General features: G+C 41.8%; 1 protein-coding gene across 1 annotated transcript; it reads right to left on the bottom strand.

Annotated features, from left to right (window-relative positions):
• Positions 1 to 40,369: 40,369 nt before the first annotated feature.
• LOC136867027 (fatty acyl-CoA hydrolase precursor, medium chain) lies at positions 40,370 to 186,821 on the bottom strand. Its single transcript, XM_067144123.2, has 6 exons — positions 186,492 to 186,821; positions 85,589 to 85,796; positions 65,508 to 65,854; positions 60,469 to 60,774; positions 58,512 to 58,855; positions 40,370 to 43,392 (listed from the first exon to the last, which is right to left on the bottom strand). Exons 1-6 carry the CDS (start codon positions 186,801 to 186,803, stop codon positions 43,005 to 43,007), a joined length of 1,905 nt encoding a protein of 634 aa, XP_067000224.2. The 5' UTR covers positions 186,804 to 186,821; the 3' UTR covers positions 40,370 to 43,004.
• Positions 186,822 to 249,895: the final 63,074 nt, after the last annotated feature.

The following is a 249,895-nucleotide window of genomic DNA, read 5'->3' as shown; positions in this document are numbered from 1 at the left end:
ATGGAATTAATGCCCGCCTAGCAATTCCAAATGGAAATTCTAAGTTCCCATGGAGGGAATTAGATTCTTTTCCACCAATAGAGCATATCAAAAATCAGATCAAAAATTAGATGGATGGCTTTTCCGGCGTTAGCTCTATTAACCAGCGTTTCGTCTTAGGTCTGACACTAGACTCTTCAGAGTGGGATGTGTGTGGAGTTTTATCTCCCGTATGCAGTTATCAGACTGTGCTTCATAAATAAGCTCCTGATAAGTTCACCTGCATACACCCCAGCGTCAGTGGGTAGGGTCTGACACATCCCACTCTGAAGAGTCTAGTGTCAGACCTAAGACGAAACGCTGGTTAATAGAGCTAACGCCGGAAAAGCCATCCATCTAATTTTTGATCTGATTTTTGATATGCTCTATTGGTGGAAAAGAATCTAATTCCCTCCATGGGAACTTAGAATTTCCATTTGGAATTGCTAGGCGGGCATTAATTCCATTGTGGAGTTTTATCTCCCGTATGCAGTTATCAGACTGTGCTTCATAAATAAGCTCCTGATAAGTTCACCTGCTGCAGGATCCCTCGTACTACGCATGTCCACGCAATTTTTCGGCTGGGTGGCGCTCTTTCTTGCTGCGGCTCAGTCGGCCCAAGAATAATCACATGGGCAGACGCCTCGTTGGCTGTCGCCCCCCCTCGCCATGCTGTCTAACTCCTGTTTAGTCAAGAACGTGGACCCTAAAAATTCTCCGGCTGACATTTGCAAATGGCTGCGTGCTGATGATGTCCCAGTTTCTGTAGTCCTCCGACTTCAAGATGCCTCCTCGGGCCAACCTTCGCCGGACGTCGTGGTGTTCTTCAGTTCTCCAACCTACACGGCGACCATCCACCGTCTGGGTTTTTTATACCTTTTTCTTACTCACTATCCCGCAATTCCAACCCCGGCCCATATTCTAGAGCAACTTACCTCCGACCCTGAATTCTTTCTACAATATCCTTCTCTGGCACCGCCTCCCACTACCTCCGTTAGTTCTCCTGTGTCCACCACTCCCCCTGTCACCACTGTCGCTATTTCTATCCCAGCCTCTGTTACTCCTTTCCCTTCTTCTGTCTCTTCCTGTGCCGTTACATACAGTCACCCCTCCCCTATCATGTCCACAGCCACAACCTCCTGCACTTCGACCGTAACCACTTCCCATTCGTCGTCTGCTACTCGCCTGGATGTTACTCTCGCAGCTCCGCCCGTCTCCCAAGGCAATGAAGACATCACTACATCGGTCTCTCCACCGTCCTTCTCACCGAGCTGTGTCATCCGTGGGATTGCACCCGACGTCTTGGACCAGGATATCCTCCACGAACTACAACAGGAAGGCGTCCCCGTCCGACGGGTCTTTCGCATTTTCAACAATGATGGCCCGACTTTTATGGTTCGCCTTCGCCTCGCTTCTCTTGCTGACGTAGACCATCTTATTACTACCGGCGTCCGTTTTCGCGGAAGAATCCATCGAGTGGAGCGTTCTCGCTCCCCACCGCGGCTCACCGGATCTACTCGTTTCACGTCTCCTCCTTCTCCTACGCCCTCGTCGCCACCCACCCCACCACCGCCAACCATTCCCCTTCTTAGTTCCCAACCACCGTTTTCCCTTTTACCGTACCCTACTTTTGACCTTCTTCGACTTCTTGCCACCTCCATCACGAATATTACTACCACCCTATATTATCTTCTCCTCCAACATTACCCGAACCCTTCCTCCCCCTTCATACCGAACACACCTTTTGCACATGCGTCAACTATGTAACATACTTAATGTATTCTCCTTTTCTGAAAGCGCGCCCGAGATCCCCTACGTCGCTGTCTCAATAAATCTCTGTCCCTTCTTATCTGGTATTTTTTGGGTTGGCTTGCTACGGATCCAAAGGCACTAACCGTGCTATCACATAACTTTATTGCTGTTACACTTAGGTTCCTTTTTTCTCCAGTCCTCTTATCCACCATGCCTTTTCTTTATCGCTTATCCTATATATAACTCTTCTTGCCGTTCCTTTTTCTACATATCTATATAATGTTGGTTTTTCTCTATTACAAGTCTCTGCTTACAATTATCCTTTGCGATATGCTATATTTTGTTTCCAATATGTATGTACACCACATACTTCTCTATGTTTTGTATTTCAATATATATTTTTCTTTCCTATTGGCCAAAGAGCTGCAATGTTCAGCTGGCGGCCCGCCTCCCCTCTGTGGGGAGGAATGAACCAACCTTGTGGAAAAAAAAAAAATAAAAAAAGTTCACCTGCATACTCCTGTCCACATATTTTTTCGGTTGGGTGGCGCTCTTCTCATCGCCAATTTCTGCTATCTCAACCGCCTTAACCAACAAGAATTGGGCAGACGCCTCGTTGGCTGTCGCCTCTCCACCATGACTTCCTCTTGTCTTGTGAAGAATGTGGACACTGCCTTTTCCCCTGCCGCAATTCGCAAGTGGCTTTGTGACGTCGGGACTGACGTTCGAGTGGTCCTTCGTCTTCAGGATGCCTTCTCTGGACAGCCGTCTCCTGACATCGTGGTCTTCTTCGGTGATCCCAACATGGAATCTTTGGCCCTTCTTCGTGGTGACTTAGTGATTTTTAATGTCGCGCATGCCGTTCTTCCTACCCCTGCCCATATTTTACAGCACCTGGCCTCTGATCCTGCCTTCCCTCTCTCTGTACCGTCTCCCCTCCCTACTTCTACAGCTGCTTCCCCCACTCTTACTATCACTACCACTACCGTCACCACTTCCGTTCATCTTTCCCCATCTTCTTCCACTCTCACTCTTACGTCTAGTCACTCCTCCCCGTTGCCATCTCCCACTGTATCCTCCGTCTCCACGGCTATTCTGAGTCCCCAGCGGCCCCCTGCCGTTTCTGTTGCTCCTGCCAGCGCCACTCCGCCAGCCTCTGTCCGCGAGTCTGGCGCTACTACGACGCATCCTCCGTCTTCATTCAGCTGTGTTCTCCGTGGCGTTGACCCAGCTATTACTGACCACGACCTCCTGCTCGACCTCCATCAGGCAGGATTCCCGGCGCGGCGAGTTTTCCGCATTTTCAACATCCATGGGCCGACGTACATGGTTCGCCTTTAGCTTCCTACCGCTGAAGACGTCCAACGATTGATCACCAGCGGCGTCCATCTTCATCGGCGGACTTATCGTGTGGAACCTTCTCGTTCCCCACCTCGTGCCACGAGCTCCCCTCCCCCTTCCCCCTCCGCCCGTTCACGACCACCACCGTCACCCGACCCCCCGTCGCCCGCTTTTTACCCTCCTGTTCCGCACCCACTTTCCAGCCCGCCGCCTCTTTCCTTTTTCGAACTTCTCCGTTTACTTGCCACCTCCATCACCAATATCACTACTACACTCTATTATCTTCTCCTCCAATCTTACCCCTCTTGTTCTCCTTTCACTACTGTTCCATCGTACCCACCCCCTGCCCCGCCTCACCCTCTGTAATACTCTTTTGTGGCTCTCTGTACTTTGTATAACTCACTGTAACACTTTCACTTTTCTGTAATGCGCGCCTGAGATTTTCTCTGTCAATAAATTTCTTGCCCCTCTTCTCTTTGGTGTTCGCGGGGGTTCGCTCGATCGGGTGCTTTGCGGCTCCTCCCTGGGTCCCGGCTTGTTGTCACGGTCTCCCTGCGCCACTTCACTTACATTCATCCCTTTTCGGTGTGTACGGTACATGCCTTCTACATGTCATTTTTACTATTTATTGCTTTACCCTCTGGCCGAAGAGCTGCTTTGTTCAGCTGATGGCCCGCCTCCCCTTTGGGAGGAATGAAATGACCTCATGGACGACGGACGACGACGTTCACCTGCATACACCCCAGCGTCAGTGGGTAGGGTCTGACACATCCCACTCTGAAGAGTCTAGTGTCAGACCTAAGACGAAACGCTGGTTAATAGAGCTAACGCCGGAAAAGCCATCCATCTAATTTTTGATCTGATTTTTGATATGCTCTATTGGTGGAAAAGAATCTAATTCCCTCCATGGGAACTTAGAATTTCCATTCACATACCACTTAGTCGAGCAGCTCTTCTTCTTTCTCTCAATTCTTCCCAAGCCAAACATTGCAACATTTTTTTAACGCTACTCTTTTGTCGGAAATCACCCAGAGCAAATCGAGCTGCTTTTCTTTGGATTTTTTCCAGTTCTTGAATCAGCTGATGATGACCAGATAGGTCGAAACCAGTACTGCAAGATAAAATTTTCTTGCAATAAACATTATTGATAAGGTGGAAATCATTTCTTATCTGTATATGTGTAATCTGTCAATACAGACATGAAACTCATAAATCACGATTTACCTTAAGGTCACGGTCACTTCTTCCCCACTCCTAGACCTTCCTATCCCATTGTCGGCATATGATCTGTCTGTGTCAGTGCAATATAAAGCAAATTGTAAACAAACAAACAAACAAACAGGCAGAGAGACAATTATTGTAAAGATTTTTCAGTTCTCTACAATCAAACAATTTACCACTCTGACTTTCCATTAAAGGAGGTCATTATGATGCCAATAATAATTATGTTATTGGCTTTATGTCCCACTAATTACTTTCATGGTTTTTGGAGATGTCGAGATGCTGGAATGTTGTCCTATGGGAGTTCTTTTACTTGCCAGCAAATCTACCAACATAAGGCTGACTTATTGAGCACCAAATATCACCGGACTGAGCTAGGATCAAACCTGCCAACTAGGGGCTCAAAAATTCAGTGCCCTTAACCGGCGATGAAAATATTTTGTCTACTTCCTCCTAAAAATCTTGCCAACACTTGTAGGATTAAATTTGCACATTCGCTTCATACAAGAGAGAATGTTTTCGGTCGTTGGACAGAATTATGCCAAAGTCCTGGTCATTTACACAAAAGATAGCAAAATATACACATTCCAATTGAACAGTAAATTGATTTTGTGTTACTTAACTGCAATTGAACACCGTCCTCTTTTATCAGACATTTCTCCTATATTTCTATATTTTGGGCTTTCTTTCTACTGGACAGAAGCATCACAAGTATACTGTAGTCTATGAGAATGTTTACATGTAAGAATTTTAAACCATATCAATATTCACACAGTTTTAAAAGTCCCCTATTTACATTAATGAGTACAGCAAAGCGAGCTTTCTGCCAAACAGCTCAGATGTCAACATGCTCCACCCGCTACAGTGATTCTCTCGCAGACAGTGGCGCTGCTGCTACCTCTAGCGTATTATTTACTGATTGTACTTTTCATGAATTTGGTGGGGGATGAAATTATAAACACATTTTTGGCAGTTGTTTTGCAGTGTTTATGTTTGTGTCAAATAATGACTACCTTACATTATAACAGTTTTGTTGTAACTTGCCTGTAAGTTGAGAATATATTCAGTAATATATATACCAATTTCTAGCCTTGTCCATAATATGCCTGAATTCAAATCTGTTAAGGGGATGTAATACATCATACAGGTACATCACAACCGATGTATTGTGGATGATATCTGTGATATGTGTGTGAATAAATTAATTCCATCCCCTGGTCTAAGGAGTTTGGACAGCCAAAGTAGGGGACTGCCTGTAGGGGTGAAGTACAGTGGGGACTTCGAGGGCCCTGGGACCGCTACGGTAGCTGTAAAGGCCCTTCAGGAACTCTGAAAAGTGGTGGCAAAAGGGGCTCTGGTTAAGACACAGCAGGTCGTTATGCTTCTTAGGATCCAGAACGGGTAAAAAACAAAAACAAAAAAATAGTAAATAAATAAATGCAATGTAAATATTAATGTTATACCAGTTGTATAGTATCATTTGAAGTAATTCCACATACTGTATATTAGTTGACTATATTTGTAAGTAGTACAGGAGATATTATAAGTAGAATTTTGTAAACAATATAAATTTATTAAGGATGAGCTGTGTGTTTAATAGAAAACATTGTTAGCGTAAATTGTATAATATTGTATTATAGGAAAAATTTTCTTCTCTTGTTATTTTAATATTTAGTGCTTGACAATAATGTATTTTAGTGTACCATTTGCCACCGAGGTAGACACCTCATTTGCAAATAAAGAGATTTTGATTTGATTTGATTTGATCTGCTAAGGTTATGTTGAATAGTATCCAGCTAAGGGGGTCCCCTTGTAGTACCCCGTTGCTTTGTAGAATGGCTTTTGAGGATGTTTTGCCATCTTGTATCATGACCCTGTAGTAAGCAAGTATGTTATTTATGGCTATGGTTAGTGCGTTGTCTGCTCCAATCACATTCGCTAGTTTTCTAAGGAGTATTTCTCTGTTTAAGAGGTCAAAAGCCTTCTTAAAGTCCACAAAGATTACATCAAATTTTCCCTTTGACCACTTTATTGAACCACGTACAGTATATTGTCCAATATATTCTTGACTGCATGTATTTGCGATGTACCGTACTTTTCACCTCCATTTTCCCCCTTGAACTGCTCGCACTGGACAAAGATATTGAGCATTCACAGACAAAACACTTCCATTCATTGGCACTAGCCCTGGACCTCAGGAAGAAATAAAAGTCGGCATGATGAAGCGGAATGCCACACCACAGAAGGCTTCGGCCACAGTGCAAGCGGCGAGCGGTGCATTGCGTTGTGTGGCAGCATGCACGTGGCCATAGTGCCGGCGGCGCGTCATTTTGGAGGGGAAGTTGGTTCAAGGACAACGCTAGCCGCTCACTCCTGTTTGAGATTTCAGCTGCGCCACTCGCAATGACTGTTAGTGAATTAACAAGAGAAGAGATTGCTAATTTCTGAAGTTCAAAGCCAAATTATCCTATGGAACAACAGAGAGAAGAACTTTGAAAACCTAATAGTGACAAGGGAAGCCTGGAAAGAGATTGGAACGATTTTAAATATATCAGATAAATTCAGTTTAAAATCAAAAACGGTTATGGACATAAATAATATTGTCGTTAATGCATTAATATTATTATCCTTTGTAATATATTGCTGAGATGAAAACTTGTGTTTGGCATTACATCTGACTTTTATGGGTCTCTGGAAGTTGGTGACTTGCTTCTGTAGTCGCGCCGTAAGTTTTAGTAAGAAGTCAAAAGTTTGAATGGAGATACAAGTATATTTGAAAAATCTTATCAGGAAATCAATTCAGTTCTCCATATAAATGATGAAATTCCCCACGCATATCACGTTATTTATTTACTGGATGATCACAAAATTCTCTCCTAGTCCTACGTCGAATTCTTCAGTTCAGACAAAAAAAATTCAAAAGCAGAGACAAACGAGAAAACTTTGAAACGGTCATTATCGAATCGCCACGTGCAGGGAAGACGCCGCGCCGCTCACTGACTCTCGCTCACTGACGCTCTCTCCTCCCCGCTCTTCAACTTTTCGATAGTGACAACGCTCCGCTCGCCCCTGCACTGTGGTTGAAGCCGAAGAGAGTCATGTCTACAGCGAAATAGTCGCCGTAATTACGCATGTATATTTCTCTAGTAATAACGGTATTTATCAATTAACCGCTAATTTTACTGTTGATTTGCGTGAAAGCAATTATTTAGGACAAAATATCATCATCATCATCATCTGTTTACCCTCCAGGTTCGGTTTTTCCCTCGGACTTAGCGAGGGATCCCACCTCTACCGCCTCAAGGGCAGTGTCCTGGAGCTTCATACTCTTGGTCGGGGGATACAACTGGGGAGTATGACCAGTACCTCGCCCAGGCGGCCTCACCTGCTATGCTGAACAGGGGCCTTGTGCAGGGATGGGAAGATTGGAAGGGATAGGCAAGGAAGAGGGAAGGAAGCGGCCGTGGCCTTAAGTTAGGAACCATCCCGGCATTCGCCTGGAGGAGAAGTGGGAAACCACGGAAAACCACTTCCAGGATGGCTGAGGTGGGAATCGAACCCACCTCTACTCAGTTGACCTCCCGAGGCTGAGTGGACCCCGTTCCAGCCCTCGTACCACTTTTCAAATTTTGTGGCAGAGCCGGGAATCGAACCCGGGCCTCCGGGGGTGGCAGCTAATCGCGCTAACCACTACACCACAGAGGCGGACTTAGGACAAAATATACAATGAAATTTCGTGGATACGATTTGTTCATGCAACCCCGCTGAGTTGTAAATGGTACTGCTCTAAAAATGTTTGAACTTTTATTCGATTAGATATATTTCGTAACTAAAATTGACCTTTTTAATTTGCTGATGGGGGTGGTTAATGCTTTAAGAGGAAGTTCAACTGTGCAACATCCACCTTCGTAATGTAACTGTTAGTGCTACCGTACTAGCTGCCATCATCGAAGGCCCGAGTTATTTCCCGGTACTGCCAGAGATTTAAATTGTAGCTCACCTCCATTGGGGGTGTATCTGAAAAAAGCTCTACCACCACGGGACGAAAATGCAAGTTTTGTCTGGCTCCATGGCTAAATGGTTAACATGCTGGCCTTTGATCCAACAAATCGACGGTTAGATTCCCGGTTGGATCGGGGATTATAACCTTCATTAGCTAATTCTCCTGGTTTGGGGGCTGGGTGTTTGTGCTGTATTTAGCATTAGAATTCATCTTAGGTAGGGACGCATTCTCACAGATGCACAGGTCGCCTATAGGACGTCATCACAAAAGTTCTGCATCGGGCCTCTCCGGAGGACATAAGCCATTATTATTATTATTATTATTATTATTATTATTATTATTATTATTATTATTATTATTATTATTATTGGACAGCCATCCTCTGTTAGCATATCAGAGGGAACGTGGAAGGTGACCGACTTTTGAAGAATGAATTCATCGGCAAAAGAAAGGCAAAAAGGCAAGGTGTACAAAGGGAGTAAAAATTAAAGACTCCCTCGGCCTTGCAAACCTAATAACGTCGGCTGGAAGAGAACAAATGTTGACCAAGAGTGGTCGGATTGAAAGGATGAACTCGAGGAACCTAAGCGGAAGCAATGCCAGACTCAGCTAGCGGACCCATTGTTTCCCACCCACGCTCCCAAATTGAGAGAATACCGTGAGAGTATTCTACCACCAACGCCATCCACAGGATTATTTAGCTTTTGTTTTTGGAGCCCCCCACCTCGAAAACTTTCCTTGGTACGGCCTTGGTCTCGATAACACAGCAGTAGAAATATTGCGCACAATCAGTCAAGAAATTTGGAAAACTAAAATATGGCCGTCTGATTGAACAAATTGAAAATTGAATTCTCACGACCGCATTGTAATCGAAACCGACTTGAAAATTCAATATTCATTGACTTGGCCCACAACGGGCGACTTGAACGCACTCTACGGTGTGATGGCTGTAGTGTATTCTGTAGCTTAGATCCTTTCCAACAGAACAAGGATGACCTAGGCCACCATAGGTCAATTGGTAGAGCAACCGATGCGAAATCGGGAGGTTGTGGGTTCCCCTGGTGTCCGGTTGACCATTTTTGTTTTGTACTTAACATATTTTCTAGGAGCTGCCTGGCCGAGGTGGTAAAGGCGTGCTCGGTTCGCCCGGAAGGACGTGGGTTCGAATCACCGTCAGGAAGTCGTAAAATTTAAGAAACGAGATTTCCACTTCTGGAGGTACACATGGCCCTGAGGTTCACTCAGCCTGGGGGCAAAACCGTCCGGGCGTTACGGATAGTGGAAGCCTTTACCTTACACCCCTCCAAGGGTCTGCATGGCCTGTACGGAGATGGCTTTAACTTTGGCTTAACATCTACTAAATATATTATTATTATTACGGTTTCGATTATAATGCGGCCGTGAAAATTCAATATTCTGGCATTTTTGTTCTGTATTTAACATCTCTTCAACATGTACTAAATGTACGTAACACGGCCTAATAGGTTGAAAGTCGATTTCGATAAGTTCAGTCTATATTCCAATCCACGAAAGAGGACCTCGGGACAATTGCCACAACTACAGAACACTTGCCTTAACGTCTCATGCTAGTGGTGTAATCAACCTTGTGAGAATCAAATTATATCTTCTGCCACAATAACTCCAGCGCAGGCTAGATTCATACCAGGAAGAGGAACTGGTGAATGTGAATATTTCCTTAATATCCGACAAATCATTGAAAAATACAGAGAATTAAATGTTCAGACATTCACCTGCTTATTCGATTTTAAGAAAGCATTGATTGTGCGCAGTGGTAAATGTGGATGGTACTGAATGAAATGGGAACGCCACTCTAATAAGATCTATTTAGACTTACGACAACAGCACTGGTAAAGTCAAAGTTGCTAAAAAAACTGAGCGATCCTTTCAAGACAGGGAAAGGCGTCCGTCAAGTCTGCGTTTTGAGCCCTATTCCATTTAACATGGGTGAGGAAAACTGGCATGGTGGTATCAAATGTTGGTGAAAAGTTATTAACAATTTGAGGTATTGAGGACTCCAGATTAACAGCTTCCTCAGCTCAGTCTCCTTCGCAGAGCTAAAAAGGCAAGCAATGAAACAGGCTTGCATATTGATAGAGAGAAGACTAAGGTGGTGATCGTTGACAGGTCAAACCGATTCGAAAATATGAAATATGCGAACAATTTACAGGTAGTGGACAAATTTGTTTATCTACGCTCACTTATTACAAACACAGGTGGCTGCACTGTCGAGATATAGAGATGAGTGACTATTGCCAAAACTGATATGGCGCAGCTTACAAAAATATGGAAGAGCTATGGTGTTACCATCGCCACCAAGACAATAATTTTATTGGCTTTACGTCCCATCAACTACGTTTGCGGTTTTCGGAGACGCCGAGGTGCTGGAATTTAGTCACACAGTACTTCTTTTACGTGCCAGTAAATCCACCGACACGAGGCTGACGTATTTGAGCACCTTCAAATACCACCAGGCTGACCTAGGATCGAACCTGCCAGGTGGGAGTCAGAAGGCCAGCGCCTCAACCGTCTGAGCCACTCAGCCCGCCTCGCCGCCAACCTGCGCCTGACCACCACACTGGTGTTCTCCGCCTTCCTATACGCATCTAAATGTTGGACGCTAGAAAAGATCGACATTCACTATATCAATGCCTTCGAAATGTTCTATTGAAGGCGGATGCTGAGAATTCCGTTGACTGTCAAGAAAACCAGTCAGTCGGTACTTGATAAGCTGCAGATGAAAATGTGCTTGAAGCAAAGAAGCAAAGAACTGCGAGATATTGCGGACACACTATTAAGTAGGATGGATTTGAAAAACTTATCCTGTAAGGGATGGTTGAAGACTCGAGAGACCGTGGAAGACCTCCTACAAGATATATCGACCAAACTAAGCACATAGCAAATGTTCTGTTACGACAGTGCATTTAGAATGGCGGAGAATAGAACGGTATGGCACAACATTACTAGCAAGATTAAAACATAGTCCAAATTTTACGATACTCGAAACGAATGATCAACAAAGAAGATTTTTCCAGGTGTTGAATTTTCACTTTGCTCGTCCTGTTGTATACTCTAATTTTAAACAAACGCTGCACCGACAGGGGAAGTATGAATTTCTTTCAGTACCGATTGTATCCATAGATACTTCATGTTTCTATTTCAAAACAGGCAGGAATGCTCACAGTTTGTTTACGTTAACAGACATGCGATATTAGATTAATATATGATTTCAAAATGAAATAAAGTATTTGTTTTCTAAATTATTTGAATGTCTGCAGTTGAATGATAAAAAAACCATCTTTACAAATAGAATAGAAATAATGTTACTAGGAGAATCTCACCATTTCAAAAAATCGTTCTTATGTGCATAACATTGCCATAGTTATGATTCCCATTTTTGCAAGCTAGTAGTATTATTTATTGACCGCAGGATTCATGGCATGTCTATAATTATGTGATTAACGTTTCATCACAATATCGTTTTGGTAACATTTTATTCACAACATGTAGTCGAAAAATATTTCAGCATAATTTTGCAGTCCAAGGAACTGATGGACTCTTTGTCGGAGGATAGAAGTAATAAGGTGAAAGTAATAATACGCATTCGACCTCTGACTAAAGAGGAAAGTAGTGCTGGATACAAAGTAATTACAAGTACCGACGTCGACTGCGGGGTGGTGAGGGTCTTCAACCCTGAAAACTTACAACAGGAGCCAAAACTGTTCAAATTTGATATGACATTTGATATGTTCAGCACTCAGATGGATATTTTTAAAAGTACTGCACTTCCTCTTGTACATAATGCTCTCAAAGGGTTTAATGGAACTATAATGGTATACGGTCAAACAGGAACCGGGAAAACTTGGACCATGGAAGGGGATCCTAATAACATGGAGCAAGAAGGACGCGGAATTATCCCTAATGTATTTATACATTTATTTGATACCATATCTGAGGCACAAAAGGATATAACCTACAGGATTAATATCAATTACATCGAGATTTACAATGAAGAATTACACGATCTTTTGACAGAGGATAAGAATAAGAGAAAATTGGTTTTGAAAGATAATTTTGAAGGAGGAACTTGTATCGAGGACCTTGACGGTTACTTTGTCTCTTCTCTTGAAGATATGAACCGCTTATTCGATATCGGGAAAAGAAATCGAGTTACGGGTGCGACCAGGATGAACTGGTGCAGTTCTCGTTCTCATGCTATATTCACAATATACATCACCAGTGAGCAGCTCATTTCTTGTGGGGAAATGCGAAGTGTTAGCAGCAAACTGAATCTTGTTGATTTGGCAGGTTACGAAAGGCAAGCCAAGTCCCAAAACGAGGGAGTTAGGTTTAAGGAGTCCACTAAAATTAACAAATCGCTGACGACGCTGGGTGTAGTGCTGTCGGCGCTCTCTGATGGGAAGAGGAAACATGTTCGCTACAGGGATTCCAAACTTACTCGCTTGTTGCAAGATTCACTGGGTGGAAACTCTGAAACAACTCTGATCGCTACTATCGGCCCTGCTGACTATAATTATAAGGAAACCTTGTACACTTTAAGATATGCCTCGAGAGCAAAGAATGTCACCTATAATCTCACCTTGAATGAACACATCAAAGAACCTCAACTTCAGTCATTCCAAGACGAAATTCGAGATCTTCGACAGCAATTGATACTTGTGTTAGATGGCAGAACCGAAGATAACGACTTGAAAAGATACAAAAGTACTGAGTCTCTAGGTAGTGATGATATTAAATTAAAATCTGATCAGAAGTGGGATAAGTGCAAGAAAGATGAAGATGAATATTCAGATGAGATGGAATCGGAAATAGTGAACAGATATAATGATGCACACAGATGCTTACTGGAGATGTCTCAACAAGCGCTTGCTGCACAGTCCAAGTGCGAACTGCGCATGAGTCACGAACTTGTCAAGCGAGAGATGGAACTGCTCGATTCAAGAAAACGTATACAAGAAATTAAAGAGAAACTCGTGAATGATATGGATGGAGTGATCGCTAATATTGATGCCATCATCGAGAAGAATAAGCGTCAACAGCAACAACAGATGGATAAAATAAACGCCATGGTTGATTCGAGAAAACTTGGCAGTCGTCAGTTAGGAGCCTCGGGAAGGAGAATGGCGATACAGGATGGAGATACTACGAAGACGAGGTCAGTGGCGACGTCAAGGGAACGTTTGTTTGAAGAATGTGCTAGTGAACTGAGACTTCAACTTGGGGACCTCAATACCGGTACGTCTGAAGAAGAAGTAAATAATCACAGTGGAGATGTTAAGCCGGAGAAAATGTTACAAAAGTCATCATCGCCTTTATTAAGCGTAAGTCGTTCTGAAGAGCAGAACAATAGAACTTATAGATGTGACCAAAATGCACCCTCATGTATACAGTCCACAGAAACTTTACAAAAGCCGACACTCATCTTAAGCAGTCGAAGTCAGTCTGAAGAATACAGCTACAGTGGTGGTATTCATGACCCATATACTCCAAGGCGTGTCAAGTCAGAAAGAACACTAGATAATGCAGCACATGGTTTGAACAGCTGTTGCTGGTCTGAAACGCACGATCATTGCAACGGCTGTTATGATCCAGGTTCACTGACGAGCATCAAGTCAGAAGGAACTCTACATAACCATGTACATTCTTTAAACACCCAGAGTTGGTCTGAAGGCCAAAACTATGCTGCTGGCTGTTATGATCCAGATTCGCTGACGTGTATCAAGTCTGAAGGAACACTACACAAACCCATACTTCTTTTAAACAGTCTTAGTCAGTCGGAAGAGCAGAAATTTCACGATAGCAATTATGATTCTCATACACGTGTTTGCATGAAGTCAGAAGAAACGTTACAGAAGTCTCACTTGGAAAATCAGGGCTGTAGTGCTTACAATTGTGATCAAAATGCTTTCTCAGCAACGGGGCAACACACTGTGTGTTTGAATGGATTTGAAGGCGAGGGCTGTAGCAGCCGAGAAAAGATAAAAGGAGAATCAACAAACTCAGGTCTGCACAGGAATGGGGCGGATAGACGCAATTCTAGCCGTGATAGGAAAAAGGAATCCAGGACATTTTTCGAAGAACATCGCCCAACTGAGGATGAATGCTCCATTACTCACGATTTAGCGTGCAGTTCGTTGGAGAAAAGAAGAGCATCAAGACACAGAAGAGAAGACGGCTACAATCACTATTATGTGCGGCCTAGTGCCGGAAAGGGCGGCCAAGGCTACTCGACCGAGTCTTACCACGAACAAGTGAAGGAGCTCTCTAGTGACATCGACGGCTGTCCTGTCGTCAGGTACCGCCACACCAAGGTGGTGACATGCGAATCCGACGGCGAGGTTGGGGACGATGAAGAGGAGGACGATTGGGACGGGGTTGTCACGAGTGATGAATGATCAGAATATGAAATTGACAGTAGTCGTAAATGGATAAACAAGTAAACAAATAAATAGATATTGTTTTCCTTGAAAGCAGTTTGACACCGTATAGATGTTAACACACCGGTGATGGGCCCCGAGAATCATGCTAGTTTTTCGGCCGGCAGTGGTTGACGGGCTGCCGGAATTTTCATTTTCTTTGCATTTCGTAGTTCTTTGACCTCTTTCCTCATCTGTTGGCTAGTTTATGATTTATACCGGTTGAGTCATGGAACAGAACGTTGAAGGCTGTCACTATGCATCCTCCTGTGGGTGGGGGCGGTATCCCCTGCCTGTCGTAAGAGGCGACTAAAATGGGCCCCAGGGGGTCTGTATTTTTGAGCGTGGGTTGGCGATCACGGGGCCCTTAGCTGAGTCCTGACATTACTTCCACTTACTTGTGCCGGGCTCCTCACTTTCATCTATCCTATCCGACCTCCCTTGGTCAACTCTTGTTCTTTTCCGACTCCGACGATATTACGTATGGATGCCTAGGCAGTCTTTCATTTTCATGCCCTTCGTGGCCCTTGTCTTCCTTTGGCCGATACCTTCATTTTTCGAAGTGTCGGACCCCTTCCATTTTTTTCTTCTGATTAGTGTTATATAGAGGATGGTTGCCTAGTTGTACTTCCTCTTCAAACAATAATCACCACCACCGTCTGTCACTATGCATCTAGTTCAGAGAATACCAGCATTGTTGCTGTTGTCAAGATGACGTTGTACCTCCATTTGCTAAAACGTGCCAATATTTTTTAATAATTATTTTCAGACCATTTTTGAGACGTATCCACCGTGCATTAGCGGCTCGTGGCTCAAATGGCAAGTGGAGCTAATGTGGGTATTATTATTATTATTATTATTATTATTATTATTATTATTATTATTATTATTATTATTATTATTATTATTATTATTATTATTATTATTATTATTAGTCTTCTAATGAAATATTCACCGGTTTGGATACACACGATCATCAGATCCAAACAAAGACACCATTCGGATACAGTGGGGTGTCACATGGAAGACCAAGGCGAGTCGGAGCGCCTGCAACCCATTAAACAACATGCAGACCCATCCGATCAAAAGGAAACTTAAATTTAATAAATCAGGACAGTTCTCATATTTCGCTACAGTGAACATAAATTCATTAATGAAAGTGGGCAAATTAAAACATCTCACAGACGTCTTAGATCAACATAAGATACCGATAACTGCTCTTCAAGAATTGCGTAATACGGATCAAGACCCCCTTGAGTCAGGGGGATATCGCCTATACAAGGGTCCCCCAGGTGAAAGAGTACTAAAGAGTGTTCCTCAGTTTGGAGTCGGCTTTTTGGTTCATACTAGTATCTTAGATTCAATTGAAGATTTTTCTTCCACCTCCCCCCGAACGGCATTGATGACAATCAAAGTAGAGAATAAAACGTACACATTGATAAACGTCCATGCTCCAACGAATGAAAAAAACAGGACCAACAGGGAAGACATAGACAAATTTTGGGAAGAACTAGACCAACTATTATCATCCATTTCCGATAACCATATTAAAATCATGCTTGGCGATTTCAATGCTAAAATAGGCCGTGAGAAAAAGTTTCGTAATGTTGTAGGTAAATGGCCAGCTCATCATCTAACTAACAGGAATGGTCAGAGATTGATCGATCTTTGTATTGATCATGGGCTACTTTTGGAAACCACACGATTCAAACGACGACCACATAAACTGATGACTTGGAAGTGCCCTAATGTTAAATTAGGGGAGTTCCAAATTGATCATGTAGCTATGGATAAGAACTATCATAAGGAAATTTACAATGTGAGGGTCCTCCGTGGAGTGGACATAGATTCATATCATTATTTGTCCAAAATTAAAATAAAATTAACTCCAGAAAAGAAACGCATTCTCTCCAAATGTAATAGGAAGAAAACATATGACCCTAGCTATCTCATTAATAATAAATTATATTATGAACAATCTAAAACCTATCTAAGTGATGATTTGGGAACGGTAATTAACAAGCTAAAAACCATTGCTGAGGAAAACGCTCCCGTTAAAAAGAGGCAAAAACATGCTTGGTGGAATGAGGAGTGCGATGCAGCGATTCAACACCGACACAAGGCATGGTTGATTATCAACAACGGAAAACAGAACAGTCACGCGAAGAACTTGTTACTGCTAGACGACATACGGCTAAAATCATCCGAAGGGTTAAGATAAATTATCACACGGAGATGTTACACTCTATTGACGAAGCATTTACTCAACACAAGACAAGAGATTACTATAAAACATTTCGGCAATACCAAACAAATTATACTCCCCCAACACTCCTAATGAGAGATACTAATGGAAAACAGGCACATACTAATCAAGATAATGCGGAAATTTTAGCTAGATACTTTGAGAACTTACTTAACAGTGAGGAACCTTCAGAATATCTGCAATATGACACACATCCAAAAAATAGGGTACCTTTAGAAAAGGTTACACTGCCCGTTTATAATGAAGTACGAGCAGCAATTGATTCCCTTAAAAATTATCAAGCACCGGGAGAGAACCAAATCGTCGCAGAGGTATGGAAGAATGCTAATGACCAAACCGTTCAGAATCTACATAAACATCTTATACATATTTGGAATACTGCTACAATGCCTGAAGAGTGGAATATGGCAATAATTCAACCATTGCATAAAAAGGGCGATAGATCTGATCCAAATAATTATCGGGGAGTATCATTATTGGATATTACATATAAGATTTTATCTAAGATCACCTATAACAGAATACAGGGACATTTTGACTGTGAACTAGGGGAATATCAAGGTGGATTTCGTCCAGGAAGAAGCTGCCCTGACCAAATCATCAGTTTAAAATGGATTATGAAACATCATAGATCTAGAAACAAAAATTTAGTTATTACGTTTGTTGATTTTCAAAAGGCGTATGATAGTATACATAGTGAATCACTGTTGAATGTCCTTCAGGAATTTGGTCTACATTCCAAACTTATTAGCCTGATTAGTATGACTCTTAAGAATACTCAATCTAAAGTTAGATTCAGAAATGAGTTATCTAAATCATTTGCAATTACAACAGGCCTCCGCCAGGGAGATGGACTTTCGCCATTATTGTTCAATTGTGTATTGGAAAAGGTCATGCGAGAGTGGACAAACGTATGTCCTCCAAAAGTCAAAATTGGAAAAAATATCAAACTAAATTGCTTGGCATTCGCGGATGATCTTGCGATACTGGCAAATGGTTTCGAAGAGGCTAAAGTTCAATTGGAAGAACTTGCAAATGTAGCGGAAAAAGTTGGATTGCAAATTTCGTATGATAAAACAAAAATAATGCCTACTTTCAGAACTCTAAATTCAGAGCTATTATTAAATAATAATAAACGAATTGAAATTGTAAGTACATTTAAATATTTGGGTGAAAATCTCACTTGGAATTGCAATGAAAAACCATCAATAGAGAGCAGAATATATAAACTGAAGCAGGCACAACGGATAACTTGGCCTACATACAAAAAGAAATGTCTTTCGATTAATGCTAAATTTAGGCATTATAACTCTGTTATTAAACCAGAAGCAACTTATGCTTGTGAAACATTATTTAAACTCAATACTAGATCAACAACAGAACGCTTACAACGAGTTGATCGAAGGATACTCAAGACGATCATAAACAAGAAACATCAGGTGGATGGACAGTGGAGATTGTTGCCGAATGAGGTTATCTATCGGGAAAGTGAGTCCATCACAGACACGATGAGAAAAAGAAGAATTACCTTTTTTTGTCATATATTTCGACTAAGTGATAACAGAGTGTCCGCCTCTGTGGTGTAGTGGTTAGCGTTATTAGCTGCCACCCCCGAGGCCCGGGTTCGATTCCCGGCTCTGAAACGAAATTAGAAAAGTGGTAGGAGGGCTGGAACGGGGTCCACTCAGCCTCGGGAGGTCAACTGAGTAGAGGTGAGTTCGATTCCCACCTCAGCCATCCTGGAAGTGGTTTTCCGTGGTTTCCCACTTCTAACTTAAGGCCACGGTTGCTTCCTTCCCACTTCCTTGCCTATCCCTTCCAATCTTCCCATCCCTCCACAAGGCCCCTGTTCAGCATAGCAGGTGAGGCCGCCTGGGCGAGGTACTGGTCATACTCCCCAGTTGTATCCCCCGACCAAGAGTCTGAAGCTCCAGGACACTGCCCTTGAGGCGGTAGAGGTGGGATCCCTCGCTACGTCGGAGGGAAAAACCGAACCTGGAGGGTAAACAGATGATGATGATGATGATGATGATGATGATGATGATGATAACAGAGTTTTAAAACAATTATTTAATTACTTTTGGAATAGTAAATCAAAAAGCAATTGGTTTAAAGAAGTTCAAAGTGATTTGGAGGAGTTGAATATTACCATGCAAACCATAGAAATCAGAGACGAGAAAAGTATTTTGAAGAATAAATGCATCGGGCTTCCTCTGACCACTGTACAGAGGAAACAATATGTTATAACGGATGCGGAGAGGGCAGCCAGGTCAACCAGACTCAAGACTTTTTGGGAGAAGAAAAGGAAGACAAATTTGTTGTAGTCTGATTTAAGTGCTCCAATGTGGGCGTAAACTCTGTAAATAAATAAATAATAATTATTATTAATATTTGTGTAGTTTTTGTTGCTTCTGCTGTGGTATATAGACGCATATTAAACATTTTTATTGGCAGTACCAGTACAGTTAAGCATGCTTGATTCTAATTAACCCCCTTCCAAATCCCATGGCACTACAGCCCTTGAAGGGCATTGGCCTATCAAGCGACCGCTGCTCAGCCCGAAGGCCTGCAGGTTGCGAGGTGTCGTGTGGTCAGCACGCGAATCCTCTCGGCCGTTATTGTTGGCTCTCTAGACCGGGGCCGCTATCTCACCGTCAGATAGCTCCTCAATTCTTGTCACGTAGGCTGAGTGGACCTCGAGCCAGCCCTCAGGTCGAGGCAAAAATTCCTGACCTGGCCGGGAATCGAACCCGGGGCCTCCGGGTATGAGGCAGGCACGCTACCCCTACACCACCGGGCCGGTGATTCTAATTCATGCCAATAGTAAAATACTTTGAAAGTTACCTCATTTATAAAGGAACTGCGCTCGTCGATTCTTCTGCGATACAAACGAATCAATCACTTTTCGGTTGAATTCCGGAATCTCTGCAATGACGTCATTAGAATACTAAGCACAGCTAATGCGTTTAAACGTTCTTGTCCCATTGAGTTCCTTAAATAAGTTTTGACTCGTTTTAGAGTTCTGAAGCAACGTTCTGATTGCGCGGTTGAAATTGGGGTTGTAAGTACTATTTCTGCTCGTTTGTGTACTTCTGATGACGCTGTTTCCAGACTTTTTCCTTCATTGGGGTCCAAGGAGAAAGTGCACTCGTTACACTCGTAAATGTATCATCCCTATAAAACAGAGTTAGTTCACGTTTTAACTTATCCTTCATAAGCATGGGATAATATTTCACTGCACTTGTTACAAGTTCCTTAGGAAAAGCAACTTTATGTTCTACGAAATATTAAAGAAAAATATTGTGTGTGCTGCGCTTCTTCGAAACGGCGTTTCATCCGATTCACAGTTATGTCACAGGCTTCTTAGCATCGGCACTTATGTTCACTTCTTTCCGCGAACGTTTTGTTGGGCGTTCAAAATTTCGTTCCAACTCAGGTAAATTCCTTCTGTTACCATGTTTTTGTGGATCACAGAGAGGTGAAAGAAGGTGCTGGCTTGAATGGGTCTTTCTACGACAGTCAAAGATAAATTTAAAACTTAAAAAATAAAGGTTATATTTATTTTCCGATAACTTATTAAACTTTAGCAAAACAATTCGCTTGGCGACAAAACAAGATTTCAGGTACAGAACTAGTTTGGTACAAGGTAGAACGAAAACAGAAAAACCTAGAAATGGCCAGTTACAATTTGAGCTTCAAGCTCCCAATTTACAAAGGTCCTAACATCACTACTGTTGCGTTTAGTTAGAAAGGCAAGGAGACGAATCTCCCAATTTCTTTTACAGGATATTTAAATCACAATTTTCAAGAGAAGTGTCGTATCAGATTCTATTGACATTCTGCGCGAAAGTTTTACCTTTCTCTACTCCCATCATGGGACATAGTGGAATACAGAACTCAACAACTATTCCACGCTGCACTATCATCAGACGACCGCCCCACGTTCGAGTCTCCTTCAACATCATAGGCTAACAACCGCCGTGGGACGACGCCGACTACGTGGGACGACTTCGACGACGTGGGACGACGCCGACGCTTCAGAACTACGCCTTCTCCACATCTTCGATGACATTCAAACCATTCGTTTGTAAAAGGTGATATAATTTCCATGCACTTTCTGAATAAACTGCAAGTTCACTTGAAATACGAACTCATTTCACTACCCTTCTCTCGTACTCTCTAAAGAATGAACCGTACACGCCTTGGCGTTATCCATGCTCTCCACAAAGCTGAAGTACGGGGGTTCCTGTTTCAATATATATAGATCAGTGCTCCTATCGATAAATACAAGCTTCAAAATTAGGTCCACTGTTGTTCATTCTGTTGGTTCTGTTTTGAAGAATTCTAAATCTCAGTTATATGCCGATGACAAAATTTTACAGGCAGATTACTTCAAACAAGGATAACGAAACATTACAAGAAGACCTCACAGCACTGGTTGAATGGGGAAAACACAATTCCTTTCAATTCAATGTTAATAAATGTGAATCAATGATCAATGATGTGAATGTGGTGAAGACCAAAACACAGCCCATTTCATGAACTGTAGTAAATGTCCTTTAAGTTGCACAATAGAGGACTTGATGGCTGCGACACCTAATGCCCGTGATTTGGCAAAATTCTGGGCAGACACTATTTGATATGTATGTCATTAAGTACCATTATGCTATGTAAAATGTATGCTTCTGATACGATTAAATAAATAAATAAATAAATAAATAAATAAATAAATAAATAAATAAATAAATAAATAAATAAATGAATGATCGTTACTAGAAAAAGCCAACCAAACTCCATTCTTATGAAATGAGCAGTATCAGTCTAAAGCGAGTTGAAGAAAAGAAGGATTTAGGAGTAATATTTGTTAGTAAACTTTAGTTCAATATACACATACAAAGTAAATAACGCCGTAAATAAGGCCTATATGAACCTAGGATTTCTAATGAGAAACACAAACAATTTCAAAAATATCAAAGCCATAATACAGGTATACAATTCACTAATTAGAACAATGATAGAATATGCATCTATAGTCTGGAATCCATCATGTATTTAACGTATCAAAGAAATAGAAAATGTTCAAGCTAAATTTCTAAGATATCTGTATTTCTGGATCTCCAAAACTAGTGCAAAATATGTGGCATATAGTGATTTAATAACAAATTTTGGGGTAGACAAGTTGCATACTTGGAGAACAAAACGATCGTAAAATACCTACATAGAATTCTCAAAGGTGAAGCAGATAACTGAGAGTTAATCCACCAAATAAACCTGTATGCACCGTTTGGGAGTAATAACTTAACCTCTTTTTAAATTAAAAGGTCAAGCACAAATCACCATATGAATTCACCATTAAACAGAATATGTCAGTCAATCAATAAAATGCCAAACGTGGACATATTTCACGAGGAGAGTATCTTGTTAAGGTCAGTCAGAGGGGAACTCACACAGAGAGAAGACATAAGAGTAGCATACTTGCGTACCATGAACAATTTAGTCCTTACATTAATTTAGGTTAACAATGTACATTTAAGGAGAAATTAAAATAATAAGTTGAAACACACACTTACCACTGTCCATAATTCATAATGTACCGGAAATACCGCTACGTGAAAACGAGTTCGAAGTATGAGTGTTAAAACTTCGCGCGAGGTGGAGGATAGGCTAGCCAGCCGAATTCGCTGACGTACATAGCCGTGACGTAGCCGCCTCGAGTAGGGTTCTCTAAAGACTAGGTATGCTCGCCCGCCATTTTGGTTCATTCCTGCACTACGTTGGTAAGGCAGTTGACCGCCCCAGCCTTATACATCCCTCTTTTTTTCTGTTCTCCATACTAGAAAATAATGCTAAACTAACATACTGTAAAAATACTCATTCTCAGTATTACTCAAACGGTTTCTCAACATAAATATTAGTATATTTCGTACACCCTTCTGTAATTTTTACTCGAGACGGTGATTGTAAAAGCAAGGTCGTTGATAATTTGCCTTTCAACTAACAAACAAACAAACAAACAAACAAACAAACAAACAAACAAACAAACAAACAAACAAACAAACAAACAAACAAACAAACAAACAAACAAACAAACAAACAAACAAACAAACAAACAAACATACAAGGCATGTACTCTCAGTTGAGAAATATTAGAAAAAATAGCTACTAATAAATCGGATTTTTAATTATTATATTATTGATAAGTAGAATAGGCTGTTCGTAAGCTATGCGCCGCGGTAGCGTCAAATGAAATTAGGGACACCGTGGTATTGATATAAGCTACTGCCATTCTTAAATCGAGGAATTTGACGTGGTAATCGGTCAGTGTCAAAGTTATATAAATTGTGATAGAAGATTTTGATATAATATGATCTCAGTCGGTATTTCATATTTGCGTGAAATTGATTTAGCACTATTTTCAATGTGGTCGAAATAATAAGAAAAATATTCTTCGAACAAAAATAACGCTGAAATGTGATGTACGAAGACGAACACACCCAAGTAACTGGGATTCTTTAAGTTTATTTCTTTCTTCTAAAATGAGTCCCTTTTCTTATTTACCAGTATTTAAAGATACATTTTGTGTGAAAAATAAACTTACTTTTTGGTGAGTGCTATGAATCTCATTAGTTTATGCAGTTGTAATGAACAGATGGATTTAGTTTATTCAACCGAACAATCCTGAAACAAATGTTATTTTATTATAAATTGCATTCGGGAAGAAAATAGGAATAGAGCAACTACTTCTATAGCTGAATCTTCTCTCGCAACCTGAAGTATTGCACTGATAATCAGTTACCCGTGACTTGTAAGGGGAGAGACCCACGAGCTGTGGAGAATATTAAAAAATTTTGATTTTGGCAAAGTCAACAGTACTTTTTTGTTTACAGAGATTCCTGTGTTTTGAGAAGAAGTAGTATGATTTCTCAACACGACTCACCTCATTAAACTTCAAAGGGTTGCAACATTGGTTAACTTGCTCTGGCAGTACATTTCATTTTTAAAAATATGATATTTAAGTAGTATTTTACAAATTTACTGTCTCCTTTTATTACAGTATTTACAAAACAGTAACATTCCATTCCTTGTTTACATTTTTCTCTTATTTTCCGATACAGTCCCATACATTTTACATCGTTTCCGTATATTCTTGTTAAAGTCCACAACAGCATAGGATCGAATTTAGAAAAAGTGTCTAAAAACTTTTTCTTTTATATTATAGCACGTTGGAGAACAGGTACTGGTACATTTATCATTCAAAATTTTCTCCATTACAAGATTTGCACCATTTTTCATTATATAATGCTTATAGTCCCTATAGATGACCTCACAGTTACAAATCAATTTCATAACTTCACAGTTTGGTTTCTTTAGACCACCCAAATTAAAAAAATACGAATGTTTCCGAGCTTGAGTCAGAAAGCTCATAGTTTAAAACCTGCTTGCATATAGGCCTACCACGGGTCTTGGTTTTCAATAATGCATTTTCTGTACTACCACCAATGTTGAACGAATTATGTCTGTCATATGAAGTTAGTTTTGACAAATATTGTAACTGTGGTGTTTGGATGTTGAACTCCTGTTGCTGGACTTTGGGGGCAGAATTGAATACTGAATAGAAGGATCAATGTGACTGAAGTAAGGGGTGTAGTAATGCCAGTGGAAGCTGGATACAGGTTTAAGTCAGCAGTTGAAGTAGAAGGTGTACCAGAGGCAGTGGAGGCAAAATGCAGATCAGCAGGGAATCTAAACAACCTGCATCGCGCAGTAGAGACATTACTACAATTAGGCGCAGAACAACCCAACATTATGTAATAAATACCCACACACATACAGTATAGCACTGTTCTGTCCATGCACGCGGTGATTAAAGTAATACGTTCAATGTGACGAAGCGAGCGCTGGTAGGAGAAACTAGAGTTTGATCACATGGCCCATTGTGCATGTATGAACCAAAATGGTGGCTAAGCATACCCATCTTATAGAGCCTTAGCCTCGAGCTAGCTTCACGCAGCAAGGTGTGACGATATATGGTAATGTTCCGACCCCTCTGTAAAAGTCTATTTGGAGTTGAGATATTGTTATTTTTGCACCGCCAACGTAGATGCAAATTACGGTACCAAATTCTCGAGCAAATCCACCATGTACTTTGGGAGTTATAGAGGTGGATAATATCCACGTTTCGAGATGCTTCGTCGGCTCCATGTATAAAAGTAGGGCGATTCAGGCTACAAAGCCAGTAATACTCCACCATCTCTACGATACGGGTGACGGGTGGAGCTCTGTAAAGTGGACAGACCGAACCTATGTCCGGACTGTTGTATACAAGGAACTTAAAAAAACCAAACCCCATGGCACTACAGCCCTTGAAGGACCTTGGCCTACCAAGCGACCGCTGCTCAGCCCGAAGGCCTGCAGATTACGAGGTGTCGTGTGGTCAGCACGATGATTATACAAGGAACTTGGTATACAGTAACACAACATAAAGTTTATGGCTTCAATAGTTTTATACAGTATATAAAGAAATATAATGAAATTTGTCTTGACGCTTGATTGATTGCACGCAGTTAATGCTGTTATTAAATCATAGACTGAAAGTCTGTGGCACAAATATATATTTACAAAGAGAGAGTCCTATATACACATTCACACCTATCTTGAGGAGATAGTCTATTCCACTGGGAAATGTCTTTGGATAGTCGAAAACTATCTGCTGTGGGATAACAAGTGTAACTTGTAGAAAGAGTCGCGTTAGTAGAATGCTAGTATTGGACTTAGACTTGCAAGGAACTTGCATCAATATCTTAATTCGCAGAATGCTAAGATAGTCGTCGGAGCACTGGTGAGGACTTGAGAGTGTAGCAGAATGCTTGACTCGGGGCTCGACGTGGCTACGGGAATCAGGGAAGATAAGGCAATGTCCGGAGGTGAGACCTCACGACCAGCAATCAGTCCACCTGTTCAAGACACCTTTCTAAGAGGAATGCCTCCGTGTTTGACCTGCGGTGTGGTCTGGTCGTTGGACACTGGGGTAGTCCTCTGTAAGGCGAGGAACGTCGCTACTTATATAGCGCTGGCTGACGTCACAGACGAGCATGCCAGGCGCAGTGCAGTCATCTCGTAGGCTCTGGAAACATCGGTGATGCAGCGGGTTGCGGAGCTTGTAGGCGCGGAGCTGAGCGCGGAGGACACACACAACACGGACGATAATCTCTAGTGTTCGGTTCCGGTGAAAGCGGAACTTAGTATTTTTCTTCAAGTGCCATATTAGGACTTGTGTTTCAGTAAAAAACTGAAGGAACATAGAATTTTTCATGTGAATGTTGTAATTTTCCAAGTGCCACGTTTGAACTTATGTTTCGTAGCAACTCTGGGAACTTAGAATGTTTCGCGACAAACTGTAGGAACTTAGAATATTACCGAGTGTACATTTGAACTTTTGTTTCGTAACAATTGTGGGAATAGAATATTTCCGAGTACCACATTTGAACTTGTGTTTGAACTTGTGTCTTCGTAACAGGCACTGGAAACATAGAGTACTAATGCCATATTTGAATTTGTGTTTATCTCTCGTGAAGTTCCAAGAGAACATAGAATTTTTAGTGCCATATTTGTACTTATAATTTCTACTTCATAATAATTTTCCACGGACAGTGCACAATGTTCAGCGCAATATTCACAGTCCGTGTAAGTTCAGGACATGTTAGCAAGTTCGCGATAAATTAAGCAAATTAAATGGCACTCGGAAATGTCCTATACCGTCCTATTGCTAACATGTCCTGAACTTACACGAACTGTGAATATTGCGCTCAACATTGTGTTCTGATTATAAATTTGCAAAGTCAGTAATTTAGGGACTGTGGTGATAAAGGTTAGCGATCTAATAGAACATTCCAGTCTGTCATGCCAATATTAGTGGACTTGCGTCGTGAACTAGACATTGTAATTTATACATTATCTTCCCAAGCATCAATTCGTCTGACATACAACGTGTGGTCAGATATTCAGTTTAATTATTTTACTTTCAAGTGATAATTTATGAACTTTTGTGATTCAACGAGGTGTTTGAGTCAAGATTGAAGTGTCAGTTTCGTTAATATTTTGACGTATCCCACTTACAATGAATGAATGCAGTATTTAAAGGTCAATGTTCATTTATTCGACAGTGCTACAAGTGCGTTGAATGCCATACGGTGGACTTGTGTGCGCGTCACGCTTCACCTATCAGTATTACCGTGTGAGGTCGAACCCCGCAACGTGTGCACCTAGAAATTCGAGAACTTCCAGATCCTCCAGAAATTCTAGAGATTCTAGAACGCCGAGAACTTCGCATCCAGACGGGCGTGGTTCCTGTCCAGACCACGTCCAGTAACCATCCCGGAGTCCGGAGATTCCAGCCTGCTACAACGCTTCAACTCAACTTGTATAAAAGGTGATATGAGTTTGTTTCCAACGAACAATAAAACCAAATTTTCAAAGGAAGATAAATTCAATGAACTAATACCCCTCTCTGCACCAACTCCAATGCTTACGTACCACCCCTTTAGAAATATTCTATGCTCTTCAAGCTAGTGTCATCGGCCCAATACAATAAGTAAGTATTGTACCCGTCTAAATGGTACCTCAGTTAATTTGGGAAAGCTGGGAATATTTATTACGGAGCATTGCTTACGAGTGCGCGTGTACCAGCTGTGACATAGTTGTGCGAGAGCGAGCCGGCCGAAACTAGGTCAACAGCTGATCGAGGGTGACCAGAGCGCAGTTACGTCATGACACCAGCAGACGACAAAGGGGAGGAGAAATGTTCTCATAAAATCCACTCGTAGCGGTCAAGGACGAGCTATGGCGCAGGTCGATTACCAGCCAATAGAAATTGAGGAAAGTGCTGGAAATATTAGGATTGTTCTGGAAAAGTCGAAGAAAGTTCTTGTGTATGAACGACAGAACAGTTCAGGAGAAATTTCACGAGACGACGGCCAGAACAGTTTTCCAAGAGCACGTCGGACAGTGGTTTTCTTACGAGAAGTCGAACCGTGTATTCTCTACGGGAAAGAAGAATATTTTCAGACGACGTGAATACTAGTGTAATCCTTGTAGGGCACGATCATTACATTACTTGAATGCCAGTGTAATTCATTGTTAGCTCAACGCAGTATCCATCGAGCTTATTACAGTCATGCATTCTCCCGGGTGGAAAATGTTAAACCACAGACAGTCAGCGTGCTCATTAAAGCCGATTCTTGCCATAGAAGCTTTAGGAATGTTCCATTGGACATCATAATATTCAGCCCTATTATTTGTCAGCCTAAGGCGCATCGTAACTTAATGAATGTGTTCAGAAGACGAAGCTTATAGTAATAATGGACCTGAAGTACATCGTTGCGCCAAGTTAAGTGTTGAAAATAACTTAGTGAGTTATAGCTAGTGTGGATCCCTGTGCTAATAGAATATTTTAGTTTCAGCTATCTCCGAGGAAACCAAGTTGTCGACATGCGGCGATCAAGAGGGAAATCGAGAGATTTTCTGGGACTTTGCTGGAATAAAAGGAAGACGCTGAATAGAGCTACAGTCATGTGGAACTAAATTCCAGAGTGCACGCCAACGCGATGACTTTGTACATCCGTAAACCACCATAGATGAGGCAAGAGATGTCGTCGCCTGGAGCAGCATCCCGACGCCAAGGATTCTCACCGGAAATATGAGTACCCTTGTAAAATTTCTTCTCTTTTAGTAGATGACTAGATTGTATTCTTGCGTAGAGTAAAGTAGTTTCCTTAGTAATTTGTATTTAATGGTGATGGGAGAGCGTTCCTTACTTCGTTGATTTGTGATTTCAATATTGTTCTATCTTTGCATTTCCTTGGAATAATGATAGTTTTATTTTGGACGTGATGATGAATAATCCCAGTTGTTCTTGAGTCGACAAGAGTGAGTGATTATGATCTTCGAAAGTGACTTTAAGGGAGTAAGGTCTACTAACAATCATGATAATAATAATAATAATAATAAGAATAAATTAAACTCATAAAAATAGTAAATGAAGATATGATTAGATGTAGGAGTACACTATAATTAAATCGTAGTTTTAAAACCCTGTTAGTCATGTGTAGTGATTGATGGTAGAAGGGAAAGTGAACGACGAATGTGAGAAATATTCTTCGAGAGAACGATCTAGGAGCCATTATAGGATAATAATAATAATAATGCTAATAATAGTAAAGGTCGGATAATGTAAAAGTTGTTGAGATTAAACTTGTATGGTCATTGTGATAATGGAGTTCGCCATTAATGGACGACATGGGACTACTAGGGTGCATGTCGGGCCTAAAAGGTATTATGAGTCACAGTGATTGTAATGAATGATTATGGCGATAATGATTTATGAGGATGTACGAATTTAGTGACTAATAATAGGTCTATTTCTGGCTCAACAACTGAAATGAATAATACATGACTTAATCGTTATTAGATGTTTTCGAGGCTCGTGAGCTCTTATCACTGATGATGGTGATAGTTATTCTTCGAGAGAGAAATTTGGCTTTCTGTATCATCATAACTACAGTCATGAGCGAGTTTTTATTCTGGTCAGATGATTGTAAGGATCTTCAATAAAACTCAAGGGAAAGACGAGATAAATGACTGGATAATAATAATAATAATAAATATTACAGATTCATTGTGTGATAAAAATTTACTTAACCAGTTGGTAGAATTGGGTTGTTTGATGTCATTTACTTATATCATTCCAAGGAAACTTATCTTGTATATTTTTTTTTGGTGACTGTGAAGCATTGTTGTTGTTGTTGTTGTTGATTCCGTGTAGGATCTCATGATGCTCTATCCATCCATGAAATGCTAGGTAATTTAGAAAAGTTAAATAGAGTAAGGAAAGAATACAGTCAAGCGTAGTCTACGAGAGAGAGGGAGTTATGCCAAAGAAATTGTAAAAATATTTCCCAACACTAAAATGAAATTGTAAAGGAATTTTATGATGACAAGATGAGTTAGAGGATTTTCACAGGTAGAGTGAATGAATTTTCAAGAGATTTCCTCGAACAAGTAAATGCTGAGCTAATAGTAATTTTTCTTTAAAATGTATGAAATTATTTTACCTGTAAATGACTAAACATGAGTTATAACGGGAAATGACAGCTTTGCTAATTTTGTGGTTCATTCGATGTTGCAGAGTAAAATACTGGGTGGAGTTTCATTGAAGAAGCAATGGAATCTAACTCCAGAAGCATGCGAGGACGTATAGTCGTGTTCATTTATTCACAAGCCATTAAAGATTGAGATATTTCTTTTGTTGCAAAGTCACATTGTATTTAAAAATTTTTTTTTTTTCTTTCATGCATTTGTCCAGACTGAGTTTCCGTTATGTTTTAATAAACGTTGTTGTTATTTGCCCTGATTTTCATTTATATTGTGTCACCTATCCAGTCACCAAGGGTCCTGAAAATATAAACTCTATGAAATTGTCCCTTAATAGCAAAATCGGCCCTGCGAACGGTCCACCCTTTTGGGACTCTCGTTTTGCCGACTGAGCGACCCCGGAGAAGGGGACAGTATTAGGTTTCATATTTTAATTTTTATTGTAAATTATGTATAAAATTAGAAATAAGAAATGGAAATGTTCTGTAAATGGGTAGAGATTCCTGTTGAACAATAAATAAAATAAATAAATACATAGCATTAAATTTCCGATAATTTATGTCTTATACATTTTTTCCGTACCGGCTGTGATAAAAGAGATATTGATGAATTTGGATTTTTGTTGCTAAGTCCATATCAGCGCCGAGTCACGAGAAAATGGGTAAAAAGATTTTAATGAAACGGTATGGAAAGTCGGGGAATAAGGAACTACAGTCTACGCTATAACTAACTTTATAAGATGCCCTAATATCACTCTCCTTTTGTCATATCCTTAATTACTTCAGAACAGTGGTACTCAGATATAAATTTGGTCTCATTAAATTAATTTCCTAAAGTACAAGTAATATAACATTTCTAAACTCTTATGTCCAAAAATCTGGTGGGGTCTAAGCCCCTTTAGTCCTTAATGACGCACCAACCCTGCCACCGAGTGACGGTGAACCGGATATTAGTGATGAAGTAAACGATCCTGGCCCTCCTTCCGTATCAGATCGTAGACGACAAGATCGTGTAACTCACACAGACCTGATGAAGATGTACATATAGGTTAGGTAGTGTCAATCAATCAATCAATCAATCAATCAATCAATCAATCAATCAATCAATCAATCAATCAATCAATCAATCAATCAATCAATCAATCAATCAATCAATCAATCGATCAATCGATCAATCAATCAGTACTGATCTGCATTTAGAGCAGTCGCCTAGGTGGCAGATTCCCTAGCATCTGTTGTTTTCCTAGCCTTTTCTTAAATTATTTCAAAGAAATAGGAAATTTATTGAACGTCTCCCTTGGTCATTTATTTCAATCCCCAACTCCCCTTCCTATAAATGAATATTTGCCCCAATTTGTCCTCTTGAATTCCAACTTTATCTTCATATTGTGATCTTTCCTACTTTTAAAGAACCACTCAAACTTGCTCGTCTACTGATGTCATTCCACGTTATCTCTCCACTGACAGCTCGGAACATACCACTCCTCGTCTCCTCACTGCCACATCTTCCCAGGCCAAACTTTGCAACATTTTCATAACCCTACTACTCTTTAGTCGAAATCATTCAGAACAAAACGAGCTACTTTTTTAAAGATTTTTTCCACTTCATGAATCAAGTAATCCTGATGAGGTTCCCATACACTGGAAGCTTTTGCTATTTGCTTTACATCGCACTGACACAGATATGTCTTATGGCGACGAAGGCCTAGGAATGGGAATGAAGCGGCCGTGGCCTTAATTAAGGTACATCTCCAGCGTTTGCCTGGTGTAAAAATGGAAAACCACAGAAAACCATCTTCAGGTCTGCCGACAGTGGGGTTCGAACCCACTATCTCCCGATTACTGGATACTGGCCGCACTTAAGCGACTGCAGCTATCGAGCTCAGTACACTGGAACCTTACTCTATTTGGGGGTCTTACCAGAGACTTGTATGCCCTCTCCTTTACATACTTACTACAACCCCTAAACACCCTCATAACCATGTGCAGACATCTGTACCCTTTATTTACAACCCCATTTATGTGATTACCCAATGAAGATCTCTCCTTATATTAACATGTAGGTACTTACAGTGATGCCTATTAGGAACTTTCACCTCATCAACGCAGTAATTAAAACTGAGAGGACTTTTCCTATTTGCGAAACTCACAACCTGACTTTTAACCCCGTTTGTAATCATACCATTTCCTGCTGTCCATCTCACAACATTATCGAGGTCATTTTGCAGTTGCTCAGAATCTTGTAACTTACTTATGGCCTTTATTTAAACTGCAGCGGTACGTATAAGTTAGGAAATTTGTTTAGAAGGGTTATAAATTCAGGGAAATGGGGTGGTCTACAGAGCGGTGACAATGGTACAGGGATCTGGAAGTCAAGTAGGGATGACTTGGATGATGTAAAAATGTTAGTGTTGAACTGTAAGAAGTATTGTAAACAAAAGAATATAATTAATTTCATAGATATATACTTACCAGATTTTGTAATAGGAGTTGAATCATGCTGAGAAATGATAGGGCCTACAATGGATGCAGAAATATTCTCATGGAACTGGAGTATGTGTCGTAGAGATACGATAGCAATAGTAGGAGGGGGAGTATTCATTTTTATAAGGAGATATATTATACTAATTTTTATGTTCTAAAATTTTGGACTTAAAAATCCCTACTACTTGAAAAAATTCTGCAATCAAAAATTCCATACACAGGTTTCTTAATATATCTGTGATACATATACCATACAAATTTTGTTACACATGGAAGAAAAATCATATTTAAATGTAAAATTACAATTGGCAACAAAGCATTATTATAGTGATAAATTGTTTGAATTCAGCGTAATTACTTCGTGACAAGAAAAGAGAAACTCAATCCTTTCAATTTCAATCATTAAAAAATTTCACCAAAATGATCAAAGTATAGATTTTTATCTCCGGAGTGTCGCCTTAAATGTATCTTTTGAGGATTTTTCATTGGGGGGGTACATTGAACATTAGTCATGAATGATGTGTACAATCTTATAGAAGTTAGAAAACCTCTTGTCTAGTCCAATAACCCTCATTTTTGTCAGCAGCCTCTCATGATCCACCCTATGTCCATTTGACCTCCTGATTGTATTGGTTCTAATCGAATGGTTTAGTACATTTCAAACTGCTGCAGCGAGCGATGGCTCATCTGAATGGAGCAATTCGGGCATCAGTTCGTGCGTAAAAAAAAGTCAAATTTTGACAAAGTGGACAGATTTTTCTGTTCTGAAGTCAAATTTTCCTCCTGCTCAGTTATTTTTACATTCCCTCTCTCTCTCCCAGCCTATTACCCGTCGCTGTTATGTTATACCAGTGGTGACCAACTCATTGACCGAGAACCATATTCGACTGACAAGCAATAAAATGTAGCCCGCGGTGGATCTGTACCTTATTGACTTTGTTGCAAACATAACTCATAATATTACTACACTTTCTTCCATATTTTATTAAGCACAACAAAACATTGACTATAAGTAACAGTGGGATGGGGTTAAAGCAATTATTGAGGAATGTGAAAACAGGTTTGTACCTTTAAAGGTGGTAAGGAATAGTAAAGGCCCACCTTATTATAATACAGAAATAAAGAGACTAAGGAGGAGGTGCAGATTGGAAAGAAATAAAGTTAGAAATGGCTGTGGGAGTAAGGAAAAATTGAAGGAACTTACTAGAAAATTGAATCTAGCAAAGAAGGCAGCTAAGGACAACATAATGGCAAGCATAATTGACAGTCATACAAATTTTAGTGAAAAATGGAATTTTAATTTTTAATTTTCATGTGAATGTTGTAATTTTCCAAGTGCCATGTTTGAACTTGTGTTTCGTAGCAACTCAACTGTTACAACTTTTACAAACAGGAGCTTTAAAACTGAATTTGAATATACTTTGGATGAGGTAGTTATCCCAAAAGATGGCAAGTGCAAATACTTAGGTGTGAGATTTGAAAGTAATTTGCACTGGAGGGGTCATGTTGATGACATTGTTGGGAAAGCATATAGATTGTTACATGTCATAATGAGGCTACTTAAAGGATGCAATAAAGAATTAAAAGTTACTGGAATATGCAAACAGTGTTTGGGATCCTCACCAAGAATACCTAATAAAAGAAATAGATAGTGTGCAGAGGAAAGCAGCAAGATTTGTAACAGGGGATTTCAGGAGAAAGAGTAGTGTATTAGAAATGTTAAAGGAACTTGGCTGGGAAACTTTAAGTAAGAGAAGGGAGAAAACTAGACTTATAGGATTATATACAGCCTATAAAAGAGAAGAAGCATGGGGAGATATCCGTGAGAGGCTTCAGTTGGAAAATAATTATATCGGCAGGACAGACCACAAATATAAAATTAGAAGGAATTTTAGCAGAAGCGATTGGGGTAAATTTTCATTCATTGGGAAGGGTGTGAAGGAGTGGAACAGTTTACCAGGGGTAGTGTTTGATCCTTTTCCAAAATCTGTACAGATATTCAAGAAGAGAATAAACAGCAACATAGAAAATAAATGAAGTGTTAGAGGGCATTCGACCAGTGCAGGTTATTGTAAATAAAAAAATGTGTGTGAATAAATTAATTCCATCCCCTGGTCTAAGGAGTTTGGACAGCCAAAGTAGGGGACTGCCTGTAGGGGTAAAGTACAGTGGGGACTTTGAGGACCCTGGGACCGCTGCGGTAGCTGTGAAGGCCCTTCAGGAACTCTGAAAAGTGGTGGCTAAAGGGGCTCTGGTTAAGACGCAGCAGGTCGTTATGCTACTTAGGTTCCAAAATGGGTAAAAAAAATAAAATAATAATAATAATAATAAATAAATAAATAAATGAAATGTAAAGTTTAATCTTATACCAGTTGTATAGTATCATTTGAAGTAATTCCACATACTGTATATCAGTTGACTATATTTGTAAGTAGTACAGGAGATATTATAAGTAGAATTTTGTAAATAATATACATTTATTAAGGATGAGTTGTGTGTTTAATAGAAAAAATTGTTAGCGTAAATTGTATAATATTGTATTATAGGAAAATTTTCTTCTCTTGTTAATTTAATGTTTAGTGCTTGACAATAATGTATTTTAGTGTACCATTTGCCACCGAGGTAGACACCTCATTTGTAAATAAAGAGATTTTGATTTGATTTCAGAAATATTTAAATTTGGTGGCCTTTGTTTTACCCACAGGCTATATACATAACCTAATTTTGCAAGTGTGGGAGACACTCGAGTACCTCGAGGTTGGAAAGATGCCACTATATGCAAATTATACAATGGAAAGGAAATTGTTCTAACTGTGTGTCAGATGGATGGATGGATGGATGGATGGATGGATGGATGGATGGATGGATGGATGGATGGATGGATGGATGGATGGACGGATGGAGGGACGGACGGACGGACGGACGGACGGACGGACGGACGGACGGATGTGAATTTAAAACAATCAGTGGAACAGACCCAAGTGGAACAGACACAAAGTGCCTGACATGCACAGAAGCTGACATAAGACAACAATATTATTGACCAAGGGACTGCTGCTATCGCACGGTACTGAATCGATGATGGTTTTAGTCAAAAGGGGTCCAAAATCCAAGTCATTGGCCCCTCATAATGGTACTTATTGCTAGGAAATTAGAACCATGGTATTTGTCATGCTGCGGCACTAATCAAAAGTGCACATACTCGCGGTATTCCACACATTATGGTACTATGCACAGGTAATGAAATTTGCACACGGAATACAGACCTATAGTGTTTTTCACATTGTGGCACCATTTACAGGCAACCCAAACCTATAGTGTTCATCACATAAGTGTACTAACCACAGGGACTCGTGCTATCCCATGGTGTTCCTCATATAGTGGGTACTAATCATAGGCAAGCCAGAACCATGGTGTCGCTCATCCCATGGTGTCGCTCATATAGTGCTACTAATCACAGGTACGGTAAACGCCAGCAACGTACTCTTTTGCTACTAATCACGAACCTATTTGGTACCTAACATAGTGGTACTACGTGCAAGTAAAAGAGACCCACGGTGTTTCCCACATGGTGGTACTTTTCACAAGGAGTTTCATGGTTCTAATACAATCGTCCCTTGATCGCCCCTTTGAGTCGCCTCTTATGACAGGCAGGGGATACCGTGGGTGTATTCTTCGTCTGCATCCCCTGTCCGCAGGGGGGGTTGTGTTTGGTCCACGAGAGGTATTTCATTTCCCTCAAGTCTGCCGGCAAGCTGGTTAGGACCCCCTATCCGCTACTGGGACGTGCCATGTGGGAGTATCACCCAGACTCCTGCAGCCAGACCCACCACGCAGCACTTCGAACCCACGGGCTCCGGCAGCCCAGCCCGTACAGTGCCTTTCTCTTTCTGACGCGGCAGCGTACTGGCCCACAGCACTGGGCTCATACGGCCCACCGCAGTTCACCGCACTGGGTGGACTCCGTGGAATAACCTTGAGTAGTTCTCCACAATAACATGTGCGCTGTGCACAACGAAATGTTCACGTCACACTACTATTCGGATCATTCACTCTACGAATTCCGTACGCTACTAACATATTGCAAAGTAGGCTAATCGCATTTTGAAATTAAACGGTAGATAATATTTCTCCTGCACTATAATAATAATAATAATAATAATAATAATAATGATGATGATGATGATGATGATGATGATGATGATGATGATGATAATAATAATAATAATAATAATAATAATAATAATAATAATAATAATAATAATAATAATAATAATAATAATTGAAAACAAACAGAAACTTTATTATAAACTAATATTTGTTTGCAATTGACATCAAGTTAACTGAAAATGAATCTAAATAACACGAAGCATATTCATAGGACTTCATTCGCGTTTACCTCAAAATAAAATATAAACAGAAATGACGTGCAATTTGCCAACAACAAAAACAATCCTGAACATAGCTTTAACTTAGTGCGAGTAGTTTATTGGTCATTGTTAATGTGGTGGAATGGAATTACTGTGAATGAAAAGAAGAGCATCAGCATTGTCATGCGTTGATAATGAAGCCCGCTGAACTGCAATTTATCTCTGAAGCTGAACATGATGCTTGCATACATATTACTTTCTTAGTGATCTGGTGAAATTTTGGAAAGTTTTGTCCATTTGTTCTCCAATAGGATGCTATATCTATCTTCTTGCATTCCACAATTTTGCTTTAAATATCTTTTCAGCTTATCTGTTGGAATAGGAGCATCATGAACGTCAGTCCACGAAGAAAATTTCATTACTTTGGCAGGTTGTGGGATAGTCGTGGAGTCTGATGAAATGGCGTATGGCTTTTAGTGCCAGGAGGACATGTTTGGCTCGCCAGATGCAGGTCTTTTGATTTGACTCCTGTAGGCGACCTGTGCGTCGTGATGAGGATGAAATGATGATGAAGACAACACATGCACCTAGCCCCTGTGCCAGCAAAATTAACCAGTTAAGGTTAAAATTCCCGACCCTGCCGGGAATCGAACCCGGGACCCCTGTGACCAAAGGCCAGCACGCTAACCATTTAGCCATGGAGCCGGACACGGAAACATTAGAATGCTCATCATTCAAGCACACCTTGTTCATCGTAAATTGTTTATCTAATCATAAAAAGGACAAAATCAGTCCGACTCCTTTAATCTAGACTAATGTAATAAAGAGAGAGCACGAATTTTGTTAGTTTGTGTATATCTGGAGGGTAATCTCAGAAACTACTGGACCAATTCTAAAAATCCTTTTACTAATGTAAATATACATTATCCATGAGGGACATGGGTTGTATTTTATTTTCAAAACAATTCGAGGTGGGGGCGACAGGGAAGGCATAATATAGGCTAATATAGGCAAAATATCGAATTTGTTGTGCAAGGACAAAACTAAGCTCATTTTAAGCCCCTTGACCCAAAGAACAAATCTCGGTAAGCCCTATGGGCCCGAAAACTATGTTTTACGGCCCTGAAACCGACCGTTATAGAGATATTGGCACCACACTTCCCTGCTCTCGGAATCGGATAAGGAAATGAACTGCCGTAACCATGGCAACGCCAGCTCCAGGGTTCAAGAGCAGCGCGATTATGTGTGTATGTTTGGGCATAGCTGCCAATCAAAATTTGTATACATAATCCCTGAGCATGTCTACAATATATCTCCAAACAGTAACATGTTACAGATGTGAAGTGGTATTTATAATCTCTTTTAAAAATAAAGAGACATGTCTCTCTTTTTTGTTTTTGGAAAATCCACGTAGGAGGGGGTGGAGGAAGGGCTGATAAAGGGGTTGAATTCTTTTTAAGCGGATACTTATATCTCAAAACCTGAAGATGTTACAGATGTGGAAATACGTATTTGTAATCTCCTTTTAAAAATAAAGAAACGTGTTTTTTTTTTACTTGAGAGAAGACGTTCTCACGTGTACAGTTCTATGTCGCATGGTCATCTCAGCCCCAAAAGGCAATACGACAAACTTTGTTTACAAAGAGTTTCTGGGGTAAATGAAACTCAATTTTTCAGTGAGATTTTATACTTGAGGGATTTTCAGATAATGTCTTAGTACAGTACCGAGGAACGATTACTTTTATCAAATTACGAAATCCACGCGAGAAGCCGCGAGTAACTGCTAGTGTGTACATAAAGTTCACCGCAGATCGTACAGCACACAAAATTAACGTCTTTCCAATCACCGTCAACTGCAGACTTGAATACCAACCAAATACGACTTTTAAGTTTAGGATCTGGTTCAGAAGTCTTGTATTGTACGGTTTTTAGTTCGTTTGTTGCTTCTTTTTTTAATTCACGATTTTTTGCCACGTTTTTTTTTCTTTTGGAATTACAGTCCACATTTGTTTCCGATAACATTCCAGAGAAGTTAAACTGAAAACCAAAGCAAATTTGATCGGCTCCACTCGACCGTATTGCAACGCACTCCGCTGACACGCAGTACACTGCACACATTGAAGCAGTCAACCCATAGAACTACCACAGCGCTGTCCTTGGCTCACCGCGTACGAATGACAGAGCGCTGGCCCAGATTGGCCCCTGCGATGACGTCACGGGCTTCGTTTGTTCGAGCCTTTCAAAGCCCATTGCAGTGTACTGCTGAAGCAGCTCATGGGCTGGGCCTCGCAGGACTCTGGTATCACCTCTCCCCCTGCTACGCCAGCATAGTAGGTCTGTAGCACAGTGGCGTGAGGAGAACCTATGAATGGGTGCGTCTTCAAGATCTTAGTGCAAAGCACCATCTCAGAAAGACTAGGCTGAAGTCGACGTATATTTATTCCCATAATGTCAGTGGACATTTGTACTGTGCAGTGTGAAAATTAATATTTAAGACCAAGATTGGATTAGCTAGTCACATGTAACTTAAACATCCCTTGTTTAATAATGTGGTTGTTTACAGTATATTTATATTTAACGTGCATGTTCGCAGACTGATGAGCCTTTAAGTTACATTTAACTAAGTCGACACTGGCTCCTCCTTAACAAATTAGCCGGTCACATTCGTGCATACTCAAGAAAATAATAATAATAATGCCAGGATGTTGCTGCCAATGGATATGTTAAGAAGGACATGATCATCATCATCAACATCATCATTGTAATCATATAAACTAATGGTTGTTTCTTTTTGTCTGGACTCTGAGAATTAAATACCAGGTTCTCCAATAGCAACTCATAGTTCCAGTCATGTACTGGATTTCTGAGGTACCGTGTAAGGTTCAGCAAATCTCTCTTCTTAACAGGCTGTGTCCAGGAGGTTTCTCCAGTATGGTTCTTGGTGAAAGGGCACATGACTTGCCATGTTTTTGTAGAAGCTACGAACTTTCACTGCTATATATTTATATCTTGGGATCTATCTCCTACTTGCAGAAACAAGAATGACCTCTAGGTTGCGCTCCTGCAGGTGCTACAATCTAAATAAAAAGTCAGTGTTTGGACTTGTCTGGTTTTTGGAATCAAACCTTCAATTCTACCTTCAATCAGTATATCGAATTACACAGCAACATCTACAGGCTAATTTTACCTCGGACGTTGAGGAATGTCAAGGACCTCATTGACCATCTGTAGCTCTCTTGGATGACAACTACGGCTGGTTGGCAATGCTCACCAAATCCAGGAATGAAATCCAGTAATGAAAACAGGAGATGTTTTACACTGTAGAATTACTTCTTTATTAACATTTACTTTACAAAATTATGTACAAGAACAATTTGTGGAAGTAGTTTAAGGAACACACACAACGAAGTAGCCTAAATGAGTCAGCAATAATACATTAAGCAATAACAGAATGCTCTAAGCTGCCAGTGGTGGTTACTGTAATTTTCAGCAAGTTGCTGCTAAGATAAATTATTACTCACGGTTCAATAATAGAGCAAATGACTTTCATATCTTTTAAGGAACAATTAATTTTTCTCCTTCCTCTCAGTTTTCTTTTCTCTTTAATTTGAGATATAGGTTGTTAAATCCAGATTATCCTAACATCCTCATAGAAGGATGAACAGCATAATTCCTAGAGTAAAATTCACGTGCCCAAACTGCGTTAAGTCTATTTGTTGCAGAATTGCAAAGCTCTTAAGTCCAGGTTTATCTAAAAGTTTCTAAAATTTTTCAAGTCCCAAACTTCCATCCTATTTTAACAAAATTACTGAAGTCCATGCGTGTAACTATGCAGTATATTTCCTAATATTTCGTACATCGAAGGTGTATACAAACTAAAGGGATTTTCAAAACTTATGTTGGCAATATGTTTTCACAGATTATAGGGTGAGGCAGGAAAACCTGTCAGCAGTATGAATGATCCAAGTGCTGGTAAGGCACAGAATTCTAAGCGGGTTTCAGTCGCAGAACACGTTGTACTGTGATCCAATCAGCTCCCGATCCCCTTGTGTAAGGGACTGTGAGCACAAGTTCTGAAGCAGAACTGTTAGCAGTTTTTCAGCTGAGATGCTCTTTTACGTACTAGTCAGTTCAATCTGCCTCAGCCGATGGTTATGATAATCATAGTGCTTAATTATCTGGGCAGCATGTTGAGAGGCATTACTAATACGATTGAAAAACACATCAACCAAAAATGACCAAGCCTCACAACTTGCTTACGACTGAATTTACATATTTCTATTGATTTTCCCAAGTTTTCAGTCAGAGAAAAAACACAAAAGGACCAATTTGTAGTTCAAAACCAGAATACCTTCCTACAATTTCCATAACTTACTTTTAGATATATTCTTGGAGCAGCCTGCATTAAAAGGAATCCTTCAGAAATTTCAGAGTAAGGCTGAATATTCGCTAAATAGGTCTTTGATTCTGCACCCTCTTGGCTAATTCATCACTCACATTAGTTAATCAATGGAAATGTGTTTAACATATGCAGGCTGAGCACACAATGGAAGAGACAAACTGTCTGAGACAAAACGTCCCCAGACAAAAATGCAGACTAGATATTTTGCTTCATAAAGTCACATGCATTCTCTGAAGTTGCAATTTATTCCAGTTTAATATGATGTCTGATGAAAAAGGAGATATTACTTTTATTATCTACTATGTTTGGATGAAAAGCCAATTAACAAATTTTGGACACATCCTATTAATCCATAATGGAACCTTGCCACATGTTTTGGGTGACCTAGTTTTTCCAAAGATGGCCAATGGCATCCCATTAAACTGATATTACAAGCCTTGCATGAACATAACCACAAGTTTATCAAATCCCATCTTAGTACCCTGTAGGTAGGTGTTCAACAATGAAATTGGAATTAAATAATTCTCCACTAGATTGATGACGAATGAACGCATGCACAAAATAGAATGTTTCCTCGAGATGAAATATAATAATTCCAGTCACCTTCGCTCTTTTCTTCCATACAACCTCTGACAGTCTTGAGATGAGTATCTCGCTGTGTGTGCTCCTCACTCGTAACAGAAGACAGTCTTCATTATGGTCATCTTAAATATCATTTTTTTTTCTTTTCTCACATCATCAATGGTGGTAACGTAAACTCATCCAAAGGAAATCAATAATTAGAATGTAACATAGAAATTTGCCTGCGTTCGCAAACAGTGTCATATAACTTAATGATGATGTAAAATCATCCAGATGCAAAAGCAAACCTGGAACATTTTCCTCCTCATTTTGAGTTTTAGGAAGGAGTGGTAGAAATTTTCTATAGGTATTTGCTCGACATAGGAGAGATCTTGAGTTCCGTTCATAACACTTCCATCGGCCTAACGAATCTGTTCTCCACCACTTTCTGTTTTAATGTTGCCGATAATATATCTGGTCGGGTCAGGTGGTGAGCAAATATGAACACTTATTTTTGTCATCCTGTATTATTGCTTCCAACTGTATATATACTGGCCAGTCATTTGGAATTGGCCCTACTTTTTCATTTCTTTCTCCACTGGAAACTTTGAATGGAAATATTACTTCTACTATCAGTTAGCTCTTTATCATAACCTCTGCTCTGTTTGCTTACACTCAACACTGTTGCTGCTCATATAACCACCAGGAACATTGATTGATGAATGGCATTCACATAAAGGATGCATATACGCGTAAATAAGTTCCTGACCTGTGAAATGTGCCGGTTTTCAGACAAGTTTAAATGTCTCCTCTTCAACAACGTGGTTAATTCTGTACGCAAGGCGAAGCATAGATAGCACCAGCTAGCGAACTCTTCGACAGTGAAAGAAGCATTCTCCAGTCACCGTATATGAAGTCTCTCACATGTATGTGGTGTTCTAGCTTCACTTAAAGTGTCCTCGGGGTTTAAGTTTGCTGCACTCTCACTGCGAAACATGTTCCTGTGCTAGCAAACCCTTGCCACTCACTCGGGTGATTTGCCAGAAGTAGTAGCCAATGAGCAGTAGAGCAAGACCAAGTATCAGCGAAAGAACGACGAGGCCTATTATGGCAGGGCAGCTGGCAGAGCACATCACAGTAGCTCCGGCCGCTGACTTCTGTTTCCCGCAGCCTCCAGAAGTTCTTCCTTGCACCACAGCCCTCTGCGAGTTTCGTAGCAAGCTCGGTACCACTGAGCCCCAGAAGTCGACATCGCGGGTGAGGAAGTCGGTGGTCTTGGAGCCAATCTTCTTGGTGGAGAACACTCGCATCTGTCTGCTGTTCTCCAAGAATTGTGGCCATTCTCCTCCTGGACTGCCACCATTTGGATCCCTTTGGAGAAATATAGAAATACCACATTAGAAGAATGAAGTAAAAAAAGCAAGAAATTAGAAATACCTCCAAAACAGAAAAAAGGGGATAACCCAGTGACTAATTGAGGGGTGCAGGAATACAGGACTAAGTCAGGAAGACATGAACAGAAAGATGACCATTGTCTATTACATACAAAAGAGACAGAAAATTTCCACCTAAGAAACTGTTGTTCAGTCCATCAGCAATGCCGCTGGTGGGAACCTCAACAGCTCTGCCATCAGCTGTCATAGATGGCCTAGGCATCACTGAAGAGGCGTACTAGGGAAATGAGGAGTGAGGTAGTTTCCCGTTGCTTTCCTCACCGAGCCAGAGTTGCTATTACATATCAGTCTGCCAAGCCCAATGAAATGCATACACTATCATATGCTTTTTCAATGTCCACAAATGCAATCACAAGATTTCTTCCATATTCCCAGTACTTTTCTGTCAGCATCTTTACCGCAAAGATAAGAGCCACAGTACTTTGACCTTTCCTGAACCCATGTTGTTCTTCCTCAAGTAAAGGTTCCACTATCTTCTTAAGTCTCATTTGTATAATCTTTTCCAACAGCTTCAGTGAGTGTGACAACAGCATGATGCCTCTGTAATTTCCACATTTCCGTCGGTTGCCCTTTTAGAACAGTGGGATGATGACTCCTTTACTCCAATCTTCTGGAATTCTGTTACTTTCCCAAATCACTGATAATACTCTTTATAGCCAATTCAAGCCTGGTATTCCAGCTGCCTTTATATTGTCTGGGCTGAGATCATCGAAGCCTGGGGACTTCTCATTTCGCATGCTCTTTAGTGCTGTTTCTACCTCAAGCCATGTTAATGGGTATTTGTTGTTTTTGGCTTCATCTATGCTACAATCATTGATGGTAGTGTTGCCCCCATCTCCATTTAACAGCATGTTGAAGTACGTCTTCATTTCATCCCTGATCTCTTCCTCTGTTGTATTAAGCCACCATCATCTGTTTCCAGTGCAAGGATGTTTATATATTCATTTCTTTTACTGTTTACTATTTTGTATAGTAGTTCCTTACTTCCTTGACAGCCTTCCTCTATCCTTGTAGTAAAGTCATCTCAGCACTTTTCCTTTTCTTCCTGGATCAGTCTTTTTACAGCCAGTTTCTTTTTCTGGTATTCCTGTGCTAGATGTTCAATTTCATTTCGTCTATCATCTGTTTTCTGTTTTTCGAGGTCTAATTTTCCAGTATATTTCTGTCTTTTACTGCTGTCTTCACTCGGTCATTCCACCAAGGTGTTTCCTTCTCTTTTGGTGTGGCACTTGTTTTTCCACAAATTTCCGTGGCTTCTTTTACAAGGGTTTCTTTGAATAAGGACCATTCTTCCTCTACTCCCCCTTTCTCAGTTTTGGGTAATTTGGCTGTTATCCTTGCTTCATAGTTTCCTTTCTTCTCCATGTCCTTCAACAGCCATGTCTTAATCTTTGGCATTTTCTTTTGTTTAATTTTGGGCACATGAACATCTTTTAGGTCAGCGATTAATAGCCGATGGTCGCTATCTAGGCACTCGCTGGGTATGACTTTAACATCTGTAACATACTGACCCGCTTTTCTATCAGTGATGATGAAGTCGATCATAGTCTTGAGCTTTCCATCCCAGCTGTATCTCGTTATTTTATGGCTGTCCCTCTTCTGATACCATGCGTTCTGGATGGTTAAGTTGTTTCGCACACAGAAATCAATCAGGTTCTCTCCTTTAGAGTTTCTGTTACCATAGCCATGGGGGCCAACGATGTTTTCATAGTCTAGTCTTTCTTTACCAACTTGGGCATTCAGATCACCCATAATGATTGTGTTCTCCTCTGTTATTTGTTCCTCAAGTTAGATAAGGAATTGCTCTTTCTCTTCTGTGTTACATTCTATCTGCAGTGCATAAACTTGCAGGAGAGTTTGATGTGCATTACCAACACTTAGTCTCATTTGGATGATCCTATCACTCACATATTTGACATCTGTCTGTGTATCTATATCTTTATGAAGGAGGAAGCCAACTCCATTTTTGGATTCATCATTGTTCCCACTCCAGTACAGCACATATCCATTTCTCAAAGGCTTCTTCCCATATCCTTTCCATTTTGTCTCACTCAACCCCAATACCTTGAGCTTATGCCTCTCCATAAGGTCCACAAGTTCTTCATATTTGTTGGTGAGAGTAAGGATATTGAGTGTACCAGTTTTCAGTCGCTCTTTCTTGGAAGGGTTTTGTGTCTTCTGGTATCTCCGATGAGCATCAGGCTTTTGGCCATCATAAATTTGGATGGTACGAGAAGAACTGTCATGTCCGTATTTAATTTATTTTTCCATCCGAGGCTTGTTTTAGGTTTGAAAGCAGTATACTCATACTCAACTGTTGACTTGCTAGGCCTAACATAGGTGAGGATTTTCTTTCGGGGTTCACTCCCTTAGCCTTTGAAGATACCTCTTCTCCACAAGGCAGTGGTGTCCTCTTCTAATTATCTCCAGGGAGGATGGGTTGCCTCATCCGCCACCTCTGCCATTCCGAAGGTCTCCTTCTCTGCCAAAGATTCCATTAAGGTCTTCGCCCGTAACCTTGGGCATGGGTTCCACGTTATATCCCGTGGTGCTGGGTCCCTGTCTGAACTTAGCCATCCTTTCACACCGGCCTACTGATGTGGAGGATGCCCACCCCCGCAGCGTGGATGCGCCAGGCAAGAATTACTCAAGTAGAGAACAGGGAAGGTGACCCTCTCTCCCTTGAGCCGGGTTAATGGTTGCGTATGATGCCACAACCAATGGCAACTTATTGGTTAAAAATGGTAATGTTTCGTATATTATTAACATCTTCAGCCACATAACACTGTTTAGATGAAAAGTTTATAAATTGACTAAGTATCAATGCTTTGAGAGAAAGTGTCCTTAAAAATAGCTATGAATTTTTCATCTAAACAGTGTTATGTGGCTGAAGATGTTAATAATATACGAAACATGTACCACCTTTAATCTATATATATAAAAGCAAGTCGGGCTGGAGCGATGTATATATAAATATTTAAAAATGAAAAAAGACGTGAATTAATGAGGCACTTCCATAAATCTCAGAAATTTGAAACTTGGTACGGAGGAAACTGACGACCCCAGGATCCCTAGAAAAATCGGAAATTCTCAAAATTCCCTGAAGGGGGCACGCTGGGGGGGCTCAAATTTTGGGCTCAACATAAGAACACAGTCGTATAGTATATCCAAAACGATAACCTATAGGTTTCGTGGGCTTAAAAATTTTCGAGAATTTCCTCATTTTTATCCCCTATCCCCCCAAATCAAAATGGCGGCACAACCTGCCAGACGAAGTAGACAATTGAAATTTGGTGAAATTATAGCTTTTGGTCCCTAACCGACGGGAAAATTCCAAGATGTTCAAATTTTTCACTTTTTACCCCCCAAAGAAATCGAAATATATAGGCAATTTTAATGACTGTGCAGACATTCCTTTTGAGCTATTTTTTGGCTAAACGGTAAGTCGTATTACAAAACGGATGGCACAATGTCTCTTCAATTCGGAGTGATCTACAACTTTGGTCCTGTGACATTTTGTCGTATCTCTCTCCCTTATACGTTAAATTTGGCCGTATTTCTGGATTGTTCGTAAATTTGGTGATTTTTACAAGTATATTTCATTGTTTGACACACTTATAAGAATGATAGGATCATCACGTTGTGTGCGCACATTTGCACGATTAAGGGACATATGTGTACCAAATTTCATGATTCTAGCTTATACATAAGTAGGCAAAAAGTAATGTAAAATGTTAAAAATGCACCCAAATTTCACCCTATTCAAAATTTGATCTCAATTTACCCCCTTAATATGGGAGATACGAGGAAATGGTTTAGAAACAAACATGTAGAGCGATAAATGAGGCGTCTGATGGCGCAAACCGTTTCTTAATATCATAAACCGTTTAGGAGATATGAATCTCGAAGTGGAAGTCTGCACTTTTCAACGTGCTCATGCTTATCCGTCATGTATATATATAAAAGCAAGTCGGGCTGGAGCGATGTATATATAAATATTTAAAAATGAAAAAAGACGTGAATTAATGAGGCACTTCCAGAAATCTCAGAAGTTTGAAACTTTGTACGGAGGATACTGATGACCCCAGGATCCCTAGAAAAATCGGAAATTCTCAAAATTCCCTGAAGGGGGCACGCTGTGGGGGCTCAAATTTTGGGCTCAGCATAAGAACACAGTCGTATAGTATATCTAAAACGATAACCTATAGGTTTCGTGGGCTTAAAAATTTTCGAGAATTTCCTCATTTTTATCCCCTATCCCCCCAAATCAAAATGGCGGCACAACCTGCCAGACGAAGTAGACAATTGAAATTTGGTGAAATTATAGCTTTTAGTCCCTAACCGACGGGAAAATTCCAAGATGTTCAAATTTTTCACTTTTTACCCCCCAAAGATATCGAAATATGGAGGCAATTTTAATGACTGTGCAGACATTCCTTTTGAGCTATTTTTTGGCTAAACGGTAAGTCGTATCACAAAACGGATGGCACAATGTCGCTTCAATTCGGAGTGATCTACAACTTTGGTCCTGTGACATTTTGTCGTATCTCTCTCCCTTATACGTTAAATTTGGCCGTATTTCTGGATTGTTCGTAAATTTGGTGATTTTTACAAGTATATTTCATTGTTTGACACACTTATAAGAATGATAGGATCATCACGTTGTGTGCGCACATTGGCACGATTAGGGGACATATGTGTACGAAATTTCCTGATTCTAGCTTATACATAAGTAGGCAAAAAGTAATGTAAAATGTTAAAAATGCACCCAAATTTCACCCTATTCAAAATTTGATCTCAATTTACCCCCTTAATATGGGAGATACGAGGAAATGGTTTAGAAACAAACATGTAGAGCGATAAATGAGGCGTCTGATGGCGCAAGCCGTTTCTTAGTATCATAAACCGTTTAGGAGATATGAATCTCGAAGTGGAAGTCTGCACTTTTCAACGTGCTCATGCTTATCCGTCATCTATATATATAAAAGCAAGTCGGGCTGGAGCGATGTATATATAAATATTTAAAAATGAAAAAAAGACGTGAATTAATGAGGCACTTCCAGAAATCTCAGAAATTTGAAACTTGGTACGGAGGAAACTGATGACCCCAGGATCCCTAGAAAAATCGGAAATTCTCAAAATTCCCTGAAGGGGGCACGCTGGGGGGCTCAAATTTTGGGCTCAGCATAAGAACACAGTCGTATAGTATATCTAAAACGATAACCTATAGGTTTCGTGGGCTTAAAAATTTTCGAGAATTTCTTCATTTTTATCCCCTATCCCCCCAAATCAAAATGGCGGCACAACCTGCCAGACGAAGTAGACAATTGAAATTTGGTGAAATTATAGCTTTTAGTCCCTAACCGACGGGAAAATTCCAAGATGTTCAAATTTTTCACTTTTTACCCCCCAAAGATATCGAAATATGGAGGCAATTTTAATGACTGTGCAGACATTCCTTTTGAGCTATTTTTTGGCTAAACGGTAAGTCGTATCACAAAACGGATGGCACAATGTCGCTTCAATTCGGAGTGATCTACAACTTTGGTCCTGTGACATTTTGTCGTATCTCTCTCCCTTATACGTTAAATTTGGCCGTATTTCTGGATTGTTCGTAAATTTGGTGATTTTTACAAGTATATTTCATTGTTTGACACACTTATAAGAATGATAGGATCATCACGTTGTGTGCGCACATTGGCACGATTAGGGGACATATGTGTACGAAATTTCCCGATTCTAGCTTATACATAAGTAGGCAAAAAGTAATGTAAAATGTTAAAAATGCACCCAAATTTCACCCTATTCAAAATTTGATCTCAATTTACCCCCTTAATATGGGAGATACGAGGAAATGGTTTAGAAACAAACATGTAGAGCGATAAATGAGGCGTCTGATGGCGCAAGCCGTTTCTTAGTATCATAAACCGTTTAGGAGATATGAATCTCGAAGTGGAAGTCTGCACTTTTCAACGTGCTCATGCTTATCCGTCATCTATATATATAAAAGCAAGTCGGGCTGGAGCGATGTATATATAAATATTTAAAAATGAAAAAAAGACGTGAATTAATGAGGCACTTCCAGAAATCTCAGAAATTTGAAACTTGGTACGGAGGAAACTGATGACCCCAGGATCCCTAGAAAAATCGGAAATTCTCAAAATTCCCTGAAGGGGGCACGCTGGGGGGCTCAAATTTTGGGTTCAGCATAAGAACACAGTCGTATAGTATATCCAAAACGATAACCTATAGGTTTCGTGGGCTTAAAAATTTTCGAGAATTTCCTCATTTTTATCCCCTATCCCCCCAAATCAAAATGGCGGCACAACCTGCCAGACGAAGTAGACAATTGAAATTTGGTGAATTTATAGCTTTTGGTCCCTAACCGATGGGAAAATTCCAAGATGTTCAAATTTTTCACTTTTTACCCCCCAAAGATATCGAAATATGGAGGCAATTTTAATGACTGTGCAGACATTCCTTTTGAGCTATTTTTTGGCTAAACGGTAAGTCGTATCACAAAACGGATGGCACAATGTCGCTTCAATTCTGAGTGATCTACAACTTTGGTCCTGTGACATTTTGTCGTATCTCTCTCCCTTATACGTTAAATTTGGCCGTATTTCTGGATTGTTCGTAAATTTGGTGATTTTTACAAGTATATTTCATTGTTTGACACACTTATAAGAATGATAGGATCATCACGTTGTGTGCGCACATTGGCACGATTAAGGGACATGTGTGTACCAAATTTCATGATTCTAGCTTATACATAAGTAGGCAAAACGTAATGTAAAATGTTAAAAATGCACTCAAATTTCACCCTATTCAAAATTTGATCTCAATTTACCCCCTTAATATGGGAGATACGATTAAATGGTTTAGAAACAAACATGTAGAGCGCTAAATGAGGCGTCTGATGGCGCAAACCGTTTCTTAATATCATAAACCGTTTAGGAGATATGAATCTCGAAGTGGAAGTCTGCACTTTTCAACGTGCTCATGCTTATCCGTCATCTATATAAATTAAATCGTAACGACCGTGTGTCTGTACATTGATTATTTTGGCGAAATTTCCGTACAGTTATCCGTTTCACCTGTAATTATGACCATCTGCATCATTTTTAGCTTTGGTGTCCGTTTGTCTGTTTGTTTGTCTGTTTGTCTGTTTGTCTGTCTTTCTATAACTTGAAAACTACTGGATATATTTCCACCAAACTTCATATTTAGAATCCACCTGTCTTTGGGTAGGTTTTAGCGCAAAAAATAAAAGCGTAACGACCGTGTGTCTGTACATTGATTTTGGCGAAATTTCCGTACAGTTATCCGTTTCAGGTGTAATAATGACCATCTGCATCATTTTTATCTTTGGTGTCTGTCTGTTTGTCTGTCCTTCTATAACTTGAAAACTACTGGATATGTTTCCACCAAACTTCATATTTAGAATCCACCTCTCCTTGGGTAGGTTTTAGCTCAAATATCTTTTCTAAATCCCTGAACTGTGTGGGGATTTTTACGAAACCGAAACCGTGATTTTGCACTCCCTCAAAGTATACACAACCGAACTTAATGGAAATCAACCTGCCTTAATGAAAATGAATTTCTAAACCTTTTTTTCTCATGTGCATCATTTCGATAACAGGATTTAATAAGGGATATATCATTAACGGACCGTTTTTCGGTACAAATCCCAGCGGGTGCGTGGAAAACGTACTTCTTACAACTTGAAAACTAACAAGATATTTGAACCAAATTTTATATATAGCATCCATCTGTCCAGGGGTAGGTTTCCTTGGTGTCTGTTAGTTAGTTAGTTAGTTTGTTTGTTTCTTTGTTTGTTGGTCTGTTTGTCTTTCTCTAACTTGAAAACTACTGGATATATTTCCACCAAACTTCATATTTAGAATCCACCTGTCCTTTGGGGAGGTTTTAGGGCAAATATTGTTTCTAAATCCCTGAACTAATTGGGGGTTTATACGAAACCGAAACCGTGATTTTGCACTCCCTCTAAATACACACAACCAAACTTTATGGAAATCTACCTGCCTTAATGGAAATTAATTTCTAAACCTTTTCTTCTCATGTGCATAATTTCAATCACTTACAGGAAAGATAGTATGATCAAACTCTACACGAACATTGGCCCACCCAGTACCCATATGTGAGCCAAATGCTATGCCACATAATTATCCGAAAAGTAATGGAAATGTAAGATATTCTTACACAAATTTCAACCTATTCAACGTTTTTGATTCAATCTGACCCATGAATAGATTAGATGCGAGAAAATATCATAGGACCAGCCATTTAGATCGCTAAATACTGCGCCTTACGGTACAATCCTTTGTCGATATGACGTACCGTTTAGCAGCAGTTAATCTGTAAATGAAGGTCTGCAATATTGTAAACATTCATATACTTTCGTATGTCCATCTGTATATATATTCATTGATGTCGATTTGTAGAGATCGAGAAAGGATGTGTCTGCTATTGTAATCAGTACTCCCTACACCGACTTTGAATGCTGGCAGTAGGAATGGGGTCCTTCTCCAACTCCTGTGTAACTGGCATTAGTAAGGAGGGCCTACCATTTTAATGAATAATTCACTTTTCGATTTGTCTTGCAGAAGGCAAGGGATCATGCAGTTTTGTTCGAAAGTCCCCTACTCTATTGTGTTTGGCTCTAGGCCAGGGTGCCCGCCATTATAAACAAATGTTCCAATCTAAAATTTGACTAGCATTAGGCATTGTGGCCTGCTATTTTCATGGAAACTCACTAATTCTGTGTGACTGGCAGTAAGCTGGCTAGCAGCAGTAAAAAGGGACTGTCATTATAATGATAACTGCACAGCTCAATTTTGACTGGTGGTAGGGAAGTTGCCTGGTATTATAATAAAAATTCCTCAACTGTAACCTGTCTGAAAGTAGGAAATGGGTCTGCCATTGTAACTAAAACTCCCCAAATCGATTGTGACCGCGCAGTAGGCATTGGGGCCTGCAATTATAATGTAAACTTGCCAACTCGATTGTGAATGGCAGTAGGCAAGTGAGCCTGGCGTTATCATCACAACTCCGCAACCCTCACTTTACATTGGAAACAACGTATGTGGACCTCCCCATGCTATTTCTCGGATAAGGCTAAGAGACATGCAATTTTAAAACAATCTCATTTGCTGCACGCACAGTATTTACGTCGATATCCGTATACAATGTAGAATACCGTAGCGAAGCACGGGTACATTTGCTAGTAACCAATAAGTGGCCTTAAGCAACTCATGTACCGACAAGGTGGAAAATAAAAATATTACTTAGTTGTGAATCAGCAATAATATGTCAGAAAAATATAAAATAATAAGTGAGGAAAGAAGTAGCAACAATGTATACAGAATAATGATGTCACACGGTCATGGCTAATAAAAGAAATGTTCTCTCTGTCCGCCCATTTCCTTCGCAATGCTGACGTTTGCTTGTCCACTTTGTAATCACCATATTATGTGAGGATTTTCTTCGATATTAAACACTTCCCCTTTCATTTGCGACGTCTTCACAGCGTTGCCTTGACTATTTAACAGACAGACCGATTTGAAACTACTGAATCTACTGAAAACAACAGTTTGAAAATAAGCTTTACATTGCTGTCAGCAATCCCCAAATACATAACAAACAAAAAATAAGCACTGAACGATATAGTTGATACATTTCTCGGAAAATGTGAACAAAAATGTGCCGTTTTATGTGACACGTCGTAATAAGCAATGTCATACTAAGCAATTATTTTTACATACAGTGTTTATATTGGATTTGACTGGATCGTTAGATTTTGCTGTATGTAACAATAAATGGTTTTGACTGTAATTAGAAAGCTTAAGATACTGTAGATTTTTTGCAATGTAGCACATATAACATGGTTTGGTACATTGCAGCAAGCTTCATAGTCTGAGCCATGTCATACGAACAAACATTTTAGGTGCTCAAGTTTTAACTTTATTCAAAGTCATCTTCAGCCTACAACAGCAATAACACACAGTAGGTACTAAGTTTTGTTACAGACTCTATGGATTAGTCTTACAAACTAAGGTGCATATAAATATCATCATCATCATTTCTTCGCTCCAGCAAGCCAGGTGCGGTTGTGTACAAGCCTCTTCCAGTTTGTACTATCCATCCACAGATGCTGCTCATATGTGCGACACCAGTTCACATCTCTAATTTCAAGGTCCTTCATTATCTGGTTTTCCCAAACATCTCGAGGTCTTCCTCTTGATCTCTTCCCAGGAACATTGTGGTCAAAGTATGTTCAAGGAGGAGTTCGAGGGTACTTTCTTTTCATGTGACCATACCATTGCAATCTCTTCACTTCTAGAGTCTCCAGCAAGCTTCTTTCCAATCCAAGCTGTTGTCAGATGTCCACATTCCTTATTTTATCCATTTTTGTTTTTTGTAGACAAGAATGGAGAAAGTTCATTCCTGTTGCCTAAAGACTACTCTTTGTTGGTCCAGTAAGTGTTGCTGCTTCCAGGCCATACATCAATATAGGTACTAGATATATTTTGTGTAAGCTGATCTTGGAAACTAACAGAAATGTTTCATCCCAAAGTATTTGACGTACAGCGTGATAGAATTTGGAAGCTTTCTGTATTCTGTTACTAATCTCTTGATGTATGATATTGTCTGATGACAGAACACTACCTAAATACTGGAAGTTGTCTACAATATCCATCTCCTCATCTCCAATTCTTAGATGAACAGTTGGAGAGTTTCTACTCATCACGAAGCCAACTGTCTTAGTTTTGCTGATTTTGAGACCTAAGGTTGTAAAAGTTTCATGCCAGAGATCTAGTCTAGTTTGTACTTCGCTTCTGTCTCACCCCATACCATTACATCATCTGCAAAAACCAGGGCAGTAGTTGTTGGAGCCTTTCTCTTAACCGCTTTTAAAACTTCATCCATTATGATTATGAAGAGAAGTGGTGAAAGACAACTTCCTTGCTGGATTCCACTTTTCAATTCAAACCAACCTGACCTTCCATCCTGGACATGGACACAACACTTGGTTTCATCATATAATCGTTGTACTCGTGCTACGATGTCATCGAGCACTTTCTTATGTCCCAAACATTCCCATATATGCCTGCGTGGTACATGTTCATATGCTTTCTCGATAAATATCAAACATAAAAACCACTGGACAAACAAAGGATACCATCAGTAAGGACTTTTCTTCTTTTTACAATTTACATCGCACCGACACAGATAGGTCTTACGGTGACGATGGGATAGGAAAGGAGTGGGAAGTAGCCATCCCTTAATTAAGGTACAGCCCCAGCATTTGCCTGGTGTGAAAATGGGAAACCACAGAAAACCATCTTCAGGGTTGCCAACAGTGGGGTTCAAACCCAGTATTTCCCAGATGCAATCTCACAGCTGCGAGTCCCTAACCACACAGCCAACTCACCCATTGTAAGGAAAATAAAAGTGGCGTATATAAATTACAGTTGACTGCAGCTTCGTTCACGTCAGTCAGAGAGGATGAAAGAATATATTAGATCATGGAAGTTACATAAGCCCATAGAGTTGCAGTTCTCCGAACACCTCAAAACAATCAATTATTCCTTCAGTCCGGATCAGCATCTCAAAACTCGTCACATTGAAACCAAGGGCTCCATAGTAAACTTTTAGGAATTATAGAAATACAAAAGTGTGTAAAAAATAACCAAGAGACATGTGAATACTCTGTGATTAATTATTTGTACAGTTCCACCCCTTCACTTATTTCTGCTACCCAATTCTCATTTATCTGTAACTAATGTTGACATCTAATGTTCACACTACCGAAGATTTGTCCAGCAGTTTTAAAATATATTTTTCATTTTATGTTTGATATTTATGTTTGTGAGACTAATCTACAGTAACAAAACTTAGTATGGTATGTTATTTCTTTTGAATTTATAGGCTGAAAAAGTTGAAGCTCAAGTACGTGAAATAGAGTATTTCATTGTAAATGCAAACCCATCATGACAAACAAACAAACAAACAAACAAACAAACAAACAAACAAACAAACAAACAAACAAACAAACAAACAAACAAACAAACAAACAAACAAACAAACAAACACACAAACAAACAAACAAACAAACAAACAAACAAACAAACAAACAAACAAACAAACAAACAAACAAACAAATAAATAAATAAATAAATAAATAAATAAATAAATAAATAAATAAATAAATAAATAAATTGGGGCTGATAATAAAGTTGTTTTTCTCTTGAAAATCCTCTTAGGAGTGGACGTCGTAAACTACATCCAAGGTATCTTCTGGCTCCCAAATGAGATGTCTAAGAGGGGTAACCCTTGGAAATATCAGTCAGAGATCATGTATCCCCTCAGTTTGATATTTTTTACACTTACTTGTGCCAGTCTCCTCATTATTTATCCCCCCTATGGGAGGGGATGTGGAGGGGGCTGGAATATATCCAAGGTAGAAGATGTCCACTGCCTGCTGTAAGGAGGACCAGGTGTTTTCAACTTGGTAGCGTGGGTTGGTGACTACAGTTCCACTAGCTGAGTCTGGCATAGCTTCCACTTACTTGTGTCCAGCTCCTTTCATGTATTATATCTGAACTCCCTTGGACATCTCTTGTTCTTTTCTGATTCTGATGGTATTAGGTTTGCGAGGCCTAAGAACTTTTCATTTTCACTCCCTTCATGGCTCTTCCTTTTCTTTTGTCGATAATTTCATTCTTCGAAATGTTGGACCTCTACCTTTTTTTCCTGCTGATTAGTGTTAAGAGAGGATGGTTCCCCTGATGTACTTTCTTTTAAAATAACCACCACCACCACTACTTTCCCCTTATCAATACAATCATCACCACGCTAAAGGCGAAAGCACACTGCTGTCACTTCACGTGAACCCGCACCGAGCTGAGTGGGCGTGGAGGGTAGGTTGATGATGTCACCGCATGTGGTATGAAGACAGGAAACACACTGTCCTCACGTTCACAGATCACAGTATACTTCGTCCGATGGCAAGCTACGATAGTACATGCAGTTCTTCAGATTCTGATATCTTTTAATTACCTGTGATGTTTCTGTTGCCATGAGTACTATCTGTCGCAAACGACTGTGGGTACATGAAAGTAATATGCGGTGAATACCACAACTCAGTAAGGGAGCTAAATGAGCATCCAGAAAAATTTCAGATGTACTTCAGGCTGAACAAAGATATAATTCAACTAATATTGAATTTTCACAACCGCATTGTAATCGAAACAGACTTTCAACGTATTAGGTCATTTTACGTACATGTAGTACGTGTTGAAGAGATGTTAAATACAGAACAAAAATGGCCGGGAGGTTGTGGGTTCGGATCCCACTGGTGTCCGGCTGGCCATTTTTGTTCTGTACTTAACATCTCTTCAACACGTACTACATGTACATAACATGACCTAATACGTTGAAAGTCTGTTTCGATTACAATGCGGTCGTGAAAATTCAATATTCATTGACATGCCCCACAACGGGCGACTTAAACACACTCTACAGTGTGCTAGCAGCAGTGCCAGACCTGTAGCTCAGATCCTTTCAAACAGAACAAAGATGGCCTAGGCCACCATAGCTCAATTGGTAGAACAACCGATGTGAAATCGGGAGGTTGTGGGTTCGGATCCCACTGGTGTCCGGCTGGCCATTTTTGTTCTGTACTTAACATCTCTTCAACACGTACTACATGTACGTAACACGACCTAATACGTTGAAAGTCTGTTTCGAATATAATTCAACTACTTTCATAATCTCTTCGAAGATGAAATTGTTGGCTGAAGTACGTTCTGCATTTGCAACTGATTCGGGGAATCCTACACAGGCCTTTCAGATATCAGAAAATTTCAAAAAATTACTTCATCTCGCTTGAAGATTCTGTGTCATGGTAATTACCAACAGTTCATCATGGAAGAATAAATTGAACAAAGAAAAGAACTGTGCGGTAGTGAATGGATCATACAAAAAATATTTATTCACCGATCTCTAATTCAACAGGATAATTTGTATTTGTAATTTGTGTAGTATTTAATTTATTATGTCCGACTCCATGGCTAAATGGTTATCGTGCTGGCCTTTGGTCACAGGGGTCCCGGGTTTGATTCCCGGCAGAATCGGGAATTTTAACCATCGTTGGTTAATTTAGCTGGCACGGGGGCTGGGTGTATGTGTCGTCTTCATCATAATTTCATGCTCATCATGGCGCACCAGTCGCCTACGGCTGTCAAATCAAAAACCTGCACCTGGCGAGCCGAACTTGTCCTCGGACATTCCCGGCACTAAAAGCCATACTCCATTTCATTTATTAAAATAATCATAAGTACAACTGTGGACTGTTTGCAACAACTGAATGCCAATTAAAATTAGTACGTGTGATCTTTTAATTCCTTTCCTGTTTTGTACCATGCCTCGTTACTGATTTCTATAGTTAATCGAACCTATGTCATACTGATTCTCATGCGCACGCACCAATTCAATTAACATTTCTTCCATATCGCTAAAAGAAACTACTTCTATTCACACTTCACGTCGCCAGAGATGTGCAAGAACAGAAAAATGTGCTCCGCGTGAAGAGCGCTGTCACCAGATTCTACGTCACAATGACGTCAACAGCCGTGACATGAGCGCAGTGTAATCATTCTACATTTCATACAGTGTGGTAAAGGCTTAGCACATCTTTCTTGACAGGTTCGATTGCGTCGCGATACGCACGAACTCACGTGAAGTGACAGTAATGTGTTTCCGCCTTAATCATATAACACTTCAACCTGTCAAGGAATGAAGGTATTCTGTAAAGAAAAGAAAGGCACCATATTTAAAGACTCTCTTGTATCAAAAACATAATGCGGAAGAGAACAAGATCTGGTGAAGGGAGGTCTGACAGGAGAATTAGAAGGGAGTAGTGTGGTATAAACTACTGTAACTCGAGTGGGAGCTCAGTCCTCCTGTGCTTGCCATATCTAACACTTATTTAAGAACTGAATGTGTACTCACCCTGTCTTAGCAAAGTTGCTCCAGGCATGGACAATTCGCTGTGCGAGCTCCATCTCTGGAGGTTCCGTGCTGTTGGCCTCCAGCAGAGCAAACACGAAGAGTACTTCGTCACCATGTGCCGCGCCCAAGAAACCTGGATGGTGCGAGATGGAGGGCCGGTGATCGAACTCGTACCTCCAGACAGCAGTCCCTCTTTTCACGAGAGCTCTAGCCAGTTGCTCGTTCTTCACCCTCACGTAGAGCAGGCCGCACATCTTGAGGAACTGGTCCCGCAGAGTGGTGCCAGCCTCTGGCCAGAACCGGTACTCGTGCACAGTGGCATCCACCACCGACGGGTCTTGAACCTTCACACATGAGACATGTCTTTTAAAATAGTTGCTGTTTCAGGAACAGCACTTCTCCAGTCATTCACATTTTATAGAATTTTTTTTTAGAAATTGAGTAAGACATTTGTTGCAGGCCCATTAAATTTGTATTGTATTTACTACTAAATATAAAAATCATGACACCTTGTTCAATAAACTAAGCCCAACACTAACTTTTACACTATTTGTTATATGTGATGGACATGTGCTGTTTCTGAAACAACAGTGACAATTAAAAAAACAAGAAGTATAAAATCAGTTTGAATAATCTTAAATTACACTAATATAGAAATCCTAATTTTTGTTAGTAAAATGAATGCTTAAAAATGATTTAATATAGGGACTATATAACAACATACCCCTCCCCTCCCATGGCACTACAGCCCTGAAAGGCCCTGGCCTACCCAGCGGCCGCCGCTCAGCCGGAAGGCCTGCAGATTACGAGGTGCCGGTGGTCAGCATGACGAATCCTCTCGGCCGTTATTTTTGGCTTTCTAGATGGGGGCCGCTATCTCCCCATCGGAGAGCTCCTCAATTCTAATCGCATAGGCTGAGTGGACCTTGAACCAGCCCTCAGATTCAGGTAACCAACTGATGAGCCCAAGTTAGCACACTGGGGTAAAATGCTGAAAACCAGGAATGAGTTAGCTGGAAAATTTATAATGTCCAATAACGGACCAACTACTTTGGTATTATAAATTTACTCATTCAGGACAAGTTTTCAGGTTCCCTATGGGAATCAACATCTATATCATCTGATGGCCAGGCAGGCATCTATTTTTGGTAATGAGACAAAGTCTCTGATAGTGCATTGGCACTGCTGGTGGCTCCCAGTAGCCTACGCAATGGCGTCCACGGTATGCAGTAGCCATGTGTCTTGGTGGATGTGCTATTTACGAACTGATGAGCCCAACTTAGCACACTGGGGTGAAACGCTGAAAAACAGGAATGAGTTAGCTGGAAAATTTATAATGTCCAATAACGGACCATTTATATTGGTATTACATACCACTTAGTCGGGCAGCTTGTCTTCTTTCTCCCAAGTCTTCCCAGCCCAAAGTTTGCAACATTTTTGTAACGCTACTCTTTTGATGAAAATCACAGAGAACAAATTGAGCTGCTTTTCTTTGGATTTTTTCCAGTTCTTGAATCAAGTAATCCTGGTGAGAGTCCCATACACTGGAACCATACTCTAGTTGGGGTCTTACCAGAGACTTGTTACCAACAATCTACTGTCCCCACCCACAGAAGGATACTCTACAATAGTAGTTTCCGTCTTCTTGGCTGAATGGTCAGCACCAAAGCCTTCAGATCAGAGAGCCCTGGGTTTGATTCCTGGTGGGTCAAATATTCTAACCTCAGACTGAGAGTTTCTGCTCGTTTTAATACACTTCTCTTCATCTACTTACATCCTTCCCAGAGTAATGCTAATTTTTATCATTCTGTTCCTTTCCATTCATGAAGAATCTGTTACCTGCTACAGTCAATCCAAACAGCAAGGAGATTGGCTACCATAACACTAAACAGAATGGTGCAGTGCAACTGTTATATAACCCTCTGTGCGATATGCCCATGAAGTACAAGAAGGGTACCTTGAGGTAGTCGATAACGTGTTCACGGACCAGCTGCCCGAACTCCTTCTTGCTGATGTTGTTGGCCATGATCTGCGAGGCGTACATGGTTTCCAGGAAGAAATGGTGCAGCACACAGAGCGATCCCTCTCCCGACGTCTCCCCGACTACCACGGGGACGTTGCGGTTGAAGACTCCCTTCTTGACAGCCTTCAGAGGGTCAGACGGCACCAGAGTCCCATCCACCACGGGTCTCCAGAGTCCAGGAACCGACCACGACAACTTGTCCAGGCGGTCGGTCGGCACAGAGCGAAGACAGTCCATCACCTGCAACCACAAACATGTCTGTACAGTAGAAAGAAAATTATTTCTTCTTTACCCTTTAAACTGTTGCTTTTTTTTTTACAATTTGTTTTACGTCGCACCAACACAGATAGGTCTTATGGCAACGATGGGTTAGTAAAGGTCTGGGAGTGCGAAGGAAGTGGCCGTAGTCTTAATTAAGGTACAGCCCCAGCATTTGCCTGGCATGAAAATGGGAAACCACGGAAAACCATCTTTAGAGCTGCCGACAGTGGAGTTTGAACCCACCATCTCCCGAATGCAAGCTCACAGCTGCGCACCCCTAACCGCACGGCAAACTTGCCAGGTAACCTTGCTTCAGACTTTACTTTAATCTCAGACCGGGCATACAAAAATCAGAAATATGCCCAATTCAATTTTTATATGTTTGTTTGTTTGTTTGTTTGTCTGTCGCAACATTGCAGGAACATGACAGAAGATAATTTCTTGAAACTTGATATTTAAGTTCAAAGATAGCCAGGCTGTGCACTATTCTATGCATTATTTAGACATACCATCAGGTCCCTGATTACCAACGGTCTGATATTTAAACATTATGCAACCTATGAGGAGGTGCATGGTCTCTCCACTGACGAGAATAACAGGTGAACAGATATTATCGTCACTGAGCCTCACGCATCAGTATATCTAGAGGCATTATTTTTTCGCATTAACAATAAGCGCGTCAAAAACTATTTTGAAGCAATCTTGAGGTATTACGAACCCTGTAATTCTGGTTAAGAAAGTAGTGATTTTGTTTTTGCGAATTACAGCAAACTGAAGCGACAAGGCTAGTTTAAAGCAAAATTTACTTACTCTGAGATAAGTGCAAAAGTCATGGAAAATAACGATCTTGAAATTGTATTTCAATATCACGTGTGTGAAGGGAAACAGAGGACAGAATAAGGATTTCTCAATTTGACTGTAAAATATATTCATGTTTATCTCTATATCAAAGGCTAACTCCGACTGGCTGTAATCAACGCCCAGCCAAAACTACTCGACATAAAGAAATTAAATTTTAGGGATGCATTTATATAACAGTATAGGTGCTCACTAAGGGAGGATTTTTAGATATTCTGTCACTAAGGGGGTGAAAAGGGGGTGAACTGTTGAAATGAGTACATCTATATCTCAAAAACTTAACAGTTTACAGACGTAAAAATTGGTACCGGTATTTGGGATCTACTTTAAAAATAAAGAAACACGTATTTTTTTGTTTTCGAAAAATTCCCTTAAGGGGGGTGAAAAATGGTGAAAAAGCGGTTGAATACCTTTTATGAGGATACTTATATCTCAAAAACTGAAGATGTTACAGACATAAAAATTGGTATTTGGAATCTACTCTAAAAATAAAGAAACACGTATTTTTTTGTTTTCGAAAAATTCCCTTAAGGGGGGTGAAAAATGGTGAAAAAGCGGTTGAATACCTTTTATGAGGATACTTATATCTCAAAAACTGAAGATGTTACAGACATAAAAATTGGTATTTGGAATCTACTCTAAAAATGAAGAAACACGTACGTTTTTGTTTCCGGAACCACTTAAGGGGCAGCGTTTAAAAAGGAATTATGTTGATTTATTCTTATTAGGATACTGACATCTCAAAACTGAGATGTTACAGACGTGAAAATTGGTATTTGGGATCTTTATTAGAATAAAGAAACACGTATTTTTTATTTTCGGAAAATCCACTTAAGGGTGGCTTGAAAGGAAGTGATGTAGAGGTTGAAGTATTTTTATTATGATACCTACTTAACTATATCAATAAAATCGTAACGACCGTGTGTGTGTGTGTGTGTGTGTGTGTGTGTGTGTGTGTGTGTGTGTGTACATTGACTATTTTGGCGAAATTGTCGTACATTTATCCGTTTCAGGTGTAATAATCACCATCTGCATAAATTATATTTTAGCTTTCATTTCCTGAAAGTCCTCATTTTTACCCCTCTCCCCAAAGTCGAGATGGCGGCACAATCTGCCAGACGAGCTAGAAAATTGAATTTTGGCAAAATTATAGGTTTTAGCCTGTGACAGACGAAAAAATTCCAAGATTATTTAAATTTTCCCCTTTTACCCCCAGAAAATATCGAAATATGTAGGCAATTTTAATGACAATGCAGACCTTCGTTTCGATGTATTTCGTGGCTAAATGGTAAACCGTATCACAAAACGGATGGCACAATCTCGGTTCAATTTGGAGTGATCTACAACTTTGGCCCAATGTCTTTTTATTGTATCTCTCTCCGTTATGCGTTGGATTTGTCTGTGTTTCTCGATTGTAAATAAATTTTGCCGTTTTTACACGTATAATTCATAGGTTGACACACATATAAGAAAGAAGGGATCATCAAATTCGGCACAAACATTGGCCCTCCCAGTAGCCATGTGAGGGCCAAATTCTATGTTTCTAGCTGTCAGATAAGTATCCGGAAAGTAATTTAGTGTTTGAAAACCTTACCCAAATTTCTCCCTATTCAACTTTCTAAGTCTAACCCATAAACAGAGGAGACGAGAATATGTCATAGGATCAACCATTCGGCCGTTAAAGGGGCGTCTTATGGCGCAATCCGTTTGTCCATATAACGTACCGTTTAGCAGCAGTTAATCTGTAAATGAAGGTCTGCAATATGTAAACATGCGTATACTTCCATCTATATATAGATCTATATATTATTAATTGGAGTCAATTTGTAACGATTAAGAAGAGTTGTGTCTGGCATTATAATTAATACTTTACAAATCGATAGTGACTGTCAGCAGGAGGGCGTCTGCTATAGTAATCAATACTCCCCACTTCAACTTTGACTGGCAGTAGGGACAGGGTCTTTCTCCAACTTCTGTGTAACTGGCATTAGTAAGAAGGGCCGACCATTGTAATGAATAATTCCCTTCCCGATTTGACTGGCAGAAGGCAAGAGAGCACGCAATGTTCTTGAAAACTCCCCTACCCGATTGTGTCTGGAAGTAGGGAAGGGGGCCTGCCGTTGTAGAGAAAACTCCCCAAATCGATTGTGACCGCACAGTAGACAAGGAAACTTCCCAACTCGATTGTGAATATCAGTAGGCAAGTGAGCCTTTCGTTTTCATCACAACTCCACAACTCGCACTATACATTGGAAACAACGTATGGCGATCTCCCAATGCTGTTTCTTGGATAACGCTAAGACACATGTAATTTTTTAAAATCTTATTCACTGCGTGAATAGTAATTTTCTTCGATATCCGTATACAATGTAGAATACCGCAGCGAAGCACGGGTACATTTACTAGTATTCTGTAAAATCCCTTAGTGCTGTGGCCATATAGGGTGAAAGGGTAATTTGTTATATAATCTAGACAATATGGCCTTAATTATGATTACATACGGAATAATGAACGATTATCAGTATTGTTTCTCTTTATTCTTCTATCTTACTCATAAATAATTTCATAAATCTCACAAATTACACCTTTTATGAATCATTTTAGGGAATTGTTAAAACGATAGGGTCGGCCCTATTTTGTAAAATAACGCGAAAATTGTTTCCTTTTGCAAAATCGACCATACATTAATGCGAAAAAATCACGCCTCTAGTTATATCACTAACCCAACCATCTGATTCAAGACAAATGAAGACTAACCCGAAGAAGTTGGCTTTAAAACATTAAAAGGCAATCTGTGAAAGCACAGTTCCTTACTGCAAAAACAAATTAAATATTGAATCTATAATAATCACTGGCCTCACGAACGATGCTCGAGGGACCATTCCACGGCTGCTAGGGGACTACTTGAATAGACGTGGACTAGGCACTGGCTCAATTGTGAGAGCTGCATTAAAGAGGTTGGTGACAGACATGTCCAGAAAGCACTCCTATGGGTGTGCGAGAAGCTACTCTGTTTTCATTTAACTTTCATGAAATAATACATATATTGCTCATGATACTCTTTCCCCCTGTGATAACCTGTAAATGTTGTAGGAAGACATCTATTATTTTAAAGGAGTGTTAATATTAGCCGTATCGGAAAATATACGTTGTGCAGAATATAATTTCCGTTTTATTATGTTCTTTTTAGACACTGTCCGGAATGTCTCTCTTATTGATACACAGGCACTAGTGAAATAGACCAACATCAGCTGGTCATCTATTATGCAAGTATTGCACAACACACTTCATTCGTACCATTTGTAATTATATCAGGAGCTCCACGATGTGACTTCAGCACTTCAGGAACACTTGACAGTGGATATTACACAAAGTCGGCAATGATATAACTTTTATTTTTATCGATAGTCTTATTTTCGGATGAATCATGATTTCACAACAATGATGCTATGTAACATCCCATACAAATGGAACTTTTACAGAAAGATTTTTTTTTACAAAGAGAACTCCTCCCACCTGTCCACTGATTCCCTAGGATGTACTACGAATTCACCTGATATACCCAAAGCAGTACTATCCTTCCCTTTGAGAAAATTGCTCTTTACGTGTCGCGTGTATGCCTGCGAGGTCTTATGGCGACGATGGGATAGGAAAGGGCTAGGAGTGGGAAGGAAGCGTCCATGACCTTAAGGTGTGAAAATTGGAAACCACAGAAAACCATCTTCAGGACTGCCAACAGTGAGGTTCGAACCCACTATCTCTCGAATGCAAGCTGACAGCTGCGTGACCCAAACAACGCAGCCACTGGCTCAGTGTGTTTCTAATATGTCCTGAAGTACGTCGCAAAGACTCACCTGGGGGTGCGGTCCTGAGCAGCCGGCGAGGGCAGCCAGAGTGTTGGTTCTGTTGGCAGGGTTGTTGTCGATGACGTAGTTGCCGGTGGCAAGGCCGCTCTGGAGGATGACTCGACTGAAGAGTGGCTCAGGCTGTGCAGAACTTCCCCTCTGTACTACTTCTGGAGATGTGAGCAGCAAGGACACGATCATGGACCCACTGAACCGCCCGAACAGGGTGACCCGAGCTGGGTCTCCACCGAACGCCTCGGCGTTGGTCCTCACCCATCTGAGGGCCTCTAACACGTCCCACACCCCCTGGTTACCCGGTGCCGTCTTGTTGCCAGTGCTGAGGAACCCGAAAACTCCTGAAATCAGTTAAATTTTAGCTATGAGAGTCTGTTGGGATAGACTAGTTTAGAGCAAATGCTGTTGAGAGAAAGTGAAACATAAGCAAAACCATTACAGTAGTAGACTAACAAATTGTCAGCTAAGAGGAATGATTTGTTCTCTAGGGGAATGTAAAAAGAAAAATAATAATAACGGGGTGAGGGACACAAGTACTGATGTAAATTACGTGACGGGTATTGTTGAAATGAAGTACCTTCTGTATCTGTTTCCAGTCATTAGACAGGGTCAGGGAAGGAATGAATGAAGTCTCCATCTAGCAGCGAGGATAGGGATTGTGCCAGCTGCAGAAACCTGTCGCATTCCTCTTGGACAATGATTAATGACTGACAGATGCTTGTTTAAAGGGGCCTAACATTGAAGGTCATCGGCCCCACAACTGACAGATGAAATGACACTGGAGGGTGTTTCTGGAATGAAAGATGACAGGGAAAACGGGTGTACCCGAAGAAAAAACTGTCCCGCCTCTGCTTTGTCCAGCAAAAATCTCACATGGAGTGACCGGGATTTAAACCACGGAACCTAGTGGTGAGAGGTCGGCGTGCTCACGGCTGAGCCACGGAGGCTACTGTATTTACTCAATATGGGTTTGAAATGTTATTCTTGATATTGTAGTTCTTAATTCTAAACAAATTTCCACATCTTCAATACAGAGTCGATGTGCAAGCGACCAGTGATATGGGAAGTAATACACATACTGTAACGTGTTTGCGGGGTAGAGAAATAAACACGACGACTGGTTTCGTTTACTCTAGGATTTATTAACTCGGTAATTCTTACACAACTACCCATGCACACAGGACCACAACTTAGGCTAACACAGTAGGTACACACAGGTACACTCGTTCGCGCACTCTCCGCTCTCACGACCAGTCGCACTAATTGTTCATACTGTTGCTTATAGACTAACACAAATCATACTCATTCTTCCACAACTAGTCAGTTCACAGTTATTCTCGCTGTCGCTATCACAGCCACTCACTCTGCAGCCTGCTCACAATCCCGTATGATGTACACTGTCCGTTCACTCCCTACAGTCTTCGTTCAGTACCTTTGTCGTTCCCACATCGAATTCTCCCACGCTGCATCAGACACAACGCTCACTTCACAGCAGCTGGACCAAGTGAGACAACTCCTCGATGACAAACAGACAAATCAAACACTTAGTTCCACAGACAGAACACTCACAGACTGCATCCTCAGCTCAGGCTGAACCTCAGCTCAAAATGTCACTGTCCACAGCGGCACCCCTCGACAGCACTCACTCTCAGACTGAACTGACTGCACTCTTGACTCATCTGGCCCGCCTTAAATAGGGAGAGTAGTAGTTCTAGAATAGTCCTGAAGCTGGATACGCCTAGAAACCTCTCGGAGCCAGTCGTCTCAAGGTTTCTGGCAATTGCCAGAGGCTCCCTAAAAGACACAAGAGAGGCCAGCACATCCCACTACAAGCCCCTACTTCCTGGAGTGGATACACAGGCAGCGGCCATTAGACCAGCTGTGACGTTGCTCGCCTGTGGGCAGGGCCAGACCAGCTTGTTCTTCTCGACTTGGAATCGTAATGGCAGACACCGTCAAGATAAGGAAAAAGATCGTCAATTTCACGGGTGAAATTTTTTTTTTTCTTTTTGCTAGTTGGTTTACGTCGCACCGACACAGATAGGTCTTATGGCGACGAAGGGTGAAATTTAAATCGATATTTGTATCGTGCAGTCACGGGAAAGCCTCATCTCCAGGGTGATCAGCATCCACATCCATGAGATTTCCACCACTGTGGGGCAGTAAATGTGCTCGGCTGGAGCTCCAGTAGCATGGAACTCGTCTCACGACGCGCGGTCGCCTTGACTTTGAAGACTCGCCCGATAAGCCTTTTTAGTACCTCAAGATGGTGGCGCTACTGCATCACCTGAAGACGTTATACGGAGGTCGGAGACTTGTAGCTACGTACGCTGTTTTTTCCTCTTTATAACGAGATACATTATTGTCAAACGTGTTGTCTAGAAATTACTTGGATTTTTAAAGCGTCCATATTTTTGTAACGCTTCCCGTACATCAAAAAAAATATTAAAAATAGTTATGTGGAGAATAAGAGGGGCATGTAATAAGAACATGTTGTTGTGTGAGTATTCCAGCTCTTCTATCTGAACGGCGCAGGCCGCTGCGGACACTGTAGTCAGTTCGAAACTTTACCAGACGTGCTGGGGAGTTGTCCTCAGCTAGGTTACTTCGAATTAAAGGGAATTATACAGTAGAAAATACAAAAATATCAAGTTTTTCAGGGAAAAGTCTATGCCTTTTTGTATGTACACACACAATTTTAAGGAAAAAATTAGCATAGTTTCGCATATATGTATGTTTTAGTAACACTTGCACATTACAAATGGACGTGGCTATGGATACCAATGACACAAAATGCCTTATTTTCTGACGACATGTCAAGTCGACGGAGAAGACGACTTTGATGGGAAAAACATGCGTGAATATTCAAAACGACAGGTTAACCTATGCCAGTACCGATCTCGATAGCTGCAGTCGCTTAAGTGCGGCCAGTATCCAGTATTCGGGAGATAGTAGGTTCGAACCCCACTGTCGGCAGCCCTGAAAATGGTTTTCCGTGGTTTCCCATTTTCACACCAGGCAAATGCTGGGGCTGTACCTTAATTAAGGCCACGGCCGCTTCCTTCCCACTCCTAACCCTTCCCTGTCCCATCGTCGCCATAAGACCTATCTGTGTCGGTGCGACGTAAAGCAACTAGCAAAACCTATGCCAGTGGGGCCTTACAGGTTGTGTGTTAAAAAAGTACAACTTCTTTTCTTTCGATGTTAGGCCCCTTTAAACAACAAGCATCATCATCATCATCATCACCATCATCATCATCAAAAGTAACTTTTCTTACGAAAAACATGATATCTTGAAAACTGTTTGTTTGATTTCAATGAAACTTTGTAATTGTTTATCAATAACCAGAGTTGGGAAGTAATTAAAAGTAGTCGAATTACTTGTTACGATTACAGTACATTCTTATTACTAATGTTTACTTGTAATTGTTACCTTTTACAAAATGTAATTTTTACTCGTAATTTACTCTTTGAAATAAAATTGTAATCGTTACATTTCAGTGATCGTTACATTCTAGTAAAAATGAAATGGCGTATGGCTTTTAGTGCCGGGAGTGTCCGAGAACATGTTCGGCTCGCCAGGTGCAGGTCTTTCGATTTGACACCCGTAGGTGACCTGCGCGTCGTGATGAGGATGAAATGATGATGAAGACGACACATACACCCAGCCCCAGTGCCAGTGAAATTAACCAATGATGGTTAAAATTCTCGACCCTGCCGGGAATCGAACCCGAGACCCCTGTGACCAAAGGCCAGCGCGCTAACCATTTAGCTGTGGAGCCGGACGTTACATTCTAGTAATCGATATACATCGTATCGAGAATCTGGTAGCTTTTGAGCCCCAGTACTTACAAGGCGTCGCTCCAAGGGTATAATGCCTAGAACACGACGGGCACTGTCCATTTACTCGCAGTTTATTTTTAATTACTGGTTGAATTTTAGATGAGCATGTACGGAACAAGAATAAACATGTGATGGCGAAGGGGCTAAGGAATTTCCAATCCCCTATTTGAATAAATATTTTCAATTATTTGGCCCTGAAAATAAATACGATAAGAATGTGACGTAACCTTTGCTTGGGAACAATCATTTTGAAAGTTTGTTTAATGTCACTTAGTGATGACAGCCACTTAATGTGTCTACGCTAATAAAGTAAGAAAGTAATATGGAATAATGTCTTTTTCCTTGTAAACTTTGGTGAGTATCATTCCAGTCCCATGTGAAAAAGGTTCAGTGATTTCCTAACGACTCGCGTTCAGTGAAATACTTTTAATTTTAGCCTACTGATTACTTGTTGAAAAAAGTATTTTTAATTGTGATTGAGTAAAATATTCCTCAGGTAAATGTAATTCAGCCCAATTAGCTTTATTTCGAACTTTTCCCATCGCTATCAGTAATATACCAGGTGGCTCTCGAACGCCGTACTTCCTACTTATAAATGCCCCGCATGCACAAATTATGAATGGGATGTCTACCAAGTTATTTTCACAGGGAAACTACTGCCAGCGGGCAGGTTACGTCAGAATATGAAATGAAATGTCGTATGGCTTTTAGTGCCGGGATATCCCAGGACGGGTTCGGCTCGCCAAGTGCAGGTCTTTCTATTTGACACCCGTAGGTGACCTGCGCGCCGTGATGAGGATGAAATGATGATGAAGACAGCACACACACCCAGCCCCCGTGTCATTGGAATTAACCAATTTAGGTTAAAATCCCCGACCCGGCCGGGAATCGCACCCGGGACCCTCTGAACCAAAGGCCAGTACGCTGACCGTTCAGCCAACGAGTCGGACAGTCAGAATATGAAGAGATAAGATACGGAGTGTCACTCGCAGCATGTTACTCAGCGCTGCCGGTCTAATGCACCCCTTGTATTAGTAAACCTCGTTTTCGACCGCATAGTTCTAGGCTGGTGTATGGTACAGCCGCACTATATTTGCTGCCTGCATATCAGCAATGGCTAGTGTGATCAGCAGCGGTGAATACACAGACATTATTTTAATCTGGACAATCTGGTCGGAATGCAACAGAAGCTTCAAACAGACGTATGCCTTCTACACACGTACTTCACCGAACAGTATTGTTTTTGTTTCATACTAGCAACTCTTCCATCGAGTGGAATGTTTACACGTGTATAAATTAATAAGTTATTAGATTTACTTTTCTGCATCTTTGGCGTGTCTACAAACAGTAGGGCTGTCGACAGTGAGATCGAAACCACTATCTCCCGAGTGCAAGCTCACACCTACGCGCCCGTAACCCCACGGCCAGCTCGCCCGGTACAATTACATAGATGTACGGCATGATTATACAATTAAAATCATTTAGTACTAGAATACACACTAAGAAACTAACAGACACTAAAGAGACTGCCAGACTGACGAATGCGCGCGGCAAGAGGGTGAATTATAACTCAGTGGCCACAACCTCGACAAAAAAATGTGTACCCCTACCACCCTTCCTCACAGCACATGCAAAGTCTCCACTACTTGCCGTAGCGCTATACAATAACGGGAAGATTTAGCATATAAGACAACAAGGCTTGTACAAATAGCTTTTTTAAAATAATTCCTAGTTCCTACTGGCTTGAGTTGAGTAAAATGTAATATTTACTTTATAAAGTGGGGGTGGGAGCGACTGTCCCTCCTCACCCCACCCCCTAACCGCCGCTACTGTTTGTAGACACTCCAAAGATGCAGTTAATGAAATCTAAGAGCTTATTAATGTATACACGTGTAGACATTCAACTCGATAAAAGAGTTGATTGTATGGAACAAAAACTAATACTGTTCGGCGAAATATGTGTGTAGAAGGCATACGTCTGTTTGGAGCTTCTGTTGCATTCCGACCAGTTTGTCCAGCTTAAAATAATGTCTGTGTGTTCACCGCTGCTGAACACACTAGCCATTGACGATATGCAGACAGCAAATATAGTGCGGCTGTACCATACACCAGCCTAGAACTATGCGGTCGAAAACGATGTTTACTAATACAAGGAGTGCATTAGACCAGCAGCGCTGAGTAACATGTTGCGAGCGACACTCCGTATCTTATCTCTTCATATTCTGACGTAAACTGCCCGCTGGCAGTAGTTCCCCTGTGAAAATCAGTTGGTAGACATCCCATTCATCATTTGTGCATGCGGGGCATTTATAAGTAGAAAGTACGGCGTTCGAGAGCCACCTGGTATATGGAGGATGACCTACAATGATTGAATTGAGGCAAATTTTAGACTTTTAAAAACGTACATTTGCTTAATTTTGGACACCAAATTTGTAACACGTCAAACTATGTTTAATTTCTGAACAGAGTTCATGATAGGTCATCGTCTATAGAGAGAGAGAAAATCCACAAGGGAAAGCTGTCCTCGAACAAGGGGTACCGTACGGTAACAGCATCAAATTGATAAGAATGCAATACATTAGTACTGATACAAAATAAGGACATCAGCAATTGGGCTCATATTTAAAGGGTTATCAAGGTTTTTTATCATAACGTGTAATTACTTAATAGATATTGATGGACTGATAATTTTCTACTCAGTTTTGAAGTACTGCATATCAAATAATAGGTCAGGTTGCTATCTAGTATCATGCAAATTTTCGAAGCAACACATGAAATAGTATAGATGTACAATATTTTTTACAGTGGTGACAAAATGTAGCGTTTCTACTGTATGATCCCCCTTAAGCACCACACTTCGTCTCAATCATCATGAAATAAGATTAACAAGTACACTGCGTTGTTGATGGAGGCAGCAATCATTGCAATCAACAGAGCGAAGGATGAAGCTGAGATTATACGGTTTGAATCGTTGCCTTCGTTATGTTTCCTCGACACAAACAAGTGACAGCTCCAGCTGGAAAACCTCCGAAACGACAACGACGGCCTCAAACTAGTGATATCGGTACCGAGTCATCCAAAAGAAAATGTGTCTCTCGGGAGACTGTATACAATGTTGTTCCTATCTTTGAAAACAAGGCAAATTGTAGAGGTATAGGAGCACAATTTTCACAGATGTTAAGGTCAGTAGTTAGGAAGTCTCCTCGAAAGAGACCGCTAAGCGACACACCATTAATAAAGAGTTACGAAGAAAACATAATCTTCAAAATGAATTGTACAAATATAAAACAAACTAATCTGGCATAAACGAGGAGTTGTCCGTACTTCATAATAAGCACAACCAGGTAGTATTAACGCCATCTTTTGTCGGCCCCGGTCTAGAAAGCCAAGAATAACGGCCGAGAGGATTCGTCTTGCTGACCACACAACAGCTCGTAATCTGCAGGCCTTCGAGCTGAGCAGCGGTCGCTTGGTAGGCTAAGGCCCTTCAAGGGCTGTAGTGCCATGGGGTTTGGTTTGGTTCAGTGTAATCATTTTTCTCATTAACTGTTCGTGTATTTTCTTAAGAAAAATGATTGTGTGCTACTCTGTGTCAGCCGACAAAACCAAATATCTTGAGTCAGATACATAATTAAAATATCTTATTTGATTTCTTTATTTTTCACCAACAGAGCCAATACTACTCCTATTACAGATAATAGCTCTTGTTCTCTTCCGGCCCCGACGATATTGGGCCGTATGAATAAACATGAATATTGACGAGGACGTTCGGGTCACCGCTTTTATTGATACTTCGTTTATTAATAGGAGATATTAGGCATGACGAAATGTTCAGTAATAAAACGAACCTCTCTACCATTCTCCAGAAAAAAAACAATTACCGAGCAAGTGGCTGTGCGGGTTGGGTCAAGTAGTTAACAGCTTGCATTCAGGAGATAGTAGATTCGAACTCCACTGTCGGCAGCCCTGACGATGGTTTTCCATGTTCACACCAGGAACCTTAATTAAGGCCGCGGTCACTTTTCCCATACATTGTCGCCCTAAGACTTATCTGTGTCGGTGTGACGTAAAAAAAAGGCAACTGAACCGAGCGAGTTGGCTACTCGGTTTTGGATCACACAGCTGAGAGCTTCCGCTGGGACGATTCGGTGCGACGTAAAGTAAATTGTATTGTATTGCTGCTATGGGATCGCGTCCCAGTCATGAAGGCATTTTTACTTACAATTTCTTCATTAATAACCCAATAAGCATTATTTAAGAAATAAAATGTTAAGTAAAAATATTTTTAAAACAACGGAGATCGTGTTTGGAACTAGCCACTTCAGGATGCGCAGGTTGAAGTGCTGTTACGCTGAAATGAGCAGTACGAATGGATTAGGTGCCAAACCAAACCGCATGCCGGTACAGCCCTGATGGATCTTGGCCTACCAAGCGACCCTTGCTCAGCCCAAAGGCCTGCAAATTACGAGGTGATGTATGCTCAGGGACTGGGAGGCTGTTGTCCAAATCGGAGAGCAGTATTCCAAGAGAGGTTGAATGATTGTGTGAAAAAAGAGGTGAAGAGCACTAGGATCAGAGATTACTGTGAAACGGGAAAAAAAATGCCTAGTCATTTCACAGCCTTACTTGTATATGTTTGTATGTGGTTCTTGAATTGTAGTTTGGTATCGAGTATTACGCCTAAGTCACGTCGTTGTGTAACTACGGCAATGGGTTTGTCGAGTAGGCACTATGATGTCAGTAGAGGAGATTTACGTAGGGTTCTGGATTGAGGGGTAAGTTTCCAAGTAGGGTATCAGTTCGAGAAGACGCTGAGGACTGTAGAAGAACTGCATCTGCTGGACTCCTGATCACCTTAAATATCTTGCAGACGTCAGCAAAGAGCGGGAACGTGACTCGTTGCCATGAAGATGATGTGCCTGATATTACTACTCTCTGGAAGCCAGCAAGAAGAGTCAGAACACTGTCAAGTACTGTATATTGAATTGTTCGGAGAGTTTATGGAGCGCCAGAGTATGGTGTACAGAATCGAACGTTTTCGAAATGTCTACGTTGCGGATATCTAGCTGTGGTTTAGCTGCAATGGCATGTGATGCAAAACTATGCAGAGTGGCCATGTTTGCTAGATAAGAGCCACCTGGCAGAAAATCATGCTGGTTGGCTGAGATACAGAACGAGGTGAAAGTCAGGAGACGCTGGTGTGTATTGTTTCAAAGATAAAGGATAGTGTGGGGAGAATATAAATTGGTCGGTAAAACGGAACATTGAATTCGTTGCCTGATTTGAGTAGTGGTATACTATTTGCCTACCAGGCCTTAGGAAAATAGCCCGTGGCGAAAAATGTGTTAAATAATGTTTAGAGAGAGGCGCACAGGCTGCTGAGCATGTTCGGCCGGAATATATATATTGCTTCTCATGCCTTATACTCACCCCAAAAATATATATTAAATAAAAAATGTGTGGGGGGCTGTGTCGAATTCACAGCCGTAGGTCTTTCGCGCGTCGCGTGAGTGCTGGATGTGTTACGTGCCAGCCTTCTAGTAGCCCACTTCCTGGAAGGAACTAGTGAGTCAACTGGGAACTCCCACCCTGAAGACATAGTGACAGCCTCTCTCACCTATTCTCTTCTTCCAAGTAGGGCATCAGTTCGAGAGGACGCTGAGTCCCGTGCACCTTCTAGAACACGAAACGGGAATGTTCCGTCTCTAGCCGAGCCCCGAATATTTTAGTACTCGACCATCGAGTTATAAATACAAGGCCGACGCGAACGAGGAGTGACTGACTGTAGTGTTGGGGGGTCGATGGTGTGGTGGGTGTTCCACCAATCAGTGTTGGAGTTCGGTAGTTGGACTGGGGCGGCAGCAGTTTTGGTAGTCGTCAGTGTCCCACCGGTGTCGGAGTATATCACCGGAGTACGATGTGTGCACTGCCTTGGAGTACACTGTGTGTATTTGTTTGGAGTATTGCATGTGTACCGACGTGGAATGAGTGATTGCAGCTTGATGGCAGTAGTGCTGGCTGTAGTGTATGTCCCGCCTGAGTCAGAGTATCGTCGTATACCGAACGGAGTACTATCTGTGTACTGCCTTGGAGTACTGTGTGTCTACTACCGTGGAATTTAGACCGTCGTGGAGTTAGCGTGTGGAACAGAGTAGGAGCAGTGTTAATTGTCGTTGCTCTTTTTTTGTTGTTCAGAATTGTTTTACGCCGCACCGACACAGATAGGTCGTAAGGTGACGATAAGATAGGTAAGGACTAGGAGTGGGAAGGAAGCTGCCGTGACCTTAATTATGGTACAGCCCCAGTATTTATTTGGTATGAAAGTGAGAAACTACGGAAAACCATCTTCAGGGCTGCCGACAGTAGGGTTCGACCCCACTATCTTCTGAATGCAAGCTCACAGCTGCGTGCCTCTAACCGCACGGCCAACTTGCTCGGTAATTGTCGTTGTTGTAAGAAATATTAAAGTGCTGGTTAGTGCTGTTGAGTTGCTGCTATTGCGTGACCGCTGTTTTTGAATTGACTGTGTTGACTGTGTGAGTGGCGGACTTTCTGTGGAGTCGAACGAAGGAACAGTTATCATATGTTGTGGAGGTCGGCAGAGCGTGCGAGGTGAAAGTGAAAGGTAGCCTGCAATAAGGATTATCGCCCGTTCAGGTAAAGACCGCACAGATGGAGTCCTGCTGTGAAAAACGTGTAAATAAAGAGCGAACAGCAAAAATTAATTTAGAGCCATAAAACAGACAGGTTTTGTTCCTAACATGTGTATGTTAGAAAGAAGTCAGTGCACAGAGTTAAGGTTGAGAGATTTGCTTATTTATGATCGGATTCTCCCTCTGCAAATGTTGTGAAATCACACTATTTCCAATCTCTATCGACACCATTCCACCGTCTGGGTGTTTTCTGGCTTATCTATCTTTATAAGCTAGTGCCGTAATATTGAAAGATGAGTTTTGACAGTTCTTGGAGGAAGGTCCGTTTACTGCCTGCCTGGATGGGGAGAAGGGAGTAGGGGGTATGGTTGCCATGGAAACGTGGATGGACTCACTGCGGTTGCCATGGGGATAAGCCCGTTGGCCGCCTTGTGTTGCTTGAAGTTGCTAAACCTCTCAGTTCTGAGTTACATACAACAGAACACAGCGGTCTGAACGAACGAACAAGAGATCCGGAAGCTAGGGGAAGGATAAAAAAATGCAAGAATATGGCAACACAGTGCAATGGCACTACAGTTGCTCCTCCCTCCAGCCCTATCTGTTAAAACTCTTATTTTAATATTACGGGTATAGTAAGTTGTGGGCAGAGCCTCCGTGGCTCAGACGGCAGCGCGTCGGCCTCTCACCGCTGGATACCTTGATTCAAATCCCGGTCACTCCATGTGAGATTTGTGCTGGACAAAGCGGAGGCGGGATAGGTGTTTCACCGGGTACTCCGGTTTTCCCTGTCATCTTTCACTCCAGCAACACACTCCATTATCATTTCATAGCATTTATCAGTCAATAAATCACCTTGGGAGTGGCGACCCTATTTTAATAATAGCCTATAGACCTATATGGTTCATTCATTACATCCTTGACCCGGTCAAAGACTGAAAAACAGGTTGTAGGTTTTCATTTTCCATTAAGTTGTGGACGTACACTCGCCCACCTCAGACTCTCTTACGCCCAGCTTCGGACATATTGGGCTTGTTCCATTCTCTGTGACTCATTGTTTCTACTTTATTTGGTAGGCTTGAACCTTCTTTAAATTAAGATAATGAGACTTGGAAATTTTCAAAACGTTCACAAACTTTCACAATTTTTCACACCCCTAATCAAGTTTTCTCAGAAATATCATATATATAGATGGATCTCGCGCCACATCGTAGTACGTGCTACCACGTCGCGGTCCAGAACTACACTAATTTAAACGCACGTTTCGAGCTCCGATTTTGCAGCAATATGGCGGATGCGCGCGATGCTCGCTGTTACGGTATCTGACCTTGCAAGCTATTTGGACAGACAAGAGTAATCTTTCGATCAGTGCAAATTTACATTTTGGAATCGGGAAGATTTTTGTGATTTCTTTTGTATGGAGTGTGCTATTGTATGGATGTGAATCTTGGACAACCAGAGATCAGGATTGGGAACGACTGGAAGCATGTGAGATGTGGGTCTGGAGACGAATGCTACGGATTAGATGGATTGGAAAGAGAGCAAACAAAAACGTTCTGCAAGAAATTCAAGAGAAGAGAGAACTGATGCTAATGATACAGAGAATAAGAGCTAAATTTGCTGGCCACATCTTGTGACATAACACCTTTCTTACCAATCTGCTGGAAGGGAAAATCATGGGGAAGAAAGGCCGAGGGACGACCGAGGAACAAGTTTCTTCAAGACTTGGCACAGAATTTTCATTATAGTTCCCACTATGAAATGAGACGTGGAGCTGAGGAGAGAAAACAATGGTTGCATAGACTAGGTATTGCTTTTAGACACTGATTACTTTAATTTTTTTTAAAGCAATTTCCGTACAGGCCACGAAGGTCCTTGGAGGGGTGAAAGGCCAAGGCTTCTACGATTCGTAACCTCGGCAATTGATGGGGTAGAGTGATTAGCTCTACGCCCGACCGCCTTTGCCCCCAGGAATTAACCTGATACTCACTTTTTGTGTAGGCTGAGTGAACCTCTGGACGATGTGCAACTCCGGAAGTGGAAATTTCGTTTCTTAAAGTTTTCGACTTCCTGACGGGGAATCGACCTACGTCCTTCCGGGTTAACCGAGCACGCCTTTACCGCCTTGGCCAGGCAGCCCCTCATTGAATACTTTGGACCTTCATATTTTCTAGTCAATTATAATTCTTCCTGCTTTTATAGTTTTGAAGTTATTGAGGGCAGTCTGTTATACATGTTCGTGGGACACGCAGACTTTTAACGTATTCTACATCAAAAAAATTAAGAAAGAAGCGTTTTCAGATAGAAACAAACTCTCCTGAAGAAGACCACCAATTTAGGCTAATATCCGCTTGGCCATTTAAAAGGAGATTTATGGCATTTAGTAACGGAAAATCGACGGAATAGTGAGAGTGAGAGTCCAATCCGCGTACATTTCACAGCCTGTAATAGAGAACATTGCACTGTTACATAAACCGCTCCCGCCTCGCCGTTAGGCACGCCACTCGCTTCGTTCCATGTCTAATGTTAATTTGTTCGGCTATGTGTTTCTAAATGCCATGGAGAACCTCCAGCTGATCGAGTCTGTGAACTACTGCCCTGCCATCACGTGAACGTTCTGTTTGAACCTCCTGTCGCAGAAAGTTCACGCATAATGATTGACGCAGTGCCATATTTACACACGGACCAACATCCAGGCCATGCCCTCGGGCGGCAAACTTTGGGGGACCGCAATGTTTTTCATATTATGTTTTTAATACGGCATAATTAAGCAATTTAGTATTCGCGCTCATGACATACGCTTTTATTAGTTTTTGAAAGATTGATAAATTAATTAAAACGTTTCAGGCTTGGTACAACCTTGTTGTTATGGCGCAGATCATATTACTTCAAAGGCAAGTAAAACCAGTTTTTTTTTGCTAGTGGCTTTACGTCGCGCCGACACAGATAGGTCTTATGGCGACGATGGGATAGGAAAGGCGTAGGAGTTGGAAGGAAGCGGCCGTGGCCTTAATTAAGGTACAGCCCCAGCATTTGCCTGGTGTGAAAATGGGAAACCACAAACAGCAGTTTTACTCATTCTGATTGGTCATAATGGTTTGGAAAATATGTGGACGCAAGTTTCCGTCTGTAGGCTACCAATGCACCCTTGTATCCAACAATTCAGTCAAACGTTCATGTATTTATTTTTTTATCATTGCGACGAATCGAAACATACCTCCGTATTTCTCTTTCCAAGGAAAGCTTACAGGACTTTTCTCTTCTGTTCTTTGAGAATCAAATCTTAAATCCATAGACTATGATGATGTGATCGATGGCTTTGCCCAACAGAAGGTGCGAAGAAAACCTTTTCAGCGGTGACCTCATGTTGATAAGTGAAGTTTTATATATTTCTGTGCGTTTTTTCAATGTTTTTAGATTGCATACTGACTATTTATTCATTGGCTGACTTTCGATTATTTATTTTCATTTTCGTTGGGAGGTGGCATGACGTTTCGTTAATAGCCCAGGGTGGCAAAAGTGTAAAATATGGTCCTGGATTGACGGAAATATAAATTTTTTTAAATGTCGTCAGTATTGTGGAAGTCGTAATAAATTGCCCTACAACTAAGAAGGTGAGTCTATGCACGATTATAAAGAAGCACCATCTGTTAGTCATTTTGTGTACTTTACGTTTAACAATTATTACCTCTCTACCTCCAGTATTTCCTGAAATATTGCCTCGTCAAATGTTAAATGGAGTTTTGGGTCACCCTGTACTTGCAAAGTTTTGGTATGTCGCCACGGCGAAGGATGGAGAGAATAAGATAGAGATAAGACAAGGAATGAGGAAGTTAACGAAGAGGAAAATTGAAGGCAATAGGTACGGTCACAGGAGGTTTCCCGTTGTTTTTCAAGCCACTGTTCTACCACTACCATAAATAATTATCTGAAATAATAATACGGTCAGTTTAATCTTACAGCATACAAAAAGAATATTTCTTACGTTTTTAATTTTATAACTTTCCCTAATAAGCGGCATCTATGTAAACAAATTACACGTATTTTAAACCAGAAACCCCTGTGAGTGGGGGCGGTAGAATAACACCCACGGTATCCCCTGCCTGTCGTAAGAGGCGACTAAAAGGGGCTCCAGGGGCTCTCAACTTGAGAGCGTGGGTTGGCGACCATGGGGCCCTGAGCTGAATACTGGCATTGCTTCCACTTACTTGTGCCAGGCTCCGAAATTTCATCTACCTTCCTTGGTCAACTCCTGTTCTTTTCCGACCCCGACGGTATTAGAGCACTGGAGTCTTTTATTTTAACGCCCTTCGCGGCCCTTATCTTTATTTGGCCGATACCCTCATTTTTTCTCTATGATTAGTGTTATTGAGAGGATGGTTGCCTAGTTGTACTTCCTCTTAAAACAATAATCACCGAGCGAGTTGGCCGTGCGGTTAGGACCGCGCAGCTGTAAGTTTGCATCCGGGAGATAGTGGGTTCGAACCCCACTGTCGGTAGCTCTGAAGATGGTTTTCCGTGGTTTCCCATTTTCACACCATGCAAATGCTGTGCCTTCATTAAAGCCAAGGTCGCTCCTTCCCATTCCTAGGCCTTTCGTATCCCATCGTCACCATATCCGTGTCGGTGCGACGTAAAGTAAATTGTAAAAATAAATTTAAAAACTCACCACCACCTTTTAAAGCAGATAATATACAACGAAAAACTTCGCAAAAGTGAAATTATATTCGATATACATAAATTGCACTTTTTATATGTGGTTTTTCACAATGAATGTTCCACTAAGGACTGCAAGAGCTACTATGACGCCATGAAAGGAACTGTACCACTATTTTCAGTCAACAGAGGGACACATTTTTTATTGACTATATTTTTTATGAATGCGTTTCTCAATGAGAAATGAGCTCTTATGTTTAGAGCTGAATGTATTCTTAGAACATGTTTAATGTTCAGATCTAATAAATAATAATAATATTTGTTTTTACGTCCCACTAACTGTGGAGACACCGAGGTGCCGTAATTTAGTCCCGCAGGAGTTATTTTACGTACCGACACGAGGCTGACGTATTTGAGCATCTTCAAATCCCACCGGACTGAGCCAGGATCGAACCTGCCAAGTCAGGGTCAGAAGGCCAGCGCCTCAATCGTCTGAGCCAATCAGCCCCGCAAGGTTCAGAACTTAGTCGTTTTAGGTTGAATTTTTTAAATTGATTCAAGGCTTTATGACAAATTAAACATTTTGCCGATCAATCACCACTGATCTGCATTTAGGGCAGTCACCCAGGTAGCAGATTCCCTATTTGTTGTTTTCCTAGCCTTTTCTTACGTGATTGCAAAGAAGTTGGAAATTTATTGAGCATCTCCCGTGGTAAATCATTCCAATCCCTAACTCTCCTTCCCAGAAACGAATATTTGCCCTAATTTGTCCTCTTGAATTCCAACTTTATCTTCATATTGTGATCTTTCCTACTTTAAAAAAAACGACTCAAACTTATTCGTCTACTAATGTCATTCTATGCTATCTCTCCGCTGACAGCTCGAAACATACCACTTAGTCTGGGTGTGATTGTGGAGCTACCTCACAGACCATCCACCACGTAATTGCCGAGTGTCCACAGAGAGCATTTCAAGGTTCTTTGGAGGACATTCATAATGTAACTGAGGAGCCCTTAAAATGGATCAATGGACTTGATTTGGAACTATAGGCTTCTGCTTGTATATATTGTGTATATATTGTATACTTATTTATATAATCTATCTGTGTACATCATACGATAAATAAATAAATAAATAATAATAGTGGCGTATCCTGGAATCTCCACTGAGGCATGCAACTAGTAACCATGCAGTTAACACAATGTATTAAGTAAATTTCAATTCTACTCACCCTAATTTCATGTAGGTGAACTCGAGCCAAACAGTTTTACTGTAAGTTTCTGGATTGAACGTGCGTACACAATTCTTGTTTTCTCTTTTTAAATTTACGAGGGTCCACCTCTGTGGTGTAGTGGTTAGTGTGATTAGCTGCCACCCCCGGAGGCCCGGGTTCGATTCCCGGCTCTGCCACGAAATTTGAAAAGTTGTACGAGGGCTGGGACGGGGTCCACTCAGCCTCGGGAGGTCAACTGAGTAGAGGTGGGTTAGATTCCCACCTCAGCCATCCTCGAAGTGGTTTTCCGTGGTTTCACACTTCTCCTCCAGGCAAATGCCGGGATGGTACCTAACTTCAGGCCACGGCCGCTTCCTTCCCTCTTCCTTGTTTATCCCTTCCATCTTCCCATCCCCCGCAAGGCCCCTGTTCAGCATAGGAGGTGAGGCAGCCTGGGCGAGGTACTGGTCATCCTTCCCAGTTGTATCTCCAGACCCAGAGTCTGAAGCTCCAGTACACTGCCCTTGAGGCGGTAGAGGAGGGATCCCTCGCTGAGTCCGAGGGAAAAGCCAACCCTGGAGGGTAAGCAGATTAAGAAGAAGAAATTTACGAGGGAAGGTAGAGGTCTCCCGGCTTTAACTATTTGAATCTTTTCATCAAACGAACGGCCAGTAAATGGCTTTTCAAACTGATTTACAAGTATATGCGTTTTAGACTCATCCATCGTCAATACCACTAGTGCGCAAAATATAATAAAACACCGAAAACACAATGAATTAACTCACTAGTTAGCCACAACTCAAGCACTGGAGGTAAGTCACCCCAGTGGCATTGGTCAGTTTCGTCACGTTGGGTTCTCGCTGGGGGGGTAATCTGTGGGTCCCGTTCGCTGTAAAGATGCCGACTTTCTCCAAGTTGCTAACAGATGGCAGAGGGTAGCACTGGTATGGGGTGACAAATTCTGACCAAGTTTCAATTGCAGCGACATCGTTCGGAGAGTTTCAGAACTACGTCTGCCACCGAATGCAATTTTAAGATTGAATGCCTTACATCCTTGACTCCTCCATTCGCTGTCTCTTCCTAGAGAGGAGTAGACGGCGAGACTACACCAGCACCACACGTAGTCAAGCAACGGAACCAGTACAGTTGCGCGGACCTTTTGAACTTCTGAGAGATTAAATCTTTAATATTTGACTTGAAATAACCTAAAATCGTACATCAGACAGTTCTTTGTGTTATCATAACGCATGCAATGAATGCCTTGCATTCAGGGAGAATACGACCCTGCACTTAGTCGAGCTGCTCGTCTCCTTTCTTCCAAGTTTTCCCAGCCCAAAGTTTGCAACATTTTCGTAACGCCACTCTTTTGTCGGAAATCTCCCAGAACAAATAGAGATGCTTTCTTCTTTAGATTTTTTCCAGTTCTTGAATTAAGTAATTCTGGTGAGGGTATCATACACTGGAACCATACTCTAGTTGGGGTCTTACCAGAGACTAAGTAAGTCTCCCTCTCCTTTACATCCTTACCATAACCCCTAAATACCCTCATAACCATGTGCAGAGATCTCTACCCCTAATTTAAAATCCCATTTATGTGATTACCCCAATGAAGATCTTTCCTTATATTAAAACCTGGGTACTTACAGTGATCCCCAACCCTTGAACTTACCTAAATAAGGATAATACACTGACTTAGCAAATGTCATGGGATAGTCACCTAATTGCGTGTGGGGCCTCCTCTGGCCCTGCGAACTGCAGTGAGACGCCGTGGAAGTGAGCCGACAAGTCCCTGGTGGTCCTCTGGACGCAGCTGACACCAAATCGTTTGCAGAGCGGCCGCCAATGCTGGTCTGTTCGCGGGTGCAGGATCCATGGCACGGAGCCTGCGTTCCAGGTCATCCCAGATATGCTCGATAGGGTTCATATCGGGGCTCCTGGGTGGCCATGGCAGTGGTTGGACCTCCGCTGCAAGTTCCTGGAACCATTCCCGGGCGACGTGGGAGCGATGTGGCGGCGCGTTATCATCTTGAAACACCGCAGAACCGTCTGGGCGCTGGAAGGCCAAAAATGGGTGGAGATAGTCTCCGAGCAGCTCAACATACCGCGTATCATTCAAAGTCTCTTCCAGAACAACTAGGGGGCTCATTCCATATCAGGAAAATGCACTCCAGACCATAACAAAGACACCAGCGCCCTGGACCACACCTTCGAGGCAGGCGGGATCCATCGCTTCATGGGGGCTGCGCCATACACGGTGCCTCCCATCGGCATGGTGTAGTTGAAATCGTGATTCGTCCGACCATATCACGTTACGCCATTGTTCCAGTGTCCATCCCTGGTGACTGGCGACAAATGCGCGTCGTTGTGCTCGATGACGTTGGGTTAACAGTGGCACCCGTGTGCGGCGCCGGCTCCCATACCCCATAGAACCCATGTTCCTACGGATTGTCCACTGGGAGACGTGTCTAGCATGGCCTGTGTTGAACTGAGCCGTGATTTGTTGCACGGTTGCCCGTCTGTCACTATTGACAATCCGTCTCAGATGTCGCCGGTCACGGTCATCGAGGGTGGCTGGACGGCCAGCCGTTCATCTGTTGTGGACGGTGACACACGCATTCAACCATTCACGATACACCCTGGACACGGTTGATCGTGTGAAGCCGAATTCCCGCACCACTTCCGAAATCGCACTTCCCATTTGTCGGGCACCGACCACTATACCCCGTTCGAACGGTGTCAGCTCAGGATGACGTTCCATGTTACACCTGTCACATGCGCAGCCACTGCTCACAAGGTCTCCTATACAACTGCCGCTGGCACAGGGGCGTGTGGTGCACAGACAACACACCCATCAGTGCTCCCCTATCCCATGACATTTGCTCAGTCAGTGTACTTTCCATTCATTTCAATGTGACAAACAAGACGAGAGCCCCCGCTTCGAACCTTCCGCAGTAAGCTTCATTATGTTAACTGAGAATAACTACTATGTAAGCTGCAGTCACACAGTGGGATGTGACGGCACACCACTCTTCCAATGCAATGTGCTCGCTACCAGTTTCCCAGCGTCTGCACGCCGCTGCCCTGTACTGGTATACTGAAATTGCATTCAGTATGAAATGGCGTATGGCTTTTAGTGCCGGGAGTGTCCGAGGATATGTTAGGCTCGCCAAGTGCAGGTCTTTTGATTTGGCTCCCGGAGGCGACCTGCGCGTTGTGATGAAGATGAAATGAATGTGAAGACGACACATACACCCAGCCCCCGTGCCAGCGAAATTAACCAATGATGGTCAAAATTCCCGACCCTGCCGGGAATCAAACCCGGAACCCCTGTGACCAAAGGCCAGCACGCTAACCATTTAGCCATGGAACCGGCCAGTTTAACAGTGGTACTTCCCTTCTAGCTCATTAGGCCAGGGAATGCCCTAGGATTCACCAAAACACCGGGAGAGAGCTGCTGTAACTAAGATACTGGGATGAATACGGGAGACAATTTGACCTTGAGCTGAAAGTAGGCACGCATGCCGAAGGGCGTACCTTGTCATATATTTTATACTGACACATGAAGGAAAATCGATGTGAGCTATAAGCAGGGATTATTTATGTTTCTCCCTTAATTGCATATCAAAAATGAAGGTGCGTTATATGCGATAGCGAGATATACGCGAGTAAATACGGAAATCATGAGATATTACTTCAGTCAGCTGACGACTTACCCACTCGATAGTTGACGGTAACCACGATGACGTCACCGAGAGCTGCCAGGTTGCTGCCGTCGAACTGCGATGCGTCGGCGAAGCTGAACCCCTCCCCAGGTAGCCAAACCATGACGGCTCGTCTCTGCGTCGCTGATAACGCTGGAACGTATATGTTGAGGAACAGACAGTCTTCAGACACCTGGCGATCGGCCTCGTACCGTGTCAACTGGTGAAGGGAGAAGAGGGCAGTTAACTAAATTATAATATAACAGTATAAATTACACAAAGTGACATTTTTTAATTAAACCGTTTGCATGAAAACATCATGCTAAGATGTTAACTTCTACATAATTACTACATCTACCCTAAACTGTCTGTCATACTCAGTCCTTGATTTGTCCACACTATTATTACCACCTACACTTCCTTCAAAAGGCAAATATACAAAGTCTTGGTGTCTCAGGGTGAATCTGTCTCTTCTTTTGGTCAAATTTCGCCAACTCGTTCTCATCTCACCAATTCGAGTCGGTATTTATCGCCTCACCTTCAGCATCCTTCTGTAACACCACATTTCAAAAACTTTCATCCTCTTTCTCTCTGAGCTACTTATTTTCCATATTTCACTTTCAAGCAATGCCACACTCCACACGAAAGTCTTCAAAAACATATTTCTAATGTGTATATCAAGGTTTGAAGTGAGCAAATTTCTTTTCCATTTACATTGTGTTTACAATTTATACTGTATTTATAACTATTACTACCGAGCTCGATAGCTTCAGTCGCTTAAGTGCGGCCAGTATCCAGTATTCGGGAGATAGTAGGTTCGAACCCCACTGTCGGCGGCCCTGAAAATGGTTTTCCGTGGTTTCCCATTTTCACACCAGGCAAATGCTGGGGCTGTACCATAATTAAGGCCACGGCCGCTTCCTTCCCATTCCCAGCCTTTCCCTGTCCCATCGTCGCCATAAGACCTATCTGTGTCGGCGTGACGTAAAGCAACTAGCAAAAAAATATGTAATATGCGGCGAGGACTTTTCGCGTATGACAAGACTCAAGTATCTTGGCTCCACGATACCTGATGATGGTCAATGCAAGGATAATCGCAGCCTACACGAAATGGTGAACAATGGCCGGCGTCACTTGCGACCGGAGGATGGAAGATAATGTGTCAAATCAAAAATGACCGTACTCTCATCCGATCTGTGCACTGTATGGCCGCGAATGTTCAACGACTACGAGTGAGACAGAGCGTCGGATGGGCGTCATGGAGACGAAGATGCTGAGATGGGACAGCTGGCCTCAATAAACTGGATCGCATTTCCAATAAAACTACACTGACTGACAGAGCAAATGCAACACCAAGAAGGAGTGGTCAGAACTTTATGCCAATTGCAGGGTAGACTGACGTCACTGAGGTATGCTCATGATGTGAAATGCGCCGCTGTGCTGCGCACGTAGCGAACGATAAATTGGACACGGCGTTGGCGAATGGCCCACTTCGTACCGTGATTTCTCAGCCGACAGTCATTGTAGAACGTGTTGTCGTGTGCCACAGGACACGTGTATAGCTAAGAATGCCAGGCCGCCGTCAACGGAGGCATTTCCAGCAGACAGACGACTTTACGAGGGGTATGGTGATCGGGCTGAGAAGGGCAGGTTGGTCGCTTCGTCAAATCGCAGCCGATACCCATAGGGATGTGTCCACGGTGCAGCGCCTGTGGCGAAGATGGTTGGCGCAGGGACATGTGGCACGTGCGAGGGGTCCAGGCGCAGCCCGAGTGACGTCAGCACGCGAGGATCGGCGCATCCGCCGCATCCGCCGCCAAGCGGTGGCAGCCCCGCACGCCACGTCAACCGCCATTCTTCAGCATGTGCAAGACACCCTGGCTGTTCCAATATCGACCAGAACAATTTCCCGTCGATTGGTTGAAGGAGGCCTGCACTCCCGGCGTCCGCTCAGAAGACTACCATTGACTCCACAGCATAGACGTGGACTCCTGGCATGGTGCCGGGCTAGAGCGACTTGGATGAGGGAATGGCGGAACGTCGTGTTCTCCGATGAGTCACGCTTCTGTTCTGTCAGTGATAGTCACCGCAGACGAGTGTGGCGTCGGCGTGGAGAAAGGTCAAATCCGGCAGTAACTGTGGAGCGCCCTACCGCTAGACAACGCGGCATCAGGGTTTGGGGCGCTATTGCGTATGATTCCACGTCACCTCTAGTGCGTATTCAAGGCACGTTAAATGCCCACCGCTACGTGCAGCATGTGCTTCGGCCGGTGGCACTCCCGTACCTTCAGAGGCTGCCCAATGCTCTGTTTCAGCAGGATAATGCCCGCCCACACACTGCTCGCATCTCCCAACAGGCTCTACGAGGTGTACAGATGCTTCCGTGGCCAGCGTACTCTCCGGATCTCTCACCAATCGAACACGTGTGGGATCTCATTGGACGCCGTTTGACACTCTGCCCCAGCCTCGTACGGACGACCAACTGTGACAAATGGTTGACAGAGAATGGAGAACCATCCCTCAGGACACCATCCGCACTCTTATTGACTCTGTACCTCGACGTGTTTCTGCGTGCATCGCCGCTCGCGGTGGTCCTACATCCTACTGAGTCGATGCCGTGCGCATTATGTAACCTGCATATCGGTTTGAAATGAACATCAATTATTCGTCCGTGCCGTCTCTGTTTTTTCCCCAACTTTCATCCCTTTCGAACCACTCCTTCTTGGTGTTGCATTTGCTCTTTCAGTCAGTGTCTTAAGTTCATGACAAAACCATCGTAGACGGCTTTCCTGCATTTTATCTTGTATCAGTGCAACGCCAAATTTGTCCTTAATAGTTTTATTGGAAATGCGATCCAGTTTATTGAGGCCAGCTGTCCCATCGGATCGCATTTCCAATAAAACTATTAAGGACAAATTTGGCGTTGCACTGATTCAAGATAAAATGCAGGAAAGCCGTCTACGATGGTTTTGTCATGAACTTAAGACAGGGGCGATCGCAAAGATGGGTTACATGGTAGGAGACAGTCTCTTTGGACGACTAAAACAGAGATAGGCCGATACTCTTCATAAAGACCTGAAGATCGTCAATCTCCCCTCTGACGTGGCCCACGACAGAACTAAATGGAGACAACGAATCCATGAAACGGACCCGCCCTTCGTAGCCCTTGTGTGTGTGTGTTTTTTTTTTGCGATACCTACGAATTCCTTCCATTTTCCCCCTCTGCTTAGTGTTATATAGAGGAATAATGCTTAGTTTTACTTCCGCTTAAAAACAATAATCACGACCACCACCAAGCGGACCCTGCCAGTTAGGAGGGGCAAACACTGAAGAAAAAAGAAGTACAATAATAATTTACCTTACCAGTAGTTAAAATGCACGAAACAGATACATGAAACATAATAGGTTTCTTTATCAGACTCCGAAATTATACTATATTTAATTCAGAGAATAAACACTTCCCGATAAGGAGGTTGCCCATGGGGACAAAGTATACTGAATACATTTATGACTGTATAAATGATTTCTCAGTATGGATAACGAACCTTTCAAGGCTTTGACGACCACATTTTTCTTCAACGACTCTGATAGTTTGAATCTTGAGCGGAATTCTTCGAAGATTTAGGAACTGTTACTCTTGCACCGATCATGGTTTATAGGAGACGTGGCAAACTGAGCCATAGGTGGCACTGTTCTACAATGGCTGATTGGATAGGCAACTATCTCGTAAGCCACAGAAAAAAATGAAAAATGAGAATCCACAGCCTGTTTCCAGTTTCCACCGGGCCAGGAATTGAATAAACGAAACCCCCATCTGGCGGCGAAGATAGGAATTGTGCCGGCTGCCGAAGCTTGTCGCTCTCCTCTGGGCAATAATTAATGACTGACAGATGAAATGAAATGATACTGGAGAGTGTTAGAATGAAAGATGACAGGGAAAACCAGAGTAGCCGGAGAAAACCTGTCCCGCCTCCGCTTTGTCCAGCACAAATTTCACATGGAGTGACCGGGATTCGAACCACGGAACCCAGCGGTGAGAGGCCGGCGGACTGCCGCCTGAGCCACGGAGGCTTCCCGGAAGCCGCAGCAAGCAGTGCAGTGTGGGACAAGAGGGTCGTATGTTGGGATGGCTGCTTTTAAATCAATATTACACGAAATATTCAGAGAATTGTGGAGTGAAAACAGTCGAAACAAATTGGCAAAATCACAAAACATGCCCAAAAAAAAAAGTAAGTTTCGAGCCTGTTTCATTTTTAAAATTCATCTTTACGAGGTCTCTCTATGAATCTTTATTTACGTACGTTTTCTAATAGACCTACCTGTCCCAGTAAAAAGGTTTTTTTTTTGTTTATTTGTGATTATTGAAGGCCATTTATTTACTGTTCGTTCGTTCGTAATCGGTTTTCCCTCCAGGGTCGGTTTTTCCCTCGGACCCAGCGAGGGATCCCACCTCTACCGCCTCAAGGGCAGTGTCCTAGAGCTTCAGACTCTGGGTCTGGGGATACAACTGGGGAGGATGACCAGTACCTCGCCCTGCTATGCTGAACAGGGGCCTTGAGGGGGGATGGGAAGTTTGGAAAGGATAGACAAGGAATAGGGAAGGAAGTGGACGTGGCCTTAAGTTCGGTACCATCCCGGCATTTGCCTGGAGGAAAAGTGGGAAACCACGGAAAACCACTTCCAGGATGGCTGAGGAGGGAATCGAACCCCCCTCTACTCAGTTGACCTCCCGAGGCTGACTGGACTCCGTTCCAGCCCTCGTACCACTTTTCAAATTTCGTGGCAGAGCCGGGAATCGAACCCGGGCCTCTGGGGGGTGGCAGCTAATCACACTAACCACTACACCACAGAGGCGGGCTTATTTACTGTTAATAAGGAAAAGTACCCGTTCTTCATACGGATTTATGGGCAAGGATTAAAATGCTTAAAACTAGCAAGTTGGCCGTGCGGTTAGGGTCGCGTAACTGCGAGCTTGCATTCGGGAGATAGTGGGTTCGAGCGCCACTGTCGGCAGCCCTAAAGATGGTTTTTCGTGGTTTCCCATTTTCACACTAGGCAAATGCTGGGGCTGTGCCTTAATTTAGGCCGCGGCCGCTTCCTTACCACTCCCAACCCTTTCCTATACCATCGTCGCCACAAGACCTATCTGTGCCGGTGCGAGGCAAAGCCAATTAATTGATCGTTTAGTTCATAAGCCGGGTAAGTCTGATAAGAATAGTGCTGAATTATGTAGAATTCCCTCTGTACCTGAGCAAGTCGTACAGGTGGTGAACATTTTTTTTTTTTTTTTGCTAGAGGCTTTACGTCGCTCCGACACAGAAAGGTCTTATGGCGACGATGCGATAGGAAAGGCCTAGGAGTTGGAAGGAAGCGGCCGTGGCCTTAATTAAGGTACAGCCCCAGCATTTGCCTGGTGTGAAAATGGGAAACCACGGAAAACCATCTTCAGGGCTGCCGATAGTGGGATTCGAACCTACTATCTCCCGGATGCAAGCTCACAGCCGCGCGCCTCAACCCGCACGGCCAACTCGCCCGGTGGTGGTGAACTTCAGGGGGGGATAGAAGTACCAGAGGCCAGGTGAGATGGAAAGGCATGAGGAACGGGCAGACCGTGAGGACTCGAAAGCAGAAAGCTTAGGTGACGAGGAACCATGGACTCTATAATTCCATGGACGCTAAAACAGAGGAGACAGAGTGTGAGGAAGATGAGTGTCCACCTCAAAATGACGTACAATAGTTAATAGAGAAATGAGAAGTTATTCGCGAAAGTCACAATTCCTGGTAGGTGATCAAGGCATCATTAGAGCACTAGCGCGAATACCACCATCATTATAGCACGCGGTAGACGTACTGGTGGCGATGGTGGTGATAATTATTGTTTTAAGAATTACAACTGGGGAACTACCCTCTATTTATTATTATTATTATTATTATTATTATTATTATTATTATTATTATTATTATTATTATCCGCTTCTGTGGTGTAGTGTTAGCGTGATTAGCTGCCACCCCCGGAGGCCCGGGTTTGATTCTCGGCTCTGCCACGAAATTTGAAAAGTGGTACGAGGGCTGGAATGGGGTCCACTCACCCTCTGGAAGTCAACTGAGTAGAGGTGGGTTCGATTTCCACCTCAGCCACACTCGAACTGGTTTCTCGTGGTTTCCTACTTCTCCTCGAGGCAAATACCAGGATGGTACCAAACTTAAGGCCACGGCCGCTTCGTTCCCACTTCCTTGTCTATCCCTTCCAATCTTCCCATCCCCCTCACAAAGTCCCTGTTCAGCATAGCAGGTGAGGCCGCCTGGGCGAAGTACTGGTCCTCCTTCCCAGTTTTATCCCCGACCCAAAATCTCACGCTCCAGAACACTGCCCTTGAGGCGGTAGAGCTGGGATCCCTCGCTGAGTACGAGGGAAAAATCAACCCTGGAGGGTAAATGGATTAAAAAGTAAGAAAGAAAATTTATTATTATTATTATTATTATTATTATTATTATTATTATTATTATTATTATTATTATTATTATTATTATTATTATTATTATATTTGTTTACGGCCATTTGAGACCACGTTAAGCAACCATCACACATTACTAGAAGCCTTCTTTGCAGCGCAAAATCTTTGCATTGTTTCTCTGGCAGCCTTTGTCCATCCCCTATTAATTTTTTGTTCGTCATGGAAGCATCTACAGCTGTCGATCTCTGATCCATACTTTGTTCGGTTTAAGATGTATTCCCGATTTAATCCAGACTGCTCAAGATCATTTCTCACCTCCCTGAACCATTTGTCGGATACTTTACGTCTAGTGTCAAGTGTTTTAAAAATCTGTTTTGTCAGCCTCTTCTCGTCCCTTCTAAACAGATGTGCATAAAATTTGAGTCTTTTGTTCATTAACACTAATCATAGGGGATAATAATAATAAATTTTAAATGTTATTTGTTTGGGGCGTCGGCCCCCACTGCGTGTTATTGGAATGGCGGTAGTGTGGGATGCTGTGTGTGAGGAAAGGAACGTGAAGGACGTCACAAATACCCAGTCCCCAGATCAGGGATATTAATCAGTACAATTAATAAACCCTGACCCAGCCGGGAATCGAACCCGGGGCCGTCGTGCGACAGGCGGACGCGTTGCCCCCTACACCGTGGGACCGGACAATCAGAGTGGGGAAATGGAAGGGATCCGGTACTTCAAAAAATGAAAATATCGTCCAAAGAAAGTCAAGGGCCACGAAGGGCGCAAACCTAATACCGTTGGGGTCTGAAAAGGACAAGAGTTTACCAAGGGAGGTTGGATAGGATATATTAAAGTGAGGAGACTGGCACAAGTAATTGGAAGCAATGCCAGGACTGAGCTAAGAGCCCCGTGGTCGCCAACCCGTGCTCCCAAGTTAAGAGCTCCTAGGCCCTCTTTTAGTCGCCTCTTACAGCAGGCTGGGGACGGCAGACTTAATGAACGTGAACTTTGCTAGCGTTTCGCGTTATTTATTACTGGCTAATTCCGGTCGCGATGAAGACATTCCTAAGGCTCTCTCTCTGTGAATCAGAATGGAACTCCGTACACGACGAACGGACTGGACTAGAGATTCTCCATAAGAGAGGAACCTATATATGCCTAGAGATCTGCATTCGATGCTCTCGCCTCCTTATACAGTCCTAGTGTTCTGGAACACTTACGTGATTGTGCTTCTCTGGCACATTCTGGCACGTCACACTGACGTAGAAGCTTTCTATTATTTGGTGTGACTCGCGTTCTTTATCAAATGTTCGCGCTGCGTGCGTTTCACCATCGTATAACACTGATCTGTTTTCCACTACCTACTGTATGTTCTCAGGGAGTGGTGCCTGGTGCAATTTTTCCCCTGCTCGCCATTATGCTTCTTTACACTACGTTATGCATTCTTATTTACTTACACTTTAATCTAACCGGGCGAGTTAGCCGTGCGGTTAGCGGTGCGCGGCTGTGAGCTTGCATCCGGGAGATAGTGGATTCGAATCCCACTGTCAGCAGCCCTGAAGATGGTTTTCCGTGGTTTCCCATTTTCAGACCAGGCAAATGCTGGGGCTGTACCTTAATATTAAGGTACTTCCTTCCAACTCTCAGGCCTTTCCTATTCCATCGTCACCATAAGACCTATCTGTGTCGGTGCGACGTAAAGCCACTAGCAAAAAAAAAAAAAAAAAAAATCTACAACTTAATACTCGCTTGTTCTTATTTCTCATCATTATTATTTGCGTACCGAAAATGTTCATTTTCAGGCACAAACGTCGACATGATCACTGAACGATACAACACAGACGCTAGTGTTTGGCGGACTCAACTTGTGTGTGTTGGTAGGTGAATGTCAGACGAACGGAAGGAAACAAAAGATGTACTGTTTTTTTCTTTCTTCTCTAAATGAGATAAGTGTGGTGATGACGTCAATATCGTCCTTTGTGACCTGGGAGTCAACTTACCTTTTCTTCTACTTTCAGCCTCTACATAACGTAAACAAAGCTGTTTCTAAAAAGTGCACGTTTTTAACGGCTACCGAGAGTCTTCCGAATAAATGAAATTTAAAGCTAGGTGAATAATTGTGCATTTGTTGGGCTGAATGAACACTTTCTTGAGCCTCATTAGGAAAACGTGTCACATTTCTTACTGGTCAGTGCTAATAATAATCTTAATAATAAAATAACCTATTTTGAATTTTGAAGTAAAAATAACGTTATTGGTTTTGCGTCCTACTAACTACTTTTCATTTTTCGGAGACGATGAGGCGCCGGAATATTGTCCTGCAAGAGTTCTTGTAAGTGCCAGCAAATCTACCGACACGAGGCTGACTTACTTGAACACCTTCAAATACCACCAGACTGAGCCAGGATCGAACCTGCCATGGTGGGCTCAGGAGATCAACGCTCTACGGCCTGAGCCACTCAGCCCAGCATATTTGAAGTAATTTCATTGGTAGATGTGAAGGTGATATTGAAAACAAAAATAACACAACAATAATCTCTTTCCCACCCACACTTTCCCTGTAGCACAGTTAACATTATTAAGCGTCTTGTTTGCATTAAGACACATTTGTACATTACAGTTGGTACTCAAGAATCACCTGTAGGCTGCATGAGGAGGTTCACTCATTGTTGCAACATCCCATATATGAAAGCTGTTCGATATTTATTTTTTAATTCTGTTAATTTATGTATAATATTTTGCAGCGCTCGAAACAGAAATGTACGTAGAAGTGCCACTGTACTTTTGATGTGGTTATACCGGCTTTAGTATACAAAACCTTTCCACTCATTGTCAACAATATTTTGGCCAGAAACTCGTGACTATGCACCTGGGATTTACCAAATCGCGTTAATATTAATTTCTTTCTTTCTTTCTTTCTTTCTTAATCTGCTTACACTCCAGGGTCGGTTCTTCCCTCGGACTGAGCGAGGGATCCCACCTCTATAGCCTCAAGGGCAGTGTCCTGGAGCTTCGTGGGATACAACTGGGGAGGATGACCAGTACCTTGCCCAGGCGGCCTCACCTGCTATGCTGAACAGGGGCCTTGCGGGAGACGGGAAGATGGGAAGGGATAGACAAGGAAGAGGGAAGGAAGCGGCCGTGGCCTTAAGTTAGGTACCATCCCGGCATTTGCCTGGAGGAGAAGTGGGAAATCACGCAAAACCACTTCCAGGATGGCTGAGGTGGGAATCGAACCCACCTCTACTCAGTTGACCTCCCGAGGCTGAGTGGACCCCGTTCCAGTCCTCGTACCACTTTTCAAATTTCGTGGCAGAGCCGGGAATCGAACCCGGGCCTCCGGGGGTGGCAGCTAATTACACTAACCACTACACCACAGAGGCGGACTAATATTAATTTCGCTTAAAAAACAACAACACATAGCTTCGATAAATTTCCAACTTCTTTTAAAGCTTTAAGAAAATACTAGGTTAATATTTTGTTATTTCGTGTGACTATTTCTAGCAGCCCTTGTAAGGCAGACCCTCCGATGAGAGTAGGCGGCATCTGCCATGTGTAGATTAACTGCGTGTTATTGCGGTGGAGGATAGTGTTAATGTGTGGTGTTTGAGTTGCAGGGATGTTGGGGACAGCACAAACGCCCAGCCCCTGGCCCAGTGGAATTAACTAATGAAGGTTAAAATCTTTGACCCGGCCGGGAATCGAACCTGAGACCCTCTAAACCGAAGGCCAGTACGCTGACCATTCAGCCAACGAGTCGGACAAAAGACAGGTAAACAAAAGATAGGAAACCTGCCTCCTGAGCGAGACAGCCCTAAATTCAGGTCAGGGCTGATGACCTAGATATTAGGCCCCTTTACACGGCAATAATAATCATCAAATACACATCAGCCGTGATTGATTGATTGATTGATTGATTGATTGATTGATTGATTGATTGATTGATTGATTGATTGATTGATTGATTGATTGATTGATTGATTGATTGATTGATTGATTGATTGATGCCGAAATCAAATGAAATGTATTAGCAACGTTTAACCGGAGTTGGAAAAGGATAATCGATAAGAACGATATTAAGTTGTTCTGTTTTATATCCATCTCCTTAGCTGAATGCTCAACGTATAGTCTTCGGTTCACAGGGCCCCGGTGTCGATTCCCGGCAGGGTCGGGGATTTTAATCATGTATGGTTGATTGTTGCGACTCGGGGACTGGATGTTTGTGTTCGTCTCGATACTCTCCTCTTCACACAAACACATCACACTACTAACCGCCACAGAAACGCGCTATAGGGTAGGCATCAGGAAGGGCGTCCGGCACAGATTATTATTATTATTATTATTATTATTATTATTATTATTATTATTATTATTATTATTATTATTATTATTATTATGATAAGGGATGTCTCATTTCTCTTGCCACTGGAGCCCCCCAGAAGGAATTTAGTCGGCCCTGCAAACACGAATAATATGAACGGAAACCTACCTTTGTACAGCTCATGAAGATAGCCCTTGAAGGAGGTGGCTTCCACTTTGTTGGACTTAGTAGTTAGTTTTTGCCGGGCCGCTTTACCCCCCAGAATTATGGTGATACTCATTTCTAGTATAGGATGAGTGAAACTCAGGGCATGTGCCTCTCCCTCGGAGACTGATGTGAGCCCTAACCTTATAAATACGGTACTAATGGACCGAGAATGTTATTGACACGACGTGTTAAGAGATTGAGGTGGATGTTGACATTATATAGTAATGGACTGTTGATATTATACATAACGGACCAAGGTGGTTGTTGACATCATATAGTATTGAACCGAAGCGGTTGTTGATATCTACTGTACTTATGGCAATTTGGGGACCGATTTAGGAAATTCCGCTCTCGCTAGCTCACGACGGGTTGTGAACTCTTGTTATAAAGCAAAGTGGATGGTAATCTAGTCTTCTTTTTCGTGGTCTTTTTCATAAGTTATTGAGGCCGGGACTTAATTTAGATATGGCCCTGTTTTACGACCGGTTGCCCTTCCTGACGGCAACCCTACGTAGAGGGATGTATTCACTGTTGTGAGCTTCTGTTGTGGTTGTGCATTAAGATGGGAGTCGAACCCAGGGTCCTCTGAACCGAAGGAACGCTGTCGATTCAGCTAAGGAGCCGGAATGTACTGTAATTCATTCGACTACTTATTCAGTATTGATTTACGAAACATCAGCTCGAGATCTTCGCGAAAATTTCGACTGCCTTTTTTTTCTTTTATTCAAAAGACTGGATGATGGTGCAAATCAATTTATCACATAAACTGGTTCTACATATGGGCGCCAAGTTGCGGTGGAGTAAGTCAAAAGCGCCCGAGGTTCTCAGTTCACTGCGCCAGAAAAGCGAATACATTAAAGGACCCCTGCAATACCAAAGCAAGTCTTGGCCATGAGAACACCAAGGTGAATACACCTGTCCTATTGCTGCGCAAACGGTAACAACTTGCACGTGGTACAATTAGCCGAGTAGAGCCAGTTTTCCATACCTGCGGAGAATATCTAGCATTTCTCACTAGATGATGTTAGTATCTTTGACAACTATAGCGCCGTATTTATCCCGAACACAGCATGTGAAATAACTTAATGAAATTAATATTTAATAGTATAATAAAATTATGATTATTCAAGGTTTATTATACGTAAACGTACTAAGATAACAATTTCGATCCTTGCTATATGCAAAGAAATCTCTGTTTATACCGTGGCTGAGTTGGTGAATTTCTGTTGTTTGCTATACGTCCCACTACTTTTCAGGGCGGATGCAGAGTGGATCTCGTCCCACAAATGGCGACGGCTGGTCCGTGGTCCGACAGCTCTGCACTCCGACCGACCAACCGAGCAGAGGTGAGTTGGCCACGACTCTACTGAGACTCTACATCTCTGTATTCGGGAGACGGAGAGGAGTTGGTTCCCACCGTCGGCTGTCCTGAGAACGGTTTTCCATTCTCCTGCACTAAGGTGAATGCCGGGACAGTTCCTAGTATAAGCCACGGCCGCCAACCCTCTCACCTTCTCCGAACATCTCCCTGGCGTGAGAGACGGCGGCACCGTCTAGGAGGCCCGCCCCCCTTTAAGGGACGGAATTAAAACGTTTCAGTAGAAGTAGTCCAGGAGGTCTCGGCCCTCTCCGAAATGTTCTCTGCTTTTTTAGAATATGCAATTTATTTACGGATACGTCACATCAAGAGCTGAAGTCATTAGAATTTTTATTGAACCCTGCGATGTCGGGGACACGAGCTGGTTAATTTACCATAGGCGTCGGTAGTAATGAAGTTAAAAAAATTATTTTAACAGTTGTACAATTTAGTCTTCTAAATCCCTTACGACGATGAAATAATAATAATAATAATAATAATAATAATAATAATAATAATAATAATAATAATAATAATAATAATAATAATAATAATAATAATGACAGTTTGGACATAATATCAATGAAGATCTATATAAGGACGAAAAAAGAAAGGATGTTAAGACACGATTAGAAAGAGGAGAATAATACTTATTATTATTATTATTGAAATAGAAAACCTACAACCTGTTTTCCAGACATTGACCGGGTCAGGGATGTAATGAATGAATCATATATAGGCTATTAGTACGGTGGGGTCGCCACTCCCAAAGTGATTTAGTAATGACTGATAGATGTTATGAAATGAGAATGGAGAGTGTTGCTGGAATGAAAGATGACAGGGAAAACCGGAGTACCCGGAGAAAAACCTGTCCCGCCTTCGATTTGTCCAACACAAATCTCACATGGAGTGACCGGGATTTGAACCACGGTATCCAGCGGTGAGAGGCCGACGCGCTGCCGTCTGAGCCACGGAGGCTCCCATTATTATTATTATTATTATTATTATTATTATTATTATTATTATTATTATTATTATTATTATTATTATTATAGATTCACCCACACTACTCCAAACAGAGTTCACAAAAATCAAGAATAATAAATGTAAATACCAAGATGAAATAATTCAGATTGATGGACTCAATAAGGAAGCAAACAACTTGCATATCATCATCATCATCATCATCATCATCTGTTTACCCTCCAGGTTCGGTTTTTCCCTCGGACTCAGCGAGGGATCCCACCTCTACCGCCTCAAGGGCAGTGTCCTGGAGCTTTAGACTCTCGGTCGGGGGATACAACTGGGGAGAATGACCAGTACCGCGCCCAGACGGCCTCACCTGCTATGATGAACAGGGGCCTTGTGGAGGAATGGGAAGATTGGAAGGGATAGGCAAGGAAGAGGGAAGGAAGCGGCCGTGGCCTTACGTTAGGTACCATCCCGGCATTCGCCTGGAGGAGAAGTGGGAAACCACGGACAACCACTTCCAGGATGACTGAGGTGGGAATCGAACCCGGGCCTCCGGGGGTGGCAGCTAATCACGCTAACCACTACACCACGGAGGCGGACAACTTTCATATCAACTGACTAAAAATACCTACAAATAGAAGAATCTCTCAAAGGAAACTAAAATAAAAAACTACAACACAGTAATCAAACTGGAGCGTCTGCATGCCACAGAATGCATGTTCTCTATGAAAAACCGATGAAATAGAAGAGACAGAGAAAAGGCAAAGGAAAATATTGAGGAAAATCCGGGGACCATTGAAAATGGAGGAAGAACGCTTTGGACATAGTATCAATAAAGATCTATATAAGGACGAAAAAAGAAAGGATGTCCAGACACGATTAGAAAGAGGAGAATAATATTTATTTATTTATTTATTTATTTATTTATTTATTTATTTATTTATTTGGATAAAGAGGATGGATAGCAACAGATTGACTAAACGAGTGTTCAACCATATTTATAAGAGCAACAATGATAAACAGTGGATCCAAGGGATTTAAAAAAAGATATAATGCAAGGACAACAAATTTCAGAAGACTGATACAAAATGTCAAGGATTTCGAGGAAAAGAGGAAAGGTAATAACATCTAGACACAAGAGAGGAGGAAATAGCGAACTGAAAGGATGACGAGTCAAGTAGGGTCACGATGAATGCACAGGGTTACTTTTCGTGGTTCCTAGATGGCCAAAATTGATGATGATGATGACGATGATGATGATGATGATGATAGTAATAATAATAAAACGAAAATTCATGTCCACCTCTGCAGCGTAAGTGTTAGCACTATTAGTTGCCGTCATCGGAGGACCAGGTTCGATTACCGGTACTGCCAGAGATTTGAGGATGGCGGGAAGGTAGGAAATGAAATTCATCAGAACCATGAACCAAAAGACCAGGAAAGACAATATCAGAAATGAAGCACAAATACCTGTAACCGAGCTTTTAGGAAGACGCGAGCTACAACGGTTTGGACCTGTAACGAGTATGGGCAGAACGAGAACAGCAAGGAATTACTTTGACAAAGAAGTAAAAGAGGAGAGGCCAAGGAATAGATTGATGTACACTATGAAATCAGAGGTCATCAAGAGGAATTTCAAGTGGGAGGACATAGAAGAATAGAAACTACATTTTGACAGGAAGAAGTGGCGAGCGCTTATACACCACCCCCGGGAAACTGAAGCTGGAAAATGATGATGAGGATATACAGTAAATGGTGGGTGCAACTCACCTCCGCTGGGGGTGTACCTTGAAAGAGCTGCACTACCTCGGGTCGAGTATGTGAGTTTACTTAACTAGATTTTATTTTCCCATTTACTTCACGTCGCATCGACACAGATAGGTCTTGTGGCGACGATGGGATAGGAATGGGCTAGAAGTGGAAAGGAAGTGACCGTGGCCATAATTAAGGTACAGCTCCAGCATTTGCTGGGTATGGCAATGGGAAACCACGGAACAGGGTTGCCGACAGTGAGGTTCGAACCCACTATCTCCTGAATACAGCTGTTAGCTACTGTACGTGATACAAACCGCACAGCCACCTCCTCGGTTACTAGTAGGTATTGAATTAATGCCTTTCTGTTAACATTTTGCAATCCATACTGTGACCGTTCACGACGTCACCTATGGTATGTCATAATATCCAGGAGATGAGATATGCCGTTTTCCGCGTCATTCTACGATAAAAACTGCCCAAGTTAGAATTTTTTCACCCGCTCCAGGACTCGATTTGCAGTATCCAGAGTCGCGCGACCTAGCTCTAGTTGCTGGTAATTAGCAGCAAGGCAGTGCAAGAGCGCTTGTACGTGAAGTTTTCTCACTCCAACCGCGAGCGAGATGAAAAGAAACGCGTTATCACGTGACAGAGAATCTAGGTCACTAGCTGAGCCCAGAGAGTATATCCAACGTGAAAACTAACATTATACCCTGTTTTCCTCGCTCATTCATCACTGCCAACTTATCGAATTCAGCTGTTTTTTTTCTGTTAATTTTTATAAATCGCAAGATACTCAATGGATAATTAAGTGCAAACATTCATTTTAATCAGGGAATTTTACGCATAATTACGAGACCGAGAAGTGCTCTACTTGACTGACAGAGCGGTAACTACGCTGTAAACAAGGGCGCGTCTTAATGGTTAACAGATATTGAGACCCAACCGTGCCAGCGAACACAAGGAATCCCTAGCGCTCGTCATCATTCACCGACAGAGACAAAAGGACGCTTTTGAGATTGCTTGAGAATCTACGAAGCTATTTCAAAAACATTCACTCAGTGAAAATGGGAATACAGGAGCTACATTTTGATACCCTGTTCGTTACTCTACGTTGCATATTACCGGACCGAACTCTGAGAAGGAATTGCATTTTTCCCCCACTCTCAGCATCCGAGTCTCTCGCTAAGCTCGCCTATATATTCAAGAGCTGAGAAGCAGACACTACCCAGTTCATTTTCAGTGCAATGCCAGTTTGGTAGTAGTTCGTCGTGATTTGTGTGTGAGTCCTTTATGAAGAAATCATTTTTTGTGAACAGTGTAACGCAGTAATTTATTGAAGCCTGTGAATATCTGCGGAAATAACCACAATCTAAGTAAGCTTTTTGCGAGCACAGCGTGCCGGTTATTAATATAGTAGGAACAGTACGAAATCGTAATGACCGCTGTCCGTGTGTCGAAGAGGTCGTGCGTCGAGTCTCATATATGCCTAAACTAATACGGCTCAATTAACCTCAATAGCCAGGTATCTCAGTGCGTGGAGTGTGTGTGTGCTCGATATAAATGAGAGATACAAAGAAAGTGAGTGAACGGCTCAGTGTCGGCATAATTAAGGGCAGTGTCACGTATATAAATCAATAATGCAGTTGAGAGCCTGACTTACGCATGACTAGGTGAAATAGAATATGCATGAAGTGCGGTCGTGTGAGACGAGAAATTTTAACCCAGTAGTGGCCTAACCAGTGACATTCTTTATTCAGGGCCTAGAATAGCTGTATGCTGTTTATAAAAGAATACGTATATGAGAAGGGAACAGTGTCGGGCGACAGAGACATTACCGGCATTGGGTTGGAATGCTCGTGCTATTGAGCAGATCCAACCATATATTCAAATTGTGATGTGTAATAAACTAACGCATTCACATGAGGTAACTTCCCCTCATTTACATGTCTATGAGAACGTCGACATCCAGCTGAATGCCAGAGTTTTGCTTGTGTACCAGAGAGAACGAGACATCTAGCTGTTTGCCGGAATTTCGCCTGGTAGCAGAGAACGTCTGGAACGTCGCTGTCATGTTCGTGACCAGCCAGGAAGTCGTCACTGGTCTTCGCATCGCTGATGACGTGATGGAAGCCGAGTAAACCATGGTTGCCTCCCTGTAAAGCTGTGTTCGCTGTATCCAGAAAGGCTAAGTACACTTCCAAAATATTAAGTAGCTTTGAAAGTCGTTTTTCTATTGTAAATTTAAAAGTAAAGTTGCATGCAGATATAATGCAGATCGCCAATATCCTATTTCAGAGGGATAATAATAATCTCATTTCTTTTTGGTTTTTATTAAATACAGTCGTCATGGTTTGGGAATAACCATATTTTACTTCCATTTTTTTTGTATATAAGGGTTAGTAATGCATGACGTAATTATAAGGACCTTAGATTAACTAAGTGTGAAGCGCTGTCAAGTAGAGAGGGCTTAAATATTCTGTAAAAATGACTCCAGTTATCATCTTTCCATAGCATATACGAGTCATCAAGATTTTTCAGTAATTCACTTTTTTTGGTGCGCTTCACCTGGTAGAGATCCCTCCTAATTAGTAACTAAGGCACCTGGAACAAGGCATCGAGACAGTGGGTATATTACATCGTTAATTATTTAGTTCGCGAGTGCGTGAGGTAATTTTGAACCCTTGTGGCAGGAGATCATTAAATCTGCATCGTAGTCAATGTACCGAGAGGAGAAACGAGATGGTTGAATAGGCTGTAGCCATAATATATAGTGTGAAATGAAAATGTGAAGTTCCCTTGGAATCTGTTATTAAGATACGCGATATGGATATCGCGATATGAATGTGCCGATTACGGCTGAATATAAAGCCGGGATTTGTTGTGATGCCACTGCGGCCAGTATTGAAAGAAGTGAATAGATTATTTGCCGTGAAATAACTGTCTGGGAAGTGCTGGCAGGCCGCCCCTTGGAAGTGTGTCACGGGGAGGGAACAGCTGAGATTTATGGCTCCCTTTAAAGGGAGTAAATGTGTCTCCTTCAGTGAAAGGAAACAACTAAAGTGGCGAGTTTCTTTCCTTTGGATACAATGATTACGTGCATCTATTTAAATATTGCCAACGTCGCACAGATTCCAATATGCATTAAAAGAAGGGTCCCACCAATTTCTTTTCTTAATTATTTACAGCGTGCAGGGAATTCCAGGTTAGATATACCCCGTCTCAGAAGATACTGGGTTCGTCCAGGAGACAGTGAAAGTTTATGTTCACTGTTACCAACAGCGGGTGGCTTGTACCATCTATGATTCGAGTGAGGGCGTGAAATGTATATATTCTTGTCCATTTATTGCAGGTAGTGCTATGATACTTTGTTTATGATGTCTGGTATTGAAGTCGCAAAGTGCTTGTCCATAGGTAGCAACGTTGTGTAAATACTGTCCTGTTATGTGTATTGATAAAAATCCTAATGAAATGAGCGTGTTTATTACACTGCCTATTTGGCAACGTTTAACTTAAGGAAGTGTTGTAACGCGACTTTCAAAGGATTGGGAGTGTAAATTGCCTATTTCAGTTCATCCTATTCTAGCAGACATATATAATAATTTGATACAATTTGAATATATCAATTCTCGGCAGGTAAACAGATTTACAGCGGGGTATGTCCATACTGATTAAATATGTGTGTGATTAATGTAAGTGTACAGTGAAATAATTCGAGAGGAAGCGCCCCTCTAAATCTGAGATAGTGTAAATAATCCAAGAGGGAACGCCTTCTTACGTTTGAATATTTGAACGTATAATGAAGTGTAGAAAAAGACTACCGAACATTTAAACGTCAAGATCACCCAAATTACTGTATGTAAGGTGTTTGTATGGCATATCCATGTAAATAATATGTGTTTCACTAGTAGAAGTAAAATTTGTTATACAAGATACTGTCTCTCTTCTCATTAGTACCGTAATGCAATAGTATTCCTCTCATAATTAACTTTTCCCCCCTACTATAGAGACTATTACCAAAGAACTTACCGCCCCATCGGACGGTCTACAGACCCGAAAATGCGATACCGACTCAGCTAGCGAATTATTCTAGTAGGGGAGGGTGAGGCTTCGACAACCGGGCTGAGTTCGAGGCTCACCGATGGTGCTCCATTCTAACGTCATATTTATGAACAATGGTAACTGGTTCATGTACTGATGTCTTGGAAAGGTACAATACTTCAACACATAAATGTTTCCCTTTTTGTTCTACTTTCCTTTTCAATAGTGAAAATCCACGGCCTGTTTCCAGTTATTCGACCGAGTCAGGAATGGAATGAATGAAGCCCCATCTAGCGGCGAGGATAGGAATTGTGCCGGCTGCTGAAGCCTGTCGCACTCCTCTGGGGCAATGATTAATGAATGACAGATGAAATGAAATGATACTGGAGAGTGTTGCTGGAATGAAATATGATAGGGAAAACCGGAGTACCCGGATAAAAACCTGTCCCACCTCTGCTTTGTCCAACACAAATCTCACATGGAATGACCGGGAACTGAACCACGGAACCCAGCGGTGAGAGGCCGGCGCGCTGCCGCCTGAACCACGGAGGCTCAATCCTTCTCAATAGTATAGATATTGAAACACAGAGCTGTATATAGAGCGTGCAGACCCATAGATGTGGTGTGCTTCTCCACCCCCCCCCCCTCCTTCCAATCTGCAGAGTCTTCTGAACGTGCCGGGCTGAGTAGCCTTCTGACCCCAACTTGGCAGGTTCGATACTGGCTCAGTCCGGTGGTATTTGAAGGTGCTCAAATACGTTAATCTCGTATCGGTAGATTTACTGGCACGTAAAAAGTCCTACTGGACTAAATTCCGGCACCTCGGCTTCTCTGAAAACCGTATAAGTAGTTAGTGGGACATACAGCAAATAACGTTATTATTATTATTATTATTATTATTATTATTATTATTATTATTATTATTATTATTATTATTATTATGAACGAAATAACAACACATTCCTTTTTAATTCAAAAATGCCTTAACGTTAATCATCATCAGTTTGTAACAAACAAAACCTAATGTTACCAAACTAAAGGTTATTTTTTGAAATGTGAATGCTAAAATTTTCACCAGAATTCTCTGAATAGTAAGTTCATGAGTACTTAACTGTGAATCAGTCCGCCTCTGTGGTATAGTGATTAGTGATTATAGTGATTGGTGTGATTAGCTGCCACCCCCGGAGGCCTGGGTTCGATTCCCAGCTCTTTCACGAAATTTGAAAAGTGGCACGAGGGCTGTAACGGGGTCTGCTCAGCTTCAGGAGGTCAATCGAGTAGAGGGTGTTCGATTCCCACCTCAGCCATCCCTGAAGTGGTTTTCCGTGGTTTCGCACTTCTCCTCCAGGCAAATGCTGGGGTGATATCTAACTTAAGGCCACGGCCGCTTCCTTCCCTCTTCCCTGTATTATCCTTCCAATATTCCTATCCCCACTATAATGGCCCCTGTTCAACTTAGCAGGCGCCTGGGCGAGGTACTGGTCCTTCTTCCCAGCTGTATCTCCCGAACCAATGTGTCACGCTCCAGGACACTGCCCTTGAGGCAGTAGAGATGAGATCCCTCACTGAGACCGAAGGGAAAACTGACCCTGGAAGGTAAACAAATTAAGAAATAAATGTGAATCAGTTTATCAATCAGTTCAGGTTTGTATGTTATTTGGTTAGGCTGTGTACTTATCTAGATATAATAATGATATAGAAGAAATAATAATTCGTTGTTGGTACAATGAGGAAACTAAGACGTATTGCATGTGTTGCTGACTGAAACTTTGCTATATACTGTACATAGCGTGATATACATTCAAAATCTTTTACTGGCGTGACCCCGATAGCCCGTCACAATGTGACCATGTTACGGGTTTATCGCCTTTAAAATCTCTACGAACTAAAAATACCGTCTAGTGACAAATAAAAGTCCGCGAGGAATTACAGTTGTTAAAAATAACATCCTTTCAGACCTGTATAGCTCGAGGGAGGCAGGTTGAAAAGATCGGGATCGAGCTCGATAGCTGTGGCCAGTATCCAGTATTCGGGAGATAGTGGGTTCGAACCCCACTGTCGGTAACCCTGAAGATGGTTTTCCGTGGTTTCCCATTTTCACACCACGCAAATGCTGGTGCTGTACCTTAATTAAGGGCACGGCCGCTTCCTTCCCACACGTAGCCCTTTCCTGTCCCATCGTCGCCATAAGACCTATCTGTGTCGGTACGACGCAAAGCAATTTGTAAAAAAAATGTTAAATTCCAAACACTAGCTAGAGTACATGTGGAAACTTAGACCTCACTTCTTGTTAGTTGATATTATTGGTGTTTCCTCCCACCAACTACATTTTTGGAGATGCCGAGGTACCGGAATTTTGTCCTGCTGGAGTGTTTTTCGTGTCGACGTATTTGAGTACATTCAAATACCACTGGACTTAGCCAATATTGAACCTGTCAAGTTGGGTTCAGACGGCCAGCGCTCTATCACCTGAGCTGCTCAGCCCAGCTTTCACATGAGTGGTCTTCAGTCACTTAGTATCGAAATTTCTGTATCAAGCAAAACTTCCGAGTGGGGGGTAATGGCCTTACCCAACCCTCCGACCCCTCCTTCCAAACGTCCATGATTATGCCTAATTCCGCATTTCATCAATAGGCTATGTTCGAAGTATATTTGATCATACTGACTCTAATACTTCTGCTCTCCAACAAAGCAGCCCTCAACAGACGACGACGACTACACTACTACCAGTATTACCACACAAGTTTTCATTCCGTCTCTGAAGGGAACGGCGGGCCTCCTACACTGTAACGTCGTCTCTCAGACCAGGGAGAAGGGGATGGCAGCCGTGGCCTATACTAGGAACTGTCCCGGGATTCGCCTTAGTGCAGGAGAATGGAAAACCACAGAAAACCATTCTCATGATAGCCCATGGTAGGGACCAGCCCGAATGCAGAGGTGTAGAGCCACGGTACAGCCGTGGCCACCGCTCCTCTGCGCGGTTGACCGATCGGAGTGCAGAGATGTCGGATCACGGACCTCTGGCCGTAGTTGTAATGCTGGTTGAGGTACGGAATGCACGATTTCTTGCACACGACCTTCTTTTTTGGCGATACTTTTATTCACTTTTCTCTTTAATAATTGGGCCGATGACCTTCGATGTTAGGCCCCTTTAAACAGCAAGCATCATCATCTTAAATAATTTTCATCTGGAGTTCGCGCGTACACTTCAACAATAATACAAGGTAGCAACTGGCGAACAAATGTCTAAGTGAGCACATCACTTCGGAGGGCGAGGCAGTTTTTATCCTCTCCCAAGCTCATGATGTTACCTCCCACAATGTTGCAAAAAAATTACACTACAAGCTTCAGAAAAGACTGCTAAATTCAGCGGTAGGCTATAACTATTTTCCATATAAACCAATCAAATTAATTATTAAGAATAACAACTTTAAGAAATTTAATCCGTAAAATCATGTATTGACATTATCAGTAAGCGGCCACGTTTTTGTTTCTTCAGCCAATAAATCGTAGCCTGTGAGAAAAATGTAGAAAATCGTGTAACTTACATTTTTTAAAAATCTAAAACATGTTTCCGTAGTTCTTTTGGTTTTCTTGGAAAATGGCCGGAAAGCGGCCATATAAATGTCGCTAGCTGAGGTCGTTCGGGTCGCGCGCGGTAAGCATTAATCTGCATAAGTTTTTTAAACATATGTGTATTTGTTTACGGTTTACAATATATCTTTAAAGACTCGAATACTATAAATTGGACTGCGTAATATAGAAAAGAGAACTACTTTAAAGAATACGTGGACGTGGAGGCTGGAGCGGATCGGCTTCGATGGCAGCACTTGACGATCAGCGTTGTCAATCCGTGCTCAGGGGTAAAACTCTCGACCATCCGTCGCTTCGCTGTTCCCATATTGACAACAGCACAGTTTTCTTCACCCGCCTAATTCAATGGGCGCAGGTTTAGAAACACACTGTTTCTGTCTATAACAGATCCTCTCAATGTGAAGAAAACGAAATCTGGTGGATATGTTAAACGTAATATTTACAATTTGATTTCTCAGTGATTAACCATAATGTGTTACACCGTACGTTGTGGAGTACTATCAGCAGAGAGTATGACATACTCTAAGCTCATCAGACACATATCTCTGAAGGATGAACTAGTCGACTCCTTTCGGAAGAAACTTTTATTAGGAGCACCTAAATCGTGAAAGCCACACACCACTGCTGTCGCATTAGATCAATCAATCAATCAATCAATCAATCAATCAATCAATCAATCAATCAATCAATCAATCAATCAATCAATCAATCAATCAATCAATCAATCAATCAATCAATCAATCAATCAATCAATCAATCAATCAATCAATCAATCAATCAATCAATCAATCAATCAATCAATCAATCAATCAATCAATCAATCAATCAATCAATCAATCATTACTGAGCTGCATTTAGGGCAGTCGCCCAGGTGGCAGATTCCCTATCTGCTGTTCTCCTAGCCTTTTCTTAAATGATTGCAAAGAAATTGGAAATTTATTGAACATCACCCTTGGTAAGTTATTCCAATCCCTAACTCCCCTTCCTATAAACGAATATTTGCCACAATTTTTCCTCTTGAATCCCAACTTTATCTTCATATTGTGATCTTTCCAACCTTTAAAGACACCACTCAAACTTATTCGTCTACTAATTTCATTCCACGCCATTACTCCACGAACAGCTCGGAACATACTACTTAGTCCAGCAGCTCGTCTCCTTTCTCCCAAGTCTTCCCAGCACAAACTCTGCAACATTTTTGTAACGTTGCTCTTTTATCGGAAGTCACCGAGAACAAATCGAGCTGCTTTTCTTTGGATTTTATCCAGTTCTTGAATCAAGTAATCCTGGTGAGGGTCCCATACACTGGAACCATACTCTAGGTGGGAACTAACCAGAGACCTATATGTCCTTTCCTTTACATCCTTACTACAATCCCTCATAACCTTTATTTACAATGCTATTTATGTGATTACCCCAATGAAGATCTTTCCTTATATTAAAACCTTGATAATTACAATGATCCCCATAAGGAACTTTCACCCCATCAACGTGGTAATCAAAACTGAGAGGACCTTCTCCTATTTGTGAAACTCATAACCTAACTTATCCCAACTAAACTTATCTAGTTTTGAACCACAGATTCTGGTTTGTCCCGTCTCCGGTTACAACTTTAAATCAGACGTGAAATTCCCGGTAATATCCAGACTTTTTGAAATGTGAGATCTAGTTGATAAATGTTTAAAAAAATGTTTATCACCAGAATGTTTGGTAACATCAAACGCACCGAGCGAGTTAGCCGTGCGGTTAGGATCGTGCAGCTGTGAGCTTGCATTCGGGAGATAGTGAGTTCGAGTTGATAGTCCTGAAGGTGGTTTTTGTGGTTTCCCATTTTTCACACCAGGCAAATGCTGGGGCTGTACCTCAAGTGAGACTGCGGCCACTACCTTCCCAATCCTAGCAATTTTCTATCCTTTCTTCGTCGGAAACCTTCGATGTGTTCCTGCAACGTTAAACAAGTAGGGAAAAAAAAAGACATCAAACGAAAGTGATCTCATGCTCTGGTTCTCCGGAGCAACTTGAGGACGGTTCAGGAAACAATACACCTTACACTGGCAGCAGACACCATGATTAGCGGATTTATTTCTAGGAAACACCCCCGCCCTGGCTGCAACACCGCTTCTTAGATTAATTATATCCTGTACAAGAAATCTATCCGTCGTCACTGATCTGTCACCCAGGTTCCCTATCAGTTGTTTACCTAGTCTTTTCTTAAATGATTTCAAAGAAGTTGGAAATGTATCAAACATAAATTATCAAACCCCTAATTCGTCTTCCTATAAAGAAATGAAAATTAAAATCCACAGCCTGTTTCCAGTCATTCGACCCGGTCAGGAATGGAATGAATGAAGCCCCATCTGGCGGCAAGGATAGGAATTGTGCCAGCTGCCGAGGCCTGTCCCACTCTTCTGGGGCAATGATTAATGAATGACAGATGAAATGAAATTATATTGGAGAGTGTTGCTGGAATGGATTATGACGGGGAAAACCGGAGTACCCGGAGAAAAACCTGTCCCGCCTCCGCTTTGTCCAGCACAAATCTTGCATGGAGTGAGCGTGATTTGAACCACGGAATACAGCGGCGAGAGGCCGGCGCGCTGCCGCCTGAGCCACGGAGGCTCTTCCTATAAATACATATTCGCCCCAATTTGTTTGCTTGAATTCCATTTCATGTTTATATTATGATACTTGCTACCTTTAAATGATCTACTGAAGCGTAGCGTCATTCCACGCCATCTCTCCACTGACAGCTCAGAACATCCTGCTTACACGAGCAGCTCGTCTCCTTCTCACAAGTCTTCCCAGCCCGAAGTTTGCAGCAGTTTTGTAACATCACTTTCTTGTCGAAATTCACCCAATTCACCCAGAACGAATCGTGCTACTTTCCTTATGCCTGTTGCTCACGGTAAAATTTTCCTTCAAATTGACTGTACAATAATTTAATTTTATAAAATTTCTGCTGCTCACGGTCAAATTCAAGTTTTATAAAATCTTTCATAAAACTTTTCATAAAATAGGACATGTTATATTCTGTAAAATTAATTTTGCGAAACGAACCAATTAGCGAAGCTGACATGACGATGATGCTTGCGCTACGACGTGAGAAGATTGTGAAGCTCGTTTGTAAACATAAACACACACTTCTAAAATGGTAGGATCTGGGTGGACTACAGAAGCTGCTAGTGTTTGTATGAGGTTAAAACGTCAATGTATCACAACAGAAATGCAAGAAGGGAGGAAGTAAATCGCCAAATTTCTGTCAGAAGTTCAACCGAACACAAGTAAGGCTGGTGTAAAGGCGTACAGGGCTGAAGTGGTAACAGAAATAGGTTTCAGACCCACTCGTGATATGGCAAATTAAAGATGATCGAGTGGGTAACGGGTTACTTAGTAGAGCTTTTCACCGATTATGACAGGAATATAATTGTATTCAATTTGTTGTATTTAAATGTCTCAATATACCACTCTATATATTAAGAAAATGCAGAATCAGAAGGGCAACAGAGCTGTACACCACAGCTATAGCAAAACATTAGAATTATTTTTCTGTGTTGATCAGTTATTTAAAACAGCTTTGTCAGTTGCAGGTGGTTTCTATATATAAATAAAGTTGTAGGGGTTCGCTGTGTGTAATTTCGTTTATTTTGCCAGTTTTTTTAAATATGTGTCCGTTTTAGGTCGGTTCGAGACCGTATCAGAGATCTGTGTCTGTTTTGTCCGTCTGTGCGTCTGTTCCAGCATCACGGCGAAACGACCAAGCTTCACTTTTAGAGTATACTCATCTAGGAGTAAGTATAGATATGCATATGATTTCAAAATCACACAATAAACTGGGGTTTATAGGAAGACTAGAACAGGGTTTTTTCAATTTTCTCTTATACTATTGATTTTCTGTAAACTTCGTAGACTATAGGCTATGTGAAACGTCCCCTCATTTAAAACGACTTTTGTCAAATATATAACTTCCCTTACTCCTCAAATGACGGAGAAAATTACTACTTTCTGCCGGTTTCGTGCTCCGCAGTGAGTGGCCGACAGGTTACCGTGGCAACGTCTCTGGCTGCTTGCCAGCAGGGGAGTAATGTGATGCCGATTTCGTCGTCATTCCTGTAAACTCGTGGTTGTTCGTTGGGTAGAAGGCAAGAGAGACGCCAAGCTGCCATTCTGCGGTGTATTTCTCTCTTTATAATGAAAACTCCCCATCTCCATTACGAATGGCATTAGGCAAGTGAGGCTGCCCAACTTCGCACCGCATATCGTTAGCAACGTGCCGTGGTTTTATCTCGGATAACGCTAAGAGACATTAAATTTAATATAATCTTTCTCACTGCGTGTACAGTAATTTACGTAGAAATCCATATAAAATGTAGAATACCGTAGCGAAAGCACAGGTGCATTTGCTAGTCAATTAAAAATTTGTTTTTAATAATAATTAATAATAATGTTATTTGTTTTACGTCCCACTAACTACTCTTTTACGGTTTTCGGAGACGCCGAGGTGCGGGAATTTAGTCCCGCAGGAGTTCTTTTACGTGCCAGTAAAGCTACCGACACGAGGCTGACGTATTTGAGCACCTTCAAATACCACCGGTCTGAGCCAGATCGAACCTGCCAAGTTGGGGTCAGAAGGCCAGCGCCTCAACCGTCTGAGCCACTCAGCCCGGCAAATTTGTTTTTTCTATGTTATGCTTTAGACTATATCAATTTAAAATGAACGTACAATTCTGTTACACTGTATTCATTTTTATTTTACTGTTAACTCTATCCAGGTGCGATTTTTACTTTCATGTTAATACACCTTTTGATGAATGAAACATTTCTGTCTTTCTTCATAACACTAAAAAAGCTCATTCAAAAATGTATAAACGCTAAAACGTGTTAAATTTTAGACTTCAAAATGCAATAATACACTGACTGACAGAGCAAATGCAACACCAAGAAGGAGTGGTTCGAAAGGGATGAAAGTTGGGGAAAAAACAGAGATGGCACGGACGAATAATTGATGTTTATTTCAAACCGATATGCAGGTTACACAATGCGCACGGCATCGACTCAGTAGGATGTAGGACCACCGCGAGCGGCGATGCACGCAGAAACACGTCGAGGTACAGAGTCAATAAGAGTGCGGATGGTGTCCTGAGGGATGGTTCTCCATTCTCTGTCAACCATTTGCCACAGTTGGTCGTCCGTACGAGGCTGGGGCAGAGTTTGCAAACGGCGTCCAATGAGATCCCACACGTGTTCGATTGGTGAGAGATCCGGAGAGTACGCTGGCCACGGAAGCATCTGTACACCTCGTAGAGCCTGTTGGGAGATGCGAGCAGTGTGTGGGCGGGCATTATCCTGCTGAAACAGAGCATTGGGCAGCCCCTGAAAGTACGGGAGTGCCACCGGCCGCAGCACATGCTGCACATAGCGGTGGGCATTTAACGTGCCTTGAATACGCACTAGAGGTGACGTGGAATCATACGCAATAATGCCCCAAACCATGATGCCGCGTTGTCTAGCGGTAGGGCGCTCCACAGTTACTGCCGGATTTGACCTTTCTCCACGCCGACGCCACACTCGTCTGCGGTGACTATCACTGACAGAACAGAAGCGTGACTCATCGGAGAACACGACGTTCCGCCATTCCCTCATCCAAGTCGCTCTAGCCCGGCACCATGCCAGGCGTGCACGTCTATGCTGTGGAGTCAATGGTAGTCTTCTGAGCGGCCGCCGGGAGTGCAGGCCTCCTTCAAACAATCGACGGGAAATTGTTCTGGTCGATATTGGAACAGCCAGGGTGTCTTGCACATGCTGAAGAATGGCGGTTGACGTGGCGTGCGGGGCTGCCACCGCTTGGCGGCGGATGCGCCGATCCTCGCATGCTGACGTCACTCGGGCTGCGCCTGGACCCCTCGCACGTGCCACATGTTCCTGCGCCAACCATCTTCGCCACAGGCGCTGCACCGTGGACACATCCCTATGGGTATCGGCTGCGATTTGACGAAGCGACCAACCTGCCCTTCTCAGCCCGATCACCATACCCCTCGTAAAGTCGTCTGTCTGCTGGAAATGCCTCCGTTGACGGCGGCCTGGCATTCGTAGCTATACACGTGTCCTGTGGCACACGACAACACGTTCTACAATGACTGTCGGCTGAGAAATCACGGTACGAAGTGGGCCATTCGCCAATGCCGTGTCCCATTTATCGTTCGCTACGTGCGCAGCACAGCGGCGCATTTCACATCATGTGCATACCTCAGTGACGTCAGTCTACCCTGCAATTGGCATAAAGTTCTGACCACTCCTTCTTGGTGTTGCATTTGCTCTGTCAGTCAGTGTATTACCAACCCTACATATAATCTTTTCTGTAGATCTTTAATGGTTGTAGGGCTACCAGAAAAAGAATTGAACAAAAGTGACGTTGTTAATTACTTTCATGTTCTTGTGATGGTGACTATTGTTTTAAGAGGAAGTACAACTAGGCAACCATCCTCAACATAACACTAATCAGAGAGAAAAAATGGAAGGGAACCGACACGTCGAAAAATTAAGGTATCGGCCAAAGAAAGACAAAGGCCACGAAGGGTGTGAAAAACGAAAGACTCCATAGACCTTGGGAACGTAATATCGTCGAGGTCGAAAGTGACCGAGAGTTGATCAATGGAGGTCGGATAGGATAGATGGAAGTGAGGAGCCTGGCACAAAAAGTGAAAAACAATGCCAGGAAATAAAAGGGCCTCGTGGTCGCCAACCAACGCTCGTAATTTAAGAACCCCTAGGGATTTCATGTTCTTGTGTAACAATAAGATTATCAGGTTCTTACCGAAAGGAATGGATTAATTTACGGCTACTGATTGGTCATTGAAATTAAACGTAATAAGCGAGAACTCAAGCCTGTACATCATATGTTAAACGTAATAAGCGAGAACTCAAGCCTGTACATCATATGTTAAACGTAATAAGCGAGAACTCAAGCCTGTACATAATATGTTAAACGTAATAAGCGAGAACTCAAGCCTGTACATAATATGTTAAACGTAATAAGCGAGAACTCAAGCCTGTACATAATATGTTAAACGTAATAAGCGAGAACTCAAGCCTGTACATCATATGTTAAAATTACATGAAATTGAACAGGTTATGACTGCTTTTGATATAAGGTGAGAGGGAAACATGTTATGTAGCTATTTAACCTCCTGAGACCCAGAACATTTCTCTTTTGGTCAAATGTCCTAAAAGTGTATACTTCTTTAACGGTGTCTTGGTTGGAGACAGTGAAGTGAGAAGCACATCACACCAAGGTAAATGAATTCCTAAAAAAATGGAGCACCAACAAAAGGTCAATTTTTATTTATTTTATTTTTAAAATATTTCTTTTACATGATATTCCATTTTTAAACAGTGTTCTTTTAAACGGACGCCAGGCCTCAGGAGGTTTTTTGTTTTTGCTAGTTGTTTTACGTCGCACCGACACAGATAGGTCTTACGGCGACGATGGGACAGGAAAGGGCTAGGAGTGGGAAGGAAGCGGCCGTGGCCTTAATTAAGGTACAGCCCCAGCATTTGCCTGGTGTGAAAATGGGAAACCACGGAAAACCATTTTCAGGGCTGTCGACAGTGGGGTTCGAACCTACTATCTCCCGAATACTGGATACTGGCCGCACTTAAGCGACTGCAGCTATCGAGCTCCGTCAGGAGGTTTTAAGGGAGTATTTAGATTTTATGGGACATGCATATGGATTGGCCTGGATACGGCTTGTAAACTGTGTCATGACTTGTTTCTAAGGAAACGTACACACTTATTATTGCCACAAGAAAACGTATTAATGTATGAGGAAATGGCAGCTTGTAATACATACGATACATAATAATCTCTGTTCATTGAGCGTGATGCACCATCTACAGGACTGAGGTAGTAACACTACACAATATTTGATATCTTTATAGGAATATGTGTCTAGAATAGAACGCGAGGGCAGGAGTTTCACAGCCCAATTCAACAATCCTCCGTTGGGAAACAATATAATATACGAAAGAAACTCTTGTTACTTTTTTTCTTACGACCATATTCCTTGAGGTAACGTAATTTTAAGATCTGGTAGTAGGAGATAATGAGATTGGGAGAAGCCTTCATTCTGCTGTATAGTCACAACATTCGATGCACAGTCAACGCCAGGACACGACAGAAATATACTATTGTTGAACAGGTCGTTTACTGTGCAGTCCGCATTCAGTTAATATAAGAAGGGTAAGAAAGGTTTTCGCTATTCCCCGTTCACCTAGCACGCGTCCGTAAGGATTCCGGGGGCAATCAAGCGTGCTGATTCTCTGGATGTTTGCCACGGGTGATGGCGGGGAGGGGCCATCACTACGGGGAAGCCTGCTGCGATCGCAGCTGGTACTCCCCCACTGTACTTGTTAATATCGTCAGGGTGACAGCCGAACTGGACACGAGGTCACTGATCCTCAGAACAGGGTTTTTCTCTGTTTGGGGATTCAGTCCCGAGTGTCGGGAACGACTGAAACTTCGAGGATATTATCAAATCTGTGGGATGAGGTGCGCGTCCGAAAGGATTCCGGGGGCGACAAAGCGCATCGACTGACTGGATGGTCGCCACGGGTGATGGCGGGGAGGGGCCATCACTTCTACGAAAGCTTCCTGCGTTAGGTCAAGGAAGCAAGACACCCTCATCGTATTTGGTGGAGTGACAGCCGAACTCAAGACGAGGTCAAGGACTGTTGATCTGTTTTGAGGATCAGTCTGCGACCGAGTCACGGGGACGACTCAAGCCTTGGAGGCATCGGCAAATAAGTATTGGAGACGGTGCGCATCCGAAAGGAGACAAAGCGCACCTTCCTCCCCCTCCACTCTATGAATGGTAGCCACCATTGCAACTTGCTGCATTAGGCCTTGGTTGATTGGTTATGTCCTCATAACCAACTTCCTTTGGCTGCGAGACCGCTGGTGTCTTCCAGCTTCCTCCTAACTTTCAAATTGGCGTTCGATAACATTCTGGGGGCAAATATATATATATATAAAATAAGAGTTTTGTCTGTACATTGCTCAGAATTTGAAAATAATGGTATTTCTGTATCGGTCATGTCCATAGTAACAAGAAAATGCACTTTTTACTTTTCCGTAATTTCTGTCTGCCTGTCTGTCTGTCTGTCTGTCTGTCTGTCTGTCTGTCTGTCTGTCTGTCTGTCTGTCTGTCTGTCTGTCTGTCTGTCTGTCTGTCTGTCTGTCTGTACACGCATCACGAGAAAACGGTTGAAGAGAATTTAATGAAAATCGGTATGTGAAGTCGGGGGATGAGCCTCTACAATCTAGGCTATAAATCATTTTACTCACGCTGAGTGGAATGGTAGTTTAGGGGAAGGCCTAAAATTGAATTCACAACTATTTATGTTATTAGTGGTCTAATGAAAATCGGTATGTGAAGTCGGAGGATGAGCCGCTACAATCTAGGCTATAAATCATTTTACCCACGCTGAGTGAAATGGTAGTTTAGGGGAAGGCCTAAAAACTATTTATGTTATTAGTGGTCGTATTTTAAAGAAAATGGGTATGCAAAGTTGGAGAATAAATTGCTACAATCTAGGCTGTCAATAATTGTATTCACGCTGAGAAAAATGGTAGTTTAGGGGAAGGCCAAAAATTTAATTCTCAAATATTGTTGTTATTAGTAGTCCTATCTTGATAAAAATCGGTATGCAAAGTCAGGAAATAAGTCGCTATAGTCTAGGCTGTAAATTATTTTATTCACGCTGAGTGAAATGGTAGCTTAGGGGAAGGCCTAAAATGTAATTATCAAATATTTCTTATTAGAAGTGTAGTCGATGAATGCTAGATAACTAAGGTTATATATTATTAAATTTCCTATTATTCATGTCTTATACATTGTTACCGTACTGGCTATGATCACCAAGATATTCATGAATTTGAATTTTTGTTACTAAGTCCATATCAGCGCAGAGTAACGAGAAAATGGGTAAACAGTATTTAATGAAAATCGGTACCGTATGTAAAGTCGGAGAATAAGAAACTACAGTTTACGGTATAAAATATTTTATAAATCACAGAGTCGAAAGAAAACTAAATGTGTAGGCCTACAATATAGAAAGCTCATAACACTGATCAACAATGACATTACATTGACCATTGTTTGTCGTGATGTGCTTTGTGTCTTCTGTTGCCCCTCATCTCCGGTAGATAGGATTACTGTTGCGTACAGAGTACTTTTTATTTGATTTCCGTCGCACTGACATAGATAGGTTTTATGGCGACGATGGGATAGGAAAGGGCTAGGAGTGACTTAGGCCTTAATTAAGGTACAGGCCCAACATTTGACTGGTGTGAAAGTGGGAAACCACGGAATATCATCTTCAGCACTGCCGACAATGGGGTTCGAATCCACTATCTCTCGGATGCAAGCTCACCGCTAACCACACGGTCAACTCGCCCAGTCGGACAGAGTGTAACAGCCTGCCTGAATATTGATGGGAAGTAGCTGGTGAGTTAGATAACTTTCTTCTTTAGTATGCCATTCCCCTGGTTTATAAATTTTCTGATACTACTGGTACGTAACACACTGGATCATCATAGACTTTCCATTTGATCGAGTATTTTATATGATAGCATTGCTTTTAATCGCTACATTCATACTTACGTTGTTTTTTTCTTTTGTTTTTTTTGCTATTTGCTTTACGTCGCACTGACACAGATAGGTCTTATGGCGACGATGGGATAGGAAAGGCCTAGGAGGTGGAAGGAAGCGGCCGTGGCCTTAATTATGGTACAGCCCCGGCATTTGCCTGGTGTGAAAATGGGAAACCACGGAAAACTATCTTCAAGGCTGCCGACAGTGGGACTCGAACCCACGATCTTCCGATTACTGGGTACTGGCCGCACTTAAGCGACTGCAGCTATCGAGCTTGGTACTTACGTTTTTGTAATGACCTATGTTGATTTCAGTTAGGAAAACCACAAAGTCAGTCTTTCTGAGAATCCCGTAGCGAAGCACGGGTACATCAGCTAGTATATATATATATCTGAATCTCTAGACCATCTCTATACTGTAGGTAAGGACGTGGATCACCTTCACAATGAAGACAGATTCAGAGTACCTTTGTTTGATAGCTTCCAGGTAGATCTGCTGAAAGATGTTGTGTAAAATGTTTGTTCAATGCTTTTCTCTCTCTAGTTGTTGTTGTTGCTGCTTTTCGTGGATTTATCACATACTACATATACGACAGATGGGCCTAAGAGAAGTTCTACCGACCATCTGACAAGAGAGAAGAAACGTGCAGTGAATCAACAAAATGTCGCATGTTCAGTTGCTGTGAAGAGCTTCAATTGTAAATTTTGGCATCAATGGATGGTCATAAAATCTATGTATGGATAATTTTGTCTATCCCTATGATATTCAGTAAATAAAATTCAGCATCACAGTTCTTAACTGCAGTATTCTTTAATATTCAAATATAGAAGGCTAAATATATTTACACTATGGGTTATAAAATACACACAACCATAGCGTTAGCAGGAGATTTATGATAATATCCACCTCCCATAAGCTCGGAAACCATAGATCCGCGAGAGGGTATTGATTATTTTAATCTTAATTCGATACATGCAGTTTACAAAATTGATTATAGCATAACTGAAAAACGTGCAGTAAAATAACAAATAAAGTATAAGGAGTCAGGAAAATATCATGAATCAAAATTTAACATTTGTAAGTGATTAGAAATTGGACAGAGAAAGAATGGCCTGAAGAGTGCGTTAGAAACATTATTATAAGAAATGAAACTTCTCGGACATGCTATCGAGGTTCATCAGATACGCCGGAAACATGACCCCCCCCCCCAAGAGGTCACCACAGTAGTCATTCTCAGTCCCTCCATATCATTACCGACGCCTGAAATTAATATTAATATTGACTATCGAAAGAAAAACATGCAGACGAATAGAACAACCATAAATTAACTATATGCTATAACTATAATCTACGTACCTACCTGCTCTAGACTTCAACGGAGTTATATTTTCTACCATGCATCATGTTGTATGTCCGGCGCTCCCTTCTCGCTCCGCCAGCCAGCTACACGCGCGCCAGTGTGTCATTCTTCTAGCTTCGACGCGCAGCCCTCAGTGCGCGTGCCTGAACCATCGTGTGTGTAATATAAAGAGGAACTCACAGCCTGTCCTGATGCCCACTTGCCCCGGTGTCCAGCTCCAGAATACACCCTACGTCGAGCACGGAGGCTACTCCTCTTGAAAATGTGCTTCGGCCAGGTGGACTGAATTTCTGGCAGTACGAGGTCTCACCTCTGGTCACCGTTCCTCTTCCGCTGCCCATATCCAGTCATACTATTACATACCGTCATATTTCCTTAATTAATGCAAGCTCCCTTAGTTTCGCTAAGTAAGAATTCTTCCAACATTGAACTTGCTTTTATGAACTCAGCAAGGAAGGACTTTCCAAAACATTTATGTCAGTACTTCTGATAGTTTTCGACTATCGACTTTTCATATCAAGGACTATCTTTTCGAGATAGAAGTGGATGTAAATACTGTAAACTTGTATATAGTGTACAGAAGATAGACTCTTTCTCAAGATTCCTAATTCATTTTGCTTCAAGTTAAATTTCAGTTTTATTTGTGTAAATAGTGTATTTTGCATTTGAAGCGAATAATAAAGTTGTGTTTTGTAAATCTCAACCTTGGTTACAACACAACTCTATGGCGACGAGGTAAAAAAAAAAGTACGCAACAAACACTCCACTTCATCGGCCCCAGTCAACCAACTCTGTGGCGACAGGATAATAACTTGCAATTCATCCACTCCTTCACAACGAGGTACAGCAAACTCAGTGCCCTCATACACTTAGACATTGGCGACGAAGTCAATCAGTGCTCAGTGTGTCGCCCACTCAACAGACATTCCACAGCTCTCTGTCGTGCGCTCCACCTGTGTGGCACGCTCCAGCGTGTTTGCTTGCTCTCTCTCTCACTCCCAGCATATACCGGTCAAGGTCGCGCCTACAACCAGTTCTGACACACAGCTATCCTTGCTCTTTATTGCACGCATCTCGCAATGGCTACAGCTGAGCAACTCGCTACGGTATTCCAAGCCTTACAGCAGCAACAACAACAGTTTATGCAACAACAACAGGCAGCATTAATTCAGGCTATTCAAGCTATTTCTGTCTCTACACAGCCATCAGCTATTCCTCCGTTCTCTGCTTTTGATCCGGCTAAGGAAGAATAGTCAGTTTATTTAGCCCGCTTACAACAGCATTTCATCTGCCATTCTGTCACAGATGATCAACGCCGCCGCGCACTATTTCTTAGTTCGGTTGGCAATGCTACGTGTGAATTACTACGTAAATTAGGTCCAGAAGAAAACCTTTCTGAGGTACCATTCGCACAGCTCCTGGCCCATCTCACTGAACATTATGCCAAAGCTCCTCACATAGTGGCTGCTCGCTATAAATTTTTTCAGAGCAGAAAGCGACCCCATCAGACACATACTGAATGGATAACTGAATTGCGTGGTCTAGCTAAACCCTGCCAGTTCATATGCTCCAAGGACGGTTGTGGTTCACCCTACACTGATTCTCTCATTCGGGACATGGTAATTTTACATACTCCTGAGGACAAGATACGTTTTGACGCTGTCAAGCAGAGTAACCCTTCTTTAGAAGACGTCCAGCGTATTGCTACGGTTTATGAGCTTACTACCAAGACTGCCGCAGCCATAGCTTCTCCACACGAAGTTGCTCAAGTCTCGACTCAGGCCCGCAAATCCTCTGCTACAGTGAACCGTCCAGATAAGGCGCTCTCTACCAAGCATTCCCGCCAGGTTCCCTCTCGTAATGCTACGAGGAAGCCCAATTCTAAAAGCACCTCGAAACTCCTGCCTTCCTGCCGAGGCTGTTTCAAGCATCATGAACGTCGTGACTGTCGTTTTTTCAAAGCCACTTGTGAACGATGTAATAAACTTGGACACATTAAGACTGTATGTCGGAGTTCGCTCCGCCCTGCTAAGACTCCTGCAGCACGCCCGAAGCATATACAGCCCCGCCAAGACATGGAAGTTGATCAGATCAATCTTATTCTTCCCACAAGGAATTCTCACAAGATCATCGTTCCTCTCTCATTCTCTACTTGTTCCGTCCTCTTAGAAAATTTATACAGAGCGCGCTCTTGTCCGCGTCTCTATTGAGTGTCCAGAATGCATCTGGTTTCCGGCAAGAAAAAGAGACAGGCTCGAACTAGACAACATGTCGGCGAGACATGCATTCACGGCCACATGGCCTCCAACTTAATCAATAGCCATCCAGGCATTTCAGTTTATTGTTTAACGTGTAAATAGTTTCTATGTATTTTGTTAATCATGTACAATTGTAATAAAAGTTTCATTACGTGTAATATTGGTGAATGACTTGGCCCTATGGTCTTATCACGTGCTTAACCAAACTACAGTCCACTACCAGAATAATCATCGCTGTTTAGTAATACAACATGTGTGCTACAGCATTCAATTCGTCATCAAACATTTTGGTCCATTTCCGGGCCCGATATTACACGGCAAAAGTGAAACGCGTGTGAAATATCCGCAGGATTGGAAACATACAATGCAACGTGGGACTCTTCAGTTTACAAGGTCAGATTCCCTTTAATTACCTTTTCCTTGCATTATTTACATTTGTGTGAGCCAGTGCTTTACGATGGACGAGAACGAAATCGCAAAGCTGATCAAGCAACGGGGTTATCTGAAAGGTAGAATCACAAAAATCAAAACTTTCGTCGAAAAGTACGACACTACTCAAAACCTAGCAGACATTAAGGTTAGATATGATGCACTTATTGATTTAGAAAGCAAATACGATTTAGTTCAATCGCAGCTTGAGGTGGAGGATAGTAAACGAGATCATGGGGTAGATAGAGATGAAGTAGATGACATTGTGTACAGTTTGAAGGCAAAAATGCAGGTATTATTGTCGCCAGACCAACACGAAAATGCCGGTAGTATCAGAAGTAACACTTCCAATTCGTCGCATGAAAATATCAACATCAAATTACCCGCGATTAAACTACCCATGTTTAGTGGTAACTATGAAGATTGGATGTCGTTTGAAGATAATTTCAAACTATTGGTGCATGAAAATTCCAGTCTAGCAACCATTCAGAAATTTCACTATTTACTAGGAGCAGTTCAAGGTTCAGCTAAAGCATTAATTCAGAACCTTCCAACTACTGAAACAAACTATACGGTAGCTTGGAACCTATTATGTGATCGGTTTCAAAACAAGAGACTGATAGCAGCAAAGCATGTTAGAGAAATCTTAAACATTGCAACAGTGGAGAATGAAACCGCTGAAGACCTCAGGCAGTTCATCGGCACATTCTCAAGCAACTTACAAGCACTTAAAGCATTGAAATTAGATACTCCTCTCGAAGAAGTAATATTATCACAACATATTGTTGATCATCTTGATTATGAAACCAGGAGGGGCTGGGAACTAGAAGCAAACGCCGACAAAAATTCCTCCCTCAAACAATTAACATCTTACATTGAACATCGCTGCCAAGTCCTTGAAAGCATGCAAACATCTGTCAGTCAAGGCAAGGTGCGCGGTAGTAAAGAAAGCTCACACAAGAAAAAACCGTCGTCCTATACACATGTTGCATGCATTAACAATCAGTGCTCTTATTGTAAACAAGGTCATACACCAGGACTTTTTGCATGTGAAGCATTTCTCAAGTTAACAGTGTCAAATCGCATTCAATATGCTCGTGACAACAAACTCTGTTTAAATTGTCTTAGAGCATCACATAAAACGTCAGAGTGTACATCCAGTCACTGTCGCAAATGCAACAAGGCCCACAACACATTACTCCATCTTGAAAATCCCAAGTCTAGTACAACTAACGAAACTACTTCGAACAACAAGGTGGTATTTGCCAGCGTTCACACAACCACCAAGAATGAACATCCATGTACTCGAAACAAACCATATGTGTTGTTATCCACAGTTATTGTCAAAATCAAGGATCACAGTGGTAAATTTCGCAAGGTTCGAGGACTCTTGGACAGCGGCAGTCAGACTCATCTCATTACTACAGACACTGTCAGCAGACTAAATTTAAAATGTAAAGAAGACACCACTTCTATTGTAGGCATTAACAATTCTTCATCAACTCTGAAACACAGTGTGGATATTCACCTCCAGTCCACAACATCAGATTTTAACACTAACATAAATTGTTTAGTGGTTCCTGCCATCACAGGAGAAATGCCTTCCATGGAGTTAGACTACAAATCGTGGAACCTACCTAATGACATCACACTAGCAGATCCTAAATTCTACAGTCCAGGCAAGGTAGATTTAATCATTGGTGCAGAGATGTTCTTTAACATTTTAAAGACAGATGGGAAAAAACGTGCAGGTGATTACCCGGTATTGCAGGACACTCATCTGGGTTGGATAATTTCTGGTAAATGCCCTCAGTCAAACAGCCATCCTGCATGCAACACAGTCACTTCTCTCTTTGTCAAAAAGGAAGATCAACTCGACACGCAACTTCGTAAATTTTGGGAAATAGAAGAATTGCACACTAAACCCAAAACTCAGGATGAACAACAGTGTTTACAGCTTTTCAAGGAAAACACCACACGCACTCCTGAAGGAAGATTCGTTGTCAGGTTACCTCGTAAGGAAACTCGATCACCCTTGGGCAATTCTCGTGATATGGCAACACAGCGATTTCAACAACTGGAAGCAAAATTCAAGAAAAATCCAGTATTGCATGAACAGTATGCAAACTTCATGTCCGAGTATGAACAGTTATCTCACATGAGGGAGGTAGGCCTACATGCAACAAATGATTCTGAACATTATTACTTGCCACACCACGCAGTATTTAAACAAAGCACAACTACATCAGTCAGAGTAGTTTTTGACGCATCAGCCAAAACTACTACTGGAGTGTCGCTTAATGATACATTGTTAGTAGGGCCTACTATACAACAAGACCTTTATTCCATTGTGTTGAGATTCAGGACACACAACATTGCATTTACGGGAGACATCACGAAAATGTACAGACAAGTTCGGGTTCATGAAAATGACACGCAGTTGCAAAGAATTATTTGGAGGGAATCGCCACAAACAGCTATCAAGACTTACGAACTATTGACTGTCACGTATGGTACAGCTTCAGCTCCATATTTGGCAACACAGTGCCTCAAACAATTGGCAGAAGATGAAGCAACTTCATTTCCACTGGCATCAACGGTTTTACAAAGGGATTTTTATGTTGACGATGCCCTGTGTGGTGCGTCCAACATCGCTGAAGCATTAAAATTGCAAAGTGAACTCATAGCCTTACTCAATAAAGGTGATTTTCCCATCAGGAAATGGTGCTCAAATCATCAAGCTATACTTGCCGCTGTTCCACCTGAAGACAGAGAAATTAATTTACCTTTCCAGTTTGATAATGATGACACCATACAAGCTTTAGGATTATCATGGCATCCTACGTCAGACAAATTCCTAGTGGCAAACAGAATCAAACACATTCCATGGAACAGTAACATTACTAAACGCACCACTACGTCAGTTGTAGCATCTATATTTGACCCATTAGGATTGATCAGCCCATTAGTGATACTATACAAGATATTTTTGCAGGACTTATGGTTACATCATCTTCACTGGGACGACCCACTGCCAGATCCATTAGCATCAGACTGGGCAAAATTACAAATGCAGCTAGCACACATTGACAATATACAAGTAGAACGCCACGTATTAATTGAGGGTGACTTGGCAAATATTCAAGTTCATGGATTTTCAGACGCTTCCGAGCGAGCTTATGGCGCATGCATCTACCTTCGGTCAGTGAATCAGGAGGGTGAAGTATCAGTCAAACTGCTATGCTCTAAATCGCGCGTAGCTCCGGTTAAACGAGTCACTCTTCCTCGTCTAGAACTTCTCGGTGCAGCATTATTAGCTCAGTTGGCACACAAAACCATGCCAGTCTTAAACTTGGCCATTAATGAAACACATTTATGGACAGACTCCACTATCGTACTGTCATGGTTAGCATCACCAGCATCACGTTGGAAGACCTTTGTAGCAAATAGGGTAGCTCACATTCAACAGTCAACGAACACTAGTGACTGGCATCATGTACCATCACAAGATAATCCAGCGGACTTGATTTCTCGAGGCGTCAGACCAGCAGATCTGCAAAACTCAACCATTTGGTGGTCAGGACCCGCCTGGTTGTCCACTTCTGAGTTAAATTGGCCGCAGAACAACAATGTTGAGGATTCGCTCGCCATAGCAGAGCAGCGACAATCATCCACACTATTAGTAGTGACACAAGCTGAAACTATTATTGAGAAATTCTCATCATTAATAAGACTGCAACGAGTAATAGCTTATTGTTACAGATTTTTGCATAACACTAAGCATGCCAGGGACAAGAAAATTGGGCCTTTAAATGTTGAAGAATTGGAACATTCATTAGAAGTCTGCATTCGTATTGCACAAAATGCAGCCTTCTCAGAAGAGATTGGAGACCTGAAAAACGGAGGCGTAGTCTCTAAGAAGAGCCAGATAAGGAACCTATGTCCCTTCTTACACAACAATATTCTAAGGGTCGGAGGCAGGTTGAAGAATGCATCGATTCCGTTTTCATCCAAACATCCAATACTGTTACCATCAAAACATCACCTGACGACTCTAATTGTCAAACATGAACACTTACAACAAGCTCATGCAGGACCAGAATTGTTGTTAGCAACCCTTCGTCAACGTTATTGGATTCTGAATGGCAGAAATGTAGCCAGACAGCAAGTGCACAAATGCGTAACATGTTACAAATTGAAAGGCGTAACTAGTCATCAACTCATGGCTGACTATCCTGAGCATAGAGTTCAACCAGCACGTCCATTCAGTGTTTGTGGCATTGATTATGGAGGTCCTATTCTACTTCGCCCAATTAACAAGAGGAGCAATGTCCGTATCAAGGCATACATCGCACTATTTGTTTGCTTCACGACAAAGGCTGTACATTTGGAAGTAGTCAGCAGTCTTACTACAGATGCCTTCTTAGCCGCACTTCGCCGTTTCATAGCCAGAAGAGGAAAGCCCGCAGATATCTACAGTGACAATGCTACTACGTTTATTGGAGCCGATAGAGAATTAAAAGATCTTCACCAATTCATAGCATCACCGCAGCATCAAGAGGAAGTTGTAAGCAATCTGGCAAACAAGGGTATCAACTGGCATTACATTCCACCTCGTTCACCCCATTTTGGAGGATTATGGGAAGCTGGCATCAAGTCAGTTAAATATCATTTGCATCGAGTTGTTGGAAACTCATCATTAACATTTGAAGAGCTTAGTACTGTGCTCACACAAATTGAAGCCTGTTTAAATTCACGTCCACTTACAGTCCTATCCTCAGATCCGACTGACCCTCAACCCTTGACTCCAGGTCATTTTCTTACTGGAAGCAGTTTGAATTCCATTCCTGAATCCAATCTGACACTTGTACCCAGCAATAAACTTTCAGCATGGAAACGGTTGCAGCAAATGGTGCAACACTTTTGGACCAGATGGCATAAGGAATACTTAACCCAACTACAAAACAGGCCAAAGTGGGCCTCCCAGCAACCTTGTATACAACTTGGAGCAGTGGTGGTTATCAAGGAGGACAATTTACCCCCGCTTCAGTGGAGACTAGGTGTGGTTGAGGAACTTCACCCAGGTCTCGATGGACTTGTGCGAGCAGTCACCATAAAAACTGCTCATGGAATTTTCAAGAGACCAATAGTGAAGTTGTGTCCCCTTCCCATCGAGTAGTGTTTTCTTTTAAATGACAATATGATTCCTTACAGTGTCAGTTAGTTGATTGGTGTATAAAGTTGTATTTGTAGTTATATTGTACAGTCATTTAACAAAATGAACAATTCAAAAACTCTCATTGTGCAGCTGTGAACAAAACAAACAATGCATCAGCCTGCGCACCAGTGTACAGTTCTGTTTCATTTTATCTATGTTAATTAGTGATTGACGTTCATTTAAGTGCAACATTTATTATTATGTATTTGTATTCTGATGACATTTTGTTTTATGTTAGTGTTATTTTCATTGAAACTGTATTTTGTCTTGATTGAATGCAATCAACAGAGGGGAGAATGTTCCGTCCTCTTAGAAAATTTATACAGAGCGCGCTCTTGTCCGCGTCTCTATTGAGTGTCCAGAATGCATCTGGTTTCCGGCAAGAAAAAAAGACAGGCTCGAACTAGACAACATGTCGGCGAGACATGCATTCACGGCCACATGGCCTCCAACTTAATCAATAGCCATCCAGGCATTTCAGTTTATTGTTTAACGTGTAAATAGTTTCTATGTATTTTGTTAATCATGTACAATTGTAATAAAAGTTTCATTACGTGTAATATTGGTGAATGACTTGGCCCTATGGTCTTATCACGTGCTTAACCAAACTACAGTCCACTACCAGAATAATCATCGCTGTTTAGTAATACAACATGTGTGCTACAGCATTCAATTCGTCATCAAACACTACTCGATCTGTCGATTTTCAATTAGACACTGGATCACCTGTCTCTATTATTAACCTGGCTACCTACCATGACTTAGGTTCCCCTTCATGCTCTCCAGCTGACATCCAGCTTGTGACGTTTAACAGAAAGAAAATTGACATTAAAGGTCAAATCCAGCTTCAGGCTAGTTATAAAGGAATTCAGAAGGCCATTCCTCTTCTCGTAGTTAACAACTACACTGCATCCAACATTATGGGCATGGATCTATTTAACTTATTTGGTTTCCAGATACATGACAACATTAACGTTGTATCTACATTGCATCCTACTTCTGACGTTACCGATCTCCTAAAGCAGTTTCCTGAAGTCTTCGACTCTCAGCTCGGAACAGCAAAAGACTATACAGCTCACATACAGCTGAAATCCGGAGCTAAGCCTCGCTTCCTCAAAGCACGTCCAGTACCCCTAGCACTTCAAGACCCGGTCACGAAAGAATTAGAAAGATGGATACAAACTGGAATTGTGGTACCAGTTACTTCTAGTCAATGGGCTACTCCACTAGTGGTAATCAAGAAACCTGATGGTAATGTTCGACTTTGTGGCGATTTTCGATCTACAGTCAACGCACAACTCGACACAGATATCTTTCCTATTCCACGTCCAGAAGACTTATTCCGTCGTCTCGCTGGTGGACAATTCTTCTCTCGAGTTTATCTTAAAGAAGCATATCTCCAGCTACTTTTAGACGAAGACTCTAAGAAATTTCTAACACTCAACACTCCTCTCGGACTGCTCCAGCTCCAGCGGCTCCCCTTCGGTGTTTCATCCTCAGCGGCTATTTTCAGCGCTATTTAGCTCAACTCACGGCCTCCATTCCCGGTTGTGCTAACTACCTGGATGATATTATTGTTACTGGAAAAGATCATCAGGAACATCTAAACAATCTACGCCTCCTTCTCCAGAAATTGAAAGACAATGGCCTACGAGCGAATCTCGCTAAATGTACATTCTTTCAGCCTCAAGTTCACTACCTAGGACATATACTTGATAAGACTGGAATTCGCCCTAGTGCACAGAATGTCTCAGCTATCGTCAACATGCCAGCACCTCAGAACCTCAAGCAGCTCCAGTCCTTCATAGGCAAAGCGAACTACTATAATAAGTTCATTCCCCGCTTCGCTACAGTGGCAGCTCCATTAAACGCTCTACGTAAAAAAGGTGTTAAATTTCAATGGACTCCGCAATGCCAACAGGCATGGAAAACCATCAACAACGCCTTAATTCAAGCTATACAACTCACTCATTTTCAGCCCGACAAGCTCATCACGCTAGCTACTGACGCTTCAGACTACGGTGTCGGTGCCGTTCTCTCCCAGAAGGATCGTCATGGACAGGAACGCCCCATCGCTTTCGCTTCGAAAACACTTAATGACCATCAACGTCGATACTCACAGATAGAGAAAGAAGCTTTAGCCATCATCTTTGGTATTCGCCGTTTCAATGAATATCTCTATGGCAACCATTTCCTGAGCATTACTGATCATAAGCCTCTCGTACACTTATTCCATCCTGGTAATAAGATCCCTGAGAATTCCCTCAGAAAGCTTCAAAGATGGTCCATGTTCCTTTCTGATTATTCCTATCAGATTGTCTATCGAGCCACATCCCAGCATTGTAATGCTGATGCCCTCTCACGCTTACCAGTTGGTCCTGATACTGCCTTCGATTCTCAAGAATCTGAATGTCTTCAGTTGGACATAGAACTTGAAGATACTGTCTCCAGTTTTCCTATTGATGCTACCTGCATAGCTAAAGCTACGGATACGGACAGTACACTTGCTACTGTGCGTACTTACATCCGCAACGGTTGGCCTCTTCAGAGCAATCTTCCCGCCCACCTTGCACCTTATCATCGTATGCAGCATCGTCTCACGACTCGTGCTGGAGTCGTACTCCTAGAAGCAGGCACCATCTTCCGAGTGGTTATCCCACTTAGCCTACAGAAACAAGTTCTCGACTTATTACACCAAAGCCATTGGGGTATATCCCGAACGAAGCGACTAGCACGTCAACACTGCTACTGGCCCGGTATTGATGCCACCATCGAAAAGCTCATCCGTCATTGTGAACAATGTCAACTGAATCAGAACGCCCCGTCTTCTGATCTAGCTTCATGGCCTCCTGCTACTACTCCATGGGAACGAGTTCATATCGATTTCGCAGGTCCTTTCCTCAATTCCATGTGGTTAATAGTCATCGATTCACTATCGCACTTTCCATATGTAGTGGATATGCATTCGACTACTACGACCGAAGCTACCATTCGTGCTCTACAGAAAATATTTACTACAGAAGGCTTACCTCAAGTACTCATTTCGGACAACGGACCTCAATTTACAGCTACTGCTTTTAAGAAATTTTGTACATATAATGGCATTCGTCATATCCTAGCACCGCCTTTTCACCCTCAATCTAATGGTGAAGCTGAACGCTTTGTACAAACATTTAAGAGAAGTATGAAAAAAGCTGTCTCTTCAGGCTTAACTAAAGACCAAGCATTGCTCCAACTCTTAAGCAACTACAGAACTCTGCCCGGCGCTGATAATATCACTCCTGCACAGAAGCTCCATGGACGACCTCACAGAACTTTACTTTCTCTGTTGCAGCCTCTTCCGGCCCAGTCTCAGACCTCACCAACGAAGTTCTCAGTCAACGACAAGGTCTACACCCGGACATTCAGGTCAAACCCACTCTGGATACCTGGAGTCATCTGCAGATCTTTGGGTCATCGTCTCTACGAAATACAGACTACGGAGAAATGTATCTGCCGCCATCAAGACCAGATACGTCTGCGCTACCGCCCTTGTCTAGCTATTGATTCTATTGCTCAGCCAGATAAATCTATTGCTGAACGAGCTTTAGACCATTTAATAACCATGGGTTCCTTTCAGGACGAGACAGCGCCACTCCGCCCGGTCCCAGCTCCGGACAATCCAACAGAGACATCAGCAGCTCCGGCCCAGCATCGCAGCCGCCGCCAGCGCCGCCGCCGTTTCACGCCGTACCGGCGTATTTAGGAGGGGAGGGTGTTGTATGTCCGGCGCTCCCTTCTCGCTCCGCCAGCCAGCTACACGCGCGCCAGTGTGTCATTCTTCTAGCTTCGACGCGCAGCCCTCAGTGCGCGTGCCTGAACCATCGTGTGTGTAATATAAAGAGGAACTCACAGCCTGTCCTGATGCCCACTTGCCCCGGTGTCCAGCTCCAGAATACACCCTACGTCGAGCACGGAGGCTACTCCTCTTGAAAATGTGCTTCGGCCAGGTGGACTGAATTTCTGGCAGTACGAGGTCTCACCTCTGGTCACCGTTCCTCTTCCGCTGCCCATATCCAGTCATACTATTACATACCGTCATATTTCCTTAATTAATGCAAGCTCCCTTAGTTTCGCTAAGTAAGAATTCTTCCAACATTGAACTTGCTTTTATGAACTCAGCAAGGAAGGACTTTCCAAAACATTTATGTCAGTACTTCTGATAGTTTTCGACTATCGACTTTTCATATCAAGGACTATCTTTTCGAGATAGAAGTGGATGTAAATACTGTAAACTTGTATATAGTGTACAGAAGATAGACTCTTTCTCAAGATTCCTAATTCATTTTGCTTCAAGTTAAATTTCAGTTTTATTTGTGTAAATAGTGTATTTTGCATTTGAAGCGAATAATAAAGTTGTTTTTTGTAAATCTCAACCTTGGTTACAACACATCACTTCTTTTCCTTCCAACAATTTACTACTCCACATTCCCCTAATAATGATGAATAATTTTGCACTTCTTCCCGGATGCATCCACTCACTGTGCAATAACTTTATAATCCCATACAGCAGATTTAATTTTTCTCATACACTCCTCATCATACATTTCTCTCTAACTTCCCTTGTCTCTAAACAATTTTTTATAAGGTGTACCCATCCCATTTCTTCAGAACGTAGTAAACATTTCATTTTCATCTCTATTTTGCCTGTAAGCTTTACTTTGTGTACCCCCATTATGCCCCTCATTTCATTTTTTGTTATATTATCTATATTTATCCTCATTCTCCTAATTACATTACAAACTTCCTCTAGTGACCTCTTATTTTTACACCGAGAAGCAATTTGTTGCTTTTCAATATCATTAACTCTTAGAACTATTCCTTTTTACGTATTATTAGCTGCTCTATGCAATCCCTTTCCCAGTAGTATACTATTCCTATCGTTTCCAAATGTTACGTACCACATCCACACAGTATCCTTGGTTCTGATATTTCATTTGGTGTTGGTAGGCTATCTGTAACACTTCGCCATCTGATCTCAACTTCAGTCTCAGCCAATATTTGATTATCTTTTCAACAATATATGCCTGCAGACTTACATCATTCTCACGCCACAGTTAGTTGTAAAACTCGGTAGTCCCATAATTATTTTAGTAAATCTACTTGTAATTGCATCAAGTGTATAAACTTCCCCTTCAACTCAACAGATCTCTGCTTCGTACAACACCCTAGATTTAACTAAAGCATTGAAAAAATATTTATGCAATCTGTAGTCAGTGTTGGGCATCTTCTTATCCGGAATGTTAATAGCTGTCAGTGAATTCATACCCTCTAATTTAGCTCATTTTATTTGATGTGACCATTTTCCATTTCCACTAAGACCCAAATACTCTACTTTCTTGACACCTTCTAATCTCGTCTCACCCATCCACCACTTTTCATTCTTTGACAATTTATATCCTTTTTTGGTTTTCTGTACATTAATTTTAAATTGAACTCTTTACAGTAATTTACCACATCATTCATACTTCCCTGCATGCTAGCGGGAGTCAATGTGACCAGAAGGATGTCATCCGCAAAAATGAGACCTGGAATATCCTGATTTTCATGACGTGGCTAAACCCCTGACTCGAATTTTGAGGGGGTCCTATGTCTGTAGTTTCCTTTTTTTCGGTCAATTTTTCAGATATGTATCCGTTTTAGGTCAACTCATAGCCATATCAGTGTTTTTTACCTTTCGTGTCTGTCTGTTCGACCATCACGGAAAAACGGATGGATAGATCTCGACCATACTTCATATTTAGAGTATACTAAACCACGAGCTGGTTTTGATATGCATATGATTTAAAAATCACGGAACAGACCTGGGGGTTTGTGGGGAGATCAACGAGTTATTTGATATTTTCTCATACAATATTAATTTTCTGTAAAATCTGTAGACTACATGTGCCACGTTCCTTAAAATATTTTTGTTATCTCCATAATTTCGGAGAAAATGACGGAGAAAATTACAATTTTCTGCGGGTTTCGTGCTCTGTCGCACCAGTCGATTACCATGGCAACGTCTCTGGTTGCTTGCCAACAGGTAAGTAACGTAATGCCCTTTTCGTCGTCATTCCTGTAAACTCGTAGTTGTTCGTTGGGTCGAAGGTAGGAGAGACGTCAAGCTGCCATTCTGCGGGATATTTGCGGAATACCGTTGGAGGTTACAATCGTCTTCGAATAGCACTAAAGGTGGCTGTGAATATATCAACAGTAGCACAGAGTGTAGCCCATTGACATAAACAGTGGCCATATGCGAGCCAAAATTTATGATTTTAGCTGCAACGTAAGTATGCGAAAAATAAATAAATAAGTGAAAACTGTACCCAAACGTCACCCCATTCGTAGTTTCTAACTCAGTACAACGTATAAATGGAGGAGAGACGAGAAAATATCATAGGACCAACCATGTAGATCACTAAAATAGGAATCTGATCATCAAAACTCACCAATGCGCAGCTTACATAGGAAAGAAAGTATGGGGACCTCCACGTGATCTTTCTCGGATAACGCTAAGAGATACACAATTAAATAAAATCTTGCTCTGTGCGTGTACAATAATTTACGTAGATATCCGTACGCAATGTAGAATACTGTAGCGAAGCACGGGTACATTTCCTAGTTAAGACATAGTTCCACAAGAACTGTCAGTTAGTTATTATATATTTTACCAATTTTTCTAGATTATCTGGTTAATAATAATAATAATAATAATAATAATAATAATAATAATAATAATAATAATAATAATAATAATAATAATAATAATATAACGATAACAATAATAGCAAAATATTAATGAAGGTGCTTTTAAAATTCACATAAAAGTTCAATACCAACTTAACTGACCTGTAATATCTATGGCACACAAAATAATATAACATAGGAGAGCATAAAAGCTGCCCAGCATTTGTCATGATTGTACATTATATGAAAAAATATGTACAAAAGACAATGAAATTCAAACACTCACAGTCAAAAGAGCTTACAGAGAGTCTTGTATCTTTCATTTTCTTGAGGCTGACGCTGTCTGATTCTTGTGTCATCAGTCATCCATGTTTCACTGTCCGGCTCCATGGCTAAATGGTTAGCGTGCTGGCCTTTGGTCACAGGGGTCCCAGGTTCGATTCCTGGCAGCGTCGGGAATTTTAACCATAATTGGTTAATTCCACTGACACGGGGAGTGGGTGTTTGTGTCGTCTTCGTCATCATTTCATCTTCATCACGATGCGCAGGTCGCCTACGAGAGTCATATCAAACGACCTGCATCTGGCAAGCCGAACATGTCCTCGGACACTGCCGGCACTAAAAGCCATACACCATTTCTTTTTTCATGTTTCATTCTTGTACATAACGTGTTGAATCCCACAGAACTCGTGGCTCGAATAAGTTGATGAACATCGAACTAGTCATATTTTCAATCACATGATGGTTCTTCGATGGTGTCATGACGACATTCAAAGTGCTAAATGCCCTATCACAGCCAGCGCTAGTTACTGGCGCTAGTCTCAATTTATTCATATTGTCTTTCAAACATTTACCATTATTGTTTATGAAATCATTGAAGTCTTCACGAGCCGTGTCGAATGGCTTGCAGAACTTTTCACATAGTTGTACAAATTTGTTCTCTCCTTCAAGCTATGGAATATTTACATCTACTGGGCGTGTGGAAGGTTCCATTACGTGATGTTCAATCAGTGCTTTGAACTCTGATGTATTGGGAGCACCACTTTGCGAATTACAGTAGTGCTAAATTAAACACAAACTAGTGAGAACAAATAAAAGGGCAGTGACCCTTTATTTGAACGCTCTTTAAAACTGTGATTCTGATCATCTGACGCCATTAGGAGATGTTCATAGAGAGCTTTGTAAGTATTTACGGTTGCCTGAGAAGCTCTATGAGATAAAGATACCCAGCGCATAAACATAATTCTCCATACTTTTGCTATTTGCAGTCCTGTTTGCCTGCAGTTGATACTGATTTTTTTAGGTATCTATGGCACAATAAATAGCATTTATCGATGAAAATCTAAAATTCATTTACTCCAGACTGAGTTATTTTAGCGCACCAGATTTTGACCAATCACAGAATCCGCACCATCTTTGCATACACCAATCACATTGTTTGCTGAAAATTCATGTGAGAGGCCACTAGAATACAATTACTTTAAAAAAGGTATTCACTATACTCTCAGAAGAACCAGACTCCGGTTACTGTATAGCAGTTTAAAGAAAAATATTCTTGTTTCGTCACCAGTGAAATATGCACGGATTATACTATTAAAAATATTTTTGATAATATTGTTGTCGGGGTTGATTGGTTGGTGATTATTGTTTAAGAGGAAATACAACTAGGCAACCATCCTCTATATAACAATAATCAGAGAGAAAGAATATGGAAAGGGAACCGACACTTCGAAAAATGAAGGTATCGTCCAAAGGAAGATAAGGGCCACGAAGGGCGTGAAAATGAAAGACTTCCTAGGCCTCGAGTGCTCTAACACCGTCGGGGTCGGAAAAGAACAAGAATTGACCAAGTGAGGTCGGAGAGGATAGATGAAAGTGAGAAGCTTGTCACAAGTGAGTGGAAGCAGTGCTAGGACTCAGCTAAGGCCCCGTAGTCGCCAACCCACGCTCCCAAGTCGAGAGCCCCTGGTGTCCCTTTTAGTCGCCTCTTACGAGAGGCAGGGGGTACCATGGGTGTTATTCTACCGCCCCCACCCATAGGGAGTTATTGTTGTCGATTCATCTATAATAACCGGCAATTTGAAATCAGCTGCAACTCTTTCCTCGCATAATAACAATACAATTAATGTCCGGCTCCATGGCTAAATGGTTAGCGTGCTGGCCTTTGGTCACAGTGGCCCTGGATTCGATTCTCAGCAGGGTCGGGAATTTTAACCATCATTGGTTAATTTCGCTGGCACGGGCTGGCTGTGTGTGTCGTGTCTTCATCATCATTTCATCCTCATCACGACGCGCAGGTCGCCTACGGGAGTCAAATCAAAAGACCTGCACCTGGTCAACCGAAAATGTCTTCGGACACTCCCGGCACTAAAAGGCATACGCTATTTCATTTTTCAATTAAATTAATTATGCCGGAGGCTGATGTAGGACTCTGGTGGCCTATACCCTTTTCAAGTTCACTCGCTACCTGTAGATCTATTAAATCAGGGTATTTGTTATTTCATATGAAATGCAACATTTAGTTGCACTGTATGCTGTACGAAAAACCGTATTGGTATCTGCAATTTCAGATTTCCGCTGAACAAGCAGCTTTTGTGGCAGGTAAAGGTACACGAGAGTCAATAACAAACATGAGGCAGATAAATGAAAAATGCCGCGAGTTCTGTGTCCCTGCCTATATTTGTTTCCTTGATTACAAAAAGGCCTTCGACTGTGTCAAGTGGGACAAGTTGTGGGAAGTGCTCAATGAATGTGGAGTCCCAAAACACTTAACGTCATTATTGAAAGATGTTTATAACAGTCATATTACATAATGGTAAATGCTCAGAACTTTTCAATGTAACAAATGGAGTCAGGCAAGATTTCATATTGTCACCCCAACTCTACAACATACACGCAGAGTATGTAATGCGAAGGGCACTGGATGATTGGGATAGTGGAATTTCAATCGGTGGTAGGAAAATCAACAATTTACGCTTCGCTAATTACACTACATCATTGCAGGAAATGGACAAGAACTTGATGAATTGCTCTCTAGAGTGAAAATCATTAGTTCGGGTTTTGGACTAGACATTAACATGGAAAAGACCAAACTAATGGTTATCAACCGACAAAGTCAAATCCCAATCCAAATGACAGGATGCCTGAAAGTTGGTGAGTTGGTGAATGGTTGTGTATATCTGGGCTCGACGATCAGTTACACGGGAAACTGTAATAAAGGAATACAACTATGGATTATCCGAGGTCGTGCCGCAATGGTTAAACTTACAAAGATCTGGCAGAACCGGGCATTAAACAAAAGAGTGAAAATACGATTGGTGGAATCGCTGGTGTTCTCTGTTTTCCTGTACGGTTGTGAGACCTGGACTGTGAAGGCTAGTGACAAGAACCGAATAGATGCCTTTAAGATGTGGTGTTGGCGGAAAATGCTCTGTATACCATGGACAGAAAGAAGAACAAATGCCTCCATTGTAGAAGAACTGAGTCACAAAACGTTTATCTTCCCGCGTTAGTGAAAGTTACCTCCAGTTCCTGGGACACATTTTGAGGAAAAGAGACAATTTAGAAAAGACCATTCTGCAAGGTAAAATTGAAGACACCAGACCAAGAGGCAGAACAACAAGTAGATGAGATGGTTAGACCAGGCAAAGAAGATCATCATCTACTTCTTCCCCTTTCTTGCTTCCAATGTTTTCCCATTCTTTTGAAATATAGAGCTCTGATTCTCTTACAACACCCAAACCAAGTTCTATTCCCTTTGGACAATCATACAACAAATTTTCTGATCTTCAATAACTAGCCATGGGTATGTATTCAAGAAACTTGCTGATTGTTGAGCAGTGCAGTATTTTGGATATGAATGCAAACTTTCGCTTGCAGATGCTGCACAGGTAGAACTACTACTGACATCCGAACTTAAGGGTACGTTTATGCTGCAGCTTCGCTGCTGGCTCATGGATGCTCGCCCTAGCACTTCGCTGCTGGCTATAGCCTGGCTGCTCGCCATGGAGCTTTTACCCTGCAGTAGCCCCGCGCGCACGCTGCTGGCAGCTCTCAGCTGTAGTCGAAAATTCAAAACAGAGGAACTGATAGTTAAGGCGGTTTGTATTTTGCATAATTTGATTATAGATATAGAGAGCATGAACACTTAGACTACCGAGCTCGATAGCTGCAGTCGCTTAAGTGCGGCCAGTATCCAGTAATCGGGAGATAGTGGGTTCGAGCCCCACTGTCGGTAGCCCTGAAGATGGTTTTTCGTGGTTTCCCATTTTCACACCAGGCAAATGCCGGGGCTGTACCTTAATTAAGGCCACGGCCGCTTCCTTCCAATTCCTAGGCCTTTCCTATCCCACCGTCGCCGTAAGCCATATCTGTGTCGGTGCGACGTAAAGTAAAAAAAAAAACCTCTTAGACTACGAAGACGTTCTTCCAAGAGCTACCCCGTCGAGGAGAAGTGCGGAATAATTCAGAGATTTTCTTAACGAGTGAGTCGCAGTTCTGTTGGCGAGTGTATCTTACAATAATTTGGTGTACTGAATGTGAAATAAAAAGTATAAAATGCTTCGCCTGGATTTTTCAGTGCATTTCTACTGCGGGAGTTGATTGAAGAATGAAGCTACAAATGCTTCATTTCGTAATTTAATAGTGTACTTTTAAATAATGTAAAATAGGGGGTTATGGAGTATGTCATTTTGACTTTAGTTAGGTCCCCTTAACAAAATGTGTTTACAGTTTGAAAAAATAACTGTCGAACTTTCCATGAAAAACGAGGTACTTCATATAAATCACCTGCTTGTAAAAATAGAGGTCACCAAAATGGCAAGATTAAAAGAACAAAGTTGATGTAATCGTTCCGCATTCTTTTGCCATGTCATTCGATAGTTTGATGATGATGATGATGATGATGCTTGTTGTTTAAAGTGGGCTAACATGTAGGTCATCGGCCCCTGATGGTACGAGATGAGACGAAATGGATTAAAAGTTATAATTAACCCACTGACTAGGATTAGGAAAATGCTATTTGCTTTACGTCGCACCGACACAGATATGTCTTACGGCGACGATGGGAGAGGAAAGGCCTAGGAATTGGAAGGAAGCGGCCGTGGCCTTAATTAAGGTACAGCCCCGGCATTTGCCTTGGTGTGAAAATGGGAAACCACGAAAAACCATCTTCAGGGTTGCCGACGGTGGGGCTCGAACCCACTATCTCCCGATTACTGGTTACTGGCCGCACTTAAGCGACTGCAGCTATCGAACTCGGTAGATTAGAAAAATGATAATGACGAGGAAAATTTAAAATAAACAGTGGATCTAATTCGCAATGCACTGATAAAGTAAAATAATATATTTAATTCCAATTAAAAATACACCAAGGTAAACACATAGTTTTTTTTTGTTTTTTTGCTATTTGTTTTACGTTGCGCCGACACAGATAGGTCTTATGGCGACGATGGGATAGAAGAGGCCTCTGAATAGGAAGGAAGCAGTCGTGGTCTTAAGGTACAACCCCAGCATTTTTCTGGTGTGGGGTTCGAACCCACTGTCTCCAGGAAGCAAGCTCACAGCTGCACGCCCCTAATCGCACGGCCAACTCGCCCGGTAGGGTAAAATAGTATTTAACAATAAACCAATTAAAACACAAATAGTTACTTTACTTTTAAACGCGACAAAACAAGCCACTCTGTCTCATAAAACGTAGGAAAAGGTCTACTGGCCGCTCGTCATCTCGTCACTCCTTTTATCTCATATAGCAAGATACCCGTGCTTCGCTACGGTATTATACTGAAATTTATAATTGAATGCTTATTGTTTTAGATATATAATCCGCCGAAATTCGCGATCTGACTCGTTTTCTGCGAGAATCCGCCAAAATTCGCGATCTGACTCGTTTTGTAATAGATTACGGCAAGTTTCCTCCCATTTTTCAATCTTTCTTTTCAGCAATCGATTTCGTACTTGCCGGGCTAGGTCCAGGTATTCCACCCAGTTAGTTGGGTCCAAAAATCTTTGCCATCTTTTACTATAAGCATTTTTAATATGGATCAAATCCTTCAGGGGATCTGTCGTGGTGTCGTCTTGGGTGCCTTGGCGGTAGCCTACTGAACCCGCGGCCGGATTGCATTCTTAGTCATTAGCCGTCCAGGACCCGTTTCCAGCGTGGTCCGCACATGTGACGACGGTCCAGAGCATTATTATTATTATTATTATTATTATTATTATTATTATTATTATTATTATTATTATTATTATTATTATTATTATTATTATTGTACCGGGAGGTACACCTCCACTCCGCTAATTTAAAATGTGCGCCAGTTGAAACTCCTCTGCTGGAGGAAGTCTGAACTTTATCTACGCTATTAATTCTTTACCTTCTCAGAAGATGTCACCACGTGGAAAATTTTGAGTTTTTGAACTGTGTCATTTGTGATGTGTTTTTGTTTCGCTTGAAGTAAGAAGTGTGAACTTTCTCTTCTAGAGGACACTCCTGAAGATCAACAACAGTGCAACCTAGTGCGAAGTCAAAGAACTATTTTGTTGGAGAAATTTTTATTTCAAATGTTTGTCTTTGCTAAAATTTTTTTCAGTTATTGTTTAAGTTGGCTGTATACCCCTCTCTTTCCCCTTGTTTTGCATTTAACCAATCCTGAATTTCTTTGAGTTATTTCCGACCAATCCGATGTATCTTCCCCCATCTTGGATATGTTTCTGTACCCGAGCCAATAAAAAGTTTGTGGGAGGGTGTTTTCATTCCCCTAACGCCTAGAACCTTCCGCGAGAGGATATAAACTGCTGATTTTAGGGTCTCCGGGCCACTTCTGTTCCATCTTTCAGTGTATAAAGTACATAGCAGGAGGCGGGAAGCGCCTCTTTCCTCGGCAGCGGTCATCAATAAGGTAATGGCCGATTAATAAATTCTTTCTTTGCTAGCTCAGCAGTTTAACTCTCGGGGCGGGTGCGGAGCGTTCCTCCATGTAACCTTTTCCTAAAATGTAACGATCTTTTCTTCTATTCTCTTGTAAGCTGCATATTGGGATAGAGAGTGCTAACCCTCTCGAGCTCCCACTCACATTGTCTTGAGGTGAACTTATTTTCTCAACCTATTCTTCGTTAATGTAAAACAAATTGCTCTTTTCTAAAGTCACCTCGGTAGTATGGGATTAGCCCTTGCATTAGTGGCCTAGAGCCAGATTAGGTTTTTAAAAACAAGTGTATTAGGAGTGCAGATTGCCTCCTCTCAAATTGTTATTTTAGAGGTCATGTAATTGCCCCTTTTCATTTAATAGACCTCAGTAGGTTGGGTATTGTACCCCTGTGTCTATGTCCAGTGAGGACAACTTGAAGGTGGAGTTTGGTGTGGCCTGGGAGAGGCTTAAATTTTGAGAGCGAGTGGCTCTTTTGAAAATTAAGTGTTGTATGCCTCGTGGAGGCTTTTCTGTGTAATTTGGAGCAAGGGCTCCTAGGTATGAATGGGGTTTTCTGCCCCTCTGTTAAAACTCGTGTTTGGGGTAAAACTGAGCTGATTGCCCAAGCTGTGTAAAATCAGGGCGCGAAGCCCAATTCCTGTAAATATTGTAACTACCCTTTTTGACTTGCTACTTTGTACCTGCCATGCTTGTTATTTCTTGTTTTTGAAAAGAAAATATAACCTTGTTAAATTTTAAAATTAATTTTGCTTTCGTAGCTGGAGACCTATTCACACCCGCACCTTCTTTCACCTCTACCTACCACGGAAAAACTCCGTAACAATTATTATTATTATTATTATTATTATTATTATTATTATTATTATTATTATTATTATTATTATTATTATTATTATTATTATATGTTCTGGACCCCACATCAATATGCAAGACCGCTACTTGGCGGTAAATTACATCTGCTGCCATTGTCATTGTTGACAATGTGACCAGCACCATTGTCGCGCGTAAGCAAGTGTGCGGGATTTCTGGCGATACGAATGACATACCTCCGTGTATTATTGACCTTATTATAGAGGTGAACAATTTGACGGTCAATATCATTCCTATCGTTTATTTCAAAGGTGTTTACATTTTTATTTATATGCCAGGAGAATCTACTGTAATCTAAGAACGTTCTCCGAAGGAAAAGATGGCTGTTGATAAAGAACCCAGGAAAGATTAAAAAAGATCGGTTTTTGATCAGAATAAGTGCATCGAAAGTCTACAGCCTGTTTGCTATCATTAGACAGGAACAGGGATGGAATGAATAAAGCCCCATCTAGCGGCGACAATATGAATTGTGCCGGCTGCCGAAGCTCCCCTCTGGGGCAATTATCGATGAGTGACAAATGAAATGAAACATTGGACAGTGTTGCTGGAATGAATGATGACAGTGAAAGCCGGAGTATCTGGAGAAAAACCTATCCCGCCTCCATTTTTAGTCCAGCACGAATGTCACATGGAGTGATAGGGATTTGAAACACGGAACCCACCTGTGAGAGGCCGGCGCGCTGCCGCCTGAGCAACGGAGGCTCCTTATAAGTACATTATGAACAGTAAAATCAATTGGTCTCACCGCCTTTTACACCCCACCGCCGTTAAGTTTATTTACCCCGCCCCCCAAAAGTTAAAAGAAGGTGTGTTTCTTTATGTTTAAAGGAGATTCCAAATACCAATGTTCACGTTTATTACCTTCAGTTTTGAGATATAAGTATCCCCTTAAAAATAATTCACTTTTTTTTAACTTCCTTTCAACCCCCCCCCCTCACAAAGTTATATTAAGGCAAAAAATACTTGTTCCTTTAATAGTAAAGGATCTTATAAATACCAATTATCACCACTATAACCTCTTTAGTTTTTGATTTATGTGTCCTCATGAAAGGAATTCAGTTCCTTTTCATTCCCGCCCCCCCCCCAGATTGTTCCCCCCCCCCCAAACGCGCTTTTCTTTCTTTTTAAAGGAGATCAAATTCACGTCTGTAACAACTTTAGTTTTTATTAGATGTATGTATTCTCATACAATTAAGTCAATTAATTTTTTCAATCCTTTAACCCCCCAAACCCCCTTCATTGGATTTTCCGAGAATACGTGTTTGTTTACTTTTAAAGCAGATTCCAAAAATCAAATTTCACGTGTGTATCATCTTCATTTTTGAGATATCAGTAGCCTAATTAAAAGAATTCAACACAATTTTCAGTCACTTTCACCCCCCCCCACTACCCAAGTGGTATTTCCGAAAACTAAAAATACACATTTCTTTATTTTTATTAGAATTAATAAATTACCATTTTTCACTTCTGTAACATGTTAAGTTTTTTGAGATATACTGTAGAAATTCTCATTTAAAAACTTCACCCCTTTTTAGTTCCCCTTAAGTGGAGTTTCCAAAGACAAATCACCTATGTTTCTTTACACTTACAGGAGATTCCAAATACCCACTTTTTACGTCTGTGACATTTTACGCTTCTCAGATATTCTGTAGATTTAGTCTTTCAAAAAATTCACCCCAATTTGTCACCCCTGTTTAACCGCCATTAATCTAATTTTCCAAAAGCAAAAATATACGCGTTTCTTTATTTTTAAAGGAGATCCCATTCACAAATTTTCAGTTCTGTAATATCTTCAGTTTCTGAGATATATGTATCCTCATTAAAGGCATTCAACCCATTATTCACCCTTTTACACCCCTCCTATTGGGATTTAGAGAAAACAAAGAAATACGTGTTCCTTTATTTTTAAGGGAGATTCTAAACACCAATTTTTACATCTGTAAACGTTTAAAGTTTTAAGATGTAGACACACTCATTTTAAAAATTCACCCCCCCCCCCTATTTGGATTTTCCAAAAACGAAAAAATACCTGTTTCTTTATTTTTAAAGTAGATTCCAAATACCAATTTTCAGGTCTGTAATATCTTCAGGTTCTGAAATATAAGTAGCGTCATTAAAGGCATTCAACCTCTTTTTCACCCTTTTCCACCCTTCCTATTAGGATTTTCCGAAAACAAAAAAAATACGTGTTTTTTATTTTTAAAGGAGATTCTAAATACCAATTTTTACATCTCTAAAATTTAAAACATTTGAGATATAGATGCACTCATTTTAAAAATTCACCCCCCTTTTCACCCTCGCATTAATTGGATTTTCCAAAAACAAAAAAGTATGTGTTACTTTATTTTTGAAAGCGATCAAAAGTACCAATTTTGAGGTCTGTAATATCTTCAGTTTCTGAGATATAAGTATTCTCTTTAAAGGCATTCAACCCATTTTTCACCCCTTTTCACCCCTCCTATTGGGATTTTCCGAAAACAAAAAAATACGTGTTCCTTTATTTTTATGAAGATTCTAAATACCAATTTTTACATCTCTAAACTTTAAAACTTTTGAGATATAGATGCACTCATTTTAAAAATTCACCCCCCTTTCACCCTCGCATTAATTGGATTTTCCAAATAGAAAAAATATATGTGTTTCTTTATTTTTGACAGCGATCGAAAGTACCAATTTTGAGGTCTGTAATATCTTCAGTTTCTGAGATATAAGTATTCTCTTTAAAGGCATTCAACCCCTTTTTCACCCTTTGTCACCCCTCCTATTGGGATTGTCTGAAAACAAAAAAATACGTGTTTCCTTATTTTTAAAGAAGATTCTAAATACCAATTTTCACATCTGTAAACTTTTAAAGTTTTGAGATATAGACACACTCATTTTAAAATTTCACCCCCCTTTTCACCCCCTTAGCGACGGAATATCCAAAAATCCTCTCTTAGCGAGCACCTACATTATAATATGAATGTATCCCCAAAATTTCATTTCATTATGTCCGATAGTTTTGGCTCGGCGATGATGAATCAGTCAGTCAGTCAGTCAGGACAAGCTATTTTATATATATAGATGAAACTCGTGTGATGATCCGCATGCCGCTGGCTCCAAATCGCATTGCGTTCGAAGACAGGTTCAGATAGCAAGTGAGCAAGTGATCACTGAACGTGTGTATAGAGTACGAAGAGAGGAAGAGTGGGAGAGCGGGTGACCTTGAAAGAACCAATCACAGTCCAAGTTACAGGATTGCCAGCGATGGGCCAGGCTCGAAAATCAAACGTGTTTGAGACCATGGATGTGGCAAGGATAGCAGCCAGCAGCGCAGCTATGAGCCGGGCTCCAGGGTAAATGCACTGATTGAGATTCAGTGGTTTGTTTCATCATCGCCTAACATCGAGCAGCGAGGCTTAGCGATGTGCCAGCAGCCAGGCTGCAGTATAAACGTACCCTAAATCACATACAATAAGCACGTGGCCATCATCTCTAACTTTTTTTTTTTTTTTTTTTTTTGTGATTGGATTCTCCAGATTCCTTACAGTTCGTCCGTTCGTTAAAATAACAGAACGAGGTATTCTTCATATTCGTGAAATAGACACCTGTTATTTATTAAAGTTAACCCTCACCAGGATTACTTGATTCAAGAACTGGAAAAAAATCCAAAGAAAAGCAGCTCTCGATTTGTTCTGGATGATTTCCGACAAAAGAGTAGCGTTACAAAAATGTTGCAAAGTTTGGGCTGGGAAGATGTGGGAGAAAGGAGACGAGCTGCTCGATTAAGTGGTATGTTCCGAGCTGTCAGAGGAGAGATGGCGTGGGAGGACATCAGTAGACGAATAAGTTTGAGTGGTGTCTTTAAAAGTAGGAAAGATCACAATATGAAGATAAAGTTGGAATTCAAGAGGACAAATTGGGGCAAATATCCGTTTATAGGAAGGGGAGTTTAGGGATTGGAATAACTTAGCAAGGGAATGTTCAATAATTTTCCAATTTCTTTGCGATCATTTAAGACAAGGCTAGGAAAGCAACAGATAGGGAATCTGCCACCTGGGCGACTGCCCTAAATGCAGATCAGCAGTGACTGATTGATTGATTGATTGACTGATTGATCGATCGATTGATTGATTGATTGATTGGTCGATTGATTGATTGATTGATTGATTGATCGATCGATCGATCGATCGATTGATTGATTGATTGATTGATTGATTGATTGATTGATTGATTGATTGATTGATTGATTGATTGATTGATTGATTGATTGATTGATTGATTGATTGATTGATTGATTGATTGATTGATATATTTTATAAACTTGATCAAGACTTTCAGAAGCAAAAATTGACACAAGCGGGATCAAGGAATACATAAAAAAGAAAGAAAGAAACGATACTATCGAAAACGGCTCGTATTTTTTCTGTTAAAGATTAAAAGTTCTGCCACGTTTAGAAATTTGAAGTAGGCAATATTCAACATCACACATTCCAGAGATTTGATTAAGCAGTGTAAGTAGAAATACAGTTGGCAGTAGTGATCTGATACAGAAGTCCTTTACTATTGGCATTTGAAATACTGAGGTAGATTTAAAACATTAAAATCTTATAAAATAAAGACACGTCTGTCAATTTAAAGAGGAATAGGTTTCAGACTGAGTTCTGCCTTTCCAGATGGGTTTCAGACCCCGTTCCGGTCCGTTCCGACAGCACTGCATCCCTGAAGGTGAAGATAAATGAGCTACGAACTCAATTCTTGGCAGCACATACACATCTTAATTCAGAATTTAGTTCATAGATGACCATCCTGATGCTTTCACGGATTTTATGCAATAATTTTACCGTGAACAACACAACTTGTTTTCGTCATATTTTAATAAAATTAGTTGTACAAGATATTTTACGGAACATTGTACCGTGAGCAACTGGCGTTAGGATCTTTTCCAGTTCTCGTATCAGTATTTGTGGCGCGGGTCCCATATATTGGAACTAGATACTCTACCTGAGGTCTTGCAAGTACTTGCGTTTATCACCCTTTCCCTTGTACACTGGGGAGCAACTCTCCATTCATTTGATATAGCTCCTTCATGCAAACAGTAATTCAGTCAGTGTGGCAGTGCTGTTCAACTGTTGAAGTTTGTTGCTTATGGAACAACAGGTTATTGTTTTTGTTTTGTTTTTTGTTTTTTAGAATTTGCTCTACGTCGCACCGACACAGATAAGTCTTATGGCGACGATGTGACAGAAAAGAGCTAGGAATGGGAAGGAAGTGACCGTGGCCTTAAATAAGGTACAGCCCCAGCATTTGCCTGGTGTGGAAAATGGGAAACCACAGAAAACCATCTTCGTACCTGCCGACAGTGGGTTTCGAACCCACGCAACCTAACAGCTACGTGACCCAAACCACACAGCCACTAGCTCGTGAAACAACAGTAGAGAAAAGCAGGTGACTACATTAGGTAATTATTTTATAACGAAAAATTGACTTCACATTCGAAAACAGGAAAACATTATTGAACATTCAATGACAACTGGTTCTTATTGCCTACTGAAAGTTAACGATGAAAATGCAAGTTGCACGTGAATCAGGTAATATTCACATGCTAATTATTTGTACAGGTAAGCAATCCGTCAGTCCTTCAATCGCGCAAATTTCTCAATCTCTTTACGATTGAAGTCAAAGAAGGCAGTTTGGATTTAGGAAAGGTTATTCCACTGAAGGTCAACTTGTAGGATTCCAGCAAAATATAGAAGATATCTCGGATTCAGGAAGTCAATTGGACTGTATCACGATTGACCTATCTAAGGCATTTGATAGGGTAGATCATGGGAGACTACTGGCAAAAATGAGTGCAATTGGACTTGACAAAAGAGTAACTGAATGGGTGGCTCTGTTTCTAGAAAACAGAAGAGAATTAGAGTAGTCCCTGTAATAATTAAGAGGGGAATTCCTCAAGGCAGTATTATTGGATCTTTATGTTTTCTTATATACAGTATATCAATGATATGTGTGAAGAAGTGGAATCAGAGATGAGGCTTTTTGCAGATGATGTTATTCTGTATAGAGTAATAAATAAGTTACAAGATTAACGTAAATAAATAAATGAATACTGGATAAAAGCCGCTATATTTATTTAATGAAGCCGAGCTTTCATCCAAATTGCACTGGCCTTCATCGGTGCATGTTAAGTTCTGCTTCCGACAGTGAGCAAAGAAATTCAAGGAGACGTGGAAGTCATGACCGTACTATCCACGGCCTATCCCACTAATTGGACTCAAGGATCGTCATGCTGTGATTCACCGCCCTCTGTCAATGGTTTCGTGAGTGCAACTGCAAATGACCTCGATAATGTTGTGAGATGGACAGTAGGCAATGGTATGATGATAAACGGGGTTAAAAATTAAGTTGTGAGTTTCACAAATAGGAAAAGTCCTCTCAGTTTTAATTACTGCATTGATGGGATGAAAGTTCCTTTTGGGGATCATTGTAAGTATCTAGGTGTTAATATAAGAAAAGATCTTCATTGGGGTAGTCACATACATATGATTGTAAATAAAGGGTTACAGGTCTCTGCACATAGTTATGGGGGTATTTAGGGGTTGTAGTAGGGATGTAAAGGAGAGGGCATATAAGTCTCTGGTAACACCCCAACTACCGTATGGTTCCAGTGTGTGGGGCCCTCACCAGAATTACATGATTCAAGAACTGGAAACAAATCCAAAGAAAAGCAGCTCGACTTGTTCTCGGTGATTTCCGACATAAGAGCAACGTTACAAAAATGTTGCAAAGTTTGTGCTGGAAAGACTTGGGAGAAAGGAGACGAGCTGCTGGACTAAGCAGTATGTTCCGAGCTGTCCGTGGAGTGATGGCGTGGAATGAAATTAGTAGACGGACAGACGGACGGCCGCTTTCCGGTCATTTTTCAAGAAAGCCAGAAAACGCATGGAAACATGTTTCAGATTTTTTTTTAAATGTAAGTTACACGATTTTCTACATTTTTCTCACAACAACGATTCACTGGCTGAAGAAACAAAAACTTGGCAGCTTACCGGGTCTCAAAGCTCATCTGAATTTATCCGCGTAGCGATCTGATCAGCTGGCTCCAGCGTTTGCCTGGTGTGAAAATGGGAACCAACGGAAAACAATCTTCAGGGCTGCCAACAACAGGGTTCGAACCTGCTATTCCCCGATTGCAAGCTGACAGCTACATTACCCATTAACATTTATTTCAAATTTAAATCTTTGTTAAATTTTGTAGGAAGCAACCCTATTTCGCTCAGCAGTTGATATGGTGTCAACCCTAAGAATGTAAATAAATTAAAATCAGTACCATTATCTAATAAGTGAGTAAGCTATGTGCCGGCAGGGTTTTGACCCTTTCACTTCCTATTGTCATATATCATCTCATTAACTCCTCTGATGAAGTCAACGTCAGGAATCCATCCGGTCGTAAAAACTCGCTACGAATATCCATCTCAACTGATACAGACCCCGTAGAGAAATGGGGCATGGGCTGGACATACACCACTGTGCAATACACATCCAAGGAGGGTCGATGAATTTGGAGAAAATGTTCTTTCTTAGCAATCGATGACACCATTCCCCGCCGCCACCGCACCCTCCTTCCCGTAGGGGTCACATCTACAGTTCGCGAAACAGTGGTTTGAAAGAATCACAATGTCCCATTCGGAGAATCTTTAATAATAATAATAATAATAATAATAATAATAATAATAATAATAATAATAATAATAATTGTACCGGCTGGTACACCTCTATGCCGCACATTTGAATTTCTGCCTTAAAGTACTCCTCTACAGGAGAAACTCTGAACTTTAACAACTGTATCAACTCATAAGTTTTCTCAGAAGATATCACTACCGTAAATTTTGTGATTACGAAGTTGTCAGTACTGTGTGGAGTTCAACTTGTTTTGTTTTCTATTGATCAAGAAATGTGGACATTCTCTGATAGATGTCTTTACAAAAAACTATGACCATGCACCCTGGTGCGAAGTGGAAGAACTTTATTTGAAGAAATTTTGTATTCATAAGTTTGTTCTTTACTAAATTTCGTTCTTTCATTTGTGGGTTGGCAATATAAATCTTTTCTTTCCGTCAGTTTTGAAGTTAGCCAATCAATTATTTCTGTAATAAATTTTTGAACAATCGTGTCTTTCTTCTTCAATTTTGATGTGTAACTTTTAGCCAGCCAATAAAAGACTGTGGGTGTGTCTTAATTATTCATGAAAGGTCTAGAATCTTCCCCGAGAGTATAAAAATTGCTGATTTCCCTGTCTCTCCGCCACTCGAACAACATCTAGCCTTGTGTATGGAAGTGTAGCAGGAGGCGGGAAGCGCCTCGTTCATCCGGCAGCAGCTCTTCAACAAGGTAATGGCCACTTAACCATCTTTATTTCTTGCTAGCTCAGCAGTTTAACCCGCGGGGAAGGTCCGAAACCTTTATTATGTAACCTACCTATCTTCAAACATGTAAATTGCCGTCACTTTTGTAAAACTTCATATATCTTTAACTGTAAATCGGGGATAGAGAGTGCTTTATCCTCTCGAGCTCCCCTTCATTTTGCCTTGAGGTGACTACGTTTTGGTAACCTTTTCTTCCTTAATGTATTAAATTTTCTTATTCGAGTCACCTCCATAGTTTGGGAATAGCCTCTGGTTCATCGGCCTAGTACCTCTTAGGTTTTAAAAGACTTCATGTAGGAGTGCAAGTACTCGCCTCCATTCTACTTGGTGTTGCGGGCCATTAACTTAACCTATTATTTTTCTACTAAGGCCCATTACGTTGGGTATAAGGTACCCCTGTTTCTTTGTAAGTGTGCCTTGAGGGCAGTTAATAGTAAAGTCCATTGTGGCCTTTGATAGGCTTGAAATATTGAGTGCGGGTCAGCTCTTTCTTGTATTTGGATATGTGCCTCTAAGAGGCCTGACGTGCTAGGTGGGAGCAAGTGCTCCACGTAATGAGGGGATTTCTGCCCTTTGGTAATATGTGGTTGTGAGCTGAGTGCTCAGAAATGGTAAAAATTAGGGCTTGTGGCCCAGATTGTTAAAATATCTCTAAATCTTGGCTTTCCTGGTATTGTACCTGATTTGACTTGCTAAAATCTGAACTTTTAGGTGAAGATTGTTTTGCTATTTTTGAAAATATAACCTTTAATGCAATTTTAATCAATATCTCAGCTTTGTAGTTAGACCCATTACAGCCCGCACCTTCTTTCACCTCTGCATTCCACGGGTAACCCCTAATAATAATAATAATAATAATAATAATAATAATAATAATAATAATAATAATAATAATAATAATAATAATAATAATAATAATAATAGTCCGCCTCTGTGGTGTAGTTATTAATTTGATTAGCTGGCACCCCCAGATGCCCGGGTTCCATTCCCGGATATGACAAAAAATGGAACGTTGTACTACGGTAGGACTGGAACGGAGTCCCCTCAACCTCGGGAGGTCAACTGAGTGGAGGGAGTTCGAATCCAAGCTCAGGCATCCTCGAAGTGGTTTTCCGTGGTTTCTCACTTCTTCTACAGGCAAGTGCTGGGATGGTATGTAACTTAAAACCACGGCCGCATCTTTCTCTCTTCCTTGCTTAGCCCTTCCCATCTTCCCATCCCCACACAAGGCTCCTGTTCAGCAAAGCAGGTGAGGAAGCTTAGGGGAGGTACTGATCCTCCACCCCAGTTGTATCCCCGACCAAATGTCTCACGCTCCAGGACACTGCCCTTGAGGTGATTAGAGGTGGGATCCCTCACTGAGTCCGGGGGAAAAACCAACCCTGGAGTGTAAATAAATAAATTAATTAATTCATGATATTGGTTTTAAGTTCCAATAAGTACAATTTTACGGTTTTCTGAGCCAACGAGTTGCCAGAATTTTGTTCCGCAGGAGTTCTTTCGCGTGCCGGTAATTCTAGCGACACGAGGCTGATGGATCTGAGCACCTTCAAATACCACCGAACTGAGCCGGGATGGAACTCGGAGCCTTCAGCTAAGAAGGCCAGCGGTCTACTTCCTGACCTACTCAAACCGATAAACCGGTGCTTTATTATTATTATTATTATTATTACAACCTCCGTGGCTCAGATGGCAGCGCGCCGGCCTCTCACCGCTCGGTTCCGTGGTTCAAATCTCGGTCACTCTATATGAGATTTGTGCTAGACAAAGCGGAGACGGGACAGGTTTTCCTCCGGGTACTCCGGTTTTCCCTGCCGTATTTCATTCCAGCAACACTCTCCATTCTAATTTCATCCGTCATTCATTAATCATTGCCCCAGAGGAGTGCGACAGGCTTCGGCAGCCAGCAAACACCTATCCTCGCCACTAGATGGGGACTTCATTCATTCCATTCCTGACCCGGTCAATGACTGAAACAGGCTGTGGGTTTTCATCATCATCGTCATCATTATCCGGATCCCAAGATAGCGGGTTCAAACCCGGCAGAGGTAGTCGGATTTTTGAAGGGCGGAAAAAAGTCCATTCGACACTCCATGTCGTACGATGTTGGCATGTAAAAGATCTCTGGTGACACATTACCCGACAAAATTCATTAAAAATCTCAGCCACAGACGCCCAAGAGAGATCCAGTTTACTCTGTCTGCCATATAGTGGGCTAGAGTAAAACGGAACGTCGAAATTGACGAGCAGACAGCCATATGGCGTCAAATTGAAATGTCTGCACACGGTAGCTGAGGCCACACGATTATTATTATTATTATTATTATTATTATTATTATTATTATTATTATTATTATTATTGTTATTATTATTATTATTATTATGTCTCCGTACCATAACGGTTAGTGTTATTAGCTGCCGTCCTTGGAGGCCCGGGTTCGATTCCCGGCACTGCCAGAAATTTAAGAATGGCAAGAGGGCTGGTATGTGGTTCAAATGGTACGTGCAGCTCACCTCAATTGGGGGGAGGGGTGCCTAAAAAGAGCTGCACCACATCGGGATGAGGACACGAATTTATTATTATTATTATTATTATTATTATTATTATTATTATTATTATTATTATTATTATTATTATTATTATTATTATTATTATTATTTATGGATACTCGAATTTAAACGTCGATTAAGAACTGGGTGGACCAGTCTCAAACATAATCACACTAAATTTTAGCTGCGCTAGTCAGCCTAGTGGCCATGATCGTTAAAGGGTCAAGTCGCTGTATGGTCTGACACCGTGGTTAGTCGGTTGGAGCCCCATTGGTGAAAAAAGAAAAACACCGTCAGAATGTTTGCCGACAGTGTAAGAGAGCTGATGGTACAGTATACCATTTCTGATCACTATATTGTGTGCCAAAAGTCTGGTTTCTATTCCAAATCTCTCCGTTTTGTTCATATGGAGAGATGTCTAAATGGTCAGCGTGCTGGCCTTTGGTCACAGGGGTCCCGGGTTCGATTCCCGGCAGGGTAGGGAATTTTAACCATAATTGATTAATTTCGCTGGGAACGGGGACTGAGTGTGTGTGTTGTCTTCATCATCATTTCATCCTCAGCACGACGCGCAGGTCCCCTACGGATGTCAAATCAAAAGGCCTGCATCTGGCGACCCGACCTTGTCCTCGGACATTCCCGGAACTAAAAGCCATACGCCATTTCATATGGAGAGACAGCATAATTATGACGCTGCTGACAATGATTCACCCTTCGGATATAACGGAACACCGAGCGCATATTGAGACACAGTTGGCCGCAGAGCAGAGCAAGACGCCGGAGGGCAGACGAAACTGCGAAGTGCACGATTGTGACCGCACATTACAACGCAGTGTCTGGTCGGATTTCACAGAGAGAGAGCGGTGGCTAGCTACATTAATCTAAGTTTAGAATCACATTCTAATCAAGAAATGAATACAATAATAATAATAATAATAATAATAATAATAATAATAATAATAATAATAATAATGTTATTTTGCTTTACATCCCACTAACTACTTTTATGGTTTCTCGCAGACGCCGAGGTGCCGGAATTTTGTCCTGCAGGAGTTCCTTTACGTGCCAGTAAATCTACCAACACGAGGTTGACGTATTTGAGCACCTTCAAATACCATTGGACTAAGCCAGGATCGAACCTGCCAAGTTCGGGTCAGAAGGCCAGCACCTCAACCGTCAGAGCCGCTGAGCCCGGGGAAATGAATACATCCAGACCCGCAGGTCACCTATGAGTGTCAAATAGAGGACCTTTTCTAATACCTGAAGCCATTTCTGTTTAGTTTCCACTTAGTTACTTTATAACTGTTCTTCAGAACTACCGCACTATTAGTTTAGTATCTCATGCCTGCAAAATTTTAACACGTATTATTTACAGAAGAATGGAAAGACAAGTTGAAGCGGAGTTGGGAGAAGATCAATTTGGCTTCAGAAGAAATGTAGGAACACGTGAAGCAATCCTGACTTTACGTCTGACCTTAGAGGATCGAATTAAGAAGGACAAGCCCACGTACATGGCGTTCGTAGATCTAGAAAAGACATTCGATAAATGTTGATTGGACCAAGTTATTTAAGATCCTGAAGGTGATTGGGATCAGATACCGAGAACGAGGAATTATCTACAATCTGCATAAAAATCATTCTGCAGTCATAAAGAATCGAGGGCTTTGAAAAAGAAGCAGCAATCCAGAAAGGAGTGAGGCAAGGCTATATTTTGTCCCCCCCCCCTCCTTTTCAATATTTATATATAATAGGCAATAAAGGAAATCAAAGAGGAATTTGGAAAGGGAATCACAATCCAAGGAGAGGAAATCAGAACCCTGAGATTTGCTGGTGGTATTGTTATTTTATCTGAGACTGCAGAAGATCTCGAGAAGTTGCTGAATGCTATGGACGAAGTCTTGGGTAAGGAGTACAAGATGAAAATATATAAGTCCAAAGCAAAAGTAACGGAGTGTAGTCGAACGAAGGCAGGTGATGCAGGTACCCTAATTTTAGATTAGAAATGAAGTCTTAAAGGAAGTAGATGAATATTGTTACTTGGTTAGTAAAATAATTAACGATGGCAGAAGTAAGGAGGACATAAAATGCAGACTAGCACAAGCAAGGAAGAACTTTCTTAAGAAAATAAATTTGCTCACTTCAAACATTGATATAGGAATTAGAAATATGTTTTTGAAGACTTTCATCTGGAGCGTGACCGTGTATGGAAGTGAAACATGGATGAAAACTAGCTCAGAAAGAGAATGTAATCTTTCGAAATGTGGTGTTACAGAAGAATGCTGAAGGTGAGATGGATAGATCGAATCACGAATGAAGAGAAACTGAATCGAATTGGTGAAAGGAGATCGATTTGGCTAAATTTGACGAGAAGAAGATACAGAATGATAGGACACATCTTAAGACACCCAGGACTTGTGCAGTTGGTTTTTGAAGGAAGTGTAGGTGGTAAGAACGGTAGGGGTAGATCAAGGTATGAATATGAAGTTTAGCACAGGATAGGGTGGCATGGAAAGCTGCATCAAACAAGTCTATGGACTAATGATTCAAACAACAACAACAAGTTCTTCAGTCTTGCAGAAACTAACTTTAAGTAAATACGAGTAAATTTATAAACTACATGAAGAAGAAAACATACGGTTACAGTATTACACCTGAAAAAGAAACAACTTCATTAAAATAGAATGGCGTAAATATTTATTTCTAAATAATAGGGCTGTTTTTTCAACCTCCGATGGGATATAAATAAAAGGACATATTGACATAACAATGTTATTTTATCACTAAATGTTTCGTGCGGTTTCATACTTATTTTTTCCACATAATCACCAAAACGGTTTAGAGATTTGTCGTATCGTGACATCAGATTTCCAATACCCTCTGCAAAGAAGCCTGCCGTCAGTGAGGTAATGTGCGTCTGGTCAGCTTCTTCCTCCATAAAGTCGACCAACAAGACACCTTTATGGTCCCAAAAGCGGTATCCATTGTTTTCCTGTTGCTCAGTGTCAGTTCAGGCTTGTTTGGAGAAGGATACATCCACTGCTTATACTGTTGTTTGGTTTCTGGAGTGTCATACAGGACTCAAGATTCATCACCTGTAACGGTAGACTCTTCCCCATCACTATGGTAACGTTTGAGAAACATTGCGGCTGACGTCATTCGCTGAGTTTTGTGATCGTCAGTCACAATCGTTTACTGTATCCTGAGTGTTGAGTCACAATTATGCACAGAAAAGACCTTGAAATGTCTGGGATTGCTGTAGAAAGTTCACTGATTATAAACCTCAATTTGCGTACAAACGAAGAACTTCAGGAGGCTGTCCAGACTCACATTACCTCACTGGCGGCAGACTTATACTGTATGCAGAGGGCATCGGCAAGCCAAAAATACCTAAACCGTTTTGGCGATTATGTGGAAAAATGCAAGTATGTAACTACTAAACGTTTAGTAATAAAATCATTTTGTTACGTCAATGTGTCTTTTTAACAGCCCATCGGAGTTGAAAGAAAAGCAACCTTCGTATCTGAGAGTGATTTGATAAAATCTGATGTTCTTTCGTTCTATTTTAAGTTGTTTCTCTCTCGGGTGTAATACTGTTACCATGTTTTCTCTTTCGAATAGTTTACAAATTTATTTACTCAAAGTTAGTTTCGGTAGACTGAAGATCCTAACAGTTATGAAAAAAAATAAGAAATAAAGAACCTACACCAGGCGAGCCGAACATGTCCTCGGACACTCCCGGCCTTAAAAGCCATACGATAAATAAATAAATTACTGTACCCTTTCTGCGTTTAAGGGCGGTATACAACAGTATTCGTCAAATGTTTGGGTTTCGAAACGAGAAATGTACCTGTTTTTCTGCCTTTTACAGACAAACCGCGATTTCAAAACTTCGTAAAATAAAAGTCCGCCATCCGAACACAATGACATAGCCCTGACTGTTCTTAGCAAGTTTTCAAAATTATAGATTTTCATCGCCACTTCTTAAAATGTTGTAATAAGTTGAATGTGGAATTAATTTCTCAATAACGTGATACCAAATAGAAATGTGCTTAACATCGTTATGAACGCTATAATTACCGTTTGCACGAACAATGTTTATATATTTAAAACAGCTAAAGCACTGAACATGCAAAGAAATAACGTACAACATCCTTGAATGTAGAAAGAAAGCAACCATAATTTTGGGTGATTGCACTGAAGATTGGTGCCCCATGGCTCAGGCGGCAGCTCACTGGCTTCTCACCGCTGGGCTCCGTAGTTCAATTCCCGGTCACTCCATATGAGATTTGTGCTGGACAAAGCGGAGGCGGGACAGGATTTCTCCGGATACACCGATTTTCCTTCTCATTTTTCATTCCAGCAACACTCTCCATTATCATTTCATTTCATCTGCTAGTAATCAATCGTTGCCCCAAAGGTGTCCGACAGGCTTCGGCAGCCGGCACAATTCCTATTTCGCCGCTAGAGGGTGGTTCATTCATCAATCAATCAATCAATCAATCAATCAATCAATCAATCAATCAATCAATCAATCAATCAATCAATCAATCAATCAATCAATCAATCAATCAATCAATCGATCAAACAAACAAACAAACAAACAAACAAACAAACAAACAATACTAATCTGCATTTAGGGCAGTCGCCTAGGTGACAGATACCCTATCTGTTGTTTTCCTAGCCTTTTCTTAAATGTTTTCAAAGAAATTGGAAATTTATTGAACGTCTCCCTTGGTAAGTTATTCTAATCCCTAACTCCCCTTCCTATAAATTAATATATTCCCCAATTTGTCCTCTTGAATTCCAACTTTATCTTCATATTGTGATCTTTCCTACTTTTATAAACGCCACTCAAACTTATTCGTCTACTAATGTCACTCCACACCATCTCTCCGCTGACAGCTCGGAACATACCACTTAGTCGAGCAGCTCGTCTCCTTTCTCCCAATTCTTCCCAGCCCAAACTTTGCAACATTTTTATAACGCTATTCTTTTGACGGAAATCACCAACAACAAATCGAGCTGGTTTTCTTTGGATTTTTTCCAGTTCTTGAATCAAGTAATCCTGGTGAGGCCGATACACTGGAACCATACTCTAGTTGGGGTCTTACCAGAGACTTATATGCCCTCTGCTTTACATCCTTACTACAACCCCTAAACACCCTCATAACCATGTGCAGAGATCTGTACCCTTTATTTACAGTCCCATTTATGTGATTACCCCAATGAAGATGTTTCCTTATATTAACACCTAGATACTTACAATGATCCCCAAAACGAACTTTCACCCCATCAACGCAGTAATTAAAACTGAGAGGACTGTTATATTTGTGAAACACACAACCTGATTTAACCCCGGTTATCGTCACACCATTGCGTACTGTCCATCTCACAACATTATCCAGTCATGTTGCAGTTGCTCACAATCTTGTAACTTATTTATTACTCTATAGAGAATAACATCGTCTGCAAAAAGCCTTACCTCTAATTCCACTTCTTTACTCATATCATTTATATTTGTAAGAAAACAAAGTCCATTCCATTCCTGAAACGAGAGAATGACTGGAAAAAGGCTGAGGATTTTTTCATCCTGATGTTGGTCCAACCGTGCGTTATTCATCGACGTTGAAATATGAGTGTGATGATGATAGGCAATCACTCGCTGACTAGTATGATTGTCTTCCACAGATGATACTAGTGAGTCTATCAGTTCTTACGTGACTCTGGAGAACAATCCTCGTGCCACAAATTCTTCCACTGTGGTGGCAAATACGTATTGCCAGCGTTGAGATCCAGTTGCTGAGGGTTATTTATCTTGAGGAACGCGATACACCAGACATTATTCTTAATTTATTATTTTTTGTCGTGTCCCTACATTTGTACAAAATTATGTTTACTCTAGGTATTAAAACTGAACTATTTCCTCTCGTCAAGGTCGGTGGATGCAAACACAGATGCAGAGTGGGTCTCGGGCCACAAGTGGCCCCGGTTGGTCCGTGGTCCGACAGTTCTGTATTCCGACTGGCCAACTGGGCAGAGGAGGGGTGGCCGCGGCTTCACGGTGGCTCTACGCTTCTGTATTTGGGAGACGGAGGGGGGCTGGTTCCCACCGTCGGCTTTCCTGATAATGGTTTTCTGTGGTTTTCCATTCTCGTGCACTAAGGCGAATACCGGGACAGTTCTTAGTTCAGGCAGCGGCCGCTACCAAGGCCAACTAGATATACAGGCCATAAGGCTCCCCCTCCACTTCGGGCGCTACGTCACACGAGCCGCCAGCCGCTTCACTTCTCGCCAGTGACTTGTAGGCTGATCTGAACCTCGTAGCAGTGAGGCTATCGATGGTGTTGAATGATTTAAACGCGTGTGAACATTGTGAATTAAGGCCACGTCGTATTGTACACCTGGTTGTAGAATCAACTACAGTTCAAAACAGCCTAATATTTCAGTGTTTAAATTTCCTACTGGCTTGTTTCGGAAACAAAAGTGGATCATAGCCATCCATCGAACAGAATTCATCCCTTCAGCAAGCTCAGTTGTGTGCATAAAACACTTCGACGAAGTTTCGTAATTAGGGACGATTCTGTTAAAAGATCTAATGAGTCTCTTTTAACTGTAAAACCTAACCATTTAAAACTCTCAAACGATGCTATATTCCCAAGTTTGAAAATGTGCCTGCCTATCTGTCTAAAAATCTTCCAACACCGAGCAAAAATCCTATTCAAAGACAAGAAGAAATTGAAAAACGGGAAGAGGAAGAAAAGAAAGAAAGCTGAGGAAAAATATGACAGGATCAAGGACTTCGATGACGTTCAGGGTAATTTCAGTATTAAACGCAAATTAGATTTGGACAAAGTTTCCGTCAACTTTGATGATAATGATGATGCTTGTTGTTTTAAGGGGCCTAACATCGAAGGTCATCGGCCCCTCCGTCAACTTTAACAGCCGAAGTCTGTATTTTCAAAATGTATATGACTGAGGAAAATATTCCGAAAATTGGTACTTCCTTAACATTAAACGAGGCTCTTGATTTTAAATCCATTAAACATGATATTTTCATGAGTGATAACCCTGATATACGTGCATTAGGTGACGGGGGCAAGATATTAAAATGGTCAAATTAGAAAAGTATTTGTAACTTCCTGTTTAGACCTGCTTGTAACTCAAAAGTTACTGTCCACGACAAAGTAGAATCTGTACACAAAATAATCGATGAAATTGAAAGTGAAGTTGATGAGTGTATCATTACTGATAAATTATAATTTTGTAAGGAACAGTTAAATATAGCCTTTGCAAAGAAAGTATTTTACTCCTGTATTCTAATAACATGGTTCACTTCAATATTTTTCGCATTTCCTGGGGCGTAAAAGAAGATAAGACAGTCAACGTTTCTTACAATGCCTCACCCGGTTATTCACAGTCTTTTACTGCAAAACTAGGCACGGGAAATTCGGGTATTGATGATTCACATTGGAATTACTTGAAAAAGAAACTAAAATTGTTAAAGGAGCATGAAATATTTTGTAACTTGTTGGATGGAGTCTACATAAAACGTGAGCTGAACTATAAAGGACGAAAGGTTTTATTTTTGTTTTTGCTAGTGGCTTTACGTCGCACCGACACAGATGTCTTATGGCGACGATGGGATAGGAGAGGCCTAACAGCTGGAAGGAAGCGGCCGTGGCCTTAATTAAGGTACAGCCTCAGCATTTGCCTGGTGTGAAAATGGGAAACTACGGAAAACCATCTTCAGGGCTGCCGACAGTGGAATTCGAACCCACTATCTCCCGATGCACGTTCACAGCCGCACGCCCCTAACCGCACGGCCAGATCGCCCGCTAGGAGGAAAGGTAGAGATAGTTGCTTTTAGTAGTAAAAGCGGAGAAAATAACACTACATTAGCTACAACTGCACAAACTTTTATGTTGTCATCCAGTTTAAAAAAAGTAAAGACGTTGTTGATTTGTTTCCATGTAAGAACCTAACGTGACATTTCTTAGAAGAACTAACTTTGCAAGTCTTTAAAGTATTAGCAGATAGGCCTATAGCTTATAAGGTAGCATGCATAATTTCTAATAATAACAGTGTTAGTAGGAAAATGTTTGAAAAGCTGCGCAAAAGCAATTTACAAACCACTTTTCAAAATCCATTTGACGAAACACACACACAAAAAGTTGTTTGATACTGGTCATTTATTTAAAATCTTAATAAATAACTGGCTTAATCAAGCTGACAACTTATCCTGACTTTGACAACTCTGAGTCAGACAAAAACATGTCTATCTGAGTCTATCTAGTGCGGCCTTGGCTTGCTGCTGCCCTGGACCAAAAGGTGTTGTACCAGACACTTTTAGAGCTACAAAATGTAAACCTGTACACTAATGTTTTTACATGAGGATTCTCAGAGAAAAATTCTGATTTCGCTTGTCAACAATGTTCTGGAAAACGAAAACATGTTTAAACATGCAGTGATTAAATAAATAATTTTAAACATTTCGTTGACAAATGTATATAAATCTTTTGTAATATATTATTGAATAACAATAGAAAAGTTACCGTAGACAAACTCATGGCTGAGAAGAAGAAATCCTCAGGAAAATAAAAATGTATAAACTGAAACCTTAGGAATTGTTAGGTAAGTTTTAAATTGTAGCTTAATTTCTAAGAAAGGTTTCAGACTATTGTTGTGAATTGCCATCATGCATTTTCCTAGTAAGATTAAAACTTTTTGTATACGTATTACGCGTTCTGATCTTTTACAAGATACCGTGTTGAGTTACAAGTGACAGATGTCAGCATAATTTTACGCAAAGAAATGTACATATACTGCCCTGCCAGTTTTCTCCCCGCATAAAACTCGTGTAGTATACAAGCCTAAGTAAAGCCACAATTGAAGGAATGTTCAATTTTATCATTAAGGTTGAATACATGAACAATATCATGGTGAAAGTGAGAGCGGGCCCTACACTGCCATGCTGAACGCCAGCCACTGGCGTGACGTCACGGTCCGAGCCTTGTGGCCTGTCTATCTAGTGCGGCCTTGCCGCTACCCCTCTCACCTTCACCTACATCTCCTTCTCCGATACAAATCTCCTGGCCTGAGAGACGGCGTCATCGTCCCCTTCAAGGGAGGAATGTAAATAATTTAGTAGTAGCTTCCGTCAAATGTTGTTACACTTAAATTTTACTATAGTAATAATTTATAATTTCGTGTGGCTATTCCTAGCTTGGTGCAACCCCTGTAAGGCAGACCCTGCAATGAGAGTGGGTGGCATCTGTCATGTATAGGAAGCGCGTATTTTTGTAGTGGAGGATAATGTGGTGTGTGAGATGCAGGAATGTTGGGGACAGCATAAATGCCCAGTCCTCGAGCCAGGGGAAATAACCATTTAAAACCTTCTGAACAGAAGGTGACTATGCTGACCATTCAGCCACGGAGCCGGACAATTTTACTATTCTTTGATTATACAAACATTTAGTCCGTCTTTATGGTGTAGTGGTTAGTGTGATTAGCTGCCACCCCCGGAAGCCCTGGTTCGACTTCCGGCTCTACTACGAAGTTTGAAAAGTGGTGCGAGGACTGGACGGGGTCCACTCAGCCTCAGAAGGTAATCTGAGTAGAGAGGGATTCAATTCCCACCTTATCGGTAGTTTTCCGTGGTTTCTCATTTGTTCTCCAGGCAGATGTCGGATTGGTACCTAACTTAAGGCCAAGGCCGCTTCCTTCCATTTTACTTGCCTATCCATTCCAATCTTCCCACCCCCCTCACAAGACCCCTGTTCAGCATAGCAGGTTAGGCCGCCTGGGCGAGATATTGGCCCTCCTCCCTAGTTGTATCACCGACCAAATGTCTCACGCTCCAGGATACTGCATTTGAAGCGATAGAGGTAGGATCCCTCGCCGCCGAATCCGGGAGAAAAATCAACCCTGGAAGTTAAACGGATGAAAAATGAAAATCCACAGCCTGTTTCCAGTCATGTGACCGGGACAGGAATGGGAGAAACGAAGCCCCCATCTAGCGACGAGGATATGAATTGTGCCAGCTGCCGAAATCTGTAAACGGATAAGAAAGGATAATGAAATGAAACATAAACATTTTTCAACACCCCAGATGTTTTGGTAATGTCCTCCTGGCCATATATATTCTAGTTGTGGACAGACATGTGAGTGTCACAGGTTCTACTGTCTGCGTCTGACGGGAAGTCGCGGCAGCTTGTATGTACGGTACGAGTAATACTACTACGCTCTTCGCTACAGACAATGCGAGCTCTCTGAAACATTGCATATTCCTTATCAAACTGTTCATTACGTAATACATACAGTAACTGTGTAACTAAGGCACAACTGCTCTACCACTTTGAAACAACACGGCAGAACCTCAGTACGCAAGAGTCACAGCGGTAGGAACAGATGTTTATTGTCAGGCCTTGAGACTTGAGATAGGCGCATGCGCGGCAGCCATGTTTACCCTTCGCATTCACGCGATTTCTCGTCTTTGTCTTTGTCTTGCGCCTTCAGCGAAGATTTATTGTTGGGCCCACGAGAGTTGAAGTCTGACGTTTCGCGCCACCGGCGAGAAAAAGTAAGTTGACTAACGCTGCTCGAAAATAGTCTGTTGCTATGGCAACGATAACAGAGATGCCACATTTAAGAACCCTATCGCCACGTGGGTTGGCTTGCTCTCAGTGGCTTTAGTGATATTATTCGGAGAAGTACTGTGTTAGCTGCTTTATGTAACAATTTAATTGTTTATTTCTTGAATATTATTTTCGTTGTTAGTTTATTTCTTTGTAAGTTAATCAGTGGCTAGTAGTACAGTTCTATTCTCTATTTGACATGTGCATTTGTTGAGGTTATTGTCAGCTTAGTGAATATGAAATCTCATATTTATCGCCAATGACGTGTTCTGTCTTAAATGCCGGAATTACTAGCACGAGCTTAGGAACGGGTTAAAGTTTATTGAATTATATTAGGCCAACATAGTTGATTAAATATTCAGCCTGTATGAAAGAATGATGCCGCTGATTGAGGTAACTATGACAACGCAGCTTACTCCGTAGTTACTGCTTTCACCGCTCAAATGTCAGACCTCAACTCTCATGGGCCCAACTGTAATAACAAAGTGAATTAAGAAGTCCATGTCCCTATTTTAGTCCTTTTAAGTTTTGGTGCCACTCAGCAGATTAAACAAAACTCTTTGTCCTTATATGAATGAGGAAAATTTAAGAACTAGTTTCTCAAATGACTGAACTAAGCAGATAGCTGCTACATTTGAAACATCGGATTTTTCTTTATTAAATCACAGAAATATTCATTGATAAATATGCAATATTAAAATAAAATTATATTTTTACGTAATTAAAAGATCGTTGACAAATATGAATGCAGTTTAAGAATATAAATTCCGTCACACACAAAATTATTATTACCCGGATATTAATTTAAATACATTTTCTTGCAGACAACATTGTTGCATAGGTCAAGACAAGGACAGGTGACTCGATTGGCGCACATGGATTGTGGACTGTACCGAATAAGGGTTTGTAGGGTGAGGGGGTGGGGGGAAGTGCCCTCTATAAAAACAAAGGGAGGAGACTGCACGTGCGATAGCGCCAAAAATGGCAAGTTTTACGGCCGGATATCCTTCCTGACGCCGATCTTGGCTGAGGAGCTAATGAAGATGAAATGAGAGATGGTGAATGGAATTCGACATGGAGGTGGAAAGAAGCGGCTGTGTCCTATGTAAGAACAGCCTGCAAGTGAAAATGGGAAACCACAGAAAGCCATTCTCAGGACAACCAAATACGTCCAATATAAAAGATGCAAAACATGTTCAACTCCTTTGCATTTTTATTTACCGTAAATGCTACATGTAATATATGCCAAGATATTATACAGAGTTAATGTTTTCACACGACCTAGCCCAGCTACGCTTAGTTATTTCTTTCTTTTTCCCTCGGACTCAGCGAGGGATCCCACCTCTACCGCCTCAAGGGCAGTGTCTCTGCCTTCGTGATGTCCAGGCCGTATTGTAACTAGCGCGGGAAAGCAATCAGCTGATCGTTAGGGGGGAAGTTTAGCACATGAGTTAGTAGAGTTAAACATAGTTTTTCGCAGTTTTATTGAAACTTTTAACGATGGCTGCATGTTCACTCAGATATATGTGAGAATGAGTCGTCATCGACTGCATTATTGAGTGGAAAGTCGTTAATTAGTGAAGAAAACTTAGTGTGAGCGTGTATTTATGTGAAGCTATAGGTTAAGAAGATCGTTCTTCGGTGTTTTAATTTTGTAGTTTATTTGTGTAAAGTTATATTTATAGTGTAAAATTAATTGAGTTTCTGCATTCTGTGTTTTATTATTAACCACGAATTGTATATACTTGAATTAAGATGATCAGTAAGGGAAATCACCATGCCTTAGATTTGCTGTGTGCCTAGCTGCAAAGCCAATTATAAACAAGGAGAGTACACTCCGGTATTTGTGTTTCCTTTTGATGAAGAACTAGTTTAGTTATGGAAGAAGGCTATTCCCAGGGAGAATTTAATAGTTAATCAAAACACAGTTGTGTGTATCAAGCACTTTCCTGAAAATCACATCCTGAGAGAAATAAGAGTGTCACGTCCAGATGGTGAGGTAAATGTTTTTGTTATGTCATAAACATGGGTCCCATTAGGTAGGTCCTGTATTTTTATGTAATCAGACCTATGGCTTATCTGAATTCGGTGTATTTGAAAATGCAAGTCTTATTTATGAGTACCACCGAGCTCGATAGCTGCAGTCGCTTAAGTGCGGCCAGTATCCAGTATTCGGGAGACAGTGGGTTCGAACCCCACTGTCGGTAGCCCTGAAGATGGTTTTCCGTGGTTTCCCATTTTCACGCCAGGCAAATGCTGGGGCTGTACCTTAATTAAGGCCACGGCCACTTCCTTCCCATTCCTAGACCTTTCCTGTCCTATCGTCGCCGTAAGACCTATCTGTGTCGGCGCGACGAGAAGCAAATAGCAACAAATAAAAGAGTATCAAACAGCAGTGTGATTTATGTAAATTTTATCTTCTGACAGATTCAGATCTTATATATGAATTATCTCCAGAAGTAAGATATCTGAATTTCCTAAATCGAGGGGGCTTAAAGTATCCATCAGACATGTTAATAGAACTTGGAATTGAGGTGTACAAAGTATTTTGTGTGTTAGTGTCAGATACATATAAGATGGTATTTCTAAATTCAGACAATCCTAAGTGTGTCACAAAATCCTTGGCTTTGGAGTCAATGCAGTTGGCAGATTCCCTAGTCATTTGTGACTGCGGGAAGAAATTGGAAGACCTGGCCGGACAGTGTATATATATTTGGGTGAATATGTTTTTAAATAATTTTTCCAAAATTCACAACGACTTGTGTATTCAACAAAGTGCTTCAAAGAGAGCAGACCTACTCCATACTGGTGTAACTTCCTGTAAGAGGTCCAGGAAAGCTGCAGTGTTCATGAAGTGGAAACAGTGAGGTACAGAAATAATTTATATTTGTAATAAATAGTATGGTAATTGGCTGCATGTTTTCTGTCAGTGTGTATGATGTGAATGTTCCAGTTGACCAGAAAGTGGATAAAATCGCAAGAATATGTCTCAAAATGTTAGGCTGTACTCACGCAAACGAACGTATATACGCGAGAAATAGAACGTTACGGAGAAGAATATGCATTGTATGTCAGAATTAACAAATATTTGACGATAGGTTTTGGTTTTATAAGGTGTTAACAGTTCTTTAAGTAATTTAAACGAGTGTGTTATTCAAGCGGAGCGTATGCGTATCGCCTTCAAGTTCCCCCCAAAGCGTGACGTCATCAGAGGTACAGTACGGCGTGGACATTACGAAGGCAGTGGCAGTGTCCTGGAGCGTGAGACTTCGAGTCGGAGGATACAACTGGGAAGAGGACCAGTACCTTGTCCACTATGCTCTACAGGGGTCTTCTGGGGGGATGGGGAGATTGGAAGGGATGGACAAGGAAGAGTGAAGGAAGCTAGGCCTAGGAATTGGAATCAAGCGGCCGTGGCCTTAATTAAGGTACAACCCCAGCATTTGCCTGGTGTGAAAATGGGAAACCACGGAAAATCATCTTCAGGGTTGCTGACAGCGGGATTCGAACCCACTATCTCCCGGATGCAAGCTCACTACCGCCTGCCCCTGACCGCAAGACCATCTCGCTCGATAGTGAAGGAAGCGACCGTGGTCTTAAGTTAGGTACCATCCCGGTATTTGCCCGGAGAACAAGTAGGAAATCACATGGAAAACCACTTTGTGGGTGGCTGAGGTGGGAATCGAACTCCCCTCTACTCAGCTGACGTCCCGAGGCTGAGTGGACCCCGTTCCAGCCCTCGTACGACTATTGAAATTTCGTAGCTTAGCCGGGAATCGAACCCGGGCTTCCGGCTGTGGCAACCAATCACACTAAACACTACACCACTGTCCGACTCGTTGGCTGAACGGTCACCGCTTTGGCCTTCGGTTCAGAAGGTCCCGGGTTCGATTCCCGGCCGGGTCGGGGATTTTAACCTTAATTGGTTCATTCCAACGGCACGGGGGCTGGGTTTATGTGTTGTCTTCATCATCATTTCATCCTCATCACGACGCGCAGGTCGCCTACGGGAGTCAAATAGAAAGACCTGCACCTAGCGAGCCGAAGCCGTCCTGGGATATCCCGGCACTAAAAGCCATACATTTCATTTTTTATTACACCACAGATGCGGACCACGCTTAATCCTTACGGGGAAAAGATCATTTATTGCAGTCTGTCGCGCACACGAACCCGAACAATGAATATTATCATTTTCTACAATATTTAACTGTGAATATACTCTCACTGACATCTTGTCAGAACTGACAAATTGTCGTTGAGTTATCACTTGCATCTTGTCGTGTGGGAAGCGGTTCAACTCATTCGCCTTCTTCAGTCCTGTCGTCCCACCCTGGTAGCCATAGTCGCTAAGGCGTCTGGTCTTTAAGGTTATCCGGTTTGAGTCCCGTTGGTGATAAACTGTTGGCTGAAAGAGTAAGAGAGGTGGTGGTGTGCAGTTTCTAATCACTAGATTCCGCGCCAAAAACCTCATCAGTGTTCATACGGGCATATGAGGCTGCTGATGACGATACACCAGTCAGATAGGGCGTTAGGACGGGCGCCCACGAGACGCAGTTAGCCGCAGAGCAGGGCAAGGCGGCATAGGGCAGACGAAACTGCGAAATACATGCGAGCGCACATTGCAACGCAGTCTTAGTTTTCAGAAAGAGAGATCACATTCAGAATCAGATTCTGATCAAGAAATGAATACTATTATGTTAATTTATGTCTTCCAAAACGTTAAAACTCAAGGAGAAGAGAAGAACTCGCGGTGAAATTGCCTTGACGTCGGAATTTTCTGACAAACAGTTCAGTAACTACCTTTGTTTGAACATACGCCAGGTCAACGAAGTTCTGAATACTATTCGCCTTGAAGGTTGTAATGCAGAAATACTGATTTAACCTGAAGAAAAATTCGTTACATTCCTTAGGTAAATGTCATGGCCATTGAACAAAGTTTCAAGAGGTAAGTACTGAATTGCTAGAACGGCTAGACTTCCCAGAAAACTGGCACTGTCCCACTTTGAAATCTACTTCGGGAAACCGAATTATTGCTTGATGTGCTGGCATATTCTTCACGTTATTTTATTTCCCTGTCTTATTTACTGTGGGACTCCCTGGCCGAGGCGGTAAAGGCGTGCTCGGTTCGCCCGGAAGGACGTGGATTCGAATCCCCATCAAGAAGTCGCAAAATTTAAGAAACGAGATTTCCAATTCCGGAGGTGCACATTGCCCTGAGGTTCACTCAGCCTACACCAAAAATGAGTACCAGGTTAATTCCTGGGGGCAAAGGCGGCCGAGGTTACGGATAGTGGAGGCCTTTACCTTCCACCCCTCCCAGGGCCTTCATGGCCTGTACGGAGATGACTTTGCTTTCGTTTTGTTGCTGTTGTTGTCTTTACTTACTGTTTAAATTATATCATGATTATACGTGTAGGTAGGTAGACCACGCATCTCGTGGGATATGAGGGTCGAGACCCAATCCCGTGAGCAAATTTTAGCCCTTCGGCCTTGTGAGCCTTGAGTGCAACTTTCGATAGGGTTTCTAACTAGACTGCATAGGTGTTATAAGTGGTGGTACTTTTGAAACGGAATCGCACTGGTCAGGATGTGACCTGCACCCCGAAGGGTGGTTTAATTTAAGAGAGACTTACGTCTCCTGTGAAGAAGACCGTCAGTGTCATAGTTTCCCAGATTGGATATAAGTGGGTTGGGATTGGAGTTCAGGCTGTAGTAGAATCTTTGTGCGGAGATCAGAATTCTGGTGTATATTTCGTCGATTTGCAGATCATTGTGGATATCGCGATTCCGTTCGTACCATTGCGGACCACTGTTCATGCGAAGTGCACGATTTTGAAAGCGCTGAACTTTGTTAAGGTGCGTTTTGGCTGCGATCCCCCAGACAGAACTGGCATACTCAAGGATTGGCCGTATGGAGGTTTTGTACAGCAGGAGCCTGTTTTCTAAGTTGAGCCCATTATCAGCTTTCATTAAAGGTATAATTTCGTAGAGGCGTTTATATGCCTGGGCCAAAATTCTTTCAATATGTTGCCTAAACTTTAATCTTCTGTCCAGGGAAACACCCAGGTATTTGGTGACATTTGACCACCGGATCACCTCACCGAAAAAAGACCAGTGGTAGCGGGTCAGAATGAGTTCGTTTGGAGAAGAGAGTAGCGCTACTCTTGTTGACGTTGATTTTAATTCTCCACTGTCGGAGTCAGGGTTCGATGGTGGAGAGGGCTTCTTGAAGGTAATTTTGTACTCTGGGTGTATGCCAGGAAACAAAAGAAATAGCGGTGTCGTCCGCATAAAAATAGACATTCGCGCGCGGTGGACGGGGTATGTCAGACATGTATAGGTTGAAAAGTACCGGTGAGAGGACTCCACCCTGAGGGACCCCGGCACTAATGGGGCGGGGTTCCGACAGGGAGTTGCAAACTTGAACTTGAAATTGAAATTTTCTTTCTGAGAGATAGCTGTGAAGAAGGTGAATCAGGTATTTGGGCTTATTCACTTGCGGTATTTGATGTGATATTTGTTAAAGTAATTCGTGAATAAATTGTTGTAATAGTTCTTAAAGTCATTATTACTGACATCCCGGGCAAGTTCGCGGTTACATGAACGAATCGCATGCATCGAATTTCAAGATTATTTCTCTCTTAAATGAAAAATAATAGTCCACAGCCTGTTTCAAGTCATTCGACCGGGTCAGGAATGGAATGAATAAAGCTCCATCTAGCGGCGAGGATAGGAATTGTACCAGGTGCCGAAAACTGTCTCACTCCTCTAGGGCAATGATTAATGAATGACAGATGAAATGAAATTATATCGGAGAGAGCTGCTGGAATGAAATATGACAGGGAAAACCGGAGTACCCGGAGAAAAACCTGTCCCGCCTCCGCTTTCCCCAGCACAAATCCCACGTGGAGTGACCGGGATTTGAACCACGGAACCCAGCGGTGAGAAGCCGGCGCGCTGCCGCCTGAGCCACGGAGGCTCTGTTCTCTCTTAAATGGAAGATAATAATTGTTTTAGGGTAAATCAAGAGTCAAATTAGGTGAGGCTTAATAAACATGATCATTTAAACAGAAATATATACACACGTATACTGCCGTGTTCGCTAGGAGTATCTATTGGAATTTACAACGTCACTGCACTTTAGCATGTCTTTTGTCTCTGAAATCTTTCCGCAATTGAAGTTTTTAGCTTTACTTTATTATTAACTGAAGTTTTCCGATCCTTGCCGATCGGCTGACTTTCGCCCATGATTCAAAAATTAATATTTTGCATTCGGGAGATAGTGGGTTCGAACCCCACTGTCGGCGATTCTGAGGGTGATTTTCCGTGGTTTCCTCATTTTTACATCCGGCAAATGCTGGGGCTGTACCTTAATAAAGGCGACGGGCAATTCCTTTCCACACCTAGCCCTTTCCTGTCCCATCGCCGCCATATAAGACATGTCTGTGTCGGTGCGACGTAAAGCAGATTGTAAGAAAGTAATATTTTTTCTTTCTTTCTTTCTTTCTTTCTTTCTTTCTTTCTTCCTTAGTCCGTTTACCGTCTAGGGTTGGTTTTTCCCTCGTACTCAGCGAGGGATCTCGCCTCTACTGCCTCAAGGGCACTGTCCTGAGGCATGAGATATTTGGTCGGGGATACAACTGGGGAGGTGTACTAGTACCTCACCCAGGCGGCCTCACCTGCTATGCTGAACAGGCGCATGTGGGGGATGGGAAGATCGGAAGTCACAGACAGGGAAGAGGGAAGAAAGCGGGTGTGGGCTTAAGTTAGATACCATCCCGACTTTTGCCTGGAGAGGAAGTGGGAAACCACGGAAAACCACTTCGAGGATGGCTGAGGTGGGATTCGAATCCCCTTCTATTCAGCTGACCACCCGAGGCTGAGTAGACTCCGTTCTGGTCCTCATACCACTTTTCAAATTTCGTGGCAGAGCCGGGAATTGAACCCGGGCATCTGGGGAGGTGGCACCTAATCACACTAACCACTACTCTACAGAGGTGGACAAATAATACTACACTACACTCAATAGCAGCTAAAACAGGCCTCCTGATCAACACCGGTAAGACCGAGTTCATTACCAATATAAAAGACGCCCCTAGAACAATGAGTGCTAGTGACACCAAGCACATCACTATACAGTACCTTAAGAGAGTGGATTTCAGAAGACCTTAGTGAAGTGGTTGCTCTCGAGCACAGGAGAATCAAAATAATAATAATAATAATAATAATAATAATAATAATAATAATAATAATAATAATTGTACCGGTTGGTACACCTCTACACCGCACATCTGAATTTTCCGCCTTAAAGTACTTCTCTACGGGAGAAAGCCTGAACTTTAACAACTGAACAAACTCTACTGGTTATCAGAAAATGTCACCGTGTGTTTTTGATTTGCTTTTGTTTTTCATTGATCGAGAAGTGTGGATATTCTCTAACAGATGTCTCCACCAAAAACTATGATAACGCACTCTGGTGTAAAGGAATGAACTTTCTTGGAGAAATTTTGTATTCATAAGTTTTGTCTTTACTAAAGTTTGTTCTGTCATTTGTGGGTTGGCAATATTAATCCTTTCTTTCCGCCTGTTTTGAATGTAGCCAATCAGGAATTTCTGTAATTAATTTTCGGCCAATCGGGGCTTTCTTCTTCAATGTTGTATGTAACTGTGTACTGTAGCCAATAAAAGTTTGAGGGCGGGTTGTTATCATTCATGAAAGGTCTCGAACTTTCCACGAGGGTATAAAACTGCTGATTTTCTTGTCTCCGGGCCATTCGTATAACATCTTTCTCAGTGTGTGAATATGTAGCAGGGGGCGGGAAGCGCCTCATTCTTCAGGCAGCAGCTCTCCAACAAGGTTATGGCCTTTTAACATCTTTATTTCTTGCTAGCTCAGCAGTTTAACTCGCGGGGAAGGTTCGAAACCTTTAATATGTAACCTATATCTTTAAAAATGTAAGCCTTTTCAATCCTTGTAAAAACTTCACATAACTTGAACTGCAATTCGGGGATGGAGAGTGCTTTACCCTCTCGAGCTCCCCTTCTTTTGAAATTGAGGTGACTACGTTTTCGTGACCGTTTCTTCTCTTCCTTTATGTGTTAAAGTTTTCTCATACGAGCCACCTCCCTAGCTTGGGATTAGCCCCTGTGTAATCGGCCTAGCGCCACTTAGGTTTTAAAGGTGTCTTTAGGAGTGCATGTAAACGCCTCCAGTCCTTACTGTATTTTGGGCCAGTAAATTAACCTCTTGTTTTCCTTCATGCGAAGGCCCTGGAGGTTGGGTACATGATACCCCTGTTTCTTTGTAAGTGTGCCTTGAGGGCAGTTAGAAGTAGAGTTTGTTGTGGCCTTTGATAGGCTTGTAAGATTGAGAGCGGGTCAGCTCTTTCTGGTATTTTGCAAGGTGCCTCGCGGAGGCGTGACATTTTGATTGATGGGAGCTAGGACTCCATGTAATTAGGGGCGTTCTGCCCTTTGGTATTTTGTGGTGGTGAGCTGAGAGCTCAAGGATTGACGAATTTGGGCTCGTAGCCCAGAATTTGTAAAGACCCCTTAACTTGTGCTTTCTTTGTAAAGCTGCATTGTACCTGATTTTCGTTGTTATTTCCCCTAGTGGAAACTGGTTAAATTTTTCTCTAATCTTGGACTTCTTGATCGTGTACCTGATTTAACTTGTTGTTATTTGTTTTACGCTCAAAATTCTATGTCACCATTGTTAAGTTTTGAAAATATAACCTTTATTGAAATTTTAATTCATCTTTCGAACTTGTAGTTAGACCCATTCCAGCCCGCACCTTCTTTCACCTCTGCTGTTCCACAGATACCTCGGAACAATAATAATAATAATAATAATAATAATAATAATAATAATAATAATAATAATAATAATAATAATGCTATTTGTGGTGAAATACATCGAACACTGCAGAAGACTGTGCGCCTCAAAACACCTATCGATGAACGTCTAACTAAGAAGGCTCCACTAAGAGCCCTCGAAGTACAAGAAAGGAAGTTCCTGAGAAAGTTAGTGGGTCCAATGATCCTATCAGATGAAAGGCGATGGTACAGATCAAACCATGAACTCTGCCAAGACCAAGAAACCCTCACAGATGCCATCAGAAGAAAACGGCTTGCTTTCTACTGACACCTGTATAGAATGGATTCCCACAGGCTGTCTTATAAGATCTTCAGTAACCAGCAAGCCACTGGATCGCTGTGGATCCAGCAGGTAGAGAAGGATCTGGCAGAACTTAATATTACATAATAATGCCTTCATTAACAGGAACAACTACCGTTCGGCTCTCACAACCAGACCATTCCTAACATCCCTTACAGAATCTAAGCACAATGAGACCAGGAAATGGTCCGAGCAACGCAAAATAGAGTTCAGCCAGAGAATGAAGGAATACTGGGCCAACAGAAAAGGTCAAGGTACCAAAAAGAAAGTAGCAACCAGACCTATCATTAAGAACACCACAAGCAGCAAACATCGAAAATAACAACACAGCAAAAGCACAAGCACCGTGGTCCTTATGTGGCGCAAACGAACTTCTTCTTATTCGTCTTCTTATAATAATAATAATAATAATAATAATAATAATAATAATAATAATAATAATAATGGTGAAAAACATAATTCAGTCCTGGTCTTGCAATTTTCGTAAAATTCCCTCATTGTCCTCGTTAAAGGAGCTTATTGCATCCTCGACATTTTTCTCCTCCATTTTTGCCCGGCTCTATGGCTAAATTGTTAACATGCTGGCCTTTGGTCCATAGGACCCGGGTTCGATTCCCGACCGGCTCGGAAATTTTTACCTCCACTGGTTAATTCCGATGGCTCGGGGGCTTTGTGTGAGTGCCGTCTTCATCATCCTCATAGATGCGTAGGTCGCCTACACGGCTTCAACTAGAAAGTCCTGCACCAGGTCTCTTTGGAGGCCACACGCCATTAATTAATTACCTCCATTTTTCGGTTTGAACTGTCCGCGCGAGATGTGATGAACAAAGGTATTCAGAATTCACAGGCCTGGATCTCAAGAGATGTAGCGCTATGCCACAGAAGAAAGTCGTGTCTGCAGCGAAATAGTCGTCGTATGTACATAGGAATATTTCTCTTATAAGAATCATATTTATTAAGCCTCTCCTAATTTGAATCTTGATTTACCTTAAGACAATTATCTTAGCCATGAAATTCGATGGATACGATTCGTCCACGTAACCAATTTCGCTCCAAATATCTAGTTTTTATTTAATCTTCACGTCACATCGTATAAGACATGGTGAGACTCTTCGATAATTTCTCAATAAACTACGCGACACCCACTCAGGAAACTGTGTTACGCGGAAGTAGATACAGAACTGCCCTACTACCCTGCCTCTAATCTTGCGATGATACAATGAAATGTGTGAATTACAATAATCTGCTCGGCTCTGCGTTAGCTGTTTCTGCGACTCAAGGTGCGCCCTATCGGGCTGAATGGCTCAGACGGTAGAGCGCTGGCCTTCTCAACCCAACTTGGAAGGTTCGATCCTGGCTCAGTCCGGTGGTATTTGAAGGCGATCAAATACGTCAACCTCGTGTCGGTAGATTTACTGGCACGTAAAAGAAATCCTGTGGGACTAAATTCCGGCACCTCGGTGTCTCCGAAAACTGTAAAATGTAGTTAGTGGGACGTAAAGCAAATAACATTATTATTAATGTGCACCCGGCCATGCCTTGCTCAGACCCCTCCGTGTTATTCGACAAACAACCAGACGAAAAGCTTGCCCGCGGGTGTCAAAACAGAAAGAATTGCAGCAGGCCTCTCCGGAGGCTACACGACATCAAATAAACACTTTCGTCGTCAGCTGTGGCACTGGCATGATTTTCTACGATTGCATGTAATTCAAGAATTTCTGAAGTGAGTTTAACAGTCATTTTTAATCAGACCAGACCAAGTTGCTTTACTTCGCACCGACGCAGATAGGTCTTATGGCGACGATGGGACAGGAAAGGGCTAGGAGTGGAAAGGAAGCGTCCGTGGCCGTAATTAATTTGCCTGGTGTGAAAATCGGAATCCACGGAAAACCCTCTTCAGGGCTGCCGACAGTGGGGTTCGAACCCACTATCTCCCGAATACTGGATACTGGCCGCACTTGAGCGACTGCAGCTATCGAGCTCGGTCATTTTTAATCACAGAACTCGTCGGCAAACGAACGGCAACATGAAACAAACAAAATCGTCCAGAACTAACGAATGAGAAAGTGAAAGAGGAAGAGGTAACAACACAGTGTTCTCTGTACTATTCTGTGTAAGGGCGCGGGTAACGGGACCAGTACTCTACACAACTAACATGAAGAGTGGAATACTTTGCACATTAATGACCCTAGCTAGAACAAGTAACGGGAATTTAAATTTTATTTCGAGCATTCCTGAAATATAACGCAGTTAACGGTTTATTTCGTTCTCCTGAACCTGTATCCTTCTTTTCCTTACATGACCTAAATCACAAGACCTAAATAAATCCAACCCTTTACATTTCGTTTTCCCGACTGTCTCTTGTGTAAAGTACTTTATTTATTCGCATTCAAACCCTCCTTAATTCTTCTGACAGGATCTTGGAAGTTTTTCTTCGTATGCCTACTTTAATCGAATCTTCCTTAACTCTTTTCCTTCATCTTCCCTTGTTTTTCTGTTCTCATTGCTGCCCCCTCTATTGTACGTAATATATTCTTACTGCACTGTACCATAACATATGTGTCATATCAGTAAGTATCTCATTGTGCCTAGCTAAAAAGTTTTTTCGTTTTACTTTCAATATTTAAATTTCCTCGTTCAAATTTGACATTATTTTTATTATTTATTGTTGTTTCTCAACATTTATATCGTTAGTTTTTAATTTTCTTCCACCTATTTTGTTATTAGTTGACCTTGTTTTTCTCTGAGTTGCTCTTTCATGTAGCCTATTATTTTTAAAGTCTGCATTGAGCTACTCCATTGTAAATGCCCATTTCACTGCGGAACTGTGTCGTTTCCCAAATGAAAATCCACAGCCCGTTTCCAGTCATTCGACCGGGTCAGGAATGGTATCTAGCGGCGAGGATAGGAATTGTGTCGGCTGCCGAAGCCTGTCGCACTCCTATGGGGCAATGATTAATGAATGACAGACGCAATGAAATGATATTGGAGAGTGTTGCTGGAATGATAGATGACAGGGAAACCCGGAGTACTCGGAGAAAAATCTGTCCCGCCTCCGCTTTGTCCAGCACAAATCTCACATGGAGTGACCGGGATTTGAACCACACAACCCAGCGGTGAGAGGCCGGCGCGCTGCCGCCAGAGCCAATGAGGTTTCTAAATAAATAAATAAATAAATAAATAAATAAATAAATAAATAAATAAATAAATAAATAAATAAATAAGAGAACATTTCACGAATAAAGCATCATAGGCGAGAATAAACGGGGCAGTTTTTAAAGGCTTTATATAAGAGATGTGCTCCGAAGTAGATTTATAACAGCCCCACTAGGCACGTGCCTAGAGGCAGAAAATTTTGGTCAATACGCTGCTACTGTCCGCCTCTGTGGTGTAGTGGTTAGTGTGATTAGCTGCCACCCCCGGAGGCCCTGTTTCGATTCCCGGCTCTGCCACGAAATTTGAAAAGTGGTACGAGGGCTGGAACGGGGTCCACTCAGCCTCGGGAGGTCAACTGAGTAGAGGGGGGTTCAATTCCCTCCTCAGCCATCCTCGAAGTGGTTTCTCGTGGTTTCCCACTTCTCCTCTAGGCAAATGCCGGGATGGTACCTAACTTAAGGCCACGGCCGCTTCTTTCCCTCTTCCTTGTCTATCCCTTCCAATCTTCCCATCCCCCGACAATAACCCTGTTAGGTGAGGCCGCCTGGGCGAGGTACTGGTCATTCTCCCCAGGTGTATCCCCCGACCCATGTCTCACATTCCAGGACACTGCTCGTGAAGTGGTAGAGGTGGGATCTCTCGCAGAGTCCGAGGGGGAAGCCAACCCTGGAGGGTAAACAGATTAAGAAGAAGGCTGCTACTGTTGTTAATACCTACAATAATATATTGAATGCTTTGAATAATTACATTGAGAAGTTATTACCTTAATATTTCGATATTTAGTCTTAGAAGAGCATAACACATTTGTGTGGTATTACTAATAGCTAAGAATCTTGTATTTAATACTTGTCATTCTTAACGCCTTTCAATATTCCGACTCATTGGCTGAATGTTCAGCGTTGGGACCTGGGTTGGATTCCCGGCCGGGTCGGGGATTTTAATCTCATGCGATTAATGATATAAGTCTACAGACTGCAATGCATACGGAGCTATGCAGACGGGCCCTTGTTTTTTTAACAAAACTTCTTTTGCTCGAGATATCGACACTGGCTTACGGTATGCCACTGCCCATGCCTCGTTAACCATATCTATCAACCACCACAGAAACATGCAATAGTGTTAGCGTCAGGAAGGGTATCCGGTCGTAAAACAGGGTCAAATCCACATCCAAAAATCCCCACCAGGTGAGCGAAAAACGGTAGAAAAAGTAGAAGTTTCTTAACTCCTTTCAACAGGACCAGGACCATCCCTTGGAATACCTAAGAGCAGGAGCTGTTCCAGAAATGAACACCTTAAAAGATAGAAAACAACAACAGCCTCAATCATAGGAAACTATTTGTTGAGGAACCGTGAAAGAAAACGACTGAAACACTACTTAATTGTAGTAGAACTCAGTTAAGATTCTTAGTAGCACTCCTCAAAGCGCAAGCAGTTGTGAAGAAGCACTTACTGCAAATCAACTTGGAATTTTAAGGAACCTAGAATGCAGTTTATGCAGGAAGGAGTTAGAAACAACCCACCATATAATCTGTAAATGCGAGGCTGTAGCCGGAAAAAGGTACAACGTAATTGGGGAAAACAATAATCAAACCGAAGAAATGAAATACAGACTCATAACTGGGAATGTAGACTCTTACGAACACAGGAATTATGGACTGGTGCTAATTCGAAACAAGGTAGTACAATAAATCTACAGACTGCTGTGCTTCCGGAGCTATGCAGACGGGCCCTTTTTTTTTTTTTTTTTTTTAAACAAGACTTCTTTTCCTCGAGATATCAACACTGGCTTACGGTATGCCACTGTCTCCTGCCTCGTTAACCATATCTCCAAGAAGGAGCAGCATGTCTGACATCTACCAGGAAACAAAACACGACAATCGTGAAGATTTGATCGAAGAGTTCACTATCGTCAAAATGAGACGAAAACCTGTATTCTCATCTTTAAAACATTTCAGGTTTGAATGGCCTACTCCGGTTTTTGTGCAATTATAATTTTTCTTATACGGACTTGACTGGGGCGCATGCTACAATTGTGTCTAGGATTGCGGAAATGTTAAATCTGTCACTGGATGTGCAGGACCTGAGGAAAACCCCATATGATACGGACGTGCATTACAGAGGTTTCTTTTTCTTATAACCTGTTTACCCTCCAGGGTCGGTTTTTCCCTCGGACTCAGCGAGGGATCCCACCTCTACCGCCTCAAGAGCAGTGTCCTGGAGCGTGAGACTTTGGGTGGGGGATACAACTGGAGTGGAGGATCGGTAGGCTATCTCGCCTGCTATGCTGACAGGGGCCTTGTAGGGGGATGAGAAGATTGGAAGGGATAGACAAGGGAGAGGGAAGGAAGCGGCCGTGGCCTTAAGTTAGGTACCTTCCCAGAATTTGCCCGGAGTAGAAGTAAGGAAACCACGAAAAACCACTGAGAGGATGGCTGAGGTGGAAATCGATCCCCCTCTACTCAGCTGACCTACCGCGGCTGAGTGGATCCCGTTCCAGCCCTCATACCACTTTTCAAATTTCGTGGCAGAGCCGAGAATCGAACCCGGGCCTCCGGGGTGGCAGCTAATCCCACTAACCATTACACCACAGAGGCGGCTGTTACAGGGGTTTCACTCTACTTGAACAGACCATCAACTATGCTCCTTTTTTCGTGTTCATTGCATTTCGGCTTCTTTCTGGTTTTTCCCCCCAGATATGGATTTATGGATGAATGTATTTATCCTAGTTTAGCGGTTAGATGCCCTTCCTATCGTCAACTTTAAGTGGAGGGATGTATTCAGTAATGCGCGTTTCTGTGGTGGTTTATCGAGTGATGCATTGTATTCATTTCAAAATGTCTATTATGGCGAACACAGTAACACAGCTCCCGCGATAGAGGAATTAACCAAACGCCAGTAAACTCCCCGGCCCGGCCGGGAAACAAATTCGGGGCCCTCTGAATTGAACGCCAGTACGCTAAACATTCAACCAAAGCGCCAAACTTGCTATTTTCATTTCTACAAACAGACGATAGTATATTTTTTTATAGTATGCAACTCAACAGCCGGGCCTGCGGTATAGGGGCAGCGTGCCTGCCTCTTACCCGGAGGCCTCGGGTTCGCTTCCCAGCCAGGTCAGGGAAATTTACCTGGATCTGAGGGCTCGTTCCAGGTCCACTCAGCCTACGTGATTACAATTGAGGAGCTATCTGACGGTGAGATGGCGGTCCCGGTCTAGAAAGCTAAGAATAACGGTGCTGACCACATGAAACCTCATAATCTGCAGACCTTCGGGCTGAGCAGCGGTCGCTTGGTTGGCCCTGGCTCTTCGGATCTGTTGCGCCATGGGGTTTGGTTTGGATTTTTATGTAACTCAACGGTTATTAGTCACAGTGTTATATTATTTTTTAATTTTGTGTGAAATTTACTGTGAGGTGGGTACGTTATCTATCTATCAAATGCTTTCATTCCCCACCCTGAAGGGGTGGGGCGGGCCACCTAGAGGGTGTCGCCCTCTCTCTGGCCAAGAGATGCGGGCAGGTTGGGGAGATGTGACGGAAGAAGGAGGTGGGTAAAGGATGTGAATGTGTAGGAGATGGCGAGGTGCCTAATTAAATCAAGGGGTTTACAATAGGAAGTACAGTAGTGTTACAGATTTACAAATTCGTTTGCGGCATGTTACAAAGGTTATGCACTGCATTATAAACATGTAGGGAAGCATGGTGGGGTAAAGAAATAATGCAAAGGCTGTGGGACTAGTGAGGGGTGTGTGAGAGGGGTGAAAGAATGGGCTAGGTTGTGGAAGATACAAGAGAAATGATGCAGTGAAGTGAGTAAGATATGGAGGGGGTTTGATAGGGCTGGTGGTGGGGGGGAGAGATCGGGTGGAGGCGGGTAAAAACGGATATGTGGACTCGGTGGAAGGAAAGGTGGCGCTGGCCGGGGACGGCGACGAGGTGTGGGAGGTCGGGTGAAGGGGGATACGTTATCAGTTGTGGAGAGTAAGAGAAGTAGAGGGTGGCCAAGAACTAAAGGAGGCCACAGTTTCTAATGATTTAAAGGTAAAGTAAACTCGTGTCGCACACCCTCCGTGCTGGTGAGCCGCATGTAGTGCCATGTTTACCACATACCAGCCCTCCTGCCATTTTTCAATTTCTCGTAGTACCGGGAATCAAACCCAGGCCCCCGAGGACGCCAGCTAATATTGCTAACCGTTACACTACGGAGACGGACGATTTACAGATAAACTAAACGACGTCCGACTCATTGGCTGAATGGTCAGCGTTGAGGCCTTCGGTTCAGAGGGCTGAGGGTTCGATTCTCGGCTGGAACGGGAATTTTAAATTCTTCTGGCTCGGGGACTGGGTGTTTTTGTTTGTCCCAACACTTTCCTCTTCATATTCACACAACACACTACACTACCAACCACCACAGAAACACGTAATAGTGATTATATTTCTCCATATGGGGTTGTGTCAGGAAGGGCATCCGGTCGTAAAACAAGGCTATATATATATATATATACATACATACATACATACATACATACATACATACATACATACATACATACATACATACATACATACAGCACCGGTCAAAAGTTTAGGACCACATTAAAAAATCATGAAGTTCCATCTACAACCTAAAATTTTGCTACTAGACCTCTGTATTTTTTTTCCTGAGCTCTCGCATCTAATATGATATACGTCGCCTGATTTCAGTGATTTACGCCAAGTAGTTATACATTTTTAACTGTTGGAAGGTCACGTCAGAAAGTCAACATTTTTGGAAATATTATGTACTATATACTCTAATCGGCTTCAAGTATCACCAACAAGATTATTTTATAGATTTAGCAATAGTTGGGGGTCATTTTGGTATAAATAGAAAAATTCCGAAAAAATGCGGCACCGACTTTTGTGCTTTTATTTTTTGTTTCAAATCAGCTCTAAAATGGTCAGTTTTTCCTTGTTCTTGTCATAGGTCTCAGTGTGAGCTATCGTAATCAGAAATATTTTCTTGGTTGCCATCCACAAAGTGCAAATGGTACTATCTGGGCAGATAAGTTTCATGCCGATAGCTCGTCCTGAGACCTTGGGCCATACATGACAAAGGCAAAGAAAAATCAACCATTTTGGCCCTGTTCGAAAAAAATAAAACACGCAAAAAAAAAAGGTGCCGCATATTTTCGGAAGTTTTATATTTATACCAAAATAGCCCCCACCTATCTCTAAGTCTACAAAAAAAGAAATCTTGGCGGTGATACTTGCAACCAATTAGAGTGTACAGTACATTATATAATCAAAATTTTTGATCTTTTGTTGTGACCGTCCAAGAGTTAAAAATTCATAACTTCCACATTCAATCAATCACTACTGATCTGCATTTAGGGCAGTCGCCCAGGTGGCAGATTCCCTATCTGTTGTCTTTCTAGCCTTTTCTTAAATGATTGCAAAGAAATTGGAAATTGAACATCACCCTTAGTAAGTTATTCCAATCCCTAATTCCCCTTCCTATAAACGAATATTTGCGCCAATTTGTCCTCTTGAATTCCAACTTTATCTTCATATTGTGATCTTTCCTACATTTAATGACACCACTCAAACTTATTCGTCTACTAATGACATTCCACGCCATCTCTCCACTGACAGCCCGGAACATACCACTTATTAAATGTTAAACAATCAATCATTGAATTTCAATACGGTCAATATGAAATTAATCACTTGCAACATACCACTTGGTCGAGCAGCTCGTCTCCCCTCTCCTAAGTCTTCCCACCCCCAACTTTGCAACATTTTTGTAATGCTACACTTTTATCGGAAATCACCCAGAGCAAATCAAGCTGCTTTTCTTTGGATTTTTTCCAGTTCTTGAATTAAATAATAGTGATGAGGTTCCCATACACTGCAACCATACTCTAGTTGGGGGTTTTACCAGAGACTTGATGATGATGATGATGATGATGCTTGTTGTTTAAAGGGGCCTAACATCAAGGTCATCGGCCCCTAATGGTACAAAATCAAATAACAAAAAGTTCAAATTCATCCACTGACCAAAATAAAATAAAAAATGCCATGAAGAATGAATGGATAGACATGAACCCAACAAAACACACCAAAAAAAAACCAGTGGATCAGACTTTAAAAAAAAGATCGTAAATAATAGTATTACTGACCACAGAATGGTACATGTCGCGAGTAGAGTAGAACCATGTTATTTGTCACGTTAGGGTACTAATCAAAAGTAGCGAAGACTCACGGTGTTCCACACAAGATGGTACTACTCACAAGTATTGCACTTCGTACAGGTAACGCAGACCTATGGTGTTTCTCACACAATGGCGCCACTCATAGCCAACGCAAACCGACGAGTTTCCTCACCTAGGTGTACTAATCACGGGCGTCGGTATTCCCGTGGTGTTCCTCACATAGTGGGTACTAATCACAGGCAACGCAGACCCACGGTGTCGCTCATATAGTGGTACAACTCACAGGCTACGCCCAGATCCACAGTGTTGCTCACATGGGTACAACGCACGGGTACTGGAAACCCCCAGGCCAGCCTCTTTACTGCTACTAATCACAAACCTCTTTCGTACCGAATTTAGTGGTACTACTCGCAAGTACAGGCAACCCATGGTGTTCCCCGCATGATGGTACAAATCAAAAGTAGTTTCATGGTTCTAATTCAATCATCCCTTGGTCGCCCCTTTTAGTCACTTCTCATGACAGGCAGGGGATACCGTGGGTGTATTATTCGTCTGCGTCCCCCACCGACAGGAGGCAAAGAGAGAGAAGAAAGAAGAAGGGATCCGTCACTTTGAAAAATGAAGTAACGGATGAAGAAAGGCAAGGGCCATGAAGGGCATAAAAATGAAAGACTCCCTAGGCCTCGAATGCTCTAATACCGTCGGGGACGAAAAAGAACAAGAGTTGACCAAGGGAGATCGGACAGGATAGACGAAAGTGAGGAGCCTGGCACAAGTAAGTGGAAGCAATGCCAAGACTCAGCTAAGGGCCCTGTGGTCGACAATCCACACTCCCAAGTTGAGAACCCCTAGGGTCCCTGTTAGTCGCCTCTTACAACAGGCAGGAGATGCCGCGGGTGTATTCTACATGTGCATCCCCCACCCGCACGGGGTACCAGAGACTTATATGCCCTCTCCTTTACATCCTTACTACTACCCCTAAATACTCTCATAACCATGTGCAGAGATCTGTCCCCTTTATTAACAATCATATTTATGTGGCCACCCCAAAGAAGATCTTTCCTTATATTAACACCTAGGCCTACTTACAATAATCCCCAAAAGGACCTCTCACCCCATCAATGCAGTAATTAAAACTGAGAGGACTTTTCCTGTTTGTGAAACTCACAACCTGGCTTTTAACCCCGTTCATCATCATACCATTGCCTACTGTCAATCTCACAACATTACCGAGGTCATTTTGCAGTTGCTCAATCTTGTAACTTATTTATTAGGCTACTCTGTACAGAATAACATCATCTGCAAAAAGCCTTATCTGATTCCAATTCTTTACACTTATCGATGATATATATCTATGTAAAGAAGTGGAATCAGAAATAACAAATAAGTGGTGGCTCATAATATTAATCAAGCTGAACCTTCGATGTTCACGACCATGAGCGTACTCACTGACAGAATGGCAAAATTAAGAAGAAAATAAGCCAAAGTACGCAGGAAATCAGAAGGCATACTCTAATGAGTGTTGTTAATCATTAGGTATACGGCGTATAGGTCTACCCACGACTGTAGCCCTGATTACAGTGCAGTAGTACCATACGGGATGCCAACAGAAAACCACGTTCACACGTTCATCGGACTTCAAATCAAATACTGGTAGGGAGATCTGATTCATCTGGAATAATGAACAGCCTACCACATCAATTTATTTCCCCATGTCCATAGCTCAATAAGAGGGACCATATAGAGATCTTGTACTTTAAGAGTAAACAATTCACCTTTCTTGCAAGGACAACAACATTTTAATTTTTTTTTTTTTTTTTAAGATTCTAGGTCTGATTGAAAACCAACAGTCAAAATATGTTTTGGTTAAGGACGACATTCAAAATCATGACATACCCATACAGATAACGGTGTGAAACAAATTAAGTAACTTCAACATTCAATTATAATTTATGAATCCTCATAATTACAATAACAAAACTCCTAACCTCAAATTCTTATCACCAGATCTTACCTTCAAAATATTACCCCTCTTAGTTTTCTTCAAGAAAGTCTTGGTGGTCAACATGTTTCAGTTCAGAGAAAAAACATTTCAGTCAAACCGACTCAGAAAACATAAAATAAATTACACTTTACCAATAAAATACACACTTCAATCACCCATGTCCTTTTATTTGGAATTACAAATCGCCTCCATTTTTGGACTAACTCAATGAAATCAGGTGACATTTATCCTGTTAGATGTGGGAGCTCAGAAAAAAAATTACAGATATCTCGTGGCACAATTTTAGGTTCTAGATGACATTTCGTGATTTCTTTACGTGGTCCTAAACTTCTGACCGGTACTATATATATGTGTGTGTGTGACACAGTTCACACCCGCGACCCCACACGTGTGGGAAAAGCGGTAGAAAAAGAAGAAGAAGAAGAGGTATAGAACTAAAACGAGGCCACAAAGCTAGTTACAAACAGAGGATTGTGGAGGCGTGTAGTAAATTTACAGAGGCTTGTAAACTGAACAGTGAAAGGAATAACAGTCTATAATGAATGTATGAGACTATCTTATATTCCTTTCTGAGTTATATTCGTTCCATGCGGATATATATATTTGTACCAATCATGTCCTGATCCTGTAAGTTCCGAATATGAGAAGGTGGAACACGTAATGTAAAACAGTTCTTACCTGAGGGTACATGAGGTCTGTGAGGTGCGCCACTTGGTAACATGAGGGGCCGAAGTGATCGGCGTCGATAACCCTCCCCTTGTCGGACACCTCGTACTTGCTAGGGCGCGCGAACCGGACAGGCTGCGCTGCATATCTGACCCCCAAGAACTGAGCCACTTGTCCGAAGTTCGTGTCCACTAGCCTGCCTTTGAGGGAGCCAGATGTTGTGAGGGGCTCCAAGTCGTCCCACTGCTGACCGAAGGTACCGGGCCGCACACAACACGCCAGCACCAAGATAACACGCGCGACCATTGTTAAGTCATATTGCATGACACTACGCTCTTGACAGCTCAGCGAAGACTAGCACGCCAACAGCACTGCTGCTATGATATATCGACCATCCACCAGGTGTCAGCCTACAACAATATCGGCGACCTTGACACAGCAGAGAAAGTGTGTCGCAATTCCAACACGTAGCTGGTGGCGGGTCTCACACGAAATTCTTCTGGAAGCAAGGATTCGGAGAACATCAACCTCCCACCCGCACCTCAAAGTAAATTCATGTGGGTGATGATGAACCTTAAATTAGTTTCAGTATTAGCGGTGTGGAAGCCTCCGTGCCTCAAGTGGCAGCGCCCCGGTCTCTCACCACTGCGTTCCGTGGTTCAAACCGCGGTCGCCCCATGTGAGATTTGTACTGGACAAGGCGGAGACGGGACAGGTTTCTCTCCCGGTACTCCGAATTGTTCCTGTCATCTTTCATTCCAGCAACATTCTCTAATATTTCATTTCATCTGTCAGTCATTAACCATTGCCCCGGAGGAGTGCGACAGGCTTCGGCAGCCGGCACAAATCCTATCCTCGCCGCTAGGTGGAGGCTTCATTCATTCCATTCCTGACGCAGTCTCATGACTGGAAACAGGCTGTGGATTACGATTTATTTATTATCGGTGTGGTCACGCGTGTTAACGCACTACGGCTATGGAGCCAAGCTACGCATTCGGGAGGGGAGAGGGTTCGAACCCCGCCGTCGGATATCCTGGGAATGCTGTGGTTTCCCATTTTCACATCCAGACAAATGTCGGTAGAGTTCCCATTCATAGAGCACCTTCTTATCCAATTTATTCACCATCATTCGTTTCATATCCATCAGCTCCTTAATTGAAGTAATAATAATAATCGTATGGCCTCAAATAGCGCGCTCAAGCATTTTAATTTGACGTCATCTGGCTGTCCGCTCGTCAGTTTCGACGTTCCGTTTTACTCTAGGTCTGCTAGATGGCAGAGTAAACCGAGTCTCTCTTGGGCGTCTACGGCAGAGGAAAATAGATGCTCTTCGACCTGAAATTCGTTTTAGTCAAGCATAAACTCTACAAATCAAATCGAATCAAATCGAATCAAATCAGTCATGAGTGATCTGCATTTAGGGCTGTCGCCCAGGTGGCAGATTCCCTATCAGTTGTTTACGACCGAGCTCGATAGCTGAAGTCGCTTAAGTGCGGCCAGTATCCAGTATTCGGGAGATAGTGTATTCGAACCGCACTGTCGTCAGCCCTGAAAATGGTTTTTCGTGGTTTCCCATTTTCACACCAGGCAAATACTGGGGCTGTACCTTAATTAAGGCCACGGCCGATTTCTTCCCACTCATAGCTCTTTCCTATCCCATCGTCGCCATAAGACCTATCTGTGTCGGTGCGACGTAAAGCAATTTGTAAAAAAAATTGTTTACGTATATTTTTCTTAAATGTTTTTAAAGAACTTGAAAATTGATCGAACATTTCCGTTGATGATTTATCCCAGTCCCTTATTTCTCTTCCTATAAATCAATATTTGCCCCAATTTATCATCTTGAATTCCAACTTTACCTTCATATTATGATCTTTCCTACTTGTAAAAGCTCCGCTCAAACTTATTCGTCTAATTATGTCACACCACGCCATCTCAGCGCTGACAGCCCGAAACATACTATATAGTCGAGCATCTTGTCTCCTTACTCCCAAGTCTTCCCAGCCCAAAGTTTGCAACATTTTAGTAACCCTACTCCCTTGTCGGAAATCACCCAGAACAAATCGTTTTGCTTTCCTTTGGATCTTTTCCGATTCTCGTATCAAGTAGTCCTGGTGTTGGTCCCATGTACTGGAACCATACTCTCATTACGGTCCTACCAGAGACTTATACGCCCTCTCCTTTAAATCCTTTTTCTTTTGCTAGTTGTTTTACGTCGCATCGACACAGATAGGTCTTACGGCGACGATGAGACAAGGAAAGGGCTAGGAGTGGGAAGGAAGTGGCCGTGGCCTTAATTAAGGAACAGCCCCAGCATTTGCCTGGTGTGAAAATGGGAAACCACGGAAAATAATTTTCAGGGCTGCCGACAGTGGGGTTCGAAACTACTATCTCCCGAATACTGGATACTGGCCGAACTTAAGCGACTGCAGCTATCGAGCTCGGTCTTTAAATCCTTACTACGTCCCCTAAATAATCTCATAATCATGTGAAGAGATCTGTAACCTTTCCTAAAAACCTCGTTAAAGTGATTACTCCAATGAAGATCATCACTTGAAGTGTTTTCCATGAAGTACTACCACCTCATCAATACCGTAATTAAAATTAAGAGGACATTTTCTGTTGCTGAAACTTACAACTTGACTTTTCATCCCATTTACCATCATACCATTGTCCGCTGTCCATCTCACAAGATTGTCTAGGCTCTCTGCAGTCGCTCACAGTCCTGCAACTCATTTACTACTTATACAGTATAACATCATCCACAAACAGCCTTATCTGTAATTTCAGTTCTTTAATCATATCATTTATGTATATAAGAAAATATAAAGGACCAAAAATGCCGCCCTGCGGGACCCCCATCTTAATCAATACAGGATAAGATAACACTTCATCTACTCTAATTATGTGAGTTCTCATTTCTCGAAATTCAACCACTCTTTTGTCTAGTCCAATAACCTGCATTTCTGTCAGTAAATGAAATGGCGTATAGCTCTTAGTGCCGGGAGTGTCCGAAGACATGTTCGGCTCGCCAGGTGCAGGTTTTTTATTTGACACCCTAGGCGACCTGCCCGTCGTGATGAGGATGACATGATGATGAAAACGACACATACACTCAGCCCTCGGGCCAACGAAATCAACCAATGATGGTTAAAATTTCTGACCTTGCCGGAAATCGAACCCTGGACCCCTATGATCAAAGTCATAAGGCTAACCATTTAGCCATGGACACAGACTTCCCGTCATTAATCTCCCACGCTTCACCCTAAACCCACAGCCTTTTATATATCCCCAGAAATCTTATCAGTTCCAGCTACTCTGACGATGGAAAAATACTACTTATACATATCACTAGGACAAATGAAACACCAAGGAGTGCTCTCAGAGTAAAATCATCTGTCCTTTTACAGCGTTTTAAATTTCGAATACCTTGATGTAAAAATAACCGAGTGTGACTGGCAAGAAAAGAAATCAAAATAAGAATAAAGAATGCTAACAGATGTTCTTTTTCCGTTAAAATACTATTAACTTAAAAATTATAGTTCAGAAATACAAAATTCAAGATATAGAGAACAATATTATCCTACCAATGCTACTGTATGGGTCTGAAAATCGGGTCTTAACGAAGAAAATCTACCGATCATTCATCACGTTTGAAAATAAAATTCTCGGGAAAATCTAAGTACCTCTAAAGTAAAACTACGCAGCAAGCAGGATATACGAACGACCTACAGTAACTCTGATATTACAGACATCCGAACGGTTTAGACATATTCAGTAAACGAATGGCCTACTGCACTACGCTTTTGTTGAAGAGAGACCTTGTAGTAGTACGTATTTCACACCCCCGCACTGTATTCAGAAGTAGGAGATATTATTGTCATAATTCGTATTATTATAGTTCTTGTTATTATTATTATTATTATTATTATTATTATTATTATTATTATTATTATTATTATTATTGTTACCGTGTTTTTGTGGTAGGTAGAGGTGAAAGAAGGTGCGGGTGTGAACGGGTCTCAAACTACGAAATTAAAGTTAATGTAAAATTTAACAAGGTTATATTTTCTTAGCAAAAAACAAGAAATAACAATAATGGCAGGTACAGAGTAGCAAAACCACTAATCGAGAATGTACAATTACAGGATTTGGGCTCCGAGAGCCAGACACACAATTCTGAGCAATTAGCCCAGCATTACGATATACCGAATTCAACAAAGGGGCAGAAGACCCCAATCAAGCCCAGGAGCACTCGCTCCAAATTACACAGTAAAGCCTCCTCGAGGCATACAACACTCAATTTTTGAAAAAGAGCCACTCGCTCTCAACTTTAAGCCAATCAAAGGCCACACCAAACTCCACCTTCAAGTTGTCCTCTAAGGACATATACACAGGGGTAACATACCCAACCTACTGAGGTCTATTAAGTGAGAAAAAGGTTAATTACTTGACCTCTAAAATAACAATTTGAGAGGAGGCGATCTGCACTCCTAATACATTTGTTTAAAACCTAATCTGGCTCTAGGCCGCTAATGCAAGGGCTAATCCCATACTACAGAGGTGACTTTAGAAAAGAATAATTTACATTACAGTTACGGAAGAATCGGTTGAGAAAAATAAGTTCACCTCAGAACAAGATGAGTGGGAGATCGAGAGGGTTAAGCACTCTCTATCCCAATATGTAGTTTTGAAAGAGAATAGAGGCTAAGAGTCTTTACATTTTAGGGAAAGTTACATGGTAGAGACGCTTCGGACCCGCCCCGAGAGTTAAATTGCTGAGCTAGCAAGAAAAGAAGTCATTAAAAGGCCATTACCTTGGTGTTGAACTGCTCCCCGAAGAAAGAGGCGCTTCCCGCCCCCTGCTATGTACTTTACACACTGAAAGATGGTACTGAAGTGGCCTCGAGACTCGAAAATCAGCAGTTTATATACTCTCGCGGAAAGTTCGAGGCGTTTTTGGAATGAGAACACCCTCCCACAAGGATTTTATTGGTTCACCAAGAAACCCCCTACACAATACGAGGAAGAAACATATAATTGGTTGAAAATTAATTCGAGAAATTCGGGATTGGCTAAATTCAAAACAAAGGGGAAAGAAAGGGTTAATATTGCCAACTTAAACAATGACTGAAAGAAATTTAGCAAAGAACAAACTTTTGAAATTAAATTTTCTCAACAAAAACAGTTCTTTCACTTCGCACTAGGGTGCACCGTTGTAGTTCTCCAGTAGTGTCCTCTAGAAGAGAATGTTCACACTTCTTACTACAAGCAAAACAAAAATACATCGAAAACAACACAGTTCAGAAACTTCAAAATTTCCAAGTAGTGGCATCTTCAGGGTAACTTGAAAATTAACACATAAGACCAAGTTCAGACTTCTCCCAGTAGGGGAGTTTCAACTGGCGCAAGGTTTAAATAAGCGGCGTGGAGGTGTACCGCCCGGTACAGACCTCCCCCCCCCCCAAAAGTTCCTCCAAGGGGTAACACAGAATAACATAAACTTTTGTTTGAAAACAAGGTCCAACTTATGATGTTGCTATGGAGATTAATTGCAGAAGCATTTATCAAAATTGAGAAAATTTGATTTGATCCAGTTCCAAAAATTCTCGTAGTAACTGCTGAAGTAATGTCTTTATGTTTGTAGAAGTTGAATTCAGAAGAAAAACTTTTAATACTTGAGAGTGAAGAAAAATTTTCAAAGTCCACCAAATATTGCTGTTGAATTCCCAAGTGTAGTAATTGCTGATAGTAAATGTCCATGTAGTTGATTACATATTTCGATGTTGATTAAGTTGGATGGCCAGACCGGCCGTTGCAGCTTGCGTCCAAAGGCGGCCACTCGGACCCCTCAAGTACCCTGAGATACCGCTCGCCCGCACTATGAGGGGAGCAGTGGTGTAGAAGCACGCCGCGCCCGCGGTGAACATATACGGGCTGCGGGCAAGTAGCAGGTCGTGCGCCGCACATCAGCCTTGGCCGGGAGGAGGGCTCCGGCTCGCCGTACGCTGGTCGACCTCGCTGGAGGAGAGGGGGCCCTTCCTCTATTCCAGAAGCGGTACAGCGCCGCGCGGCTGCGGGGGCACTGAAACATTAAAGCTAGGCGGCAGAGTTTTGTTAGACCATCATCTTTTTTTTTTTTTTTGAGGGCACAGGCTTTGTGGAGAGGTTGAGGGGCCAGCGGCGTGCAGATATCCATGGCATTTTATATAAGCAAGCCACTGTGTGTAGTGGAGCAGGAGACGGGAGCGTGGTAATGGCCGTGGCAAGGACAGGATGGCAGTTTAACTGTGCGGGGAGGGTTTACAATAAATGCTTAAATATTTAAAAAAATATTACAGAAAGGGCAGAAGGCCTAAAAGTGAAACCTCTCAGAGAAAATAAAATATAACCTTCCTATTTCTTTCAAAATAATATGAAGCAAGTTAACACAGAAATTACACCGGTTTCACCTGTGACAGGTGAACCCTAAATATCCTCTCGGTGGCTGGATTACTTAATAACAACGTAACCGGCGTAAGGAAATCGAGAATGATACACGGCCCATGAAATCTGGGGGCAAGCTTGCCCGCAGGAACAAAGTTCTTGACCATCACCTGGTCACCTACCTTCAAATTGGTGGGTCTCCGTCCACGATCATATCTTTCAATAACCTTTTCATGAGACACTTTAAGATTGGCTTTAGCCTTCTTCCAAAGATCTTTAATATTGTCCGGGTCTATTATCTCGGGTAGAATGTCACTCAGAGACCAGAGGTTAGAGAGCGGCGTGTTGGGAACAAACTTGAACATCAAAGACGCTGGAGTAAATTTATGTGATTCATGAACCGCCGAATTCAAAGCAAAAGCTAACCAATGCAGGGACGTGTCCCATCTAGAATGATCTTCATGATGATAGGCAATAAGCGCGGACCTGAGATTACGATTAACCCGTTCAGCCAGAGATGGTTGAGGGTAATAAGCAGAAGTCGTCACATGAGATATGGATAGGTCAAAGCAGAATTTACGAAATAAATTAGATGTGAAAGCCTTAGCATTATCAGATACAATATATTGACACGGACCAAAAGAAGCAAAGATAGAATTTAGACAAGTAATGGTGGACTGAGCGGTAGCCTGCTTAGTCGGAAATAACCAGGAAAATCTTGTAAAACCATCTACGCATACAAAGATGAACTTGTTGGCATTTCCCTTTGACTGGGGGAAGGGTCCTACATAATCAATATACAGGCGTTCCAGTGGGCGCGACGCTTGATGAGAAGACAAAAGGCCTACCTTGGTGGACATGGTTGGTTTACTAAGCAAACAGGATTTACAAGCCTTTACTAGTTCACGGATTTCACCGTCCATACCTTTCCAGATGAACATTTCACGAATCTTCTCACGAGTTTTAAAGATGCCTAGATGCCCTCCCAATGGGGTCCCATGATAGTACTTGAAGATCATAGGTACAAGAACAGCTGGAACGACAACCTTCATCATCTTATCATGCCTCGATGGGCAACATAAAACACCATTCCTCAGAACATAAGGGACAACATGTTCCCCAGAAGAAAGGGTTTCCATAATCGGAGCCAGCGTCGGATCTTCACGTTGGTATTTCTCGATATCCCTAAAGAGCATGCGAGCATCTGTTAAGATGGCATGAACATCAGATAGTATGGACTCGGGAGGTGATGAACTGTCGACCGGTTCATGGGTCTCGACGTCGTTGGAAAACATACGGCTGAGTCCATCGGCAACAACATTTTCGGTACCTCTGATATGCCTGACATCGAATTAGAAGGCAGAGATTCGGATGGCCCAACGGGCTATACGACCAGTACGACGCGGCCTACCTAAGACCCAGCTTAAGGCTTGATTATCTGTCTCCAGGTCGAATTTGACATGTTCCAGATAGAGACGGAACTTTTCTAAGGCAAATAAGACTGCCAAACCTTCGAGCTCATATATGGAGTACTTTGCTTCTTGAGGCAATAGAGTCCTAGATGCATAGGCGATGGGTCGCCTCCCTAGTTCAGTCTCTTGAAGAAGGACTGCAGCTACTGCTGACGACGACGCGTCAGTTTGGACGATGAATTTCTTTGAGAAATCAGGCATAGCAAGGACAGGGGCATTACAGAGAGCTAATTTAAGATCTTCAAAAGCGGCTTGTTGAGAAGGTCCCCACTCGAATTTGATGCCTTTCCTACGAAGAAGGTTTAAGGGCGCCGCTCTATTAGCGAAGTTAGGAATAAACTTCCTGAAGAAATTCACCATACCAATGAACCTGGCGATACCTTTAATGTCCTTGGGAGGTTTAAAATCACGGATGGCCTGTGTTCTAGAATGATCGACGGCAACACCATCAGGTGACACAATATGCCCTAGGAATGACATAGAGGGCTTAGCAAAGGCCACCTTGGACAACTTGACAGTTAACCCAGCCTTACGAAGGCGATTGAGAACTTCTCGCAGATGATCTAGATGTTCTTCAAAGGTCTCCGAAAATACGACGACATCATCCAAGTAGTGATACAAGTACTCAAATTTGATGTCAGAGAAGACCCTATCTAGCAGCCTAGTGAGTACCGCCGCTCCCGTGGGGAGCCCGAAAGGCACGCGGTTGTATTCATACAAATTCCAATCCGTGGCAAACGCTGTAAGATGTTTAGACTCTTCGGCCAGGGGTATTTGATTGTAGGCCTGATTCAAATCCAAGATGGTGAAGAACTTGGCCTTACGGAACCATGAAAAACAAGAATGAAGGTCGGGAAGGGGCACAGATTGTAACACCACCTTCCGATTGAGAGCCCTATAATCAATGACAGGCCTGAAGCCACCTTGGGGTTTCGGGACTAGAAAAATAGGCGAAGAATATGCCGACTTAGAGGGCCTAATAATACCATCCTTCAACATCTGATCGATGATTTCTTTCAGAGCCTTCATTTTAGGTGGAGATAACCTATATGGCGGAAAACGGACAGGAATCGAATCCGTGACCTCAATTTTGTATTCGATAAGGTCAGTAACGCCAAGAGTATCAGAGAACACCTCTGGAAACGACTGACACAACTTACGAATACTATAAGCCTGCTCCTCAGGTAGATGTCTAAGGTCTAACAACATCTCATCCTGGGTAGGCGAAATAGATGAACATGACGCAGAATTACATTTTAATAAGGGAATTTTACAATTGGAAGCAAATTTGAATGTGCACGACTTACTCTGAAGATCGAGCACAAGACCCGTGTGAGAAATAAAGTCGGCTCCCAATATGATGGGGCACGACAAGTGCTTAGCCACAAACAATTTGATTTTCCATGTAAATTTAAAAATACGAATTTTGACCTTTACAGAACCGAGAATTTCTAATGGAGATGAATTCCGAAACATATTGAACAGGAGATGAACCATAGTAAGGTAGTTTACAAACCGATTTCAATTTTGAATACCATTGATCCGAAATAATAGAACAAACACTGCCTGAATCTAATAGGGCTGTTATAGGCTCATTATTTAACTCAATTTTGAGAAAAGAAACAGGTGCGGGGAATCCGCCGCAATCCTAAGACACTCTTTGGGGCATTCAAAAGATGGATTTGCAGATTGAACGTTCCCTGAATTTTCGACCTGTTTACCAGTGGCTGAGCCTCGGAAAGATGGATTAGTCGACTCAGCCGAAGCCGCTAGTCACTGATTATTAGTGACATTGGTGGAAGTTGCACCAGAGGTTGAGCATGAGGGGGTGCTATTTGAATTTGGGCAATTTTTGGCGATATGTGAGAAAGCCCCACATTTAAAACAGCCTTTTGATGAACCAGCTCCATTATTTGCCCTACTAGATTTGATCAATGGACACTTGTTCCGAAGATGGTTAGGCGACCCGCAAGCATAACATTTACGGGGTGTGACTGGTCGGCGAGGTGGAGGCCGAGTATTACTAAACGAAGGAGGGGGTTCTTTCGCGACACGCAAGGTATCGGCGTATCTAACTCCTTCCGCTGAGACGGCCAATGCTTCAAGTTCAGAGAAGGTTTGCGGGCACGCCGCGAAACACAAATATGACCTATAGGATGGTGAAATTCCTTCTACAATAGCCTGTACAATCTGATCTTCAGGAAATTGTAGAGCAAAAACCCTAGTATAAAACTTAATGTCTTGTATGAAATCAGCCAGATTTTCATCCAATCTCTGTACTCGATAATAGTACTTCTGAATCAGAGATGACCTTGCCCTAGCCGGGATGAAGTTAGCTAGCAAGTGGGCGTGGAAGTCTTCAGTAGATGATTGCTCGGCAATGGCCCTTACTATTTTGTCTGAGAGAATACCTATTGCATAGGGATAGATGATTTGCAAAATCTGACATGGAGAAAGAGAAAAAACAAGGGCATGATCCTGAAATTCAACTAAAAACCTTAAGAAAGAAATAACTTCATTGGTAGTGTTAACCGAAATCTTCGAGATACCTCTGAGCAACATTGCCAATGGATGAGGCAAGCTGCTGAACCCAGGTGACATAGTAGGTAAAGGTTTCAGTGGCAAAGAAGTTAATTCAGAGCGTACATTATTCAACGATGCACGGCGTTCAGACTCGTTGTCCAATGGGGCAGAGATCGTTTGAGGTCCAACGGTTATCCTATTGACTTCTCCCTTAGGAGGCTCTTCCTCGCTACCTACATTCACCGTGGTGGGTTGATCGATTTTGGGAGGAACTTCCCCGGTTAACAATTGGGTAACCTTACTGGATAATTCAGAAATACTTTCAAGCACCATACTAGCTTCCTTCCTCTGAACGTCATTCAACTTTAGAGACAACAGATCGTTAACTCTATTTGAAAAATGAAATAGCCTGGCTTGCACACGCTTAATTTGATTAGGAGAAGGATTATTTTCGTCAAAAAACTAACTACAGATGCTAGCCCAGTAATATTCTCGATGATCGTGGAAAGAGAGTCGTCAATTTCTTTGTCTCCCAAAGTGGGGATGGAAATGGGCAAATCAAGGGACTCTCTAAGCTTGTTTGTGTCTACTGCAACCGTGCCTCCAGATTGCACATTTCTAATAGTTAATTCATAGATCAACTCCTCCTTGCGCAAATAGTTAAGATGGAGAACATCGCGAGGGCCGGGCATGATGACAGAACAATTTTGAAACAGAAAAAGCAAAAAATTCCAGCAACAGAGAAAATTGTTAGAGTTCGAATCAAAACAATGTTTAGCCGTCAAAAGGGGCTAAATCGAGACCCATTCAACCACGCTCTGCTACCACTTGTTACCGTGTTTTTGTGGTAGGTAGAGCTGAAAGAAGGTGCGGGTGTGAACGGGTCTCAAACTACGAAATTAAAGTTAATGTAAAATTTAACAAGGTTATATTTTCTTAGCAAAAAACAAGAAATAACAATAATGGCAGGTACAGAGTAGCAAAACCACTAATCGAGAATGTACAATTACAAGATTTGGGCTCCGAGAGCCAGACACACAATTCTGAGCAATTAGCCCAGCATTACGATATACCGAATTCAACAAAGGGGCAGAAGACCCCAATCAAGCCCAGGAGCACTCGCTCCAAATTACACCGTAAAGCCTCCTCGAGGCATACAACACTCAATTTTTGAAAAAGAGCCACTCGCTCTCAACTTTAAGCCAATCAAAGGCCACACCAAACTCCACCTTCAAGTTGTCCTCTAAGGACATATACACAGGGGTAACATACCCAACCTACTGAGGTTTATTAAGTGAGAAAAAGGTTAATTACTTGACCTCTAAAATAACAATTTGAGAGGAGGCGATCTGCACTCCTAATACATTTGTTTAAAACCTAATCTGGCTCTAGGCCGCTAATGCAAGGGCTAATCCCATACTACAGAGGTGACTTTAGAAAAGAATAATTTACATTACAGTTACGGAAGAATCGGTTGAGAAAAATAAGTTCACCTCAGAACAAGATGAGTGGGAGATCGAGAGGGTTAAGCACTCTCTATCCCAATATGTAGTTTTGAAAGAGAATAGAGGCTAAGAGTCTTTACATTTTAGGGAAAGTTACATGGTAGAGACGCTTCGGACCCGCCCCGAGAGTTAAACTGCTGAGCTAGCAAGAAAAGAAGTCATTAAAAGGCCATTACCTTGGTGTTGAACTGCTCCCCGAAGAAAGAGGCGCTTCCCGCCCCCTGCTATGTACTTTACACACTGAAAGATGGTACTGAAGTGGCCTCGAGACTCGAAAATCAGCAGTTTATATACTCTCGCGGAAAGTTCGAGGCGTTTTTGGAATGAGAACACCCTCCCACAAGGATTTTATTGGTTCACCAAGAAACCCCCTACACAATACGAGGAAGAAACATATAATTGGTTGAAAATTAATTCGAGAAATTCGGGATTGGCTAAATTCAAAACAAAGGGGAAAGAAAGGGTTAATATTGCCAACTTAAACAATGACTGAAAGAAATTTAGCAAAGAACAAACTTTTGAAATTAAATTTTCTCAACAAAAACAGTTCTTTCACTTCGCACTAGGGTGCACCGTTGTAGTTCTTCAGTAGTGTCCTCTAGAAGAGAATGTTCACACGTCTTACTACAAGCAAAACAAAAATACATCGAAAACAACACAGTTCAGAAACTTCAAAATTTCCAAGTAGTGGCATCTTCAGGGTAACTTGAAAATTAACACATAAGACCAAGTTCAGACTTCTCCCAGTAGGGGAGTTTCAACTGGCGCAAGGTTTAAATAAGCGGCGTGGAGGTGTACCGCCCGGTACAATTATTATTATTATTATTATTATTATTATTATTATTATTATTATTATTATTATTATTATTTCATTTGTATATTAATTTTTATTCTAAATTTTTTAAGCTGGAAGGTCTCCATATATGATGTGAGAATTTTTTGTAGAAAGGTATGGGAAAACAGTGCTATTTACAACTCAGAATCTTTGCGTGAGTCATGGAACTGCCCAGAGTCCGATGACGCGGCCTGGTTGTTATTGCCATGCGATCCGGAAGTGGTTCAGGGCGTGGTCCTGGTACGGCAAGAGGATCTTCTACCCGTAATTGGATGGCCAGGATCAATCTAGACGTATCATGTGAGAGTAGAGGGAAGCTGAGGTCTATTTACGCATGTGAGAAAACCGCGGAGAGGACTTGACTGAAAACTTTGTTAGTAAGAGGAGAGGTAACTTTTGTGGAACGTGGTCTTAATATGTTTGTGGAACGTGGTTGACCTACAAACTGTGGAGTGCTTGGGCACTTAGTATTGTATTACTTGTGGCGTCTTGGTGTCTTATATGTTGGTGAAAGCTATGGGGTAGTGTGTCTCAGACTTTCCATAATTTATGTTCTGGAACAGCAAGCGTGTGTTCCTCGAATGAATGTACCTTTAAACAAAGTGTTAGGGTCAGTGAACACAGTACTTTAAAGGTACAGTATCGATGTGATATATCAAGTGCCAGTAATGAGAATGTGCAAGTTGTGTTGATACACAGAGAAAGTGAAGGGTATTCATCCACATATAATAGGCCTATATATGCTTTACGATGAACGTTCGTCGGGCTGACTGCAGATGGTAGCTTGGTCCTCGCTTTTGGTTTCCCACAGTTTTTGTTGTTGTTGTAATTATGAAGTCTTCCAGCAGTATTTTGTGAGTGTATTTTATATATATTTTGGTGTGTTGAAGAGGTGCTCATGCACAGGTGTTATTTAGAATATAGTTATTTTAAAAATCAGTGGAGTTATTGATAAAACTGGGTGCAGTTCTTACCTATTTAGTCTTTTTCAGAAGATTAGGTAAGGCCGGAAGCAGATGTACCAGTACGGAGCTTTATGTACACGCCCTTGGAGAGAGACTTATCATGCTCTATCATAATTCTACGGATCCTTTCTGGTGAACTCTGGCGCTCATACTACGGACAATTTCGATTAATTATTTTTATTAATTTTATTTAAAGTATGTTATTCATTTATTTCAGTTGTTTATTCACATATTTTAATTATATTTCATTTGACGCCCAAGCGTGAGGCGATTAAGTATTTTATTGATATTTGATTATTTTAATCATATTGCAATGATTATAAATTATTATTATTATTAGTATTGTTATTTACATATATTTCAACCTTTAGGCAGACCGAGACTGCGCAAGAGAGGTCAAATCAAAGCCATACAGGTTCTTCAGGATATCAGTGGAGAAGAGAAACAAGTTTAGGACAGGAGAAAATGGAAAAATTGTTGGTGAGGCTCTAATCGACCCTTTTACACCCTCTTCGTATTAGGTTCCCGGCCTGCCTTAGTTGCTCCAATTGAAAATATTAACAAACAAACCCCTGATGGGTCTTGGCCTACGAAGCGACCGCTGCTCATCCCGAAGGCCTGCAGATTATGAGGTGACGCATGGTCAGTGCGACGATTCCTCTCGGCCGTTATTCCTGGTTTTCTAGACCGGGGCCGCTATCTCACTGTCAGACAGCTCCTGAGTGAATGAATGGATCTCGAACTAGCTGTCAGGTTCAGGTAAATGCCCTTGACCTGGCCAGGAATCGATCCCTGGGCCTCCGGGTAAGAGGCAGGCACGCTACCCCTACATCGCGAGGCCGGAATACCGACAATAATGCAGAAAGAAAAATTATTACAACTTATTCCCCGCACAGATATTTAGACAGTGGAATAGAAGGTTTAAAAATTATGTGGAATAAAAGTTGCTGTTAATTATTTATAAAAGGGTGAAATGGCGCTTGATTAGTTTAATTCCAGCGGACTGCCAAACCTTCTACCAGCAACAGTTTCAGTGGCATGCTCTAAGGAGACTACTCGAGTTAGCTGAGAGCCGGTTCCATGAACATGACAGCTGATACTCCCCGCTGTAGTACCGGTTCCATGTTTACATGTCTCTCCTATCTGTGAGAGGAATGTAGAACCACTTGTGCTCAGGTAATATGTCAGCCTCGTGTCGATAGATTTACAGGCACGTTAAAGAACTCCAGCGAGACTAAACTCCGACACTTTGACGTCTCTGAAAACCGTAAAAGTACTTAGTGGAACATAAAACCAATAACATATTAACATTATTATTTAGAATCACTTGTAGCTGAATGGCAGGGAGTGCAAAATGGACGTAGGTTTTCGTGGCTCATTGTATTAACGTAAAATAATAAATGAATACTTGATTAAAGCCACTATATATATATACATTTAATGAAGCCGACCTTTCAGCCCAATTGCATTGGCCTTCATCAGGGCATGTGAAGTTCTGCCTCCGACAATGAGCAAAGAAATTCGAAGGAACGTGGAAGTCATGACCGTACTATCCACGGCCTACCGCACCACTTGGTCTCAAGGATCGTCGCGCTGTGATTCACCGCCCTCTGTCGACAGTTTCTTGCGTGCGTCCTGCTGTGCCATGGTGGTGTTATGCATGTATTTCTGCAGTACAGGTCTCCATGTATTTGATAACTCGAAGTCGTCTTCCCTGTTGATGTTGTTTGGGCGTAGCTGGCGAAGGTCATCGCGCCTGTAAAAGACTTCTATGCTCGACTGGTAAGGGAAGCCATAAAGATAGAGCTACACCCAAATAACATCAACAGGGAAGACGACTTCGAGTTATCAAATACATGGAGACCTGTACTGCAGAAATACATACAGTGAGTCAAAATGAAACTCATACACTAGAGGGAACCTTGTTTATTTGGATTCAACAAAATTATACCTATTCCTTTATTTTAGTCTTGCTTCTGGTTTAACAAGTACACATTTCTCTACTAAGGTACAAAGTAAATCAATTCCTATTTCCTATACTTCCAAAGAAAATTAATATATTATTCTTAAATATGCATGAAACAGGTCAAATTAAAACTCATACTCCTTCAAGTAGTTCCTGAACGATCTCTAATAACACGATGTTCTTAACAGTCAATACTTTGTAGGATACCCTTTAGAACTTTTCATGGCTCTTAAACTGTTAGGTACCGAGCTCGATAGCTGCAGTCGCTTAAGTGCGGCCAGTATCCAGTATTCGGGAGATAGTAGGTTCGAACCCCACTATCGGCAGCCCTGAAGATGGTTTTCCGTGGTTTCCCATTTTCACACCAGGCAAATGCTGGGCTGTACCTTAATTAAGGCCACGGCCGCTTCCTTCCAACTCCTAGCCCTTTCCTGTCCCATCGTCGCCATAAGACCTATCTGTGTCGGTGCGACGTAAAGCAACTAGCAAAAAAAAAAAAAAAAAACCTGTTAGGTGTAGATTGTACCAACTTTTCGCAATAAGATGGATCTAATTTCGTCCATACTTCACATGAAGCCATTTTCAGATTATCTTTGTTCGAAATCTGGTGTTTTCTTATCGCTACTTCCAAGTAATGCCATCGATTTTCTATAATATTTAAGTATGGTACTTTATGTACTTTATGAGCTTTTTGCTTTGGGTCATTATCTTGGTAATGATTAGACCGATCAAGTATTCCAAGCTTTTGAGCACTAGGTCGTATATGTTCCTTCAGTATATTTAGATACACGTGTTGATCCATGGTCCAGTAGTATAATGGGAGAGTTCTGCCACCTCCTCCTCCTCGCGCGGCGCGGGAAATTTGAATTCTGGCGGGAAATTTGAATTTTGGCGGGAGATTTGAATTTTGGCGCGAGATTTGAATTTGTAAACAAAGCCACGTGCTTTTAGACAGCTGTCATCGACAACAACGCATCGCTAACCTCACTGCTGCCATCTTGACGGGCCTAAACCTCAGTGGTACCAACTTAACCTAACTAGCATGAGGTAAACAAAGCCACGTGTTTTTTGACAGCCACGTGCTTTTTGACAGACAACAACGCATCGCTAACCTCAGTACTGCCATCTTGACGGGCCTAAACCTCAGTAGTGTAACTTAACCTAACTAGCGCGAGATAAACAAATCCACGTGCTTTTTGACAGCCACGTGCTTTTTGACAGATTTGTAAACAAAGCCACGTGCTTTTTCACAGACAACAACGCATCGCTAACCTCAGTACTGCCATCTTGACGGGCCTAAACCTCAGTAGTGCCAACTTAACCTAACTAGTGCGAGGTAAACAAAACCACGTGTTTTTTGACAGCCACGTGCTTTTTTTGACAGCTGTCATCCGCCATCTTTAAACCGCAAAGCACTGTGCTGCCCTCTTTAGATGCAAAATTCGTCACCTGTCATCCGCAGTGCTGCCATCTTGACGGGTCTAAACCTTAGTGCTACCAACTTAACCTAACTAGCGCGAGGTAAACAAAGCCACGTGTTTTTTGACAGCTGTCATCCGCCATCTTTAATCTATAGAGCACAGTGCTGCCCTCTTTAGCTACTTACCTTTGAAATGTGGTGGCGGACAATTTGAAAAATGCTTTTTTGACAGCAGCCATCTTTGTGCACCATGCTGCCCTCTTTAGCTAGATACCTGTGGTGGCAGGCAATTTCACATGACAGCAGCCATCTTTAATCAAGAGAGCACTGTGCTGCCATCTTTAGCTAGATACCTTTGGAATGTGGTGGCGGCAAATTGAAAAATTTCACGTGCTCTTGTTTGGAAACAAACTCACGTGCTTTTTTGACAGCTACCATCCGCCATCTTTAATCAACAGAGCATAGAGCTGCCCTCTTTAGTTTGAAATGTGGTGGCGGCAAATTCCACGTGCTCTTGTTTGGAAACAAAGCCATGTGCTTTTTTGACAGCTGTCATCCGCCATCTTTAATCAACAGAGCACCGTGCTGCTATCATGCGGGCAATTTCGTCAGCTGTCATCCGCCATCTTTAATCCACAGAACACCGTGCTGCCCTCTTTATGGCTACTACCTTAAGCACGTAGTAGCGGGCAATTTGAAAAGTTCTGTTAGCTATCATCCGCCATCTTTAATCAAGAGAGCACCGTGCTGCCATCTTTAGCTAGATACCTTTGAAATGTGGTGGCGGCAAATTGAAAAATTCCGCGTGCTCTTGTTTGCAAACAAACTCACGTGCTTTTTTGACAGCTACCAACCGCCATCTTTAATCAACAGAGCATAGTGCTGCCCTCTAGTTTGAAATGTGGTGGCGGCAAATTCCACGTGCTCTTGTTTGGAAACAAAGCCATGTGCTTTTTTGACAGCTGTCATCCGCCATCTTTAATCCAGAGAGCACCGTGCTGCCCTCTTTATCGTAGTAGATGTAAATTCGTCACCTGTCATCCGCAGTGCTGCCATCTTTAGCTAGATACCTTTGAAATGTGGTGGTGGATAATTTAAAAAGAGAAATTCTACAGCAGCCCTCTCTCGACGCTAATTGCATAAGATGGCGGCTATACATGACTCCTTAAGGGCGCTTACGCAAGATGGCTGCTATACACAGGTTCTTATGAGACGCCCTTGGGATGCTTGCGCAAGATGGCAGTTATACATGGCTCCTTATGAGATGCCCTAGAGATGCTTGCTCAAGATAGCGACTGCTCTTATGGGACGGCTTAAGTGTCCTTGCACAAGATGGCTTGAGACCCCTAAGGATGCTTGCGCAAGATGGCGGACACAAGATGGCGGCTATACACAACTCCTTATGAAACGCTTTAAGGGTGCTTGCGCAAGATGGTTGCTACTCTCATGAAGAAAGCTAGCTTAGAGGCTAACGTGTCGTGCTAGTTCGATTCATTAAATTTAGGGCTTAAATGCAAAATGTTAAATATATCGAAAACGGTGCACCGTAGAGCACACTTTGAAACATGGCAATTCATACTGCTGCTCTGCCCCCAAGACTTTTGAGCATAGCTAATCCTAATGCTGCTCTTAACGACGTCGAGCTAAGGATTGATTACGTGACCGTGACGTCACGACCACGTGCTCTTGTTTGGTAAAAATAGCCACGTGCTTTTTTGACAGCTGTCTTCTTGACGAACCCTAACCTCACTTTGAAGGACAATAGAGCGTCGCTAACCTCACTGCTGCCATCTTTACGGCGGTAAACCTCAATTCTGCCACCTTATGCATGTTATAGCGCGGAATTTAAAATCCAACAACGGAACATTGTTAACCTCACTCTTGTCATCTTTACGGCAGTAAACCTCAAGGCTGCCACCTTATGCATGTTGTAGCGCGGAATTTATAATCCAACAACAGAACATTGCTAAACTCTCTGCTATCATCTTGAAAAGTTCAGTGTTCCAAACACTAGTTCGAAAAACGTAACTCATCGCACCTCGGGGATTTTATTAGGTAAGACGTAACCCCTAGGTTCCATTCCTTGTTCTGAACATGAAACCATTTACAAATAAATATTAATTTTCTACACTTAACAAAGTACAAGCGTTCTTGCTGATAGCGATCGATGAGGTTGTTGCTCCTTCAGCCCTTTAGCCCTTTAGCCCTTTAGCCCATTAGCCCTTTAGCCCTTTTTCCCATTAGCCCTTTAGCCCATTAGCCCCTTAGCCCTACAAGGAATGTGCGGTAAGGAGGAGGAAGAGTCCTTTCATCCTTGAAACAATATGTTTCCGAACCGATATTTCATGTTACATATTTATGTAATAACTTGTTCAACAGCTAGGGACTTAAATGTACGCAGAGTATTTCTTATAGCACTAGCGTTCTGTTTAATTTTACTTCCCGCATAAGCTACATGCTTGTAACCCATGCCAACAGATTGACTGATATTTCATGTTACATGTTTATGCGATAACTTGTTCGACTGATTTTCACACAAGACGAATGATGGAAGGTAAATAATTTGAAGTTATACTTTGGCTATATCGTTTACCGAGCGAGTTAGCTGCGCAGTATGGGTACAGTGTGTTTTTTTTATTTTTACACTAGGCAAATCATTGAAGTTGTAGTTTTGCAATATTGCTTACTGAGCGAGTTAGCTATGCGATATGTGCACAGTGTGTTTCCATAGTTTTTGATTTTACACTAAGCAAATCATCAAAATTGTACTTTTGCTCTGAACACATCAAACAATGTTCTAATCATATGTTGAGGTTAACAACATCGATTACAGTGTTCGATTCTAGTCTTGTTATGTTTCATTCTGATCTTCTTAGAACAAGGGTACCCCCTAACATGTTCTAAACACATGTTGTATTGAGTACAGTGTTCGATTCTAGTCTTGATCACTTATTTTGTGTTCTGAACACATCGATCAATGTTCTGATCACATGTTGTATCGAGTACAGTGTTCGATTCTAGTCATGATCACTTATTTTGTGTTCTGAACACATCAATCAATGTTCTGATCACATGTTGAAGTTAGCAACATCGATTACAGTGTTCTATTCTAGTCTTGTTATGTTTCAATCTTATCTTCTTAGAACAAGGATATCCCCTGACATATTCTAAACACATGATGTATTGAGTACAGTGTTCGATTCTAGTCTTGATCACTTATTTTGTTTTCTGAACGCATCAATCAATGTTCTGATCACATGTCGTATCGAGTACAGCGTTTGATTCTACTCTTCTTATGTTTCGAAAGTCTAAACATGCATAATAATGTTATCGCTGCACACGCTTGCCTTCGCGATGCAGGTTTAAACTTGTTCGATATAAAGCTATGCCTTGACATAAGAGGCGGAGGAGGAGGTAGAGAAGGAGGAGGAGGAGGAGGAGGAGGAGGAGGAGGAGGAGAATGATAAGGCCTTAACAGCCTATGTATAGTCGCCATTGTTTAAAGATGATAGCTGTCAAAAGAATTTTTCAAATTATCCACCACCACATTTCAGCTAAAGAGGGTAGCAGGGTGCTCTGTTGATTAAACACATAGAATTTCAAATTGCTCTCCACCACATGCATAACAGCAGCTGTTATCTTGCGCAGTAGCCTCTAAGCTAGCTTTCTTCATAAGAGTAGCTGCCATCTTGTGCGAGCACCCCTAGGCTGTCTCATAAGGAGCTATGTATAGTCACCATTTTGTGTCCGCCATCTTGCGTAAGCATCCCTAGGACGTCTCAAGCCATCTTGTGTCTCATAAGAGCAGCCACCATCTTGTAGAAATAGATAGCTGCCAATGCCAAAGGGCTTAAGTAAGAATCGAACCGTTGATCTCATCATTAGACTATGTTTTTTCTTGTTCCTGATACTACGAACCTACGTATTAGGCGGAAAAATTGTGTCCGTTTTGCTCTACGATGCACCGTTTTCAAGATATTTAACATTTTGCATTTAAGCCTCCAAATTTAATGAATCGAACCAGCACGGTACGTTATACTCTCTACCATAGTTAGACCTGATCATGTTACGAAGACTCGCTTCAATACAAGCTAAAACAGAGCAAATGTCAAAGGGCCTAAGTAGGAACCGAACCGTTGATCCCATCATTAGACTATGGTTTTCTTGTTCCTCATACTGCGAACCTACGTATTAGGCAGAAAAATTTTGTCCGTTTTGCTCTACGGTGCACCATTTTCGATATATTTAACATTTTGCATTTAAGCCCTAAATTTAATGAATCGAACTAGCACGACACGTTAGCCTCTAAGCTAGCTTTCTTCATAAGAGTAGCAACCATCTTGCGCAAGCACCCTTAAAGCGTCTCATAAGGAGTTGTGTATAGCCGCCATCTTGTGTCCGCCATCTTGCGCAAGCATCCTTAGGGCGTCTCAAGCCATCTTGTGCAAGGACACTTAAGCCGTCCCATAAGAGCAGTCGCTATCTTGAGCAAGCATCCCTAGGGCATCTCATAAGGAGCCATGTATAACTGCCATCTTGCGCAAGCATCCCAAGGGCGTCTCATAAGAACCTGTGTATAGCAGCCATCTTGCGTAAGCACCCTTAAGGAGTCATGTATAGCCGCCATCTTATGCAATTAGCGTCGAGAGAGGGCTGCTGTAGAATGTCTCTTTTTAAATTATCCACCACCACATTTCAAAGGTATCTAGCTAAAGATGGCAGCACTGCGGATGGCAGGTGACGAATTTACATCTACTACAATAAAGAGGGCAGCACGGTGCTCTCTGGATTAAAGATGGCGGATGACAGCTGTCAAAAAGCACATGGCTTTGTTTCCAAACAAGAGCACGTGGAATTTGCCGCCACCACATTTCAAACTAAAGAGGGCAGCACTATGCTCTGTTGATTAAAGATGGCGGATGGTAGCTGTCAAAAAAGCACGTGAGTTTGTTTCCAAACAAGAGCACGTGACGTTTTTCAATTTGCCGCCACCACATTTCAAAGGTATCTAGCTAAAGATGGCAGCACGGTGCTCTCTTGATTAAAGATTGCGGATGATAGCTAACAGAACTTTTCAAATTGCCCGCTACTACGTGCTTAAGGTAGTAGCCATAAAGAGGGCAGCACGGTGTTCTGTAGATTAAAGATGGCGGATGACAGCTGACGAAATTGCCCGCATGATAGCAGCACGGTGCTCTGTTGATTAAAGATGGCGGATGACAGCTGTCAAAAAAGCACATGGCTTTGTTTCCAAACAAGAGCACGTGGAATTTGCCGCCACCACATTTCAAACTAAAGAGGGCAGCACTATGCTCTGTCGATTAAAGATGGTGGATGGTAGCTGTCAAAAAGCACGTGAGTTTGTTTCCAAACAAGAGCACGTGAAATTTTTCAATTTGCCGCCACCACATTTCAAAGGTATCTAGCTAAAGATGGCAGCACAGTGCTCTCTTGATTAAAGATGGCTGCTGTCATGTGGAATTGCCTACCACCACAGGTATCTAGCTAAAGAGGGCAGCATGGTGCACAAAGATGGCTGCTGTCAAAAAAGCATTTTTCAAATTATCCGCCACCACATTTCAAAGGTAAGTAGCTAAAGAGGGCAGCACTGTGGTCTATAGATTAAAGATGGCGGATGATAGCTGCACGTGGCTTTGTTTACCTCGCGCTAGTTAGGTTAAGTTGGTAGCACTAAGGTTTAGACCCGTCAAGATGGCAGCACTGCGGATGACAGGTGACGAATTTTGCATCTAAAGAGGGCAGCACAGTGCTTTGTGGTTTAAAGATGACGGATGACAGCTGTCAAAAAAAACACGTGGTTTTGTTTACCTCGCACTAGTTAGGTTAAGTTGGCACTACTGAGGTTTAGGCCCGTCAAGATGGCAGTACTGAGGTTAGCGATGCGTTGTTGTCTGTCAAAAAGCATGTGGCTTTGTTTACAAATCTGTCAAGAAGCACGTGGCTGTCAAAAAGCACGTGGATTTGTTTATCTCGCGCTAGTTAGGTTAAGTTGGCACTACTGAGGTTTAGGCCCGTCAAGATGGCAGTACTGAGGTTAGCGATGCGTTGTTGTCTGTCAAAAAGCACGTGGCTGTCAAAAAACACGTGGCTTTGTTTACCTCATGCTAGTTAGGTTAAGTTGGTACTACTGAGGTTTAGGCCCGTCAAGATGGCAGCAGTGAGGTTAGCGATGCGTTGTTGTCGATGACAGCTGTCAAAAAGCACGTGGCTTTGTTTACAAATTCAAATCTCGCGCCAAAATTCAAATTTCCCGCCAAAAATTCAAATTTCCCGCCAGAATTCAAATTTCCCGCGCCGCAGAACCATCCAATTATACTACTTTTCACGCTCAATGATAGCACCGAAAGTTGTCTGTACTTCACAGCTCTCCACAACAAACTGAATGTGGTGTCGAAAAACAAACATACAACATTTATACTGCCCTTTTATCTGCCCATATAGGACTGTATGAGTTTCATTTTGACGTGCCCCAGCAACATGTAGACAAAGAACCTGTTATATCTAGCGAAGTTAAGGGATGCGCTAACTAGCGTGCGGTGACTTAATAATCCAAGACATATCTTTATTGTTCCACACATAAAATGCGAACATAAATTTTTGTCCACATTTCCATTCATAAACGCATACTATTTAGAGTGGTGTATGAGTTTCACTTTGACTCACTGTACATAATATCACCATGGAACAGCGAGACGCACTCACGAAACCATCGACAGAGGGCGGTAGATCACAGCACGACGATCCTTGAGTCCAATTAGTGGGGTAGGCCGTGGATAGTACGGTCATGACTCCCACGTTCCTTCGAAATTCTTTGCTCACTGTCGGAGGCAGAACTTCATATGCCCTGATGAAGGCCGATGCAATTTGGCTGAAAGCTCGGCTTCATTAAATAAATATATATAGTGGCTTTAATCCAATATTCATGTATTTCTTTACGTTAATCTAAAAAACACGATTATACTCGGGCAAGCTAGGACCTGTCCGCCTCTGTGGGGTAGTGGTTAGTATGATTAGCTGCCACCAGCGGAGACCCGGGTTCTATTCCCGGCTCTGCCATGAAATTTGAAAAGTGCTAAGAAGACTGAAACGAGGTCCACTGAGCATCGGGAGGTCAACTGAGTAGAGGGGGGTTCGATTCCCACATCTGCCATCCTCAAAGTGTTTTCCCACTTCTCCAGGCAAATTGCGGGATAGTATCTAAATTAAGGCCTCGGCCGCACTTCCTTCCCTCTTCCTTGTCCATCCCTTCCGATCTTCGCATTTCCCCACAAGGCACGTGTTCAGCATAGACTGGGCGAAGCACCAGTACTGGTCCTGCTTCCCAGTTGTATCCCCGATTTAAAGTCTCGCACTCCAGGACATTGCTCTTGAGACGGTATAAGTGGGAACCGGCGCTGAGTCCGAGGGAAAAACCAACCCTGGAGGGTGAACGAATTAAGAAAGGAAGAAAGAAAGAAAGAAAGAAAGAAAGAAAGAAAGGAAGGAAGGAAGGAAGGAAGGAAGGAAGGAAGAAAGACGTCTACTACCAATTCTACTACTATTACTTCTACTAAAACCAAACCAAATCCCATGGCACTACAGCCCTTGAAGGGCCTTGGCCTACCAAGCGACCGCTGCTCATCCCGAAGGCTTGCAGATTACGAGGTGTCGTGTGGTCAGCACGACGTATCCTCTCGGCCTACTCCTACCACTACTGCTAAAATGTTTTCATTCCTCCCGGGCCTCTTAGACGCTGACGCCGTCCCTCAGGCCGGGAGATTTGTTACGGTGATGGAAATGTTCGGAGAAGGTGAGAGGGTTGATGGCCGTGTCCTATACTAAGAACTGTCCCGGCATTCGCCTTAGTGCAGGAGAATGGAAAACCATTCTCAGGACAGCCGACGGTTGGGGCCAGCCGTGAGGTTCAGCCCTGTCCCGTCTCCCGAATGCAGAGGCGTAGAGCCACGGTAGAGCAGTGGCTACCTCTCCTCTGCTCGGTTGCCCAGTCAGAGTGCAGAGCTGTTGGACCACGGACCAGCCGTGGTCACTTATTGACAGAGACCCACTCCGCATCTACCGACCTCGCCCACTAACTGACATCAAGGTAACAACGCACGTGTCGCAAATGATCAAGAAGGAGCCAAAATCCACAACTAGTGCGATATCTGCTTATGTTGAAGAACAGTGACATCCCGATAGATAAGGCATTTCATCAATCGTGGAATTTTTTTTTTTTTTTTTTTTTTTTTTTTTTTGCTAGTTGCTTTACGTCGCACCGACACAGATAAGTGTTATGGCGACGATGGGACAGGAAAGGGCTAGGACTGGGAAGGAAGCGGCCGTGGCCTTAATTAAGTACATCCCCAGCATTTGCCTGGTGTGAAAATGCGAAATCACGGAAAACCATTTTCAGGGGTGCCGACAGTGGGGTTCGAACCCACTATCTCTCGAATACTGGATACTGGCCGCACCTAAGCGACTGCAGCTATCGAGCTCGGTAATCGTGGATGGTACAGAGCTAGGGTACCCAGAAAGAAGAGGAATCGGCAAACGCTTATGTAGGAAAGGGCATCGATTTCTGGAACAGCTTTGTTTTCCAGGACGAAAGTAAATTCAGCCTGTTTCATAACGATGGCCGTGTTTTGGTTTGCAGGAAGCACAATTTTGGTCTTGACATCCAGAATCTCCAAGCTAAAGTGAATCATGGTTCAGGTGGTGTTATGGTCTAGGAGTATGTGGCCGCGCCTGGTGTTGTGGAGTTAGTTTTCATTGAGGGAATTATGTACAGTTTTTCTCATTGGCATACTCTGAAAGAAAGTTTGAGGAAGAGTGGGGATAAACTGGGTTTGGGAAACGATTACTACTTCCAGCACTACAACGATCCCAACTATACAGCAGAGATTATCCGACTATGGGTAGTTTGCATACCGAGCGAGTTGGCCTCGTGGTTAGGGACGGGCAGCTGTGTGCTTGCATTCGGGAGATGGTGGGTTCGAATTCCACCGTCGCAGCCCTGTAGATGGTTTTCGTGGTTTCCTATTTTCACACCAGGCAAATGCTGGGGCTGTACCTTAAGGCCGCCACCTTCCCAGTCCTAGTCCTTTCTCATCCCTCCGTCCTTCTTCAGCATTTCATTTCACACACACACGAAGATGTGCATTAGTTATTGATCCGCCTTAGTAAAATATACCGTGAAGAAAGCCAAGAATAACGGCCGAGAGGATTCGCCGTGCTGACCACAAGACACCTCCTAATCTGCAGGCCTTCGGGCTGAGCAAGGGTCGCTTCGTAGGCCACGGCCCTTCTGGGCTGTTGCACCATGTGGTTTGGTACGAAACGAGATAACTGAGTAAAACTTTAAAACCTCAACAATATCTTAAACTGGTACTGAAAAGGGTTTCATTCAGAATAAATATATCTTGCATAGTTTCTAGTGTACTTATTGATGTATGTATTTATTTATTGCCGGCCCCGTGGTGTAGGGGTATCGTGCCTGCCCCTCGCCCGGAAGCCCCGGGTTCGATTCCCGGCCAGGTCAGGGATTTTTCTCTCGACCTGAGGGCTGGTTCGAGGTCCACTCAGCCTACGTGATTAGAATTGAGGAGCTATCTGACGGTGAGATGGCGGCCCCGATCTCGAAAGCCCAGAATAACGGCCGAGAGGATGCGTCGTACTGACCACACGACCCCTCGTAATCTGCAGGCCTTCGGGCTGAGCAGCGGTCGCTGGGCAGGCCAAGGCCGTTTCAAGGGTTGGTTTTTCCCCCGGACTCGGCGTGGGATCCCACCTCCACCACCTGAAGGGCAGTGCCCTGGCACGTGAGACATTTGGTCAGGGGTATAACTGGGAAGGAAGGCCAGTACCTTGCCCACGCGGCCTCACCTGCTATGCTAAGTAGAGGCCTTGTGGGGAATGGGAAGACTGAAAGGGATAGGCAAGAAGAAGGGAAGGAAGCGGCCGTGGCCTTCAGTTAGCCACCATTCCGCCATGTGCCTGGAGGATAAGTGAGAAATCACGGGAAACCACTTCGAGGATGGCTAAGGTGGGAATCGAGCCCTCCTCTATTCAGTTGACCTTCCAAGGCTGAGTGGATCCCGTTCCAGCTTCGTACCATTTTTAAAATTTCGCGGCAGAGCTGGGAATCGAACCCGGGCCTCCGCGGGTAGCAGCTAATCACATTAACTACTACACAACAGAAGCGGACTCCAGCATATATTACTCATGCAAAAAACCCTGAAACTGCATTTGCCTACACTTGTCGACTGCAGATTCCATACAGACGTCTCTCGACTACGACTCGTCAGGTACAAATAAATTAATCCTTATCAATTTCAGTTTCATTTATTGAAAGCCATAGAATGGAACATCGATATCTCGAATCGCCTCGGGAGCAAAATTTTATTTCGAGTTATCAAAATTTCGCGATATAGAGAATACTGTTTTTGAGCATGCATAACACATAATTGAATCATGTGTATCTACGGGCTTATACTAAATACATTATTTTTTACAGAATTAAAAAATTTAAGCCCTTATTATGGTAACTTTTAAGGCAGGATACAGCAGTGAAACAAGAAACATACATTCGTTAACACCTTTGGAAAAAATCCGTTAGCATCTTCTGTTTGTTACCGTTAACCTTTCCTCCCGTCACGTTGAAACTTCTCGTCAATACCACGCACCCGAGATTCGTAAATGGAGCTTGTCATCCGCGACTTCGAGGGTTGCTTATGTACGTGACCGGTAATTGTTTCATACCCAGAAACAGCGAGGCTTCGCCGATTTTCCGATCACTAGAAGTTTTACTTTTTCGGTTCCCGTCATATTAGCTCCCAGCATCACTGTAACCCTTTCCTTACTTGTTAACTGTTCCTCACACACCACAAATGCCGTACCGCACAGTTAATGTCACACAAAATTAGAGTTACAGAGTATTTTTTGCTTCAAGGGAGGAAATGTTCCTTCAAGATATCGGAAACTCGTGTAACCGTTTCCGAGTAATAGAGAAATAAATACCGAGCTCGATAGCTGCAATCGCTTAAGTGCGGTCAGCATCCAGTATTCGGGAGATAGTGGGTTCGAACCCCACTGTCGGCAGCCCTGAAAATGGTTTTCCGTGGTTGCCCATTTTCACACCAGGCAAATGTTGGGGCTGTACCTTAATTAAGGCCACGGCCGCTTCCTTCCCACTCGCAGCCCTTCCCTGTCCCATCGTCGCCATAAGACCTATCTGTGTCGGTGCGACGTAAACCAAAATAGCAAAAAAAGAAAAAAAGAAAAAAGAGAAATAAATAAACGTGAAGAATAGGACAAACGGCCGGGAAATTTAAGTTACTTGAGATACTGAAAATTCGAGTAATGGAGGTTCGAGATATCGATGTTCGACTGTATTTATCATCAGCTGATTACTGAAAATTCGAGTAATGGAGGTTCGACATATCGATGTTCGACTGTATTTATCATCAGCTGATTACTGAAAATTCGAGTAATGGAGGTTCGAGATATCGATGTTCGACTGTATTTATCATCTGCTGATTACTGAAAATTCGAGTAATGGAGGTTCGAGTTATCGATGTTCGACTGTATTTATCATCAGCTGATTACTGAAAATTCGAGTAATGGAGGTTCGACATATCGATGTTCGACTGCATTTATCATCAGCTGATTACTGAAAATTCGAGTAATGGAGGTTCGACATATCGATGTTCGACTGTATTTATCATCAGCTGATTACTGAAAATTCGAGTAATGGAGGTTCGACATATCGATGTTCGACTGTATTATCAGCTGGTTACTGAAAATTCGAGTAATGGAGGTTCGAGATATCGATGTTCGACTGTATTTGTCGTCAGCTGATTACTGAAAATTCGAGTAATGGAGGTTCGATATATCGATGTTCGACTTCATTTATCATCAGCTGATTACTGAAAATTCGAGTAATGGAGGTTCGACATATCGATGTTCGGCTGTATTTATCATCAGCTGATTACTGAAAATTCGAGTAATGGAGGTTCGACATATCGATGTTCGACTGTATTTATCATCAGCTGGTTACTGAAAATTCGAGTAATGGAGGTTCGAGATATCGATGTTCGACTGTATTTATCATCAGCTGATTACTGAAAATTCGAGTAATGGAGGTTCGAGATATCGATGTTCGACTGTATTTATCATCAGCTGATTTCCCCAAAGGGAAATTTAACACCATTCTGCTTTATTCCACACTGAATACACCGATTCCTTCAGTTTCGACAGTTGAATAAATGCATGTTGTTAAATTTATGGGTCAGTGGATGATTATATGAATTAAAGAATCACTGAGTCACTGTGATAGGATTGAGTTCCCACAAGATGCACGTAAGAACTCAACAAGCGGGCAGCAACGGCGTTCTTCAATCGAAGTGAGCTGAGATCTCCTGTCAGTTGTAGTTCGTGTACTTACGGACGAACACATTGCTTTCGGCTTAACCTTACAATATATAGTGATTCATATATGAATCGGACGATTTTCTAGCTTGCTGCTTTAACCTGTTACTGTAATTTTTTTTTTTTGCTAGGGGCTTTACGTCGCACCGACACAGACAGGTCTTATAACGACGATTACTGTAATTTTACGGTACCCATGGTACAGCTTCAGCTGTACAGCCAATCCAACACGTACCAGTGATGTCTTTTTTTTTTTTTTTTTTTTTTTACGTAACAGACGACAAAATAGTCCTACAACCAAAAGTACTCCACTTAAGAATTGTTGGTAAGTCTAAGACATTGAACGCAATATGAGACTTAAAGATTGAAATTTTCGTCACCAAACGGAAACGAAAGTTAGTTCATGCAGTAAAGGGTTAACGGCGTCTACTTTTGGCTGGTCTTGCAGCTCTACATTTGGGAGGCGGACGGGCTGATACCCACCGTCGACTATCCTGAGAAGGGTTTTCCGTGGTTTTCCATTCTCATGCACTAAGGCAAAGAGCGGGACAGATCCTTTTATAGGCTACAGTCGCCATCCCCTCACCTTCTCCGCACTGCAAATCACTGCTTCAAATCTCCTTGGCCTGAGAGTGGCGGGGGGGGGGGGAACCTTCAAGGAGGCCTGTCGTACCCCTTTAGGGTAGGGAATTAAAACACTTTAGTAGTAGTATAGTTAAGGTGTAAATTGCAAAACCTGTACGCATAAATAAATGAATGATTCATATTCATGGAGTTACAGGAGGACCCCCATAGTTTTGTAAATCCTCTTGATTACAAGAGGAAACCTTAAGAGATTTTCAATTTTTTAAATGTCGGGAAGTAGGTCAAATTTAATAAATGTTTCCAGCATATGTAAATAAATCACCAAATTTCTAAGACAGTTATTATTGTATTTTATATAGTATTATCCTTGCAAGAGTAAAGAAATGAAGATACTGGCTTCAGTAGTTTGTTAATCTAGAGCCCGCATTTTTATGCAGTATTAGGTTAGAATGCAAACTAATTTGGTTATTGATTCGATCCTGGCTCAGTCCGGTGGTATTTGAAGGTGTTCAAATACGTCAGCCGCGTGTCAGTAGATTTACTGACACGTAAAAGAACTGCTGCGGGGCAAAATTCCGGCACCTCGGCGTCTCCAAAAACCGTAAAAGTAGTTAGTGGGACATAAAGCCAATGGCATTCTTCTTCGTCTTCGTTTGCTAGCGCTTTCTCCCACACCTGTGGAGTCACGGGTGCGAACTGTGTCGCACATGTGGATTTGGCCCTGTTTTACGGCCGGATGCCCCTCCTGACGCCAACCCTATATAAAAGAATGCAATTACTATTGCGTGTTTCTGTAGTGGTTGGTAGTGTGGTGTGTTGTCTCAATATGATGAGGAGACTGTTGGGACGGACACATACACCCAGTCCAGCAGCCAGAAGAATGAATAAGAAGCAATTAAAATCCACGACCCAGCCGGGAATCGAACCCGGAGTCCTCTGAACCGAAGGCCAGTACACTGACCATTCAGCCAACGAGTCGGACTATAAAGCCAATAGCATTATTATTATAAAATTTGGTTATTAGGAAGTGTTGTCTAGGCCGCTCTTCCGTAATGTAGTGAGAGTAACATACCTAATATATATTTGCAAGAGTTCTGACGGGCCTAACCCCGAACGTTTATGCAACACTCATAGCATAATCGTAGTGCGAGGTAGACTATACTTGCTACTCGCTTATGTAAGTATGCATTCTGACCTGTTACTACATAAACACGCGGGCTCTACATCATAGCATTTCTGTGAAACGTTGACTTGGAAAAATATGCTACATTCAACATTTAATATGATGAAGGCTGTTGAACAGAGGAAGCTGATATTGTACAGGAATGAATACCTCCAAACACTTAAAATTATTACCACCACCATCAGAAATGATATGGTCTGTTAGGGACCAACATTAGGAGACGCCGACTATGATGGGAATGAGGTTGCGGGAGTCACAGTAGTTCAACTGTATACTAGGAATATCGATTATCTGGTTTACATAGAGCTCTGCAAGACCCACGTCACGTGCTTACATTCCATGAAGAATGATTAAGGTTCCCCTGACGTGAGCTGAAGTACAGGGTGCCCCGTACGAATGTACATTATTAAAAAGGCGTTATTGTCCAGAAACTATTAATATTGTTATCTAAACAATTAAGTTGTCGAGAGGACCGGGCTGAGTGGCTCAGACGATTTAGGGCGCTGGCCTTCTGACACCAACTTGGCAGGTTCCATCCTGCTAAAATACATCAGCCTCGTGTCGGTAGATTTACTGGCACGTAAATTACCACCTGCGGGACAACATTCCGGTACCTCGGCAAGTAGTTAGTGTGACGTAAAACATTATTATTATTATTATTATTATTATTATTATTATTATTATTAATACGGGGATACCCGTGGAGCAGAAAGAGGGGAAAGAAGGTGCTGGGGTGAATGGGTCTATCTACAATATCAAAATTAATTTAAAACTTGAACTGAAGGTTGTATTTCTTCAAAAACAACAAACTTAACAAATTTTCACTTGGTGAAAATAACAGTGACATTTCAGGTACAACGCCAATCAAGGTTGGAACACCCCAGAATAGGGAATTTAACAATTTTGGGCTTCAAGCCCTCGATTTACAAGTTCTGAGCTACAAGCTCAAGTTTACAAAATTTACAATTCAAAAGGAGGAATAATCTAGTCAAGAGCAGAAATCCCCCAATTCAAGAACACTTGCTCCAAAAATTATAATCTCTAGCCTTCCAAAGGCACTCCTCACAATTACAGAACTACGAAAAGAGCTTACATGCCCTCCAACATTGTGATGTTTGAGACATCACTGCATGTTTTTAATTATTGAACTATGTAATTAATTGATAAGATGTGTATATTTAATCACTGATAGGTCATGTGTAAATTAATATATATATAGGGTGTTTATCATCCATTTCAATCATCATTTCATTTCTTTGTATCGCGGCTATAACGTATTCTGAACGAACAAATTATTGGGTAAAGTATTTCAACATCATGCATATTTATAACTTGCAGTAAATTTTCCAATAGCTGTTGTGAGGTGACCAGAGTCAGCAGGCTAATTTCAGCCCAGTTCCAGGAAAAGTACGTCATCGAGGTTACGAGAGATATTACCCTCTCCACCTCATGAAGAGACAGTTGATACATTATTAACACCCACTTTTCAAACTCCGTTTCGGGACGCTTTATTTCAGCGGGAAAGTTCAGCCTATGTGAATGAACATAATGAAGCAACGTGATGGATTCACAGCAATACATCGGAGAAGGGATGAGACCTCGAATCTTACTGGACCATGTGATATGGCTGATGGAAGGAGACTTTTGAACCGATATATACCACCGACAAGAGCTGGAGAGGACATTAGCATTCTTATTCACATTCAGATTCACATTCACATTCTTATTGGACATTCTGATTCTCGCCCTTGGAAGAGAATCTTACTACGATTCTACGTCTGCACGTCGGAGAAGATTTTAACTTAATTCACTTCGCATCTGAGTATATTCTACTCAAAAGTTACTCTCATTGGGACTTGTTATCTCAATGACGAGAGGTAGTCAATGGGAGACCGGTTTTGACTAGTTAGGGGAGGAGAGCTTTTATTATGAATTTAGCTACGCTACTGTTCCGTAATACGGAAGAATACGAGTGTATTCTCTCCATGAACATAACCCATGGTGGTTTTACATTTAAAATTAGGACTCATTACGACTTTATGTAAGGAGTACAGTAGGATGTGTTAAAGACAGGAAGTAGGACTGGAATCCAACAACAGATGAAGCAGCCGGCACGAGAGATCCACCCATCTTCAGCTTCAAGACAACAGTCTACAATTGGTGAGCTAAAGGCATAAGTTACTGCAAGTCTTCGCGCAACAGTTCATTTTTTAAAATTAATCTCATTCAATTTTTCTTTTGCTTCCGTAAGTTCAGATTTCGTTAAAACGCAGTTACGTCACGTTTTTCATCTTAATAAATAGCTGTTTTAATTTGTATTTTATGAAATGATTATTAATGATCCTTAAATTCCAAGTTAGTGTACTTAATGATTTGTGTTCCGTTCACCTCACCCCTGGAAGTTTTTGAGTCTCATTACGTATTATTATTATTAATTATCTACTTTTGTTTTCAAGCCATAAGCTTGAAGACTGGCGCCCTTGGGATACTGTTTATGGAGAAACAATGACATATCATTTATTTATTTTAATATTAAAGTGACCCGCCACGTGATAATTTTGTCATACACCTGTGGGCCAAGTGGGTACGTCACAACATTAACAAAGTTCATGTAGTCTATTCAAGGCCACATTACATCAAAAATCGTACAATCTCAGTCCTCTCTGCGCGCAATTTAAAGTTGACAAAAGTTAGTTTACAAGGGTATCTAGTACCTAACCTGCTGGGCCTTCGTGAAAAAATAATAACAGGTTAAATTAATGTCCCGAACACAAAATGAATGGAGGCGTATACTTGCACTCCTAAATGAAGAATAAAATCCTAATGGGGCTCTCGACCCAGAGATACAGGGGCTAATCCCAAGCTACAGAGGCGATTCGAATGAAAGTTAATTTAAGGCATTACAAAAATAAGAAAAAACAGTTACAAAGTCGTAGTCACCTCGAACCAAGTTGAAGGGGAACTCGAGAGGGTAACGCACTCTCTATCCCCGAGTAACAGTTAAAGATTTTATGAAATTTTTACATTAGCCGAACGAACATTTACATTTTAGAAAAGGTTAGTTACTTAGTTAGAAATTCGAACCTTCCCCTCGGATAAGTTGCGGAGACAGCTACAGAAAACTAAGTCTGGTGGTTATTACCTGGCTGATGTTCTGCCTGCAGAAGAATGAGGTTCCCCACCTCCTGCATTAACACACACACTCAGAAAGACGACGATCAATGAGACAAGGAAACTTGAAAAGCCGCAACTTATATACCCTAAGGGAAGGTTCGAGAGAATTCTGGACTAATCCGGACACATCCTCTCAATTTTATTGGTTAATTCAAAAATGAACAAGAGATGCGGGATTGGTTGAAAATTAATTTTAAAAATTCGTGATTGGCCAGATTCAAAACTGGCGGAATGAAAAAGAAGTGTAACCAACCCAAAAATAAATGAACATAGATTCAGTTATGAAAACCTAGAAGCAAAAAACTTCTTTAAATTACAAGTTCTTCCACCTTGCGCCAGGGTGCACGACCTCCGTTTTTGTAATGACATCTATGGAAAAAAGTTCAAACTTCTTGAAGTAAACAAACACAAAGCAAATAAACTCAGTCAGTTTACGCAACTTCACAATAACACAGTTACTTAATACTTCGGTAGTGACATCATCTGATTAAAGTTCCAACTTTATGTAGTAGCAGTTTCACATTTGTTGGATAGATAGAGTTCATTAAGGCGCTCGTTTTGAATTGCGGAGTAGAGGTGTACCTCCCGGTACAATTATTATTATTATTATTATTATTATTATTATTATTATTATTATTATTATTATTATTATTATTATTATTATTATTATTATTATTATTATTATTATTGTACCGGGCGGTACACCCCTACGCCGCAGTTTTAAATCTTGCGTCAATAAATCCTCCTCTACAGGAGAAACTCTGAACTTTAAGAACTGGATCAACTCATAAGTTTCTCAGAAGATGTCACTACCGTAAATTTTGTGATTACGAAGTTGTCAATACTGTGTGGATTTCAACTTGTTTTGTTTTCCGTTGATCAAGAAGCTTGGACATTGTCTCATAGATGTCTACTAAAAAACTATGATCATGCACCCTGGTGCGAAGTGAGGGAACTTTCTTGAAGATATTTTGTACTCATAAGTTTCTTATTACTAAATTTCGTTCTTTCATTTGTGGGTTGGCAATATTAATCTTTTCTTTCCGCCAGTTTTGAAAATAGCCAATCAATTAATTCTGTAATTAATTTTCGACCAATCGTGTCTTTCTTCTTCGATTTTGTGTGTAGTTGTGTACTGTAACCAATAAACGCCTGTGGGTGTGTATTAATTATTCATGAAAGGTCTCGAATCTTCCCCGAGGGTATAAAAACTGCTGATTTTCTTGTCTCTGGGCCACTTCATCACTTCTAACCTAGTGTATGGACGTGTAGCAGGAGGCGGGAAGCGTCTCTTTCATCAGGCAGCAGCTCTTCAATAAGGTAATGGCCGTTTAACAGCTTTATTTCTTGCTATCTCAGCAGTTTAACCATCGGGAAAGGTCCGAATCCCTTTACAATGTAAACTATCTTTCCGTTTGATGTAAAAACTTCATGAAATCTGTAACTGCAATTCGGGGATAGAGAGTGCTTTACCCTCTCGAGCTCCCCTTCAGTTTGGTTTGAGGTGACTACGTTTGGTAACTGGTTTTCTTCCCTTCTGTAATACCTTAAAAATTTTCTTATACGAGTCACCTCCATAGTTTGGGAATAGCCCCTGTCTCATCGGCCTAGTGCCTCTTAGGTGCAAGTACACGCCTCCATTCTACTTGGTGTTGCGGGCCATATACTTAACCTGTTTTTTTTTTTTGTTTTTTTTTTGCTAAGGCCCAGTAGGTAGGGTACAAGATACCCACGTTTCCTTGTAAGTTGTGCCTTGGGGGCAATTAATGGTAAAGTCTGTTATGGCCTTTAATAGGCTCAGAAAAGTGAGAGCGGGTCAGCTCTTTAATGTATTGTAAATGTGCCTCTAGGAGGCTTGACATCGCTAGGTGGGAGCAAGTGCTCCATGTTATTAGGGGTTTTCTGCCCTTTGGTAAATATGTGGTTGTGAGCTGAGAGCTCAGAAATTGTAAAAAGTGGTTCTTGAAGCCCAGATTGTTAAATTGTCTCTAAATCTTGGCTTTTCCTGGTCTTGTACCTGATTGTCGGTTATTTGTTGACTTGTTGTTATTTGTTAAACTTCGAAATTCTATGTGAAAATTGTTAAGTTTTGCTATTTTGGAAAATATAACCTTTAATGCAATTTTAATTCATATCTCGGCCTTGTAGTTAGACCCATTCACTCCGGCACCTTCTTTCACCTCTGCTAATCCACCAAAATACGGTAACAATTATTATTATTATTATTATTATTATTATTATTATTATTATTATTATTATTATTATTATTATTATTATGGAGTTACACATATTCCCTGGATCACCGTCACTGCACAGTCTTATAAAGGAGGTTTGGGTGTCTCAATGACGCAGTGTCTTGGAGAGGTGTGGCAATTCAACCGAGCAGCTCGCTGCCACACCGGAGCGAAACGCTGGTGATTTCACCAGGCCTAAAGAGCTTGCATAGTTTAATGCCTGTGAAGCCATCAGTCTGGAGGTTGGCTAGATCCTCAAGTAATACTAACAAATGTTATGTGACTATATAAAAACCTCAAAGACCGATGGTGACGCCATAATGAGGCATACCAGGCAAGATGCTGAGTGAGGTAGTTTGTCATTGTTTTCCTCGCCCAGCCAGAAAGTTCTATTGCAGCATGACTGACCACATGAGTAACAACTTTCGTAACATACAGACGTACGAGCAGGGCTTCAAATGCCATTATTCAGCACCACCCGCTCTACAGCAGCTCCCATACTGTCACAGACACAAATGAAACTGAGACCGACTGAGACACTATGAAAGCTACATCTTGTTCTGGCCTGTGCCGAAGGACAGGGGCAAAAATACTGCATCCAATAAGAAATAGCAGTAGGCTCAATCTAATTACTGATTATCAAGTTCCAAATCAAACTTGCGTAGCCGGACGTACTTTTACAATCCCTTATCCAACATATTAACTCACAAAAATTCGTCATTAGTAAGGATGTGTGGAGTCCGACTCGTTGGCTGAATGGTCAGCGTACTGGCCTTCGGTTCAGGGGGTCCCGGGTTCGATTCCCGGCCGGGTCGGGGATTTTAATCGCTTCTGATTAATTCTTCTGGCTCGGGGACTGGGTGTATATGTCCGTCCCAACACTCTCCTCATCATATTCAGACAACATATTACACTACCAACCACCACAGAAACACGCAATAGTGCTTACATCCCTCCATAGAGGGTTGGCGTCAGGAAGGGCATCCGGCCGTAAAACAGGGCCAAATCCACTTGTGGTACACAGTTCGCACCCGCGACCCCACAAGTGTGGGAAAAGCGACAGGAAAAGAAGAAGAAGTAAGGATGTGTGGAACGTTTAATGACTTATTCAAAAACCACGACATACAGTATGTCACTTTCTTATGAATACAGTTTCATATTGTGAAAAGAGCAGAATATTTTGGACATTCAAATGGATGTTACAGTAATTGTCTTTTAAGAAATGTATTTCTGGTAGATCTTTCCAATACCATACAAAAATAATATTTATAACAACATCTAGTAAAAAATACTGGAGAATATAACAAAACATGACCTTTTCCTACGTCACATTGTTATTAATACAGATGCCAGTTCTTCAGCTAAACATATGAATGAAGTGAACCATAGAACCAATCCTAGTAGTGTGTGGAGTAACCCTTGGCTTTAATGAAAGCTTGATACTTACACTGCATGGAATTTACTAGCCTCGCACAAGTTTCATGGCTGATAATCTACCATTCTTGGGTCACCACTCGTTTTAACTCATCTTTGGATGAAACCTTTCTGCTGTGAACCCTAGACTTCAAAAATACCCATAAATATTCAATAGGTTTTAAGTCAGCAGACTGGGGATGTTTTTAATTGTTTTGGAATGTTCCAAATTAACCACTCCTTGTTCAGAGCAGTGGTATGTTTGGGGTCGTTTTCTTGTTGGAACATGTAGGTCGGTAGCATTCCCAATTTTTCAGCATTTTGTTTAACATTATTCTTCAAAATATTATTGTACACTACTTCTTCCAACGTTCCTTCAATAAACTGAACATTCTCTACACATTGCGCCAACATACACCCCCACATCATAATCGATCCACCTCCGTGTTTCACTGTGGGAACTGTATTGGTCACATCGTTGTCCGTATTGGTCCTTCTCCACACCCTGCGGGCACCATCGGAACCAAACATATCGATTTTAGTTTCATCGAACCATTTGACATTATTCCAAATCTCGTGGCCCTTGTTTACGTGTTCTTTCGCAAAGAGCAGTCCTGCAACACGATTATTCTTATTAACATAGGGCCTCTTCCTTGGTACAAGGCCATGGTAACCGTATCGATGTAAAACTCGCAGTACCGCCTGAGTACATATTTTCTTCCCAGTATCAGCTTCCAGCTGTGTCCGCAGCTTTGGAGTAGTTATGAGAGGGTTGGATTTCACTCGCCTCACAATAAGCCTTTCCACTTGTACGCGTAGTTTCTTTTGTTTGGTTTTTCTTGGCACATTCTTCACTGACCCTTCGTACTTAAACTTATTCACGACATATTGAACAGTGGCATGACTTTTCTTCACCATGACTTCTATATTTCGTATGGAGTACCCTCTATGTGCTAGATGATAATTGTCTGTTTCAGCTCATAGCCAAGCTCTTTACCCTTGCCCATTTCTACCAGCACTCCCACAGGTCTAAGACGAACACAACCAGCAACACCTATCCTAGCGCCACACCTACTTCAGTACGCATGCCCCGTTCAATCCTGCAGGATGACGCCATCTATACTAGTGTATGAATAACACAGTGACTTGAAGTTTTGGAGTGTATGCAGTTTTATTTGTGTAAACACAAATTATTTGTGTTCCGGGGTATCTGTGGATCGCAGAGGTGAAAGAAGGTGCCGGGGTGAATGTCTCTAACTACAATGTCAAGAATGAATTTTAAAAAACTGAAGGTTATATTTTCAAAAATTTCAAACTTAACAATTTTTACAGGTACAAGTAGCAATCATTAAGCAAGTCTAGGAAGGACAAGATTAGTGGTTTTAACAGATCATAGGCTTCAAGCCCTCGCTTTACTTTTCCTGAGGTCCTAGCTCAAATTTACAAAAGAGCACAAATTTATGCAAGGGCAGAAATCCCCTAATACATGGAGCACTTGCTCCCTAAATTACAATATCAGGCCTCCCAGAGGCACTTTTACAAGACTTGAAAAAGAGCTAACGTGCTCTCAGTTTTCCAAGCCTACTCAAGGCAACATAGCACGAAACTCTAATAATATCTGGCCTTACAAGGTACTATTTACAAATAGAAATCTTATTACACAGAAGTATCTAGTACCCAACCTACAGGGCCTCAGTGAAAAAGAACAGGTTAAATAAACGACCCGAGTACAGTTTGAATGGAGTCGAAGACTGAGCTCCAAAACAAAATTTAAAACCTATAAGGCGCTTGACCGACGAAACAGGGGATATTCCCAAACTACTGAGGTTGCACGGACGGAAATAACTCTAATACATTGCAGAAACGAAAGGTTACAAAAACGTGGCACCTCAAACCAAGATGAAGGGGAGCTTGAGAGGGTACATCACTCTCTATCCCCGATTTACAGTTAAAGATTTTATGAAGTATTACATTAGCCGGCAGAAGTAACATTTTTACAAAAGTAGATTACATAGTAATGATTCGGACCTTTCCCGCGGGTTCAAAACTGCGGAGATAGCAAGAAAGAATGATGTTATGGTGCCATTACCTTGTCGAAGTTCTAGCAGCTGACGAAGAGGCCGCCCGCCTCCTGCTTGACACACACACTCAGTAAGATGACGATCAATTGGCCAAGAGACGTGAAAATCCGCAGTTTGTAAACCCTCGGGGAAAGTTCGAGACCATTCAAGATTAAACTAGCCACACCCTCTCATGTTTATTGGTCAGTTTAAAAGTTACACTCAAAATTGAAGAAGAAGAAGAAGAAGAAGAAGAAGAAGAAGAAGAAGACGGTGATTGGTAGAAAATTAATTACAGAAATTAGGGATTGGCTAGATTCAAAACTGGAGGAAATGAAAAGGAAATGTTGCCAACCCAAAAATAAATGAACATCAATCAATTAAAATACTTATGAATTCAAAACTTCTTTGAATTATAAGTTCTTATACCTCCCACCAGGGTGCATGATCATAGTTTTTTGGTAGCGTCTTATATGGGAGAATGTCCAAACTTCTTGATGAATGGCAAACAAAAGAAGTAGAAATTCACACAGTTCAGGAAACTTCACAATAACAAAATTACATCAGATTTTAGTGGTGACATCTTCTGAGTAAAGTTCTAAGTAGGTATAGTTTCAGTCTCACTGTTTCACCAATAGAGGAGTTCATTTAGGAGCTAGATTTAAATGTGCGGCGTGGGGGTGTACCTCCCGGTACAGTTTGCACTAACAAAAAATGTGTGCATTGAGTGTTTACGTCTTGTTATTATATTCACGACGCACAACTATAAATTAATAATTTCCACAAATATACAGACACATGGAACGCTTTATAACGAAGTGGGTTGTGTATGAATAGGAAAGTGACATACTGTTTGTTGTTGTTGCTATTGGCTTTATGTCGCAACGACACAGATATGTCTTATGGCGACGATGGGACAGGAAAGGGTTAGGACTGGGAAGGAAGCGGCCGTGGCCTTAATTAAGGTACAGCCCCAGCATTTACCTGGTGTGAAAATGGGAAACCACGGAAAACCATCTTCAGGGCTGCCGACAGTGGGATTCGAACCTACTATCTCCCGAATACTGGATACTGGCCGCACTTAAGCGACTGCAGCTATCGAGCTCGGTAAAGTGACATACTGTAGATCTCTCAATATCCCTAACAGGCTTCAAAAATGTCTATTGATTTTCTTTAGTGAATATACTTACACTAACTTCACAAATAGCATCTCATAAAAATAAAATAGAATTTATCACACTATCTCTTTGTCAACAATCGAAATGGAATTCAGCTGTCTATAAACTTCGGGATATTACTTTTACACTGTTAATCATGCACCTGACCTGTTCGCATAAGACTGTGCCTGCACATAAATATTCAGTTCTTCCTACTAACGTAATCAGGAGCCAGTAATTGCAAAATTATCTAATCCTGATCTGTATATAACAACATTTAAACCTATTGTTGTTTTTGTAATTTTTTCCTAACTTTGTTTATTATAATTTTACAAAATCTCTTGTTAATTTTTCGTTATCATTTTCTGTTTTGCATTATATATATCATAATACTATATTTTGTAATGTCTGTTGTAATTGGAGTGTAACTCTGTTACAGACATGTGTCATGAATAAATAAAAAATGAAATTTAAGAACCTTAAGTAATTTTCTCTTCTCCATGGCATGGTCCGCCAATATGCCATCCAGGTCGATACACACCTGAAGACGAAATTCAGTTCATCGTCTTCACAGGCAGTTTGACACATCTGTACTTGTAACCTCTGAACATATTCTGTGATAGTTGAACGTAAGTCGTCGACATTGTAGAAGTGATGTTCAAATATCTTGTCTTTAAGACAGTCTCATAGGAAAAAGTCTGGAGTGGTCAAATCGGAGACTGAGTTGCAGGGGCGACTCGTGGTCTACTCAGATGGATGTGCAACATTTCTCTCTTTCACACTCACATTTTCTCTCTCATAAATACACAAATACGCATATAAAGTAACTTGCCCTTCATTCAACCGTTGACACTCCCCATCTCTCCGTTTAACGGTTTAGACGACAAAGCGGATCTTTTGCTGGCAAATTTATCTATTACCGTAAACAAAAGGGACGAGCACGGTCGTTTCTTTCCCACTCCGATACCATCGTTGTCATAAGACCTCTCTGTGTCCGTGCAACGTAAAGCATATTGTAAAATAATAATAATCCCGGGCGAGTTGGCCGTGCGGTTAGGGGCGCACAGCTGTGTGCTTGCGTCCGGGAGATAGTTCGTTCGAGTCCCACTGTCGGCAGCCCTGAAGGCAGTTTTCCGTGGTTTCCCATTTTCGCACCAGCGGCCGTGGCCTGAAGTTAGGTACCATCCCGGCATTTACCTGGAGGCGAAGTGGGAAACCACATAAAACCACTTCGAGGATGGCTGAGGTAGGAATCGAACCGCCTCTACTCATTGACCTCCCGAGGCTGAGGGGACCCCGTTTCAGCCCTCGAACCACTCTTCACATTTCGTGGCAAAGTCTGGAATCGAACCCGGGCCTCTGGGGTTGGCAGCTAATCGCACAGAGGCGGATATTTATTTATTTATTTATTTATTTATTTATTTATTTATTTATTTATTTATTTAGGCACTGTTGTATGCCATCAGACCTGCTTTGGACGAGGACAGACTGGTTGGGGGTTTGAATCCGCTTGACTGAGCAACAGCCTATTGCACCCATAAGCGAATGTGCATAATGAATGTATAAATTAAATGTTTAATAATTCGCATATGGGAATACTGCAGTAGGCTGGGAAAAGCTTGCAGTCTCACAAAGCAACAGTCAGGCGCCGTTCAGACTGAAAATATATCCACATAATACGTCTTGAGGCACGAACAGGAAGTAGCTAGCCTGAGTGGTACGTCCAATTATGTTTTATGATGCCGACGAGAAGTGGAAACTTTCTATCCAGTTCCCACGTGAATCCGCACATCGGAATTTGCCCTGCCCAGAAGAGCGAGTGAGAAACGAATAATGCCCGTCATCCCTTGGCAGAAAATGGAAGAATCCAAGCCACTAAGAGCGCGAACGTCTCAGCCAATCACAAAATTGCAAAATTTAATGTCTTGTCATAGCTGGAATCTACAACTAGTATTTCGCGATTTGGTGCCCGAAGTAGCTGTGAAATATTGTGTCCTGACTTCCAAACAATATCTGAGGATTTTTCAGCGCAAAAGTGTGGTTGATCAGTGGTTAAATAAGAAATTTTCAATTTTACATGGAAGAGTGGTATCGCCCAGGAAATTAACAGTCATGGCGGGAAGGCGCCATACTCTTGTAGAAAATAGAGCCAGTGACGCGCGCCGTCGTATAAATTAAGCTGTGATCGTTTCTCATAACGCAATGTAACACGTAAATTGGACCAAAATTAGGAATTTTTAGAACACATTTCTTAGAATTCTAACCTAGGGACATATGATAAATCGGTCCCAAGGGCAGGATCATTACGCCACATCCCTTCCACAGAACTATTTTCGAAGTGGGGGGAGGACTGTTTACAAACACGACGACACCAGTGGGGTGAACTTCAGTCTCGTAGGAAACCTCAGTCTTGTACGAACTTTCAGTCTTGTGCTGAATCGCAGTCCTGTGAGAATTCGCAGTCTTGTAAGAATCTTCAGTGTCTTATACAGTAGTTGGCATCCGAGTGAGTAATGTATTTATTTGTGTGAGTAATATCTTAGCCGAAATGAACACTTTGACAAACTTTTATTCAACTTTAGTTTATGCAGAGATAATCAGGCAATTAAATTAACAAATGACAATGGTAGTTATATTCTCAACACTTGCCTTGAATGAACTTATAACGTGCTAGGACCGGAATGAACAATGAATTTCTTCGTAACACGTAGCTGCATAACATTTCCCTAGTTCACGTGTAGCTTGTATATTTCGTGGAAAAGTCATATTTTGGAGGACGATTATTATAAAATTCTCCACATCATCGGGAACATTACATTTAAATTTTTCAACACTCCCATAGAACTATTATTGCAAGTGAGATATTTGGGAGCAGAATTAGTCAAGCCAGTTACAGGGAGAAAAACTTTGTTTTCACAAGTGGAATGCTGCGGTACTAAGACCTTGAGTCCAGTGTTATGGTCAGAGAAGGTGAATAACCAATAATCCTTTACACAAACAAACTGAGAGGGGTGAAGGAGACGACAGCAGGAGGCTATGCAGGTAGCGGAGTCCAGACTTTCAACTTCACGTCAGGTGCTCAATGCAGTGTCATTGAATATTCTTCGTAGGAGTGTTAAAAATGCGAGTGCTAATATAAATATGGACGTGTGCAACGCTATGGTAAAATGCATCAAGTTTGCGTGTGTGACCTCTTGGATAACCCCATCAGTTTGAAGATGAAGTACTAAATTCATCATGACGGAGTCCGGAGGATGATCTGATCTGCCTCCAGCACAAATAAGGTAAATGAGCAGAATGTAAATATGTAAATAGGTAGGACTATGGACAATCGATGATCAAAAATGTAGTTTAGAATTTTAGATAGGATTGTAAATAATTCACGGATCGGATGCTATTAATTGTAATTGGATATCATTTTCATTTTTGAGTTAAACTTGAGACTACGACAATTATATTTGGCGATTCCGAATATAAATGCCATAGTGTCACAATAATAATAATTATAAAAATCATGATCGTAATAATAATAATAATAATAATAATAATAATAATAATAATAATAATAATAATAATAATAATTAGCGAGTGTTATTTGCGCAGTTTCCTTAAGTTAATGTTTTTCATAGTATTTCTGGATCATTTTGAAGTAAGTCATTTTGACATATGAGAATCCTATTTTAGTAAGAAATTTACATACGGTGTAGTGCAGATTTTTAAAGTGATGATAATAATAATAATAATTGTGGTAATGAGTGTTATTTTGTTGACGTTTTGATTTTGTAGATGCCGCCAAACTAAATTAAATGTTTACTTTTGCTATTAGCGCATTCAGTTTATTATTTCATGTTATGTAATCATTATTCAGATGAACGTTTCCGGTAGCTCTCATACTTTGTATTTCGCGACGATCTGGTTGATACGCGAGAGTTAATTTCTTTATGTAAACGTGGTTACACATTTCGATAGCCGTGTTTTTGAGAGGCAATCTCGTTATTTCAGTTAAGTAATTAGTGACAGGAAGCCATTGATAAGTTAGCTCTGATATTTCATAATATGTGAAACGATAGATGAACAAATAACGAGCAAAGTAATAGTAATATCCCTGAAGATCTGCGTTGAAAAATGGAAAATGTGATATTTGGACCATGTCATGAATAATGTCGTAAATATGGATGTGTGAACGACACAGTTATTTCGCCCGCCGGATACGAACGAGGCCGTACTATGAGTTACTACGTCGAGAACATTGATGAATAAATAGAATTGAGAGACGAATAATTTAACCGAGAGTGTTAAATATGCGACGACATGTGTTATGGTTGTAGGCGGAAAGCCTGTATTGTTTCAAATAGTTTCCAGGGAAAATAAATGCTCGGAAAATATGCAATTTAGAGTCCGAGGTAAATTGTGAACAGAGCGATCGATCAATGTGTGTTTCGACAGTCAAGTATAATCATTGGTGACATGTAATACCAATTATTATTGTCCGTAAAGATTGAATAGTGTCATGTCCAGACATTTTAGTCTGAGGTTAGAAGATTGCCATCAAATTCACATAATTTTTCTACGTGAATCAGGGTAATATCTTATACTGCGATATTGCGCACTTTTTATTTCAAATTTTATTAGGCAGCAATTTTTGGGATCTAGATTTTTATTATGATATCCTTTCTTTGTATATATTTTGTCACCGTATTATTTTAGAATCTGATACGTGAATTGTGTTTGATTTATGTAAATAAAATAGGTGTAGTCAGGTTATTTTAATTTCAGTAATTCTTGGGAGCATTGTTTCTCCATTGACATATTCATTTATGTAAATAAGATTTCATGTGTTAGAGTAAGAGATCATCGATTAGGTCATAGTCAAAACCATAGTAGTGGTATGCTCATACCAGAAGACAGTCAGTAATCCCCAAGCCTTAGAAATCCACTACATTTCAGTTAGGCAAATGAAGCGATCTTTAATAAGCAGTTGTATCACAAATGCCGCAAATGGGTCACATAAATACGATGGGATCTGCCTCCATCTAGAGTTGGTACCACAAAAATATGCATTCGCAATGAAAATGCAGGTAGCGGCAAACTAGGTAAAGTTAACGATGTAAAGGGATCGCTTTCATTTGAGATGTAAACTGGAGGCACTTAGCCTAATTAATTTAAGTATTTTAAGCGTCCAGACTATCACAGTTAAATAAGTAAGATTTAACTAACTAAATGAGTGGTGGTAGCACTCAGGTTTTTGGTTCAATAAATTTTCTTGTTTTCAGCCACGAGTAGTTTAAATATGTGGTAAAGGTTATATAACGGATAAAGTACCATGTTAATGGTTGTTTTGGTTTTTCTCTCTTTTTCTTTTATTGTTACACATGGTTAGTGTATTCTACTATTATTTTAGAGTTGGGTGTTTCCCAACTAAAGTTGAATATGGGTTAAATATTCGATAGACACCTCAAAGTCAATGTCAATTGAATGAATTAACAAAATTAATTAATTAATTACTCAAATTTATTTTGAGATGACATTTTCCAAGGTATTGTAAATCATTTATTCAAATGAGGCTGTATTTCTGACCAGTGTTTGAATGTGGTCACGTCATCGTCATGGAGACAGTGGTTCGATGTAACCCAGAATATTTAAATCTAAGCAACCTTCAGTCGAAATTTATCAAGACAGATAATTAACTTATTGTAATGCAGATCTTTTAATTATTTTAAATTTTAATTTCATTTCACATTATTTTATTTTACACCATTTTACTTTTATTTTACACTTTGCAAATTTTGTTAAATAAACCATTTTATTTATTTAAATTTTAATTCAGTCTTTGGGTACCGTCATTTAATAGTTTATTTTACCCCATCTTTCATTTCCTCACCCCCGATCGACGTGTGGCCCATCAACCCGAGGGATCCAAGGACGCACCACCCCTGAGGAGAAGAGTCTACATGAGGCGGTAGGTATTTTTAAATGTCATTATTTGCAGGAGCAGCCGGCGCACATATCAAGAAGGAAGACCACCGCATTGGGTGCCTTTAAAAGGGCACACTATTAATGTTCGAACAGATGGCCTTCTGCAGTAATGCACGTTTCAGCACGCCGTTGAACTGATATTCGGGCTCTTTGTAGCATTGTAGGTGTTACGGATTCACAGGCTTCCGTGATAAGGTTTCGAAGGCTTTCAGGATTTTCCGGCTGCTGAGCGTACATTATACGCTTCAAATATCCCCATAGGAAGAAGTCCAGTGGCGTCAAATCAGGCGATCTAGCAGGCCAGATGACAGGTCCTCCTCCTCCTATATATCGACCGGGGGTGTGTAACGTTCAGGTAGTTGCGAACATCTGCTGATATGTGAGGGGGAACTTCGTCGTGTTGATAACCACATGGTTACACGCTCACCCAGGGGTACATCCTCTAGCAGCAATGGTAGTTGGTCTTGAATAAACTGTTGGTTCCGGGTTCCTGTCAAATGATCCTCAAAGCAAATGATCCAATTAGGTGATTACCCAGTATACCACACCATCGTGCCTGAAATGGTGCTTGCCTTACCCAGTGGGGATTTTCAACACTTCAGTAGTACATGTTATGACGATTCACAGAGCCATTATTATGAAATTGTGACTCGTCCGAAAATAAAATGTGAAATACAAACGTGGAATCATTTGCCACTTGCGCCAGTATCCACGCAAAGAAATCACCCCGAGTTTCGAAATCTCATCAGTGGAGCTATAGATGTAGCTGCAGGTGATATGGACGAAACAAACTGGAATGCAAGATCCGTACAACAGACGACTGGCTTGATGTTGGCCTGTTGTGCTACTGTCCGAGTACTCGTTTGAGGATTTCCCCAGAAAATGTCCAAAATCATCTCAGCAGTTTCACCGGACCTAACTGGTGTCTCTCTAATAGGACTGTTCGAAAAAGTGACGAAGTTATACGCAAACGTCGCTCCACCCTCCTAAACGTATTTGCGACTGGTTGTCGTCTGTGCGGAAATCTTTCGTGATACAGACAATGTACTTCCTGTGCGCTCTGTCTTGCTTCACCGTAGATGAGGAGCATGTCAACATACTCATCTGTGGAATACATAGCGAAGAAATGACCAGCACTGCTTGGCTACACCAAGTGCCGGCCAGTACATATTAAACATTCATACTATTGGTATTGTATTTAAAAGCTTAAAATGTGAATAAGAATATTTAATGCTCGTGGGATTCGAATCAACTTACCAACGGCACATATATTAGCACGTCTGTACTTAGCCCATTACACCACGGTGACTGTTGCCTCGAGCTTACCAGAAAGCGAACTTAGTGTAAAACTACTTCCCACTTCACAAACTCTCACACGTTTTGTATCAATATGTCATCGCTTTTAGCGTTAATTTCATATCCAATCAAAAGCTTATAATTGGCACGTACTTTTTACATAACCGCATGACAGTTTGATGCATTGTATAAATACCTGTCGCATACATGCTTTTGTAAAAGTCTTTGCTGTGATGTCGCAGTAAGTGCTTTCAAGGCAACTGAAGCGTGGTGTACGGCAGGGGTGAATCGACCATCAGACCACTGACGTTCGTTGGGATGCCTAACAACTGAAAGTTCAGGCGCAGTGGACTCACCCGGTATACGAATTACGCAATTCTACAGAGGCTCAGTTTCTCACTCAATCAATCAGTTCGCAATTATACCCACTTTGCAATTGTATTGATCATTCTCTTTCACTTAGCACTGGCCATGATGATTAACTTTCTACGACTGCTTGCAGTCAGTATTTCTAGTCCGGAATGGACCGACTTTTAGATCAAGACTTGTTAAGTCTCGTTACAATTACACTTAGACTTTGATATATTTTAATGTGATATCCATGCTTGGAATAATTCCTATCTAGGATTCTCTCCATAAAACCAAAATCATGGTGGTTTATATGATATCAGGGCTGAAATTCTAGCTATGAATATTGGCATAACAGGGAGTGTTAAGGTTAGCCAAGACATCTTTCAATTAGTGATTGATGCTCTTATGAGTCAGGAGTGGTACAATGTTGGCGAGATGACCTACTCTATTACAGGAGACCATGAGAAAACCAGGAGTACGAAACGAGCACAAATGAGAGAATCTACAATCGGTGAGCCTTTGAATAAACTTATGCAAGTCACCGTGTGATTTAATTCCTTAGTAATGTTCAACTTTCAGCCTTTAATTAACGTACAATTTCAGTTCTTGGTACAACTTTGTCATTACATTTTTAAATTCAATAAACCGTTATTTTTGCTTTTTATTTAATCAGACCACGTTAATTCACCTTGTTTCCTGGGAAATCCTTGGGCCTTTCTATTTATAAATTTTGTCTCAGAGCCTTTTTTCCTGAACTGGCTCCCATTCTCCCTAGAAAGCGAGTTCATGCAAAATCAGACTGGAAAACCAAGGATATTGCACTACATAAAACTTGTATTTTTTTCTTCTTTACTCGTCAAAATTAGCGTCCAAGTGAGTGCGAGTTCTGGGCACGTCACAACGGGAATAGACTAAAAACCGGAAATATCTTCAAATATCTTCAATCAAATGTTGGGTAGGATTTTATTATTTCTAAAATGCATATTCCGCCCAATGTGACGTATTTTAATGTTTTAGATCATACATAGACAAACTCTGAACCACTTGATTAGGAAGCCCAAAAGCCAGTAAACGACGTTCAGAATGAGCCGGTAGATGGAGACACAAACTGACAATATAGTGGCTGTTGATTCTTACACAAATACTAATTACATTTTATTAGGCCTGCATGAAGCAAATAATAATTTATAAGATTTTACTATTAATTAAATTTATTTTACATTTACAATTCTTCTTCCTGGCCTTTATCTCAATTTATAAGGGTGGACACTTAATAGGGACTTGGCCCAGTTTTTTCAGTTGGATGCCCTTCCTGATTCCATCCAATGTGGAGGGAAATTTTCCCTATTGCGTGTTTCTGTGGCGGTCGGTAGTGCGATGTGTGTAATGAAGGGAAGTGTATTTGAAACTATCTAGTCGCAGAAAGAGGAAAAAGAGGAGGATACCGAGAGTTAATCGCTCGAACATCCTTGGGACATTTACAATTAGTCTAAAGTCTGATGCTTGCGTTAGCCCCGCATGGCGGAATCGTATAAAGCGAATTAACACTTGCTAATTACTCGCAAACTGGCAGGGACAGTTCCTACATAACTTAGCGGAAAGCTCTTTTAAATTCCTATCCGAACAGATGCACAGCTGCGTAATAACAATTTAAAATCTTTAAAAAATCTCCCTCAACCAGGAGAGGAGGACATTTCAGAGATACCCTACCTTACGGAGATTTACGGAGATTAGCCAACCAGCCAGCAGGTGTGCACCAAGTTCGCAAGTCGTCATACACGTAGAAAGATACTCTCTGAGAAAATGATTTGTTCTTTTATAGTTAGCTGGCCGGCCCTGATTGGACACAGTCAGTGCCACCTTAACAATCCACAGGTGAGTAACAACACCGAAAATGAAATTTATTACAGCGAAATCAAATTCTGAGATGTAGGGCTTAGATGGCGTGCAGTACAGGTGCAAGAGGAGTAGACTGGTTACAGGGGAGGCCGTAGGTCATATCACAGACCTTCCCCTCCAAAACTGGACATTTTGAGGCAAAATCCGTAACCACGACACTAGGAGGGATACAGTGGCCAACTATAGGCCTGGCCGCCCTTGCCGCGAGGAATTAACTTGGTACTCGTTTTTGTGTAGATTGGGTGAGCCTTAGGGCCGTGTGCCGCTCCAGAAGTGGATATTTCATTTCTTAACTTTTTCGACTTCTTAGGAACGGGGGAGGGGGGGATCGAATTTGCGTCCTTCCAGTTAAACTAAGCACGCCTTTTCCGCGTCAGATAGGCGAACACTTTAACAAACTAAAACCTGATGTTAAATACGTCCCGGTACTTGAAACGGAACGCAGAACTGGTCATCTCTCAACAGAAAAGTCTTATTACATATTTATTCAGGTTTTTCCAGATTAGACAACAAATGAGATTACAGGACTCTACTGAAGTTAAGTAACTGTAACGAAATCCTTGAAGGTGGGCATCATGACGACGTGATTGTGGAGCGGTCATATTGATGGCAGCTCTTTGTAAAGTAAGGATCAATTTCCACCCCTCCTACACCTTTTCTTTTACACAGACCAAGTTCCGAACACAGTTCCATGAAATCCACATATAGACCATAGGATATTATTTTATTTCATCATACTATGACGTGATGCCTTCTTTCCATACTCAAAAGAGTACGGAAAATGTCACCTCACCGTACTGTAATTACTTCCCATAGTATTTATTAGAAATCGTATCTGAATGGTTGAACTTAGGTCCGCAGCAATCTGAAAGAGGATAATCAGAGAGATTATGAATCACCGAACACCAAACTGAAATATTCCCCCACCTGATTCCAGCACTGTGACTCTGTGCCCATCTATACCAAAAATATCGCCTCTGGATTTCCAGTTTGTGATCTGCCACCATCACTTTGTTGTATGATGTAATTACGTTCATCCATTTCTGGCAGATAAATCTATGTGTATGTTGGGTATTCAGCCCGAAGGCTGGTTAGATCCTCACCACGTCCACCATTAGCTGTCACAGATGGCCTACGTGTCACTGAAAGGAAATGAGGACTGGCGTAGTTTCCCGTTGCTTTCCTCACTGAGCCAAAAGTTGCTATTACATATCAGTCTGCCAAGTCCACTGAAATGCGTGCACCAACCTACCCTATGAGCGACATTTTCACACCATTCATAGCAGGGACTGGCTGCAGAAGGAATGACATTACTAATATCGCTCATACCTCAGTCACTTTCATGCTGTCAAAGCCAAGGATAAGACAGAGACACATCTATGAAAGTAACAAAATTTGTATATTCCGTACCAGAAGACATACTACACTGTAAACACTACGTCCCGCCAGCAAAGGCCAATAATGAAATGAAATTTACTCGAGTACAATGCGGTCGTGAAAATGAAGTAAATGAAATTTATTGTATGAATTACACTTGGAAAGGAGCTATCGCCTCCTACTGAAACAAAAATATATTTAACAACACATTAATGTACAGCCATATGTTTGGGTACCTCAGTTATACTCGGTAATGGGCGGTGATCGGAAAGTGTTAGGTTAAGTGGCGACTGAGCACAGCTGCGGTCCACGTAGTGGAACTACTACTACTAAACGTTTTCATTCCTCCCCTGAAGGGGGAGGCGGGCCTCTTAGACTGTGACGCCGTCTCTCAGGCCGGGAGATTTGTTACGGTGAAGATGTGCGGAGAAGGTGAGGGGGTGGGTGGCCGTGGTCTATACTACGAACTGTCCCGGCATTCGCCTTAGTGCAGGAGAATGGAAAACCACGGAAAACCATTCTCAGGACAGCCGACGGAGGTGGGGGGCGGGCGTGAAGTCCGGCACTGTGCCCCAGACCCGTCTCCCGAATGCAGAGGCGTAGAGCCACGGTAGAGCCAACTTTCCTCTGCTCGGTTGGCCGGTCAGAGTACAGAGCATATGGAACAACAACCCACTCTGCATCCACCGACCCGTAGTGGAAGCGGCTGGGTCGTTGTTTAATTCGAGGACGAACGTATCGCGCACGGAGGAGAGAAATTCTTGACAGGTAGTAAATGGAACTCGTTCTCACGAAGCTTCCGTTCTTAGAGCAACGTATACATGACGTTAATTCCGGATGGACGTTCAGCCCAAATACATATCCAAGTTAAAATCCAAAAATAACCATTAAATTTATTCAAGTTCGCCTCCGTGTTGTAGTGCTTAGTGTTATTAGCTGCCATCCCCGTAAATCCGAGTTCTATTCCCGGCTCTGCTACGAAATTTGAAAAATGGTACGAGAACTGGAAGGAGGTCCATTCAGCCTCGCAATGTCAAATGAGCAGAAGGGTTTCGATTCCCGCCTCAGCCATCCTCGAAGTGGTTTTCCGTGGTTTCCCACTTCTTTCCCAGGCAAGTGCCGAGAATGTAACTAACTTAAGGGCACGGCCGCTTCCTTCCCTCGTCCTTTTCTTTCCCTTCCAATATTTTCATCCCCCACAAGGTCCCTGTTCACCATAGCACGTGAGGCAGCCTGGGCGAGGTACTGGTCGTCCTTCTCCCCAGTTGTATCCCTGACCAAGTGTCTCTTGCTCAAGGACACTGGCTGAGTCCGAGGGGGGGGAACCAACCTTGGACAGTAAACGGATTTATTATTATTATTATTATTATTATTATTATTATTATTATTATTATTATTATTATTATTATTCATTTTAGTCTAGGTTTAATCTGCTCGAGTATGAACAAGTTATTACAAGTGAAACTGGCCGGCACTGTTAACATCATCAACAACACAGCACCCGTCCTAGAACATCAGGCGGCAGGGCACTCTTATTATGGCGTCACATGTCGGTGAGTTGAAGCTGCCTGCTTTTTTTGTTGATTTTTTATGGTGGGGGCCTGTAGGTGAAGATTCTTAGGACGAAAACTGTGCCCTCTTACTCATCTCTTCCCTAGGATACCCAGTGCGTCGGAAAATCTCAATATACTGCACTAGCGGAGGGAAGAGCCATCTGGCTGATAGGCGGTATTTCTACGTGAACAAGACTGTTGATCAGGATGTTCCAAGCCCCTTGCATGAATCAACAACACCACTTTATGGATGAGGACGTGTTTCTTGTTTGAAATCTTCTTGTTCTGTCCTGGCACTTCTGTAAGTTAGGTTACAAACTCACTGTTGCTAAGGTTATCTGTGAAGGTGAATCTCTCTCTGTGCCAAACTACTGACCAACACGCACTTGGACATTGTGCGGAACGTTGACCTGCGACACTTTGACAGATCAAGGCCACCAGCCAACAGCGGACTGTAAAGAATCAACCACCCTCTGAGCTGATGAGTTCATAAACAAGTTAGCGGATACCTTGAGGTAGTAATAACTCGTGGTGCAAGGTGCAGTATGGTCTCCAAGAGCCATGTTTGTCCATAACAATAAATGTTAGTTATTTTTTAATGTTCACTAAAACGATCACAAACTTCAGATCGGCCGCGCAGCTGTGAGCTTGCATCCGGGAGATAGTGGGTTCGAACCCTACTGTCGGCAGCCCTGAAGATGGTTTTCCGTGTTTTCCCATTTTCACATCGGACAAACGCTGGGGATGTACAGGTACCTCAATTAACGCCACGGCCACCTCCTTCCAATTCCCAGGCCTTTCCTCGCCCACCGTCGCCATAAGACCTGTCTGTGTAGGTGCGACTTGAAGCAAAAAAGAAAAGAAATTCAGATCTCGTTATGCCACCCTCTTAACAGTAGCTAACAACTTATTGACTCCAACTGAATCACCCTATCTTTTGTCTGCCTCCGTAGCGTAATGGTTAGCACTCGGGTTCGATTCCTGATACTGCAAGAAATTTAAGAAGAGCTGAGATGTGATGAAAATGCTACATGCAGCTCACTTCCATTCAGGGTGTGGCTGAAAAAAAGCGGCACCACCTCAGGGCGACGACACGAAAATGAAAATCCATAGCCTGTTTCCAGTCGTTCGACCGGGTCATGAATAAAATGAATGAAGCCCCAACTAGCGGCGATGATGGGATTTTTTTTGTTATTTGCTTTACGTCGCACCGACATAGATAGGTCTTATGGCGACGATGAGGCAGGAAGGGGCTAGGAGTGGGAAGGAAGCGGCCGTGGCCATAATTAACGTACAGCCCCAGCATTTGCCTGGTGTGAAAATGGGAAACCACGGAAAACCTCCTTCGGGGCTGCCGACAGTGGGGTTCGAACCCATGATCTCGCGAATACTGGATACTGGCCGCACTTAAGCGACTGCAGCTATCGAGCTCGGTATGATGGGAATTGTGCCGGCTTTCGAAGCCTGTCGCACTCCTCGGGAACAATGATTGATGACTGACAGATTATAGGAAATGTTACTGGAGAGTATTACTGAAATGAAAGATGACAGGGAAAACCCGAGTACCCGAAGAAAAATCTGTCCCGCCTCCGCTTTGGCCAGTACAAATCTCACATGGAGTGACCGGGATCTGAAGTACGGAACGGAGCGGTGAGTGGTCGGCGCAATGCCGCTTGAGCCACGAAGGCTGCTAATGCGAGAAACCTACTCTGTGGAAATAATTCATGAAGCTGGCTTGGCAGTGATTATCTGGATGTTCTGAAGGTGCAGATCCGACAGCTAGTTGTCCACTTGCACTTACCGCTTCTCGTGACCGCTACTTCAACACAAAACACTGTCACGTTACGAAGCACTGGCGTAAAATGTCCGATTGAACACACTTGTTTTTAGTAGACGGAGCGTGATGCAATGTGATCTCTCTCTCTCTCTCTCTCTCTCTCTCTCTCTCTTTCTCGAGCTTCTGGTGTAATTTGGAACAATGTCCCAAAATCTTCTTCTTCTTCTTCTTCTTCTTAATCTGTTTACCCTCCAGGGTCGGTTTTTCCCTCGGACTCAGCGAGGGATCCCACCTCTACCGCCTCAAGGGCAGTGTCCTGGAGCTTCAGACTCTGGGTCGGGGATACAACTGGGGAGGATGATCAGTATCTCGCCCAGGCGGCCTCACCTGCTATGCTGAACAGGGGCCTTGTGGAGGGATTGGAAGATTGGATGGGATAGACAAGGAAGAGGGAAGGAAGCGGCCGTGGCCTTAAGTTAGGTACCATCCCGCCATTTGCCTGGAGGAGAAGTGGGAAACCACGGAAAACCACTTCCAGGATGGCTGAGGTGGGAATCGAACCCACCTCTACTCAGTTGACCTCCCGAGGCTGAGTGTACCCCGTTCCAGCCCTCGTACCACTTTTCAAATTTCGTGGCAGAGCCGGGAATCGAACCCAGGCCTCCGGGGGTGGCAGCTAATCACGCTAACCACTACACCACAGAGGCGGACGTTGCAAAATCTACATATATAAAATAAGACTTTTTTCCGTACATTGCTCAGAATTTGAAAAAAAATGGCATTTCTGTATCGGTCATGTCCACAGTAACAAGGAAATGCATTTTTTACTTTTCCGTAATGTCTGTCTGTCTGTCTGTCTGTCTGTCTGTCTGTCTGTCTGTCTGTCTGTCTGTCTGTCTGTACACGCATCACGAGAAAACGGCTGAAGAGAATTTAATGAAAAATCGGTATGTAAAGTCGGGTGATGAACCACTGCAATCTAGGCTATAAATTATTAGATTCACGCAGAATGAAATGGTAGTTTAGGGGAAGGCCTGAAATGTAATTCTGAAATAAGTTATTTATGTTATTTGTGGTCGTATCGATAAATACTACATAACTAACATAACTTTAGTTATGTCGTATTTTAGTAGTAGTTATGTAAGAAGTTATTACATTTCCGATCACTTATGTCTTATACATTGTTACCGTACCGCATATAATCACAGAGATATTCATGAATTTGGATTACCGCATATTGGGACCTTTCCCACCGTCCCCCATGACTCATGGGACCATGTGACAACAAACTAACCCTTTCGGGTCACGAACACATGGGACCATGCTCCACGGAAGTCGATAGTCAAGGGACCTATTCGGCCTGTGCCGATTTCCCCTCATTGGGACTGTATCGTTAATCCACTCACATGAGAAGTTATCGGCCATACAGCACAGCCAGGTCAAAGCTACTCTCCCGTTCCTGAGCTCTGAACACGGACTCCTCAGGGTCGAAGACCGTTCGCGACATGTAGAGGCTATTAAACTTAAACTAACTTAAAGGCCTACAATGAACGGAAGAGGTTCTTGGATGCTTGTTTTTCGGAAAAAGATAGACACAAATAAGTTTTTCCCATTTACTAAGGCGCTCGTTGAAATCTATACAAACACTATGACATTCTTGGTAAAGTAATATAAGTTGACCAAAATGAAGACAATTACTTAGCAACGGTAAAATCCGTGCCACCATCCATCAGCTAACTTCATCCACATTCCATTAGAATATCTATGTGGATGACCACAGCTTCTAATAATATTTCAGATGAAGGAAAAACTTCCATCCGAACCAACAACCTGATGGATACCTAATTTTACATAAAACAAAAAAAATACACATCCCCAAAGGATGATCGTACTCGTAGACATACTACGTTTCTACCTCTGGCTTTTTTGTTTGTCTATCACCCGTTGAACATTAAACTGTTGAGTGTTACACAAAACAAATTATAACACATATTACCTATTTACAGTTACAATTACGAACCATTTTCCTCCAAATACCAGTATCCCCTGGGACCGAATCCCACATCATTAAGTTAAAATTTACTTACAGTAACTCAACTACCCCAGAGTGGTCATTTAGCTTACATCTACCGCCACCAAATATCTATACGTGAATAAAAGTATACTGGATAAATAATCAAAACTTTACTTAAATCATAGGAAAGAAATAAGGTTACGCGTCTCCACTGATTGGAAGACAAATGAAATAAAAATCAAACGAACACAGGCTCGACAACGAAACTCGTCACTTACAACAACTATCAGTGAAATTTCACATAGTCTAAATTCGCGCAGAACAGTACTTATCACAAAACAAGATTACACCCTGAAAAAGAAACACATATTTATACAACAACACAAAATATAAATGGCTGTAATTCATCTCGTAGCACCCGCTACTTGTGCGAGTAGTCGTCCTGTCTATGTGCAGTCAAGGTTCGAACTGGAGACAATGTTCGTCTCCATCAAAGATCCTGCAATCAAACCCTAATTTACCCTAATCATGTGAACACTGTCATACAACGGGAACATCTATATTGCTACGTGGTTCGTGGCTTACGGCATATGTGGCAATTACAGAACTCTACTGTCATTATTTCTCCAAGGGCAAGGCAGCCTGTTAGCACGACCAGCTACTTCGCCCGTGCCCGGGACCTACCCTCGCAAGGCGCTCCCTTCCTCCTGGCTCGTAAATTCCAACGGTCATTCTTTCCACTGTCTGGAAGCTAAAAACACCAACCAGCCGGCCTACGCTAAGACATTGTGTCTATAAAATTTAATTCGTTAGAAACTGGCGCAATCTATTCATTGCTCAAGCCAGCCCACATACTTTCAATACACGAGAATCATTTCTCAAATTCAATCGTTAACGCACATCAAATTCCCTCATATCTCTATAGGTCTGGAGTTCGACTCGTATCTACTCTCCTTCCTAATATTCACCATGCCTCAGCCACTGACCACAGCAATATTCCCAGTTCTCTGCCTTCTGAGGCGAGATTGTGTACCTGTCATATTCTACCCTATTGCTCGAGATATATCAGTATAAAATCACCGATCAAATTACTTTAAGGAAATAATAATAATAATAATAATAATAATAATAATAATAATAATAATAATCCTCTAACCTGTTGCTTGAAATGTATCGGTATAAAAACATCGATCAAATTATATGAAGAAAATAATAATAATAATAATAATAATAATAATAATAATAATAATAATAATAATAATAATAATAATAATAATAATAATAATAATAATAATAATAATAATAATATTCAGACATGATCAAACTCAACTAGCAAATCTCTACTTTATTAGCCTAACTAATGTGTGGAGGGGGGGCCAGTTTCGAACCTTCGCACATCTTCAGTTACAGCCAAACTTGTACACTAGCATGCAAAACAAACTACTGTCTCTACTTTTATGAATTTAGTGCTGTCACTATTCCACATTAACTTCTGTATAGGCACATGTTAATGATCCTGTCACCTACTAATCCCTGCTCGTCTTCTACAGTCACGCAGATGAAATTTATGGAATTAACCTGTTCAATTTTCTACTTATTTTCCCCCTCAAATCTTTCTCAGCACTCATAACAAAATATATAATATAACAAACTCTATACATCCTTCCTGGTTCACTTCCTTCCCATATCTGCTTACATAAATCAAATTAAACAAGGGTCATCCGACCACTCCAGGTAATTAACCTATCAATTACATCATCATTAACCCTATCTTTACATTAACTCTATTTACAAGGGGAAATACTAACATTGGAAGAAAATAGCTCGTTACTCAACAGTTTTGGTGTTTTTCCAGCCCCATCCGGAGATTTCGGGGGGCCTGCCATCGGTGCTCACTCCATGTCGCTGGCTCGTGCAGTCCCTCGGTTCTAGGAGTTTGATGACACTTCTGGCGTAATCCATCTCCTGGTAAACAGATCACTGAAATTATATTTACACAATCTTGCACACTTGTTGATCACACCATCAAACTTCCCCTCTATCGTTCTATGACCGATGCAAGTTACGTGATGCTAATTTTTATGGATATCTCAGCTAGTCTATTTCATTTTAAATTAGGCGCTTTGAACATTCATGATCTCCTCCTTCCCAAGTCTATCGCCTCCTACTTCCGTGATATGAATCAACCGTCCTTCTCCTAATTTTTCTGTCTAGATCGTTCAGATCCTGCACTTATCACTCCCCGTTACTTAGTGTGATAATTTGGTCCTGAAATCCTATTCTCAATTTTACTTGGATTTATTTATAGTACTTCTTCACAGGACGACTGCTTTTCTTTTGAAAACAGAGTTTCCCAAATCCCTAAGTTATATTCCTCGAAAAATGAGCTCCCTTACTGCTACAGACCTCAACCTCGCGATGAGCGTTCTCCGTCCGGAGTTTGATCCCCACGGCGTACTCAACTTTTCACAGTCTCTACGTACGACACAATGACAAGTATTCAGAGTTTACTTCGCGATCGGATGTCGCACAAATATCTTTATCACATAGTTACATTTTCTACCATCACTGCACACTGGAAAACATTTTTAGAACTTCACTCGCGTTTCTTTGTGTCAGTTATTCAGACAAAGAAGAGGTAGATATCGCTCGTGGACCGACCGTAGTTCCACCTCTGAAGCTCGTTCTCGACTGATGACTCCCCCAAGAAACTGCAACAACTTATAGCCAAACCGGGAATAGGGGTGGCTAGCGGGTCCTTTCCCCCACTCTTATTCTGACCTCTCCTGGATAAACCAGCCTGTCGAAATCAGCAGTACGCTAGATTGTGTGACTATGTTATGCACAAGTGCGCTATGCCATGCGGAGTTGATTATGTTCGGCGGATCTGCCGTAATTAATTAATAAGATCGAAGGGGAAATGGTGAATCCCCAAAGACATCTGGTTTCACCCATCGCGTCCGTACGCTAAGCCCGTTATATAATCTGTTCTCAAGTGCTTTTACCTTGGAGAATCTCTTCTACTATAACTCCTGATTTTAGATTGTTGCCAATATTTTTTCTACCGCTCTGACGGATGCATTTTTGTTAACCAAGCCTTATTTACGCCGAAAATACATTAAAATGGGCCCGATCGCTTTGGCATCGCTGTGCGCTGGCATTTGTTTTCCAATATGGAGTCGCTAAAATGGTGTTCTTCTGCTTCTTCTTCTATGACGTGTGCTTAGTTCGGGGATTCTTTAAGCCACCCAGTGGGTGTGTAAGCCGCCGCGCTGGCGGGCGTCCTATTGCACAATCTGATGCTTCTCCCAACATCCACACAAAGAAAGCTTGCTGCCTGCTTCCTTACCAAGCATATCATTTGAAATAAATATTAATTGTGCCGATACGGTCACAATATAATCACAGAGATATTCATGAATTTGGATTTTTGTTACTAAGTTCATATCAGCGCCGAGTCACGAGAAAATGGGTAAACAGAATTTAGTGAAAATAGGTATGTAAAGTCTGAGAATAAGGAACTACAGTCTATGATATAAATAATTTTGTAAGACGCCCTAATATCACAGAGTCGAAAGAAACTTAATGTGAAGGCTTGCAATATAGAAAGCTCATAAACTGTATTAACAATAACATTACATTGACCATTGTTTGTTGTGATGTGCTTTTTGTCTTCTGTTTCCACTCATCCCCGATATGTGGGATTAGTGCAGCGTACCGAGGTTTTTTTAATTTGCTTGACGTCGCACCGACACAGGTAGGTCTTATGGCGACGATGGGATAGGAAAGGAATAGTTGTGCGAAGGAAGCAGCCTAGGCTTTAATTAAGGTGCAGTCTGGTGTGACTGGTGTGAAAATGGGAAACCACGGAATACCATATTCAGGGATGCCGGCAGTGGGGTTCGAATCCACTATCTTCCGGATGCAAGCTCACAGCTTACCTCCTCTAACCACACGGGCAACTCGCCCGGTCGTAACGAGTGTAACAGCCTGCCTGTATATTGGCGGGAAGTAGCTGGGGAGTTAGATAACTTTCTTCTTGAGCATGCCATTCCTCTGGTTCATACATTTTCTGATATTACTGGAACGTAACACACTGGTTCATCATAGCATTCGAGCTGTTCAATCCCTACGCTGAGGCACTGATTGGAATGAGCAGTGTGCACACTTACATAAATAATGACAGAGGAGTGTTCACTGCAGTCTGCGACCTGGTTATTCCAGCTCTCGAACTTTGGACTGTTAGATCGGCACTGTAGTACTGTTGGTTGAAAGTGAGAAAGTGTGCAGTTTTTCATTTGATCGAGTATTTTATATGATAACATTGCTTTCAATCGCTACATTCCTACTGACGTTTTTCTAATGACCTATGTTGAATTCAGTTAGGAAAACCACCAAGTCACTCTTTCTGAGAATCCCGTAGCGAAGCACGGGTACATCAGCTGGTAAATTATAAAAATAGCTTCAGAACAGACTGCTGATTTCAGCAGTAAGCTATGTATTTTTACAAACTGCTTCAAATTGTTTAAAACATAATAACAAATAAATTGATATCCGGAAATCGTGTACTGAAATTTTCAGAAAGCGAGGATTTCTGTATTTTCTTTTTCTCCTTTTTGTCAAGAAAATTTTGTCCTTGGAAAAATGTAGGAAATCGTGTGAATTATTTGCTGAAACTTTTTATTGGGTTTTTAATCTACAGTACACAGATACTGAACACCTGATCGTCTCTAACTGAGGTCGTTCGCACATTCGTAAAAGAAACAAACGAATAATAAACGCCATAAGCCGTTTCTACACCACGTAAAAGTTATAGAAACCAGGCGATTTGGCCGTGCGATTAAGGGCGCGCAGATGTGAGCTCGCATCCGGGAGATAGTGGGTTCGAACCCCACTGTCGGCAGCCGTGATGTTGGTTTTCCGTAAATTCCCATTTTCACAGGCCACGGCCGCTTTCTTCCCATTTCTCGGCCTTTCCTGTCCCATCGTCGCCATAAGACCTATCTGTGTCGGTGCGACGTAAAACAAAAATGTTATAAACTGAACGTTTCACCACATACTTTTCAAAACCACCTTTCTCCGTGATTGGTTTGTTTACAAATTTAATTTGGTTTCTCACGTGACCGTGGTTCTTCGTCATCATACGTGCTTAATTTCTCTAGTTATTTTCCCATTTTTGTGACCGCACATACAGACATCCGGCCGCTGCAGCTATTCGTTCTCCTGCCTTTGTAAAATATTCTATATTTGGTTCCTTGGGCATTTGGCTTTGCTGGCAAGACCTAGTATTTACAGGGCACTATGTTTTTTTCTATGAGATAGAAATAATTTCTTACTTTCAGTGACCTGTTTCAGTCTTATACTTGGCTTTGACAATATGAAAGTGACTGAGGTATGAGCGACGTTAGTAATGCCATTCCTAATGTAGCCAGTCCCTGTTATGAATGGTGTGAAAATATCGGTCATAGGGTCGGATGGTGCATGCATTTCAGTGGATTTGGCAGACTGATATGTGATAGCAACTTCTGGCTTGGGGGGGAAAACAATGGAAAACTATATCAATCCTTATTTCCCTAGAAGGCCTTTTCAGCGACGCGTAAGCCATCTATGACAACTGATGGTGGAACTGTTGAGGATTAAACCAGCCTTCGGGCTGAATACCCAACACATCCTTTAAAATAAACGTATACCGTTACTCAGTGGCGTGCGGTAAACACATTCGTTACCACAGCTGCAAAAATGTTTTTTTAATCTAAGCAAACGTAGCCTCCACTACACTCTGTAAAGTCAACATTACTATTTTTATAAGGCTGAATATTTCGGGGAAAG

The sequence above is a fragment of the Anabrus simplex genome, chromosome 3 (genome assembly GCF_040414725.1).
Source record: "Anabrus simplex isolate iqAnaSimp1 chromosome 3, ASM4041472v1, whole genome shotgun sequence".
In the NCBI taxonomy this organism is placed as follows: Eukaryota; Metazoa; Arthropoda; class Insecta; order Orthoptera; family Tettigoniidae; genus Anabrus; species Anabrus simplex.
Note: the sequence above shows the minus strand (reverse complement) of the source record. Positions and strands in the feature narration are given on the sequence as shown.

Bases quoted from the DNA above. Each gene is read 5' to 3' on its own strand.
- LOC136867027 (XM_067144123.2), bottom strand. From the start codon at position 186,803: ATGCAATATGACTTAACAATGGTCGCGCGTGTTATCTTGGTGCTGGCG. The intron at 85,797-186,491 runs GTAAGAACTGTT...TCCCTTCACCAG, and splicing joins CAGACCTCATGTACCCTCAG to TTGACACGGTACGAGGCCGA. The intron at 43,393-58,511 runs GTGAGTACACAT...ATTTCTCCAAAG, and splicing joins AGCAACTTTGCTAAGACAGG to GGATCCAAATGGTGGCAGTC.